Source organism: Pelophylax lessonae (genome assembly GCF_965119305.1).
Source record: "Pelophylax lessonae genome assembly, chromosome: 8".
In the NCBI taxonomy this organism is placed as follows: domain Eukaryota; kingdom Metazoa; phylum Chordata; class Amphibia; order Anura; family Ranidae; genus Pelophylax; species Pelophylax lessonae.
Window position 1 is genome coordinate 237606459 of NC_138775.1, and position 288358 is coordinate 237894816.

At 42.7% G+C, this 288358-nt stretch overlaps 1 protein-coding gene across 1 annotated transcript; it reads left to right on the forward strand.

Annotated features, from left to right (window-relative positions):
• Positions 1-9125: 9125 nt before the first annotated feature.
• Positions 9126-214073, forward strand: SHISAL2A (shisa like 2A). The gene is made up of 4 exons (XM_082266101.1): positions 9126-9471; positions 79112-79251; positions 205439-205640; positions 213955-214073. The coding sequence occupies exons 1-3, from the start codon at positions 9290-9292 to the stop codon at positions 205621-205623; spliced, it is 507 nt and encodes a 168-aa protein (XP_082122227.1). The 5' UTR covers positions 9126-9289; the 3' UTR covers positions 205624-205640; positions 213955-214073.
• Positions 214074-288358: the final 74285 nt, after the last annotated feature.

The following is a 288358-nucleotide window of genomic DNA, read 5'->3' on the forward strand; positions in this document are numbered from 1 at the left end:
TTCCCATGATGCACTCAGTGTAATTGAGCATCATGGGAAATTTACTTCCAAAAGATCTGGGGTGCCAAGGTTCGCCATCACTGCTCTAGTGATACCTGAAGATCTATATAGGGGAATAAGGACCTCCTTCCATTGGAAGATTTCCCCTCTCTTCTTCTTTTGGTTGCAGCCCAAAATGGGGGATTATCTATTTACAATGGAAAGGGACAATAGTCACCACATTAAACAGGGAGAGCAAATCTCGACAGAGGAAACTTAAAGCAGAACCTTGCACACTACCGCCTTAAAAAATAAAAGCGTCATTCACAAAGGAAAATCACAAGTGCTTGGTAAACACTGCATGGAGGAATATTGCACAGATGTCCAGTGTGTTGTGTTGCAGTTCTGTTGCCTATAATGAATGGCATCACAACACAGCACTGCATGTTATGTGGTCCCTAGGTGAATGTAATTGGGCCCTGAATTAGATATGGCCAGACTGCTGGGGGAGGGAGAGCAGTAAAGCCTAAGAGCACTAAAAACAAAAAACAGGCTAAAAGCTTCATTACCGAAATCTTTTACTCCTAGGTTTTCTTTATTCCCTGTATTTGTGCAAGGTGCATGGTAACTGGTGGGAAAATGACTTTTTTAGACACGGACCCTGTATTTGAACAGCTAAGGGCTTCTATTTGGGAAACTTTTATTTTGATTCAGTACATCCAAACCATAGAACAAAGGGTGAGCAGGCCAGTCTGCTTTCTATGAACTGACCTCATCCCATTAACTGGGTCAAGGTGTCAATAACTTAATAGAGAAAGGATTATCTTCCAGTTATGTCCATTCTTTATCTCATTGATTGTTTTCTGGTGACAGTGCTGAGATACATTAGAATGATGGATTGTGAAAGTAATTGCTGTCAGCTATGCATCATTCTTAAAATTCAGCATATATTAAAATCCAAATAAAACCCTTCGGGAGTCCATAATGTACATACAAAAAAATACTTCTATCCATTTAAAATAGTAATCTGGTTGTCAGTAGGAATGAACCTATATGTGTGCTATCATTTACAGCTGCTAGATGCAGTGTTGTTGGGCTGCATAGCCAACCCTATGACTATAGGGCAGTGATGGCGAACCTGGGCTGCTATAGGGCATAATAAAAATCAAAAGTCATGGAAATTTTACAGTTTCTATTGCAGATTCTTACCTACCTCCATTCTGTAAATATTGGGTCATTGTGGATGTTCAATGCTTGTAAATCAGACTCATTATTGCTTGTATAAAGCTGATTTCAAGGTATGTTTTTTTTTTTTTGCATAGTTACATTGGTCCAGTATGTATGTACCATATCTGTGTGATCCCTCTAGGAAATGGAAATTACTGTAGTAGGCATAGGTAATACAGTGATCTCCACTAGCTTCTGAGCCTTGTGCCAAATGGTTGCACTGCCACTTAGGCCTCGTTCACACTATGTGTAGCGCATTCGTTTCACTTGAATGGGCTGCCCTATGCGTGACTGTTGCTCCAAAACAGCCAGGAACGATTTCGCACTTGTGTTTTGCTGCGGTTCTTGCACATCTTAGTACCTCATTTGGGGTTCCATTCAAGATGAATAGCACCCAAATGCAAGTTGCGTGTTTTGCTGTAATTTGGAATGATCAACACAATTCTGCCCCAGGTTTCAAATCCCCCATATGTGAATGGCGCCTTAGTGACCACAGGAGGCACCTCCACACAGGCATCATTTAGCGAACACTTTGCATTTTCTCAATGAATGCAAAGTGTTTTCTGATTGGACAGCACTGCCTAGCCTCTCCACTTCAACTTAGAAATCGCTTTGCATTTATTGAAAAAGATTGCAAAGTGTTCTGGGTCCCATGCTGAGCGGCAACATCCTGTGCTCGCAATGCAGCAAGGCAGCCGCTCAGCATGGGACCCAGAAGCAAGTAGAGATCACTGTAGTAGTGGTGCCTATAACAATGATTTCCAGCTTCCAGGGGATCCCACAGGTATGGCACATAAACTATATTACCAAAAGTATTGGGATGCCTGCCTTTACACACACATGAACTTTAATGGCATCCCAGTCTTAGTCCGTAGCGTTCAATATTGAGTTGGCCCACCCTTTGCAGCTATATCAGCTTCAACTCTTCTGGGAAGGCTGCCCACAAGGTTAAGGAGTGTGTCTATGGAAATGTTTGACCACTCTTCCAGAAGTGCATTTTTTAGGTCAGGCACTGATGTAGGATGAGAAGGCCTGGCTTGCAGTCTCCGCTCTAATTCATCCCAAAGGTGTTCTGTCGGGTTTGAGGTCAGGACTCTGTGCAGGCCAGTCAAGTTCCTCCCCCCCAAACTCACTCATCCATGTCTTTATGCACCTTTGCTTTGTGCCCCGGTCCAAATCATTTGGTGGAGGGGGGGTTATGGTGTGGGGTTGGGCTTGGCCCCTTAGTTCCAGTGAAGGGAACACTTAAGGTGTCATCATACCAAGACATTTTGAACAATTTCATGCTCCCAACTTTGTGGGAACAGTTTGAGGATGGCCCCTTCCTGTTCCAACATGACTGCGCACAAGTGCACAAAGCAAGGTCCATAAAGACATGGATGAAAAAATTTGGGGTGGAGGAACTTGACTGGCCTGCACAGAACCTAATAGAACACCATTAGGGATGAATTAGAGCGCAGACTGTGAGCCAGGCTTTCTCTCCAACATCAGTGCCTGACCTCACAAATGCGCTTCTGGTCCCCCCAAAAGTGTCAAAAATGTCAATTAGGGGTCAGATCTGTTCGCCGCAATGTCGCAGTCCCGCAAAAAATTGCAGATCGCCGCCATTACTAGTAAAGAAAAAAAACAATAAAAATGACATAAATTTCCCGTAGTTAGTAGATGCGGTAACTTTTGCGCAAATCAATCAAAATACGCTTATTGCAATTTTTGTACCAAAAATATGTAGCAGAAAACAAATTGGCCTAAAATGTTAAAAAAGTTTGATTTTTTAATTTTTTTTTTTTTTGGGAATGTTATTTAGCAGAATGGGAAAAATATTGTTTTTTTTCAGAATTGCACAGATGATCAAAATACCACCAAAAGAAAGCTCTATTTGTGGGAAGAAAAGGACATCAATTTTATTTGGGAACAGCATCGCACGACTGCGCAATTGTCCGTTAAAGTAACGCAGTGCCGAATCGCAAAATATGGCCTGGTCATAAAGGGGGCAAATCCTTCCGTTCCAGAGGTGGTTAAAGGTTAAAAAAAAAAAAAAACAGTCCATCCAGTTCAACCTAAGATGTGTGTTTGCTGTTAACCGTAAATTGTATACCCCTGTATGTTGTGGTCTTTAAGGTGCCCATCTAAAAGTTTTTTGAAACTATCGATGCTCCCTGCTGACACCACTGCTTGTGGAAGAGAATTCCACATCCTTACTGCTCTGACAGTAAAGGACCCCTCACACAGTTTAAGGTTAAACCGTTATCGTGTCTTATTGAATTCTCTTTCTCTGAAAAGTTTTTTTCCTTATGCTAAGGTCACCAGTACGGTATTTGTACTTTGATATGATATCCCCTCTCAAGCGTCTCTTCTCCAGAGAGAATAAGTTCAATGCTTGCAGTCTGTTCTTTTGAAAAACAACAGACTTGCTGGCCAGTTCTGCACATGAAAATAAAAGAAAAGAAAGTCTAAAAAAGAAAACTAATGCAGCCATCACATATAAGAATGGGTAAGCTGCAATAAAATAAAGGTTTGCTTTTGGGTTTAATACAACTTTAACCGCTTGCCGACCGCCGCATGACTATTTACTGCGGCGGTCAGCCCCTCACAGGCAAAGCGACGTAGGGCTGCGTCGCTAGCCTGTGAGGCTCTAGGGAGCAAGCGCGTGTGCCCGACGGATCCGATGTCCACCGGGCACTCGCGATCTTCCATTACACCGGAAGAAAGGCAGGCGGCTAATGTAAACAAAGCCGCCTGTCATTCTTCCCTGTGTAAGAATGGAGATCACACGGTTCTACTATGTAGGACCGTTGATCTCTGTTCTTACACTAGTAGCCACAGCCAATCACAGTTAGAAACACGCCCCTAGGGACACACTTAATCCCTCCCTCTCCAATAAGGTTAACTTCTTTACTGCCAGTGTCATTTTTACAGTAACAGTGCATATGTATAGCACTGATTACTGTAGTAATGTCACTGGTAACCCCAAAAGTGTCAAAAATGTCAGTCAAGGGTCCGATCTGTCCGCCGCAATGTTGCAGTCCCGCAAAAAAATTGCAGATCGCCGCCATTACTCGTTAAAAAAAAAAAACAACAAAAATGACAAAAATCTTTCCCTTAGTTAGTAAACGCAATAACTTTTGCGCAAACCAATCAAAATACGCTTTTTGCGATTTTTTTTTACCAAACATATGTAGCATAAAACAAATTGGCCTAAAATGTTAAAAAATTTTGATTTTTACATTTTTTTTTTGGGAATTTCATATAAAAAATGTGAAAAATATTGTTATTTTTGCAAAATTGACGCTCTTTTTTTGTTTATAGCGCATGATCAAAAAATCGCACAGGTAATCAAATACCACCAAAAGAAAACTCTGTTTGTGGGAAAAAAAGGACGTCAAATTAGTTTAGGTACAGCATCGCACGACCGCGCAATTGTCCGTTAAAGTCACGCAGTGCCGAATCACAAAATAGGCCCTGGTCAGGAAGGGGGTAAAATCTTCCGGGGCTTAAGTGGTTAAAGTCCCTTGCCTCTATACAAACTCCATCAGGGTACTTTGCATCTAAACACTCACAGACTTTTAGTTTAGATCATCCGCATGGCAACTTTACATTTTGCGTCAGGTGGGATTTACCCCACAAAAATAATAACGAATTAGGGGAATTTTAGGTTATGGATGGGAAATGAATGAATGGATCTGTAGCAGTAACTGCTGGTCCATTCATTCAAATACACTGACCCTGGGCTCATTTTCATGCCTCCCCGACCCCCCCCCAATATATCTGTTCTCCATTGTGTATATATTCTTTATAAAAACCCTTCACATCCCTTATCCAGCAATTCAGCATATTAACCTTTTCATCTCCTTCCTACCGCTATATGTGACCTTTACAATAATGCCTTCCCCTCCTCCTCCCTCACCTATGAATTAACGTCTCTGATGCACCATTACCAAGCTCCATGTTTTAACCCCCTAAATACCAGCATGTTTCTTCTTTTTCAAGAAACTGTCCAAAAAAAAAAGACCACTTTGGGGCGTGTTCCTAACTAAAAGGGGTCATTTCTGGACTATTCGTACTGTCTTTAAAAAAAAAAAAAAAAAATGTCAAAAGTTAAAAAACCCAGCAGTTAATGAATACTACCAAAGGAAATCTCTATCTGTCTCAAAGAAATAGAATATAATTATTTGGGCACAGTGGTGGAGATTTTGACAGCACAATGTCAGTTAAACTATCACATTGTCTAAAATGGAAAAATTGATGGGTAATTAAGGGGAATTACAGACTGGTACTCAAGTGGTTAAGGAATTTCTGTAAGATGAAGTTATTTTGCAGATACGCACAGTGAAGTTTGGGCACTCCTTGGGTATACTTAGGCGTCCATTTTAATATTATATCATATTGTAATAAAAATAATTTTTGCCCATTTTAGACTCCATTCACACCTGAGCGTTTTCAGGTGTTTTTTTGGACTTTTTTTTAGATGTTTCTTTGGGCTTCTTTCAGGCATTTTTTGGGCTTTTTTCAAGCATTTTCTGCAGGTGTTTGGAGGAACGCGTTGACATCTGACTAAAAGGCTTGTAATCAGCCAAAAAATAAGCTCATGTACTTTTTTGAGCTTCAGGCGTTTTGCTTCAGGTGACAAACTGCTCATATGTGAACAGGGGCCATTGAAATGAATGGGATTTTGCTTGTTGGGCGTTTTGAGACTTTAGAGATGAGCGTTTTACGAGCTGAAATATGCTCAGGTGTGAACAGGGCCTTAAGGCAGCCTACTGAGATCAAAGGCTTCTGATGCACCAAAACATCCCAAAAATCATATATATATATATATATATATATATATATATATATATATATATATATATAGTTCATTGCCATGTGTTACAGCACTTTGCAACACTTACATTATCTTAGCGTGTTTGGCTGCTTTTCAAAATGAATGGCTCTGCAGAGAATGGAAGATTTAAACAAAGAGAGCAGCCACCAGCCCAAGGGACACTTCTCATTCAATGTAAGTACTGTTCCTTGTGCTGATTGGGAAAAAAAAATGTTAACTGTAGCACTTTCCCCTTGGGAGCCGCTGAGTATTCTGGGATTCCTGTTCCCTACTGTACAGTACCATCAATACAGTACCACTTTAAGTCACACTCACCCGCCCTGCAGAGCTGAAGATTTAAACATTAGCTCCCAAACTGAGAGAATTTCCCCAAGTGAGCAAAAAAAGAGAAAGAAAACAAAACGTAGAGCTAGCTCATTTGTGGGCTCCCAGTGTAAAGAGTCAGGGCTTAACTTTAGGAATTTAGGCAAAGAGAAAATATTTTAAAAAAGGAACAATAAACACATGAAGAGCTCTTCTGCCAGCTAGTTGGGACCCATACTGTATTGGCGCTTTTCCACTGCATGGAACCGTAACGGTTCGGCACGCTTTTGTGCTTTTCCACTGCTGGTACCGCATGGTATAGTGTCGGAACGGTTCGGTACGGTACGGTATAGGTTTGCTTTTCCACTGCATGGAACCGAATGGTACGGTACGGTACGGCTCTGAAAAAACAGTACCTACTCGATTGTGGTTCCAACAGGTACCAAACTGGTACCATATCCCACAATCCTTTGCATGCAGTCACTACTAGCCACTGATTGGTCAGAGAATCCCACCCACCCCGTTGTTATCCCACCCACTTAACTTTAGTACTACTTTAGTGGAAAAGCAAACCTATACCGTACCGTACCGAACCGTTCCAACACTATACCATGCGGTACCAGCAGTGGAAAAGCAAACCGGGCCGAGTAGAGCCGAGCTGGTATGAGCCGGTACTTGCAGTGGAAAAGTGCCATAAGTTGGTGCACAATAGAAACTTAAGAGTAAGCAGAATTACCCCAAAGGATGGTAAAATAGCAGCAGCGTTCCCCTTTAATAGCTGAGGATGATGTACAGAGTCACTTTAAGTACATTAGATGGTAGACAGAAGTTGCTTTAGTAGAAAAGGGGGCAAACATGAGAAGCGAATTTCTTCCTTGGATGGCTTGAGTCTGTAATGGAGTGTGTGCAGGGTTCTTCCTAGCAGGGAGGTGAATGTGACTATCACTGATATCCTGCAGACAGTGTTGTAGAAGCAGTTAAGGGTGATAAGTTGTAGTGCTGGATGTACTATAGCGTCTGTGCATAGGTAGAGGCCTGTACTGTAAATGTCCTTAACTCAAAGCAACTGGAAACAAGAAACACACTTGAAACAAGGGCAGTGTTGTGTGGGTTAGGAACCCTCCCTCCAGGTCCTTCAGTGCAGCAGAGCGAAGCGATGACCTTCCTGCTGGGGGGCCTGCTTTGTCCTCTGTGGATGTGGCTGGGAACATAGAAGTGCCCTGGGCTGTCCGCCCGCAGGCACCGCTCGCCTGCCTCCTCAGGATGCTCACATTTCTGGTGACACTTGCAGCTTTCCGGCTTGTCCTGATCCGGTTAGGACCTATGAGAATCCACACTGCTCTCTTCCTATTATCTGGACTCCCACACAGTTCATCTCTCTTCTCTCCTGTTCCTGGGGTTCTCCTTTTTAAATGCTCCTGCTCCTTTGCAACTTCTCTTGGGATTTGTAGTTCAGTCTCAGCTACTCTGGATGAAAAGTCCTGTTTACAGCATACAAGTCCCAGTGTATCCAGCACTCCTGTATTGGGCCTTGTGGTAAGCTATGTTGTGGAACACTGCCATCTTGTGGTCAGATAACGTTCTGCATATAGTAACAATGCACAGTGTTACATAATTCAACTTTAACCATCCCATCCCCTGCAGCACATATACACATTTCCTCTGTTCCTTTAGCCACTAAAAGCAAGAAAAAACAGCTGAATGTAGGCTACAAATCAAGAAATCAAGAGAAATCGCATAAAGAGATCTCACCTGAGAGATATTAAAAAATAAGTTTTACTTCTCCAGTATCAACCAAAAAAACTGAAATATCAATTTCAGGTTGCCAGACCTTTAATGGTGCATGCTTTAGAAGTGAATTAAAGTGTATCTGTCATGGAAGAAATATGGAAGGTGCCATTTCACAGTCAAAGTGGCTTAGATGATTCATTTTTTCCCATTATAACATCTGGCTGAATATCAACTAAAACCTCCAGTTTGTATTTTTGTCATGCCTGCATTCTTTATGTAAAAAGTTGAAGCCATGAAAATACTGTTTGGCTGTTTGCATTATTAGTACCTATCAGTGTCCATACATGCTTCCATCTTTTAATTCAATTAATCTGTGACTTGATCAAAATAATGAAATCTGCAAAAAATCGATTAGCCGTAACAATTTTGATTGGATTTGATCAAACTAGGTTGACTGGGCAAGGTGGGAAATTATTAATTGTTTTGCATTGATCAACAGCCCAGGAATACTTTGTTCATGAATATGATTGTATTTTGATCGATCAGATTATGAGATTACATGGTGGAAGACAGAGATGCAATTGAGAATGTATGGTCATATCCCAACTATCGATCCAAATGGCCCCCCCATGTCTAGCATATTTTTCCAACATATTGTTGACTATAGCTCAATTATTCTGATTGGAAGAGATTGGTAGGAAAAGAAGTCGATCATTTATTGAAGTGTGTATGGCACCATAACAAAGTGATCACTGAGAATAAATCCTCGATTTTTTCATTAAAGGCATCACTTTGGGGGCTCCAGAAGGAGGGGAAAGGCCTCAAAAACAATAGGACCAGCAATCTATACTGCTATAGGAATTGATAACTTATATCAGTAGGTTGCACATTGGCCTTTTTGCACTGGGTGCTAAAGAACCAGGTCCCAGGACTCTGGTTGCAGGAGGTTGCATTGAGTGTGAAAGCAATCTTATAGTAAGCTTCCTCTTATCCCCAGCAGAGGGAGACAGAGATACACCTTTAGCCAGCAAGCAGAAATGAAGGCAGCAGCTGTGGTCCTGATGAGAGCAGAGTGATGCTGAAGATGCTGCTGTGAGGGTCTCATGTCTTGGTCCTCCTGTAGACTCTCCCATTCCTCTTATACACCATGGGGTGGTGGTGACAGGATCACACACTGGCATTTCCAGGGTCTTTTGGAGTTGTTTGCTGGGTGAAGCATCCAGGACTATGAGCGCTGAGTGCTCCAGCTACACCACTGTGGAGAAGGTGTTAGTGGGGGCTTTTAGCTGTCCCATGGTGGACAGTGACCTGGGGGCTATATACTGCTGTGGATTTAAGGACTTCAAATACTGCTGTGATGACCCTAACAGTTTTTTCCCATACGAGCACAGTTACATGTGGTGGTTGAGGTAAGTCCGATTTAAACTTCATCATGATAAGAGTTAGGAATCTGTCACCAACAAAGAGCCATTGGCCATGCAGCAACTTACAAATGAGATAAAACAATTTAATTTATTGTCCCAATGAAATACTAAATTCTGTGGTTGGATGCAGCTTCTTGCTGAGTGTTTGGACATTTTGCACTGTTGATTACTCAGCAATGGCAGCATGAATTTAATCAGCGTTGGCTGTGATCTTACCCCACGTGTGAGATTCACTTCAACGTTTCTTGTTGATAGTATTTTGTTTTATATTATATACTATTTAAATAACTGCTAGCCAGCCAAGGTGATTCAGTTAGCCAGAGCAGTGAGCAGACGATGTGGGAAAGCTCAAACAGTGCCGGTTCACACATATGCGATGCGGAAACCCTGCTAGTCCACTGCGGGTTCCCGCATCGCATTCAACTCCTAGGCAGTCCACGCTGCTATATGCAAATCGCTTGGGGTTCCTGCATCGCATTCATCTCGCAGGCAGTTCACTCTGCCATATGCGAATCACTGGGGGTTCCTGCATCGCATTCAACTCGCAGGCAGTTCAAACTGCTATATGCGAATCACTGGGGGTTCCCGCATCGCATTCAACTCGCAGGCAGTTCAAACTGCCATATGCAAATCGCTTGGGGTTCCCGCATCGCATTCAACTTGCAGGCAGTTCACACTGCCATATGCGAATCGCTGGGGGTTCTTGCATCACATTCAACTTGCAGGCAGTTCACGCTGCCATATGCGAATCGCTGGGGATTCCTGCATCACATTCAACTCGCAGGCAGTTCACGCTGCCATATGCAAATCGCTTGGGGTTCCTGCATCGCATTCAACTCGCAGGCAGTTCAAACTGCCATATGCAAATCGCTTGGGGTTCCCGCATCGCATTCAACTTGCAGGCAGTTCACACTGCCATATGCGAATCGCTGGGGGTTCTTGCATCACATTCAACTTGCAGGCAGTTCACGCTGCCATATGCGAATCGCTGGGGATTCCTGCATCACATTCAACTCGCAGGCAGTTCACACTGCCATATGCAAATCGCTTGGGGTTCCCGCATCGCATTCAACTCGCAGGCAGTTCACACTGCCAAATGCAAATCGCTTGGGGTTCCTGAATCACATTCAACTTGCAGGCAGTTCACGCTGCCATATGCGAATCGCTGGGGGTTCTTGCATCGCATTCTACTCGCAGGCAGTTCACACTGCCATATGCCAATCGCTGGGGGTGTCAATACAAAGTCAACAACACCCCCCAATCAGTTTACATATCACAGTGCTGTCAGTTTGGACCTGAATCGGATCGCATAGGTGTGAACACTCATGGGATCTGATTCTGGTGCGAACCCAAAAAAGGGTCCTGTGCGGGTTGTGTCCGAATGCGATATGAATTCAGCCCTACAATCTGTACGGCTGAAGTCGCATCACATGTGATTTGCAGAGCAGTGCGCTCCGAATCACATGTGATGTCTGTCATCTCATATATGTGAACCGGCACTAACCCATGTCAGCATTATAATAAAGGAGGACCTCTATTTCTGAGTGCAGCGACTTATTATCATTATAATAAATATAATTATACTATATGTATTTTTTGATGCGATTGAAGTATTAAAAAAAAAAAAAAAGATTTACTGGTTGTTTATTTCAGTTTTACCAAACAGATGTTCTAAAGAAGTGTAAGTGCCGCAACAGACACACTGGGGTGGATTTACTAAAACTCAACATTGTTGTCTTTCTTTCAGTATAACTTTACCATACAACCCATAGGAAAGAATGGTCCTCTTTATAAGCTGAACTCTGGGCAAACAGCCAGATGAAATACAAACACAGGAGCTGGTTTACCTGCCAAAGGATCTTTATTTCTGTCTATCCAGCCATGAGATTCACACAGCTCTGCCACAGAGTGCAGCCCTGTCTGGCAGGACAGGAGACTCTGCTGCAGTATGGATGTACAAAAGTAGAGCTGTTATATATGGGATGGAGGTATAAATGGGATGGAGGTATAAATGGGATGGAGGTATATATGGGATGGAGGTATATATGGGATGGAGGTATAAATGGGATGGAGGTATATATGGGATGGAGGTATATATTGGTTGGAGGTATATATGGGATAGAGGTATATATGGGATGGAGGTATATATGGGATGGAGGTATATATTGGATGGAGATATATATATGGGATGGAGGTATATATTGGATGGAGGTATATATGGGATGGAGGTATATATTGGATGGAGGTATATATGGGATGGAGGTATATATTGGATGGAGGTATATATGGGATGGAGGTATATATGGGATGGAGGTATATATTGGATGGAGGTATATATGGGATGGAGGTATATATGGGATGGAGGTATATATGGGGTGGAGGTATATATTGGATGGAGGTATATATGGGATGGAGGTATATATGGGATGGAGGTATATATGGGATGGAGATATATATGGGATGGAGGTATATATTGGATTGAGGTATATATTGGATAGAGGTATATATGGGATGGAGGTATATATTGGATGGAGGTATATATGGGATGGAGGTATATGGGATGGAGGTATATATTGGATGGAGGTATATATTGGATGGAGGTATATATGGGATGGAGGTATAAATGGGATGGAGGTATATATGGGATGGAGGTATAAATGGGATGGAGGTATATATTGGTTGGAGGTATATATGGGATAGAGGTATATATGGGATGGAGGTATATATGGGATGGAGGTATATATGGGATGGAGGTATATATTGGATGGAGATATATATGGGATGGAGGTATATATTGGATGGAGGTATATATGGGATGGAGGTATATATTGGATGGAGGTATATATGGGATGGAGGTATATATTGGATGGAGGTATATATGGGATGGAGGTATATATGGGATGGAGGTATATATTGGATGGAGGTATATATGGGATGGAGGTATATATGGGATGGAGGTATATATGGGGTGGGGTATATATTGGATGGAGGTATATATGGGATGGAGGTATATATGGGATGGAGGTATATATGGGATGGATATATATATGGGATGGAGGTATATATTGGATTGAGGTATATATTGGATAGAGGTATATATGGGATGGAGGTATATGGGATGGAGGTATATATGGGATGGAGGTATATATTGGATGGAGGTATATATTGGATGGAGGTATATATGGGATGGAGGTATATGGGATGGAGGTATATATTGGATGGAGGTATATATGGGATGGAGGTATATATGGGATGGAGGTATATATTGGATGGAGGTATATATGGGATGGAGGTATAAATGGGATGGAGGTATATATGGGATGGAGATATATATTGGATGGAGGTATATATTGGATGGAGGTATATATTGGATAGAGGTATATATGGGATGGAGGTATATATTGGATGGAGGTATATATGGGATGGAGGTATATATTGGATGGAGGTATATATTGGATAGAGGTATATATGGGATGGAGGTATATATTGGATGGAGGTATATATGGGATGGAGGTATATATTGGATGGAGGTATATATGGGATGGAGGTATAAATGGGATGGAGGTATATATGGGATGGAGATATATATTGGATGGAGGTATATATTGGATGGAGGTATATATTGGATAGAGGTATATATGGGATGGAGGTATATATTGGATGGAGGTATATATGGGATGGAGGTATATATGGGATGGAGGTATATATTGGATAGAGGTATATATGGGATGGAGGTATATATTGGATGGAGGTATATATGGGATGGAGGTATATATTGGATGGAGGTATATATGGGATGGAGGTATATATTGGATGGAGGTATATATGGGATGGAGGTATAAATGGGATGGAGATATATATGGGATGGAGGTATATATTGGATGGAGGTATATATTGGATGGAGGTATATATTGGATGGAGGATATACTGTATGGGATGGAGGTGAGTCTCAGTCCCAAACAGTGCAAACACCAACAAAAATGATAGCTTACAGGATTTTTAAAGAAACACAAAAATGTATTATTTGAAATCACATCTGACATCATATACATCATAAAACCATCATCATAAATGTTTGCCAAAAGGATCCAACAGCCAAAAATACATAAATAGAATACGTGTCAATGTATAAACATTCCACAAATCCTGGACATTCTGTGACCTTTGTTTCTCTACGCGTTTTGTGAGGTACAACCATTTATCATGATATGGTTAAAATGTATATGGTGTCATATCTGATTTCAAATAATACATTTTTGTGTTTTTATTCTTTGGATTTTGTCTCTTTAAAAGTTCCATGGGCTATACTTATTGTTGGTGTCTGCTTGTAGTACAGGTCTTGTCCCTCCCCCTGCCTGTGACTGGAAAGATTAGTAATCCCATCTCACTGTCGCTCTGCTCTCTCCTCCTATCAGCATGCCTTCTGTACTGCAGCACAACTGATTGGCTCCTTGTGCTTCTTCTCCCTCACCTAGTCTAAGCTCTGCTCTACATAGGCTGATGCTATATCAAATTCAGGTACTTGTATTAAAAAACATACATTTAAGTCTGTATTAATACATACAGAGCTGCAATAATGTGGGGTTGATTTACTAAAACTGGAGTGCAAAATCTGGTGCAGCTCTGTGTAGAAAGCAATGAGGTTCCAGGTTTTATTGTCAAAGTCTAATTGAACATGCTAAAGTTAGAAGCTGATTGGTTACCATGCAGAGCTGCTCCAGATTTTGCTCTCTCCAGTTTTAGTAAATCAACTCCACATTGTTTTTAATGCAAGTACCTGAATTTAAAATGGCATCAGCTTCTGTACAGCAGAGCTTAGACTAGGTGAGGGAGAAGCAGCACAAGGAGCCAATCGGTTGTGCTGCAGTACAGAAGGCATGCTGATAGGAGGAGAGAGCAGAGCGACAGTGAGATGGGCTTACTAGACTGTTTCTTCACTGTCCAGTCACAGGCAGGGGGAGGGATAAGACCTGTACTGCAGCAGAGAATATTCAGGCCAGACAGGGCTGTACTCTGTGGCAGAGATGTGTGAATCTCATGGCTGGATAGACAGAAATAAAGATCCTTTGGCAGGTAGTTCAGCTTTAAAGAGGACCATTCTTTCCTATGGGTTGTATGGTAAAGTTATACTGTAAGAGACAACAATGTTGGGATCATCTTTTATTGTCCTGGCATTCCAGAGAGGCAACTTCCTCTGAGTTTGCTTATCACCCACCTCTATATGTGTTATACCTGTCCTGTCCTGTCCTGTCCTATTCTGTACTGTTCTGTACTGTCCTATCCTGTCTTCTCCTGTACTGTCCTGTCCTATTCTGTACTGTTCTGTACTGTCCTATCCTGTCCTGTACTGTTCCGTACTGTCCTGTCCTATTCTGTACTGTACTGCCCTGTCCTGTACTGTCCTATTCTGTACTGTACTGTCCTGTCCTGTACTGTCCTATCCTGTCTTCTCCTGTACTGTCCTGTCCTGTACTGTCCTGTCCTGTACTGTCCTAGCCTGTCCTGTACTGTCCTGTCCTGTACTGTCCTAGCCTGTCCTGTACTGTCCTGTCCTGTACTGTCCTAGCCTGTCCTGTACTGTCCTGTCCTGTACTGTCCTAGCCTGTCCTGTACTGTCCTGTCCTGTACTGTCCTATCCTGTCTTCTCCTGTACTGTCCTGTCCTGTACTGTTCTGTCCTGTCCTGTACTGTCCTATCCTGTCCTGTACTGTCCTATCCTGTCCTGTACTGTCCCATCCTATCCTGTCCTGTCCTGTCCTGTCCTATCCTATCCTGTACTGTTCTGTACTGTCCTATCCTGTCCTGTACTGTTCTGTAGAGATGTATAGAACTGTTCGGCGGCGAACAGTTCCCGGCGAACTTAGCATGTTCGCGTTCGCCGCTGCCGGCGAACATATGCGATGTTCGGTCCGCCCCCCATAAGACATCATTGAGGCAAACTTTGACCCTGAACTTTACAGTCAGCAGGCACATTTCCAGCCAATCAGCATACCTCCCTCCCACACCCTCCCACCTCCTATAAATAAGCAAGGGCAGCATCCATCTTAGATCATTCTGAAGCAGTGTGTGTAGTGAGAGTAGGGAGAGAGCTGCTGCTGCTGCTGCTGCTGCTGCTGCTGTTAAGCTAGGGACAGTTAGTCAGTGTTCCTGGTCTTGCAGTGTTCTTGGTCCACTACTGCTGTAAGGACAGCACCCCAAAAAGCCCTTCTAAGGGCTGGTATTTGTGTAATTTGGTAATTGAGGTTTTTTTTTTTATTTATATATATATATACATATATATATATATATATATATATATATATAGCGTCCCCAAAAGCCCTTTTAAGGGCTGGTAAGGTAATAGAGTTTTTTCTATATATATATATATATATATATATATATATATATATATATATTGTACACTGTGACTGCAGTTGCCTGCCCGCTGTGTGTGAGAGGCCACAGACCTACCACAGACTGTACTGTGTGCACACCACACTCATTTCAGGTGGCACAGGCACAGTACCTGGCATTTTAAAAAATATTTTTTTTTTCCTCTGTCATAATTGCAGTGAGTGCTGTGTCAGGTCCACAGAGTGCACTGTACCCACTGCAGTGCACTGCCCACCACTGATATATATACGGTGGCACAGCATCTTGTTGCAATAAATTGAAAAAAAAAAAAATATTTTTTATTATTGCAGTTGCCTGGGCTGCCAGTGACTGTCAGGTCCACAGAGTGTACTTTGCCCACTGCAGTGCCACTGTGTGCCCACCCACCACTGATATATAAGGTGGCACAGCAGCTTGCAAAGTAAAAAAAAAATATATATTTTTTTTAAATTGCAGTTGCCTGGGTGCCAGTGACTGCTGTCAGGTCCACAGAGAGTGTACTGTGCCACTGCCCACCCACCACTGATATATAAGGTGGCACAGCAGCTTGCAAAGTAAAAAAAGAAAAAGCCAGCCGCAGAGAAGCCATATTCCTGAAAATATAAGAAAAATGCTGTTTTTTAGGGGTTCTGGACATGCTACAGAGCTGAAACTTGACAGGTACACTTTTTAGACCCCCCAGACACTAAATACAAAAAACGACATGCCTGCCTTAAAAAATGCCCGCTAAATACCTGCAAGAGAAAAAGCCAGCCGCAGAGAAGCCGTATTCCTGAAAATATAAGAAAAATGCTGTTTTTTAGGGGTTCTGGACATGCTACAGAGCTGAAACTTGACAGGTACACTTTTAAGACCCTCCAGACATTAAATACAAAAAATGACATGCCTGCCTAAAAAAATGCCCGCTAAATGCCTGCAAGAGAAAAAGCCAGCCGCAGAGAAGCCGTATTCCTGAAAGTATAACAAAAATGCTGTTTTTTAGGGGTTCTGGACATGCTACAGAGCTGAAACTTAACAGGTACAATTTTTTAGACCCTCCAGACACTAAATACAAAAAATGACATGCCTGCCTAAAAAAATGCCAGCTAATTGCCTGCAAGAGAAAAAGCCAGCCGCAGAGAAGCCATATTCCTGAAAATATAAGAAAAATGCTGTTTTTTAGGGGTTCTGGACATGCTACAGAGCTGAAACTTGACAGGTACACTTTTTAGACCCCCCAGACACTAAATACAAAAAATGACATGCCTGCCTTAAAAAATGCCCGCTAAATACCTGCAAGAGAAAAAGCCAGCCGCAGAGAAGCCGTATTCCTGAAAATATAAGAAAAATGCTGTTTTTTAGGGGTTTTGGACATGCTACAGAGCTGAAACTTGACAGGTACACTTTTTAGACCCTCCAGACATTAAATACAAAAAATGACATGCCTGCCTAAAAAAATGCCAGCTAAATGCCTGCAAGAGAAAAAGCCAGCCGCAGAGAAGCCATATTCCTGAAAATATAAGAAAAATGCTGTTTTTTAGGGGTTCTGGACATGCTACAGAGCTGAAACTTGACAGGTACACTTTTTAGACCCTCCAGACACTAAATACAAAGAAATTTTTTATTTTTATTTTTTTTTAATTTTTCCAATCTCTCTATCAAAAAATTATAATTTTTAAGAACTTTTTTTTGCGTGATCCCTCTCTGGCATGCCACAGTCCAGGTGTTAGTCCCCTTGAAACAACTTTTCCATCACTATTGTGGCCAGAAAGAGTCCCTGTGTGTTTTAAAATTCGCCTGCCTATTGAAGTCTATGGCGGTTCGCCCGGTTCGCCGGTTCGCGAACATTTGCCGATGTTCGCGTTCGCCGTTCGCGAACGGCGAATTTTAGGTTTGCGACATCACTACTGTTCTGTACTGTCCTATCCTGTCCTCTCCTGTACTGTCCTGTCCTGTACTGTCCTGTCCTGTCCTGTCCCATCCTATCCTGTACTGTCCTGTCCTGTCCTGTCCTGTCCTATCCTATCCTGTCCTGTCCTGTCCTGTAGTGTTCTATCCTATCCTGTACTGTCCTGTCCTGTACTGTCCTGTCCTGTACTGCCCTGTCCTATCCTGTACTGTCCTGTCCTGTCCTGTCCTGTACTGTAGTGTCCTGTCCTGTCCTGTACTGTAGTGTCCTGTCCTGTCCTGTACTGTAGTGTCCTGTCCTGTCCTGTACTGTAGTGTCCTGTCCTGTCCTGTACTGTAGTGTCCTGTACTGTCCTGTACTGTACTGTAGTGTCCTGTAATGTCCTGTCCTGTCCTGTACTGTCCTGTCATATCCTATCCTGTCCTAAACTGCCCTGTCCTGTACTGTCCTATCATGTCCTGTACTGTCCTGTACTGTCCTGTCCTGTATGGTCCTATCCTGTCCTATCCTATCCTGTACTGTTCTGTACTGTCCTATCCTGTCCTCTCCTGTCCTATCCTGTACTGTCCTATCCTGTACTGTCCTGTCCTGTACTGTACTGCCCTAGCCTGTTCTGTCCTGTACTGTCCTATCCTATCTTGTACTGTCCTGTACTGTTCTGTCCTGTCCTGTACGGTACTGTCCTGTCCTATCCTGTACTGTCCTCTACTGTCCTGTCCTGTACTGTTCTGTAATTTCCTGTCCTATCCTGTATTGTTCTGTACTGTCCTGTCCTGTCCTGTACGGTACTGTCCTGTCCTATCCTGTCCTGTACTGTTCTGTAATTTCCTGTCCTATCCTGTATTGTTCTGTACTGTTCTGTACTGTACTTTCCTGTCCTGTCCTGTACGGTACTGTCCTGTACTGTCCTATCCTATACTGTCCTGTATTGTCCTATCCTGTACTGTCCTATCCTGTCCTGTAATGTTCTGTACTGTCCTATCCTGTCCTATCCTGTCCTGTATTGTCCTATCCTGTCCTGTATTGTCCTATCCTGTCCTGTCCTGTACCGTACTGTCCTATCCTGTACTGTCCTATCCTATCCTGTCCTGTAATGTTTTGTACTGTCCTATCCTGTCCTGTACTGTCCTATCCTGTCCTGTCCTGTATTGTCCTATCCTGTCCTGTCCTGTATTGTCCTGTCCTGTCCTGTGCTGTATTGTCCTATCCTGTCCTGTCCTGTATTGTCCTATCCTGTCCTGTACTGTCCTATCCTGTCCTGTCCTGTATTGTCCTATCCTGTCCTGTACTGTCCTATCCTGTCCTGTCCTATCCTATCCTGTCCTGTACTGTCCTATCCTGTCATGTATATACCAGACAGCCAGCTTAATCGGTAAAAAAGAACAATATTCCCAATATTTTCCTTCCATTAAAGCGACCACCAAATCCATCAGTACTTTCTCTCCACAATTGTCCCTCATTTGGTCTGATACATAACATTTGATTGGAATAAATGTACTCTTTAATTAATAAAAGTATTATACTGCACTAAACATTTCCTCCCACCTCTCACTGATTGCAGTTGTGGTCGGTATAAGGATGTGGCGGGGACGGGGTCATTTGTACTTTGTGCAACAAGTGGCCCTCGTTCTTATCTCCGATAGTTGTAAGATATGAAATACAGACTGGTGGTGTGCTCCAAATGAGTCTTTACAACGAATGATCTAAAAGCCTAAAATAAAAACCCCGAATGCAGCCATCACAAACAACACTAAACAAATAGAAGCCAAACTCCAGCTCACACATTATAAGTAGTTACAGCAAACTGTTTTTTTTTCCTTTTGGGATAAAGGTTTTACAGGAACAAATAAAGGCTGATCATTGTAAGCACCACTTTCACTGGTAAATGGTTAATTTCAACGCTCTAACTGCTACATTTGCTGGGCAGCTTATTCTTTAAAAAAAAACAAAAAAAAAAAACACAACAGACTTCCTCAGCTTATTTAATTAAAGCGGAGTTCCACCCAAAAGTCGAACTTCCGCTCATCTGCCTCCCCTCCCCCCCCCCCCGGTGCTAAATTTGGCACCTTTCAGGGGGGAGGGGATAACGGGTACCTGTTGACCCTTTCCCACTTCTGGGAGACGGCGCCACGGCGCCATCCCTCGGAAGTTCCATCCCCTTTCTCCTTTCCCCACCACCAAGCCAATGAGAATGCGCAGTAGGGAACCGGCTGTAAAGCCGAAAGGCTTCATTGCCAGTTTCCCTTAGAGCACATGGTGGCGACAGCCGATCTGAAAGTCAGCTTGGGTGCCGACATCGCGGGCTCCCAGGACAGGTAAGTGTCCTAATAGTAAAAGTCAGTAGTTATAGTATTGTATAGTAGCTTCTGACTTTAATTTTTTTTCTTGACAGCTGGAACACCTCTTTAAGCTTTGGCAATAAAACCTGGAAGCTGATTGGTTTATCTGCAGAAGTGTGACTGATTTTGCCCTGTTTAGCTTGAGCAGAGATGTATAGTAACGAAGTAGAACTATTTAAGTACTGTACTTAAGTACCGAAATGCGGTATCTGTACTTTCCTAGAGTAGAATTTTTTTCTCCTACTTCTACTTTTACTTCACTACATTTTTTCGATGATTTTGATACTTCTACTCAAGTATTTTTTTTTTGTGCTGCATAGTTACTCGTTACTTTTAAAAAAATTACCACTGCCAGAACAGTAGATGGCAGGTTGCATAAAGCTCAAAAAAATGTGTATAATGTCATTTGTAAATCAGCGCATACGAAAATAAAGGCTGTGTATAATAAAAGCTGCTATACCAAATCTTTCCAATAAAAAGAAAATATGAAACAAACAAATAAATGGTGCTACAGCGCTTAAAGTGCATCAAGAAACTACTAACAAACACAGGTTAATCATTTGAATAAATCATTTGAAATAATAAAAAACAATATGATGTTCAAACTTTTGACTTCTTTCTTTAATAACTACATAACACAGTACTTGTACTTCTACTTTCAGTACTTGAGTAGAATTTTTTTTTCAAAACTACTGGTACTTTTTACTTTTAGTACTTAAGTAGCATATTTTTTGAAAAAACTACTTGCAATACTTAAGTAAAAAAAATGTTGAATACTTTAGTACTTCTACTTAAGTAACTTTTTCTGCGAGCACTTCCACTTCTACTCAAGTCACTTTTTGATCAAGCACTTGTACTTTTACTCAAGTAGAAATTTCGAGTACTTTATACAAGTCTGAGCTTGAGGCTCCATTCACATCTAGACGTTTTTGGGCAATTTTTTGCTCTAAGCCTCAGCTCTAAAAACGCTCAACAAGACAAATCCCATTAATTTCAAAGGCCCCTGTTCACATCCGAGCGTTCTGTCGCCTTAAGCAAAACGCTCGTCGCTCAGAAAAAGCACATGAGCTTCTTTTCTTGGCAGATTACAGGGATTTTTTATTTTTTTTTTTTATTAGTCAACCTGAAAACACCTGCACAAAAACGCTGCAAAAACACCCAAAAAACTGTCTGAAAAACGCCTGTAAATAGCAGCGCCTTGATGTGAACGTAGTCTTAGTAAATAAGCACCTGCGTGACATAAAAATTTGCAATGATTGCCATTTTATTCCCTAGGGTCCCTGCTTTAAAAAAAAAAAAATGTTTAATGTTTGGGGGGTAATTTTCTAGCAAAAAATACTGATTTGTTTTCAATCTCATTTTATTAGAAAATATAAGTAAACACAAGAAAAAAGGGAAGACAAAAATTCTCTCCAGAACCATCTTACTTAATACTACATAATACCAAGTATTTCATATTAATGTTAGAAACATAGATATCAAACATTTAATATCTATCAAACATTCTAGCTACACAGAGTACTTTATCTTACAAAACCTTAATATATTGTAGTAAGACTCATATCATAATTATAATCCCATAACTAAATACTCCTCTGAATATATCACTTAATACTGATTTACAAATACAGTAAAACCTTGGATTGCGAGCATAATTCGTTCCGAAAACATGCTTGTAATCCAAAGCACTCTTATTTCAAAGCGAATTTCCCCATAAGAAATAATGGAAACTCAGATGATTCGTTCCACAACCATTTATTCATAAATCCTTCAATTTATAGTCCATATTAAAAGATTATAGCAATGTGATAGGTTATATAACCATAAAATGTCCATCCACAAATAGCCACTTCCACAAGGGGATTAGAAGCAAAATCCAGCAGGAGCTACAGAGTATCAAAGAGAAGAGAGGCGCCCCTAAGTGTAGTAATATGGTTCCATTTAATGAAGGTACAACATTTAGCATCTCACATGGTTGATGAATAAAAGAGGCACATCTAAGTATGCAGGCATCCAGGGTAAAGCTGTCCACATAGACCATCTTCTGCACCGCCGGATGACCGGGAAGACCACCCTGCAGTAAAGCGATCTGAAAGCGAGGGGCAGCATGGAAGGGATGATGTAGATGGTGGTGCGGAGGATGGTCTATGTGGACAGCTTTAGCCTGGATGCCTGCATCCTTAGATGTGCCTGTTCCAATCATCAACCATGTGAGTTGCTAAATGTTGTACCTTCATTAAATTTAACCATATTGCTACACTTAGAGGCGCCACTCTTCTCTTTTATACTCAGCTGTGACTTGAGGCTACTTGTATATCAAGACATCGCTTGTATATCAAGTCAAAATTTATTTGAAAATTTTGCTTGTCTTGCAAAGTGCTCTTAAACCAAGTTACTCTCAAACCAAGGTTTTACTGTATGTCAAAATGTCTTAGTTGGCTTAATGACATGATGTAAAACACTCTCAACCGAACAGGGGAAAAAAGAAAAAAAGAAAAAAAAGAGAAAAAAAAAAAAATATATATATATATATATATAAATAAATAAATAAATAAGAATAAAAAAAAAAACACAAAAAATATGCACAGAAAGTACGCACTCCGCTATGGTGATAGATCAGTGACCCATTTGACAAACTCGGCTGAATCCCGAAATTCAGCCCACACGGACCAAGTATTCGTGAAACGTTCCATATCATCAAGTTCTTGCGCAAGTAAACGTTCCAAGGCTTTAATTTTATCCACCTCTGTCGCCCACTCCATCAGAGATTCAGAGAAATACTGATTTAAACAAAAAGCGCCAGAAAAAATTCTTGTCGGGAAGCGGTTAATATAAGGACATCGGATGTTGTATGAGTCTTATAAACGCGTTACTCCATTGGTAGAATTCTACAACATTTCTGGATGAACTAATGTATAATTCAGTGGCTCCTGACTGGAGCAGTCACCTGGGTTCAATGCATCATCTTAAATAATTAATGGTCAGTGTATGGAGGGGTTTGTGCAGCATTTTTATTGGGTTTCTGTGTCTCAGGGACAGTTGTAGAGTGATGATCCTCTATCAGTGATGCTTAATTAAGTCTGTTTAATCTGCACTGAGCTCCCAGCTGTAACAGGAGGCAGGATTTCCACCTCTGTATCACACGGAGCAGATGACAAGGCGTGTTTGTATGCACACTGTACTGTATATATTATACTATGGGCACAAAGGTTATCCACCATATTTAGTCTCGGTTCACATATATGCGATGCGGAAACCCTGCCAATCCACTGCGGGTTCCCGCAACGCACTCAACTCACAGGCAGTTTACACTGCCATATGCGAATCGCTGGGGGTGTCAATACATAGTTAACGACACCCCCAGATCAGTTCGCATATCGCATTGAGAACAGTCAGTTTGGACATGAATTGCATTGCATAGGTGTGTACACCATGCGATCCGATTCTGGTGCGGACCCAAAAAAAGGATCCTGTGCGACTTTGGACCGAATGCGATGCAAATTCAGCCATACAATCTGTATGGCTGAATTCACATCAAACAGACATCGCATTAGAGATCGACCGATTATCGGGAGGGCCGATCTGCACTTTCCCCGATATATCGGAATCGGCCACCAAGGTGACCGATACTGCCGATATTTCGGGAAAGTGCTTGTACCGGAGTGATGTCTGCAGCTAGAGGCATCACCCCAGTACCGGCGTCCATAGCCGACGGTCGGCTGTCTTGTAATGACAACCGATGCGACTGAGAAGCCGCTCAGCTGTCATTACAAGGAGCGGGAGGGGACGTCCCCCCCCCCCCCGCCGCCACCTTCTGCGGCTCGCCCGGATCTCCTGTCCCACGGGGAGACCCAGGCAACCAGCCTGCATGGCCACCGAAGACCCGATCAAAGCTCTGATTTGGGTCTCCATACAAAAACCCGGAAGTGATGTCATGACATCACTTCCGGGTACTCAGTGCCAGATTAAAAAAAATGACAGCATTCAAATCAGCCAAACTTGGTGTTTTGAATGCTTTTAAGTGCAGAGTAGGGGTTTGGGGTCCTATAGACCCCCAGATCCCTCCACAAGAGTACCTGTCAAGAAAAAAAAAAAAAATAATTTTAAATGTACAAAAATATCGGCCAATATCGGCCGATATCGATGTGCATTGGCCAAAAGATCGGTATCGGCAACGAAAAAATGATATCGGTCGATCCCTAGTTCACACTGCCATATGTGAATCGCTGGGGGTGTCAATACAAAGTTAACGACACCCCCAGATCAGTTGGTATATCGCAGTGCTGTCAGTTCGGACATGAATCGGATCGCATAGGTGTGAACACCCATGCAATCCGATTCTGGTGCGGACCCAAAAATAGAGTCCTGTGGAAAGTTGTGTCTGAATCCGATGCAAAATCTGTATGGCTGAATTTGCATTGCACAGACATCGCATGTGATTTGCAGAGCAGTGCAGTGCCAATCACATAAGTTGTCTGTCATCGCATATGTGTGAACCGGCACTTAAAGAGGCAGTGCAGGGGGGCTATTGTGTCGTGAAAAAGTCCAGTAATCCACTGCAACCAACCAAATTACCAGTTAAGTGAAGTCTCATCCGTTAAAAGAAATAAGAAAAAAGTGCTAAGAAGTGCAGCCGTTCCAGAATTAAAAGGTTTGCATGTGACAAATGTACAGATTAGGGCAGACTCCGCCCCCGTTCACATCGGTGCGATTTGACACGAGATCTGACAGGTCCAATCACAGCCTATTGCTGGCAAAAGGAGTGTCACAATTGGTGTGACACCGACTTTGTGGTGCCGCACTGATTTCCTGCATTACTTTTGGCGACTTTGGGGGCGATTTCAATAGACATCTGTGCATGAACTCGCACAAGTCGCCCCCGCAGTTGGACTGAAATGCGGCTTTGAAATCGAGCGAGTTCATCTGATTTCAAAACCGCGCTCATTGTGAAAACGGGCTTAGCATTAAATATACACCGGCCACTTTATTAGGTACACCTTTTCAATTGCTTGGTAACACAAATTGCTAATCAGTCAATCGCATGGCAGCAACTCAATGCATTTAGGCATCTAGAAGTGGTGAAGACGACTTGCTGAAGTTCAAACCGAGCATCAGAATGGGGAAGAGAGGATTTAAGTGACTTTGAACGTGGCATGGTTGTTGGTGCCCAAGGAACTGGTCTGAGGATTTCAAACACTGCTGATCTGCTGTGACTTTTCACACACGGCCATCTCTCAGGTTTACAGAAAATGGTCTGAAAAAGAGAAAATATCCAGTGAGCGGCAGTTTTGTGGAGGAAAATGCCTTGTTGATGTCAGAGGAGAAAGGGCAGACTGGATTGAGATGATAGAAAGGCAACAGTAACTCAAATAACCACTCTTTACAACCAAGGTATGCAGAATACCATCTCTGAACACACAACACATTGAACCTTGGAGCAGATGGGCTACAGCAGCAGAAGAAGACACGGGGTACCACTCCTGTCAGCTGAAAACAGGAAACTGAGGCTACAATTCGCACAGACTCACCAAAATTGTACAATGGAACCTGTACGGTTCAGGCTGGTGGTGTAATGGTGTGGGGGATATTTTCTTGGCACACTTTTGACCCCTTAGTGCCAGGGTTGGGTATTTGCAAGAATCTTAATCTCCACTTTAAAGTTATCACAGTGCAGCAATATTTGTCAGGGATAGCTATGTGTGCTGCTGATTGGCTGTATTCACTCCCATTAAAGTGTTACTAAACCCAGGAGTCTGCATTCACTATATCTGGTCTCCCACAGAACACAGAACATGGAAATGCAACTATTTTAGTAAACATAAACCTTTTCTCATCAGCAGTATATAGCAGTCTTATGACTTCTAACAGTGTCTGGTTAAAGCTTGTAGGAGGAGTTTTCATTCTACTCTGACTCTCCTATGAGGCTGCAGGACATCTGACCCTCTGTCTGGACCATGCTGATTGGCCTTGTGCCAATCACATGCATTCTCCACAAAGAGAAAAAAAACAAAAAACTCTCTAGCAATACACACCACACAGAGTGCCCCCAAGGCTCTGTTCTATAAGGAGATGGATTGGGGACAGTGGAAGAAGGGGAGGATTACAGAAGACAGGATCAAACAGCCTTTTGCAGAGGATTAACTCCTTGTGAGTATAACAAGCATGCTTTACTGCATATACAAACTGATTTTACTGTTGTGGGTTTGGTAACACTTTAAGGTTGACTTGTCTCCTGCTTTGACTCTTGGCTGATAATAGAAATACTGTGAAAGCTGCAGGAGAAGGCTGACAATGTCAATTAATATAGTGGTTGTAAACCCTCACGTATACCCAGTGAAGTGACTGGGCTCAGGTGATACACAGAGAAGAAAGAAATCCTCCTACATAAAGAGATGGATCAAATCTCGGCTGGTTCAGCAGGGACAGACCAAGATTTGAGCCATCTATGGGCAGGCTGGTTGTGCTGATGTTTATCCATCAATTGAATTCAGTACAACCAGCCTGTCTGATTTTTAATTTTTTTTTTTTTAATGCGATCGCTGGCGGCGGCTATAGCCACCAGCAGTGACCAATGTGTTCCTCCCAGGCCTTGTTTTCAGCGGGAACGCGGGGGGGCGCAGTTACGGCACCTCCAGAACTGAATGTATGTAATGGCAAGGGGTGCTGGGGTGTGCTGGAGGGTCTATTGATGCTGGCTAATAGGGAATCTATTGCTGCAGAGGATGGGGGTCTATTGTTGCTGGGGAGGTCTTCTGTTGCTCATAGGGATTTATTGTTGCTGGGGTGGGTCAGTTGTTGCTGGGAGGGATTTGTTGTTGAGGGAGGGATCTTTGTTGCTGGCTGCTGGAGGGTCTATTGATGCTGGCTACTGGGGAATCTAGTGTTGCTGGAGGGGATCTATTTGCTGCTGGAGGGGATCTATTTGCGCAGAGGGTCTATTGTTGCTAGGGAAGTCTGTTGTTGCTGGTGGGGTGTCATGTTGCAGGGAATCAATCATTGCTGGGAGGGATCTACTGTTGAGGGAGGGGCCTAATGCTGCTGGAGAGTCTATTGATGCTGGATGTTGGATGTCCATTGTTGCAGGGGTGGATCTATTCTCGCTGGGGTGTCCATTGTTTCTAGATCTATTATATTGCCTTTCTTGTTATCATTAATTCTCTAAAAGGGTGGTACTGGGAGGTGGGTAGAAGGTGAAACCAAGTGTAACACATCCCCAATACTTGGACCAAGTATTTCTGTCTTAGGTCCCCAGAATCTCCAGTGATGCAGTCCTGGCCCCTCAATTCCCCCCAAACATCAGCCTCCAGCTTGATGAAGGTTAAAACAAAATGACACTTTATTTACCAACTCACTTGCAATATATATCCAGTTTTAGGAGCTTGATTACATCATGCAAATGTATGGATACAGAACATAATTAACATACCTGGCCATCTGGACAGACACAGGTGAATGAGACTGCAACATTACCATAATTAATTCAACAAACCGCAAACCCAAAACATAGCAGGAAGCAGGTCTCAGACCAGGAGGAGGATCCTCCTATTGTCACACAAAGGGTGGGCTCGGGGCGCACTGCTCTGCGCCCCGGGTCCACCCTTTTTTGAAGCCTATTAGAGCCTCTGGCTCTAATCAGGTGATTCGAAAAAAAAAAAACACTTTGTGACAGCGCCAGGCTGCTGACTCACTGGCTGCTAAACTGACTGAGCAGTGAAGAGAGGCGGCATAGGCGGGGCTTGGCTTGCAACGCCACCCCACCCTACACCAATGGACAGGTGAGGCACAGTCCAGCCCTGCCCCGACCCGCCATTTTCAGCCATAGGGCGGCTGCGCTGGACATCTCCCAGCCTAAAGATGGAGGCAGCCGCAGACAGTGTGTGAACTGTGTATGTCAGAGTCAGACAGACAGAGTGACACTGTGGATGCGCCCCCCCCAGATGTTGCGCCCGGTGCGGCCGGCCCCCCCTGCACCCCCCACGCTACGCCACTGCCTGCACCTATTCTCTGAGAAAAAAAGCCCTGGTTCCTCCGACAGGGAAGGCTCCCTGCACTTCCCACCAACATAACACAATAGCGCTGTGAGAGGCGTTCCCCCATCAACACTGACTAGGTTGACAGGGAAATCAAACAATTTTCTTTCATTCTACCTGTGGTGGAAGGAAAAAAAATCAAAATCTATTGGTTTCTTCAGTTGTTCCTGTTTCTCTGTTTCCCACTCTCTCTCCTCTACAGCCTTCTAAAACACAGCATTTCTAAGCTCCAGGAGGGAGGGGGAGGGGATTTGATGTCAAATACAACATAGTGCAGGGAGCTGAGTATAATCTGAGATCTGAGTGGAGGGACTGGACATACCCCCCTCTACATAGTCTCATATAGGGAAACATGCATAGTTTAGGCTGTCAGTCACTTGCTGTGTGCTGGAGGGGGGGGGGGGGGTGTCAGAAGTGACTCATGCAGCTAGCACAGGAATAAGACAGCAGGCAGAAATCACACTGGGGGCTTTGCATCAAGGCAAACACATACTATAGAAGGCTATACTTTGTTCATTTCAGGGGTTTAAAACTACTTTAATGTAATTGTGACAGTAGCTTTGTTGTTTGTCGTTTTTTCCCCCCAAAGCTGGAACCGAATTTCAATGAATCTTTGGGCAGGCTGGCTGTACTGAAGTCAATATATCAGTTAACTTCAGTATAAGTCAGTCGGATTTTTCTTGTGTGATCACTGCCTGCTGCTATAGCTGCCATAGCTGCTGGCAGTTACCATTGCATTCTAATAGTGCAGCGGAGGGGATTCTCCCATTAACAATGGCTGTGTTGATGGGGGAATCGAGCAATTTTCTTTCTTTGAACTCTTAGTTAAAGGAAAGAAAATTGCATAATGTATGACCTGCCTTTTGATGGGCAAACCCGATTTGAAACGATTCAAACGGTTAATGAGCAGGCTGAATATACCAAACTGATCGAACAACTTTGGTACACCCAGCCTGCTGGATTCGCTTACGATTACCACTAGTGACTGACTGTTATAGCCGCTAGTGATAATCACTAATCACTGTCTTCGCCTGACGGGGACAGCTTCCCTCACCCCCCCCCCCTCCGCGGTAAGCAGACATTGGCCGGGCAGGAGGGATTCCCCTGTCGCTATTGTCTGTGTTAATAGGGAAATCGTGCAAATTTTTATCCTGCAACCAAAGAAATTTGCACTGTGTTTTGATAAAAAAAAAATATGTTTAGTTTCCTTTAAATCTGTTAATCTAGTTATTTCATTTAGTTCGATTGATTCGTTCAATTCATATTCAGGATTCATATTCAGAATTCATTATGGTCTTTTTCTAACTTTCTTCAAATTTACTGATTTTTTTCCTTTTTTATTAATTTTTTTTATTATGATTTTTTTCTATTTGGAACATTTGAATCGAAAACTTTAGTTTTTTTTTTTTTTTTATTCGAATGTGGCAAAGTGAACAAACAAAAGAAAAATCTTCATCAAATGATTACAATGACTCTTTAAATCACCTTTGGCTTAACAAAAACAGCATTATTTCCAAATGGTATTCTAATAACACACACAGTCTTTGATTTCAGAAATATGTTTATAGTTCGAATTCGACTGGAATTCGATGTAAAATATGATTCAAATTTCAATTTGAATTTCCGAAATTCTGACAAAATTTGTTTAGTTATTCGGAGCATTCGGTAAACTTAGTTTATACTGTAATTCGGGTATTCAGATATATCTGAGTCTCTAAATAACAAAAAATTTGTCAGAATATTTATTCGGAAGGAAACTAACTGCACATGTCTACCGTGTATGGCCTGCCTTAAGGCCCGTACACACTTGACGAAAATCGGACGAAATATCCTCCAATTTTTCTCTCTCATGCTCAGCGGTCATAACCGTTTTTAGTTGACCTTGCATAATGTTCACGAAATTTCTCGTCCGATTTTTATTTTTTATTTTTGAGACATTTGTTCCTAGACTTCCGAGTCCTCAGCAATAGGGATGATCGAACTTTTGAAAAGTTCGGTTCGGCCAGAACATCCGAACTTCCCGAAAGTTCGGCCCGGATTTCAGAACCCCATTGAAATCAATGGGACCCGAACTTCGGTAATCAAAAAACACAATTTTTAAGCCCTAAAACCCAATAAATGCCCCTAAAAAGTGCCTAGGGTTCTGGGTCATGCCCCATTAACTATTAATCACACAAAAAAAGTTCTTAAAAATTGTCATTTTTGATAAAAAAAGCCAATTATTGAAAAAAAAAAAAAAGAAAAAGAGAGATGTTTTGATTTTGACTTTGGATTTAGTATATGGGGGGATCTAAAAAGTGTACATGTGAAGTTTCAGCTCTGTAGCATGTCCAGAACCATGAAAAAAAAAAAGATAATTTTTCATTAGAACAGGGATGTGGGACCCTCCTTTAACACCTATATGATCTTTTTTTCTGGTTCTGGACATGCTACAGAGCTGAAACTTCACAGGTACACCTTTTAGACCCCCCAGACACAAAATCACACAAAAAAAAGTTCTTAAAAATTGTCATTTTTGATAAAAAAGCCAATTATTGAAAAATTAAAAAAAAAAAAGAGAGATTTTTTGATTTTTACTTTGGATTTAGTATCTGGGGGGTCTAAAATGTGTACATGTGAAGTTTCAGCTCTGTAGCATGTCCAGAACCATAAAAAAAAAAGATTGTTTGTATTAGAAAACTTTCAGCACAGGAGGTTGGCTTCGCTGCTGTAACACCTTGCCGGTTTAATAGAAGGCATTTTTTGGGTTCTTTGCAGTCAGGAAAAACATCTGAACTTGTGTATAGTGGTACTGTGCACAAGTTCTGATGTTTTGCCTGCCTCCAAAAACCCCCCAAAAATGCCAGCAAAAACACACCTGGGCATTTTTTTTTTGACGCTAGCTTTTTTTTGGCATTTTTTGGGGTTCTTTTGAGGCAGGCAAATGAAATCATTTACAGTAATATATTTCTGCTACTATCACACCTATAAATGGCTAGGTGTCTATATACATATAATTATGTGTGTATATATATATATGTGTGTATATATACCACTATACACAAGTTCAGATGTTTTGCCTGCCTCAAAAGAACCCCAAAAAATGCCAAAAAAAAACGCTAGTGTCAAAAACAAAAAAAATGCCCAGGTGTGTTTTTGCTGGCATTTTTTGGGGGTTTTTGGAGGCAGGCAAAACATCAGAACTTGTGCACAGTACCACTATACACAAGTTCAGATGTTTTTCCTGACTGCAAAGAACCCAAAAAAATGCCTTCTATTAAACCGGCAAGGTGTGGAAACCGAGAAGCCATATTGGTGATCTGAAAGTTTTCTAATACAAACAATCTTTTTGTATTACATTGTGCTACAGAGCTGAAACTTCACATGTACACCTTTTAGACCCCCCAGATCTGAAATCCAAAGTAAAAATCAAAAAATCTCTTTTTTTTTTATTTTTTCAATAATTGGCTTTTTTTTATCAAAAATGACAATTTTTAAGAATTTTTTTTGTGTGATTTTGTGTCTGGGGGGTCTAAAAGGTGTACCTGTGAAGTTTCAGCTCTGTAGCATGTCCAGAACCAGAAGAAAAAGGATTGTATGTATTAGAAAACTTTCAGCTCAGGGGGTTAGCTTCTCTCCTCGGTTTTCACACCTTACCGGTTTCACAAGTTCAGATGTTTTGCCTGCCTCCAAAACCCCCCAAAAAATGCCAGCAAAAACACACCTGGGCATTTTTTTTTTGACGCTAGCGTTTTTTGGCATTTTTTTGGGTTCTTTTGAGGCAGGCAAAACATCTGAACTTGTGTATAGTGGTATATATACACACATAATTATATGTATATAGACACCTAGCCATATATAGGTGTGATAGTAGCAGAAATATATTACTGTAAATGATTTCATTAGCGCAAGCATTTATTTCTGCTACTATCACACCTATATATGTCTAGGGGTATATATACAGACATATATGTGTATATATACCCCCTCTACACATGTTCAGATGTCATGTCTGACATCAAACATGTCCTCAAAAAAGCACTGGCAGTGGCAGCCCCTGCAGCATAAAAAATGCTTGGCTGGTGAGAAGCCATATGGGTGTGCTGAAGCAATTCAGAGAAATGATCATTTCTCTATAGCGGTCACCCTGCTATGGAAGGGTTTTGTCACCCTGCCATATCAGTCACTGCCAGTTAACCCTACACTACACTACGGTCCCCTTACACTTAACACTTTCCCTACAGAAACTAAATTTTTGAAGCTAACTTAAGTGTAAAGGAGCACTCTAACTACACTAGATATCCCTTTCCTCACACTAATAAATGCTAAATGACACTTTTAAAGTAAAATTAACAGAACTGCTTCCACTCTCTTCCATGTCCAGTATAACAATGCTAGGAATATGGCGGGGGCGATCTTATATACTGGGGGGCGTATTCACTAATGATTGGTCTAGGGACCCCCTAGTCACTCCAATCACATTCCTAGCATTCTCCTGCCCCCTCAATTGGCTTTTGCTAATGGTTCTGGTCCAATCACGGGCTTTTAAAGCCCATTTCCTGAAACATTGCATTTTGGGCGGTTCTGGTTGCCAAATTCCGAACTTTTTGGGCAAAAAGTTCTAAATTCGGCCGAACCTCGAACACCCAATGTTCGGGCCGAACCGATGGTCGACCTGAACCGTTCGATCATCCCTAGTCAGCAACTTCAGATCATGCGCGGTCTTTCGCATCCGATTTTTCACAGACGTACTGCATACACATTAAACGAAAATTGGTCATCTGAGGATGGACGATAAAAATTTTGGTGTTTGTCCCTCCGTTTTTTTTCCTTGAAAATTTCGGCATCGGCTGCTGAAAGTTGTGTACACACTAGCCGAAAATCACACCATTTTACCTCGGACGGGAATTTTCGGCAGATTTCCTACTAGTTTGTACCCCACTTTAGCGTCTGTAATCAGAGTATAAATAAGGTAGGAGATAAGGCAGTCTTGCAGCCTGGCAGATGTGACAAGGAGAGACTAGAAACAAACAAAAAGTCAAACGATTTTTGAGAGGTAAGGCTACACCATTATAACAATTCAAGAGTGAACAATCAGATCATTGACAAAGGCCATTGATGACTGGTTATGTTTAACCAGTTCTGGGCCGGAAGGATTTGCCCCCTTAATGACCAGGCCATTTTTTGAGATTCGGCACTGCGTTACTTAACGGACAATTGCGCGGTCGCGCAACACTGTACCCCAAAAAAATTGATGTCTTTTTTTTTCTACATATAGAGCTTTCTTTAGGTGGTATTTAGTCACCACTGTGATTTTTATTTTTTGCGCTACAAACAAAAATAGAGCGACAATTCTGAAAAAAAAAAAAAAAACAATATTTTTTACTTTCTGCTATATAACATTCCCAATTAAAAAAAAAAGAAAAATTAAAAATCTAATTTTTTTCATAATTTTAGGCCAATTTGTATTCTGCTACATATTTTTGGTAAAAAAAATTCCAATAAGTTTATATTGAATGGTTTGCGCAAAAGTTATCGTGACTACAAACTAGGGAAAAGATTTATGTAATTTTTTATTTATTTATTTATTTTGTACTAGTAATGGCGGAGATCAGCGATTTTTAACAGGACTGCGACATTGCAGCGGACAGATCGGACACCTAACTGACATTTTTTACACTTTTAATCAGTAATCATGTTTACAGCGGCAGACCGGAGATGCAGAGATTTCCCTTCACTTCCTGGCTTATAGCCAAACAGGAAATGAGAGGAAATCCCTGCAAATTAAGGGAAATCCTTGGGCCCCCTAGGTCACCAGAATTAGTGTCCCCATTGGAAGATTTCCCCTCTATTACTTTTCTGGGGACAACCCAAAGTTTGGGATTTTCTTTTTCCTTTACCTTCACATTTAATGATAATGGTAAACAGGACATAAAGAGAGGGGGAATCTCCCTAATGGGGACACAGACAGCAAAAATAACTGACAAACATCCTAATCCTCCTGCCCTCTATCCAAAACTATAAAAAGGTTTTGCCTTTAGTTATAATTTAAGTCTGGTAGGTATAGTGACAGCGCAAAAACTATTGATTTATCACTTCAAATTACTTAAAAAAGAAGGATGACATTGAGAGACTAAGTAAAAATAATTTCACAATCCTTTAGTGCCAGTTCACATTTCTGCGATCACAGAGATCGCATGTAATTCGGAGCGCACTGCTCCTAAAATTACATGCGATCTTTGTGCGGTGCAAATCCAGCCAATCCGACCGGCGGGTCCACGCTGCATCACCACCGCTGAGGATCAGCACGTCCCCTGCCTCGCAACAGGAGATCGCCGCTTACCCTCTACAGCATCAGCGCTACAGCCTGACCGGACAACCCACCCTGGAAGTGACTTCAGAGACCCCTCACTGCTTTTAAGATGCCTGCTTTTATACATCCTTTGTGAGTAAGATTCTTCTTGTGTGTCCAATAAATTGCCTATATTGCTACACTTAGATCGGCGCTTGGCCCTCTCTCTCTCTCTTTGGCTGAATTCGCACCACAATCGCACCAAACTCGCACAGGACCCTTTTTTTGGTCCGCAGCAGAATCGGATCGCATGGTGGTTGACACTAGTGCGATCCGATTCTGTGCAAACTTTCAGATCGCACTGCGATATGCGATGTGATCTGGGGGTGTCGTTAACCTTTAATTGATACCCCCTGCGTATCGCATATGGCAGTGTGAACTGCAAGGGGTGCGGATGCAATGCGGGAACACACTGCATATTCGCAGCGTTCCCGCATCGCAAATGTGAAGCGGCACTCAGTCTTTTTACAGCAGGCTGTCCTGCACTACGCAAGGCAGTGAACACTCATGCATTTGGTTTAGATAGCAGTGCCAGTTATCTCTAATCCATAGTCTTTATTAGAGGGTGCTTGGATGCTCAGCAATTTTTGGACCCCCCTGGAATTTGTTCCCCACAGGTTTGTGCATAAATATGCATGCCTGGATCACTCAAGTGTGCCTAATTATACCAATGGATGCAAAAGGGAGATTTTCTGATGGGAATACAACCGCAAATAAAAAGAAGCAGGATCTCCACTTCAAAGTTGTTATACCAATGCAGATTTATCTCCCAGGGTTAGCTGTGTGTTCTTTTATTCAGTTGATCTCTCTTCCTGTCAGTGTCACGTTGTAAGGCTTGGTTCACACCTACGCAGTTTGCATTTGATTCATTTCTGCAGTGCATTTTGCTTTTTTGCACATGCAATTTTTTTTTTACGATTTGCGTTTTGCATTTTCCATGCTTTTTTTTTTTTTCTTTTGGCCAATTTGTTGTTGGGCAGATTAAAAAAACACAAATTGATGGTAAATCTGACATCAGTAATCGTGGTAAAATCTCAAAATGTGCAAAAAAAGCAAACTGCAAACGTACTACATGCTTTTCTACAGCGTCTCCATCAAAGTGTATTAGGGCCCCTTTGACACTTATGCGACTTGTCCTGCAACTTGGGACTGCAATGTTGCACCCCATGATTTCCAATGAGTACCATTCATAACTGTGCAACTTCAACGTAGTCCCTGCACTACTTTGGTCTAACTTTACAATGCGATCAAATACATTTAAATTGGACTGGGAGCAATCTATGGTGGTGTAGATTTAGAATGCTGCTAGCAATGATCACTCCCTTGTTGTGAGTGTATTGTGAATAAAATAATTTAAAATTGTGCTGCGCAAATCTGTGTGTCATATGTTAATAATATAAAAGAAAGATATAACTGCGCTAAATACTAAAAAACACAGCAGCAACTTAAATTGTGACAAGCAAAAATGGGTATATGTAAGGGCTAAGTTGCGCTAATGGGTACTAAATCCACAGGTAAATGTAAGATGAAGCACACTAATGATAGTCCAACATTGGTGACAAGTCCGTATCCAAATGAAAGGCACAGTCCGAAATAAACGATTCCAGTGGCAGATGATTAAACCAACATTCAATTCTCCTTACCAGAATGCAGAATAGAGTTCGCCCAAAACTCAAGTCAGATCTAAACGCTCAGCCTTCGGTCGATGTGATCAATTAGTCCTCACATCCACAAATGGTGATCATATGCAAAGAAAAAATAGACAGTCCATAGCGTAATACTGTTGAATACTAATTCATCACCCAGAGGAGTGCACACCGTCACCAGATGGCTGATAGTGGAAAGCACCAGTAACCTTAGGTCCCAAGTCCTCACCAGATATTAAATATTTAGGGTGATAGTTAGAAGTGGAAGTGACACACAGAGACCTCTCCCGATACCACTGCCTCTTACCAGACTATGGATAAGTGAGAGCCACACAGTCTGAAATGGAAGTGACACACAGAGACCTCTCCCAATACCACTGCCTCTTACCAGATTATGGATAAGTGAGAGCCACACAGTCTGTCGTCCCGTCTCCGGAGCCAATAGCTCTAATGGTCCCTCCAAATAATGTCAGATTCTCCCAGAATGTGATGGGTTGAACCACTCTCCCCAGAAGCCAATCCTTAGAACAGGTGTCACCAGGAGAAATTCTAGGGCTGACTCGATCCTGTGTCTGAACTGGACAGAAAATTATCAGCGGTTATGTTCAATCAGCTCCACCTTTTACAACAGCTGAAATCTAGACTCACTTCCAGGGCAGCTGCTGCAGAACCTCTTGGCAGATCCAGTAGCAGTGATGTGATGGCTCTCCTATAGTCACTTCCACTTCTAACTATCACCCTAAATATTTAATATCTGGTGAGGACTTGGGACCTAAGGTTACTGGTGCTTTCCACTATCAGCCATCTGGTGACGGTGTGCACTCCTCTAGGTGATGAATTAGTATTCAACAGTATTACGCTATGGACTGTCTATTTTTTCTTTGCATATGATCACCATTTGTGGATGTGAGGACTAATTGATCACATCGACCGAAGGCTGAGCGTTTAGATCTGACTTGAGTTTTGGGCGAACTCTATTCTGCATTCTGGTAAGGAGAATTGAATGTTGGTTTAATCATCTGCCACTGGAATCGTTTATTTCGGACTGTGCCTTTCATTTGGATACGGACTTGTCACCAATGTTGGACTATCATTAGTGTGCTTCATCTTACATTTACCTGTGGATTTAGTACCCATTAGCGCAACTTAGCCCTTACATATGTTAATAATAAATTAATATAAACAGTTTATAATGATAAATGTGCAGTGAACGTCTTATGTCACTACACTTATGTGTATATATAATCCTAAATTTATGTCAACAACTGTGCACTGATTTAATCCAATTTAGATACAATTATTCATTCTCCATATACAATATAACCATTTGAATTTACGTATATGGACTTAAGCAGATGATGTTATTTCTAAACTATGATGCAAGCATTGGTTTGTGAGTACATTCAATTCCATTTTATTTAATTTAATAAAACATGTTTTGAGGATAGTGCACTAGGCCCACGCGCCTTCTTTGTTTCCTATACTTACAGTCATATTGGACGTCCCCAGTCTTTTGAGGGCAGAAAGGAGCACATTTTCCATATGCACTAATATGTCAAGATATGAGTTTGACACCAGGTTGAGACTTATCGCACAGCGCAGGAGAGTGAATATAGCGACAATTTTGGAAGCTATATATTGACTGAATCAGGACAAAGTTATTTAAATTTAAAATCTACTTTAGGCTGTTTGTAGACATGAGAAAATGATTGCCAAATTTGTGGCTTATTCCCGGTTGTACAGATTTTCATTAATATGAACAATTTTGTATTCATGAGACATCTACAAATATTTGTTTGTTGCACAATGCACATGTGATAGAGCCAGATAATATCAAATCATTGCCTTGGGGTATTTGAAACTTTCACTTTTTTTCTGTGGAGTCATCTTAAGATAGAAAAACAGAGAGGAGCTCTTAGTCTCAGGAACAGCAGTATGGTTTAAAAAATGGTAGAACATATCGCAATGTTTTTCTTGCTCGTCCTTATTTACCATCTACAACATGTACTCTCAGACCACAGGGCCCTGTAGCACAATTTAATGGGGACCCCTCTTACTCAGGTCACCCCTCCCTAACAAAGGTGTAGGCTGATGCAGCCTACACCTTTGAGAAAGCCTGGGGGGCGCAACGCGTGAGGTGGGCGATGACGGAATCACACTAGGTGGAGCTGAGAAAGCTGTGCCTCGATACTGTGATGTAATGCTGTATTATCACTTCAGAAATGTGAGTCTATTTTTACCTAAATAAACATTTGTTCAAGCCGTCTACACTATTGGGTCTTCCTTTTGTCTCCTATGTGTGTGTCCCTGTGCTGTGGAGCTGAAGATTCAGGCTGCTGGAGCAACAGTGGCGTGCCCATTGACTCTCATATAAAACATTTCCATGACCTTCCCTGATAGGTGAGGCCCATTAAAGCAGATGAGAGGCCACCCAAAGGTGGGGTGTCAGGCACTGAGGTGGATTACTGAAGATATTGTGTGGTGTTAGGGATAATACACGCATGCATCAGACTTCTCGTTTTGATGCACTAACAGTGATATTGATTTTATATAAACGCACATTATACCAATTTTCTGCTTAAGTTGGACTTTACACGGATGCATCTTACAATTAATTTTTGAATGCACTATATATATTGATTTTGAACTAGATTTATGTACTAAATATTTGTATTATTTATTTGCATTTTTGCACATATTGTTTACCTATTTGAGATTTGCACATACAGTTAGGTCCATATATATTTTTTCAGGTATTTACCAAAACATATTCAAGGTATAGTTACAGTATATAATGGATATGGGCTGAAAGTGCATGCTCTCAGATTTAATTTAAGGGTGTAGAAAGGTTAAGGAATTACAGCTCTGAATAGCCATTCCCCCATTTTTTAAGGGACAATTGAATCAAAAGCTGTTTCATGGGCAGGTGTGGGCTACTCCTTTGTTATCTCTTCATCAATTAAGCAGGTAAAAGGTCTGGAGTTGATTCTAATGCTGGCCATACAGAATTTCGGCGGAAACTTGTTGTTTTTGGAAAGATTGTTCGACATTCATGCCGTTAGTAACCCAACTTTCCCGACAATTTTGACCATGGGTCCGGCTAATATTGATTGATCTGAAGCGAAAACTTTTACCTTTTCAACTAAAGTGTATACCTGTATGTTGAGGAAAAAACACATGCGCCATCTGAGTGCAGCATTAAGTATTTATTATGGCATAAGTTTACATGTACTCACACTTGAGTAAAGGACAAGGCTTCTGGTGTTATGTATCAAAAGTCCCCTGGAGGAAGGGATGCATCAGGATGGCCTCAATGGCTGGTCTAGACCGGGACACGGCTGATGGATGTCAGCCTCTTCGTGGCATGGCAGATATTCTGTGCAGCTTCTCCTGTCATCAACTTCCGGGTGCAGGGGGGTAACAGGACATTGTAAGGCTTCAAAAATAAAACAAATCCATCAGAGAGAATGCAATATTAGGAGTAGTCATGTCAACAGTTTGATGATTGCAGGATCCTTTCTATGGTAAAGAAAAAACAATTCATAACATGCAGACAAGTGAAGGACACTCTCCAGGAGGTGGACATATTATTGTCAAAGTCGACAATCAAGAGAAGACTTCACGAGAGCAAATACAGAGGGTTCACCACAAGGTGCAACCATTCATAGGCCTGAAGAATAGAAAAGCCAAATTAGACTTAGCCGAAAAACATCTAAAAAAAAGCCAGACCAGTTCTGGAAAAGCATTCTTTTGGATGGATGAAATTTAGATTAATCTATACCAGAATGACGGGAAGAAAAAAGTGTGGAGAAGGCTTGGAACAGCATTACATTATATGCACCTTATCTACCATTATTGGTAGATAGCACTATACCAGGTCTAGGTTATTGAGATTATTTGCACTATTGGATGCTTGAGGTATGAGCTGCTGTCTTTAAATATTTATTTAAATAATTTAGAGTGGTGTAGGGCACTACAATTAATGTTTGGTTAGTGGTGTGGTATCCTATTTTGTTTTGCAACCTCTAATCTATGCAATTACTGTGAAGGCAGTGAGCATTCTGTTTACTAGAGAAATTTGCCTTTGAGTTAGAGATTAGAGAGATAGCGGGTCCTTCAATGTTTTTTTTTCCCCCATTACACATAGTTCAATTCTGAAGTAAGACTGCTCAAGGTTATATATATACATATACTGTACATATACAGTGTTTATATATATATATATATATATATATATATATATATATATATAAATTGAACAAAATTATAAACGCAACACTTCTAAAACCTAAGACTTTTTCTATGTACACAAAAGGCCTATTTCTCTCAAATATTGTTCAGAAATCTGTCTGAATCTGTGGGTGACATGTTCGGTGAGTATGCTGGCCATGCTGCAACATGAGGTGATGGTAGTGGATGAATGGCTCAACAATGGGCCTGTGTTCATTGTCCATAACATACGCCTGCTCATACCATAACCCCACCGCCACCATGGGCCACTCGATCCACAACGTTGACATCAGCGAACCGCTCACCCACACGACGCCATACACGCTGTCTGGCATCTGCCCTGTACAGTGAAAACAGGGATTCATCCATGAAGAGAACTCCTCTCCAAAGTGCCAGAAGCCATCAAATGTGAGCATTTGCCCACTCAAGTAATTTACGAGGACGAACTGCAGTCAGGTCGAGACCCCAATGAGGACGACGAGCATGCAGGTGAGCTTCCCTGAGACAGTTATGCAAACCGATTGTTGCAGCAGCTGTCAGAGTGGCTGGTCTCAGACGAGCTTGGAGGTGAAGGTGCTGGATGTGGAGGTCCTGAGCTGGTGTGGTTACACGTGGTCTGCGGTTGTGAGGCCGATTGGATATACTGCCAAATTCTCTGAAATGCATTTGGAGATGGCTTATGGTAGAGAAATGAACATTCAATTCACGGGCAACAGCTCTGGTGAACATTCCTCAAGTCATTATTATTATTATATAATATTTATATAGCGCCGACAGTTTACGCAGCGCTTTACAACTTGAGCGTAGACAGTACAAATACAATACACTTCAATACAGAAAGAATCAGAGGACCCTGCTCATTAGAGCTTACAATCTAAGAGGGACGGTCAAGAGATACAAGAGGTAATAACTGAGGGGGATGGGCTGATGGAGAAAATAAGAGCACAGCTGTTAGGTGGTTGCCAGATAGGTTTCTCTGAAGAGATGTGTTTTCAGGGATCGTCTGAAAGTAGTCAAAGTTGTAGATAGTCGGACAGATGGGGGTAGAGCATTCCAGAGGATGAAAGAAGCTCGGGAGAAGTCCTGGAGGCGAGCATGGGAAGCGGTTACAAGGGAGCTAGAGAGCAGGAGGTCCTGGGAGGAACGAAGAGAACGAGTTGGTCAGTATTTTGAGACCAGATTAGTGATGTAGCTGGGCGCCAAGTTATGGATGGCTTTGTAGGTTATGGTTAGTAGCTTGAATTTAATTTGTTGGTTGAGTGGCAGCCAATGGAGGGATTGGCAAAGAGGGGTAGCAGACACAGAGCGGTTTGCAAGGTGGATGAGCCAAGTCATCATGCCATTTGCTCGCTCCCTCAAAACTTGCGACTTCTGTGGCATTGCACTGTGATAAAACTGCACATTTTAGAGTGGCCTTTTATTGTGGCCAGATTAAGGCACACCTGTGCAATAATCATGCTGTCTGATCAGCATCTTGATATGCCACACCTGTGAGGTGGATGGATTATCTCGGCAAAGGAGAAGTGCTCACTAACCCAGATTTAGACAGATTTGTGAACAATATTTGAGAGAAATAGGCCTTTTGTGTATATAGAAAAAATCTTAGATCTTTGAGTTTAGCTCATGAAAAATGGGTCAAAAACAAAAGTGTTGCGTTTTATAGGTTTGTTCAGCACTGAAGAGATTACACTTTGCTACAATGTAAAGTAGTGAGTGTACAGCTTGTATAACAGTGTAAATTTTCTGTCCCCCCAAAATAACTCAACACACAGCCATTAATGCCTAAACCGCTGGCAACAAAAGTGAGAACACTAATAAGTCAAAATGTCCAAATTGGGCCCAAAGTGTCAATATTTTGTGTGACCACTATTATTTTCCAGTACTGCCTTAACCCTCTTGGGCATGGAGTTCACCAGGTTGCCACTGGAGTCCTCTTCCACTCATCCACATCACGGAGCTGGTGGATGTTAGAGACCTTGCGCTCCTCCACCTTCTGTTTGAATATGCCCCACAGATGCTCAATAGGGTTAAGGTCTGGAGACATGTTTGGCCAATCCATCACCTTTACCCTCAGCTTCTTTAGCAAGGCCGTGGTTGTAACGTATCAACCGACACCCCGACTGGGTACCTCCATTGACGGATGCTCCTAGTGCTTCCTGAGGGCTCCAAGCACTCCACCAGACACCATAACCACCTCAGACCCCATGAACCACCGCAGCTTGGTTGGGGTCTCTCCGCCTCCTACCCACCCTGGATCTATGACAAGGCTCCAGGTTTCAGTGGGTGAACCTCTTTCCCTAGAGAGTGCAGCAGGCACAGGAACAAGCTCTTACAAGAGCTTAGTGATTATTCAAGGGAGTATGAAGAGCATAGCAATCCCTTGTAGCCAGTGGTGTATTTAGGTTTTGTGCTGCCCTAGGCCTGACTAAACTTGGGCACCCCCTTAATTTAAATAATATACAGGCAGGTATGACCACTTTGTGGGGGGTGCCAGATTGATTTGCCTCCTGGACCCGGCCCTCCAGCCCAAATCGCCCCATAAGACTTGCACTATACTAAAAGTGTAGCGCAAGCCGGCGGGGACCCTTTTCGTGCGGGAGCCGGGAGGAGGTTTTTTTTTTTTTCAGTACGGGGTGCAGCTTTTTGCTGCCCCCCTGCAAAGTGCCGCCCTAGGCCTGGGCCTTGTTGGCCTAGGCCAAGATACAGCATTGCTTGTAGCAGATTACCCCAATAAGAGACAGGACTCTCGATTGAGGGTAAAGTATAACTCAAACTTTAATGGTACAGCTGCTCTTTTATACAGTTTTCCCCCACAAGGTTACCGCCCAGGTGGACCTTGTTGGGAACAGCCCTGAAATTCACAATCCAATGAAAACTGAGTTTTACACTCCCATACAGTGTACACAATCCCTCCCCTCTGCCTGATTGCAGTATTATATGCAGATGAAAGTGTATACAGGAACAGAATATACCTAAACTAATTATTTGGCCATCTGGACAGAACAATGTGAGGTCATTAACATTTAACAATAGGATAGGCACAATCCACATTCACTTATACATCCCATAATAAGTTTATCTCAAGGCAGACAGACACAATAGAACAATGGAATACAGGCACTTACCAAAAACAAACCACCCCATCTCACTATCAAGGGTCTTTGAGACATTCCTATAATATTGTAGCAATCTTAAAAGTCAAACCATTTATCTTCATACATTTCCTGAGTGATATTGCTGACAAATATTACTGTCCCATCTGAAGCAATTTAAACCATTAATTATCTGCCTTTCACTCCCAGTGACAGTGAACACCGTCACAGTGGTCGTCTATGAAGTGTGTTTGGGGTCGTTATCATGTTGGAATACTGCCCTGCAGCCCAGTCTCTGAAGGGAGGGGATCATGCTCTGCTTCAGTAAGTCACAGTAAATGTTGGCATTCATTGTCCCTCAATGAACTGTAGCTCCCAAGTGCAGTCAGCACTCATGCAGCCCCAGACCATGACACTCCCACCACCATGCTTGACTGTTTTTGGGCTTTCTTGTGCATGATCTTTAGAAGAGGTTTCCTTCTGGGATGACAGCCATGCAGACCAATTTGATTAAGTGTGCAGCGTATGGTCTGAGCACTGACAGGCTGACCCCCCCCCCCCACCCCTTTAACTTCTGCAGCAATGCTGGCAGCACTCATACGTCTATTTCCCAAAGACAACCTCTGGATATGACACGGAGCACATGCACTCAACTTCTTTGGTTGACCATGGCGAGGCCTGTTCTGAGTGGAACCTGTTCCGTTAAACCACTGTATGGTCTTGGCCACCGTGCTGCAGCTCAGTTTCAGGGTCTTGGCAATCTTCTTATAGCTTAGGCCATCTTTATGTAGAGCAACAATTCTTTTTTTCAGATCCCCAGGGAGTTCTTTGCCATGATTAGCCATGTTGAACATCCAGCGATCAGTATGAGAGAGTGAGAGCAATGACATCGAATTTAACACACCTGATTCCCATTCACACCTGAGACCTTGTAACACTAACGAGTCACATGACACCGGGGAGGGAAAATGGCTAATTGGGCCCAATTTTCACATTTTCACTTAGGGGTGTACTCACTATTGTTGCTAGCGGTTTAGACATTAATGGCTGTGTGTTGAATTATTTTAAGGGGAAAGCAAATTTACACTGTTATACAAGCTGTACACTCACTACATTGTAGCAAAATGTCGTTTCACATTGTTGTCACATGAAAAGATATAATAAAATATTTACAAAAATGTGAGGGGTGTACTCACTTTTGTGAGATACTATGTATATGTATATGTGTGTATATGTGTGTGTATATAAATATATATATATATATATATATATATATATATATATATCTCTATATATATATATATATCTCTATATATATATATATATATATATATATATATATATACAGTTGTGTTCAAAATTATTCAACCCCCAATGCTGTAAAGGGTTTTAGGGAATTTAGTGTACATTTGTAATTGTATTCAGAATGAAATCCTACAAGGACTTCTTAAAGAACCATATGCAACTAAAATGACATCAATTGGTTTTTTAATACAGTAGTAAATTTTTTTGTGAATTCTTCATTGACACAATTATTCAACCCCTTAAAGACTACCACTCTGAAGAAGAGAGAGGTTCATTGAAGTGTTCTCAACCAGGTATTGAAAACACCTGTGGATGTCAGGGAGCAGCAATAAAGCCTAATAAGCACCAATTAGGCAGCTTTAAAATGACTGTGATACTCAGTTCCTTCTAGACATTTACTGGTGTGGTTACAAACATGGTGAAGTCAAGAGAATGGTCCAGGAAGACAAGAGAAGAGGTGATTACTCTTCACAGGAAGGGCAATGGCTATAAGAAGATTGAAAAGATGTTAAACATACCAAGAGACACCATAGGAAGCATCATTCGCAAATTCAAGGCAAAGGGCACTGTTGAAACGCTACCTGGTCGTGGCAGAAAGAAGATGCTGACTTCGACTGCTGTGCGCTACCTGAAGCGTAGAGTGGAGAATACGGCGCACACTGCGTAATGAAGGCCTCCATGCCAGAACTCCCAGGCAGTGGCGTAGCGTGGGTTCTCAGCACCCGGGGCAAGGCAAGTCATTTGCGCCCCCTACACAAACCTACTAGACCACTAAACAGACCTACCCCCCCCCATACACTGACACCTACACTAACCCCCCTTCACTTACCCCCACTACACTGACACATACACTGACCCCCCATACACTGACCCCTACACTGACTCCCCCTTACATTTCTATACACTGACCCCCCCATACACTAACACCCCCTACACTGACACCTATACAGACCCCCCCTACACACTGACCCCTACACTAACACCTATACTGACACCCCCTACACTGACCCCCCCCATACACTGACAGCTACACTGACACCTATACTGGCCCCCTTACATTCCCACATACACTGACCCCCAATACACTGACCCCTACACTGACTCCCCCCTACATTTTCACATACACTGACCCCCTACACTGACCCCTACACTAATAGCTATACTGACCCCCCCTACACTGACCTCCCCCATACACTGACACCTATACTGACCCCCCTACACTGACCACCACATACACTGACACCTATACTGACCCCCTACATTTCCACATACACTGACCCCCCCTACACTGATCCCCCCCCATACACTGACACCTACACTGACCCCCCCGTACACTGACAGCTACACTGACACCTATACTGACCCCCTTAGATTCCCACATGCACTGACCCCTACACTGACTCCCCCCTACATTTCCACATGCACTGACCCCCACTACACTGACCCCTACACTAATAGCTATACTGACCCCCCCCATACACTGACACCTATACTGACCCACCTATACTGACCTTCCCCATACACTGACACCTATACTGACCCCCCTATACTGACCGCCACATACACTGACACCCCTACATTTCCACATACACTGACCCCCCCTACACTGATCCCCCCCCCCATACACTGACACCTACACTGACACCTATGCTGACCCCCCTACTACACTGACCCCCCCCCCACGCTTCCCTGGGCCCTGGGGGCAGGCAAGACATCGCTTACCTTGTTCTGTGCCAATACACTGGCGACTCGAGGAGGGGAGAGACAGCATGTCGGTGGCCGGCCGGCCGGACGGCAGGGGGAGACTCCGGAAGCGGTGCTCCACATGCACCGAGCCACAGACTGGCATCTTCATCCATGACCAGCCCCGCCCCCTGGCCGCATGACACCTTCAGCGGTCCGCCGCTCGTCTTGCACAAATCGGCCACTGAGCCAAGAGGTGGAGTGCGGGCGGGCGCCGGGCGGGCAACTTCAGAATAAAGGGACACTTTGATCCCGCTGATTGCGGGCGTGGGATGCGCCCCCCTAAATGTTGCGCCCGGTGCCAGTGGCCCCCCCTGCACCCCCCACGCTACGCCACTGCTACCAGGCGCACCCCCTTACTGTCTCTAAAGCAGTGGTTCTCAACTCCGGTCCTCGGGACCCACCAACAGGCCAGGTTTGCAAGATAACTAAATTACATCACAGGTGATCTCATTTGCTGCTCAGTGATTGCAGTATTCTAGTCTGCATCCCCCAAGGTAATACTTAAAATCTGGCCTGTTAGTGGGTCCCGAGGACCGGAATTGAGAACCACTGCTCTAAAGAATAAGAAGAGAAGAAGAGTCGACTGCAGTATGCCAAAAGTCATGTGGACAAACCACAGAAGTTTTGGGATAGTGTTCTGTGGACTGATGAAACAAAAACAAAATTAGAACTGTTTGGGCCCATGGTTCAACGCTATGTTTGGAGGAGAAAACAAAACTTATAACAGCGCTCAACACCTAAGAATAAAAGTTATTTTAGTGTACTAATAAATATGTGTATAAATTAATGTGCAGCTGCTGTGCATCCAAAACAATTATTGGAAAACGTGTATAAAAGTATATTAAAACAGTATATTAAAACAGGGACAAAAAAAATGGTTTATTGTCCCCCAAAAATAAGTTATACTCACAAGAAGAAAGGTTAAATCGCAATAGAGGTCTTTTTGAAATCGCCCACACTCAGGGTGAAACGCGTTGACGTATTTCCGGCGTGGAGCCACGCAATGTCACTTCCGGTCAGGCTTCCTGGTTTCGGTGGAATGCACGCCAATTGCGGCGTTCCTGTTTGTTTCTATTGCGATTTAACCTTTCTTCTTGTGAGTATAACTTATTTTTGGGGGACAATAAACCATTTTTTGAACGTATTACACTATTGGCCCCTCTTTTCATTTACATATATCGGGATACACGATCTTTATCCCAATGGAGCGATCCCACCAAAGGCACCCCATACAACTAGGAGAAAACATTGGAGCTTGGACATCACAGTCCCATCAGTTTATCTTAAACTGATATATCCACAGTGTGGTGAGTAGGGGACCCGGAGGGTCACTCATGACAGCACTTTTGGATATCTGGACGGATCTGCACCCAAGCACCTTTATTTGTCATTTACACTGAAGAACAAAGATTTGCACTTGAGCACTTTAATCATATTTAGTAAAAGAGAGACTTTATACAGTATAGAAAATTTAACTTTGTTTATATTAAATCTAATCATTTATTAATTATTTATATACTATATGCCTTTTTTGCTAGCGCTGTTTTAATATACTTTTATATATGTTTGGAGGAGGCCTATGAAGAAAAGAACACCTTGCCTACTGTGAAGCATGGCGGGGGGTCAATCATGCTTTGGGGCTGTTTTGCTTCTGCAGGTACAGGGAAGCTTCAGCGTGTGCAAGGTACCATGAATTCTCTTCAGTACCAGGAGATATTGGATGACAATGTGATGCAGTCCGTCACAAACCTGAGGCTTGGGAGACGTTGGACCTTTCAACAGGATAATGATCCCAAGCATACCTCCAAGTCCACTAGAGCATGGTTGCAGATTAAAGGCTGGAACATTTTGGAGTGGCCATCACAGTCACCAGACTTAAATCCGATTGAGAACCTCTGGTGGGACTTAAAGAAAGCAGTTGCAGTGCACAAGCCTAAGAATGTGACTGAACTGGAGGCTTTTGCCCATGACGAATGTGCGAAGATACCCGTAGATCGCTGCAAGACAGACACTTGTGTCAAGCTATGCTTCACGTTTAAAAGCTGTTATAACTGTGAAAGGATGTTGTACTAAGTACTAAGATTGAATGTCACTTGGGGGTTGAATAAAACTGATAATGATGTGAGCACAGAAAAGATATTTGTGGTTATTTCATTATAAATGTTATGTTATATTTGTCTGACCTACACGTGCCTCTTTGATCTAATTGTAAGCAGGATGACTGAATGATCAAAATCAATGTCAAACTGGCCAAAACAATCAATTTCAGTGGGGGTTGAATAATTTTGAACACAACTGTATATATTATTTATTTTTTTTTTATTTTTTTTGCAAGAACTGTAAAAATCACCACCAACACATAACAAACCCAAGAAAGCATAATGTAGAGAGTTCCCTAATCTTCCTTGCTGTTACCAGTCCGTGAAATGATTCTTGGCTGTCCTAGTTTCCAGGAAGGGATATGACATTAGTAACACTATAGATTTGTTTGTACTGCCGTTAAGCTTTTTTGTAGCAAGGACAAGACAGGGAACATAGCAGACAACCATCACTTTGCTATTTATTTACTTAAAGCAAACGTGCTTTTAAAACAACAAAAATAACAAAATGGTAAGTGAATTAACTCTTGCAGAGCTAGGGTCCTAGGTTTAAAGCAGCCCTTACATATAAAATTAAAGCTGCCATTAAGTTGTCTTTGGGGCTTTATACAGTTGTGTGGCCAACGATAGTCTCTGGGATTAGTGTCGGCGTCTCCCCGCAACTTGTTAGTCAATATTTTCCTCTCACCTGTTACCCCCCCATCTGTTACCCTATACCGGGCATCACTAAATGGCGGCCCGCGGGCCGTCTCCGGCCCGCGCTGCTGCTCCATCAGGACCGCCGCCATCAGCTGCTGGATTTCTTCCCTGTCTCTGCTGCTGTCATTAGCAGAGCAGGGCGGATGGCAGGAGGCGGGACTGAGACTGGGGGCGGGACCGGCATTGAATGGAGGGAGGCAGCTGCCTGAATTAGCATTTCAGGCTGGAGGTGATTGGCTGCTGGGAGGCGGAAGGTGATTGGCTGCTGGGAGGCGGGAGGTGATTGGCTGCTGGGAAGCGGAAGGTGATTGGCTGCTGGGAGGCGGGAGGTGATTGGCTGGGAGGCCCACAGTCGGCTGCCTCTATGCATGCAGCGCTGCTGTTCCTCTGTCTTCCTCGAGATTGTCCCGCCTCCTGCTCTCCGCTCTGTGTAAGGTAGGAGAGTGAAGGGAGGACAGGGCTGTGAAGTTTGATTGGGGAGCAGGGGTCATGTGCAGGGGGGGGTAGTGTGGTGTTTCATGTAAAGGGGAGCAATGCTGTGGGGGTGATATGTTAAGAGGGTAGTGGTCTGTGTTGATGTAAAGGGGGGCAGTGCTATGGGGGTGTGTGTTAACAGGGCAGTGCTGTGTATGTGTGTGAGGGTGATGCAAAGGGGCAGGTCTGTGGGGGTGATATAAGGGGGCAGTGGTGTGTGTGTGTGGGGGGGGGGGGGTGGGGGGTGATGTAAAGAGAGACAGTGCTGTTGGGGGGATATGCAAGAGGGACAGTGCTGATGGGGGGATATATGAAGGGGACAGTGCTGATGGGGGGATATATGAAGGGGACAGTGCTGATGGGGGGATATATGAAGGGGACAGTGCTGATGGGGGGGATATATGAAGGGGACAGTGCTGATGGGGGGGATATATGAAGGGGACAGTGCTGATGGGGGGATATATGAAGGGGACAGTGCTGATGGGGGGGATATATGAAGGGGACAGTGCTGATGGGGGGATATATGAAGGGGACAGTGCTGATGGGGGGGATATATGAAGGGGACAGTGCTGATGGGGGGATATATGAAGGGGACAGTGCTGATGGGGGAATATATGAAGGGGGCAGTGCTTTGTGTGTGTGTGTGTGGGGGGTGGTGATGTAAAGGGGGACAGTGCTGTGTGTGTGGGGGGGGGGACAGTGGTGATGTGAAGGGGGACAGTGCTGTGAGTGGTGATGTAAAGGGGGATAAGCAGCTGCACAGAAAACGTGCAGGGTACAATTGACTCTTAAATGCAATGAAATACAAGGTGCGGTTTCCCACACATGGAAATTGCATGGTACATACGCGCCATTCAGTTTTAATGCGACAGCGTTTTTAAAAAGGTGCCAGGGCCTTTTCCCAGCAGAAAACACAGACACAACAGCCCATTCAAATGAATGGGCTGTCGTGCCTGCACACCTGGGCTGTGATGTAAAGAATCCGAGTCATCACGCAAAAATGCAATCTGGACCTCTGCTGGAAGAAAATTTTGCTAATCGGACCTCCATGAATTTTAATTCAATACCCCTGCCCTATACCATGCCCTTGTTCCTGCCCTCCATCATACATAGCTATATTCCTGGTCACCAATAAAAAAATGTTTACTCTCGGTTCCCTCATTGCCCGGGACTATGTGTTTTTGTTTTATTTCATAGTGATGATGGATAGTACATTTACCCTCTGGATATTAACCTGAGACCATTCCTTTTTTGATTGTGATATGCCCTTTTTTCTTCTGATGTTGGATTCTACTTATTCTTACTCATCATATTTTATTTACCTGTGTCTTGATATGTTGAGAACCTGAGAACTGGCTTTGTTCTAGTGTTATCTCTGTTATTACTTCATCTTTCCAATAAAAATATTGAAATATAAAATAAAATCTGCCATCTCCCGATTAAAATTTCTAATTGAAAACCGTAAAGAACAACTTTAAAAGTATAATCTAAAATAGATACTCACTTTACTCGAGCAACGTTAGGCACCCAGACAATGACATAATGGTGGTATGGAAATGAGCACTGTCGTGCAGTGCGAGTATGGCCATAATCAAAACAAGTTTTAAGGGGCAAAATGAAATAGTGGCTATTACTTCACATCTTTGCATCAAGCACCCTACCATCTTCCATCTATACTTGATTGGACAGGGTATCTCATCCAGCTTGGACTTTTTCCTATTTGTAACACAGAACAGCCCCCCCTTAGAGATGGAGCAGCTTCAAGTGCCACAACACAGAGCCATATCACCAAAAATACTGCAACACAGGAGCACGCAACAACCCCCCCCCCCCCCCCATCTTTTAGAGCAGTTTTTTTCAACCCTGGGGTTCCTTCGTGTTCCTTCAGGGATGCCTTGGCAAAATGTCTAAAAATTGCCCAAAAATTGTATAAAAGCCACAGAGGGGGTGAAGGCTGCCTTTTAGCTACACTCTGGGCCTAATTCACTATAGCATCTAGTCGGCAAATGGGTGAACAAATGGTCACAAACGACTAAATTTGGTCATAAACGGTATTCATATTCACGTGGTTAATATTTACTCACGAAATCAAATTCACAATAGGTCACTTAAATTGGCATCTGTCTAAATCAGTAGTTATGCTGGAAGCAGGAGAATTGCACATGGAAATAATGTATGAGAGCTTAATCTCATAGATTAAATGGTTCCAAAACATGTGGTATATTGTTTGGAGATGATCTTCTTTCAAATTTCTTGAAATATTGTTTGGAAAGCAGAAATATGCTTGAAAGTCTGAGAGGAGATAAATTCACCCTGTTTTTAGAACTCTGTACTGTCACAACTGAGCATGCCCAGACTAGAAAACTAGTCACAAACCTACTCTCGTTTCGTTTTAGCGCTGTGCTATAGTGAATTCTGAAATGTGAAATGTGTGAATGCCAAACATGCGTGAGTTTGTGAGAGCTAGCAAACTATGTACTATTTATATATAAATGCAAGTGTTAATCATTGATTCTCATTGTATAACTGACACTTTCACAAAAACATACATTTTAATTTTGAGATGAACTCTTTAATTCCTAAAATAAATCATCCTTGCTGGGTTTTATGTTGCTTCTTTTTTTTTTTTTTTAAACAATGCTAGTAATGAGTAATGTTTTTCCTTCTATCCCTACACACACACACACACACACACACACACACACACACACACACACACACACACACACACACAGACACACACACACACACACACACACACACACACACACACACACACACACACACACACACACACACACACACACACACACACACACACACATATCTACACTGCTCAAATAAATTAAAGGAACATTTTTTTTTTAAACAATTTTATTGATGAAAAATGAAAGGTGGTACAAGATAATGTCAGCATTTAGTATACAGTGAGTATGAACATTTCACAGAAAAAATAGAAGGAACACTTTTTAATCAGAGTATAATATCAAGTTATTAAACTCCTGGGATATTGATCTGTTCAGTTAAGTAGCAGAGGGGGTTGTTAATGAGTCGCCTTGGTGCTAATGAAATTAACAGCAGGTGTACTATATGGGCAACAACGAGACAACCTCCAAAACAGGAATGGTTCTACAGGTGGAGGCTACTGACATTTTTTTCCATACTAATCTTTTCTGACTGTTTTTCTCTAATTTGCATTTGGCTAGGGTCAGTGTCACTATTGGTAGCATGAGGCGATACCTGGAACCTATAGAGGTTGCACAGGCAGTCCAACTCCTCCAGTTTGGCACATCATTTCATGCCATGATCAGTAGGGTTGCTGTGTCTCCCAGCACAGTCTCAAGAGCATGGATGAGATTCCAGGAGACAGGCAGTTATTCTAAGAGAGCTGGACAGAGCTGTAGAAGGTCCTTAACCCATCAGCAGGACCGGTATCTGCTCCTTTGTGCAAGGAGAAACAGGGTGACGATGAGCACTGCCAGAGTCCTACAAAATGACCTCCAGCAGACCACCGGTGTGAATGTCTCTGACCAAACAATCAGAAACAGACTTAATGAGGGTGGGCCCTCTAGTGGGCCCTGTGCTCAGTGCCCAGCACCGTGGAGCTTAATTGGCACTTACCATTGAACACCAGAATTGGCAGGTCCACCACTGGGGCCCTGTGATTTTCACAGATGAGAGCAGATTCACCCTGAGCACATGTGACAGATGTGAAAGGGTCTGGAGAAGCCATGGAGAACGTCCTGCTTCCTGTAACATCGTTCAGCATAACCAGTTTGGTGATGGTCTGGAGAGGCATATCCATGGAGGGATGCACAGACCTCTACAGGCTAGACAATGGCACCCTGACTGCCATTAGGTATTCGGATTAAATCTTTGGACCCATTGTCAGAACCTAAGCTGGTGCAGTGGGTCCTGGGTTCCTCCTGGTGCGCGACAATGCCCGGTCTCACATGAGGAGAGTATGCAGCCAGTTCCTGGAGGATGAAGGAATTGATACCATTGAATAGCCCCCACGCTCGCCTGACCTAAATCCAATAGAACACCTCTGGGACATTATGTTTCGGTCCATCTGACACTGTTAGGTTGCACCTCAGTCTGTTCAGGAGCTCATTGATGCCCTGGTTCAGATCTGGGAGGAAATACCCTAGGACACCATCTGTCGTCTCATTAAGAGCATGCCCAGGCATTGTCAGGCATGCATAGAAGCACATGGGGGCCATACAAACTACTGAGTACTATTTTGAGTTGCTGCATTGAAATTTCAGCAAAATGGAGTAGTCTGCTGCATCATTTTTTCACTTTGATTTTCAGAGTGTCTTTGAATTCAGCCCTCTGTAGATTTATCATTTTCATCATACGATGTGGCATCCTTTGAATCCTAACACATTACCCAGTCCATATCAGTATAGATATCCAGCATGATATTTTTCCCCATTGAGATCTGATGTGTTTTCAAAGTGTTCCTTTAATTTTTTGGAGCAGTGTATATATTGATATAGATATATGAGATAGATAGACATATAAGTAGATATTCTATATGCATTCTCTGCAGTATATATATTTGTGTTATACTGCCATGTGCATTGTGTATGCCCAGGGACTTTGCCATTTGTGATATATCTTTTGTTACACTGAGCATGCTCAGCCATTTGAGCAATATATCTGGTTAAACTGAGCATGCTCAGAGACTTAGCTGTTTGACATCTGATAAGTAAATGGTGGATAATGCACTTATTGCTCTCCATCTCACATAAATCTAAACCAAAACTCCAACAGCTGTCTTCACAAACCACACACAATACCATTGCTGATGCAAGTTTAAAATTAATAACAATTTTGTGTGTTGTTTAGTATTTCCAAATGATCATCATTTTCACCACAAAAATATGTGTACTAACATCATTCATCCGATCTAAAATGTCATTACCAAAATTCAGAGGGGAGCACCACTATTCTACACTCACACACCAATAAACACCAAATAACACCGAATAAACCAAGAAACAGAACTCCCGCCTGTTGTAATTCCACCACCTATAGGTAAGTGCCTTAAGAAATGTAGTATTTAGGTTTAGGAGGGTTCCACCACCATTGCAAATCTTGCCTTATGTGTTCCACAGGGAAGGACAAATGGCATTCTTGAGAATTGCACACCACCACTAATTGCAGCCTCTTACCAAGCAAATAGCCCCAAAATTAGAGATGGTCCTATAGGAGCATGCTGACAGTAATCAGCCATAACCAGCCTTGGAATCAGATGGCATATCACAGGAACAGGTTGGTCAATGGCACTCAGGACTTCCAGGGTACATCTGCATTGATTAACTTTTTGCACCCCAGGGACTTAGGGCTGTTTAACACCACAGAGATTGAGGTTCCATGCATGTGGCAGCACAGTAGCGAACTGGTAAGCACTTCTCCTTGCAGCATTGGGGTCATTAGTTTGAATCCCAAGCATGCCACTATCTGGTTAGAGGTTCTTCCTCTGTTGTGGTGTTATAACTTCTTTTTCACAAGGTAATATATTTCTGACGGGTTTCACATAATAGAAACAAAAGAAATGACATTGTAAATAAAGAGAGTGTGGGTTTTACACCAAATCTAGAACAGTTTTTTTTTTGGTCAGATATGGATTTATAAGTATGGTGTGATCCTGCACCCATATTTAAATGTTGGATGCTGATTACAATGTCAACAATTTGTGTGAAGCAGCCCTCACAAAGTTTACATTTCGTACTTTGCATCCTCCACATGCCAAACACAATACAACTGGAATTGTTTTGTTTTTGGAATCACTGATCATGGCCAGAGACTTAGGGTCCATTCACACTAGTGCGACTTGTCAGGCGACTTGGTCGCCAGACAAGTCGCGGTGGGTCGCTCGCCATTGAATAGTACAGGACCCGTTCTAATAGGAGCGACACAAGTCGCTCCGACTTAGAAAAAGGGTCCTGTACTACTTTGGGGCGACCTGGAGGCGACTTGCATTGACTTCAATTATATGAAGTCCATGCAAGTCGCGCCGAGGTGGTGGTGCATGCTGTGCACCGCGACTTCACAGGTCGCCCCAGCAAGTCGTGTCGCCGCAGTCTGAACGGGGTCTTAGACATCTGATATGTTACATTTTACACTGCACAGATACATATGCTTACGTAGCTAATGCATTCTTTAATTTGCCAAGAGTGTGTGTTCCTGATAAACAGGTGTGAGTACTTGAGGCATACATGAAAATACCGAATTAATTACACTGGTGGGCGTGTCCTTTACTGGGCGGGTGTAGGTGTGCTATCAATCCAACCTATGTTATATAAAGGCCTGCACCAGTGTGGTTTGCTTTGCCTGAGAAGAGGCCAGATTATTTGCAGGCAGGGTGCGATAGTGTACATAATGACCCACACTGGCTGTGGTTTGATGCATGTTTTGTCTGTTTACTATAATTGTTTTTGCATTTTGGCCCTCAAAAGTAGATTTTTGTGTGTCTTTGTCCAGTGTGACCATGCGTTTCTTATTTGTGAGCATCAGCTGACCCTTCTCTTTTGATTGTTAAATACAAATTTCACGTGTTAGACAACTCCTAATGTTGATCTAGTTTCCTAAATTGTTTTTATAAAAATGAAGCTTCCTGCTAACCCTAACCAGAAATGTATGTGTGTGAGTTTGGAGGGGTGTAGTTATCTTGCTGCCTTTTTTTTTTTGTCAAATTTTATATCTTAGTTAGTTCTCATCTGATTTTTGCCCCTGCTATAAACTATGACATTTAGACCGCATTCACACTGAAGCGGCACGACTCCTGCACGACTTCGGGGGCGACCTGTGAAGTCCCGTGCACCGGGACTTCGGCGTGACTTGCACGGACTTCATATAAAGAATGTCTATGCAAGTCGCTCCGAGGTCGCCCCGAAGTAGTACAGGACCCTTTTTCTAAGTCGGAGTGACTTGTGTCGCTCCTATTAGAACGGGTCCTGTAGCAGTCAATGGACCGCGAGGGAGCGCGACTTGTCAGGCTGACAAGTTGCCTGACAAGTCGTGGTAGTGTGAATGGAGCCTTAAGGAGTATCCATTTTAAGTGTTTCTCTTTAAGGCCCCTTTCACACATGGAGTCCGTCAGGCGGACTCAGTTTTTCTCAGCGGGGGCTCGATCCGCTGATCTCCCGCTGAGCAGGCGGATGACAGCTGTGTCTCTGTGCTGTGTGTGGAGACACAGCTGTCAGGTCCCCATTCTTCTCTATGGGGGAATCGGATGGGAACGGACCGTCTGTCTGTTCTCATCCGATCCGCCAGATGGATGGAAAATAGGGTTTCCATCCATCCGGTTTTGACGGATTGGATGTCAGCGGACATGTCTCCGCTAACATCCGATGCCCCATAGAGATGCAGCATCCGTTCTGTAGAGAGGGGCTTCCGTTCAGATCTGCCAAAAAAACTGACAGGCGGATCTGAACGGACTCCGTGTGTGAAAGGGGCCTTAGATTGTAAGCTCTTTAGAGCAGGGCCCTTCCAACCATATTGTAAAGCGCTGTGAAAAATGTTGCAACATTAAATGCCAGTCAATTTTTGGGCAAAGTAACTGAATGAACAAAATAGTATTCCTATTGTCCAAATAAAATATAGAATTGGTTTTGATTTTTTTTAGGTTTATTCAAATATTTTAGAAGTGGAATGTCTTGTTAACACACCATCCAATCTCTATTAAATCTACTTTGCTACAAAAATATTTTATTCTGCACACATGCAAGTCTTTAAATAGAGAAAGTCTAAAACAAAAGCTTACTCTTTTAGTTTTGAACAGCTCCAAAGCTGATTTTCAGGCTTCAATGATTTTAGCTATGGTCTAGGTGAACTATTGAACATGTCAAATTAAGTATTCATTTTCTCTAAACATCAGTTGCCCACTCCTTAAACACCATTTTTAAAATAATTATTTAGCGAAATAGGCATATTGAACACATTTTTTGCGATGGCACACAACTGGTTGCTTGGGCCGTCTCCTGGCTCGGAAATGCATCCTCGTGTGTTGGACGTTCAGACGCATTTTCAAGCGTTAGTGCTGCTCAGAGTTTTCAGCAAGTTAACATGGTAACATCACTTTTTTTATCATGAGATGATGCTGATTTGCAAGGTAAATGTGGGAGATGTCTTGGTGTTCCCAGGGTTTAGTGGATGTAGTGTTGGAATTTTGTGTTTAAGGATCCTCAGAACACACGTCACTTCCTGATTCTATGCACAGTAGACTTCCTGCATTTGTACATGTTCCTGTAAACCATAGTTGCCAACATTTAAAAAAAATTTCCAGGGACACTTTGCAGCACAGCTATCAATTATCACACCCAAGTCCTAAAGCTCCACCCACTCTGCATAATTAATCTCGCCTACTTATCAGATTATAGGGTCTACTCCAATATAGAGAGAATTACAGGAAATTAAATAGGAAATTTCAAACTTAAGGCCACAGTAGCAGAGTTGGAATATTAGAAAGGGGGCTAAATTAGCCCCTCTTTCTTATGGGATGGTGGAAGGGATAGCTGGGAGTATAGGGTTAAAGTAAGGTTTAGGTAATAAGGCCCATATATTTCCTCAGGCTAGTTTTCCCGCCAGGAGGGGTTACTAGGCAGGTTAGTGGGGTCTCTAGGTGACTTAGGTAGTTGTTAGGCAGTTTAGCATATTGCAGAGGGCTCTCAGCGAATGAGCCCCTTCTCCCCGCCCGCTCGCCTCAGCCTATGAGGTGGAGGTTACCTCAGAAGAAGGCTTATTTAAGCTGCTGCCCGTCTCAGGGGGCTCAATCTTCAGGAATCTTTCTACCTGTTTTCAGCGCTCCTGTGTTCCTGCTTTCTGGTGGTCTCCTGCAGCGATGTCCCTCATCCGGCAGTTAATTGAGAGGGCGGGTGAGCAGGGCGGCGAGGAGTGGATCCGCAGATGTCTCCAGCTTCCCCGGTCATCTGAAGCGGTGGAACCGGCGGGCCCTGCATCGTTGGCGGCGACGGTGGTAGGAGATGGAAGATCGTCTGCCGGGTCAGAGTTCGCGTCGGGTCAAGCTGATGTAATTCCGCCGGATGTCGACGCCGGTCACCGGACGGGTGACGTAGGCGGTGAACCCGAGCAGCGGAGTAGTTCCGGGGCAGTCGGCCCGGACAGAAGGAAGAGAACACCGAGGAGGAGGTACTCACCAGCGGCTCCGAAGCGCCCGGCCGGGCGGAGCGTGGACAGCGGGGACCGTCGCGGACGCCCGGAGGAGGTCGTGTCGAGCAGGAGGAGCGTGTCGGCGGGCTCAAGGCCGACCGGATCGCAAAGAGCCGGACGTCAAGCTGGAGGGAGGCCGCCTGCTGCTGCGCAGGGCGCGCTCCTCCAGGCCAGCAATCCACCGAGCAGCCAGCAGCATGTCTCTCAGGAGGAGACATACCAGCCTGAGGATCCGAATACCCCAGGGGATCAGCCGGTACTGGGCGGTGAGTGGCCGGGCTCTTCAGACCCGGATGCCTTTTTCTCCATGTTTAGGAGTTTCTGCCAGAATTTTCAGTCTCCCAAGCCAGCAGAGATGGTGCCTGATCTTTCTGAGGTCTGGGCGCCCCCTAGTGTCCATAGCAAGGGTAGCATGTTTGACACTGCGAGGGTTCAGAATCTCCCTGAATCGGTTTTGAAGGAAGCTATGCCCTGTGCCATTTCACCCCTGGGAATGCACTTGCCTGACTCTTTGAAAGAAAAGATATGGCAAGGTGCTTATATTGATTTATTGTCGTTACTTCCTTCAGCTAGAGAGTTTATGACAAAAGGAGATAAGAAAGAGGAGGAAGCTGATAGAAAACGTTTTTTGCCAAAGTCGATTTTTAATTGGCTTCAGGCGTTTTGTATCTATTCCTCTATCTTGTGCGAGAAGTTCCCCGGTAGAAGTGTGGGTTTATTCCACCACATCGAGATTATCCTTGAAGCTTATAAGGGATTTGGGGGGGTTGCTTAGTACAATTATGACATAGCCTTTAGACAGAAGATGGCGGTCCATCCTGGTTTGTCCTGGGGTTCTAAGGATGTTGGGCTGTGGTTGGACTTATTTCTTCCCCAGCGGTCCTTTCAGCCCCGCTTCACACCTGGTGCCCAGGTGCCCCAGCCAGCAGCCCCCTCGGGTTACAAGCGTGGGATCTGCTTTGCCTTTAATGATGCGCAATGCAGATGGCCGGGTACGTGCAAATACCGGCACGAATGTGCGTTTTGCGCCGGGGCTCACCCGGTGGCCAAATGTTTCAAGCGTATGTCGGGGGCCCAGCAGGGAGGTGTTCCTAAGGGCCCAAACACCAGTGAGGCTGGCAGAGCTGCTGCCTTGGCTGCAAACATACCCCGACCGGTGGAAGGCGGATCTGTTAACTGAGGGTTTTCGGTTTGGTTTTCGCCTTCCACTGTTTTCAGGGCAAGGATGCACAGTTGTTCCAAATCTAAAATCTGTAGAGGGTATGTCACATGTGGTGTTGCAAAAAATAAATAAAGAAATTCTTGAAGGAAGGTTTGTGGGCCCATTTTCTTCACCTCCTTTTGAAAATTTTAGAGTGTCCCCGATTGGTATTGTCCCCAAAAAAGAGCCGAATTCTTTTCGTTTGATCCATCACCTGTCGTATCCGCGGGGTGATTCTTTAAATGAACAGATAGATATGGACTATGCATCAGTGCATTATTCTACATTTGAAGATGCTCTGTGTATCGTTAAGGGGTTAGGTAGGGGGGCATTGCTGGCAAAGGCGGACATTAAATCCGCTTTTCGGTTATTGCCCCTACATCCTTCCTGTTTCAGTTCACTGGGTATCTTTTTTGATGGAAAATATTACTTTGACAGGTGCCTTCCTATGGGGTGTTCACTTTCCTGCTATTATTTCGAGTGTTTTGCTACATTTTTGGAGTGGGTGGTGAAGCAGGTAGCTGGGAAGTCCCAGATAATTCATTATCTGGACGATTTTTTATTTATGGGGAAAGTGGACACCCTTGATTGTGCATTTATTCAAAAAACTTTTTTCATGCTTTGCGAGGCCTTTGGCATCCCTTTAGCTGGGGAGAAGACGGTGGGGCCTTGTACATGTATCGAGTTTTTAGGTATTACCGTGGATTCGCAATTGATGGAGTTCAGACTGCCACCTGACAAGATTCGTCGGCTGCGAGGTATGTTGTACCTGGTAATGAGAAAAAAGAAAGTGTGTCTCAGAGAGATGCAGTCTCTCCTGGGCTTGTTGGCCTTTGCCTCCAGAGTCATACCTGTGGGGAAGGCTTTTTCCAGGAGGCTGTATCTCTCTGTATCTGGTTTGAAGTCTCCCTCAGCTCATGTTAGGGTTACTCATGATATGAGGGAGGACTTATTTGTGTGGCTGCAGTTTCTGGCCAGCTTTAATGGAAGAGCTGTCTGGCAGGATGATTTTATTTTGGATTCTGATTTCCTGCTTTTCACCGACGCTGCGGGTTCAGTGGGTTTCGCAGCAATTTGGCGAACGCACTGGTGCGCGGAGCGGTGGTGTGAGCGGTGGAAACGTACAAAATTGATTAAGAACATTGTACTGCTGGAATTGTTTCCCATTATTGTGGATTTGGAGGTGTGGGGTGAGAATTTTAGGAACCGGCGATTGTTGGTTAGTACGGATAACAAGGGCGTTCTGTACGCCATCAATTGCTTGTCTTCTAGGTCTCCGCCGGTCATTGCTTTGCTCAGGTACATGGTTTTTAAATGTCTGACGTTAAATGTGTGGATTAAGGCGACTTATGTTCCTGGGAAAAGCAATGACCTGGCGGATTCGTTATCTCGTTTCCAGGTTCAGAAGTTCTTTCAGCTCCTCCCAGAAGCGGATACTGTGGGCGTGCCGTGCCCGACTCACCTGTGGGAGTTAGTTTAGAATTGGTGATGGACAATGTGCAGCACTCAGTGGCACACAGCACTTGGTCGGGCTATCGATCGGCGTTTGCTGTGTGGCTGTCTTTCCTGGACTCTTTGCACAGCCCTCGGGAGTCCTTCTCAGAGGAGTTGGTCCTATTTTTTCTAAACTCGCTTTTTGCAAAACGTTACTCCTGGACGCATGTCAATAAGATGTTGGCAGGGGTTTCCTTTTTTGTCAAACTACAGGGCCATCCGGCCTGCTCATCCTTTTTCTCGGTACAGCAGGCCCTGAAAGGTTACAGGAGGAGAATGGCTCATAGTGATTTGAGGCGCCCTATTACAGTTGAAATTTTGTCAGGATTATGCGAAGTTGTATCCAGCGTATGTTATTCGTCGTTTGAAGCAATACTGTTCAGAGCGTTTTTTTCGTTGCTATTTTTTGCGGCGTTGCGGATCTCTGAGCTCATCCCGGTGCGCTCAATTGCGGGATCAGGTCTTGAGCTAGCTAACGTTTACTGTTCTTCGGAAAGATTAAGCATTTTTTTAGTCAAATCTAAAACGGATCAAACGGGGGTGGGGCACTGGTGCCACCTGAACAGGTTTCGGGGTTCCCAGGTTTGTCCTGTGCAGATGGTCTCTGCTTATTTACAGGTCAGATCGGGTAGTAATGTTTATTTTTTGATTCATGAAAATGGTAAGACATTGACTAAATATCAATTTGATTTTGTTTTTAACCACTTAAGGACCGAGCCTATTTTTGACACATTTTGTTCACAAGTTAAAATCAGTATTTTTTCCTAGAAAACAACTTAGAACCCCCAAACATTATATATATTATTTTAGCAAAGACTCTGGAGAATAAAATGTCGGTCATTGCAATAATTTTTGTCACGCGGTATTTGCGCAGCGGTCTATAAAGCGCCATTTTTTTGGAAAAATTTTGAAAAATCACATTTCACTGCATTTAAAAAATACTAAACAGTAAAGTTACCCCATTTTTTTCGTATATTGTGAAAGAACATGTCACGCCGAGTAAATAGATACCCAACATGTTACGGTTTAAAATTGACTACGGTCAATAGAGATCTCAATCTGCGACGCTTTAAATTTATTTAACGGTTACCAGTTTAGAGGTAGAGTGTAGCTCTTTTTTTTAAATTATTGCTCACACTCTGGCGATCGCGGCGATACCTCACATGTGTGGTTTGAACAGCGATTTCATTTGCGGCTCGACTTGCGTATACGTTTTTTTTTGTGCGCGAGCTAACGGTGACGGGGGCGGCTAAATTTTTTTTTTTTTTTTTCCCATTTATTTTATTTATTTTTTTAACTTTATTACAGTTTTAAAAAAAAAAAAAAATCTGATCACTTTTATTGCTGTCACAAGCAATGTAAACATCCCTTGTGACAGCAATATGTCGTGACAGGTACACTTTATGGAGGGATCGGGGGTCTAAAAGACCCTAGACCCCTCCACTACACTTCCCTGTATGCAAAATGCCAAAAACAGCGTTTTTGCATACAGCCGATTTTCAAATTTGCCGCCTTTTGCGGCACAGTAACCCGGAAGTGACGTCATGGACGCCGCCTCCGGGTTACGTCAACGGAGCCCCGATCGATGCTGTTTCCGGCATTCATCGGGACTCCATCCAGCCGGCGGACGCGCCGGCTGGGTGCTCGGGGCTCCCGGTGGGACGGGAGCCCCGAGCAAAGCCACAGAAGGCGGCGGGAGGGGGGGGACGTCCCCTCCCGCCCCCCCGGGTACCGATCGAGCGGCTCCCGAGCCGCATCGGTCGGTACCGACGGAAAGCCAACCGTCGGCTTCAAACCACGGTACCGGAATGATGCCTCTAGCTAGAGGCATCATCCCGGTACACTACCGCAAAGTTTACTGACGTAGACCTACGTTAGTATGCGGTAAGTGGTTAAGAAATGTTTACAATCACTTGGTATGGGTCGGTTGCGGTTCTCGTCACATTCTTTTAGGATTGGGGCCGCAACCGAGGCTTCTAGGGCAGATTTAGGGGTTGGGTTTATCAAGCGTATAGGGAGATGGAAGTCCAATTGTTACACATCTTATGTGCGACCTAACCTCATCTCTGCTCCTTTCAGGTGATCCCTTGCAGGTGTGGATTGTGGGGCACTCATATGTTTTTTGGGCACAACAGCGAGCAAGGCAACGGATATACTCGGAGCTCCTTGGCCTGGATCGGGAAAGTTTTCAAGTTGTTTGGTTCGGTAGGAGGGGAATGCGGTGGGAGGAGTTGTTCCCCTTTTTAGATGACCTCTTTGTGTCCCGCCCCCCTCCTGATATTATTGTGGTGCACTTGGGAGGTAACGATGTGGGTAAAGTTAGAACCCTGGATTTAATTTTCCGTATCCGTGATGACCTGCACAGCCTGAAAGTGAGATTTCCGGGAATGGTTGTTATGTTTTCGGAGATCGTTCACAGGCTGGTTTGGTCATCCGGTCGTTTGCGTTTATTAGGAAAAGTCAAGAAGCGTGTTAATCGGGCGCTTGAGAAATTTCTAGCACAGGTGGGGGTATTAACATATAGGCACTCGGACCTAGAGGGTGGAATTAATGGTTTATATCGGGAGGATGGGGTTCACCTCTCGGGTATTGGCCTGGATATATTCAATGCCAACCTTGGTTCGTTAATTGAAATGGCCGCGCTGCAGGGGTTTGGTGACAGGCAATGAGGCATTGCCTGTCCTGTGGATGTTGATCAATTTGATCTGCTGTAAATGACAACCCGAGTTGTTTATGACTGGGTTGGTCTGTATTTTATATATATTTTAAAAAAATGGTTTATGTTTATATTTGATACCAGTTAATAAAGTAAGCCGCGGCCTTTTATCCAAATTGGTGTCTGAGTGCCTTATTATTATTATTATTAAAAAAAAAAAAAAAAAAAAAAGGTATATGGTTTAGATATACTTGCTAAGTTTGGTTGTTTTAAAAAAAAAAAAAAAAAAAAGGTAAGCATTACTCCTTCCTACCATCCCATAAGTCTCCCATTCAGCTGCAATACTTCTGCGTAGCATTTATGGGCAGCCAGATTAACAGGCGCTTCCAGGGACAATATAAATTACCTGGGACAGGCTCCTATTTGCAGGGACTGTCCCAGGAAAAAAGGGACAGTTGGCAAGTATGGTAAACACAGCGTGGAATGCGTGTTTGCATCTTAGCAAGTGCTCTACAAACTGTTGGCTGAAATCAAATCCTGTATAGTCCTAATGAACTCTACGCACTTGTAACTTAGCTAGCAATTTTCACCACCCCATACATACCTGTCTTGTTTTTGGTTGCCTCATTCTGGTGATGTTCACAAGTCACAGAAAATGCCACAGATAAGTCATCTCTGGTTACATTTTACCAGTTTTCCCTGACATCTGAGTGTATTTGCATGTACCTCACTTAAAGGCTAAATTCACTTTTCATTTTACTAAATTCCAGCTCCTCTGTGTTACAATATACTATTAATGTATCTATATTACAAAACAATACATGAGTTCTTTAATTGTGAGAAGGCCTTACCTGTGCTTTTGCAATATTTCCTTAGAACACTTCCTCTCTTTCTGGTATGTAGATATTAGACCAGCGGCGGCTGGTGCTCAAAATTTTTTTGGGGGGGGGGGGCGCAAACAGAAAAAATCGAATAGGCATTGCTTTGCGGCAAAAAACGCGGCAAAAAATTGCATGACTTTGAGGTCACAAAAGTGTGAAAGGGGCCTTCAGTAATCAAAGTATAGTGTGCCCCCATCAATGCAGAGTTACTACAGTGTGCCCCCTTTCAATGCAGAGTTACCACAGCATGCCACCATCAATGCAGAGTTACTACAGCGTGCCCCCATCAATGCAGAGTTACTACAGCGTGCCCCCATTCAAAGCAGAGTTACTACAGCGTGCCCCCATTCAATGCAGAGTTACTACAGCGTGCCCCCATTCAATGCAGAGTTACCACAGCATGCCACCATCAATGCAGAGTTACTACAGCGTGCCCCCATCAATGCAGAGTTACTACAGCGTGCCCCCATTCAAAGCAGAGTTACTACAGCGTGCCCCCATTCAATGCAGAGTTACTACAGCGTGCCCCCATTCAATGCAGAGTTACCACAGCATGCCCCCATTCAATGCAGAGTTACCACAGCATGCCCCCATTCAATGCAGAGTTACCACAGCATGCCCCCATCAGTACAACAGCACTGCTCTGCGCCCCGGCTCCACCCTTTGCATCACCCTATTAGAGCCTCTGGCTCTAATCAGGTGATTAAAAATAAAAAACCATTAAGCTCCATGCGTCTGGCGCCCTGCATGCAGATTAGGGGGCTGGACGCATGGAAGAGGGGGGCGGCGTCCCTGCGCCCTCAATACACCGGCCGCCACTGTATTAGACATAGAAGCCAGTAATGCTGGCAATACACTATATGAAAAATCGTCCAAACTCATTTTCTAAAAATACACTTGGCCGTGAAAGCAGATGATCGTGACATGATGTAATGACTGATAAATCTTTCAATGGACATATATGAATCCGTTTTTTCGCATATATCTAGTGCAAACAGTTTGAGCTAGAAACACATTAACCTTTCAATTTATTATTCATTCGGCATACATTTTCCAAACTTGTCCTTTGTTTTTTTGGCTCAAAAATGTCACAACCCATTACCGATTTGTGCCCATTACCTGGCCGAAAAATGATCGAACTGTCCAACTGACCGAATTTCGGCTAATATTTCGTATAGTGTATAGCCATAAGACACAGAAAGGAATTCATCAGCTGGGCTCATTAGCACACACCTGTGGCTGCGTTCCCTGCTTCCATCAGATCCCAACCACCCCCAGTTAGGTGCGCAGTTTTCTAATACAATTAATCAGTGATCACTGGTCTCACTAGATACAGACATTTTTGTTTTGTCTTAAATTCATCTTGCATAGATCTTTTCATTTGGAGAGTGCAGAAAATGAGAGATCAGATAATCGCCTATATGGTTAGAGCTGTACTGAAAACGGGAGACGCGTGTCCTGGGTTCTGTAAAGCTCAGCTATACAATCTGATTGTACAATCTCCTTTAGATCTGCCATCAGTTATGTAGTGCAAGAGCCTGCCTGATTGGATACAGAGTAATCGGATAGCTGGTGTGTCCTCCCATTATATAGTTTTGGTAAATCTAAAGGAGATTGTACAGAACTTGTACAATGAGATTGTATATGGCCACCTTTAGCCACCTAAAATGAACTAGTTGCTAACTACTTCTAATCCTTGTTTGCTTTGCAACAACATTTTCAAAATACAAATCCACTTCAGTAACATTTAGAAAGTTAGGGGTAGATCTTAATTGTGGTCAGGGAGTGGGGTTGTGCTGCCTGTCACAAGTGGGTGTAACAACACAAATTTAATCTGAAAAAAAAAATCAGCGTGGGGATCCCCCCCCCCCAATCTTAGGTCTGCGTTCGCCAAAGCACATTTGCCATTGCAATTCTAGGGAGGTGGTAGCATGGGTGGGATTTGAATTTGTGACCTAAGTGCTGCTAGCTAAGAGTGCTAAAGATAAAAGCCACTGTGCTGAGTACAATTATACCTAGAATTTAAAGAAGTACCATGATTACAGAATGAACATATATGACTAGAACTCAACATTTTCCTAAAATAGGAATTAGACATAAAAAAAAGTTTGACATATTTAGAATAGAGATATAACTCTTTCATCAATGATAATAATATAAATATCAGCAAAAGAAGCAGAACAAGTCACATCTACAAATTTCTGACAATTTAGCAATGATCTTGCATTTATATTTTAGGGGAATAGAGATTCTCTTGATTTATGTTCATTCGTTAATCATGGTACTACTGTATATTCTAAGCATAATTGTGCTCATCTTAATGGCTTAGTGGGTAGCACTCCTACCCAGAAAATCCCAAGCATGGTATTACCTGCTTAAATTTTATACAGCAGAGTATGCTGAAAATAGGCGAACACTTATTTGCCACTGCCACATCAGCATGGTTGTTTCCATAATTTGCATGCTCAATTGCATTCAATGGTATGTTATTTAGCAAAAATATTATTGTACGTAAATAAAATATTCAAACACTAGTGAAAACGCAGGGTGTTAGCATGGTTGGGATTTGAACTCATTACCTAAGAGCCTTTTGCACACGAGGGCAGACCACTAAGCCAATGTGCCAAGTACCATTAGACTTGCATAATAGTTTAGTAAGATTAAAGAATGAACATAGATAATCAGAATTCTATAGTCTCCTAAAAAATGAATGTAACATGAAAAAAAAAATTAACATATAACAGATATGTAACTGTAAATGAAAAATACATGTAACCTCATGGAATAGCGGACATTACTCTGTAATAAAAATTCAGAACAGCATTCGTTAGCAAAAGAAGAAAACAAACCATGCACAATAATTGTAATATAAATAAATAGCCACACACGAGGTAGAGCACACCACATATTTATTGGCATATATGTACACACATGATCATAGCTAAATACTTCAGTGAGGTTTCATTTAGGAAACTTGTTGGCAATTACCAGTTATGGAACCGTGACTATGCCGATTTGGAATTCACTAATGCATATTCGCCTATTTGTACTCCTACTTTTCCGTTCACATGTTCACCTAGTTGAGGTCTCAGTTGTGTTATTTGGGAGTAAATAAATGTAGAATGACTATTGCTTCTCCTTATTCTTAGTGAATCAGGCCCTAAGTCACAAGTTTTCATTGTGCACCATTACCACCCTTTAGCTACCAGTGTACTAACGACCAATGGCGTCATCGCCTGCATAGCATCCTTGTTTGACTCTCCCCTGCCCCTCTCCATCAGCAGTGGGGTCACATTAGCTGAGTGATGGAGAAACATTAGAATACTAGTCAGTACCAGTTTGCAAAAGTGTATTTGCTTTGGAAGAATAAATCACCTCTAACGTCGGGTGTCCTACTTGGACTTGTGGATGTTGCTGTATTATGTAAAACTATTGGAATTGTTTTTACATTTTAGAGTGGGGTGCCTCGAGATTGTCCATAATTGTTAAAAGTTGCCTCAAGTTTGTCCATAATTTTTAAAGGGTGCCTTAACTGAAAAAAGGCTGGGAACACTGCTGTAGAGAGCCAATTACAGAGAGCAGAAAAAAGTATTAACTATGGTGTGGGAACAATGTGTGAACTTGTGTCTCTTTCCTGCATTGTCTGATGTTTACACATTATCCAAAAATACATGTGCTTTCCCTTTTCTGGTAATACTACTCTTTCTGTTTGCATACCTGTGTATTGGGTCTAAAGAAACGATAGTATTTTGGATGTAGAGATAGACCATTTGATTTTAGTAAAGGCACTATGGGAGGTTTTCCATTATATTATAGCATTAGGTTCCCTGGCTCTATTTAAAATGTCTCTTTAATATCACAGTCACAGTTCACTGCCAGTTTTGATTTCCAGCAGTTAGTGTAAACATGTATTGATTTGCTAAAGATAATGGAGCGCCCTGCCAAAATGTTAGGATAAAATTAGTTTTTTAGGCTTTATTGTACTCAGTGAAACAATGATTTGCTTTCTTTTGTCTGGTCAGCGTTTCATTAAGGTCAGTGGTTGATTGCACTTGTCTGCTTCTGGAGGAAGCTTCCAGAAAATAGAGTAGGAGGGTTAACCACTGGTTTATGAATATTTATCAGACTCCTGCCAATTCCTGGTAATGGGATGCCCAGAAGGTGGCTGGAGAGGTGATAAATGTTTGGGAGGCCTGCTCAGAGTGTTCTTTCTTCTTCAGGGAGGGCTTCTGTTCTCCTGGGGCTAATGCCTCTGGGAGACAACTACTGTTAGAGAAGATTTGCAGCTTGGCCCTCAGCAGCTGCTGGGCTAATGACCTAGAAATATTGGTTAAAATGTTTCTAAAGGAGGGCATTGCCTGGGATTCTGGTCTGGAGAAGGGTTTTTGTTTCCCTCACTGAAAGGAGTCAAGTGCAAGATGGGTGGCAGACAGCTCTGCAAGGATATTGTGGGAATGTCCTTGCTTGAGATCCCTGGTGTGCATGTGCTAGAAGAAAGTGAGCTTCTCCTGATTTTTTGGAGTATCCTGTACCCTGAGCCTCTCTCCTGTTTGAGTTATGCAGCAATAAATTCACAAAAAGACAGCCCCTACACTGAGCCTGTATTTTCAGTGTGCATGGAACTATGTCTGAGAAAAGAGTTAATAGAGACACTAGAGGGGTGTAAAAAGATACATATCAGCTAATGACTGACATATGATAATGCAGTCTCATAACATCCATGTAGTGAAAAATAGCAAATCCCCAAATTATAAACACATTACAATGTAAACACACCACAATGTAAGTGGCTTAAAGAAAGGAGCAACCCCGCTCCCGGTGAGAGTGAATGGCTCCCAGGAAATAGTATGCAGGTCCAGTCCGTGGTCCAGTCAATATTTCAAATGAGAAAAGAGTGACCGCACTTCCAAATGCTAGGAGATCTTTGATGTTATAAAAACATCCAACAAAGAAAATCAAGGTAACTTCATGACACATCAAAGGATTGTGGTTGACGTGTTTCATGAAATGAATTGCTTAATCATAGCCTGTGAGCACTAATGATGTAGGCTCTTAAATAGCCCAAAGTTAGCTGTAAGTAATCAAGTGCTACACAAGCTCGCTCTATACAAATACATTCACTGAATGTTCAAGACACTATAAACACATGTAAAGAAAACATACTGTAACAATTTAACCAGTTCCGGACCGCCCGCTGCAGTTTTACTGCGGCAGGCAGCCCCTCCTGCGCCAACCAACGTAGGACTACGTCGGTCGCACGCGTGGTGCTGGGGGGGGGGGGGGGGCACGCTCCTGCTCCCATTAGGCAGCATGGATGCCAATGCATGGGGCTGGCGGCACCGATTGCCGCTGGCCACCCACAATCACTCCCCACTGAGAGAGATGAACAGTCAGCTGTTGTAAACACAGCAGACTGTTTGTCTCTCTGAACGGATCACAGAGCACTTGTGACCCTTCTATAGAGGATCACAGGTCTCTATGGTAATTTCGCAAGCCCCTCCCCCAACAGTTAGTAAACACTCCCCTAGGCTTACTTATAACCCTTTGATAACCCACTCGGTTAACCCATTCCTTGCCAGTATCATTATTACAGTAACAGTGCATATTTTTAGCACTAGTTACTGTAGTAATGTCACTGGTCCCCCCCAAAAGTGTCAAAAATTGACATCAATTTTATTTTGGTACAGCATTGCACGACCGCACAATTTTCCGGTAAAGTAACACGGTGCCGAATCGCAAAAAATGGCCTTGTTCATTAAGGGGACAAATCCTTCTGGTCCAGAACTGGTTAAAACATGTGGTACATATGTGTAAGGCAAATAGAGATTACAGACATAGCAAAAAACACTTGTATACCAAACACCCTACTGTGTAACAGGTGGAATATAAATATACCCAGTGAACTCATTCAATAAGCAGAAACCATACCTGCACACTGTGGATGAAAATGAAAAAGAAACAAAAAGCTGTACTACATACACTAATATAAATATATATATATATATATATATATCTTATATGAAAAAAACATTTTCATAGAAAACCTGGAATCCATAAGGTCATCAAAGAAAAAAAATGACATACACAAAGTAAGCCTAACCCTTGTATATAGCACATACTGTATATCAAAGTAACATGGGCACGCATCCAAAGGAATGAAGACGAGAACATACATCCCCCTTACAGCGTACCAGGCAAGTGAGTAAGACATGTCATGTTGCACTATATATAGGATAATTCCATGTATTAAATGTAAAATGTGCATAAAAGTTACCTAATGCATAAAATATGCCCCAAGTTACTAATAATAATGTGAGACATCCCACTCATAGTTCATCCCATCTGGTAAGTGAGTCTAAAGTTTGGATATCCGAAAACTTCTCTTTTGCAGAGGAGATGTAAAACATCTCCCTCCCCGTGGTGCCTTTACTTTTTCTATAACTTGCACTTACACTGAGGACCGCACCATGTAAGGAATTAAAGTGACGTGCAACATTAGTAGATTTTTTGTTTTTAATGTCACTCAAATGTTCACTAAATCTATCCCTGAGTCTATCCAAACAGTATGACTCTCCCTGAGTCCTACTGTTTGGAACATATGCTATATGTCATGACATAGACCATATATGATGTGTTACAATTAAAAAACGTATTAATCTTAAAAGTCTTGTCATTACTTTTGAGCATATATTTTGTCCCGGCAGAATATGGGAACAACACAGACAGTCAGAAGAACCACATTTGAAATCGCCCATAAAGTGTAACCATGTCAAGGACTGAGTACAAGAATTAGATGGCTGAACCAAGCTAGGTGCTAAATAATTATCCAAAGTTTTGGCTCTTTTAGCCACTACATTAATACCTTTGTCCAGAATTATTGCACATACCACGTCATTAGACAACAAAGGAAGATATTTAAGAATGATATGTTTAATTTGTTTGAATTCCAGACTGTGAGTAAGAACTAATGAGGGATTTCGATCTCTAACTGAAACAATGTTACCTATCTTTCTATTATGTAAAAGATCATATCGATTTTTGCTAAGAGCTATATTGTAGGCTCTATCCAAAGACCATTTATGATAGCCCCTTGCTAAAAACCTATTGTACATCACAGAAGCCTCCTTGACAAAATCAGACCGTGAACTACAAATTCTCCTCAATCTGACAAACTGTCCAAGGAGGAAAGCTTTAATGGTGTGATGTGGGTGACTAGATTTAGAAGATAAAAGACTATTTCCTGCAAGAGGCTTTCTATACAGTCGAGAAAAACTTGAAAATTCAGTTAATGTATTTGTATAAAGCGAGCTTGTGTAGCACTTGACTTTGGGCTATTTAAAGCATAACTCCACTTTTGTTGCGAAAAAAAAAAAAAAAAAACATGTCTTCAACATGATCTCAACATTACAAGGATTTTAACAAACTTTGTTGCAGATTCCTACTTTTTGTTATTCTGAAGAAATCATTGTTTGCTCCTCTTGCATTCTCATTTTCAACCAGCAAGTGGGGCCCTCTGCACCCCTTCAGATGTGTTACCAGCTGTATGTATCTGTATTAGATTCCTGAAGCCTCCTCTGCACTCAACCTGAAACGACTGATGACTGATAGTGATAACCCTATCTACATGAAACAACCCACTGTGGCAGGCCAAAAGGCAACACGGGTTGCAGGATAGAAATTTGCACAATTCCCCCATCAACTCAGACAGCACTGACAGGGGATTCCGTCCTGCCGAGACATCTGCTTTCTTTTTATGAGGAGGTGAGTGAAACCTTAGACCAGCGGTCAGCAACCTTTTTCCATTTAACCTCCTCCCACCTGGCCAATGCATATAAATGGCCGGGTGGGAGCTTCCTCCTTCTGAGTGGACATTCCTGAATGTCTTTCAGAAGGAGGGAGTTCGTGCAGCCGTGTGCATGCACAGCTGCGTGTTCTCAGTGTGCCTCTGTCCCCAGAACACAGTTTAACACCTCTTGGCAGGAGGGCTCTGTGATTGGCCCTCCTGATCATATGACGGCTGTGTCCAATCACAGCCATCATGTAATGTCAATACAGCTGTTGTAACAGCGATCGGCTATGTTTCTCCCCACACAGTGAGGAGAAGGAGAGCGGATCTGTGCTGACAGCCGGGGATCAGAGTATTAAGCTGTTTTCCTGCTTTTTACTCAGTGATCACCCAGCTAGTGTCCCCAACACAGTGTCCCCAACACAGTGAAAATACCTGTCACCCTTCTGTCCCAGAAAAATAATCTGGTGCACATCAGCTGCCACATATGCCAGTGATCATCTGTCACACCTGTCTGTAATCATCTGCCACACCTGTCTGTAATAATCTGCCACATCTGTCTGTGATAGCCTGCCACATCTGTCTGCGATCTGCCACATCTGTCCGTGATTATTTGGCGCACATCTGTCGCACATCATCTGCCACATCTGCCAGTGATCATCTGCCACACCTGTCTGTAATCATCTGCCACACCTGCCTGTAATCAGCTGCCACATCTGTCCTTAATCATCTGGCACACATCATCTGCCACATCTGTCTGTGATCATCTGCCATGTCTGTCTATGATCATCTGCCACATCTGTCTATAATCATCTGCCACATCCATCCGTGATCTGCCACATCTGTCCCAGTGAACATCTGCCACATCTTAGTGATCAACATCTGTCACAGGGCCTTCAAAAATGTGATAGGTACTTAGAAAATGAAATGTGTAATTTATGACCTTAGAACACCTGATGGTGCTACTTGGATGTTGGGCCTCTGTATGTGGCTATGCTGTGAAAAAGTCTCATATATGTGTTACTCAGTGACTCAGGAGGAATAGCAGAATATATTTTGGGGTGTCATTTTTGCTATGTACATGCTATGTGTTAGAAATATCTTATACATTTACAACTTTGTGTAAAAAAAAAAAAAAAGTTTTCATTTTCTTTCAACATTTTCCAAAAAACTTGTGGAAAAAAAATGACATTTTCAAAAGACTCATTATGCCTCCCAGAATATACATTGGGGTGTTCCAAAATGGGGTAATTTTATGGGTAATTCTATTGTCCTGGTGCTCCAGGGCTTTCAAAAATGTGATAGGCACTCAGGAAATGAAATGTGTAATTTATGCCTTTAGAACACCTGATGGTGCTACTTGGATGTTGGGCCTCTGTATGTGGCCATGCTGTGAAAAAGTCTCATACATGTGTTATTGCCATACTCAGGAGGAATAGCAGAATATATTTTGGGGTGTAATTTTTGCTATGTACATGCTATGTGTTAGAAATATCTTATAAATTGACAACTTTGTGTAAAAAAAAATAAGTTTTCATTTTCTTTCCACATTTTCCAAAAAAACTTGTGGAAAAAAATGACATGTTCAAAAGACTCATTATGCCTCGCAGAATATACATTGGGGTGTTCCAAAATGGGGTAATTTTATGGGTAATTCTATTGTCCTGGTGCTCCAGGGCTTTCAAAAAAGTGATAGGCACTCAGGAAATGAAATGTGTAATTTATGCCTATAGAACGCCTGATGGTGCTACTTGGATGTTGGGCCTCTGTATGTGGCCATGCTGTGAAAAAGTCACACACTTGATATTGCCATACTCAAGAGGAGTAGCAGAATATATTTTGGGGTGTAATTGCAAGTTTATCTATGCCATGTGTAAGAAATAACTTGTTAATATGACAATTTTGTGGAAAAAACCCTTTATTATCCAAAAAAAAAAAAAATTGCAACTTCAAAAAATGTTTGCTTCTAAGTTTTAACAGAAGGGCCCGTTCCTGCGCGCAGCAAGAATAAATGTGAGGGGTTACAGTGTTCAGGCACAACTAGGGATGGATGAAAGTTTTGGGCCGAGCATAAGTTTGGCCTAAACATTGCCCATTCAGGTACTTGCCTAACCCCTGAACTTTCTCGGCACTTAGCGGGATGTTCGCCTACCAAGCGCACAGTCAATAGGTTGTTAAGGCTTCCCTGCTGAGAGCTGTATTTGGAAAAAGAATTGTAAAAAGAAAATGTAAATTAAAAAAAATTGGGGTAAAAAACAGCTTGGGGGACCCTTTTTTTTTAAAAAAAATCAATACCAGATCCAAAGGGCCTCGTATGGACTGGGGGGGGGGGGGGGGCTACTCCATTTTTTCCTTTTTTTTAATCTGTATTCCCGGGAGCCGACAATACATTACAGACGCGAGCAAGTTTCAATTAAATTTTTTCCTTTAGAAATGTCAGTATTGCGGCAACAGGCTCCATACATCATACAGATGTGCCACTTTACAGGCATATTAAGGGGACCCCCAGGCATTATATTTCAAGGAATTTTTCTTTTTTCTTTTTTACTTTAAGCATCATTAACCCCTTTAAGACCGGAAGCATTTGCCCCCTTAATGACCAGGCCCCATTTTGCGATTCGGCACTGTGTTATTTTAACGGACAATTGCACGGTCATGCAACGCTCCACTCAAAAAAAAATTGATGTGCTTTTTTCCCCCACAAATAGAGCTTTCTTTTGGGGGTATTTGATCACCTGCGCGATTTTTATTTTTTGCACTATAAACAAGAAAAGAGCGACAATTTTGAAAAAAAAAAAAAACAATATTTTTCACATTCTGCTATATAACATTCTCAAAAAAAAATTTCAAAATCAACATTTTTTAACATTGTAGGCCAATTTGTTTTCTGCTACATATTTTTGGTTAAAAAAATCGCAATAAGCGTATTTTGATTGGTTTGCGCAAAAGTTATCACGTCTACTAACTACGGGAAAAATTGATGTAATTTTTATTGTTTTTTTTTTACTTGTAATGGCGGCGATCTGCGATTTTTTGCGGGACTGCGACATTGCGGCGGACAGATCAGACCCCTAACTGACATTTTTGACACTTTTGCGGGTACCAGTGACCTTACTACAGTAATCAGTGCTATAAATATGCACTGTTACTGTAATAATGACACTGGCAGGGAAGGGGTTAACCCTGTTGGTGATCAAGGGGTTAAATGTGAGCCTAGGGGAGTGATTTTAACTGTGGGGGGGGGGTGTGGCTTCTATAATGACCATAGAGACATGTGATCCTATAGAAGGATCACATGGGCTCTATGACCATTCCAGGGAGAGGAACGGTCGGCTGTGTTTACAACACAACAGCCGACCGTCCTTCTCTCTTAGCGTAGAATGATCGTGGGTGTCTGGCGGCAATCTGAGCCGCCTGACACACGCATCAGCTTCCCCGCTGATGATCAGGGGTGGCAGCACACCACCGGCGGCGCCCGCTCGCCCCCTAGCTGCCATATCCATAAGTTGTTTTGCCTGTACAAGCCACCCTGCCGCCGTATATATATAGTATCGGTCGGCAAGTGGTTAAAATCACTGCTCCTTTAAAAACTATTGTTTTAAAAAATGTTTTTGCATTCATACATGTCCCCCCAGGGCAGTACCTGGACCCCCATACACTTTTTATGGCAATGACTTGCTTAAAAAGCCTTTAAAATGAGCACTTTTGATTTTTCATGTTCGTGCCAAATAGATTTTAATAAGGTTCAAATGTTCGTTAGAACTTTTTCTCTATTCGAGATGTTCTGGTGCGAACCGAACCGGGGGCTGTTCGGCCCATCACTATCAGTAATCCAGTTATAGTGCCAACAGTGATTTATGCAAAACTCTTGAATGTTCTTCACACATTTCATGCAAAACAAGTGCTCTCCAAATGGTGTTCTTCAGGGGTTCCACCCCCTCACACAGTTGAGACTCACCAGACTTTTAGACCCAAAAAGTGAATGTATCTATATGGGCTTAATAGGGATTTTTTCAGCAGGAACGCAGGGGAATGCTGGCACCTCCAGCACTTCCAGCACTGAATGTACGTAATGGCAAGGAGTGCTAGGGTGTGCTGGAAGGTCTATTTATGCTGGCTGCTGGGGAATCTATTGTCACTGGTGGGGATCAATTTTTGTGTGGAGGTCTATTGTTCCTGGGTAGGTGTATTGTTGCTGGTGGGGTTCTTATATTGCTGGGGGGGAAATTGTTGCTGTGAGGGATCTACTGTTGATGGAGAGGTCTATTGTTGTTGGCTTCTGGAGGGTCTATTGATGCTGGCTGCTGGAAGATCTGTTGTTGCTGCTGGGGGTCCTTTGCTGCTGGGGTGGTATTTTGTTGCTGGGGGGAAGTCCATTGTTGTGTGGAGGATCTGGGGAGGGGTTCTACTGTTGCTGGGGGTGGCTTCCATAATTGCTCAGTGCAGGGGATCTATTTTACTGTCTTTCTTGTTATCATTAACAAATTCCATGCAATTCACTTAGTAGCACAAAAATGATACTTGGTTCTGTATTCTTTAAAAGGAGCGGTACTGGGAGGTGGGTAACAGGTAGAACCAAGGGACGGTGCTCTAATGCCTCGTTTCCACTGAGTGGTACGGTACGGTTCGGTTCAGTACGGTACGGTTCGGTACGGTACACATTGCGTTTCCACTGCCAATAGTACCCTTTCATGATAGGCGTGGGGTAGCTGGTCACAGCAGGAAAGCTGTGATAGACGATTCTCTGTCAACCAATCAAAGTTCTGCAGAGTGTAGCTCCACCCTGTTGGTACGGTACTAATGTGCTGGTACCCCAATGAAAGGGTACCAAAAAGTGGTACGGTACGGTTCGGAATTAGGGTACCATTCATAATGGAAACGGCATAAATAGCGTACCGTACCGAACCGAACCATACCAGAAAGCTCAGTGGAAACGAGCCTTAAGGTGGGTAGAGAGCAGAAACGAAGGGTGACTCAGAAGGGGGGAGTTCCTGCACCTATTCTCCAGGGAAAAAAAAGGCCTGGCGCTTGTATATTAATTCCAGAATCTAGTTTTGCATAGATCACTGTTGACACTAAAATTGGATTTTTTATTATGGATGTTTATAGACACTTAAAGTAGAAGTCCACCCTAACACTAAAATTTCTACATCTATATCAACAATCTAACACTAACCTATCTAACCCTGTAAAGAAGAAATCAGTATACTTTCCTTTTTTGATTAGACACTGTCACACTGAGCTGTTTGCCACGGCTTTGCTGTGGAGGCAGGTGCAGAGGACACGGGCAACAACGGAAGCCCCATAGTAAGTCTTTGGGTGACATCACTTCCCATTCATTTCACAGCTGTTGGTGTCCTCTGCAGAGCTTCCGCCGCTGGAGATCGGGTCGGCTTCAAGAAAGGCATGTAGAGAGAAGGATATAATTTTGTCCCTGTACAAATCATTAGTAGGACCTCCTTTGAATTATGCAGTTCAGTTTTGGACACCAGTTCCCAAAAAGGATATCAGGGAACCGGAAAAAGTGCAGAGAAGAGCAACTAAACCGATAAGGGGCATAGAGGAGCTCGGCTATGAGGAAAGATTACCCTAACCCTAAAATAACTGTATCTACAGACATCCACAATCTAACACTAACGTATCTAACCCTGTAAAGAAGAAATCGGTATACATACCCTATTTGAAGTCGGTCCGACCCGATCCCACGCTGAGCTTTTAGCTGTGGCTTCGCTGTGGAGGCAGGTGCAGAGGACACATCCGACAACAGAAGCCCCATAGTAAGTCTATGGGTGACATCATTTCCCATTCATTTCACAACCGTTGTCGGCCGTATCCTTTGCAGAGCTTCCCTCAGATCAGATTGGCTTAAACAAAGGTAGATAGGTTACTGTTAGATCGTGGATGTCTGTAGATGGAGGGATTTTAGTTTTAGGATGAACTTACATTTTAAAGCTTTTTTGATAGCACAATAATTAAAGTGTGTACTTGGTACAATAATACACATTTTCTTTTGTTTTATACATTTTTTAATTATGTAGTATGGATATTGATGGTATACACTGATACCTACCGCTCATTCATTTTTAGAAGTTCTAGATTTGGCTTTTTTTTAAAAAATGGAAAACAGTTTATTCATTAGACTTCTAGTCACGCAACGTGTGTTTTTGTCTCCACAGCGTGGGAGCACTGGTGGGATTATCCATAGCTGCTGTGGTCCTGTTGGCTTTTATCATCACCGTTTGTGTCCTCTGCTATCTGTTCATCAGCAACAAGCCGCACAACAAGCTGGACACGGGGCTGAGCCTACAAACAGCAGGTGAGAAGGGAATGATTCCACCTCTGGGAGATGAGCTATCTTTATACTTTATCTCTGCTTGGGTAGAGAAGGGGGACAGAGGATTGTATTTGTCATTTAGGAAATGTGCACCCAATGGGCAAGAAGGTGCAACTTGGTCATCAGCACTAACAAAGAGGCTTCCTACTAAAGGTTAAAGTTTTTCTAAACCCAAAGCTACAAATGTATATATTGTATTGCTGGTGATGCACCCTGTAACCCTGATAGTGTAATGTTTTTTTTTTTCTTTAGCTCAATAAAAAATGCAACTGTTTAAAATTTTATTCGCTGTCACTTCCTTTTCAGTGCGACAATGCTTGCCCCCCCTCCTTATAATGATCAGTAGCTTTGTCACCGCAGGAAACGTGCCCCCAGTGTGTGGCTTTAGCTTGCATTTCAATTTTTTATAATAGGATTACTTGTACTTTAAACCTGAACTTCAGGCAGATAATAAAACAAAAGCAATTGCAATTATTTTTGGACTGAAAGATCATTTAGAGCCGGTTCACATTTGTGCGGATGCGGTGATCTCATGTAATTCGGAGCGCACTGCTCCTTCATTACATGCGATCTCCTGTGCGGATGCGAGTTCAGCCATACACTTTGTATGGCTGAATTCGCAGCGCATCCGCAGCAAACTCGCACATGAGGCATTTTTTGAGCCGCCTCAGAATCGGATCGCACAGTGGTTCACACTTGTGCGATCCGATTCTGTGCGAACTGTCAGATTGCACTGCGATATGCGATCAAACTGGGGGTGTCATTAACATTTAATTGACACCCCCTGCATATCGCATATGGCAGTGTGAACTGCCAGATGTGCGGATGCGATGCAGGAACAGGCTGCATATTCACAGCGTTCCCGCATCGCACAAGTGTGAACCGAGCCTTAAAGTGTTACTAAACTCAGGAGACTGAATTCACTATATCTGGTCTCCCACAGTACACAGAACATGGAAATGCAATTACTTTAGTAAATATAAACTGCTAAATACCTATTCTCATCAGCGGTATATAGCATTCTTGTGACTTCTATCAGTGTCTGGTTAAAACTTGTATTAGGAGTTTTAATTCTACTCTGGCTGCAGGACCCCTGAACATCTGTCTGGACAGTGCTGATTGGCCCTTTGCCAACATGCACCCTCCCCAAGAAGGGGAGGTTTGGAGAGGACAGGATCAAGCAGCCTTTTTACACAATGCAGGGAATTAACCCCTTAGGATCTATAGTATAACAAGCATGCTTTACTGCATATACAGAGTGATTTTACTGTTGTGGATTTTGTAAAACGTTCCTGTATTTTTAAATGTAGCTAGAATCTCAGGAACTTGAAATCGGAGTGCGAGAAGAAGGTGCAGTATTCTGAGTCAATCAGGCTCTGCTGAGTGCAATGTGCTGACAAGGACAAATGCTGATAGCAGGGGAAGGCAGATGGATCAGACTATTTGTTGTTGCTCCTTTACTGTCCAATCACAGGCTTGCTACAGGGAGGTGACCAAGCTGTGTAGCTCAGAAATAAGTCAGGTCATGAACCTGGTTGTGATGCTCGGAAGGCTACATACAAATCAGGAAGTTAAGTGCTGGTTCACACATCAGTGCGATGGCAGAAATCGCATGTGATTTGCACCACATTGCTGTTCAGATCACATGCAATGTCTGCGCAATTTGATTTCAGCCATACAAACTGTATGGCTAAAATCGCATTTGCACCAAAATGGTGCAGGACCCTTTTTTTGGTTCGCACTGGAATCTAATTGCATGGATGTTCACACCTTTGAGACCCGATTCCTGTACCATTTCACAGTTAACACTGTGAACCAATCTGGGGGTGTCATTAACTTTACATTGACAACCCCAGCGATTAGCAGATCTCAGTGTGAACCATTGTGCGATTATGGTGTGATGTGGGAACCGGCACTGAATCGCAGGGTTTCTCGCACCAGTGTGAACCGGGGCATATAGGTAAAGTTGATCCAGGGAATATCCAATTGCCTCTTGGGGGATCAGGAAGATGTTTTTTCTACTGGGGTTTACTGAGTTTTTTTTTTTTTGCCTTCCTCTGGATCAATCGTGGGTATAGGACTGTGTATATAGGATTGCATGATTTTATTTTTTTTTATAAGGATGTTTTTTTCCCTTTTATTGGTTGAACTATATGGATTTGTGTCTTTTTTTCAAAAAGACTAAATATGTAACTATGTAATTAACTATGTAAGATGAATAATTCTATTTTTGGTGGATTTTAGTTGGATGAATTACTTACTGGATTTTTAGAACTGTAGAACCCTCCAGCAGCAAGATCTGCTCTCTGGAGCTCTTTCCTCTGACTCCCTGCACTAGCCATGCAAGTTGTAATGATCACATAGAAGTATGTTTTATAAAGGGTTGGTGAAATTCTCGCGCTGTCTCTCTAATTGTTGTCTACAATATAATATAACACCTTTAATGCCGCAGGTACTAAAATTGGTAACCTACACAATTCAGATAAATATAGTTGGGGGGAGTACCGCGCTTTAAAGTGATTAATACAACATAGATAAAATTATATACATATGTGAAAAAGTGCCAAAGTGCTTCTTAAATATAATATTCAAAAATTATGTGTCTCAATGTGTAAAATAAATACAATCCGATATAAATCCTTCAATTAATATAATAGGTGATAAAAAAGGACTAAACTAAAATTCATCTTAGTAGAACCAACTATATCAATACAATATATAGTGAAAAAAAGTTATAAATCCGTGACCTTTTCAAAATTAAATAATGTGCTCTAAATAGGTGATATCCAATAAAGTGCTGAAGTGTCCTTAAAATAATTATATAAATATATAGTGATCAACAAAATCTTCTTTATCCAAATTTGGCATGCAGGTGCTCTTTCGTGCGGTGCCCACTAGGTGTCCTAAGCGCTCACCTCACTGCTCCTTAAAAAGAGCCTTAAGTTGTATGCCTCAGTATGCTGTTCCTTCCTCCTTATTGGCATATATGTACCATTATGAATCCTCGGTTATATCTCCCTTGTATAAACAGCTATATTCCAGGGGATATATGCGGTCCTTTATATCTCCAAAAAAAATCAAATTGGGCCAAACATGGTGAAGTACGTCCCATAAATTTATTTAAAAAAAGTAAGAGTAACACTCACATTGCTTTGCGTCTTGTTTCTAGCATAACAAACATTCCTTTGCCGATACGTCACTTCCGGTTTGGCTATCCTACGCGTTACGCTGCGTACCCACGCAGCTTCTTAAAAAATAAAAAAATGTTTTATTGCATTTTTACATTCTTGGTGTTCCTTATTTTATTGGTAAAATCATTCATAAATAAGATTTATAATCATTCAGTCCAGGACCTTCTAGGTCATACTGAATCTTCTAAGAACTGAAGAAGTGGCCCGGATAAGCTACAAAACATCTTCATCCAATATAATATGACAAGTCCAATTGAATGTAATTAACTACTAACAGCTATACCATGACCTGGATAAATGAGAATTTTCACAAACTTTCAGGTTATACCTTTTTTCTAAGGTGTTCAGGAAAGTATGTTGATGGTAGACATAATGACATGTGAGTACCACTCAGTCCAGTAGTAATGTGAGCTAACTGGGCTGCATAAGGGTGCACCCCCCAGCGGGTGTGTCATTGACAGCCTGGGTTCCCAAGAAGTTGGTTGAAAGATGTTGGCCTATATTCAACCCAAAAGAGAACGGCAGGACAAGGAAGAAGTGGGGGACAGCGATGGAACATGGTCTGAGTGAGCAGTACTTGGCTATTTTTTGTATTTTTTTTATATAGAAAGGGGGGGGGGGCCTAAATCTAAAAAAAGACTTTTAAGCTCTGCTCTAAAGGCTGAAAAGCTAATAATGGGAGAGATCCACACCCTCGTACCTGTGATCTGGGACGCCCCATATGTTGGTCATGGTCCCAGTTTTGCTAGAATGAGTGCTCTCCCACTTTCAAGTCTCACGTATTTGCAGTGCGCTGTCCCTCCCCTGTCAAAGCATCACTGGGCTTAACCACTGTGCAACAGGGAGAACACTGCGCATGTGCGGGTCTTGAAAGAGGAAGGGTGCTTGTTCTACTGATGGTGGAAGCCCACTCAATGTATGGGGTGTCCCACATTATAGGCAGGAGGGCATGGATCACTCCCATTAGTTGTTTTTTTTTTTTTTTTCAGTCAGATTGTGGGTAAGCTGTGATGGGCCCAGAATGGCACTTAAATTATACTCCAAGCCTGGTATGGCAGTTAAACTAAACTCCAAGCTTTAAAGCTACAAAGTGTTTTTTTAAAGTACTGGGACTTCTTGACTGCATAGTGCATTTTATTACAAATGTGAAATTAGCCTTTGTAACATTTTCAATTCAGGCCAATATGACTAAGAGCACAGTGCCTTGGAGAAGCGTTGGCAGGCGGTCTTATGAATGTAGACATTTTTAAATCATTTCAGTGACAATGTGGAATTCTTCCATTCTACAGAACTACATTGTTCCTTAACCAATTAGCTACTGCCTTATGTTTCTCATTGGTTATGTGGTAGGCAGATATTTACCTGTTTATAAACGGCACTGGATAAAGCATTGTCGGAGGCAAGTACATCTGTTAATGTCTGTTAACTTGAGTTGTCCTTGGATGGCTCGGTTCACAGACACTGTGTACAGAGCCAATCCAAGCAGCTCTGTACCTTGGGATTACCGTGATCGGTTATATAGAGACACCAACTACAGCAATCAAAGATGTAAACTGTGTAGTGTTTATATGTGTGACCCCCACCCCCTCTTCTTACAGTTAAGCAGCAAAACACAGAGTACCTGTAGATAGGAATAGTTATATAGGCCTTGCACTGCCCCTCCGTGTCTTCTATACATTTGATCACCAGATTGCCTCTCAATGTGATTAGTATATTAACCCTTTAGCCCCCTTATTCTGCACATCTGCATATTAACCCTTTCATCTCCATCCCCTCAATGTAAATGTGACCTGTACACTAATCCCTTCACCTCTGCCTCCCTCTGTGTATGACCTGTATACGTTCTATCTAGTGCATCATGTTTTAACCCCCTCAATACCAGAACGTTTCATAGTTTGCCAAAAAAGTAGCAACAAAATTCAATCACCATCAATCAATTTCAATGGGGTCATTTGGGGGATCTTCCTACTGTCCTGACATTTTTATTTTACGTTCAATACAATTTTATTGAAAATTTTAGCAATTTAATATACAAAATATCAGAACACCAGACATAAACCCCGACAATCTGAGGCAAGTACAAAATAAAACAAAACAAAAAACAACAAAAACATAAAAAAACCCACAACATTGCATATTAGGGGCGTTTACATGGCATTTTTTATTTTAACACAGAATACGTTTTTTTCGTTTTCACCAAAAGAAAGCTCTATCTGTCCCCAAAAAATTGTATAAAAATTATTTGGGTACAGTGTTACATGACCAAGTAATTATTAGTCAAACTATCACAGTAATGTAAGCTAAAAATTGATAGCCAATTGAAAAAACAAAGTCCACAGACAAAACCAAAATGTGAATGTCTGAAATTAGGCTGGACATTCCAGCTTCATAATATCCAGTGAAAAAGACTCCATATCTCACTCCAAAACTCACTCCACATGTGTGTGTTCACCGCCACCAAATAAATGGTTGGGCTCTTACCAGAGAGCCATGACCCTCTACTATGGAAGGTCATACAAGCTATACTGAATCCTCTGGCACTGATCTCAGATAAGAGTATGGGGAGCTGTTCCAATCCTTTTGTCCTCGAGCTGTCCACTTAGTGGTAATGCACCCTGTAAATGTATACAAAAACGCTGATAGTGTAAAGCCCTCTCGAGTAGCGTTAACCACTTTACCACCGGAGGATTTTGCTGTCTTCCGTCCAGGCCACTTTTTGCGATTCGGCGCTGTGCGACTTCAACTGACAATTGCGCTGTCGTGCGACGCCGTACCCAAACGAAATTTACGTCCTTTTTTTCCCACAAACAGAGCTTTCTTTTGGTGGTATTTGATCACCTGTGCGATTTTTACTTTTTGCGCTATAAACAAAAAAAGAGCATTTATTTTGAAAAAATAACAATATTTTTAACATTTTTTTATATGAAATTCCCCCCCAAAAAGATGTAAAAACCAATTTTTAAAAAAAATTTTGGCCAATTTGTTTTCTGCTACCTATGTTTGGTAAAAAAAATCGCAATAAGCGTATTTTGATTGGTTTGCGCAAAAGTTATTGCGTTTACTAACAAAGGGAAAGATTTCTGTCATTTTTGGTGTTTTTTTTTTAACGCGTAATGGCGGCGATCTGCGATTTTTTTGCGGGACTGCGACATTGCGGCGGACAGATCGGACCCTTGACTGACATTTTTGACACTTTTGGGGGTACCAGTGACATTACTGCAGTAATCAGTGCTATATATATGCACTGTTACTGTAAAAATGACACTGGCAGGGAAGGGGTTAATTTTATTGGAGAGGGAGGGGTTAATGTATGCCTGGTGCTTACTGACGTGTGGGGGGGGGAGGTGACTGAGTGAGTCATGGACAGATCGGATGTCCAGCTATGCTGAACAGTCCGATCTGTCACTCCCTGTCACTATGGAGATCCGCCCGCTGTGTTTACACACAGCGGGCGGATCTCCAGACTCGATCCCCGATGATCGGGTAAGAGCAGCGGCGATCGCCGCTGCTCCTCCCCTGGCCCGACTCCCGCTGTGAATGAAAACAGCGGGAGCGAGCCTCCGGCGGCGCGCAAGCGCCGCCCAGAAGGGGGAGTGTCTGACGACGTAGCACTACGTCGTCAGACGATAACGAGCCACTCTGCCGCAGTAATATTACTGTGAGCAGTCGTAAAGTGGTTAAATAAAAAGTTTAGCACTTACATAATTCCAGAGAAAAGACAGCATAAACAGCAGATATCACAGTGATGGTGGCCATAAAAAATGCCCAAAAGTGCGATAGTCAGAATGTGTAGCTCAGCCCGACCGGTTTTGTCCCCAAAGGACTTCTTCCAGGGCACCCTGAGGACAAAAGGATTGGAACAGCTCCAATCTGAGATCAGTGCTGGAGGATTCATTATAGCCTGTAGTATGACCTTCAATAATAGAGATCCTTATTTGGTGGTTGTAAACACACGGTGGAGGGAGTTTTGGAGTGAGATATGGAATCTTTTTCACTGGATATTATGAAGCTGGAATGTCCAGCCTAATTTCAGACTGACACATTTTGGTTTTGTCTATGGTTTTATTTTTTTTCAATTGGATATCATTTAGCACAACACCTTTATTTTACTAGCATTTATTGTGTCAATTTCTCACGATTGTGGGGCAGCTTTGTTTAAAATGTTTGAGTTACACAAGCCCAAAATGTATTTGTTTTTATAAAACTGAAAATATGCCTGGAAATGAAGAGGTAATTCAAGGGTGGTAATTCAAGTGGGTAAAGGATAAGTGCACTTTAAAACAAAGTGCACTTATTATCCTTTTTGAACTTTCCCTGACCTAAACTAACCCACCTCCGTTCGTTCCTTCTTAGCTCAATCCAATGAGCGTGGCTTCTCAGTTTGCTTATATGCGTTAGTGAAAGTCTTCACTGTTTTGACCGTGCCTACACAGTCTCTGGGACCCAGCCCTATAGAAGTCTGTTGGGCACTTGTGGGGCCAGTACAGTAAAGATTTTCACCACCGAATATGAACAAACAGCAGAATAGTGGTCATTGGATCTAGGTATCTGTGAAGGCAGAGGATGGGTTAAGTTAGGCCTAAAAATTATAAACACACTTTGTTTAAAGTGCACTTTTCCTATATTAAGTCAAGATGAGTATACACTTAAATTTCAATTAACCGGTGAAAATACAGGCGATAATTAATATAAACTGCAATTAAAAAAATCTGAGGTCTCTCAACACAGATATATTAGTGATATGAAGTCAATTAGAGGACTAAGCTGTTTACATAAGGCAGTTTGGCCGTCTGCCATAGATTTTCACCGCTGGAGAAACCGTTAATGAGAGCAAGTGTCAATTTAACATTGCAGTCAAAATGAGCCGTGACAAAGTGTTCTAAAGTGACAAGAAGAAACAAATGTCATTTTTATTAAGCCATTATAAAGACAGACGTGAAACTGACCTATTTCTGTGTTTCTTCTCTCCTTTTGAAATCATAATAAATTTCCAAGGTTAAGAGCTGTTCTGGTGCTTTATTCCAGCTCTTGACAATAACTTTGTGTTCTGCTCTGCCCTCCTATAACTGAGAGGCCAAAATGGTGGCCTTGGGGACACGTGGAGCCCCCTTCAATGCTGCCTCTGCAATTCACTGCATCAAAAATAACTCATTTCTAGTCGTTATTACTGATTTATAACCCTCAATTTTCTTTCCCCATTTGAGCAGGAATGTAGCTAGACTAGCTCACTTCACAAAGATCTGCTGGCTGCAAGTCGGATTTTTCAATTTTCATAATTTATAGTTACCTGATGAAAAAAATAAAGAAGAAAACTGTAAAAATATTTTAAAAAATGTAAACAGGATTATACATTTCCTTCAAAGTAAACATACGAGAAATATGTAGGCTGCCATTGCTGACCTTTCCTTGTTGCAAGGGTGCCATGTTGACCCAATGGCTACAGTTCTTTCTGAGCCATTGACCTGGAACAGGTCAGAAGTTCTGATTTCACTTACTAAATTATTGTTCAAGGACTTTGACTTTGAAAGAATTAAAATGAGAGAGGGGCATGGAAGTAGCATTTTTTGAAAGGAGAATAAATGGAAAAAAGAATGGTATGGAAGCTTTCATTTTAGACTTCTCTTAAAAAAAGTTGCATAAGGCTGATTGGGAGTCTGCAACTTGGGAGAGACCCTAACAATTGCTCTAACTATAGTTTATGCAGTAGTTTGTAGCTACCATTATGATATTGGTAAATGTGTTACTGTGCTTTGATAATATTTTCATATTTGATTGTGAACAGCAGTCCACTCTACAGTGGTCCAATACCCCCCATCCGCCACCGCCCCCCCCCCCCCCCAATTGATATGTATTTAGTAGGGACCCAGAAAGCAAGCAATTGAGCTGCAAGTTTGAAAATGACTTGCTAAGCTATTGCTAGACTTGCCAAGCTTCACAAGTCTATTGCACAATTGCAGCAAGTCATAGGCGTGCGCACAGGGTGTGCCAGGTGTGCCTGGGCACACCCTAATCACCTAGGGCACATTAGCATTATCGCTCTGTTTGCCAGTGAGGAGATGGGAAATATCTCCCTCGGACCTGCTCTGCCATAAGAGAAGTGCCACACACTTCTATTTCACTTTGCCAGCAGGGAGAGTAATGTACCGGGGCCATATACATGTAGGCAAACACATGCATGTGTATTTAAACTTTGGGGTGCACACCCTAATGCAATAGGCTGCGCACACCTATGCAGCAAGTCAGCATTGCATGACTCCAGATCAACTTTTTTGCAAACATTCTGCAAGTCTGCTGCAAGTTCAGGCTCAGTTATGATGTGCAATTGTTCATTCCACCACAGGGGTCACTGTGGCTAAATTTTCATGCTGTAGACTTGCAGAGCTCTTGCTGTAGACTCACCACTGCAACTTTTCTCTTGCTAGAGACTTGCCACGCAAATTTGCTACAAATTGGAAGTGTAATTTAGAACTTGTGCTTCAAGTGCTCTGCGAATGTTCAACTTGCCAATAAAAATGTGCAGCAAGTTAACAGACTTACAATTCAACACTGCCATAAATTGGTGGCAAGTTATCCTGGCTATCTTTGGAGCACGAGCCTTGCTGACTGCAGAGCTTGTCCAATCTCTGATCCTCTTTGCAGTGTGCTGCCAAGGTCCAAAGTTTTTTATGCTGCTTGTTGCAGATGCAAATATTATCAAAGCATTTACACATTTAGACATTTACCTATATAAGTGTGCCTGCACCTCCTTTCCTATTTATATTTGGTAAATTAAACTTCTGTTAAGCTTTAGTTTGCCTTTGGCAGGGGCCCTTTGCAGGATATAGTTGCCCCTGGTTACAGACACCCCTCCTTATCTCATGCCTAGATACTTGCTGAGTACCAAAATTATAAGAGATTCACTGCACAACTGGACGGTGGAAAATATTTTTCTTAGTTTATTCAATGGCACAGGATACAACTCTTACACGTTTCACTCTTAAAAACGCTTTTTCCAGTTAACCTGAAAACTATCATTACTGCAAACCAAAATCCAAGTTGGCTTTCTAAACTGGTAGCATTTCCTTGGTTACCCACCAAATACCCACAGAACTAGGTATTTTATGTGTACCTCCTCATTACATATTGAATAATAACCTTATATGTTTTCCCTAAAGAGACATCAGTCCCTTGATAGTGCCCTATCTACTCTCTACTCATTCTGCTTCTCCTCTTTTGCTCTTGGCAGAGTACAAGCAGATAGAATTCTCGGCAGAGTACAAGCAGATATAATTTTCTAAAAAAAAAATGACAATAAACACTGTATTCAATAAACAATACTTCAAAAGCTTAAGCTGAATTCTCAATAAAAATGCATGTTGTTTTCTTTTATATCAAAGTAAGGCTGTTAGGAAGTTAGAATTTCATTTTATTTTTTCTTTGTGAACACAAGGCCATCCTGCACACAGGTTGACCAAGCACGTAGCAGTCGTGTGAAACGCGTCTACTGTCCTAACCTGCTGTACCTTGTACCACTTATGTGAATAAAGAACTTTTATTTATTGTATTCCGTGGTGGTGTGCGACCATTTTCTTCTTTCATGCTTCTCCTGGTGGCGAGCCGAGGTTCAGCATCCACCTTGAATCGTGGACTTTGACTAGCCTGAGCGGGGTTTTCTCTCTTCATTGCACAGGTTGAAGATGCCAAAACTTTATAGGGGAAACGGGTAGTAAAGAAGTTCTCTGACCGGGGAAGGGGTGGTGAAGTGGATGGGAGGCTCTGTGCTTGGAGTTGGCAAAAGGGTGATTAGAATGGAGGTGATATAAGGAGGAGAAAGGATTGGAGTTTGAAGGGTTTTGATCTAGAAGGTGAGGAGGTAGTTGGTGGGGAGGCACAGTGAGGTAGGTGAGAGTTGCAGTGACTGGTAGGTGGGAGTTTAGTTACTGGTGGGGAAAAGGTGTAGTGGTATGTGGGAGAGACTGAAGGTGGCAGGTAGGTAGTGTGACTGGGATGGGGGTGCGGATATCAGGGAGGCACCCCCATTATTTCTACATGAAGATATTTATAGTCTACTGTTCTAATTCTTACCACTTTTTACAACAATAAAGTCATGTTTTTAGGATAATGCACTAGGTTGGTGCGCCCCGTGTTTTGTTTTGTGGTTTAACTTATACACCTCCTGTATTAGAATTCCCCCACTCTGGATGGAGGAGCATGGAGGTACACCTATGGACAGCAGCATTATCAGTCTTTAAGGAGGGGAGTGTTAGATACTCTAGCAGATTTACATACCCTAACAAATTGAAGGGGTATGCTAGCTTACACTGCAGTTACATGAGCAGTTACTGCAACAGTTTTTTCTGCTATCAGGATGAAGGTTTTTCATAAATAAATAAATGTTGATCATTGTAAGCACCCCTGTCTGTGATAAATGGTTTTTATAAAGCCTCTACTGGCCAGATTTACTGCTACACCTGCAGGACAGCTTGTCAGACAACAGACTTATTGGCCAGATCAGTAGGTGAAAATAAGGGAAAGAAAGCCTAACAAAGAAACCTAAAGCAGCCATCACATCTACGGATTGATAAGCTGCAATATAATAAATGTTTGCTTTTGGGTTTAAAACCGCTTTAAGTCTATCTGTTCTTCAGCTTTAACCCTTTCACTGCCTGGTCTATATCTCGTACGCACCTGACAATGGGGAGTTTTGCACACAATCTGGTGCCTGCAGCCACCATGATTGTGTGTAAAACTGGCTCCTGCCTGTCAGGTGGATGCACTCAGTTGGCTGCACTGCATGCCTGCTCTCCTCCGCTTCTTGCTGTGACCCAGTTCGGGTCAGACTCTCAGTGTCCCCGGCTAGCATAACCGGGAGGGGATGTTTTGCATTGCGATCTGCATTGTAATCTATTCACTGGAGCCCAGAGGAGACTTGCAGGGTCTTTTAGACCCTGCATGTCTTATTAAAGAGAACCTGTCACCCAAAACAAATAACATCCTTTTGAGGCCCCCCCACCCCCACATATACACACATATGGATGTAAACACAAGATTCGGCTCGTTGGCTAGCAGCAGAAAAAACACTGGGGAGCCAGATTTGTGATTATTGCTTTGGCTTCTGGACTGGATTTTTTTCCTATGGCTGCCCGGGGTGCGAATCTCTTTACTGAGCCATTAGTTGGCTAACAGTAGAACAACCGCTGGGGAGCCTCACAAGCTTACTTCTATCCCTACACCCTACATGCATCCCAGGAGCGCCTGGTTTGTGATTATTACAAGATTCGGGGGTGCCTATACATGAAAACGTACACATGTTATATATTGCCGTATGCACCGGAATGAGAGCAATAATTCTAGCCCATGACCTCCTCTGTAACACTAAACTGATGATCTATAGAGGGCTTTTGATGCATCGTCTATAGAAAATATACGGTACTGAAGTTTGTTGCCTTTTCACGGGTGCACACAAATTTAAGGTTTGACATGTTGGGTATCTATTTACTCAAGGGCAACCTCCTCTTTTATGTTTTACCAAAAATGTGGGCAGTTTATTGCGTTTGCCCTAAAATTTACTTTAGTGTGTTTTTAAAATAAAATTTTGCGTTTCCTAGAATGTGATAATATCAAGTGACATGAAAAATTAGAATTACCACTATTTTTTTCTCTAGGGGTCTCTGCTTTTGGAAAACATATAACGTTTGGGGATTTTATGTAATCTTCAGGCCTAAAATGATTTTTTAAAAATGTGTGCAAAAAATGCAAAAGCAGCTCTGGCAGCGAAAAGGTTAAAATAACTAAATATTGACTCTTGATAAATGCATTTTTTTTTTGTTCCCAAAAACATCTCACAGAATGAGTTATCAGATGTTTTTGTTTGTATAAACTACAAAGCCAACAATCTTCCAGCATCCCCACACCGCTCAGCATTGCTCTGTAATAATCCTGCCGCAGATGAACTTTGATTCAGACTTTGAGAGTTCTGCTATTATATTGCTTGTATAGCGGAGAGAGCAGGCTTGCCGTCAGCTGCTGTACTTTGTTACAATTTTCCCTAAGTACATCTGTTGCGGGAACTGCGGCGTCTTGTTTATTTTACATGCAAATGCAATCAGTGTCTGGGAGTTCAGTGGCTCCTGCACACAGCGGAGTTCAATATCTCACATCTCGCCTACTAAAAAATAAAAAAACGATGTTACAGCAAGGTAAAGTAAAATGCTACACAGAAAACAAGCCTCAACAGTGCAACAATAATAACAACCCTGAACTTGGGGCAAGCAGCTAAATAGATATAACGTTGAACTCCAGGCAGGGTGCATTCACACAAGCATAAGCGTATTTTCCGCATGAGTGCAGGTTATTGGTGGAAGAAGATCCTACGGAAAATACACTTCTAAAGTACTTGCGTTTTGACATGTTTAGATGTGTACAGCATTTAGATATGTACAATTCTTCTTTCATTCAAACGAATGGCTACACATTTGCACATGTACACGTTTAGGTGTGTTTATGCATGCTCACATGTAAAACCTGCAGATTTGTGTGTCCCTGGATGTACAATTTAGCAGATAGGTGTAGCTGTGTGTACGGGCTCATTGATTATTATAGTGCTGTATTTAGAAGAGCTCAAAACTATGCGATGTGCACATTTTAAATGTGCCATTCTTGCTTTGGTGGTCAGTGGGAAGAAAGAGCCTTACATTGTTGGTCAATGGGAAGAATGACCCTTACATTGGAGGTCAGTGGGAAGAATGCTCCTTATATTGGTGGGCATTGGAAAAAAGGCTCCTTACAATGACGGTCTATTGGAAGAATGTTCTTTACATTGGAGGTCAGTGGGAAGAATGCTCCTTACTTTGGTGGTCAGTGGGAAGAAGGAGGAGGACACACCCAAGGAGCTCTCTGTGAGAACCAGCCCTTTTCAAGCCTGGGCCTTGCTTGCTAGCTTGGCCCAGGAACAATGCCTGATCCTGGGGGAGGCCCTGGGAGGGATCCCCCTGATGACACGGGGCCTAGTGAGGAGGAGGTGGAGGACCTGTCTGTGGGTCCAGGCCCCGATGAGAATGCGGATGTCTTCAGCCAGAAGGTTATCAATCGTTTTAGGGCGATTGGAAGAGCTGAAAAAAAGCTTAAAGTTTTGAAGGCTGAACATAAATCCTTCAGAGCCAAATACTGCCAGGCTTGGAGTAAAAATCGCACAGCCATGAAGCCTGAGTTACAGGATCTGGAAGATAAGGTAAAGAAACAATCTTTATTGTTGGAAAAGTTGAAAGATAGAAGCGGAGTGTTTAAAGAAAAATTTGATAATGAGAGGAGATTTGCCAGCCAAACATCAGCAAGCTCTGTGGATCAGCAGCCTCAGTTAATGGATGACCAGGCTCCATCTGCCTCTGCACCTCTCCCCCCATGCCAGAACTGGGAATCGCCAGCGGCAACCAGCCAGGGGGTTGAGAGTGGGCATGGATCCCTGACATTTATCCAGGAGATGGAGTCTCCCCTGAGAGCAGATAAGTTTGCATTCACTGATGATCCATCAGAAATCCCTGTGGATGGGCAGAGGAGATACAAACCAGCAAAGCCAGTACTGGTGGAGAAATCCCAGTATACCATGCTGCCATCCAACATGTCTGCCCCACCTGCTGTAGTGGATGGTGTCCCAGGTGAGAAGGAGCTTTGCCTACAGCTACCTATTGGAGATTCTGCTGTGAACACAACCAGTACAGACATGCAGGGAAAATCCCTGACCGTGAAATCCCCGGACCATCAGGTGAATGTGGATGGACCTGCATCTAACACCCCAGACATGGATTTTGCTGGTCTGGCTGAGACCAGTAGTCCCTCTGAAAGCAAAATGGCTGCCAGCTCCAAGGAGTCTGTTTCACTTTCACCAGAGCTTCCCAGTGTTTCAGGGCTGATTGACCAGCTGTTTGCTGGTGGGGGAGGGGATCAGCATGCTGCTGTGTTTGGAATGGAAGCAGCCATGGAAGTTACCTGCAGTGTTTTACCTGCTGCTGTGCTAGAACAGAATTCCATTTCCACAGCTGAAAACCCTGTCCCAGTGGAAGAGAAGATGACAGCTGAATCTCTTACCAGTGCAGCAGCAACTATGGATTCTGCTGTGAAGACAACAAATATCCCAGCAAGTATTAAAAATGACAATAATCATAAAGCAATGAATGTGGTGGGTGGTGGTGAAGGGGATAATATTGCTGGGAAAAATAGAAATGACATTTCTCCCCCTGCTCAGCAGAGGAAAGATTTATCGATTGTACAGATCAATCCCGGATCTGTACAATCGTTATCTGTTATGTCTGTGTCGGATGTTTCAAAACAAACTGATGGATTTTCTGCTGGGAGGAATGTTGGAAGCTATGCTTCAGTTTTGGGGAGTCACACCAGGGTGGGTGGTGGGGTTTCGGTTAATAATCGCAATTCAAGGAGGTTTGTTGGGGGGTTGGTTAGTGGGTATAGGAGGAGGAATGTGGTACAGTTGCGGTGGGAGGGCGATGGAACGCCGCCAGTAAGGGGGAGGGTGGCCGAGTTGGTCTTGGAAATGGGGTTTAAAGCCTGTGACATTTTTGCTTTGATTTGCCCGGTGGGAAGTTATGAATTTGATTTATCGTTTGTGAAACCTGAAAGTTTGGATCTCTTCTGGGAGAGATTTAGGAGGTGCAAGGGCCTTCAACAGTGGAGTGGTTTGGTGCCAAAGGTGATCTCAAGACAGCCTCTGATAAAGTCGGTGACCATCTTGGTGCGTAACGAATCCATACCAGAGGCTGATTTATTAGTATGGCTACGCCGATATGGCGAGGTCCTCACTCCACTGCGGAAGGTCCTTGATGAGCATGGGATATGGACAGGGGCCTGGACAGTGTCACTAAAATTGGGGGTGCTGGGCGATGTAGTTCAGCACCTTCCCTGCTCAGCCTTTCTGGGTAGGGATAGGCTGACCATTTTCTACCAAGGTCAGCCATAAGGTATGTAATAAATGTGGTGATAAAGGCCACTTTGCATCGTCCTGCACCCACAAGAAGTGCTCACTGTGCCAGGATTTAGGCCATTTGGCCAGAGAATGCACCCAGATTCGGTGCAATTTGTGCCAGCAGCTGGGTCATCCATATAGCCAGTGCCCAGAGGCACTGCATAACCTGCCAGGATTGGAGACTGAGCTGCAGAGGCTTGATAAAGAAGATGAAGCAACTGAAGTTAGAGAGGAAATTGTTGCTGCCCCTCCTGTGTCTGTTGTGTCAGATTCTGTTTCCCCTAGTGATGTGGTCCCTGAGTCTGTCCCTCCTGTGTCTGTTGTGTCAGATTCTGTTTCCCCTGGTGATGTGGTCCCTGAGTCTGTCCCTCCTGTTGTTCCTACATCTACTGTGCGTAGATCCTCCAGACTAGCGGAAGCTGCTGGGGGGGCGGGTATAGTGGATCTTCCCCCTCGGCCTATTCCACCTCCAGTCCCTGTCTCTCGACACCGCAAACGCGGCCAAGAGGGTGCAGGGGTGCTGGATGGTGGTGGGGTTGAGGGAGGGGTGTCCATGTCCCATGTCTCACCCTCTGTTGTGGAGGATTCGGATGATGAGGGGTGGGAGAGAACAAGGAGGAAGAAAAAGAAGAAGAGGAAGACCAGTAAAGCGGTCATTTCTTTCTTACAGTTAGAGCCAGGAGGGGTTCCTCTTGGCAACACATTTTCGGTTTTATCAGGGGAGGAGTTAGTATCCGATTTATCTACTTCTTTATCATCTATGGATGAGGGGGAGTCACATAGTGTAAAGAGAGCTGCTTCGGGTGATGAGAGTGTGGTGGAGGTTAAGAAACGACTACCCCAATCATCCTGATGGCAGTGCCCGCTCTGATAAAGGTGGCGACCATTAATGTCGCCAGCGTGAAATCTGCAAGAGCTCGTGATATTGCCTTATTTTTGCTCAGTGAGTTTGATGCTGAGATTTTATTTTTGCAAGAGACCTGGCTCAATACTTTGGCCGATGTCCATCTAGCAAAAAGGGAGTGGAGATGCGGTCCCTCCTTTTGGTCTCTTGCGGCTGAGCCTTGCAGCGGAGTAGCGGTTCTTTTTAAAACCGATATGGTAACGTGCCGGCGGATAATTGAGGTAGAAATGGGGAGATGCATGGTCTTAGACGTCTCTGTTAGGGGGCAGGACCTGCACCTGATCAATATCTATGGACCGCAGTCAAAATGGGACAGGAAATGCCTCCTCACAAAAATCAAGCCCTTCCTTTTTACATCCCAGCAGGTTGTCTTTGGAGGTGACTTTAACACCATAATTAGGCCTGAAGACAGGAGGGTCTCCATAGACAGGCTGGGTTATGATAGCGTTTTTCTTAGACATATGGTTAGACAAGCAGGCCTGGTAGATGTGCACATTAAGCACTGCCCTGGTCACAGGGGGTGGTCTCTGTGATAGAGCAGTACACTGAGGCTTCTGGCTCTAAAATCAATCATGAAAAGAGTGAAGTTTTCTGGATGGGTGAGGAGGGTGAAAGCTTCGAACTTCCGGATGCCTTCCCAGAGCCCCAGCAGGAAATTAAAGTGTTGGGCATCAAATTTGGTCCTGGTGACTATGGTCATCGAAATTGGGAAAGCAGGTTGTTGAATGCCAATGCCAAGGTGGCAAGCTGGAAGAAATGGAAACTTTCCTTGAGGGAAAGGGTTGACTTGATTAAAACTTACCTGATCCCAATCTTTTTATATGTCAGCTTTGTCTGTATCTTGCCGGAATCTCTCTATGCAAGGGTGTACAGCTGCTTTTTCCAACTGTTATGGGGAAATAGGCTGAACCTGATCAAACGCAATGTAACTTACCTGTCCAGGCGGGAAGGTGGTCTAGGAATGGTCAACCCTATAGTTTTCTTTTCTCTGCTTTTTTTAAAGTATAATCTTGGTAATATGTTAGCAGAGACCCCGCCGGGATGGGTGGGTATTTTTCAATCTTGGTTTAGGCCTTTTCTGCGATGCTGGGAAGATGGTGGGCCAGTGAAAAGTCTGAGAGTCCGACATGGCAAGCTTCCGGCTTATGTTGCCCCGTGTCTGAAAATACTTAGGCAGTGGCAGGTGACAGTGGGGGATATCAAGTCCCTCCCCAGAAAGCTTCTGGAGAAGAGGATTTTGGGCTCTGCTTTCAGTGTGTCGCTGACCTTAAGGGATTGCCCAGGCCCCGTAATGAGGGAGGGGTTGCGTTTAATTAACTTAGGAAGAATCCCTTTGAAGTTTAGGGATCAAGCCTGGCTCGCTTTCCATGGAAGGCTCTATGTGAGAGGGAACCTGAAGCATCGCCCTGTGGATGATCGGGATTGTCCTAGAGCGGAGTGTGTTGGTAAAGTGGAGTCTATGGACCACTTTTTGCTCCAGTGTCCCTTTAACATAGAGGTGTATAAAAGGGTGGGGAGGGCTCTAGGCATCCCCTTTCTCTATCGCATGAGTTATGCGGAGTGGGTGTACGGGGCATTCCCGACTCGCTGGGATTTTGATTTGGATACACTTTTTCTAGTTAGTATAGTTGTCCGTTACTTCACGTGGAATGCACGGTGCCAGATTACCCTGCGGAAGAAAGTCCTCCCTGTCGAGGTGGTGGTGTACGATATTCTGGGTGAGGTTGGGAAGATTCGGGGTCTTGAGAAGGGCAGGGAGCCTCGAGCAGTCTGGATAAGGGCGTGGAGGAATATCAGACCTGCTTTTGGTGAACTGTCCATCTCTGGGTGAAAAGCTTTTTTCCTATGCTATTTCTTTCACACCCTTAGCTTTTGTTAGTTAATATCTTCATTTTTGAAGAAGGGCTGCATGCATAATGGGAGTGGTTTTTGTTTCTTGACCTCGCAGGTTTGATGTCTGGTGTGGTGGTGTGAGTCTAATTAAGATTATTTTTCCCGGTAATGATGTGTTTCATGATGTAAGTTTTGTTTTTGCTGTAAAGCCATTCTTTTTTTGAGAGCAGAACTTGCTATGTATTTTTTTTTTCCCTTTTCATGTAAATATGTATATATTTATTTATGTATATTGATTTTATGATTATTGATTGCAAGACTTTTAATAAACAAAAATTGGGAAGAATGCTCCTTACATTGGTGGTCATTTAAAAAAGGCTACTTACATTGATGGTCAATTGGAAGAATGTTCTTTACATTGGAGGTCAGTGGGAAGAATGCTCCTCACTTTGGAGGTCAGTGGGAAGAAGGAGGAGGACACACCCAAGGAGCTCTCAGAGAACCAGCCTTTTTTCAAGCCTGGGCCTTGCTTGCTAGCTTGGCCCAGGAACAATGCCTGATCCTGGGGGAGGCCCTGGGAGGGATCCCCCTGATGACACAGGGCCTAGTGAGGAGGAGGTGGAGGACCTGTCTGTGGGTCCAGGCCCTGGTGAGAATGCGGATGTCTTCAGCCAGAAGGTTATCAATCGTTTTGAGGCGATTGGGAGAGCGGAAGAAAAACTTAAAGTTTTGAAGGCTGAACACAAATCCTTCAAAACCAAGTATTTCCAGGCCTGGAGTAAAAATCGCACAGCCATGAAGCCTGAGTTACAGGAATTGGAAGAAAAGGTAAAGGAACAATCTTTATTATTGGAAAGGCTGAAAGATAGAAGTGGAGCATTTAAAGAAAAGTTTGACAATGAGAGGCGTTTTACCAGCCAAGCATCAGCAAGTTCTGTGGATCAGCAGCCTCAGTTAATGGATGACCAGGCTCCATCTGCCTCTGCACCTCTCCCCCCATGCCAGAACTGGGAATCACCAGCGGCAACCAGCCAGGGGGTTGAGAGTGGACATGGATCCCTGACATTCATCCAGCAGATGGAGTCACCCCTGAAAGCAGACAAGTTTGTCTTTTCTGATGATCCATCAGAAATCCCTGAGGATGGGCAGAGGAGATACAATCCAGCAAAGCCAGTAATGGTGGAGAAATCCCAGTACACCATGCTGCCATCCAACATGTCTGCCCCATCTGCTGTAGTGGATGGTGTCCCAGGTGAGAAGGAGCTCTGCATACAGCTACCTATGGGAGTTACCGCTGTGGAGAAACCGACAGAAATGCAAGGAAAATCCCTGACCGTGGAATCCCCGGACCATCAGATGAATGTGGATGGACCTGCATTAAACACCCCAGGCATGGATTTTGCTGGTCTGGCTGAGACCAGTAGTCCCACGGCAAGCAAAATGGCTGCCAGCTCCAAAGAGCCTGCTTCATGTTCACCTGAGCCTCCCAGTCTTCCAGTGCTGATTGACCAGCTGAGTGCTGATGGGGGAGGGGATCAACATGGTTCTGGAAGTGGAATGGAAGTATCCTGCAATGCTTTACCTGCTGCTGTGTTAAAACAGAATGCTATTTCCACAGCTGAAAACCCTGTCCTAGTGGAAGAGAAGATGACAGCTGGAGTTTTTACCAGTGCAGCAGCTATGGATTCTGCTGTGAAGACAACAGCAATAATAAATATCCCAGCAAGTATAAAAAATGACATTAATGTTAAAGCAATGAATGTGGTGGGTGGTGGTGAAGGGGTTAGTAATGCTGGGAAAAATAAAAATTACATTTCTCCTCCTGCTCAGCAGAGGAAAGATTCGATTGCACAGATCAATCCCGAATCTGTGCAATCGTTATCTGCTAAGTGTGTGTCAGATAATTTAAAAAAAACTGATGGATTTTCTGCTGGGAGGAATGTTGGAAGCTATGCTTCAGCTTTGGGGAGTCACACCAGGGTGGGTGGTGGGAATTCTGTTATTGGTCAAAATTCAGGGAGGTTTGGTGGGTATAGGAGGAGGAATGTGGTACAGTTGAGGTGGGTGGGGGATGGAACTCCACCAGTAAGGGGGAGGGTGGCTGAGTTGATTTTGGAAATGGGGTTTAAAGTCTGTGATATTTTTGCTTTAATTTGCCCGGTGGGGAGTTATGAATTTGATTTGTCGTTTGTAAAACCTGAAGGTTTGGATCTCTTCTGGGAGAGATTTAGGAGGTGCAAGGGCCTTCAGCAGTGGAGTGGTTTGGTGCCAAAAGTGATTTCAAGACAGCCTCTGATAAAATCAGTGACCATTTTGGTGCGTAACGAATCCATACCAGAGGCTGATTTATTAGTATGGCTACGCCGATATGGCGAGGTCCTCACTCCACGGCGGAAGGTCCTTGATGAGCATGGGATATGGACAGGGGCCTGGACAGTGTCACTAAAATTGGGGGTGCTGGGCGATGTAGTTCAGCACCTTCCCTGCTCAGCCTTTCTGGGTAGGGATAGGCTGACCATTTTCTACCAAGGTCAGCCTAAGGTGTGCAATAAATGTGGTGATAAAGGCCACTTTGCATCGTCCTGCACCCACAAGAAGTGCTCACTGTGCCAGGATTTAGGCCATTTGGCCAGAGAATGCACCCAGATTCGGTGCAATTTGTGCCAGCAGCTGGGTCATCCATATAGCCAGTGCCCAGAGGCACTGCATAACTTGCCAGGATTGGAGACTGAGCTGCAGAGGCTTGATAAAGAAGATGAAGCAGCTGAAGTTAGAGAGGAAATTGTTGCTGCCCCTCCTGTGTCTGTTGTGTCAGATTCTGTTTCCCCTGGTGATGTGGTCCCTGAGTCTGTCCTTCCTGTGTCTGTTGTGTCAGATTTTGTTTCCCCTGGTGATGTGGTCCCTGAGTCTGTCCCTCCTGTGGTTGTTCCTACATCTACTGTGCGTAGATCCTCCAGACTAGCGGAAGCTGCTGGGGGGGCGGGTATAGTGGATCTTCCCCCTCGGCCTACTCCACCTCCAGTCCCTGTCTCTCGACACCGCAAACGCGGCCAAGAGGGTGCAGGGGTGCTGGATGGTGGTGGGGTCGATGGGGTTGAGGGAGGGGTGTCCATGTCCCATGTCTCACCCTCTGTTGTGGAGGATTCGGATGAGGAGGGGTGGGAGAGGACAAAGAGGAAGAAAAAGAAGAAGAGGAAGACCAGTAAAGTGGTCGTTTCTTCCTTACAGTTAGAGCCAGGAGGGGTTCCTCTTGGCAACACATTTTCGGTTTTATCAGGGGAGGAGTTGGTGTCGGATTTATCTATTTGTTTATCATCTATGGATGAGGGGGAGTCACATAGTGTAAAGAGAGCTGTCTCGGGTGATGAGAGTGTGGTGGAGGTTAAGAAACGACTACCCCAATCATCCTGATGGCAGTGCCCGTTCTGATAAAGGTGGCGACCATTAATGTCGCCAGCGTGAAATCTGCAAGAGCTCGTGATATTGCCTTATTTTTGCTCAGTGAGTTTGATGCTGAGATTTTATTTTTGCAAGAGACCTGGCTCAATACTTTGGCCGATGTCCATCTAGCAAAAAGGGAGTGGAGATGCGGTCCCTCCTTTTGGTCTCTTGCGGCTGAGCCTTGCAGCGGAGTTGCGGTTCTTTTTAAAACCGATATGGTAACGTGCCGGCGGATAATTGAGGTAGAAATGGGGAGATGCATGGTCTTAGACGTCTCTGTTAGGGGGCAGGACCTGCGCCTGATCAATATCTATGGACCGCAGTCAAAATGGGACAGGAAATGCCTCCTCACAAAGATCAAGCCCTTCCTTTTTACATCCCAGCAGGTTGTCTTTGGAGGTGACTTTAACACCATAATTAGGCCTGAAGACAGGAGGGTCTCCGTAGACAGGCTGGGTTATGATAGCGTTTTTCTTAGAGATATGGTTAGACAAGCAGGCCTGGTAGATGTGCACATTAAGCACTGCCCTGGCAGCACGGGATTCACTTTTCAGAGAGGGAATAGTCAGAGTAGGATAGATAGGTTTTTTTTAAAGGAGAACTCTGCTTTCTCGGCTCCTGAGTTGAGGGCGGTGGAGTTCTCTGACCACTGTATGCTGTCTGTGACTCTGAATGCCTCAGACACTCCACCCAGGGGAAGGGGTACCTGGAAACTGAATTCGGCTCTCCTGGAAGATGTAGAGGTAAGACAATCCTTTGAGGATTTTTTTCAGGCACAGGTTTCTATTCTGGACTTTTGCAGCAGTAAGTCAGAGTGGTGGGAGCTTGTGAAACAAAGGGCGATTGGACTTTTCAAGGCCATAAGTAAGAAGAAGCAGCTTGGTATGTATATTGCCTACCAGCATTTGCGGAGGAAGCTTGATCGTCTTGTCTCGTATGGAGGAGATCCAGGGGAGATCTCGGAGGTAAAGCTTCTTCTTAGGAAGTGTCAATACGACCGGCATGCCTCCTTGGTTCTGGAGAGAGATTATGGGAAATATCACTCGCCTGATCCTTACCAGAACTGTAAGCAAGGCATAGCAGTTAAGACGGTCATAGGTCTGAGGGATAGTACGGGTTCCCTGGTGAAGTCCAGATCAGGGATCCTGGAGATCTTCAGGTCATATTACGCAGACCTTCTGGGAAGAAAGGACCTTAGTCGGGACAGGATGGAAAGCTTTCTGGATTCTACTCCAGGATTGGGAAATGATACATTGCCTTTGATGTATTTGACAGAACCAATTTCAGCGGATGAGGTAGTTCGTGCTATAGAGAAGCTGGCTACCAAAAAGTCGCCTGGGCCAGATGGGTTGACAGCTGAATTTTACAAGTGTTTTAAGTCCATTCTGGCTCCCTTTTTTTTTTTACAAATAGATTTTTCTTTTATTAAACATATAAACAGAACAAGTAATTACAACTACATTACATTACTCTGCACAAGAAGAAAACAAAACAAAACAACAACAACAACAACCAAAAAAAAAAAAATATATATTTTTAATAAGTTCCTACTTCTGTCATTATGGAACAGGTGAGATTGGCACGCCTACAGCATCAATCCAAGCTGACCACACTTTATCAAATTTTTTTGGGCAATTCCTACTACCGTATGTGAAACGGTAGAATGGAAGTGTCTTAGTAACGGCAGCTATCCAAGTTGATCGGGTGGGAGGTTCGGGTAGCTTCCATCGCAAAAGGATTTCTCTCCTGGCGTAAAACAAGGTCTGGCTCCCTTTTTAGCGGAGGTTTATAACAGCTGTTTAGAAGAGGGTTCTCTCCCTCCCTCCATGAGGCAATCCGCTGTGATTCTTCTGTCAAAAGGTAAAGACCCCTCAATAATTGAGAACTGGCGCCCCATCAGTCTTCTCAATGTTGATAGAAAGATCTTGGCGAAAAATTTTTTTTGGCGCTTGTCGTCAGTAGCAGGCGATTTGTTGTCCAATCATCAGCACTGCTCGGTCCAGGGCAGAAGTACCTTTTCAGCAATTTTAGCTGTCCGGGAGGCTTTGGAGCGATGCAGGGCTGCTGAATGGAGAAAGTACTTGCTGGCATTGGATCAGGCGAAGGCTTTTGATCGAGTCAATCATGAGTACCTGTATTTGCTACTTGGTAGATACGGCCTGCAGGGGAGGTTTATTGATTGGCTGAAAACATTATATAAAGGGGCTGAGAGCTTCCCACTTGTTAATGGTTGGGTTGGACGGCCTTTTGAGGTTGGCTCTGGTGTGCTCCAGGGGTGTCCTTTGAGCCCCCTGCTATATGTATTCGCAATCGACCCCTTCATAAGAAGGTTAGAGAGTGGATCGTTGTGTGGGGTGCCTTTGGGCATTGCTGGTGTGCCACCTTTGAAGGTCGTGGCCTATGCCGATGATGTGTCTGTTATTATCTCTGGGATGGAGGAGGCGCAGGAGGTGGTCTCTGTGATAGAGCAGTACACTGAGGCTTCTGGCTCTAAAATCAATCATGAAAAGAGTGAAGTTTTCTGGATGGGTGAGGAGGGTGAAAGCTTCGAACTTCCGGATGCCTTCCCAGAGCCCCAGCAGGAAATTAAAGTGTTGGGCATCAAATTTGGTCCTGGTGACTATGGTCATCGAAATTGGGAAAGCAGGTTGTTGAATGCCAATGCCAAGGTGGCAAGCTGGAAGAAATGGAAACTTTCCTTGAGGGAAAGGGTTGACTTGATTAAAACTTACCTGATCCCAATCTTTTTATATGTCAGCTTTGTCTGTATCTTGCCAGAATCTCTCTATGCAAGGGTGTACAGCTGCTTTTTCCAACTGTTATGGGGAAATAGGCTGAACCTGATCAAACGCAATGTAACTTACCTGTCCAGGCGGGAGGGTGGTCTAGGAATGGTCAACCCTATAGTTTTCTTTTCTCTGCTTTTTTTAAAGTATAATCTTGGTAATATGTTAGCAGAGACCCCGCCGGGATGGGTGGGTATTTTTCAATCTTGGTTTAGGCCTTTTCTGCGATGCTGGGAAGATGGCGGGCCAGTGAAAAGTCTGAGAGTCCGACATGGCAAGCTTCCGGCTTATGTTGCCCCGTGTCTGAAAATACTTAGGCAGTGGCAGGTGACAGTGGGGGATATCAAGTCCCTCCCCAGAAAGCTTCTGGAGAAGAGGATTTTGGGCTCTGCTTTCAGTGTGTCGCTGACCTTAAGGGATTGCCCAGGCCCCGTAATGAGGGAGGGGTTGCGTTTAATTAACTTAGGAAGAATCCCTTTGAAGTTTAGGGATCAAGCCTGGCTCGCTCTCCATGGAAGGCTCTATGTGAGAGGGAACCTGAAGCATCGCCCTGTGGATGATCGGGATTGTCCTAGAGCGGAGTGTGTTGGTAAAGTGGAGTCTATGGACCACTTTTTGCTCCAGTGTCCCTTTAACATAGAGGTGTATAAAAGGGTGGGGAGGGCTCTAGGCATCCCCTTTCTCTATCGCATGAGTTATGCGGAGTGGGTGTACGGGGCATTCCCGACTCGCTGGGATTTTGATTTGGATACACTTTTTTTAGTTAGTATAGTTGTCCGTTACTTCACGTGGAATGCACGGTGCCAGATTACCCTGCGGAAGAAGGTCCTCCCTGTCGAGGTGGTGGTGTACGATATTCTGGGTGAGGTTGGGAAGATTCGGGGTCTTGAGAAGGTCAGGGAGCCTCGAGCGGTCTGGATAAGGGCGTGGAGGAATATCAGACCTGCTTTTGGTGAACTGTCCATCTCTGGGTGAAAAGCTTTTTTCCTATGCTATTTCTTTCACGCCCTTAGCTTTTGTTAGTTAATATCTTCATTTTTGAAGAAGGGCTGCATGCATAATGGGAGTGGTTTTGTTTCTTGACCTCGCAGGTTTGATGTCTGGTGTGGTGGTGTGAGTCTTAAGATAATTTTTTCCGGTAATGATGTGTTTCATGATGTGAGTTTTTGTTTTTGCTGTAAAGGCAGTCTTTATTTGAGAGCAGAATTTGCTATGTATTTTTTTTTCCCCCCTTTTCATGTAAATATGTATATATTTATTTATGTATATTGATTTTATGCTTATTGATTGCAAGACTTTTAATAAACAAAATTGGGAAGAATGTTTCTTACATTGCCGGTCATTGGAAAAAAAGGATCCTTACATTGATGGTCAAATGGAATGATGTTCTTTACATTGGAGGTCAGTGGGAAGAATGCCCCTTGCTTTGGTGGTCAGTGGGAAGAGAGAGCCTTACATTGTTGGTCAATGGGAAGAATGACCCTTACATTGGAGGTCAGTGGGAATAATGCGCCTTACATTGGTGGTCATATAGAAAAAAGGCTCCTTACATTGATGGTCAATTGGAAGACTGTTCTTTACATTGGAGGTCAGTGGGAAGAATGCTCCTCACTTTGGAGGTCAGTGGGAAGAATACTCCTTACATTTCTGGTCATTGGAAAAAAAGGATCCTTACATTGATGGTCAAATGGAAGAATGTTCTTTACATTGGAGGTCAGTGGGAAGAATGCTCCTTACATTGCTGGTCATTGGAAAAAAAGGATCCTTACATTGATGGTCAAATGGAAGAATGTTCTTTACATTGGAGGTCAGTGGGAAGAATGCTCCTTACATTGGAGGCCAGTGGAAAGAATGCTGCTTTTATTGGTGGTCATTGGAAAAAAAGGTTCCTTACATTGATGGTCAGTTGGAAGAATGTTCTTTACATTGGAGGTCAGTGGGAAGAATGCTCCTTTACATTGCCAGTCAACAGAAAGAATGTTCCTTACATTGGTGGTCTTTGGAAAAAAAAAGGCTTCTTACATTGATGGCCAATTGGAAGAATGTTCTTTACATTGGGAGTTAGGGGAAATGCCCTTCTTACAGATAACTAAAAGTTAATTGCTGATTGCTGTCAGTGGTTACATATCTGAAAGGCAAACATTTCTCATTGCTTGGAAGAAACCTTAGCAGCCTCAGGAGGAACCCCAGCTTTCCACTGAGCCTTGGTTGATGTCTAGGTCAATGTCTTAGAAAGTATTGAAACCATTGGGTCAGCATGACTGAGCCAGGCATATTGCATTTTTAAAATGAGAGATCAGCAGTACAGGTTTCTTACAGAATAGATGACAATGCTAAATGTGCTGCTCAGTTGACTCAGTGAAAAACTAGATTTAGATTTTGAGGAATCTTTACTAATTGCACAACCTGATAGGGCCACTTCTAATTTTGCATACATGTGTGATTCACAAAAAAACTACAAGATTACAGTTACAGTTCTGGCAGTGATGGACAAATTTTGCACTATATTCTGAAAATAATCTGGAAATATATAAATGTGATTGTTCATCCCTTAGCAGGATCTACTGAGGAACACTTCCTCCAAGAAAAAAAAAAGTCTATAAATATTTTACACTGCTCAGCCTCCATTCTGCTATGCCAAGCCTAGGCGCTATCCTAAGTGCTGAAATATTGAAGTCAATTATTACTTATACTCAGTATTTCTGGGATTAAAGTAGAACTATAGGCAAAACTTTTTTTTTTTCATTTTGGATAAAGCAAGGGAGGATTATAACCCCTGTCATTCTTTTCACCATCTGTGCCCCATTACAGAGATTTTCCTTCACTTCCTGTTCCATAGCTAAACAGGCTGTCAGAGGAAACCACTGCAAATTAACCTATTGCTTACTGCTCCATGTAAATTTACAGCTACGTGATTCTGCACTTCCGGGTCTAGGGCGCACACGCGCACTGCCAGCGACCTGCTCCTGCTGTGATTGGACACAGCGGGAGCCAATCAGCGGGTTTGGCGGGCGCAATGTCTGCCGGGACCTGCCAATCGTTCTAGGCATTTCTCAGCCGCAATATCGCAATCTCGCTATAAGTCACTGATCGCCAACATTACTAGTAAAAATAAATAAATAAATGAAAAATTCCATAAATATATCCCATCGTTTGGAGACGTGATAACTTCTGTGCAAACCAATCAATATATGCTTATTGAGATTTTTTTTTTTTTTTTACCAAAAATATGTAGCAGAATACATATTGGCCTAAACTGATGAATATTATTTCAAGACATTCAAGTACAAGACATTTTTTTCTAAATAGTTTTTTTGTTTATAGCACAAAAAATAAAAACCGCAGAGGTGATCAAATACCACCAAAAGAAATCTCTATTTGTGGGAAAAAAAGGACATACATTTTATTTGGGTACAGTGTCGCACGACCGTGCAATTGCCAGTCAAAGTAATGCAGTGCCATATCGCAAAAAATGGTTGGGTCATGAAGGGGGGTAAACCTTCTGGAGCTGAAGCGGTTAAGGGAAATCCTTGGGGACCACCAGGTCACCAGAGCTAGTGTCCCTATTGGAAGATTTCCCCTCTTTCACGTTTCTGGGGACAACCCAAAATGTGTGATTTTCTTTAACTTTCACTTTCAATGATAATGAATGTCCTAATGAGCAGGACAAATAGAGAGGATAATTCTCCCTAATGGGGGCACAGACAGCAATACAAACTGACAAGTTCCCTCTCCACTCCATCCAAAACTGAAAAAAAGTTTTGCCTTTAGTTACACTTAAAATAACAAACATTGTGAGTAGAGGAGCTAATGTTGTACCCCAGATGTAGACTGATGTAGACCCCAGAATGATGTAACCTACAGTGGACCCCCTCCTGATAAACCTAACTACAATATTACACTCTAATAGTCTATATCCCCACCGCCATTGCAAAAAAATAACTATCTTCGGGCCACCAATAACACTGCTCCTCCTTGCCTACACACTCATTTGTAAAAAAGAAACTCATGAGATCTTGCAGTTCACTAACAAGATCTCCCAGGAAGGCACTGCTGATGTAGCCTTCCCAGAGGATATCTGTGAGGCCCTGGCTATATCACCAGTGCCTAAGAAGAACCAGGAAGATAGAAAACACAAAGGCAAGTCCTCTTTAAAGTGACTGTAAAGCACTGAAATGAAAAATGTACAAAGCACATTTCTCAATAGTGTGTACTTGCCTCAATCAAAATCCCTTAGTGTGATTGCTATCGGCTGCCTCTTCCCTCTGCTATCTGCATGAGTCACTTCTAACAGATAACGCAGGCACCTCAGAATCCCAGGGGATGGGGGGAGCTCCAACATACTGCCTATGATTCACAGCTTCAGCTGTGCATGTTTCTCTATGTGCGGTGTAGAGTGGGGTGTGTCCTTTCCCTCCACTCAGGTCTCAGGTTACACCCAGCTCTCCTTTCTGTGCTTTTCAGTGTGTGACATCAGATCCTTGTCCATTGCCTGCTGGAGATGCTGTGTGAACCAGTGTTAACCACTTAAGGACTGGAAGGTTTTACCCCCTTAATGACCAGGCCATTTTTTGCGATAAGGCACTATGTTATTTTAACTGACAATTGCGCAGTTGTGCGATGCTGTACCCAAATAAAATTGATATTCTTTTTTTCCCACAAATAGAGCTTTCTTTTGGTGGTATTTGATCACCTCTGTGGTTTTTAGTTTTTGCGCTATAAACAAAAAAAGAGTGACAATTCTGAAAAAATATATATATTTTTTACTTTTTGCTACTACCACTGACCACTGAACTCTGCACCACTTACTACTGATCTCTGCACTCTGCATCACTTACTAATGACCACTGAATGCTGTGTCACTTACTAGTGATCTCTGTGGCACTTGACCACTGACCACTAAACGCTGCATCACTACCGTTCTCTGAACTCTGCACCACTTACTACTCACCTCTGAACTCTGCGTCACTTACTACTGATCTCTGCACTCAGCGTCACTTGCTACTGATCTCTACATTCAGAGTCACTTACTACTGATCTCTGCACTCTGTATCACTTACTACTGATCTCTGCGTTCAGAGTCACTTACTACTGATCTCTGCATTCAGAGTCACTTACTACTGATCTCTGCACTCTGTATCACTTACTACTGATCTCTGCATTCAGAGTCACTTACTACCGATCTCTGCATAAAGAGTCACTTATTACTGATCTCTGAACTCTACGTCACTTACTACTGATCTCTGAATTCTACGTCACTTACTACTGATCTCTGAATTCTGCGCCACTTACTACTGATCTCTGCACTCTGCGTCACTTACTACTGATCTCTGCACTCTGCGTCACTTACTACTGATCTCTGCACTCTGTATCACTTACTACTGATCTCTGAACTCTGCATCACTTACTACTGACCTCTGAACTCTACACCACTTACTGCTCACCTCTGGACTCTGCGTCACTTACTACTGATCTCTGAACTCTGCGTCGCTTACTACTGATCTATGAAATCTGCGTCACTTACTACTGATCTCTGCACTCTGTATCACTTACTACTGATCTCTGCACTGTGTATCACTTACTACTGATCTCTGCACTGTGTATCACTTACTACTGATCTCTGCACTCTGTATCACTTACTACTGATCTCTGCGTTCAGAGTCACTTACTACTGATCTCTGCATTCAGAGTCACTTACTACTGATCTCTGCGTTCAGAGTCACTTACTACTGATCTCTGCATTCAGAGTCACTTACTACTGATCTCTGCATTCAGAGTAACTTACTACTCACCTCTGAACTCTGCGTCACTTACTACTGATCTCTGAACTCTGTATCACTGCTCACCTCTGCATTTTGCCTCACTTACTAGTGACCTCTGAACTCTAAACTTATAGGAAGTGGAGGCATTCCGTTCCCTGCATCTGCTTGTCTACATGCCCTTTGTATATGTGCGGCTGTGGAATGGCCACTTATGAATGGTTGTCCAAAGTGACAGCTTTCTAACTCGAACTCGTTTCTGAATACACCTTACCTCATTTCTAGTAAGGAGGTTGGGGTATTATTATCATAATTTTTTAAATTTTTTTTTAATTATATATATTTTTTGCACAACACAGGAGACTACTTTACTCTAAACAGATCCCTGATATTTCCCTTTACATTTTGGGGACAGGGAGCTCTCAGTTTCCCTCTCCCCTGCAGCATTGAACACAGGTATGTTCTCTATACATTGCACTGTGTTTATTCACAAAACAGGAACACATTTTAAACCCGTGGCTGATATTTACCAAATCTTTTCTGAATGAACGCAGTGGAATGTGTAGCAAAAATTTCCTGTGTCCATCCAGGGGGTCACCGAGCATAACATCTTCACCCCACCAGCACTCCCCTCTTCCTGCTCACATCATGGCAACCAGATCCCTTCCCTGCCCAGCAGCAGCTGCAGGAGAAGCCAACTCAAGCTTTGAAAGCTGCTGAGGCAAGGGGGGAAATCGGAGGACAGGAGAGACCAAAGCCCAGGGAGAAGTGGCAGTGGACAGAGGGGAGATGATACAAAACTGTAAGGAAAGTGCAGCCCAGAAGACGGGACCGGAGGTAAGCACACTGTACACCTTGTTAGCTGCCTCTGCATCCTGGTTTTAGCAGTGAGATGTTGCCATAGAAAGTGAGGCACATGCGCGCTCTAGCTGCCAGCTCGGGTGTGCGCCAAACGCGACCACATGTCCAACAGGAGGAGGGACAGAAAGAGGGCTTGGATTGGAGATATATCCACCCACTCTAATTTTCATACCAAGAGAGAACTGCTTTTCACTCATTTCTGACAGTTCAAGTGCCCATATTAGATTATTTAAAGCAGTGGTCCTCAACCCTGGCCTACAGGGCCCACAGGCCAGATTTTAGGTATTACCTTGGGGAGATGCAGACTAGAGTACTGCAATCACTGAGCAGCAAATGAGATCACCTGGGATGTATTTCAGTTATCTTGCAAATCTGGCCTGTTAGTGGGCCCTGTAGGCCAGGGTTGAGGACCACTGATTTAAAGGGCTGAGGAAAGAAAGAAACATTATGGAAGCATGAGTGTAACGTGTACTTCCTATTTTGCTTTTCCCATACTCCTCCTTTAAGTTTGATGTCAAATTTTGATTTAGTTTTAGTCAGTTTTCTTACTTAAATGCCATTTTAGTTTTAGTTATATTTTAGTCATCTGAATTGTTTTAGTTTTAGTCGTATTTTAGTCGACTAAAATCTCCAGTACCTTTTATTGGACTATAAATGGATGGGTTTAGGTAAATTGCAAAGCATTATTTAAAGCGGAGTTTCACCCAAAAGTGGAACTTCCACTCGTCTGCTTCCTCTCCCCCTCCGGTGCCACATTTGGCACCTGTTTTGGACAGGTACTCTTCCCACCTTCCAGTAGACAGCGTCACGGCGCTGCCCCTTGGAAGTTCCATCCCCTTTCTCCTTCCCTCACTGCCGAGTAATGCCCATTAATGAGCTGCTTCACGCATGCGCAGTAGGGAAACGGCTGTGAAGCCGAAAGGCTTCATTGCCGTCAGCCGATCCGAAAATCGGCTGGGGTGCTGACTTTGTGGGCTCCCTGGACAGGTAAGTGTCTATATATTAAAAGTCAGCAGCTACAGGATTTGTAGCTGTTGACTTTTAATTTTTTTTCAAAGCTGGAACTCCACTTTAAGCATTTCTCTAGATTTTCTAAACTCATTATATATTCCTGGAGAAAAAATCGAATAACAATGTTATTATTTATGGTATTAGGGTTTGAACATGCACTACAGACATACAGTAGATTTAGCTGTTGTGATAGATAACGTCTTTATAAATAAAACCAAGTTTCATAAACAAACAAAAATATTGCTTTTTGACAAACAGAAGTGCAACTTTAAAATAAAAAAACAAAAACATTTTACTGGTAATGGCGGCGATCTGCAATTTTTTGCGGGACTGCAACATTGCGGCAGACAGATCGGACCCCTGACTGACATTTTTGACACTTTTGGGGGGGGGGGACATTACTACAGTACTCTACTGTACTGTTACTGTAATAATGACACTGGCAAGGAAGGGATTAACACAGTAAGTGATCAAGGGGTTAAATGTGTACCTAGGGGCGTGTTTCTAACTGTTAGGGGGGGGAGGGGCGTGACTTGTGAAATGATCAAAGAGACCTGTGTTCCTATATAGAAGGATCACATTGGCCCTATGATCATTGCAGAGAGAAGAACGGTCAGCTGTGTTTACTACAGCTGCCCGTCCTTCTCTCTCAGCGGGAAGCGATCGTGGGTGTCAGGCGGCAATCAGAGCCGCCCGCCCCGTGCATCGGGATCCCCGCTGACGAGTGGGGGCGGGAGCGCGCCGCCGCGCGCTCGCCCCCTAGCTGCAGGCGCGCAACCAACTTATACCTACGTTGGTTCGCGCAGGAGGGCCGCCCTGCCGCAGTATAAGTGCGGTGGGCAGTCGGGAAGTGGTTATTTTTTCTTTCAGCAGCCTAGTAGATGCCCCCTACTTATTCTTATGTGGTAGTGCAGTGTTAATTTTTTTACGTCAAACTTCGATCTAGTTTTAGTCATAGTCTTTTGACTAAAATGCCAAGTCGTATTTTAGTCATGTGAATTGTTTTAGTTTTAGTCATATTTTAGGTGACTAAAATAGTGTTAATTTAGTCATCAAAATATTTTCATCTACAAAATGAACACTGGTGTAAAGTGTACACTTCGAATGGATATAGAGGAGAGAGGGATGCAGATAAATAGATACAACCTATGTAGTAGGATTCTTTTTATCTCTGTGTATCACCTGTGGACAGCCACTTCACTAGGTATATGTAAGGTTTTACAACCACTTAAAGCGGAGTTCCACCCAAAAGTGGAACTTCCGCTTTAAATAGTCCTAACCCCTGACATGCCACATTTGGCATGTCATTTTTGGGGGGGGGGGGGAGCGGGTACCTAGATTTGAAATGTACCCGCTCTCCTCTCTCCCTCCCTCCCTGCAATCTTCTGGGACACGTCAGAGGTCCCAGAAGATTGCCGGCCAATCACGACGCATAGCGCAACTCGCGCATGCGCAGTGCATACCCAGCTGTAAAGCCGCAAACTGTCACAGCCGGGTGCCCACATCAGTGATGCCGGCGCCGCGGAGCAGAGAGGGAGAAGACGGCGCATCGCTGGACCGTGGGACAGGTGAGTGTGCGGTTAGGCTGGAACTCCGCTTTAAGTACTAGGCCTGACTCTGTCCAAACCTCAGAAAAGGTTGGCTAAAATGTTACCATATATTAATTATTTTTTACTGGAACCTATCATTATGCATATAAAGGCTGACCAGCTGACCCGTCCTTCTGAAAAATAAATGTAGCTTCCTGGCTAGTATTCATCCTCTGGTTTTCTTACTTTTGGACTCTTACTTTGAATACACCTATCAGCCATACCATTATAACCACCCACCTAATATTGAGTATGGCCCCCTTTTGCTAAAACAGCCCTGACCCATTGAGGTATGAACACCAAAGTAACATCCATATGAATGGCAGGACCCAAGGTTTCCCAGCAGAACATTGTCCAAAACATCACACTGCTTCTGCCGACTTGCCTTCTTATATGGAATCCTGGTGCCATCTCTCCCCCAGGTAAGTGATGCACACACACCCGGCCCTCCACATGATGTAAAAGAAAACGTGATTCATCAGAGAAGGCCTTCTTCTTCCATTGCTCCGTAATCCAGTTCTGATGTTCATGTGACCATTGCAGAAGCATTTGGCTGTGGACACGGGTCACCATGGGCTTCCCAGCCCCATACACAACAAACTGCGATGCCCATTCTTTTCTGCTTTCACCACATCAAATTCATGGACAACATGTTCACTTGCTGCCTAATATATTCCACCAATTTTCAGATGCCATTGTAACGAGATATTTCCTTTACCTGTCAGGGGTCATAATGTCAGGGCTGATCGGTGTAAGTATGCATTTGAAGACTTTAATGGTTGAATGCTTGGTTTAGGTCAGTGACCTTTAAGTATTGAAGCCCGAGAGGCAGCTACCATTTTAAGAAGGTGACTAATGTCATCTCATATATTCCTCTCCTGGTGGCTTTTCTTTAGAGCCCAACTCCAGCAAAAACATTTTATTTCATTTTGGATGTAACCGACAAGTTTTAGAGCTCTGGTCATTACTGTTTGGGCCCCTTTTTAGGACCAAAGAAAATACCAAAATATATTGTTTGTTTGGATATTGGGGTCTAGATGGGTATTGCCAACATCCCTAATAACATGACAAGCAAAGAATTTGGTTCTCCTTAGAGCGGGACTTTAAAGGCAATCACCCATCAAAAAAATGTACTCAAATTATCATCAGTCTGATGATAATTTGAGTACATTTTTTTGATTGGTGATTACCTTTAAAGTCCCGCTCCAAGGGGAACCCAATTCTTTGCTTGTCAAAGAAAATATCAAAAACACATTTAGTGAGGAAGGGTTAGAACTTCTGCCAGTTTTTTTTTTTTACTGCTGTCTGTGCCTTCCCGTCTCAGTGACAACCCCATTTCTTATATGGAGGTCACAGAGACAGGATATCAGACAGGTGCTATTAAAACAGAGCCACTGCCCACAGCAAAGAAGGATAAAATCAGATCTATTGTTATAGGAAACTGCTTCACTTTGGTGTCCTGTTTTCTGTAATCAGGCTTCTTTATATCACTCTTTTGTATCTCAGCCCTGGGATTTTTCTATTTTTTTTTTTTACCATCTTAAATATCTCAAGTGCTACTTAATGAAATATGACATTCAAATTTAAGCAGGAAATTAGTATTCTTTTGTTGGCAATGCAAATTAAATATTATGTCTGGCATACAGTCTTCGCTACAATTGCTAATTACTTTACTTGGTCAACAAACCTTGGGGAGTCAGAAACCCCCTGGGTGGAATGTTGGCTTTAAAAACAAAAGCAAAAAGTGAGATCTTCTAAAAGCTATTATTCCTCTCTGCGCACAAAAATGTTGTACCACACATTTAAAAAAATAAATAAATAAAGAATCATGTTTATATACACGTAATTCTGCATTTCTGGGTAGGGAGCGTGCCCGCGCCCGCCTGCCCACCCGGCTATGTTGCATGAAAAAGCATACTTTGAATACTTGCCAACCGCGCACTGTAGTTTTACTGTTAGAGCGCGGGCCGGCTGCGCAGAATCATGTTTATATACACGCAAGTCTGCATTTCTGGGTAGGGAGCGCGCACGTGCCCGCCTGCCCACCAGGCTATGTTGCATTAAAAAGCATATTTTAACTACTTGCCGACCGCTCACTGCAGTTTTACTGTTACAGTCTGGGCCAGCTGTGCAGAATCATGTTTATATACACATAATTCTGCATTTCTGGGCAGGGAGCACGCACATGCCCTCCTGCCCACCCGATCACCAGCTCCCGGCCAATGAGTCCCATATGAAAGAATTGAGAAACTGACTCAATTCTTTCATATGGGACTCATTATATTTATTTTGTGATGTCTACTTGATCTGTATATATCACTATGAGATTTTGTTCTTAGGTTATTACTTTTAAATTTATGCACATTTAATGTGAACATTCTTTGTCCACTGTTTAATATTAGCGCTGCACTTTTTTACACATATTTTTTTACAACTTTTTTGTCAGTTGGTTGTGCTAGCAGCTTTTTCTAGTTAGCACGGTATTTACACTTTTTACATCTTGTAGGGATATCCGTCATCATCAGTCATATTGATGAGCAATTCGACCCTGTTTGTTTCATATCTTTGATATGTTTTCTTTCTTTATGTGCCTTATTAATGGTATATTAATTGTTTACATACCTGCTTTAGATATGTACTATAACAAGAAAACCAATTAAAAGATTGAAATAAAAAATATGAAGAATATTAGCTGTAGCTCCTCCTGCTCCTCCTCTTGCTGTATTTATTGATTGTCAGAGAAGACTGCATACAATCATGTCTCCATCTGAAAACCAATGTTTCTTGATGCATTTCATCATTACTGGCTTCCTCAGAAGGATCATTCAAGGAAATTTTACATCTTGCTGTTGGGAGGCACGAAGGGGGAGGCCAAGCTCACATGGTGCCAGGTGGGAGAAAGACAGGAGAGATTTGAAGCAATGTTGGTGTCTCCCTTGCCGGCCATGGCAGGCCGTGGGGCCCCTCTGCAGTGGATACATAACCGAAAGAGAGCCGGATGTGACATCAGACTCTCAGAGGAAGCCATCCAGAATGAGGCTTGAGCCGCTGGTGGTTGATGGCTTGAACTGCTGTTGTTCCAGGGAGACACCAACATCGCTTCACATCTCTCTTGCCTTTCTCCCACCTGGCACCATATGAGCTTGGCCTACCCCTCCCTGTCTCACCGGGCCACCCCCCCACTACCATCTCTAGCTTGGATTACAACACAGCTGCCCGCAGTGTTGCACCTTTCTGGTTGGTTTCATGCCTTCAACAGTGAGTCAGCTGGATACTTTCTTGTGAGTCACCTTTACCCCCTTGAATTTCACACCCCTAATCTGGGGTCTTTCGCATAAGGTTTGCCATTGTCTTTAACTACAGTTGCATTCATTTGGAATTTTCCTTCAATTAACTTTTATATAATTTACTTCACAAAGGGTGTTGCACCATATATGACATCTGTTGCCGCCATTACCCATCATCCCTTGGGCTCATTCAGTGCTTATATGTGGCTATTGTTGGTGTGACTATATATTTTGAGCACCCATCCTGGTGCATCTTTCATACACAGCTGCTTTATAAACCCCCATATGCCAAATGTCATCATGAAGGGTGCACAGGTCATATTTTAGTGCCGGACTATTTTTGCGTTTTCTTTGTCGTATGTTGAATTTGTGTAATACAATTATGAGGTTCAATAACCTCGTCTGTTTCACCTTCAACCTCAGTAGGGCATTAGGAATAGGTGCAGGCCCTGATGTAGGGGAGGCATACTGAATAGTCAGAGAAGTAGTGGAGAGGAGAAGTATCTCATAACCACTCATCCTCTGTTCTGTCATGTGTTGGGTGTTAAGATTCTTCAACAGTTGTAAAATTTGGTGTGAGGTATATAATACAGTTGGATGTCCTAATGTAAGAACCGCTGACATTTCTACCCCCATTGCACAGGCCGCTAGAGCCCATAGACATGCTGGCATTCCCTTTACTGGAACTTCAACTGGAGGCTATAGGTCTCAGCTTGCCTCCATGAGCAGCCATTATTTTACAATTGTCCCTCGTATAGAGATGGAACTCTTTACAATCATTTTGGTAGTCCCAGACCAGGGGCATTGACTAAAGAGGTTTTTAACACAATAAAAGCATCAACTTTCAGGTCATCCCAGGAGATTAGATCAGATGCCTCAAATAAGTTGGTCTGTCTCAGGATATTATTATAGTGAGACCAGTCAGGTATCCACTGGCAGCAGTAATTTATCATTCCCAAAAAGGTTAGCATGTCCTTCTTGGTTAGTGGGCGATGCATTCCCACGATACCTGCTACACATTTTTCACTAATTTTTCTCATGACTTGTCAGAAGGTAAAACCAAGATATTCAACCTTTGAAAGAAAATCCTGCAATTTAGGTTTGGACACCTTATGACCTTCTTTGGCTAAATAGTTCAACAAAGACATAGTATCATGCTCACAGGCCTCCTTGGTGCGACTACACAACAGTAGATCATCGACATACTGAAGCAGGACAGAACCCTGACCAGCTATCCAAGACTGCAAAGTAGCATGGAGCGCTATAGAGTAGACTGCAGGTGAGTCTATATAGCCCTGGAGAAGATGGGTCCAGGTAAGTCGGCAACCATCAAAACTGAATGCCATAAGTAGTTGTGTCTCTTCATCAACAGGGATGGAGAAAAATGCATTACTTAAATCAATTGCCGAAAAACATGTGGATTAATGGGGCATAGAGGTATTCAGTCATGGTACATCAGGTACAATGGGAGCTATAGGGATTACTAGATTATTAACCCCCTCTTAGATCTTGTACAAAACGGTAGATGCCATCGGCTTTCTGCACTGGGTTAATAGGAGTGTTGTAAGGTGAGATGACTGGCTTCAAAATACCCTTTTCCAAAAAAGAATCCACCATCCATTTTTTCTTTGGAACAAGAGTACTGTTTATGGAAAATGGTACCTACAATGGGTTTTAAGGTTGCGTTGTAAGGGGTGCAGGAAATTCGTTCTACATCCCTTTTGGACGAGGCCCAAACCTTGGGGTCCACCTTTCCCTCAATATCACTTTGGAAAAAACATAAAGGAGAGGTAGAATGTATCCCCCCTTGTGCAGTGACATTGAGTGAGAGACCCAATATTCCTATTAAATCTCTAGCTAGCAAGTTCACAGGACATCCAGGAATTAATCTAAACTGATGTTGGCATATCTTTTCACCTGTATGAGGGTCGTATACATCCAATGGTACAGTACTATATGTATGAGTCAGTATCCCATTTATTCCCATTGAAGGTTCTGCATTCTCTCTCAGTCCAGTATACATGTCACATGTAATAGAAGATAAAGTTGCCCCGGTATTGACAAGGAATGGATATACTCTGGTTCCCACTCCAATTGTTATCATTGGGCTTTGTCTACTTGTCTCTGAGAGAAAGGGACATGCTGGGATACAACCTTCAGGTCATCCCTATAGTTGTTGATTCTGCCATTGCAAATGATGTCCATGGGCATACTGAGACTGCTGCTGGCATGTTGTTAGACCTTGCTGCTGCTGGCCGCCCTGACGTACATTACCCTGCTGCTGCTGATAATGGGGGCATCAGTTCCTCAAATTACCTTGCGGACCGCATCCGAACAATAGGTGTGTCTCTCTGCATTATTAAAATTTCGTCTTCCTCTTCCTCTACCTCTGCCTCTACCACCTTTAAAAGGTCTCCCTTCACCTGTCATAGCCCTTTCTTTAGCTTGCCCAGGATCACAATGCTGTAATCCTTGGTTACTATAAAACACTTGCTTCTTTAAATTTCCTCATCACTGCAGTCGAAAATGAACACTAAAAATTAGTAAACCAAAAACCATTAAAACAAAATTTCAAAGAAAACTTTACTTGTGTATGGCCAGGTAACTTAATAATAAACAACCAAAGGTAAATGCTAGATGCTAATGTAAACCCTAAACATCATATACAATTTGAGTGAAACCTTAACAAAATAAACTGCCAATAAAGCACCCCTATTGAGGTGTACAGCAGTTAATATAATCAAAAGTGAAACATATAAAAAAAAAAAAAAAAAAATCATATATGATAACCCCTTATAAAAGTGCATAAACTAAAAAAGTCCTTTAATAATGCCAAATCCATGCGTGACTTCCTTTCTATGTGCTCTACACACTCCATGCAAATGAGACTTGCTGTTTCCACTCAGTGCTCCTCCATGTGTTCACACCACGATCCCCAATCCAGTTATGATTCCCCAGATCCCTAGACACAGGGTGAAGTGGGTCGAATTACACTTGCTAGAAGCCCTAAACATGGGTAGTGATGAAACCGATACTCTAGTATCCCCCTCTATGGATCCTAAGACATAGGGATAAACCACAAAATGCAGGATCATAGTGCAACCTTTTTAATAGGTATCATATCACCTGAAAGTATACCATTTTCCCACTCACATGTAATTATGCCTACATCGGCACTAGCAGGATCTAGCAGTGTGCTATCTCTCTCCATATCACCGTTCACCCAACCAACAAGATGGTGAATCGGCGTGCGTTTTACTACCTGGAAGTCATTTACCAGACATGATGTCAGATGTACCATGTCCCCGCCTCAACTCGTTTCGCTGTCCACAACATCATCAGAAACCAGAGATGGCTGCATGACATTTTTACAGGATGGGTTTCCTGATGTTGACAACAATCAATCATGTTTATTGAAAAAACACTTGTAGTCTCCATTAGATGCTCATGTGACAGGATGACCACACAGAAGCACAATTGGTAGACAGGGACAGAGTGTTGTTACCTTATAACAGAAGGTGAAGTATCAAGGACCTTCTTTTTTTTTGTCTAAAAACGTTTATTGAAAGTGTTTCGGTACAAAATATACAATGCATAATAAAACATCCATACATCATATATATAGTTTTGTAATATAAATATGAAAATATAAATCCAAAAAAAAAAATAAAAAAAAATAAAGGTTCTCTTCTTCTTTTTAGAAAAACCAACAGTAATATCAGTAATAGCAAGATATTTAAGTATATCAATGTCAATAGGACTCAGAAATGAACAAATGGTATATTGAGGTAAAGGTTAATGCTAACGTATAGTATTAGGGATTGACTGGAGGTGCATCAATTTGTAAAGCTTTGTATGTGAGCCAAGGGTTCCACTTAAGGTCATATATGTGTTTGGTGTTAGTAATGGAATGTTTTAAATACTCCATATGTCTTATTTCCTCAACTCTACTAAGAACCTGTGGTAAGGGGACACATTTTTTTTTCCAATGTAGAACGATTGTCCAGTGAGCGGCAACACAGATCGTGTGGACAAGTTGTTGGAACTGGGAGGGTGTATCATGTATGTTCTGGAAAAATATGCAGTGGAAGTGTGTCAGTTCAAGACTCCTACCGGCCATCTTGTCCACAATCTTGAACAATTCAGACCATATTTGCCTGACCCTGCCACACTCCCAGAATATATGTAAGAGTGTCCCAAGGTCTGGACAACCACGAAAACATAGAGGGGAAGTGTCTGGAAAGAATATATTTAATTGGACCGGCGTGTAGTACCACCTGGTGAATAGCTTAACTGCCGTCTCTCTAATAGAAAGGGATCTGGTGCATTTGCGCAAGTTTGACCACATTTGATTCCATTCACCAACCGAGTACACTGCATCAAGGTCCGTCTCTCACTTCAGCATATATGATAATTTAACATCTAAGTGTTGAGAGTTAAGATCTTTGTATATGATAGAGATGAGACCTCTGCCCCGGGTGTTGTAGAGCAGATATGTTCGAAGCCTGTTACTGGAGAGGGCTTAGGGAGAGATGATTCAAAAAATTGTCTAATTCGTAGATAGTTTGATTTCTCAGAATCTGGCATGTTGTATGAATTGGAAAAATGGGTAAAAGGGAGAAATACTCCTCCATGATAGAAATCTGAAAGTTTAACAATATTTCTATCTATCCATTGTGAAAAATCTGAAGGGGAGACAAAAGCTTCCACAAATCTGGGGTCCCCCAGGAATGAGGCTCCCGGAGGAGGGTTTGAGATCAGAGATCCCTCCTTTTTAAACTTATTCCAAAGTTTTAATGAGTCTGAAACTATAGTGTTTTGCGCAGCAGTCCGACCCACCCAATTACCTGTGGACCACAGTATACTCGGGAGATGAAAGGGGGTTACTGACTGCTCCTCAAATCTAATCCAAGGAGCAGTAGGGGAATGGATACTCCATTGGGTTAACTGGGACAATCTGCATGAGATATAATAGTACCACAGCTGCGGGAGGCCCAGGCCTCCCAAACTGTGAGATTGATAAAGTATGGCTTTATTATATCTAGGCCTCCTGCTGTTCCAGATAAATTTGTTTATGATTGATTGAATCTTAGAGATGTATCCCTTCGAAAGGGCAATTGGAAGAGATCTAAACAGGTAAAGGATTTTAGGGAGTATGGTCATTTTAATGGCGGTAATTTTCCCAAGGAAGGAAAGGGAGTATGAGGACCACGTTTGCAGGGTGTTTCGAGTTTTGTCCACTAGTGGGGGAAAGTTATGTTGAAAAAGAGAATCGTAAGATCTAGTTAGTTGAATTCCTAAATACATAATTGAGTCTGTGGGCCACGTAAATGGAAACTGATTTCTCAGAGATTCCACCTCCAACTGTGTAAAATTGATCGGAAGGGCCATATTAACATATCTAAATCAATGGTCAAGGACCTTCTTTTAATGAAAGTTTCAGATGTATAAATATAAAAATTATCTTTTGAAATGGCATTACATTTTAAAGCTTATGTTAGATTATTATGGATAGCTTTGAATACACCTTAAATTCTGGTGGTGGGAGGAGAGTGTTGTGTAGTTGTTCTGTGTATTGCCATTTTAAGAAAATGTAATGGCATTTCTGCTTTATAGCTTTGAGAGATTGGAGCAGGAAGTTGGTGACCTGTCATGGTGATGATCTGACTGCACTGCTGAGACACAACAATAACGACTAGGACACTTGAACCCGGTGTCCAGCTTCCAGAGAAATATATGCAGCATGCTAGCAAACCTGAAGTGTCCAGAGATCTTTGGTTTGACTAATTTTCAATCTACTTACTAGCATTGGTCCTGGATTGGGCCTCTCCTGAGCGACAGAGCGACAGAGGGCCTTGCTTCTTAACCCATTAGGTTCAGAAGGTGATAGAATGTTCTCAACTCTGGGAGCAGATTCTTCAAACGCTGCTACAGTGCAAGTCCTGGAACAAAAATTTTAAAAGGAGTATCTATTCATGACTATGTTGCTGAGCTGAGACATTTAGTAGCGTCCCTGCTGATTTAGACCCTTACATGACAAAATGATTAGCGACCAGCTTGTTGAAAACTGAGCGAAAGGCTTTTTATGGAGCCTGATACGCTTACTTTGCTAACTCCATAGATTTAGGGTGCCAGGTGGAAATGGCTGTCCAGGAAGCCATGAATATGCTGTGCCCCACAGATGTTAATAAAGCTCCTATTCTCGTACAAAAACATGGCCATAATGTTATATTTTCCTAAATCACTTCATTCTGCATAAGGAATAACATTTGATCTGGGGAGAAAATACCCTATTAACAATATTTTACCCACATTCACACAGAATGCAGTGGCGGCTAGTGCATATGGGCGCAGGGGCGCCGCCCCCCCTATCCATGTGTCCGGCCCCCTAATCTACATGCGGGGCGCCGGACGCATGGACTTCAATGGGGCTTTCTTTTTTTTTTTAGCCATGTGATTTGAGCCAAAGGCTCTAATAGGCTAAAAAAAAAGGGTGGAAATGGGGCGCAGAGCACTGCGCCCGAGCCCACCCAGTTGTGTGACAATAACGAATGAAAATCCGCTATTGTCAGACGCATCCTCCTCCTGGCAAATCAGGAAGCAGGATCTGAGAACCGTTTCCCGATTGGCCGAAAGGAGAAGCCATACCATTGGGCATGGAGGAGGAGGGAGAAGGAGATGCAGAAGATGGGGAATAAGCCACCGCCGCCGTTTGACTGGTGCAGATGGGTGAGTGAGTCGGGGGGGGGGGGCGGTCCTGTACTGTAATGCTGTGTATACTGTGTGCAGCCTGGTGTGGTCCGGGGGGGGGGGGGTGTATGGTGCGGTCTGTCTGCCGCCCCCCCCGGCCCATGGAGCACCAGCCGCCACTGACAGAATGAATGTACATGCAGTTTTACAATAGCTCCGCAATTTCTTTTCTTATAAATGCACCACAAAATATTTCATACAATCTCTAACTTTTATGTATTTGTTATTTTAAAGAGCCAGTTTAAAAAAAATAATGGTGAAAAAACCCTTATGGGTTTAACCAATCATCTTTTGCATATTCAATTCTTCATAGTCAGCATAACTGGAGATGTGTCCTTTGCTTATGATCTTTGTGCTGCAAGGTGTCTCTCTTCCTCATCTCAGAAAGTTGGGGAGTGCCGCTAAAGTCACAATATCCACTAGGTTTACTTTATTGTGAGCATCAACAAAGTCTTACAAAATGGTGTTTTCTGAGTGCTGTGTTATTTCGAATAACACGACTTCAGCAGCAGGGTGGCCTTAAATGAGAATCCCTGGGTTCATAGACTGTATACCTTCTGATTGGTTTTCAGGTTTGACTGAAGCAAACTGTTACATATAAGATACCTTATTTCCTGCTTATTTTTTATTTTATTTTTTAATATCCAGACCTGAAGGACATCTGCTCTTCTGAAATACATTCTTTATTGTTTATTTCATCTTCCCAATTCACTAGTGTACCCATGCATTCAGAAAAATGTCTCATAGTCTACACAGAAACCTCAAGCACAGGAATGGAAAAGGAACTTCTAGGTAGAACTGGGATTTATGAAGCAGATTCCATCACAATGGGTGGTATAGTGGACCTGAACTCAAAAAGCGAAGATTTGCTATGTTACGGAAACATCTATAAAATGTTATTTGTGCCTAGGAAGTACTCTGAAAAATGGACCATTTATTTGGAATTCCTCCTGAAAAACAGCAGTACATGTCCTGCTATGTGACAGTGCCTAGGCACTCCTGTGCCTATAGGATCATAGCTGTATATTTGCAGTGTGAGATATAAGGCGCTGCTGCCTCTGACTGGTAGTCTCAGATTTGGTGATGCCACTACTGTCCTGTTCTTTATTCCCCTTGCTGGAGGCTCCGATATGAGGAAGCAAAGCCTTGCCTCTATCCAGATGGCCACCTCCACACAGAGACACAGTGCAGGATAAGGCATGGTAAGTCAATAATAGGGAAAGATCAGCTGCAGGGAGACCATGGGCAGTACTGGGCACAAGTCATCAGCCAAAGTTCAGGTCACCTTTAAACATTCATAAGCTTCATTTGCATTAGAGGAACACCGACTGTTGGCTAAGAATGATTATTTGCAAATATTATAAAGGATAGCTTGATCCCAATCCAAGTACAGATTTCAAGATACATTCAGTTTATTCAGGGTTAGTTACATACTATACAAGATGTCATTAGTCAGCAACTTGTGTCAGGCTAGTTTTTATTACCTAGAAATTCTGATGCTTCAGTACAACTTCATTAAATATTCGTAAAAATAGCAACAGAGCTGAACTAAGTATACCGGTAAGTAAAGCTTATGTCAGAAGGGTGTGTGGTGGTGGTACATTACATGGAGGATTGACAAGGGCACTACATGAAAGTACATCAAGGGGTCCAAATGTGGATTGGGGCGGAGAAAATAGGCAAATGGGATGGGACTGGGTTTCAGGGTGGGGAAAAGGGAAACCCTGGACTGGGGGGACAAGTCCAAATAGGGAATTAATGTATGTCGGTGTAACTGGCAATTTAGTAAGAATCTGTCAATATGGGGAGGCTTCTTACAAAGTACATTTTGTGGTATATCAAATATATGTGACCCCTCACCTTGTTAAATAACCCATTCAGTTGAAAATAGAAATGCAAGGCAAATTAACCACTTCCAAAAATAGATGTCATATGATGTCCTGGGCTTTAAGTGGTGATATCTGAATGATGCCTGCAGCTGCTGGCATCATTCAGATATCTTTTTTTTTTTTCTGCTGGTGATTCCCTGCAATGTAAAAACAATCATAGAGGCTGTTCAGCCGCTTGATTGTTTTTACAGATGGTGGGAGGGGACGTCCCCCCCTTCAACCGGCTTGCACGTGCGATCGGCGAGCCAGGGAATGAATCGGCTGGTAGTGGCCATTTACCATAGAGCTGACCGAGGACCAGATAGTCCCCGGCAATCTCTAGGACCTCCGGAGGCCAGGTGTGACATTATGACGTCACTTCCTTTGCTGGCAGATGTAAACACTGCCATTTTTTTTTTGTTGGGAAGCTGAGATCGTTTTTTTTTTTTAATCTCAGGCTTTCCAGCCTAGAGGAAAGATCTCTCACAAAAGAGGACCTGTCGTGCCCTATTCCTATTACAAGGGATGTTTACATTCCCTGTAATAGGAACTAAAGTGATAAAAAAAAAAAAAATGAAAAGGGAAAACGGAAGGATAAAAAAATGTAATCAAAATAAAACAAAATAAAATAAAGTGCCCCGTCTCCTCGTGCTCGCACACAGATGCGAACGCATATGTAGGTCGCGCCCAAATATGTAAACGGCGTTCAACCACACATGCGGTATCGCCACGAACGTTAGAGCTAGAGCAATAGTTCTAATGCAAGACCTCCTATGGAACTGTAAACTGGTAACCTGTAACATATTTTAAAGCGTACCCAATAGAGATTTTTAGGTACCAAAGTTTGGCGCCATTCCAGGAGTGTGCGCATCTTTAAAGCATGACATGTTAGGTATTTATTTACTCGGCGTAACATAATCTTTTACATTATACAAAAAAATTAGGCTAACTTTAGTGTTTTGGTTTTTTTAATACATGAAAGTGTTTTTTTTCCCAAAAAATTGCGTTTGTAAAATTGCTGCGCAAATACTGTGTGACATAAAGAAGTACAACAACAGCCATTTTATTCCCTAGGGTCTCTGCTAAAAATATATATAATGTTTGGGGGTTCTGTGTAATTTTCTAGCAAAAAATGAGGTTTTTATCATGTAGGAGAGGAATGCAGGAATTGGCTCGTTATGACGGTGATTAAAAAAAATATATATATATATATATATATATATATATATATATATATTCAGTAGCTTTTTTTGACTTTTTATATAAGTGACCACCTACTCTCTGTTCTCAGCTACATTAGAGGCTTGGAGAGATGGGGGTGGAGGATGTGGGGGGGCCGTGTCAGCAGGAGGCAGATTAAGAGCAATACATGGATCTTCCCAGTAGTGTCAGCAAAGCACAGCACAGCACAAGAGGCAAGTCCAGGAAATTTGAGGACAGGCAGGCTGTTCTCCCAGCACAGCTAGGAAACTGACTACACTGAGAAGGTTGTGCTTCTACGCCCAGCATGGCCAGTTTAAAATGGGACAGCAAGGGGAATGGCAGGATGACCAGTTATTTTACTTGAAGGAAAAAATGAAAAATATATAGTACATAGTACATAAGTACATGCAGGGCTGCTGTTAGAAATCATGGGGCCCCGTACAGACTACCTGGCAGGCCCCCACCAAGAAAATATTAAATCTATATTTAGCTAAAATTACAACAAAATCACTATTATCAGACACAAATATAACATAACTTGCATAATTCCTGCTAAATCTAAAAAAAAAACTATGTTAAATAAAAAAGAAGATGAGAAAAATATACAGTCTGGGCAGTTGGAGCTCAGTGATCAGAGAGACAGAGAGAGAGAGAGAAACAAAGTTACAATTTACAAATAAACTCCTGAGCAGAGATAAGTGCTGGGAGGGGGGGCCACACAAGGGAGGGGGATTAGTGAGGGACAACTGTCTCTTTCTCAACAGATAAAAGCTGATAGCAGGGAGAGGGACAGATCAGATTCAGGTGCTGGAGGAAGATTTCTGTATTTGTTGTCCATCACTAATCCCCCTCTCTATGCGGGCCCCCCTGTGTGCTCGGGGCCCCCTACAAGAGGGCTGGTGGTCCCCCCCTATCAGCAGCCCTGAGTACATGCACGGTAACACAGACACATATCAGGAATATGAAATGAGATTGTGTTCCAGGGGATTAAAGGGGAATTGTATTAAGTAGGCATTGAATATTGACAGAGCTATGTAAAAGTTATTCCAGTTAATATATATATATATATATATATATATATATATATATATATATATATATATATACTGTACATATATATATATATGTGTGTGTGTGTGTTATTTTTAAAACTGACATACAAATTTGGTTAAGTGACACTGTGCAGTACAATTTATGTATTTTAACTACTTGTTCCTGCTGCTTTAATGGACTCACCTGGAATCCTAATAATTATCAGTTTAAAAATAAATTCCTGTAAGGAGCAGTTCATTCTCTTTGCAATAGGGATAATGAGCATACAATACGCGTCTACCTTCTAAGCTCAGCATGTTAATGTTTTGTTTGATATAAATATAAAACCTATGACAAGAAACCAACACCATAAAAAGTCTTTAGAATTGTACTCTATATTTGGCAACATTGTTACTTTTGAACTAATCCAGAATAATTTGTCTTTTCTGTCATCTATACGTATTACCAGCAAAGCACACAAAACTAATGGGATAATTGAAGAGAAATAATTGACTGTATCTTAAAAATTCTATAATGCAATTTCTTTTTTTTAGTTTTTATGACACTGTCAGCACTTTGGTGAGCAGTGGTGAATTGGACTATAGGGCCTAAGTTGATGCAGCAGCTAAACTGAATAACTGAATTAATTAACCCTAACCTTTTAGAAAAAAAATGCAATGCTGGCAGACTGCTCTTATTTTGATTAGATTACTTTTCAAAAAAGGTAAAAAAATAAGGAAAATCGATGATGTAGTAGAAAGTAAAGCTGCTGCATGATACAATTTTCCAAGGTCAGGCCAAATTGCCACTTTACCAACCAGCTCATCATATGTATCTAGTGTTTTTTTCGGGTCAAGTCTGCCATGTCAAGTGGTTCTAGGAAATCAGAGCTGTTCCTGTACTCTGAACTATTGAAGTTAGAGCAGGCTTGTGTCAGTTCTGTTCAGACTTGTTTTCCCACTAGAAGATGGAGTAGGTGTTCTATCAACAGGTTCTTCACTTCCCATATACTGTAGGTATTAGTGGCTAAATTGTAGCTGATTGATGTAATATTCTAACAGAGCCCAAGATACATTGCACCTATTTTTTTTTTTTTTTTAATTCAAATCTGGTAACAGAATGACCCTAATTGTAGAAGAGTATGTCCAGCCAAAATGCTTGTTCTTATTTTTGGATACAATGGGGAAGATCTTGAATGCCTGCCAGAGTTTACTGCTATCCGGGATTTCCCTTAATTTCCTATTCTGCCGACAACAACTTCACCAGACATATATAACGCCCAACTGTCCCTGATTTGGAGGAGCCACCCTTCTATTGGAAATAAATCTCTTTGCCCCAATTACCCCTCAAATGTGCTCTTCTTAGTCTGAGATATAGACCTCTATAAAAGTGCACACAGGGCTGGGACAAGGGGTGGGCAGGAAGGGAGGCTGCTCTGGGTGCAGCAGTTCACTGTATGGATGGGGTGCCAGTGACCTCATTCTCATACAAGGCATTTTGACAAGTAGATCACTGCTGGAGGGTAACACCCCCCCCCTTTGTTTGGACATAATGAAGGGGGGAAGAGTTTGGCTTCTTTGCAGTTTAGTGCTGGATGAACCTGTCCCGGGACAGAGTGCGCTACCTAACTAACAAAAGTGTTTTCCTGCACTAAACCTTTCATCCAACTTCTAAATTATTGCCTTGCTATTTTGTTATTAGGGAAAGCCAGCATAAACGAAAATGGTAAAAAAGAATGTATAGGTATAACCAAGTAATCATGTATCATGTATTTATTCCTCATGATCCTCATGTATTAATTCCTCATGCATAACTGGGGGCATGGCAGGGCGGGTGATTCTTTTCTTAATATACTTTGTGCTAAAAGGTGTTCCTCTTTCCCGACTCAGTTGGCTCGTATGAGTTTGGTTAACCTTTAACGGCAACACATAAATAAATATATATAATTTCTGTCTGTGTTCTGGTGAAGATTTTTTTTCTCCCTTCCTGTCTGGTGAAACCAATGTCAGTAGAACAAGAAGTGAGAAGACATTTTTCTGAGGGAGTCCAGGAATAGCATGTGGGCAGTGCCCAAATGGGGATGGGTAAAGGGTGTTCACTAGTGCCCCCAGAGGCAGGCTAAGGCTGTTACTTAATGCAAATGTGGCTTTTAAGGCACTCCATCATAAAAGTGACACTACTTCACACAGGCATAATAAACTCCCTATAATCCATGGTCCAACTTCTGTAACTCTTAACATTGTAATGCAAAAGTTCCTTTATACGCTTAATAACTCTTCTCTCTCTCTCTCTCTTTTGTGCAGCATTTTTGAAACAGTGCCAGAGAGCTTGCTCCAGATTCCACCAGCCCAGTTAGCTGTTACCTCACCCCAGAGGTATAACTAGAACCTTCAGGGCCCCAATGCAAGAAACCATGAAGGGCCCCCCTGACCCCTGGGTGACTCAGCCCCATGCGTGACCCCTGTACACCTGGATAGAAGGGGCGGCATATAGAGGAACTGATCCCCTCCATTTTCTTCCTGCAGCAAGGAGGGAATTGGTTCCTCTATATGCCACCCCCCGGCCCCTCCTATCCAGGTGTACAGGGGTGAGACATGGGTCCCCTGAAGCATGGGGTTGGAATGAGTCACAGCGGTGGTGGTAGTAATGAGAGGGGGGTGGAATGGTATGAGTGGCAGCAGTAGTGGGGGGATGGAATCAGTAGCAGTGGTGATGGGATGGGATGAGTGGCAGCGGTTGTGTTGGGGTAGAAAGGATGGGATGAGTGGCAGTGGTGGTGGTAGTGGTGGGGGGATGTGGATGAGTGGCAGCAGTGGTGTGGAGTAGAAAGGATGGGATGAGTGGCAGTGCAAGTGGTAGTGGTGGGGGGATAGGATGAGTGGCAGCAGTTGTGTGGGGGGTGGGCGGGCCCCCCATAGTAGCACAGCCAGAACAGATGCCCCCCCCCACAGTGGCGGAACTCCAGAGCCCAGTCACAATGGTGACTGCTGCGACCCTGGTAGTTGCGCCACTGCCTCACCCCAGTGGCATCAATTCATATGTTACACTTGAATCCTAGAAAGCTCAACTTTGTACATAACCGATGCTTATTCACTCCAAGGCTTCACTCATCTTCTGTGACATACCGACTTGGTCCCCAGGATGCCCCGTGCCACGAGTCTGACCCAATATTGGGGTTCTGAAGGCAAAGTAAGGAACCTAAGCTTCTTCACTGTTAAAGCCTTCCATAGTCTTTGCCAAGTCAGACCATGGCTGCTTATGGACTCAACACAAGTACAGTAGTCATGCACATCGGCAATATAGCCTTTGTTATTAGGCTTCACTGCATGTAAGGGATTGGTACTACATCTTCTCTGTCTCATCCTAAGCCCCGTTCTGTGATACATTAAGCATGCATGCACTACTTTAAGTTTGTCCTGAAGTGACTTCAGACCAGGCAAAGTTATGTAACAACAAAGTTCTTTCCTAAAAGTTATTTAGGTATAACAAATGTACCGGCAATTATTCATACACAACTTACCTACTACAAAGTGTTTTCCTGGTGCCCCTGTCCCCTGAGGTAGTCATACCTTTATTGTGAGAGAAAGTCTTTTATTTCTGGAGCACTTTTGGGAGCATGAGCTAATACAAGTTAATAAAATTATAATGAACATTTCATACAATGCTGTGTGCTCTCTCTTTGTCCTGTAGTGTATTGGAAAGATTCCCAGTCATGAGAGAGCTACAAAGCCCTCAATATCAATAATGACTACAAAAGAGGAATGGATTTTTATTAGAAGTTCCTCTACAGCACGATTTTATCCTTTCATCACTCAAGCTCTGACAGTTTGTACTTCTTTGTACTTGTACAGTACAGTTTGTACTTGTTTGTAATTGTATATACATTTTAAAACTAATTTTTAAATTACATTTTTACAGTTTAGTTACCATGACGTGCATCTAGAGATGGGCCGAATGCCCCCCTGTTCAGTTTGTGGCAGAACTTTCGAACATCGCAAATGTTTGGAACCAAATAACAAACCCCATTGAAGTCTATAGGACCTAAACTAGAACAATAAAAAATGCCCATTTTAAAGGCTTATATGCAAGTAATTGGGCATACAATGGTTATGGGGGTCTGGGTATTGCCCTGGGGGACATGTATAAATGAAAAAACATTTGTAAAAAACGTCATTTTTAAATGAACAGTGATTTACTGATGCTTAAAGTGAAACCATAAAAATGAGAAATACTAATAAAAATGAAAAATTCCTTTAAATATAGTGCCTGGGGGTCCCCTTAGTCTGTCTGTAAAGTGGCACATCCGTACTGTGTATAGAACCTGCTGCAGCAATAATGACATTTATAAAACCAGAAAAATTAAAATTTTTCATTCAAGCTTTCTTTATTTTATAAACAATGGCTTGGGGAGTCAGTGTGTATGATGAGGCCACAATTTAGTGCACTCGGAACAAGATTAGAGATTTTTTGGATAAATTCTGGTGTCTCTTTCGCAGACTTTGGATAGAAGTAACAGATGCGGGAAAATTGGGCTTTGGGCGCCGGTGGTGCCTTCACACCGTAACCCTATAGAGGTACTCATGATGAAAGCAAGAATTGTCCTTGCTGTCAAAAATCTAAATGGTATTCACCTGTCAAACAGGTGCGAAAATTTGTCTTTGGGTGTCTGTGGTGCCTTTGCACTGTAAGCTTATGGAGGTACTTTTGATGAAAGCAAAAATTGGCCTTGCTGTCAAAAATTGCAATGATATGTACCTGTCAAACAGGAGCATAAAAATTGGTCAATGGGTGTTAACCTCCCTGGCGGTATGATTCTTTTGGATTTTAGGTGCTGAAAGCGGTACCATTATTTTGCATGTAATTCTTGTGAATGAGCAGCCCAAACCAACTGTATACATTTATTATATATATATATATATATATATATATATGTATGTATACATATATTATGTATACATATATTATATATATATACGTATATATATATACATATATATATATATATATATATATATATAATCTATACAGTTGGTTTGGGCTGCTCATTCACAAGAATTACGTATATATATATATATATATATATATATATATATATATATGTATATGTATGTATATATATATATATATATATATATGTATATATATATATATATATATATATATATACATATATTTACATAAAAAGTACAGTAAAACTGCAGGAAAGGGCACTGGGGGGCAATGTAATGTGATTTTATTTTATTTTGAACGGTATCAGTGTGTTTGGTGTGTTTTACATTTGAATTTGCCGCCGGTTCCACCCCCCGGCGGACGTCACGTCGCCGGAGACGGAAGCCGGGGCTCGCAGACGATCGGGAGGAAGCTCCGCCGCCGCACACCGCTCGCAGTCTTCGCTGGATCCCGGAGAAAAGGTAAGTAAAACCTCCTCCAGCATCCAGCGATCTTCTTAGCGCTACCCCGAGTGTGACTCGGGGTTACCGCTTTTGGCACTAAAATCTTACCCCGAGTCACACTCGGGAATACCGCTAGGAAGGTTAATGGTTCCCATGAAACCTACACCAAAAGTTGTCTTCCAGATAAAATCCACACCCACAAAGCCCCTATTTCTCATTTGGAAAGCACACTTAATGCAGAGAAGCCAAACAGCTCAATTACATACTGGGCAAGTCCTGGCCAGTGGTCTGTTCTCATGACCCAGTAACCCAGTGGATCGTCAATTGGAAAGCTTTTCATGTCTGTTTTTCACCCCTAGATAATCTCCCACTATATGATGCAGACACTGCATATGGGATATGGAAGCTGACACCCCTGAGCGCCGATGACTAAAAAAATTTTGAAATGCATCACGAGGTGGCCCCCTACTCCACCGCTCCTCTCTTGACCAACAGAAGCCTTAAAACTACGTGTTCCACCAGACTGTACTGTTCCTACCAGAGTCAGGAAAGGAGTTACATAAACTCCTCTTTAAGGTATCCTCAAGAGATTTCATCTTTTGCTCCCTCTGTGGGGACGCGATGAGTTATGAGACTTTCCCCTTACAACGCTGGTCAAGGAGGGTTGCCAACAAATGATCCTTCTCCTTGATGTCACGTATTCTTGGGTCCTTTCGCAGGCTTTGAAGAATGCAAAAACTTTTTACAGGTGCAGATATTTTAGACCCCCAGTTCCTTCCATGCGGTTCCCCGTCTGTAATCGGGAGTTGGGTTGAATATGGACTGCAACAAGTATATGTATGTATATACGAGTGTATCTCTGTGTAAATAAATAAATAAATAAGGCCATATAGGAAGGCGGGGTAAAGGGGTATAAGTGAGAGAGCGCACAGCGTGACTTCCAATCTCTGAAGACGTCACAACTGATGATGAAATGTGTAAGATTGGAACGCACGCCGTGACATCAATAGACGTGGTTGGAATGCACGCCTTTCTCGTTGCAGTCCATATTCAACCCGACTCCCAATTACAGGCGGAGAACTGCATGGAAGGAACTGGGGTCTAAAATACCTGTACCTGTAAACCAGTTATTAGCACGTGTCTAGGGCAATAAAGCTTATACGGAATCACACTATGAGGGGTTCCATCTTCTTTTTTGTCACAGTAATTACGCCCTTTGGATATATGAGACAAGGAAGGAGCAGGATCGCTATTCCTTTGGGATCACCCTCTCTTTGGTTAAGGTGACCATACAGGCTTTTTTTGATCTTATTGCTATACAGTAATCCCCCCTCCATCGCGGGGGTTACGTTCCGGACCCACCCGCGAAAAGTGAAAATCCGCGAAATAGAAAGACCCTATTTAAATACACCCTAGGCATGTTTTGTTAACTTTTTAATAGCATTTAAAGGTCTTTAAACAAACTTTTAAGCAATAAAAACACATAAAAGATAGAGAGAGAGCAAGAGCATTGTAAAAACACAAAACTATTGTGCTAACAGTACAGTACTGTATACTGTACAGTAGTAAAAAAAGAGTACATTACAACTGTACTGTACAGTATAGAGAGAGAGCAAGAGCATTGTAAAAACACAAAACTATTGTGCTAACAGTACAGTACTGTATACTGTACAGTAGTAAAAAAAAGAGTACAGTACTGTACAACTGTACTGTACAGTATAGAGAGAGAGCAAGAGCATTGTAAAAACACAACTACTGTATTGTGCTAACAGTACAGTACTGTACTGTATACTGTACAGTAGTAAAAAAAAGAGTACTGTACAGTACTGTATAGAGAGAGAGCAAGAGCATTGTAAAAACACAAAACTATTGTGCTAAAAGTACAGTACTGTATACTGTACAGTAGTAAATAAAAAAGTACTGTACAGTATTTGTACAGTACTGTACATACAGTACTGTACTGTACTCAGCAGAAAAGAAGATGAGGATAAGCAGCAAATAAGAGCAGCTACTGTCCTTTTGAAGGCGCAGGTTCAGCAGGCGCTTCTTTTGGTGTAGGTGGGTCGTCTTCTTGCTGCTCCATGACCTCCACTTCTACATCAGAGGTGCCTGTGGAGGTACTTGGGGTGGATGTGGCCTTCTTCTGTTTTGTGAAGAACATAGTTATAGGCAGTTGCTGGGCGTGTTTCTTCTGTTGGGCGAGGAGGTTCTTGTACACCTGAATGGCTCCATCAATGCTGTTTTGGAACTGCAGTGAACGAACCATGTCAGGATCCCACTCAGCTAACATCTGTTTCAGGTCATTGGCCGTACGCATGACCCTGCCAAGGCGCTTAATTGACAAGCCTTCATCTTCTTCCTCCCCCTCATGTTCCTCCACTTCCTCCTCACTCGCTGACTTGGTGAGTTCTGTCAGATCCTCATCGGTTAGTGGAGCTGAATGGGTTTCAATTAGGTCATTGACATCGTCCTGGGTCATATCCTGAAAACCTTCACCTCCTAGCAACTTCGCCAGCCTAATTGATTTGTCCACAGCTGAATGATGAACTTTGTCAGGAGAGAACCCTTCATATTCATGAATAATTTCTGGCCAAAGCTTCTTCCAACAGGCATGCATGGTCTCCTTCTTCTTCTCCTTGAGGGCCTTTTGTATGTTCTCCAGACAAGTTGCAATGGTGTAATTACGCCAGTAGTTCTTCAAATTGAAATTATCATCATTGTTCATGGATTCAACAAGATGATTCAAGGAGTTGCGAGTGTACAGCGCCTTGAATGCTCGTATCACACCCTGGTCCATAGGCTGAATTAAAGACGTGGTGTTGGGTGGAAGGAACTCAACTTGCACTCCTTCGTACGATAGATCCATGGCGTGGCCTCCTGCATTATCCATCAGCAGAAGCACTTTAAAATCAAGGCCAAGTTCGGCAAGGTAGACCTTGACGGCTGGGATGAAACAATTATGGAACCACTCAGTTGTGAGGTGTTTAGTCATCCAAGCCTTAGGGTTATGCATCCAATAGACTTGTAGCTGGTTCTTGTTTTTATGCTTCAATGCTCTGGGGTTCTTGGCCTTGTAGATCAGGGCTGGCTTGATCATAAACCCAGCAGCATTTCCACACATAACCAAGGTTACTCTGTCCTTATAAGCCTTGAATCCAGGGGCTCGGGCTTCCTCCTTCATGATGTAGGTCCGTTTGGGCATTCTCTTCCAAAACAAGCCGGTCTCATCCATATTAAAGGCTTGCTCTGGTTTGTACCCACCCTCCTCGATGAAACTCTTGAAGGTCTCATTGGTGTACCTTGCAGCAGCTTCTTTGTCGGCAGATGCAGCTTCACCTTGCAATGAAACACTCTTCAACTGATAGCGTTTCTGGAAGCGGTCAAACCACCCCTTGCTGGCAGAAAAGTCTCCTGATGAAGATGTACCTGTACTAGAAGTAGAAGGCTGATCAGGATTGTCGTTGTCTGACTGTTTGGCTGCGGCAGAGCCTTCTTCAGAGCCTCCTTGATTGGCAAAAGTGTCGTACAGCTTCTTTGCCTGAGTCCTGATGATGTTACCATCCAATGTGATGCTTTTTTTTCTGCAATCTTGGATCCAAATGGCCAATGCAGTTTCCATCCTAACAATGGTTTTATTGCGGGAAGAAACAACTCTTTTTGCAGCTTGGTTTATGGACAGTGCAGCAGTTGCCCTGATATTCTTGTCATCCTTTTTGATGTATCGAATCGTTGACTCATTCATACCATAATGGCGGGCTACAGCAGCATAACTCTGTCCTTCCTTTATCATATCAAGAAGTTTCACCTTCTCCTGAATTGTAAGGAACTTCCTCTTCTGTTTTGGCTCACCAGAAGCCTTAGCCTTAGATGATGGGCGTTTGGGTGGCATTCTTGCGGGCATTCTTGCTTGTGGTTGGCAAAGGAGCACGGAGCACATCTGCACATACTCCGAATCGCGTTACCGCCCCCTCTAACGTCACCGCGCTCGGTGCGGTCCACGAGCGAGGCATGCGTTCCACCACAGCCTCGCTCTGATTCTCTGATTCACCGCTACATAACCGCGAAATGGCGAAATATTACCGCGATATCCGAATTAATGGGTCCTAATTAGAATAGCGCGAATTACCGGGACCGCGATATCCCAATTAATGGGTCCTAATTAAAATAGCGCGAATTACAGGGACCGCAAAAACTGAACCGCGATGGAGCGGGGGATTACTGTACAGCAAGTAAGATCAACTACACCTGGTGAGTTGGTAATCCACCTACCTTTATGACACTTTGGGGTGTTTCTATCAACTTTTTACCATCCACCGGGAAGGAATTTGGCAGACGTTTACTCATCTCCTTCACTGCTTTGAACTTCACAGAGCACTTTATGAATATATCTATAGATCACTAGTTCTTCACAAATTTATATATTAACATTTTTATATTCTAAATTTTTAAATATGGATGCTTTTTTTGGACACACACCTATGCACTATGATTATTGAATGAATATATGCATTGTACACAGTTTAATGTTTATTAATTATTAATTTATGGTTATACTGCTATATTTATATGATTTAGCAAGTGCTGTTGATAGCGGCTATTAGACTTGCTATATAATTTCAATCTTTGTGGTTTTGCCTCACCCTCACTTTTCTCCTCTGCTCTATCCTGCACCCAAGTCGTGTCAGTGACCTCATCATCATCATCCGGGAGACAACTTGGCAATATGCTGCGGCTGGAGCAACATGACTGCCAATTTGTTGTTTACCAGAGTGCTATCCCCCTTTGTAAACTCATGATCATACCTTCCTCAACCTAAGAACCAACATCTGAATCAAGTAATGGCTGTGAATCGTCAAGCAGCACATGGCTGATGCTGTTTTCAAAAAACTCAGCTGACTCCTCCATGCCTTATGCTGGGGCTATTGCAGGAGTAGCTGTGGACAAGGAGGCAGAATAAGCCACTTTGGCAGCTGTAGTGGGCCGTCACCAGTCTCTGCTTGGGTGATGGAGGATGAGGAGGATGAGGATGGTTTAGTGAGCCAGTCTACCACCTCCTCTGCATGCTGTGGATGGATATCATGGGCAACATCACTAATGATGTAAAACCCGGCCTAATACATGTTTTTAATAATGCATGAAAACAAATAATATACTCACAAATAGATTGCCTCTACATGCATATCGATAATTTAAGAAGCGATTATTACCAGAGCACTGATGCCCTGCCTGAGGACCTACCAGGTCCACCTTTGCGGTAAACGTGCAACATACTGTGATAAACGTGCACCTTCGCACTAAAATGTACTGCATTAAATGTGCACTAATGCACTGCAATATGCTGCAGTAAATATGCATCTGCGCACTGAAATATACTGTGGTAAAACGTGCACTAGCTCACTGCTATACACTGTGGTAAACGTGTACCAACGTACTAAAATATACTGTGTTAAATGTGCATTAACGCACTGCAATATACTGCGGTAAACGTGCACCAACGCACTGAAATATACTGTAAAAAGCATGCACTAATGCACTGCAATATACTGTGTTAAACGTGCAGTAACGTACTGAAATGTTCTGTGTTAAACATACACTAACACACTGAAAAATGCTGCGTTAAACCTGTAGTAATGCATTGAAATATACTGCGTCAAATGTGCACTAATGCACTGCAATATGCTGTGGGAAACATGCACCAATGCACTGAAATATACAGTGGTAAATGTGCACTGACATATCACAACATACTGCGGTAAATGTGCACTAACGCACTGAAATATATTGCGTTAAACGTGCACTAACGCACTGAAATATATTGCCGGAAACCTGCCCTGACAAAACAAACTGTAACTAAAGTAAAAATGAAGGGTCGTACTACACTCATACTGCACTATCACTAGATTCACACTAAACTGATATTCTACACTTACAATAGAATCAGAATAGCACACTATAGCACACTAACTCCCTAGTAGCAATGAACAGAGCCCTTTTCTATCTCTCTCCACGCCAATATCACACTGCAAATGGCCTCTATGGGGAGCAAGTTTTTATAGTGTGGGGGGAGACTAAGGGCAGTGAGCAATGATTAGGCACAGTCATCATTACTTTCTCCAATCATTATTCTGACAGTACTCTGTGCCCTGATTGGGCAAAGCTTTTATTGCTTCAGCCAATCAGGGCTTCCAATGCACTCTGTGAACGCCCCGACAATTTGGGTGTTCGTTGAATGGCGAACGGCCAATGTTAGGCCCGAGCTCATGCTTGTAGTCCACAGCAAGGTCTTTACTCACACTGTTCTAGGAGCTGTCTGCCACCCAGCATTCATAGCAAGATCCTCAATAATGGAGATTACAAGATCCTTCTCCAGACCATAACTTCAGTACAGTGCCCTACAAAAAACAAACATCCTGTGGCAATCTTCTCCAGGTCCTAAGCCCAGCAGTTGCTGAGGCCCAGACAGCAATTTCTTGTTTCAGTAAAGCTGCCTCCAGGAACAGCAGCCCCAGGAGAACAGGAACCCTCCCTGGAGGGAAAGAACATTCTGCTCAGGTCTCCCAAACATTTATCACCTCTCCAGCCATCTTCTGCATGCCTCTTTCCAAGGATTGGCTGAAACATGATACATATTCTCACTGGTCATTTGAATCTCCCTGCCTTATACTCTGGAAACCTTTTCCAGAGGCAGGTGGGAGAAATCAAACACTCAGCTCAGGAAACCCCGAATGGACAAAAACAATCAACCACTGCTACACTTACTGCAGTGAAGCAAAAAAACGAAATGTAACCTAGTCGCCCAAGTAGAGGAGAGTGGTGCAGATGAAAAGGGAGGAAAGGAGATATTGTTGGTCTTGGGATACATTTTGAGAGACAAAACGGTGGTATGAGACAGGGAGAGGGCAAAAGTGACAGTGTGTTTATAAAGGTGAATTACTGTATATTTGCCTTACCAAAGGTTCCTCACAACTCCTTCTGCTGCAGCTGGCATTGAAATCTGAGATGCCACCGGTGTTGTAGGCTAGATGTAGTTGGTTAATTCAAAGGTAAGTATTTCATAATGAGCTAGTATGTGATGCATACTAGCTCATTATGCCTTTGTCTTACAGGTTTTTTTTTTGTCTGGGGGTTTACAACCTCTTTAACCACCTGAGTTTTTTGCAGTTCATCCCCTAACAAAAGAAAGACTGTATTTGCTTTCCAGGACACCACAAGTATTTACCATAACTATCAGTTCATATTCCACAAAATTTCCACATAATTTGTTGCTGGTGACTCTTTCCCCTGTTGGCTCTGATGAAGAGGGTTCTCCCTTGAAACGCGTCAGCCCCATCACCACGGATGCTTTCCAGTCCCCCTGCTTTACCAAAAAGCTTCTTTGTCTCTGAGGTCTCCTGATTGCAAAGGGAATCCTTTCTTTTATGCTTATTTTCAGACTACATTTGTGAGTATAATGTATGGCATGTTTTTAATTTTCCAATAAATATCTTGTGATATTGCACTAGGTCGGTGCACCCTTCTCTTGTTTTCTGTTTTCAGTCCATATGGATACTCATCGTCCTGAGAGGGCAGCAAGATACTAGATGCCAGCTATATAGCCGTTCCTTGAACACAGCACTTGAGCGCAGGAGAGTTTACTTGTTTTTTGACTCTTTCCCCTGTGCCATATTGTTAGTTACACTATAGCTCCTCCAAGTTGGCGAATGTAAGAATTTCTGCTAGTATTACTCTGTTTCTTTCTTTTCTGATACTACTTTTTATACCTCTTTGTACCTTTTTGTCCTGCATACAGTACAGTAAAAGTCAAGTAAACATCACTGTTTGTCTGGTCATTGGCTAATACTGCTACACGACATCCTTTTTACTAGTGTATACTAGAAGGTGGAATAAACAATGGAATGCTTATGGACCTTTCTGAGTTCTTGGCACTTCCTGCCTGCAATTTTAAAGGCAAATAATAGTTTTGATCTTCTCCTCTTCCATTTTCATAGTGTTCAATTACAAACTAGGGATGATCGAACTTTTGAAAAGTTCGGTTTGACCAGAACACCCGAATTTCCTGAAAGTTCGGTTCGGATTCCAGAACCCCATTGAAATCAATGGGACCCGAACTTCTGGAATCAAAAAACACCATTTTGAAGCCCCAAAACCCAATAAATGCCCATAAAAAGTGCCTAGGGTTCTGGGTCATGCCCCAGGGACTATTAATCACACAAAAAAAGTTCTTAAAAATTGTCATTTTTGATAGAGAGCCAATTATTGAAAAAAATATTGAAAAAAAATTGGATTTAGTGTCTGGGGGGTCTACAAAGTGTACCTGTGAAGTTTCAGCTCTGTAGCATGTCCAGAACCAGAAAAAAAAAAGATAGTCTGTCTTAGAATTAATATAGAACAGGGATATGGCTCCGCTATTTTCACACCTTGCCGGTTTTGTAGCAAGCGTTTTTTTAGACATTTTTTGGGGGTCTTTGGAGGCAGACATAACATCAGAACTTCTGTGTAGGGGTATATATACACACACACATGTATGTATATATACACATACACATATATAGGTGTGAAAGTAGCATAACACTATGCTTGCGCTAATTAAATAATTAACACCCATATGGCTTCTCTGCTATAACACCTACTGTATATGTGTGTATGTGTATAAATACATATAAGCGTGTGTGTATATATACCCCTATACAGAAGTTCAGATGTTTTGCCTGCCTCCAAAGACCCCCAAAAAATGCCCAAAAAAACACCAGCTACAAAAACGCCCAGGTGTGTTTTTGCAGCAGGCGTTTTTTTTGGGCATTTTTTTGGGGTCTTTGGAGGCAGGCAAAACATCTGAACTTCTGTATAGGGGTATATATATACACACACACTTATATGTATTTATACACATACACACATATAGGTGTGATAGGAGCGGAGACATATGCCTGTTAATTATTTCATTAGCGCAAGCATAGTGTTCTGCTACTTTCACACCTATATATGTGTATGTGTATATATACATACATGTGTGTGTGTATATATACCCCTACACAGAAGTTCAGATGTCATTCCTGACTCCAAACATGTCCTCAAAAAAGCCCTATAAACGCCTGCAGCAAAAAGCAGGGTGACAGGGGCGAAGCCATATCGCTGTTCTATAAGTGTTCTAAGAGAAACGATCTTTTCTCTATAGCGGTCACCCTGACATGGAAGGGTTTTGTCACCCTGCCATAGCAGTCAGAGTCAGTTAACCCTACACTACACTACGGTCCCCTTACACTTAACACTTTCCCTACGGAAACTAGATTATTAAATCTAACTATAGTGGAAAATAGTACCCTAACTACACTAGAAATCCTTTTCCTCACACTAATAATTGCTAAATGACACTTTGAAGCAGAAGTAACAGAACTGCTTTCACTCTCTTCCACGTCCCTGTATTACAATGCTAGGAATTTGGCGGGGCTATCTTATATACTGGGGGGCGTATTCACTAATGATTGGCCTCTGGACCCCCTAGTCACTCCAATCCCATTCCTAGCATTCTCCTGCCCCCTCAATTGGCTTTTACTGATGGTTCTGGTCCAATCACGGGCTTTTAAAGCCCATTTCCTGTCCCATTGCATTTTGGTCGGTTCTGGTTGCCGAATTCCGAACTTTTTCAGCAAAAAGTTCGGAATTCAGCCGAATCTCGAACAGTCAATGTTAGGGTCGAACCGATGGTCGACCCGAACCGTTCGATTATCCCTATTAAGAAAAAGAGTCTAACACCCACATATTGACCTCGAAGGATGGTTGGCTTGCTATGGAGGTACTCAGAGAAGAGGAAGTGCAGAGAGCGCCAGTGAAGGTTCCCAGAAGAGGAGGTTCAGGGCCAGTCTGTGCAAAACCATTGCACACAGCAGCAGTATACCATGTTTGTTATTAAAAAAAAAAAAAAAAAGCCTTTAGAATCGCTTTAATTATCTCCAGTTTCATTATCTACGAACTGGAGGTATATATTTATGAATTTGGTGCATTAATAGCATCACTTTTAAAAAGTGCTGTTGCACATATCCAGAGGGATTATTGAATCTGATGAAGACCAGAGCACCAGAGAAATGTGGTTAGTGAAAATTAAATGCTCCTGATTATATGTATGGAATATATACTATATTGGTAAAAGTATTGGGGAGCCTGCCTTTATATGGACATGAACTTTAATGGCATCCCAGTCCTAGTCCATAGGGTTCAATATTGAGTTGGCCCACCATTTGCAGCTATAACAGCTTCAACTCTTCTGGCAAAGGCTGTCCAGAAGGTGTAGGAGTGTGTCTATGGGAATGTTCGACCATTCTTCTAGAAGCGCATTTGTAAAGTCAGGCACTGATGTTGGACTAGAAGGCCTGGCTCAATTCCCTGCTCTAATTTATTCCAAAGGTGTTCTATTGGGTTGAGGTCAGGACTTTGTGCAGGCCAGTCATGTTCATTCACCCAAAACCCGCTCACCCATGTCTTTATAGACCTTGCTTTATGCACTGGTGTGCAGTCATGTTGGACCAGGGAGGGGCCATCCCCAAACTGTTCCCACAAAGTTGGGGGCATGAAATTATCTAAAACGTCTGGGTATGCTGATGCCTTAAGAGTTTCCTTCACTGGAAATAATAAGAAGCCAAGCCCAACCACTAAAAAACAACCCCACACCATATTCCCACCTCCACCAAATGATTTGGACCAGTGCACAAAGCAAGGTCCATAAAGACATGGATGAGCGAGTTTGGGGTGGAGGAACTTGATGGGCCTGAGTCCTGACCTCAATCCCATGGAGTACCTTTTAGAATTAGAGTGGAGACTGCGAGTCAGGCCTTCTCCTCCACATAAGTGCCTGACCTCACAAATCAGCTTGTGGAAGAATTGTCCAAAATTCCAATAGACATGCCTAAACCTTGTGGACAGCCTTCTCAGAAGAGTTGAAGCTCAATATTTAGCCCTACGGACTAGGACCGGGATGCCATTAAAGTTCATGTAAAGGCAGGAGTCCCAATACTTTTAACAATATAGTGTATATTCCATGCAGATAATCAGGGGCTTTTTATTTAATAACCATTTAATAACCACATTTTTCTGGTGCTGTGGCCTTCATCAGATTCAATAATCCATATGGATATGTGCAACAGATTCAGGTAATTCTTATTACTGGCACTTTTAAAAAGTGATGCTATTAATGCACCAAATTCATAAATATATACAGTAACTCCAGTTCACAGATAATGAAACTGGATATAATTAAAGCAATTTTGTTTTAATAACAAACATGTTATGTTATACCTGCTATGTGCAATGGTTTTGCATAGACTGGCCCTGAACCTCCTCTTCTGGGGTCCTCCACTGGCACTCTCTGCACATCCTCTTCTCTAAGTAACTCCATAACAAGCCACTTGCTATAGTGGCACTTTTGCAGGTGTGCTCCTGAGGGGGGCTGTGTGTGTCTATTGACCACCCACCGATCTCGCAGTTTTAACTGACAGCAGCGGGAGCCAATGACCAATGGCTCCCACTGCCGTCAGAACCTCTAGTGACCAAGAGAAAAGAGCTGCAGCAGATAGGCACAGCGCTGGATAAAGAATAAACTCAAGTAAGTGTTTAAGGGGGGATCTGGGGGGAGCTGATATTAAAAGACATTTTACCTTAATGCAGAAAGTGCATTATGGTAAAAACCCTCTTACCCTTAGAGCCACTTTAAGGTCTAGTACAAGTTGGCAAACAGAGAAAGGCAGAGGGCCTGTCTATGTACGCTGTGTTACAAAACAACAAAAAGAGGACGCACCGACCTAGCTCATTATCTTAAGGCCAGGTTCAAATATATGCGTCCGGTGCGTTCCTGTTTACCAATTCAGGTGCCATTCAGGTCCGAATTTTTGCCTGAATTGGCACCTGAATCTGACCCAAAGAAGCACAGGACCCTTTCTGAATGCGGATCACAGCCACTCCGAACCTGTGTGAACCGGCTCCATTGAGCTGTCAAGGGGAAACCCACATCCAATTTGCATACGTGTAAAACCCGGCCTAATACATGTTTTTATTAAAGCATGAAAACAAATAATATACTCACAAATAGATTGCCTCTACACCCATATGGAAGAAAAATATATTTCCAATATATTTAGGGAAAAAAAGTTTTTTTTAAATATATTTCAAATATATTTCTCTTCCATGTGGGCATGCATATCAATAATTTAAGAAGTGACTATTACCAGAGCAATGATGCTTGGCATGGATTAGTGTCCAGTAAGGCTTGCGTGTCTCGTGGGTCAACCCCTCTTCTTCAGAGCTCTGAAGAAGAGGGGTTGATCTGATGATAGTCCTATCTTGAATTATTGATATGCATGTAGATACAATCTGTTTGTGAGTATATTATTTGTTTTTCAGTCATTAATAAAAAGTGTTTTAAGGTAATGCTCTAGGCCAGTGCTCCTTCTTTTTGTTGTTTAGTACATTATACATGAAGGGACACCCACAATCCTAGGAGGGCAGCAAGGATGTTAGCACCATTTCCATAAGCTAAGAAGGAGTAGAAAGTCTATTAGGCTTTAACCATCACAGTTGAGTGCCAGGGGTAGTTTCTACTATGTATGCCATAGGTGTGTGCAGTCTATTGTATTAGGGTGTGCTCCCCAAACCTCAAACACACATGCCTTTCTCTGCAGCCTCAACTTCACTGGACAGTGAATGAATGAGAAGTGCTCTGTGCTGAGCTGCTTCCTGTTTGTTCACAAACGGAAGCATAATAAACACAGTTTGCTATGCTTCAGTTATGAATGGACACATTGAGTGAGTGTGTTCACTGTGTTCATTTAGAAAAGGAAGGCACTGGTAAATTACATATTTTTTTTTCAAAAGCAGAGAGTTTATTGTGTAACAAGGACAAAATTTTACAAACAGTAGTGCAGTCATGAGTACAATGAAACAGTGCATACATTGCTGACATAGAGGGGAAACAAGTAGATAACAATCACAGAAGGGGAGAAGTATCGATGACGGTGCAAGTAGAAGGGTATGCGTGCAATAGCAGTAACAATGGAGCCACTAGGTACAAGTAGCCGGATTCTGAATCCATCTGTCCCAGATTTTATTGTATTTCGTGGGGCAACCCCGATTTTTATACATGATACAATGATACGGCAGAATGGAAATGACCTCTTTCAACCATTGTGGGAAACCCGGGGGGTTCTCCCTCATCCATTGCCTGGCCACCAACTTCCTAGCTACAAAGAGGGAGTGCTGCAGGAAGACTTTCGTAGGCTTATCCATAGCATCCTCTGGGTAGATACCCAACAAGCATTGTCTAGGGTCTAGCTGAAGTGGGGAGCCCATGGTATCATGCAGGAAGGTCACGACTTGCTGCCAATAGGCCTGAATTTGGGGGCAAAGCCAGAGGAGGTGGTGGAACGTACCCAGCGCGGAATGACACATAGGGCAGTCCCGGGAAAGATTAGGTCGGAATCTTGCCAGCCTGGCTGGAGTAAGGTAGGCACGGTGGACTATGAATAACTGAGTTAGCCTATCAGAAAGTTTAGGAGACACCTGCCGGCACATCTCCAGCGCATCGCTCCAGTCCTCATCCTCAATGTCGCCTACCTCCGACTCCCAGCCAGCCTTTAGGGCATACGCTATAGAGGTGGAGGAGGGCGAGTGCAGCTTTGAGTACCGGATAGAGATCAAATGGCTAGGCTCAGTGCACCTAATTATCTCGAGGACCGGGAGGGACTCCAAAGGGGGCATGTCAGGCTGGACCTGCCCCTGGAAGGCATGTCTAATTTGGTAGTAGCGGAATAGCATGCGCTCCGGTAGCTGACAGGAAATTCGCAAGTCATCAAAGGTGCGGAGGGTGGATCCCGTCACTATGTGGGAGAGATAATATATTCCCTCGCCCCCCCACAACTCAGGGTCCGGCACCGTACGGAATTCCGGGAGGGTCCCGTTATGCCATAGGGGCGTGAGGGCATGGAGCGGGGGGTAGGTAAATTACATATTTACTAGTCCCTTCCCCCATTCTCCATCGCAGCAGCTGGAGTGAGAGGAGAGGAGGAAAGCCAGTAGCATTGTGGGGCAAGGGGACCAAAACAGGGGAAGCCTGGGAATCGGCACTGCACATAGTGATTAGGGTGTGCCCAGGCACACCTGGTACACCCCCTCTGCACGCCTATGATGTATGCTATGTAGCAGAGCAGCATGTTTGCTGCCACTACCTCAACTCCTCCTCACCTGTCACTTATTATTAAAGGGGATGCTGGTTTCATAGCAGGCAGCCTCCTAACAACCACTGTGTGGATCCTGATGAGGACCTGGGACACTAGTTCCCCATCAGGACTGCTCTCTCCCTATGATGGACAACAGACAGTCTGATGGCTAAGAATCCCCTCACCACTTGCTGTCAATCACATGGGGAGCAGACCTGATGGGGAACTAGTGTCTGTGACTACTAGTGTGGCACCTAGATCCAAAACTCCCTGCCACTGTGCTGTTGGTATGACAGCTAAGGAAGCTCAGTGGGCACATTTGAATATTCCGGCCTCAATGCACCTCCACATATGGTGCATGCCCCAGATCCATGTACTTATTTAAAAAAGGTACATGAATCTGTTGCCTGTATTAACAATTGTTGTGTGGAGGCATGTTGAAATTCTAAAGAGTGTCTTAAGGCCCGTACACACGAGTGGAAATTCGGCCGGGAATTTCCGTCCGACGACCGATCTGCCGATTTTCGGCTTGTTAGTATGATGCTTCCGACAACCGACTCCGACTTTTCGGCCGAAAAAATCCTGGTGTGCAGGCTATATAATTTTTGTCGACCATCAAAACACGTCCGATTTTCGTCTCATTAGTACAGATTTCGATGGGAAAAAATCTTATGAGCAAGACTAGGCATGCTCAGAGATGAAAGAACACAAAGAAAGCAATCCAACACATGACATCACTTCTGAAGTAGAATTCTGTCATGCGGGAAAATTCGTGTGCAGTCTAGAGCACATTCCAACCAACAGACACCACTCTGGACAAAAGACGGACGACCGGTTGGCGGAAACTCATTGCGTGTGTACGAGGCTTTAGGCACTCTATAAATTCTCCTGAATATCCCTGGTGGAAAATGAGCCAGGAAACCAGGGATGTGTTAAATTAAACAACCGTTGTATTGATTGGACAATTGATTGGATACAGTAAAACGATCTCACTACTGCAGTCACAGGATTATATAAGAAGCTAGCTAAAATGTAATCCAGCAGTATTCTGTCAAAACAGAAATGCCAATTTGATCCATGTTATGGTAGGGTTTGGATTTTTTCAGCTAAGATGCATTAGTGAAGTGTTTTTAAGAATATGGAATCCAGTGTTGACATATTGAAGTGAATCATACTGAACAAAGTGCACTTGTGCTTATTTCTGGTTTTGCCATAAAACTAGACCCTCCAACGTGACCCACTCTAGTTGGTACAAAACACTCCAGATCATCCCTCTATCATCCTGATTACAGTCTCCTGAGCTTGGTCAATGGCCACTTGTGAAGGGTTTGCTTACATATACCATAAGGTGAGTGAAATCGAAAGGATGGATCAGGATCAAAAGGCTTTTATAGATTTCTATCTAAAGGTCACTGAGAGTAAGGTCAAAATGTAGAAAACACATCTCATCCGTACACTATTTTTCCATGAAAGCATTCTATATTTGGCTTGTTTTTCAGCCTGATAGAAATGTACACTTGTTCTTAAAGTGTCACTAAACCCACATCATAAAAAAAAACTATCAATAAATGGTGTATTACAGGGTTTAAAATTTCAAGTCCTGAGCTACTAGCCAGGCCTTAAGGGTTACTAGCCACCAGTTGCCCAACCCAACTCCTACCCTGCCCCACCCCTAATTTCGCCCCCAAACACGCCCTCATAAATTATCTCATAAAATTACACGCCCTCATAAATTATCTCATAAAATTACACTGTTAAATGTAGCTTTACCTGTGCTCGTCAATGCAGCTTCATCTGTGCCCGTCAATGCAGCTTCACCTGTGCCCGTCAATGCAGCTTCACCTGAGCCCGTCAATGCAGCTTTACCTGAGCCTGTTAATGCAGCTTCACCTGTGCCCATCAATGCAGCTATATCTATGCCCAACAATGCAGGTTTACCTGAGCCTGTTAACGCAGCTTCACCTGTGCCCTTCAATGCAGCTTTATCTTTGCCCGACAATGCAGCTTTACCTGAGCCTGTTAATGCAGCTTCACCTGTGCCCATCAATGCAGCTTTACCTGAGCCTGTTAACACAGCTTCACCTGTGCCCATCAATGCAGCTTTACCTGAGCCTGTTAACACAGCTTCACCTGTGCCCATCAATGCAGCTTTATCTGTGCCCGACAATGCAGCTTTACCTGAGCCTGTTAATGCAGCTACACTTTACCTGTGACTGTCAATGCACTGACCAGTGCAGGGGAAGAGAGAGAGAGGAAGAGAAAAGCTGGCCGGATAATCACAGAGCGCGGATCACCCCACTGTAACTGTAACCGCTCGCCGACACGCAGTCCCGCCTCCTGGCCCGACTCCTTTGATAGACGTCACACGTCCTGGTTGGCCAGGTGTTCTGTTTATCAAAGAATCTGGGCTAGGAGACGGGACTGTGTGTGTCCGCGAGCGCCCGGCAATTAAAATTAAATCTGTTACAGTGGGATGATCCGCGCTCTGTGATTATCCAGTCCGTCGTCTGGCCGGCTTTCCTCTTCCTCTCCTCTCTCTTCCCCTGAGCGGCTCCCGGAGAAGACCCACACTCGCCCTAAATAATTTTCCACTTGCAAAATGTGAGCAGGCGAGTGGAAAATTTGAGGGCTGGTGCATTACCTTCTGTTCATACTCACTTAGTCACTATGAGATTCCTTTTCTGTATTCTGCAAAAAACCTGGTTGATCCTGCTGCTCTCTATCTTAAACTTCTGTCCATGTCACCAATTCAGCAAAGGATATTGCAGCTGTGGTGGCAACTCTGCACATGCTCAGTTTTCAGTGAGTTTCTATGCTGAGCATTTCCTCCCTATCATATCTAAGCAGCCCATGTGACTATAGAGAGTCACACATTTGGGCATATACATTGTGGTAAATGACAGCCCGCTCCCTCCCTCTTCTTCCATGCCCAGTAACTAGATAAACACAATGGGGTTGGGATATTAAATGTAGATTTATAGAGGTTTCACCTTCGACACAGGCTAAAGGGCGGGACACAGCCTGTGACTGGCAGAAATCTGTCCACATCATGTTATTGGCAAAAACATAATAAATATTTGATTTCACATATATACAGGTGACTTCTATATACAGATATATAGGTGACTTCTGAAGGCAATTGGTTCCACTAGATTTTAGTTAGGGGTATCAGAGTAAAGGGGGCTGAATATAAATGCACACTTTTCACATATTTATTTGTAAAAAGTTTGAAAACCATTTATCATTTTCCTTCCACTTCACAATTAGGTGCCACTTTCTGTTGGTCTATCACATAAAATCCCAATAAAATACATTTAAGTTTTTGGTTGTAACATGACAAAATGTGAAACATTTCAAGGGGTATGAATACTTTTTGAAGGCACTGACAATTTAAAACATTGATAATAATTATTTATTTTTACTCTTTATTCCAAAGGCTGTTTTTTTTTTTTCATTTTGAATATGTGACCAGCAACAGAGGGCTTGAAGCTCCTCCTGCTTATGTTTCCCTGCAGACAGGCTGGGAGAGAGCTGGGTCATTTGACAGCAGTATACTGATTAGGAAAATGATATTTAGGTGTTCTTTGTAATATAATAATTACAGTGCCATCATCCATATAATACAGAAATAGAAGGGCCAATGGAAATTATACAGTGTGTGTTTTGTATCACTTTAAATTAAATCTGCCATGAAAGAGTAAAAATGGTTTCCAATACTGACCTACTTCTGAAAAAAATGGTAGCTGTTTGGCTGTTTTTCCAAAGTGTTCAGCCTGGACCAAGTATGCAAACTGGAACACCAGAAGTAATTTTCTGCATACGTGTTCTGGGTCAGTGATTTACAGCATTGGAGCTAGGGGGGCAGCGTCACAGCCAGCTAGCTAGCATTTTCAGTAGGGAATACAGCAGTAGCAGATTACATATTTCTTCTATGAACGTTTTTTTGTTAAAGCACAACTTTTTCTTTTACTTTTTAAATAAATAGCCCAGGAAGAATATATAATTTAAAAATTCAGCTCTTGCTGCAATACTCATCTCCTTTCTAAAGCTGACTTTCAGGCTGAATGACACCCAACATCATTCAAGTCATCTCCTGCAGTCCTGGCCCCATCCCTCTCCCTGGGTGGGGAAGAGGGGGGCATCACCTTAGGACCCTGGACTTAACATTTAATGATGCAGAGAACATGGCAGATTTTGGGTTTTGCATGGTTTACTGCATTGCAGCTAAACCCATGATATACTGTATATTGATTGTGGTGCTGTTTATTTAGAATATCACCCCAACACACATATATAGTAAATGCTATAGCACCATGCCATGATTTATTGCAACAAATGAAAATGCAGTTTTGGGACTTTACATGAGACACCGGCGAGCACTGCTCAGCGTCTTCATCCCTGTATATAACAAAACTGAAGAGAAAGGTCCCAAAAAAAAGTTAAAGTCCCAAAACTGCCCATGTTTTGTATGTTACCAGGGATGGAGACACTTGCTTTACAGGCTGGTGTCTCACTCAAAGTCCCAATTTGTCTTTATCATCTATATTATAGGGATGGGGTGTGTGTTTCCCAGCTGGCCATTGTTTAGTTTGCACGCTATGGCTAATACATAGCCATCAGTTTTTCATTACCAGTTTGGATGGGAGCAGGTTGGGGGAGGATTGGGCCATCTCATAGCCCACCTGTTTCCCATCCATCAGCATTCGTGTGCTTCCATTGTGGAGACACTCAGGTTGAGTAGTGTTAGGACTGCAAGATACACAGGGTGCCGTGGTGAGGCCTTGCAGCTTATACATGCATTTGCAAATGTGTGTTAACTAATCCCCTGTTTTTAACCTATTTTGTTAGACAGGTTTATTTGGTTTGTTAGCAGACTGGTGGGTAAGTATATCAAACTAAGGGCCGGCTGGTTTCCACACATCTTCTTTAATCCCCCTTTCTCTTCAGTTTTGTTATATACAGGGATGGAGACGCTGAGCAGTGCTCGCCGGTGTCTCATTTAAAGTCCCGTTCTTTATTGGGTACTCCTTGCTAGTAGCAGGTTGGACCCCCTTTTGCCTTCAGAACTGCCTTCATTCTTCATGGCATAGATTCAAAAAGGTGTTAGAAACGTTCCTCAGAGAATGAACGTGTTGTGTATTCAGAGATGGTATTCTGCATACCTTAGGTGTAACGAGTGGTTATTTGAGTTACTGTTACCTTTCTATCACCTGGAACCAGTCTGCCCATTCTCCTCTGACCTCTGACATCAACAAGGCATATTCTGACCACACAACTGCTGCTCACTGGATACTTTCTCTTTTTCTAACCATTGTCTGTAAACCGAGAGATGGTTGTGCATGAAAATCCCAGTAGATCAGCAGTTTTTGAAATACTCAGACCAGCCCATCTGGCACCAATAACCATGCCACGTTCAAAGTCACTTAAATCCCCTTTGTTCCCTATTCTGATGTTTGGTTTGAACTTCAGCAAGTTGTCTTCACCATGGCTAGATGCCTAAAAGCACTGAGTTGCTGCCATGTGATTGGCTGATCAGCAATTTGTGTTACCAAGCAATTGAACATGGGTACCTAATAAAGTGGCCGGTAAGTGTATATAAAGTAGGTGCTATCCCATGTTGGCTGAAAAAGTGGGAACACAAGTTAAGGACAGCTTACATGTAAGCAACCTGGTCATTTTGAGAGTTTATTTGAGTGTTTCCACCCAATTAGGCTAGAGCAGTGATCTCCAAACTTTTTAGTATGAGGGCCATATTGTGGGTTTTACAGCTATTTGCAGGGACAAAAAAAGAAATCATTTTTATAAAGAGTTCTGCCTTACATCCGGGAGTGCCTATCGGGGAACTGGGGGAGACTCATGCCTGGCTAGCTGGCTGTGGATCCACCAGTCTCCGTATTATAATACACAAACTGGCGCTTTGAATGCAAAGCCTGCTCGGATTGGCGGAGTCAGAGAGGTGGGCTGATGTTACTCTCTCTGACTCCGCCAGTCAGATTATACATCTACCGGTAATACTTATACTTACAATACCCTGGAGATTTATAAGAGAATACGTTTACGGTACTTACGGTACCTTGCAGATGAATAGGGCACAGACAGCAAGCGCTTTCATAGATTACACTTACTTAACCGTCTTAGCGGTTTCCCCGAGTGTGGCTCGGGGTTAAATTTCAGAGACAAAAGCGGTAACCCCGAGCCACACTCGGGGTACCACCAGAAGCATCGCTGGATCCTGTAAAAGAGGTTACTTACCTTGTCACCGGGATCCAGCGATGTGTCTCGGCCGTGTCTCGCGGCGGATCTTCCTCCCAATCGTCATAATTCTTGTGAATGAGCAGCCCAAACCAACTGTATACATTATATATATACAGTATATATATATATATAATAAATGTATACAGTTGGTTTGGGCTGCTCATTCACAAGAATTACATGCAAAATAATGGTACCGCTTTCAGCATCTAAAATCCAAAAGAATCATACCGCCAGGGAGGTTAATTACCTTTGGGATTTTTTATACTCGGCGTATAAGACGACTCCCCCCATTTTGGGGGATTTTTTTGAGGTTTATACGCTGGAAAATACTGTAGTTTTTGTCAAATTCTTGGTCTTTTTTCTTTATGTAATGAAAGGGTTATTAAATATCATCAAATGAAATCTCTACTTGTCTAAAAAAAATATTTAAAATTAGTTTGGGTAGAATGTTGTATGACGGAACAATTGTCAGTCAAACTATCACAGCAGTGATTGCTGAAGATGCTCTGGCAATGAAGGGTCATATATATAGGTACACAAATGGTTATGTACTTATACCCAGATTTTGCCACTTCCTTATCACCATATAAACCCTCCCAGGTTGAAATTCCAGTTAGTATATCCTGCTGAAAGCTCTGCTCCCAGGAGATGGACTTTTCTGGGTGCATTTCTAAACAGCGCCCTTTAGTAGAGGCCAGGAACCTTGTTTACCGCAAAGATGCATGGAAGCAGAGAGCCAAGCAATGCTACCAGACTGACATTTACCTTGAATCACTAACTCAAACCCAATAACGTCATTTCCAAAAAGCCGGTATTTTTAGATGTCATTTAGATTCAATAAAAAAGAAATAATTGTCTGAAGAATGATCTTGGCCTCTTCACGGTCTAAATATTTTCAATTACCAGTACAAGAAATGCTGGAAGAAGGGAACATGTCAGAAAAAGCCACATGTCCTGATTTCACGTGATCTTTTCTTCCATTACCAGCAGAAGAGCTTTTTAGCGCAATGTATGTACCACTGCCAATTGCTACAGGCTAAACTACATGGAAGATTTTCATCTCTTGCTACCAGGAGATATACTAATTTGCTGCCAGTCATCTCATTAGACTAGAATTACATAGGAGATTCTTAGCAGCTAAATCCTGCTACATAAATTGCTACCAAATATTCACTAGCGGTAGGGATGGATTGCTAAACTGATAGGACAAACAGATCCTTTGGAGTAAGCTACACAAAAGCATACAGTAACGTACAGTTGAAGGTAAATTTGGCAAATGATTAAAAATATTCTTTACGCTCAAAAGCCAAAATAATCAAATCCATCCCTGCTCCATTTGAGTACAAATACACAATATTACCAAAAGTATTGGGACGCCTGCCTTTACACACACATGAACTTTAATGGAATCCCAGTCTTAGTCCGTAGGGTTTAATATTGAGTTGGCCCACCCTTTGCAGCTATAACAGCTTCAACTCTTCTGGGAAGGCTGTCCACAAGGTTTAGGAGTGTGTCTATGGGAATGTTTGATCATTTTTCCAGAAGTGCATTTGTGAAGTTAGGCACTGATGTTGGAAGAGAAGGCCTGGCTCGCAGTCTCTGCTCTAATTCATCCCAAAGGTGTTCTATTGGGTTAAAATAAGGACTCTGTTAGGCCAGTCCTGTTCCTCCACACCAAACTCATTCATCCATGTCTTTATGAACCTTGCTTTGTGTACTGGTCCAAATCATTTGGTGGAGAGGGAATTATGGTGTGGGGTTGTTTTTCAGGGGCTGGGTCGGTCCCTTAGTTCCAGTGAAAGGAACTCTTAGGGCGTCAGCATACCAAAACATTTTGGATAATTTCATGCTTCCAACTTTGTTGGGAACAGTTTGGGGATGGCCTCTTCCTGTTCCAACATGACTGCGCACCAGTGCACAAAGCAAGGTCCATAAAGACATGCATGAGTGAGTTTGGGGTGGAGGAACTTGATTGGCCTGCATAGAGTCCTGACCTCATCCCGATAGAACACCTTTGGGATGAATTAGAGTGGAGACTGCGAGCCAGGCCTTCTCGTCCAACATCAGTGCCTGACCTCACAAATGGGCTTCTGGAAGAATGGTCAAACATTCTAATTTTTTCCCCATTTTTACTTATTAAACTTTTTTTTTTTTTTTACCTTTTATTCATTTGTTGCTTAAAGTGGATTTAAATCCATAACCAATAATGTAATATAATTGCAGCTTGTCAATAATTAGATGGTGGCTGTATTAGTTTTTCTTTTAGGCTCTTTTCCATCATTTTTCCCCTGGCGATCTGGGCTGTAACACACTTCCTGTATTAGAGAGACCATTCTGGATTAATGATGAATGAGCATAGCGGGCACATTAGGACAGCAGCATTGTCAGTCTGGAAGGAAGGGAATGTTAGATGTACTAGCAAATTTATATACACTAACAAATTAAGGCTGAACTCCTTTTGGATTAGGAGTTTTCCATAAATAAATAAAAGATGATCATCGTAAGCACCCTTGTCAGTGTTTAATAGTTGTTCTCAACCCTCTAACTGCAAGAGAGGTTGTTTTTTTATTTTTATTTTTTTTAAAACAACAGACTTACTAACTGCATCACTAGATGAAAATGGAAGAACAAATGCCAATAAAAGAAAACTAATGCAGCCATCACATCTAAGAATTAGTAAGCTGCAATGTAATAAATGTTTCATTTTCTGTTTAATACTGCTTTGATGCTAAACTGCTTTTATTTTAAGAACTATAAAAAAAGTGTAAAGTAGTGAGTGTACAGCTTGTATAACAGCGTAAATTTGCTGTCCCCTCAAAATAGCTCAACACACAGCCATTAATGTCTGCTGAAGACGTATGACAAAACGCGTACGGTGCTGTCACATCACTTCTGGTTCCGGCTCTTGGTGGAACGCATTACGTTCCGGCGACTCGTTACTGCGCTGTTTTATCTGTGATACTTACTACGTCCCGAGGACCCCCCAGGAGTGCTTCTATCATTTATATATCCCTCCTGCTTGAGCCCCTAGGCAGCTCCATTTTCCTCTTTTTCTTTTTTCCATTTCATCTGTATAGCCGTTGGGCTATATTCAAAGAAGGCCGCAGCCTATTAACCCCCTTTTTCCACAGCGTGGAGTATACTTTTTTCACACAGCCATTAATGTCTAAACCGCTGGCAACAAAATCGAGTACACCCCTAAGTCAAAATGTCCAAATAGGGCCCAATTAGTCATTTTCCCTCTCCGCAATCATGTGACTTGTTAGTGTTACAAGGTCTCAGGTGTGAATGGGGAGTAGGTGTGTTAAATTTGGTGTAATCGCTCTCACTCTCACTCTCTCATACTGGTCGCTGGAAGTTCAACATGGCACCTCATGGCAAAGAACTCTCTGAGGATCTGAAAAAAAGAATTGTTGCTCTACATAAAGATGGCCTAGGCTATAAGCAGATTGCCAAGACCCTGAAACATAGCTGCAGCATGGTGGCCAAGACCATACAACGGTTTAACAGGACAGGTGAGGACTACAAAGACAAGTGTACCTTGCCTACAGTCAAGCATGGTGGTGGGAATGTCATGGTCTGGGGCTGCATGAGTGCTGCCGGCACTGGGGAGCTACAGTTCATTGAGGGAACCATGAATGCCAACATGTACTGTGACATACTGAAGCAGAGCATGATCCCCTCCATTCAGAGACTGGGCCGCAGGGCAGTATTCCAACATAACGACCCCAAACACACCTCCAAGACGACCACTGCCTTGCTAAAGAAGCTGAGGGTAAAGGTGATGAAGTAGCTAAGCATGTCTCCCGACCTAAACCCTATTGAGCATCTGTGGGGCATCCTCAAAGGGAAGGTGGAGGAGCGCAAGGTCTTTAACATCCACCAGCTTTGTGATGTCGTCATGGAGGAGCGGAAGAGGACTCCAGTGAAGTCCTGGTGAACTCCATACCCAAAAGAGTTAAGGCAGTGCTGGAAAATAATGGTGGCCACACAAAATATTGACACTTTGGGCCAAATGAGGACATTTTCACTTAGGGGTGTACTCACTTTTGTTGCCAGGGGTTTAGACATTAATGGCTGTGTGTTGAGTTATTTTGAGGGGACAGCAAATTTACACTGTTATACAAGCTGTACACTCACTACTTTACATTGTAGCAAAGTGTCCTTTCTTCAGTGTTGTCACAGGAAAAGATATAATAAAATATTTACAAAAATGTGAGGGGTGTCCTCACTATTGTGAGATACTGTATGTATTAACTTGTTATTTTAAGTAAGGACTAAGTTATCACTGAATCCAAGGGCCCGTAGCTAAAATTGTAAAAATTGCTGTGGTCCAAAGAAAGTTTACAAGTGTGAGAGCGGAACTGGTTAAAGACGAGTCTATTGTGTTCTATATTATGCATGAAATTTCTTTGATTTCGCTATCTCTCCTGGTTGATTCATAGATAGGAGAAACAAAACACATATTGTACTTTACTTAATGTTAAAAAAACAGAAAAATCTCAAGCAATTTACACAACAAAGGATAACATGTACAAACCTGGTGCTCCCCGCAGCAGATGGTGATCCTGCAGAGCAAAGTATTTATCTGTTGATCTCTATCATGGCTACATAAGTGATCACCTACATTGGCCGTAATGGTTTTCAGAAGTGAAAACCAACTGAGAAAAACCAATAAAAAGGTGATTTTGAAGCAATTCTGCATTCACACAGCCTTATCAGGGGCTTTTATGTTTCTGTTTGGATCCTGACAGAAGCTTTGTTCAGCAGATGCGTAGAATTCATTTAAACCTAATTTAAGTCAAGTTTCATGTATGAACACGAAGGGCTCATACAGTAAATCACAATGAGTGTCTTTAACTGTCTTTAGAAAAAAACATTCAGCAGTGTTCTTACAGATTAAGTGCAAAAGATTATGTTTTTGAAATGGTGAAAAAAGAAAGTTTAGAAATGTTCTCTGTTGTAGAACTATTTTATTGTGAATAACCAAAATAAATTATATAAAATATGTAAAAAATACTGTAAAGAATACTCAGACTAGTATAGTTCAGCACTTAGTCACATCCAGCAGCGCCCAATATGTCAAAACATATATAAGATCATATAGTCTTCATAAATGAGTAAAAAAACTGTCTTTTAGCTTGATCGGTGTTCATAACACAGCCAGACAATCCATATTTTAGTGATCCCCGGTGTTTTGATGTATGTCATTCGGTATCAACCTTCACCACACCATACGTGACCCCCTAAAGAGTGGACACTCACCAGAAACACTATAAAGATACGCCTGTAAGCATTGGTTGCTTGAACCCTTGACACTCCTGGATATCTCCGCCAGTACCAGATGACCTCCACATGCGTGCTCCAATTGAGGGTCAGATCGTGTCATGCAAATAAAGATGGGGGCACAATAGTGTGATACCGTTTCAAAATTTATTGAACCAACCACTCCAAAATGAACCCCCCAAATCCAATATGCTTACATTAAAAACAATTCATTCAAGCACAAATAGTAACCCACTGGTTATGGCCAGCTCACCGCTGCTGCATGATTATTTTCCAGCTTCCTCTATAGGTGAGATCCGGACCCCAGCCACGACTCTGTAGGGTTACCAGGGAAACTGCATGCCTGTGTTCTGACGCGTTTCGTCTGTTTTGACTTCTACTGAGGACTCGGGCATACTGTCTGCTGTTCCCAATTTATATACAAATAAATTGGGAACAGCAGACAGTATGCCTGAGTCCTCAGTAGAAGTCAAAACAGACGAAACGTGTCAGGACACAGGCATGCTGTTTCCCTGGTAACCCTACGGAGTCGTGGCTGGGGTCCGGATCTCACCTATAGAGGAAGCTGGAAAATAATCATGCAGCAGCGGTGAGCTGGCCATAACCAGTGGGTTACTATTATTTGTGCTTGAAAGAATTGTTTTTAATGTAAGCATATTGGATTTGGGGGGTTCATTTTGGAGTGGTTGGTTCAATAAATTTTGAAACGGTATCACACTATTGTGCCCCCATCTTTATTTGCATGACACGATCTGACCCTCAATTGGAGCACGCATGTAGAGGTCATCTGGTACTGGCGGAGATATCCAGGAGTGTCAAGGGTTCAAGCAACCAATGCTTACAGGCGTATCTTTATAGTGTTTCTGGTGAGTGTCCACTCTTTAGGGGGTCACGTATGGTGTGGTGAAGGTTGATACCGAATGACATACATCAAAACACCGGGGATCACTAAAATATGGATTGTCTGGCTGTGTTATGAACACCGATCAAGCTAAAAGACAGTTTTTTTACTCATTTATGAAGACTATATGATCTTATATATGTTTTGACATATTGGGCGCTGCTGGATGTGACTAAGTGCTGAACTATACTAGTCTGAGTATTCTTTACAGTATTTTTTACATCTTTTATATATTGCTTTTTATTACAGCAGCTGCAATCAGCATATTTTATGTGTTTTTATATTTTTATATCTATTGTATGGTTTTATCCCTTTAATAAGAAGTGCTGGGCGAGTGTTTGGAATCTTCTCTCTTTGTTTCAACCACTTTTTTCACATTTTAACCAAAATAAATTGCTATAGTGCTAATAAAAAAACAACAAATTTTGTGACCAAATACTCATAGGTGCATATAAATAAAAACTTAAAAATATTTAAAAAAGAATAACAGTCCATAAACTTAAAATCAGGTATGCATGCAATTAACTACTGCAAAACAATGTGCGTTCCCCCACCAGGGTGTGCACTCACCCGCAGGTGTGGACCAGAGCTGTCTTTAACACAGGGCAAAAGGAGCAGCTGCCCTGGGTCCAGTCATTGTTGTGAGGCCCAAAGTAGCTGGCCCTTTAGCCCACACCGCCTGCAAATAGTTAATAAGTGGTTTTGGGAGGGCTCAAGAAAATATTTGCCTGGGGTCCATTCAATATTAAAGATGGCCCTGGTGTGGACCCCCTGCACGCATACAGGTCTATAAGCCTTCTGTGTTTATGTAATTCCACCCAGTAAGGAAGAGTCCCCCTCAATGGGTCAAGTTAATAAGAAAGATAAGATCACAGGAATCGACATAGCAGGATAAAGTTTATAAAAAGTTCACATAAAAGTAAAGCTGTCCACTTACATAGTATAGTGCCTTGTCTTGACACCAGGAATGATCTGCCAACAGGTTACAATGCTGAAGCCATTGCAGGTCCATGATCCCCTGGAGACAGCGTGCATTCCACTAGGTGGAAGTGACGTGACCAGTATGCCCACCCCTATGCGTTTTGTCATCCAGACGTCATCACCACGCCTTCTGATGATGCCTGGGTGCCGAAATGCGTAGGCATTTGTCCCAAGCCTGTTTATATTGTCCTATAGTTTTTTAAAAAACTTCTTTGAGTGAACCGAGATACGGATGTATGATTACAACGGGGAACTGGCAGAAGTAGAGTAATACCTAATGAACTTACTTTTTGCATCATGTGGGATATGACTCATTGATTCCTAAAGGTCTTATTATCTTGTGAAAGTTCATTTTATTTGGAATACGGCACAGAGGAGATATTCAAAAACATCAAATCATCTATGGGCTCCTTTAGTTTGGATGTCTTTACTACATTTGCATGCACATTTAGGCAGCCCATAGATGGTTTGATTTTCTTAGAAGGAAGAAAATCAGTGGATTCCCCCATCAACACAGTTAGTGTGCCTCCTGCAGTGCTATTGTATTCTGCCAGCAGGGGTGTGAGGAGCCTTCCCGGCCAGCAGAACACAATGATTACTGCTAGCGGCATTAGCCTCCCGTAATTGCATGTAAAAAAAATCTGACAGGCCGATTGTACTCAAGTTAATCAATTATTAAGTTAATGGATTATCTTGGTTACAATCAGCCTTCCTATAGATGGATCGAATCTTGGCCAGTCCCTGCTGAACCGGCCGAATTTCGAACCAAGTAGGACCAGCTTTAGACATCTACTTTATTTGCTTTGCAAAGGTATTTGTTCAACATTTTTATTGCGCAGCAACAAATATACATTTTATGTGTATGGCGTGCAGTTTTCAGTTGTATATGTATTTACAGTTGCATAGACTATTGTAGTCACATAAATTTGGGAGAGATTTTGTTTTTTTTCTGTGACAGCAATATAGTAAAACATGCAAAATAAAATAAATCTGCACAACCAAAGAAACCAAATATATAAACTACAGTAACTGTGCACAATCCAGACACTAGATCAATACAAATATAAAATAAAAATGCAGCGCTATAAACAAATGATATAGTGAACATGTGAAAGTCCATATAAGTAAAATCCATTTGAAGAGTGTCAAAGCGATGAAAAGATCCCACACTTCTTGAATAGTGATGAGTGATGAAAGATATTGGAGGGGTCACCAGCTCGTGATCTCACGCTACGCTGACCGTATGCAATGTGACCCACTAATAAGGGTTTTCTCACTCGCTCTATTAAATGGATAAACTGAGATCCAGATCACTGGAACATCATCTCCTTCAGCCAGACAATTTGCCCCATGGGGTCATATACAGAAATTGCGTCCTCACACCACAGCACATACACCAAAGGAAAGCTCAAGAAGCCCGGGTAACGTAAATAAAATGGCTCATTTAGCAAAATAACGTTGAGATAATTTATCCAATAAAAAGAGTAACACCTACTTCAACAGCTTCAAAACAAGCCTGTAAGGTGACAACTGTTTGTCCAGTAGTCAAAAAGGCTGTCATCAACTGCGCATGCATGGTAAAGTGTGTGCATAGCTCCGCCCAGGGCGTTTTGTCATACATTACGTCATCAGAGGCACGCACACACTCTAGTACCACGCAAATATATACCCTACAACACTCAAGAGGATTGCTGTGATTGAATGACCCATCCCAAATGGGAGGGTCGCAATCGCCAATTATGTAAAGATGATACCCAATGACGATTACTTCCAGAGCTTTTTCTGGCCTACTACCAGTGCCATCATGTGACAAGAAATTAGTAAACATGCTGTGAATAATATATTGCAAAAGAAACACGCACGTCGCCATCAAGTGGCCAAAGGTTAATAAAACAAACTAAAGCAATTCCTAATAATCAACCTAATATAACTACAGGTATAAAACTATTTCATTAAAAATATTATATAAACTAATATAAAAATATAATATATATCCATTTGGAAAAAATGGGGCATCCTTCCTTCCAAGTTTACAAAATATTTACTAAGTAAAAAAAAATATATTTATCATATCTATCAATTTGCTAAATTTGGGCATCCCACCAGGATCACAGAGTAGATTAGATAAAGATAGATACATTTATTAAAATAAATACACATAAAAATTATGGTAAAATAAATGCACATAAATTATGTAAAACACCACCAATTAATTCCTTGTCATGACCATTATTTCTACACCCATTTTAATAATCCTAGCTGTTATTATTGTAGCAGTTAATGTCCCACTCGATATTCAAACCCAAAGGAGAGTAGGACTTTAACAAATATATCCAACTAGTTATTGCCTTAGAAATACACATTTTTTCATTACTCCCCCTCCAATGCGGGATGCATTTTTCCAGGGTGAGGAGTATTGTTCCAGAAGGGTCCCTATTATGTTTTTGGGCATAGTGTTTAGAAACACTATGTCCTGGAAAACCCTTAATATTTGAAATGTGTTCCCCCAATTTAATACTGAGAGCCCTAGTAGTGCGACCAACATAATCAAGGCCACAAGGGCACCTGATCAGATAAACCATATTCTGAGTGGAGCAAGTAATAAAAGACTGGATTCCATACACTTTACCTGTTTGAGCAGAGTTAAAACTCAAAATCGCCCTGCATTTAAGAGCAATGATATCACAGGCCCTACACTTTCTACAAAAGTGGTAACCCTTCATCTCAGCAAAAAAATGTGGCCTAATGGGTGATTGGTTGCATTTGGTGCCACCTTATCCCTTAGGTTGTTAGTTCCTCTAAAGATGACCTGAGAGTTATCTGGCAACATTGGACTCAAGCAATATAGTACTAGTGGTAGGCTTCTGTTACCCTACTTTCAAGCCTTATTAGTGCGTTATTGTGCATTGCTTTAGAGCAGCCCAATTTTCTGAATGGATTTCCTAGCGCAATAAAAGGCATAAAAAAACGATACATGTACTCTTTTGAAAGGCCGCACATGACAATGAACTGTATGCAATACAATACATTGCAGTGCGCTAAAATTCACATGCACTGGCAAAGTGCTTTGAAGTGCCATTAAAAATGAATAGCACCATAGCTCCACAATGCACAGTACGTGCATCTTTGCTTGTTGCAGCAGCAGCACAATGCATACAACTATATGTTAGAGCAAAATGATAAAAAATACCATATATTCAATGCATCTCTACAATATGTGTGCACTTTGCCATATTTTATTCCTTTAAAAATGCTGCCAGTACAGAAAAATACCAGTTGACTTGCCAGAAATCCATTCTATTTCTAACTTCATGCTTAGGTTGATGGAACAGTGCCTTTACTGCACTAAAACCCCAAACAGCATTGTCAGCCCTGCCTGCTTAACTGCAGAATTCCGCCTACCTCCCACCCCTCTGTCCTATCTCACCTGAATACATTGATTAATTTTGCAAGAAAACAAAACAGATTACCAAACGCTTGCCCACACACTATGGGGTGTATTTATTAAAAAATATTTGCATAGCCATTTGTCCATTGAAGCGGCATATACATTTTTCCTGTGTAAATGGGGCAAAATCAAATATTCTCGGGCTAAATGACAATATTGTCTGCAGATTGAATCTTATTCATTGAAAAATCAGTGTGAATGAACAAAATATCATATGGCCACTAGATGGAGATAAGGAGCATTCTGCACTATTATTTAAAATACCGTAACGTGCATGCAGAAAGTTTTTCAATTTTGCTTTTGCCCCCTTTGCACAGAACAAATTTACATGTGTAGTGAAAAGGCTTTTGTTAAATGTAGTTCATGGGCAGGAATAACTTCACAAAGGAAAAATAAAATATATTTATTGGTACATTAGCTAGGTAAAAAACAAACAAAACAAAGCTGGGGGTTAAGAGAGGTTTGTGGTTAAATTTGGGTAATGCCTGGCCATACTCTGATGAAGACGTTTTTAAGTCATCAAGATATTACCATTCTGAGAAGACACAGTTAAACATAAATCACTATTAAACAAAAGTTAAACAACCATGCATGTATCAGCTTTAACTGGCAGGTTACTAAAATGATACCAATCTATGAATCCCTAATTGCTACTCACCAGTTGTAGTGCAATTACATTTGCTTATGCTCGTATTGAGCTTTTGTGTGCTTGGCTTTTGTACCACAGAAGACGAGCAACTGATGGAGTTTAAATGCGTGCGATACGTACAATACAATACACTGCATTTATAGGACAATTAGCATCTATCTGTGTGTGCCAAGGCCATTCTTCTTTGTTTGGGAATAATGTGTCTGCTATTAAACCCTTGTAGACCACTCCATGTGCTGTATGGCAATCAGATAAAAAGTTATAAGCAAAACACTTATCCAAAATGGGATTTCATTTTTTTTGTGTGTTTTTTTTTTTTAATATTCATAATTATAAACTGTGCACAATGTTTATAAAACATTAGCTAATCTTTTTTTGAATTGAACATACCAAAATATGCTAAAGGAAAAATATTATTTTTTTTGTCAATTTTGTAAAGGTTTTTTGTTTTTTTTTTTAAAGAGAAACTGTGCCAAGACTATGGACATTAATTTATTTAATACAGTGGTGGAAATAATTATTTGATCCCCTGCAGAAATAAACAAAACACTTATAAACAAAACACTAGGCCCCCGTTCACACTAAGGCGACCTGGTCGCCTCACAGGTCGCCACAGGTCGCCTCCCATAGGGAAGCTGCGGACCCGTTCTAATAGGAGCGACACAAGTCGCTCCGACTTAGAAAAAGGGTCCGGAGCTTCTTTGGGGCGACCAGGAGGCGACCGCCATAGACTTCAATGTTATGAAGTCCGTGGCGGCCGCTCCGAGGTCACGGCGCGCTGCTCGCACCGCAATCTCGGAGGTCGCCCCGGGAAGTAGCGTCGCGTGTATGTGAACCGGCGTAGCGTCGCGTGTATGTGAACCGGCGCTTATCCAAAATGGGATTTCATTTTTTTTTGTGTTTTTTTTTTAATATTCATAATTACAAACTATGCACAGTGTTTATAAAACATCAGCTAATATTTTTTTGAATTGCACATACCAAAATATGCTAAAGGAAAAATATTATGTTTTTTTGTCAACTTTGTAAAGGTTTTTTTTTTTTAAAAGAGAAACTGTGCCCAGACTATGGACATTCATTTATTTAATACAGTGGTGAAAATAATTATTTGGTCCCCTGCAGAAATAAACAAAACACATAAACAAAACACTTATCCAAAATGGGATTTAATTTTTTTTCAGTTTTTTTTTTTAATATTCATAATTACAAACTATGCACAGTGTTTATAAAACATCAGCTGATCTGTTTTTGAATTGCACATACCAAAATATGCTAAAGGAAAAATATAATTTTTTTTTGTCAACTTTGTAAAGGTTTTTTTTTTTTTTTTAAGAGAAACTGTGCCAAGACTATGGACATTAATTTATTTAATACAGTGGTGGAAATAAATTATGTATGTGATCAGATCTTGTCCAATACGTCCACTCCACATCCCTAAAATCATATGAAAATTATAGAAGAAACAACCTTGACTGGTCCCAATATCCAATCATTGTCTAATAAAGTAATGGGACTTTATAGGAGTGGATCACCAGTAATGGAGGTAAGCGAGAAATTTTTTTTTAAATTTCTTTATTGAGAACAAAGCACCGTACAAAAAGGCAGTAGGAGGACGGGAACAAAGTCACTCCAGTTAACAGAAAAAGTCAACAGTGAAATACAGCAGCAGTCAGGCACGAAAGTGAACATGGTGATGACAAATACGCTGTGACCATGTACAGATCTATGCAGGTGCCTCATGAGAACAATCTGCAAAAATATAGCAAAGGAAGGTGCACTCGGTGCATTTGCATGCCAGGGGAGGCGCAAAGACGTGCCGCCAACCCCTACCCGAGGACACCTTGCATATCGCCTAGGAGAGGCGGGTCCAGATACAGCAATGAATGACAGGTAACATAACTGGCAACGAATAAACAGCCACGTAAGAACAAAAGGGGGAGGAGGGGGGACACGGGAAGGGAGAGGGGGGGAGGGATGGAGGAAAGAACGGAAGGTACAAGTTGAAGAAGGGGGAGAGAGAAGAAAAAAAAAAAAAAAGGAGGGGAGGGGGGAAAGGGCCGGGACGTGGACACCAAGGCACCTACCCGGCGAAGGCCCAACAGACCGCCGTAGCCTAACCAATGGCCTGTAAGTACGCGTCCATACATGTGAAATGCACCCAAGGCCGCCAGCGGTCCCTTGTGAGTTCTTCGGTGTTTTTCAAAGTTGCAGTCAGGTTCTCCATACGGTGGGTTTCCACTATCTTAGAGAACCATAACTTCCGAGTGGGGGGTTGAGTCTGTCTCCACAAGGCTGGGATGCAGGCCTTCGCGGCATTGAGGAGATGGATTGTCAAAGACTTCCGGTATTTCTGAATTGGCCTCCTTGTAAGGTGCAATAGGCACAGTGCAGGGTCGTCTCCCACCTCGACCGCAGTAAGCTGTTTGATGACTGATGCTACCTCGCTCCAGAATGCCCGCAGTGAAGGGCATTCCCAAAAAATGTGAAGCATTGTCCCTCCCTCAGAGCCGCATCTCCAACACCTGTCAGGGCAATCCCCGCTCATTTTGTGGAGGACCGCAGGGACCCTGTACCACCTGGTGAGAATTTTGTAGCTGATTTCTTGGGATTTGCAAGCCAGGGAGGCCTTGTGGGCCAAGGTCAGGATCTTTTCCGTCTGCTTGGGCGTGAAAGAGACGTCAAGGTCACGCTCCCATTGTTTCAAGAAGGGCAATTGTGATCCCCCGTCCAGATCTAGAAGGAGGGAGTAAAGGAAGGACAGAGCATGTCTGGGGGGGTCACCATCTCGACACAGGGCCTCAAACGGCATCAGTGGCCGAGGAGTGTAGCCTGTTTTCTGCATATGGAGGAGGAAGTGTCGGATCTGTAGAGCACTGAGGGGGTCTAAGGAAGTCCCTGGCCAGGCCACGATCTCCGCGTGAGAAGGAACGCCGCCCCGCGGCCACACATCCATGAGGCAGTTCCTCCCAGACTGGGCCAATGCCCGCACTCCGGCACTCGTGCATCCCGGGGGGAAAGTCAGGGTTGCCCAGGACGGGTATTAGTGGGGAGGGCGAGAGGGTGACCGACGGGTGCTGTTGTATTCGTCGGGTCTCTCGGAGTGTGGCCCCGATCGTCGGGTGAGAGAGAAGAGGGTCAGCAGGTGTTATGGGCGACCAAGGGGCCAGGGGCAAGGGTCGGCCCGCCACACCATTCTCCAGGCCCACCCACTGCTTAGTCGCGGCATTACCGTGCCAGTCGAGAATGCGCACAAGGTGGGAAGCGTAAGCGAGAAAATTGATCAAGTTAAAACCAATAATTTATTAGAAGAAATCATCATAAAAAAGTCCAACATGGACTCAGAAACATAGAAAATACATATACATGACAAAGCGTATGTGAAGGTAATCTCAAGTAGACGTCCAGTATTCAACGCGTTTCGCTGGCTGTAAGCGCCACATTTGCTTCTTCAGGAATATGGACAGAGATACATCTTCTATCACTTTAATAAAAAAACATATATCAATAGAGTGGCATAATAATATCATATCCAATGCCACACTAATGGCACATATATATTGCTACATACAGCAGTTTTCATCATACATATAACAGCTTACCATACTTGACAACTTATAACAATGCAGAACAGCTTCCTGATAGAGACATCACGGTGGTGGAAATAATTATTTGATTCCCTGCAGAAATAAACAAAACACTTATCCAAAATGGGATTTCATTTTTTTTTGTGTATTTTTTTTCTTTTTTATATTCATAATTACAAACTATGCACAGTGTTTATAAAACATTAGCTAATCTTTTTTTGAATTGCACATACCAAAATATGCTAAAGGAAAAATATTAGGTTTCTTGCCAACTTTGTAAAGGTTTTTTTTTTTTTAAGAGAAACTGTGCCCAGACTATGGACATTCATTTATTTAATACAGTGGTGAAAATAATTATTTGATCCCCTGCAGATTTTGTAGGTTTGCCCACTTACAAAGAAATGAAGAGTCTTTAATTGTTATCATAGGCGTATTTTAAATAATAGAGACAGAATACTAACCAAAATTCCAGAAAAAACACATGATACAAATGTCATAAATTGAGTTGAAGTTAAGTGAGTAAAGTAGGTATATGATCCCCTACCAACCAACAATAATTCTGGCTCCCGCAGACTGGCTACAGTATGTACTTATGTGGTACACAGATTAGTCCTGCCAATTTAAGAAGGTGCTCCTATCAATATCATGGGATATTGTCCCGGGCTCCATTAGAGGTGTCTTCTATAGTGCTGACCTTATTGCGGTTTATTTCCGCATTCGTCTGGTGTCTATCGGCGCTTCCTGTTTATTCCGGAAGTGACATTACGATAGTAGCACACCATCGAATGGAGTCCTGGAACGCACGCTAGGGTTATTGCGAACCATTATCGTCACTTCCTGTTTACCCCGGAAGTGACGTTACGCTATTGGAAGGTTACTATAGCGAGTCTTGGAACGCACCCCAGCGCCATTGCGATCTGGCGTGGTACACGCCAGCAATCTCCCACAGGTGTGATACGTTATCTACAACATTATATATAGTAGGCATTTTTTGGCTGACATTATCTTTTGATAAAGGCATTTCTGCTGAAAAACGTTAAGAGGACTACAGTCAGCCCTGCTTTATACCCTTGATATGCACAATACCTTGGGATGTTTTGTAAGTGTATCTGCTATGTCTTTTTATTAAATTGATTTTTAGCAATATTACACTATGTTTGTCCCTCTTTGGTTCTTACCTATACCCATGTTGGAGCTGGAATTTGGTTCATCCATGCCTGTTGCTGATCCATATGGACACCTCTGAGGTCTCTACATCCATCTGGGACATCCACCCTATATTCCAACAGCTTGTATGACCCACATGCTATATGGTATCTGGGTCCTACTTATCTGGTGAGCGCAATCTATTAACCCTTATCGGTGTTGGGATTTGCTGCACATTGTGATCACGTCATTTATGTTGGATTTTTTTCATCACATTATTCACTTGGGACTTTCATTCCAGATGGACTTTTTATTGATTTCCATTTGGCTCATATGATTGGACATTTAGTATTTTATTTTACATGTGTCATTTGTTCAATTACACTTTATTGGTTTTAGCGCTGCACATTTTTATGCTTTTTTCTATGTTTTTGGTCACTTTTTTGTCTGGTGATTAGTGCAAGCAGCTTTCCTTCCCTTTTTTGTTAGTGCAGTAATTCTTACTCCATGTGTTTATTGCTCCTATCAACAACCCGTTATGTGTTTAAAAGACACCTGTCCACAGAATTTCTTCCTTCCATTCAAATCTCACCATCATGGGCAAGATCAAAGAGCTGTAAAAGGATGTCAGGGACAAGATTGTAGACCTGCACAGGGCTGGAATAGACTACAAGACCATCAGCAAGAAGCATGGTGAGAAGGAGACAACTGTTGGAGCGATTATTGGAAGAATACAAAATACAAAATACCCATCAATCGCCCTTGGGCTGGAACTCCATGCAAGATTTTACCTCATGGGGTAAGGATGATCATGAGAAAAGTGAGGGATTAACCCAGAACTACACGGGAGGAGCTTGTGAATGATCTCAAGGCAGTTGGGACCACAATCCCTAAACAAGCCATTGGTAACACAATGCGCCGCCATGGATTGAAATCCTGTAGTGCCCACAAGGTTCCCCCCTCAAGAAGGCACATGTACAGGTCTGTCTGTTTGCCAATCAACATCTAAATGATTCATAGAAGGATTGGGAGAAAGTGCTGTGGTCAGATAAGAGTAAAATTGAGTCATGTATTGTAAAATCTTGGATGAGAACAATGAAGATGGGTTGTGGATGGGTCTTTCTGCATGCCAATGACCCAAAACATACTGCCAAGTCAACAAAGGAGTGGCTCAAGAAGAAGCACATTAAGGTCATGGAGTGGCCTAGCCAGTCTCCAGACCCTAATCCTATAGAAAAATTATGGAGGGAGCAAGAAACCTTAAGGATTTAAAGACGATTTGTAAAGAAGAGTGGACCAAAATCACTCCTTAGATGTGTGCAAGCCTGGTAACCAGCTACAAGAAACAACTTAGCTCTGTGCTTGCCAACAAGGGTTTCTCCACAAAGTACAAAGTCATGTTTTGCTTGGGGAACAAATACGTATCTTACTCACTGAACTGCAACTCAATTTATAACATTTGAATTGTGTGTTTTTTTTTTTTTTTGGATATTTGGTTTATATTCTGTCTCTATCATTTAAAATACACCTATGATAAAGAATTATAGACCCTTTATTTCTTTGTAAGTGGGCAAACTTACAAAATCAGCAGGGGATCAAATAATTATTTTCTTCCCTGTACATGGTTTAAAACAAGACCTCGTGTACCTTTGTAGTCCCAAGCACTGTAGAGTGATTTATCCATATTTAAGGTTAGCAGTAGTGGCACTAAAGATTTTCAAGTCACTCTTTAGCAGCACAGCTAAACCCCTCCTAATCTCCCCATGGAATGCAAAGAGCAATTGCTTTGGAAAGGACCAGCAGGGTGAGCTGAGCTGCTAATAGACTTCTGCTTCTACTGTGAGATGTGCAGAATAATTTCTCCACAGTGCCTGCAGCTACAAACACCAAGGGAAATCTGTTTTAAAGCTAATTTACTGCTTTTTAAGAATATTTAAAGCATACATAAAGGCATTTTTTTGGATAGTGTAAAGAAGGATTAGAACACCTGTCAGGTTTTTATTGATGTTTGTGCTACCCTCTCTATTTGTCATGTTTACTATTATCATTGAAAATGAAAGTAAAAAGAAAACATCCCAAATTTTGGATTGTCCTCAAAACAGTAACAGGGTAATGGAAGTGATTCCCCCGCTGTGGAGGGGTTTCTTGTCACATCCAGTTTTGGCAATGAAACAGGAAGTGATGGGAAATCTTCATAATGGGACACAGATTGCAAAAGAGGGGGTTATAATTCTATCTAAAATCTAAAATGAAAAAAGTTTTGCCTTACATTACATTATGTTTTGTATATAGAATAGTTGTTTTACAAAAAGGCTGTATCCATAACACATTATTTACAGAGCATAATGTTTCTAAAGAGAAAGCCTGGCAGAAGTTGTTGGCTTTCACACTCTGTAGTTGACTGATAATTTGTACAGGAGCCCAATGAAAAGGTGAACAAGGGGGATACTGCATGGAAATTTAAGCTTGAGCTGTTGAGTTCTGTACACAGTAGGAATTTTTTTAACTTTGTACAGGAGCCCTGTAAAAGGGTGGGCCAGAAAATAACATTTTATTGAAATTGGAGCTTGAACTTTTGAGCCCTGTAATCAGCAGGCTTGTTTGAAGGAAAGAGAGTGAGATCCTGGAAAACACATGAAAAGGAGCCAGGATATCTAACAAATGGCAGAGTATGAAAATAGAAACAATTCTACTGCATGTGTAGTGGCAATGCTGGTTTCTCGAGTCTTATCGGCAGTTGGTCCACCATTTACATCAACGTCTATTTGACTTACATTTTCCTTTTCTTCCCAAAGTATTTTTTCTCAGCCTACTTCCAGCAACTCTCTCTAAAACCTCTAAAAAACTGGCATATCACATCCTTAGCACAGCATGGTTTTTGGTGGCGCTCCAATGGAAAAAGAGAGAACCCCCTACCTCTGTTGAGTAATATGCCAGAATAAAAGCTGTGGAACTCATGGAATCTCTTACGCCATGCTTTACCAATAACCTTAAAAGGCATATTAAGGTTTGGGAGCATTATACTGAAGATCCACCGTGATAGGTTTCTCTGGATAGTTCATGGGTCCTTTCTGCTAGAGGGAGCATACAGCTATGGAGAGTGGAGAGTTCTATACCGCTTTTCTTTCCACTACTTCTTTCTTTTCTCTCATCTGATATTTTTTATTAATAAAATGTTAACTTTTGTACATGCTTATAGTAAAGATGGACATACTGTCTGAATAATTGACTGCCCGCGGGGTGGAGTTTTTGTTTATCCATTACGTTTTTGGTCCAGGGTTTTCAAGGTTGAACTTTCTCTATACATACTATACATCCTTCTGTAATCAATGCCATCAGTATGTTTTGCAACAAAAAGGTTGCAAAGGTCCTGAGAGAGCTCTTTGCTTTTACCCATCATGAGATGTTTCTTTTGTGACACCTTGGTAATTAGACACCTTTTTATAAGCCATCAGTTGAGATTAATTTGCACTGAGAAGGGGTAGGATTGCTTTCTAATTACTGATAGACTTCAGCTGCTGTCTTGGCTTTCCATGCCTTTGTGCACCTCCCTTTCCTCAGGTGTTCAATACTTTTTTCCTCTGTCATTACATTTTATTACACATAACTTAATTTCTGAACTTATTTGTTTTGGTTTCTTTATATGGATCGATTGCATGGGCTTTTACCAACATGTGGTGAAAATTTCATGTCAATAGCACCTTTAGAAATATATTTACCTAGAAAAATGGTGACTTGTTCAATACTTATTTTACACACTGTATCTGACTGAAATCACAAAACAGCACAAGCAAAAAACAAAACACAGTCCATTTTCTTAATAAAACTATTATTATCTAGGTTGGTGTTCATTTGTGACTTGATATCAATATGTAGCACAAGGGAAGTAACTGTTAATTGAGACAGAGATTTGCATGTGTGTGTAAAGTAAAACAGCAGATTGGAAAGCAGAAATCAAGGAGGTTTTTGAATTTATATGTTACAGGTTCAGCTGCTGAATTGCAATAGAAATAAAGAAGTGATATTCACTGGCAAGGAAAAGACATATAGACTAAAGTGAGCTGAAGACAAAAAGATTAACGTGGATACAATGCCGGGACAAGCCCTTTAACATCCAAGTGAAAAGGCCAAAGAGACCCTCCCTCCATAAGCTGTATGCTATTTTACCAGAATAGGTAGCAGGTTTTGCTATTTTTGTGCCCTCTCCCAAAGAAAAACCCAAGGTAGCTTCCTCATCCGCCCTACCCCTTGGCTTTGTCCTGCATAGATACACAAAAATAAATAAAAGAGTGAAAACATATCATAAAGGAAGCCAAGAGTACATTACTAGGGAAAGCAAGGACCTAGTGTCTAAAATGGTACCCATAGACATGGTAAGTCGGATGACGTTGCTGTGTAGTATAGGGCCAGACATCGCCAATTGTCAATTATCAGCTTGGTCATTTTTATTTTTTTCTCTGAGCACCACTTCTTTCCTTGAGATAAGATTTACAGTGTAGTCTGGTTTCAGTCCCTCTCTGTACACCATAGGCATTTCCATGCATGTTTGGGTGATCCAAGCATTTGTGGTAAGGCTTCGCAGAGTGCCTAGAGACATAGTGAAGCATGGGTTGGTGTTTCTTTTTCTCCAGTAGTTTTGCAGGATAAGGAAAAGTTGTAATTGAGGGGTTTTGGTAGGTTCTTTATGGGGTGGGAGGCTAAAGGGTAGGGGGGGGGCGAGAATTGGGGCAGAGAAGGGAGTATGGAGGGTTCCTGATTTCCCCCTAGGGTTGATATGGAAGAGGGAGCTGGAGGGATGCACGACACCTCGAAACATGAAGCAAAGCAAGATGGAGGAATGAGATGAAGAGGTACAGGAGAAAAAAAGGAAATAAAAAAATAAAGGAAATTGCAATAAAAGAGAACCTGCTTTTTCTACATATTTCCAGTGGGAACACTTCTGTACACCAGAAATGATGGACCATTTGAAACTCTATACTTTACACTTGCTCTGGATGTGTCATGCATATTGTGCACTGGTTTTTGATATTTGTGTATATATATATATACACACACACATGCACAGTGTATATACTGTATATGTATGCACAGAGAGAGAGAGAGAGAGAGAGAGCGAGCTTGAATGTTGCAGTTATCAGGAAAGGAATAAAAAGGAATAAAAGCTATCAGAATTTGGAATATCTAATAGCTTGTACTGAACAGACTGGGCCCCTTGTGTGATGTGGCTGTTTTAGGAGAATTTTTTGCTAGAAGGTTAGAATGTACTATTTGAGGTAGTACATGGTTTTCTTTACTCTTACCAGAACAAATCTCAAGCAAAAAAAAATAGTAGTCCCTCTTTTTGATGACCCGAATTCTGGTGTCCATGCACATTTAGAGTATAAAAGACCTTGTTTGCCACAAAGTGCCTGCAGCAGAAGACCCCAAGTCCTTGGTGTCACTGAACCCCAGCTCCTCAGACCCTGTCTTTTCCATAATTGCATAGGTACACATTGCCTGGTTGGCAGCCAACTGACATTGGCACTGCATTTCAGCCAGGCAGCCACAGGGTGGGTATGACTGCCTAAAGTGGCCAAATATTCCTCTTGCCTGACAAAGGGCCTACTAGAAATCAGAATACATCATGATAAACCACTTCATCACCAGGTTAAGGACATGTACCAAAATATATGTGTACATTTTCCCTGGTATAGAGCCATTAGCAGGTTAGTTAAATCTTCCTACACAGACTGTCTCTCACTACACTACTCCAACACAGTGACAAATAGCTGGTATGAACCTACCCTGTTATAGTAAGGGGCTGGTACATAACAAAAAACACTAAATGTGGTCCTTCTAAGCCAGATGACCTAGGTCAAAGGCCAGGCAGTACATTAAAGTTATAAAGATTTCAGAATGGTGGAATTCACCATAATTTGCTGTAAAACGGTAACATGCAGGAGTTTTTTTTTTTATCCATGGTAAATGCAAACTTGAACCTCATCCATACTTAGCACACAGCAAGAATAGCCAGGAAATGCAATGTTCCTCTTATAACTAGATGCTCATCACTAATATGCTTGTGCTGGATGGGTTACATAACAGTAATAATTTCCAGGATTTAAATTTAAATCACTTTCAGCTCAGAAAGTAGTGCAGTGTTTCAGGTAGATAGAACCTCACGTCTCCTTGGCATCGATTTGCCTAGTGGCATGTAGGATGAGCTGTAAAAATGGCTTCATGGTCAATATATTACCTGGTAGGAGATCAAAAATTCGATAGTTACTTTGTTGCAACTTGTTGGTAGAGTTGAAATGCATTAAGAACACGTCTAGAGAACAAAAGGTCTTCCGCTCTCAATAGGATTGATCCTTTCCTCATTAAAGATTTCAGGCTGTAATTTGAAAGATGATCTTTGTGCATGGCCAAACAAGGGCTTATGCTGACCATTGTTTGTGCACAGTAAAAGAGAGAAATCCTCTTCATAACAGTGTTAAATAGACACCCTTCCCTCAAGTTATACTCATCTATTCACACTTCCTCACAGCTTCCTTGCCCTTTTAGAGCCCTGGCTCTACCAATGCAGTACAGCAGGATTTCTTGGCATGGGCTCCTCTATGTGATAGTATAAATATCTTGAAGCTATGCTTCAATTAAGCAGTGCATATCTTGCCATACAAAAAATGTGCATTTAAATTTAAATTGCTCTAGTAACACAATTCCTCTTAAAATATTATCAATCTTGATATAATGTGCATATGTAATACCAAAAATTAAAGTGCTCTGTGACAATTCATATAAACATACGTATACAAAAGAATATCATTTATAAGTGAAGCACATCAATCAATAAAGTGCCAAGTGCTCTGTGCAACTTCAATTGATCACTCAATAAATCAGTGCAAAAAGTCCAAAAATTCTCCCAGTGAGGTATTCACAACCATGCAGGGGGACAGTGGTGGTGAGCAATGTTCCCTCTAATTTTTTACTGAGCTGAGCAAATAAAAAAATTTCTGAGCGCAAACCTTTAGATTGAGCAATGGGGGGGGGGGGGGGGACGTCAATGCAGAGTGACCAGCTTGCCCCAATCAACTGCAGAGTGCCACAGCAATGCCCCCAATAAACTGCAGAGTGCCACAGCAATGCCCCCAATAAACTGCAGAGTGCCACAGCAATGCCCCCAATAAATTGCAGAGTGTCACAGCAATGCCCCCAATACATTGCAGAGTGTCACAGCAATGCCCCCAATACATTGCAGAGTGTCACAGCAATGCCCCCAATACATTGCAGAGTGCCACAGCAATGCCCCCAATACATTGCAGAGTGCCACAGCAATGCCCCCAATAAACTGCAGAGTGCCACAGCAATGCCCCCAATACATTGCAGAGTGCCACAGCAATGCCCCCAATACATTGCAGAGTGCCACAGCAATGCCCCCAATACATTGCAGAGTGCCACAGCAATGCCCCCAATACATTGCAGAGTGCCACAGCATTGCCCCCAATAAACTGCAGAGTGCCACAGCAATGCCCCCAATAAACTGCAGAGTGCCACAGCATTGCCCCCAATAAACTGCAGAGTGCCACAGCATTGCCCCCAATAAACTGCAGAGTGCCACAGCATTGCCCCCAATAAACTGCAGAGTGCCACAGCATTGCCCCCAATAAACTGCAGAGTGCCACAGCATTGCCCCCAATAAACTGCAGAGTGCCACAGCATTGCCCCCAATAAACTGCAGAGTGCCACAGCATTGCCCCCAATAAACTGCAGAGTGCCACAGCATTGCCCCCAATAAACTGCAGAGTGCCACAGCATTGCCCCCAATAAACTGCAGAGTGCCACAGCATTGCCCCCAATAAACTGCAGAGTGCCACAGCATTGCCCCCAATAAAATGCAGAGTGCCACAGCAATGCCCCCAATAAAATGCAGAGTGCCACAGCAATGCCCCCAATAAAATGCAGAGTGCCACAGCAATGCCCCCAATAAATTGCAGAGTGCCACAGCATTGCCCCCAATAAATTGCAGAGTGCCACAGCATTGCCCCCAATAAATTGCAGAGTGCCACAGCAATGCCCCCAATAAATTGCAGAGTGCCACAGCAATGCCCCCAATAAACTGCAGAGTGCCACAGCATTGCCCCCAATAAACTGCAGAGTGCCACAGCATTGCCCCCAATAAACTGCAGAGTGCCACAGCATTGCCCCCAATAAACTGCAGAGTGCCACAGCATTGCCCCCAATAAACTGCAGAGTGCCACAGCATTGCCCCCAATAAAATGCAGAGTGCCACAGCATTGCCCCCAATAAAATGCAGAGTGCCACAGCATTGCCCCCAATAAAATGCAGAGTGCCACAGCATTGCCCCCAATAAAATGCAGAGTGCCACAGCATTGCCCCCAATAAAATGCAGAGTGCCACAGCAATGCCCCCAATAAAATGCAGAGTGCCACAGCAATGCCCCCAATAAAATGCAGAGTGCCACAGCAATGCCCCCAATAAAATGCAGAGTGCCACAGCAATGCCCCCAATAAAATGCAGAGTGCCACAGCAATGCCCCCAATAAAATGCAGAGTGCCACAGCAATGCCCCCAATAAAATGCAGAGTGCCACAGCAATGCCCCCAATAAAATGCAGAGTGCCACAGCAATGCCCCCAATAAAATGCAGAGTGCCACAGCAATGCCCCCAATAAAATGCAGAGTGCCACAGCAATGCCCCCAATAAAATGCAGAGTGCCACAGCAATGCCCCCAATAAACTGCAGAGTGCCACAGCAATGCCCCCCCGCGACCCCGTGCACTTACCTCACGGACGGTCACGGCACTCTGTCTTCAGTCCCCGGCTTCCAGCTTCCCGCGTCTCCATCCTCCCGAGTCCCGGCGCCTCCTCCTCGGCCAATGGCATGAAGTTGGCCTTTCGGCCAATCAGGAAGCGGGAGGACCCGCTCCCTGATTGGCCAGGAGGAGGATCCGTATGACAATAGCGAATTTTCATTCGCTATTGTCACACGATGGGCGTGCTCTCGGGGTGCACGCTCTGCTCCCTGGCCGCTCCGTCTGCGGCTGCGCCGTCTAACTAGGTGCTTGCGCGGGACGTAATTTCCACTGCGCGACCGCGCACGCGCGCACCTTAAAGGGAACACTGGTGGTGAGTATCTCCTATTCACTCTTGCAGGTAAAGCCGGGATTTAAGCTTACCAGAGGGATATGATCCCTGTTACCTTATGGCAACCTGGATCCTACACGCTTTTTGCAAATATATAGCTGATGGGTGGTCCTCTCTTCCACTTTTCTTCAATCTGCGGGTCACCTGTATATCTCGAAGTGGATATTTGAAGAGAGGCAAGGGACTTCTCATAGTGTAGTATTTAGAATCATCATGCCTTTATTATAAGTTAAAAATGCAAGCTCATACAAAACAGTAAATCCATTAATGCCTATGCAGCATTAAACTGAGAAGCTGTATGCACTTTACCGGATCGCAGGAGATATCAGGCCGTTCTGGGTGCAAATCACTTCACTCCTTCCTGGCTAATGCTCCGGTAACCGACATGCGTTCCAGCTAGACTTCACAGTGAGGCAGCGTGCGTGTCAGCTTGACATGTTTCGTCATCACGTGACGTCTTCGGACTATCTCTATGCGATAGTGCCCAGGGCTTGAACAGTGTCCTGTGTGGGGCTGCAATGTCATTCATGTGGGTAAGCTCCCATCATTAAACATCAGAGCTTATTAAGGGTGGACTCATGCAAGGAGGAGGTGGCAAGGGAGCATGGATGTGTGGCATGGGCTATCAGGAGGTACTGTTACTTTTCCCAGCATAAGCAGGTAACAGTATCTCTTTAAGGCTCAGAATCTGGATACCTGCTTTAAAGTTGAACTCCAATCAAACATTTTTTCTAGATTTGGATACAGTGGAAAAAGATTAGAACTTCTACAAGGTTTTTGTTCCTCTATTTATCCTAGTTTCAGAGACTTCTTTCACTTTCTAAGCTATTGATCATTGTTGCAGAGACAGAAATGAATGAGAAATTAAAACTATACATTTTCTAACATGCTTATGTAGCACTACTCCCAAGGGAGCTGCTGGGTTATCATTAGCAACAGCTGTACATTTAAGCATGTTTCCAAGTGTGATTGTCTCAGACAAGAACCAGTCCAGTTTCTTTGGTTTTTAGGGTTTATTGAGAACTTGGATAGGAGAAGGGATGAGTGGGATACTCCAACAACTGAACTATGCACAAAATAGGCAGGGACTATACAGAACTGCTGATTGATGCTGGTTAACGCTGACTGACGCTGGTTAACGCTAACTGACGCTGGTTACGGCTAGGCTGCTTATTTTAGCTTCACCTTTGGCTGTGAAAAGTCCTTTAAGCTACCTAAGGTACTCCTTCCTGATGAAGCTGACTTGTAGTGACGACTGTACTGCTGAGACACTTCAGGGCCCTTCCTGGCACCCTCTTTACTCCCTATTCTTCAGGGCTTCACAACTTGGCACCCCCTTTACTGCAACATCCCGGGTTAGCTGGCTCTCTGATCCCCTTGACCTCTCTGGAGTGGCCCCCTCTCTTAGACAGACCCCTGTTGCAGATCTTGAGTACTCACGACACTGTTTTTCCAGAAGAACTCTGCCCAGCAGCTCCACTCGGTAAGCACACACTGGCTCCTCTGCAGCACAGCTCAACCCCTGGTCCCTCGGCCGACTGCCTGGACCATCTTCCTCACTTCAGCAGGAGGAGAGACAGCCATGATAAGCAGAACAGGGCCAAATATATGTTTTTTCCTAGCACCTACCTAGGAGGGTGCTACACTTACAAGGAAAATAAAACATCTTTTACATTGACAACTGTCAAAGCTTTTGGAAAATTTCAGCCATGTTCACACATGTGTGATGAGAATCTCAAGTCCGTTTTCACTGTGAATTTCCAAAGTAGCTGTTTAGCGGTTCAGCTGCAAATTTTTACAATGTTCTGATGCAAATTTTAGGAGTGGGCAGCTGTCGGCGTCCTTAACAATAGCTGATTGTTAAGGAGTGAGCCAGGAAGCCCGCCGTTGCGTCCATAACATCCAAAGACTCATCAGCTGTCAGCTGCTTTCCCGCTGACAGCTGAATGTAAACCAAAGAATTGCCAGCAATAAAATTTGAGATAAATACAGCGGAATGCTCCCGTTGGGGTCTATAAGACCCCAAATACCTCCTTTGCACTTAAAAGCATTCAAATGCCAGGTTTGGGTGTTTTGAATTCTGTATTTTTTTTTAAAAATCTGGCGCCTTTAAGGCTTCAGTAAGAGGAAGTTCTACATCGGAGACCCGATCAGAGCCAAATCTGGCTTTGTTTGGGACACCGGCCAGCCCACGTCCCCTCCCACTGCTTGTGATAACGGCCAAGCGGCTGCTTAGATGCATCAGTTGTTATCACAAGAAAACTGCTCTAAACAACGGTACCGGGGTGGAAAGGAAAAGGATTGGACAGCTGCACACCCATATGATGCATACAAACATTTATTGAATAAAAATCAATAAAAACATGGCACAATTGGCATATCGGCAGGCAAGAAGGGAGGTTGGCACATACTGGGATGATGCTTGTAGCTGCAGACAGCACCCCGGTACAACCCCTTACAGCTGAAGGACGCAAATTTGCATTACGTCGGTGTTAAGGGGTAAAAATACAGTATATGCCAGTTACTGTAAACACAACACTGTATAACACATAAAAGTAGGAGAAGAATGGTAACAGTTTATTTTCTGTACATTCTGATCAGAATCCACACAATGCATTTCAATAGCCGACCTTTCTTGTAGTAAATGAATCAGGCTGGGGCTCCTTTCATCCTAATCTTGATGTTATTCAGAATTAGTGATGCTAGTTTTAATGTTGTGAATTCATTATCGGAGACTGTGAATTTCTTTAATTCTACCCCTGGGCACTCAGTGCATTCATGTAGAGCTTATAATAATGAAGGTCTGCCCATCACAGCGACACGGTATGAAGCAAAATAATCTGTCATAATGAGCTGAACCTTGTAAACATGTCAGTATGGCTATATAAAAAAAAAAAATTTCAACCTCTGTGCACACATTTATTGTAACATTAACTATTTATGCAATGATCAGGTGTGCACAGCTTATTGCATTAGGGTGCACACCCCAAGGCTCAAACACACATGCTCTTCTTTTCAGCCTCAGCTGCACTGGACGGTGAATAAATGGGAAATGCTCTGTGCTGAGGTCTTCCTGTTAATTCACAAATTGAAGCATAGTAAACACAGTTTACTATGCTTCAGTTACAAAAGGACACAGTGAGTGAGAGTGCTTACTGAGCTCATTTAGAAAAGGAAGGGGCTGGTGAATGACATATTGACTAGCTGCTTCCCCTGCTTCCATCCTGAAACATCCCCCAGCCAGAGAGAGAGGATATGAGAGGAGGGAAGCAAGTTGCACTGGAGGTGGGGGAAGGCACAACACAGGGGGAAGCCCGGGCAGTAGGGGGAATCGGCACTGCACATAGTGATTAGGGTGTGCCCAGGCACACCTGACACACCCCCTGCACATGCCTATGGCAATAATAGTTAACTAGTCACCAGTTCAGTTGTCTGTTGCACTGTACAGCTCATCTTTCCCCATTATTGAGTTATATTGCCTTGTTCTGCAATTTCTCTCTGTGTGGAGGTGGCCCATCTTGGCAGAGCTTTGCTTCCTCATGTCTGAATCTCTCTCTTAGGTAGGTTGAATGAAGCAGTCAAATACAAAGCTCCCCTATTGATCACTGTACACATTTCAATATTTATTACAGTAGCAAAACTATAAAAGCATTTAGAAAAGGAAAAGGTCACCCCAATAATTATTTAAAGTGACCCTTTGCTTTGCTTATGTAGCATTTAACATGTCTTTTGCTCCCCAGCAGCACATACTCACCTTTCTTCACTCCCCTGCATTCAGCTGTTGGAAGTGGGAAAAGTAAGTCATGTGTAAGTTCCAAACTGAATTGTCAGAGCTTTTACAGGGTAAGGATTCTTTCCCTATCTACATGTAACTGCGGTAACAGGCACCAGCTCTATCCCTATGAAGAAGGTAAGGAGTCATATGCTCCTTCATACCTGAAAGCATCAGGCATTTCTCTTCACTCCTAGTGGGTGACCAATAGAGGAACTGAAGGAGTGCGTCTTTTTGGAGGGGGGTTTAAACCCGAACTCCAGGAAAAATAAAATGTTGTTAAATGTTTGTTTCATCTAGAGCAGCTTTTCTCAATCAGGGTTCTTTGGAACTCTAGAGTTCCTCTAGACATTGCTAGGGGTCCCTTGAGCAGTGGTGGATAAAACTGATGGTGCCTGCTTAGCTGTGGCACCAATGCCACTTGGCTGAGTTAGTTGAGTAACCACTCGCACCAATGATCATGTTAGCCGCCTCTAAAGGATGGAAGGAGCATTCTTCCCACTGACCACCAATGTAAGGAACATTCTTCCCACTGACCACCAATGTAAGGAGCATTCTTCCCACTGACCACCAATGTAAGGAACATTCTTCCCACTGACCACCAATGTAAGGAGCATTCTTCCCACTGACCACCAATGCAAGGAACATTCTTCCCACTGACCACCAATGTAAGGAGCATTCTTCCCACTGACCACCAATGTAAGGAACATTCTTCCTACTGACCACCAATGTAAGGAACATTCTTCCCACTGACAACCAATTTAAGGCTCATTCTTCCCGCTGACCACCAATGTAAGGAACATTCTTCCCACTGACCCCCAATGTAAGAAAATTCTTCCCACTGCTCACCAATGTAAAGAGCATTCTTTGCACTGAACACCAGCATAGAGTGACTGCCTCTCACCAATGTGGAGCTGGAAAATGTTTTTATCAAACTACTAACAATACTACACTACACTAAAACCTTTCATCGAACCTATAAATTGGGGGTCTCCAAGCTTTGGCCCATGTGCCAAATCCAGTTCTCTGCAAGAATTGATCTGGCTCTTTGATGCAAGAGGGGACTCCATAGGCATGTGCACAGGGTGAGCCGGATGTGCCTGGGCACACTCTGATCACCCCATGCGCATTAGCATTATCACTCTGGGTGTCTGCAGGAATATGGGAAAGATCTCCCTCTTACCGGCTATGCCATTAGAGAAGCGTTTACACACTTCTCTTTCACTGTGCCAGACGGGAGATGATGGTACCAGGGTCATACATTTGTAAACACACACACACACACACATGTGTGTTCGAGCTTTAGGGTGCACACCCTAATGAAATAGGCTGTGCACACCTATGGGGGACTCTGATAGGGTGCTCTGATGTAAAGGGGACTCTGATGTAAAGGGGTTTGACAGGTACTTTGATGAGGACCCTCATGTAAGAAGGGAACTCTGATAGGAATCCTGATGTAAGGGGGAACTCTGATGTTGGGATGGACTTGGCCAGTGGGCCAAATCTGGCCCTCCGGCCCTCTGTAAGATTTTTTTGGTCCACGAATATTTTAAAATATGATGTGGCCATCGTACTAAAAGGTTTGGAGACCCCTCCTCTGAATGATTGTATTTGTCATTTTAAATAGTCAACCAAAAGTTAGAGTAGTGGTGAGAAAGCACTGGTTGATTTACCCAGACATTTTTTTTACATTTTTGATTGAATATTGCAAAAGTGTGTAAAAGTAAAGGGTCACTTTAAGGTAAACAACTAAAATCACACTGTATTTCCATTTAATGAAACTAGTGAATGATTAACAGCAGCATTTTGGATCATAATCAATGCTGTTAAAGTTGCCTGAAGGCACAATTGAAGAAGACTTCCAACACTTCCTAGTGACAAAGCTGACGATGATCTCACCTGACCTACTTTACAGCAACAACAACACAAGGAGTGTGAAGTTTCAGTGGTGGTAATGCTATACATGTTAATGAGACCATCACAATTTTCTTAGCACAGTACAGAAGTGATAGTATGTGAGAGGGCCATATCTTTTTAACAATACAAGAAGTCTGCAACATACTTTATGAAAGTAACAATGGATGGTTTCCAGTAACTAATGAGATTTCAGCTTTCAATAGAATGCTGTAATATATTACAGTTTTGGTTTTGGGTTTAAAGTGGTAGTAAAGTCTGAAAAAACCCCTTCTCACTGCAAGTTAAAGTGATTGTAAAGGATCGCCTTGTAAAACAACCGGTTCAGTTTAAAATAGAAATGAAAGACAAAACATTTTTGAATAGATATTAAAAAACATTATAAATACATGTTTTTCCTTTATTTTAAGTGATCACATCCCCTCTGTTCTCAGCTGCGGTGAGGAGAAGCAGCAGCACACTGAGCTTCCCAGTGAATAGCATAGCTAGAGAACCAACCACCTCATTGAGCAGTCTGCGCTGTGCTCTTGCAGTCATCTCTTGCAGTCATCTTTACAGGACGGCCACTTCTAGGGAGAGTAGCAGCAGTGCTGAACTTTCTCCATTTATAGACAATTTGTCTTACCGTGGACTGATGAACAGCAAGGCTTTTGGAGATACTTTTATAACCCTTTCCAGCTTTATGCAAGTCAACAATTCTTAATCGTAGGTCTTCTGAGAGCTCTTTTGTGCGAGGCATCATTCACATCAGACAATGCTTTTTGTGAAAAGCAAACCCAGAACTGGTGTGTGTTTTTTATAGGGCAGGGCAGCTGTAACCAACACCTCCAATCTCATCTCATTGATTGGACTCCAGTTGGCTGACATCTCACTCCAATTAGCTCTTGGAGATGTCATTAGTCTAGGGGTTCAAATACCTTTTCCACCTGCACTGTGAATGTTTACATGGTGTGTTCAGTAAAAACATGGCAACATTTAATTCTTTGTGTGTTATTAGTTTAAGCAGACTGTCTATTGTTGTGACTTAGATGATGATCAGATCACATTTTATGACCAATTTGTGCAGAAATCCATATCATTCCAAAGGGTTCACATACTTTTTCTTGCAGCTGTGTATATATATATATATATATATATATATATATCCACCTAACTACACTGATTCTGCAAAGCCTGCAAAAGGAGCAGATGATTCGTGCTATCAAGGAGAGGGATAATTACTGGTTGGCAACCCTTCTTGAGCCACATTACGAGGGTAAGGTTGCAGAGCTCATCCTGCCTTCGCAGAGGGAGCAGAGGATGAAACATCTTGACACAGGAAGGTTAACATTCTCTGGACGTGTTTCGAAGGCATCCGTCAGCAAAAGGAGGAGTGGTGGAGAAGGCGGCCGGCTGACCGATGCCTTTAAACAGTTCTTTAGTCCTCAGCAGCACCAAGGGCTGTTAGGTTTAAGCAACCATCGACAATGTTTCCATCATATGATGCATGATTGTCTAGGCGCAAGAGCAGATTTGGAGACCTTTCCAGCTGAGCATCCACTGGCTTACTGGGTCTTGAGGATGGACCACTGGCCAGAACTTGCTCAATATGCAATGGAGCTACTGGCCTGTCCTGCTTCCAGTATGCTTTCTGAACAGATGTTCAGTGCTGCAGGAGATTTTGTGACGGACAAAAGAGTGTGTCTGTTCACATACTCTGTTGACCAGCTGACTTTTATCAAAATGAATCAGTCCTGGATCAACAACAGCTATCAAGCCCCTGATGCTGATGTAACTGATTGAATTTGCTAGGGGTCTGCCATCCCTTGAAGACTGCATATGCTGCCTATCATATTCCTCAACCTTGATTCTGCTAGCTTCCAACAATGTTTTTGGTTTAGGCCACCACCAACCCCCAAGGCCTAATTTTTCTGCACTTGTATGACAGGTGCATACAGTTTAAATTTCATATGTAATTTTTAACAGCAGGCCCTACCCCTGTGCCCAGCAAGAGTAACTGTGAGGGATTACGGTGTTCAGGCACAACCAACACCAAAGGCCCAATTTTTGCACCTTTATGACAAGTACGTGCGATTTCAAATTTGTATGAATTTTTACCAGCAGGTCCCATTCCTGCACCCAGCAAGAGTGACTGTGAGTGGTTGGTTATAATGTTCAGGTACCACCAACACCAAAGGCCCAATTTTCGGCACCTGTATGACAAGTACAAGCGATTTCAAATTTGTATGGAATTTTTACCAGCAGGTCCCATTCTTGTGCCCAGCAAGAGTAACTGCGAGGGGTTACGGTGTTCAGACACTACCAACATCAAAGGCCCAATTTTTCTGCACCTGTATGACAAGTACATGTGATTTCAAATTCATATGGAATTTTTACCAGCAGGGCCCGTTCCTGCGCCCAGAAAGAGTAACTGTGAGGGGTTACAGTGTTCAGGCACCACCAACAACCAAGGCCCAATTTTTCTGCACCTGTATGACAAGTACATGCTATTTGAAATTTGTATATGACATTTTTTCCTTTAGAAATGTCAGTATTGCTGCATCAGGCTACATACATCGTAGAGATGCACTACTTTAAAGGCACATTCAGGGGACCCCCCAGGCATTATATTTAAAGGAATTTTTCATTTTTATAGTTTCACTTTAAGCCTTATTAAAATCAATAAATCACTGCTCCTTTAAAAATTATAGTTTTTAAAAACTTTTTTTTCATTGCTACATGTTCCCCAGTACCCAGACCCCCATAAACTTTCTTTGTGCAATAACTTGCATTTAAGCCTTCAAAATGAGGCAGTTTGATTTTTGACATTCGAATTCCGTAGACTTCATTGGAGTTCGTTTGTTCGAACAAACTTTTCGCTCTGTTCGCGGTGTTCTGGTACGAACCGAACAGGGGGGGGGGGGGGGTGTTTGGCTCATCACTAATGGTGAATATAATAAATGGTGCTAAAATTGTGAACATGTAACATAAAAAATTAATGGAAATAAATTGTGTTTCTAGTGTGCAAATATGTGCACCCTAAAGGCATAAGTACCAAAAAAAATTTCAATACAAACAAAAAAATATATAATAACAGAGTGTAATCACATAAGTCCATCAATCAAAAGGGTCAACAATCAAAAAAATCAAAAAATCATGTGTCCAGTGAAAGTCCGTGAAATTGAATGTGCTTCTAAACCTAGAAATCCGTGCGAATCTGTGACTCTCATGCAGCAAACTGTGCTCCACACCCCAATGTGTGTAAACTTACCAGAAGGTGTGGACCCCTTAGCAATACTGCATATGGGTCTATTAGACTTTATCTGGCAAGTATAGGGATAGTGCTTCCTGGAGTTTCTCAATGACCATTGTGACGGGAGTCACTTTGGGCATGGGGGTTGTGGACCCCAAATTCCTTTAGAGAGGTTGGGGGGCACCATGCCCAGCCTTATGGGGTTCTCTTATGTTTAAGTCAACCTGCATCTGTTATGGATGCAGGGTGACCAGGAGGGTGGTGACACTGAAAATATGGTTTGGACTACTACAAATGGGACAGTCATATTCAGGAATAATGTCTCCCTTGTAATATGAAGATTTTTATTCCCTGTACAGTATGAGGTCTCTGACCAGGAAGTACAACTCCTAATATGGTCATTCCAGGAAGTTCAATGACTGTCTAACAATGTTGCTTTTGTCTGAGGTGGCTTTCCATTCACCTATTGTCGGCATGCTAATGAACTCACCTGCTGTCTGCTAAGGGATGTATTGACACTCAGAGTAATGTGTATTGAGGGCTCGTTAGGGAACCATTGTTCTGTGTCTGGCTATTGTGTACATTGATTGCCCCCTGGGGGCTTCTGTCTCCTTGCACATGGCAGTCTTTCTGGTCAAGCTATCTGACCAATCACTGCTGATTTATTTTCAATTCCTCATTTGCATGGCTAAGGAGGACCAGAAGGGGAACTGCAGGTACTTTACAATTGACCAATAGGAAAGCGGTTTTTAGGGGCAGGATGTTTCAAATTCTGTATAAAAGTGTGCTGTGTTCTTCCAATAAATTGTCTTCCTGTTTGAACTTACATACAGCCTGCCTGGTGTGTGTTCTAATGGATTCCGGACGGCACATAGCTGTAGTTCGGATCTCGGATCCTTGGTTGACCGAACCATCAGACGTTGCGATCTGCAAGCTGACTCACTGGTAGCAGAGGAGTGTCGGGAGAGCGGAAGCGAGCGAGCAAGGGTCTCGTCACAACCATCACTCATATGTAGGGAACAGAGAAGGATCCAAATAGTGTAATACATTCTTTCTTTATTAATAAGTATATTATATAATTATATAAATATATTTTATTCATTGTATTAGTTTGCTAAACCAATACAAAGAGAACAGGATACTTTCTCATACAAGTACATGGTACAGCAGAGACATATCAGAAATATGAAATGTTGGGGTAACAAACACTTTAAGGGCATTATTTGCTAGTATGCATCTCATACTATCACCCTATGAAAGCAGTGTTGCCAACCCCCCGGACTAAAATTTACTGGCAGAATGCCAAAATTTACGGACGGCACCAATTTTTTACTGGCACTGCAAAAATGTACATAAAATAGCCGTTTTCAGTGCTAAACCGTGCAAATATGAATAATTAAGCTATAAACATGTAGATAGTGCTATTAGCAATGTGTTTAAGTTAAACAAAAGTCATAAACCATATTTCTCTATTTACATGTCCTTCTCTGCCCCCTGCCTTTAGCCCCCCACAGCACTGTCGTCCTTCTCTGCCCCCTGCTTTTAGCCCCCCACAGCACTGTCGTCCTCCGCCCCCTGCCTTTAGCCCCCATAGCACAGTGTCCTTCTCTGCCCCCAAAATAATAACCCCTCCAAGATGATTAGACCCCACGATGATGGGACCCCCACGATGATGGGACCCCCACGATGATGGGACCCCCAGAATTATGAGACCCCCAGAATTATGAGACCCCCCTCATGATATAATCCCCATATTAATGGGACCTCCAGGATGATATGACCCCCATAACAATTAGACCCCCAAAATAATAAGAACCCCAGGATGATTTGATCCCCAAACTGATGACTCCCCCATTACAATGACACCCCCGGATGATATGACCCCCCATAATGATAACTCCACCCTAATAATTACTCCCCCATAATGATCACTCCCCCATAATGACGAAACCTCCAGGATTTTAGGATCCCCCATATGCTTAAACCCCCATTAACATAGCAGTGTGCGTCTCCACCCCCCCCCCCGCTATGTAGTAGATGGGAGGGGGTTGCTCCTACCTTGCATATTCTGCACACTCATGTCGGTGATTTGCCCGATGAGCTCCTCTCTCTGGAACCGATCCCACTCGCGCCCCGCCATTGGAGGAGGGGGGACCGACCGGGTGGGGCGGCGGAGGGTTCTCCCAGAGGACGGCGGAGAGCCCCGTCCTCTTCTTCTTCTCTAGCCGCAGTCAGCAAGACAGTGTCACTCACTGTCTTTTAAAAATGGCGCCAACCGTCGCCAGTTCTTTACTGCGCATGCGCCCGTCCAGCCGGAAATAGGCGAGCTTTTCCGAGCCAGACAGGCTTCGGAACGGCGCATGCGCAGTTGCGTGTCGGCCCGTTCTGCCATCTTTATTACGGGCGCCGCTGCCCGTAACGGGCATTTACGGGCAGCCCGAAAATGGGCTAAAATTCACGGGCTGCCCGTAAATCTACGGGCGGTTGGCAACACTGTGACTTATATGCAAAAGGGATCCCTCCAGCAGTGCACTGTCACTGCTGACAGGGCATCCATCTTTACCTGATCTCCCTTCCAGGTTCATGGGTTCCAAATGTAACCACGATTGCGATTGTGGCAAAATGCTCTGAATGGACGTTTTCTGTTCATTCAAAATACAGTGCACTTGCGCTGGTGACATCACCGACTGCTACAAATGTGAATATTTCCTAAATGGTGCGCGTTTAGTCCTGGTTCACACTTCTACTGCTCTGCTAGAGCGTTTTGCACAGGCATGGCAGCCCATTCATTTGTATGGGCTGCCGTGTCTCCTTAAGACACAGTGAAAAGGTCACTGCTTTTTTTTTTTAATCACAGACCGCATGGAAACTGCAAGTGCAGCATGATTTCCAGGGGCTGCTGCAATTTCCAGTGCCTGCATTTTCTGTGCCAGTGGTTGCGGCTGCAGGAGCGGGTGCAGACTTGCAGCGGGAACCACCCATACAAGTGTGAACCAGGCTTTAGGAGATATTCCTTGAACCTATAGGTAAGCTTTATTATAAGTGTTTACTACCGCTTAAGCTGGCTGACTCATTGAAAACAATGCACTTCCTATGTGGCTGATACCTTATTTTACAAGCATTGTTAAGAAGGGAGACAAAATAAGGCAAAGCTCATTGATCTACAATTCATGTTTTATTTAATTTAATTTGCACTAACAAATCTATGAAAGAGCAAGCTTTTAAAATGTGAACATTACATCGGAAATTCATTTAAAATGAATAGACATGTGCAGAAACGAAAAATTTGTTTAGTTTCAATTCAGTATTTACATAAATTCATTTAATTTGTTTAATTTGTTTTCAGAATTATTTTTGTTTACTTTAATCAATTGGAACTTTCCAAATTCAGAAAATTTGGATCGATTCAAATTCAATTTGAATAGCATTCAAATTCAAGCCAAATTCCATTTGAATTGAACTTCCATTCACAAATTACATTTATTCTATTCAAAATTCTGGAAGATGGTTATATTCATTCTATTTTATTCTATTCTATTGAACTCAAATTTATTCTAGTTGAATTTTGGGAAATGGTTATATTCTTTCTGTTCTATTGTTTTTTAAATTATTTTCTATTCATTCTATTCTAATTAGAGTTTATTCTATTCGAAAGTCGAATTTCAGAAGAAAGTTAGATTCTATTTTTTCTATTCTATTCTTTTTTTTCTAATCTTTTCTTTTCTACTCTCTCTTATTGCATTCTAATTCGAATTTATTCTATTTGAAATTTAAATTTCAGAAGATGGTTATATTCTATTTTATTCTATTCTATTTTTTTATTCTCTTCTGTTCTATTCCCTCATTTTCTATTCTATTTTATTCTGTTCTTTTTTTCTATTCTATTTTGTCCTGTTTTACTATCTTTTTCTATTCTATTCCTTTATTGTCTATTCTATTTTAATTCCTTTGGAAATTCAAATTTGATTCAAAAACGATTCGCATTCGAAAACTATTTAAATTAAATTTGAAAACTATTTTAATTTTGATTTGAAAACTTTCCAAATTTGAATTTCATCTAAAATTTTCAGATTAGTTAAAATTAGTTTCTATTGCAATTCGGAAATTCAAATGCATCCGAATTTCCAAATAACAAAAAATCCATCCGAATTTCAATTTGGAAAGAAATAAACCACACATGTCTTAAAATGACTGTTCACTTTGCCCAGGGGAAATAACGGGACCCCAACTCCAGTATATAAAGCTGTGGGGGGCACGTGGAGCTTATACAGAGCTAAGAACTCTCTCCCTGACTATATGTGTCAGCAGTGGGCCAATTACCAGGGCTGTCCCATGGAAACTGGGGAATGAATCATATGTTCCCCTATACCAGAAAATGTTTTCAGAAACCACCGTCTCTGATTGAAATGGAGCCACTTGAATGAAGTAGAGGATAGGTGGCAGAGTCGCTGCTCTGACTCATTCATGTGTGCGTGCAACCTTTAGACATTGAACTCTGTAAATGGGCTTTTTTCAGCAGAGTAGCTGAATACAACTTATATAAATAAAGCCTGGAAAATAGGAGAAGAAGAAGTCTAAACCCCTACTGTAATATCTGCATATAAAATCATATTTATATTCAAAATATTCACATGCAATATCACATTGTTACCTATTTTTTTTTTCAATGTATTGTTCATTTAACAATATTGTTTTGATCAAGAATATATATTGAAAAGCTACTATCTATTCCCTTTAAATCTAAGAACTCAAGAAGCACACATGTGCAAAATCTGAGCAGAGTACAATATATCCTCAGTGCCTCTTGGACATCCTGAAAGCAGATCAAAAATGCATGTTAGGCTTTCAAGCATTCAGTAAAGTAAGATGAAGAGAACAGAGAGAACCAAAGAAAAGCTTGATGGGGATCAGGAACCAAATGAAATGTGAAGGAGACAGAGAACAGGAAAGGTGAGGCAGATTTATCGATGAACTGGATGATACTGACCAGCTGCACCTAATTTACAAGCAACGTGCCATGTTTCGATGATCCATCTTTGGTCCTCCAGCGCTGATCACTGACATTTCACTGGTAAAATCTACGTTTGATCTTCATCCATCAAAGACTAATGCCAGACATCAATAGACAATTATAAATGGAAAATGTAAAACTGATCTTTAGTCATACCAGTAAAATTACATTTACATTTTACAAAATGAAACGTATAATCCCAAACTATGTTGCGCATTGTATTTATTTCCTGTATGTGAATGCCAAGACTTTGGGGTTTATTTACTAAAACTGGAGATTGCAAAATCTGATGCAGCTCTGCATGGAAACCAATCAGCTTCCAGTTTTTTTTTTTTTTTTTGTCAAAGCTTAAAGTGTTACTTAAAGCGTAACTACACTTTTGTTGAGAAACATACATTCCCCTCTGGGTGATCTCTGGACATTACAAGTATTTTAACAAACTTTGTTACAGTTTCCTGCCTTTTGTTATTCTGAAGAAATCACTGTTTGTTCTTCTGTGCTGAGTGGGTCAAATGGGAGTGGTTTCATAATTATCTATCAGCTGTGGCAGCTGCAGAGAACTAATGAGGGAATCTGCTGGGCCTGCATCCCTTTAGATGTGTTCCTATTGGGAGTATCCCACCAAAAATTAAATTTTTATTGCAGTGGTTGTATCTTAGGCAGACTTCTGGGAAAATTGGTGAGCCAATCACACAAGCAGGAAATTATGTTTCTGGGGTGTGGTCAGTACACATTCTGTGTAAAGAACAGCTCCAGGTAGCCATAATGCATTACAAATTCAGAAAATATAGCAGCTGCAGATTGAAAAGGAAAGGTAATTTTTAATAACATTTAAATACAATATGATTTGTATCTCTATTGTATATGCTATATTGTTTTTTCGCTATTTTTTACCCCATGAAAGTGGAGTTACTCTTTAACCACTTGCCATCTGCTCACGTTGAGCCTACTGCGGCAAAGTGGTTCGTTATCGTCTGACGACGTAGACCTACGTTGTCAGACACTCCCCTTTCTCGGCGGCGCGCGCGCCGCCGGAGGCTCGCTCCCACTGTATTCAGTCACAGCGGGAGTCGGGCCAGGGGAGGAGCAGCGGCGATCGCCGCTGCTCTTCCCTGATCCTCGGGGAATCGAGTGTGGAGATCCACCCGCCTGTGTAAACACAAGCGGGCGGATCTCTGAAGTGACAGGCAGGGTCAGATTGCAGGGTTCAGCATAGTTGAACCCTCGATCTGTCCTTGTGTCACACAGTCACCTCCCCCCCCCACACGTCAGTAAGCACCAGGCATACATTAACCCCTCCCTCTCCAATAAAGTTAACCCCTTCCCTGCCAGTGTCATTTTTACAGTAACAGTGCATATATATAGCACTGATTACTGCAGTAATGTCACTGGTACCCCCAAAAGTGTCAAAAATGTCAGTCAAGGGTCTGATCTGTCCGCCGCAATGTCGCAGTCCCGCAAAAAAAATCGCAGATCGCCGCCATTACGCGTTAAAAAAAACACCAAAAATTACAGAAATCTTTCCCTTTGTTAGTAAACGCAATAACTTTTGCGCAAACCAATCAAAATACGCTTATTGTGATTTTTTTTTACCAAACATAGGTAGCATAAACCAAATTGGCCAAAAATTTTAAAAAAATTTGATTTTTAAATTTTTTTGGGGGGGAATTTCATATAAAAAAATGTGAAAAATATTGTTATTTTTTTAAAAATAAACGCTCTTTTTTTGTTTATAGCGCAAAAAGTAAAAATCGCACAGGTGATCAAATACCACCAAAAGAAAGCTCTGTTTGTGGGGAATAAATTTCGATTGGGTACGGCGTCGCACGACCGCGAAATTGTCCGTTAAAGTCGCACAGTGCCGAATCGCAAAAAGTGGCCCAGACGTAAGACAGCAAAATCCTCCGGTGGTAAAGTGGTTAACCCACAACAGTAAAATCAGTCTTCATGTAATAACTGTTATAATCACTGTGGAACCTAAGGGGTTAATCTTAGGCTTTGTGTAATAAGACTGATCCTGTCTTCTCTGATCCTCCCCTTCTTTCACAGTCCCCAATCCATCTTCTGATAGTACAGTGCCCATTTGGGGCACTATACTATCACACATGCTCAGTTTGGTGTGTATTGCTAGAGTTCTTTTTTTTGGAAGGGTGCATGTAATAGACACAGAGCCAATCAGCACAGAAAGTCAGAGGTCATGCAGCACAGGACAGTCAGAGGAGAATGAAAACTCCTCCTACAAGCTTTAACCAGTGCTCGGCCAGACACCAATAGAAGTCACAAGACTGGTATTTGGTATATTGCCTAAAAAGTTACAATAGGGGAAAATTATCTAAATATTGTAATTATAGGATGTTGGCAATAAATGGAGTAGTCCACATTTAGCCGTGCTGTAAGTTACAACAGAGCAATAACGTACCTTCCAATGTTTTGTAATAGGAATGAGGGACAGTTATTAGCAAAAAAATGTAGGCATAGCACATACCCCCTGCTACACCCCCTTAAAGGATATCTACTGTATACAAACAAAATGATTAAGTAAACCAGCAAGTGCTTTTTTTAACCACTACTATTCTTTTTGACCAAAGTAGAAATTTAGAAATTGGATGAAAGTTTTAGCACTGGGAAACACTTTTTACAAGGTAAATAGTGCATTTTATATACAACTATATAGATCAGACCAAAATGAGGGACAAATGAGGAGGAAAGAGGGACAGAGGGACTTTCTTGTAAATCAGGAACAGTCCCTCGAAATCAAGGACAGTTGGGAGCTATGCAACTACCAGGATGCCCACCCCAATGCCTCGTACACACGATCAGATGATCAGAAGAAAATAAATTGCTTTCCAATTGATCGCACGATAATCTGATTGTTAGTACGGTACACAGCTTTCGACAGCCGATCACAATATTTAGTCCAACAACACTCGGAGAGAAAAACATGAAAACTTTTTTTAAAAAAATTTTTAATTCAAAAGTTAGCCCAATTTTTTTCTATAATGTGAAAGATAATGTTACACCAAGTGAATAGATACCCAACATGTCATGCTTCAAAGTTGCACACGCTCGTGGAATGGTGACAAACATTGGTACTTAAAAATCTCCATAGGCCAAACTTTAACAATTTCTACAGGTTACCAGTTTAGAGTTACAGAGGAGGTCTAGGGCTAGAATTATTACTCTCACTCTAATGATCGTGGCAATACCTCACATGTGGTTTGGACACCATTTACATATGTGGGCGCGACTTGTGTACGCGTTCGCTTCTGCACGTGAGCTTTGAAGGACGGGGCATTTTTGTGCTTTAATTTTTTTTTTTTCTTATTTATTTTACCTTTTATTTTTTATTTCTACACTGTCCCTTTTAAATTATAATTTTTTTTATCACTTTTATTCCTAATACAAGGAATGTAAACAAAAAAAGAAATAAGCAGGACAGGTCCTCTTAATGTGAGATCTGGGGTAAAAAGTCCTCACATCTCACATCTACACTAAAAAGCAAAAAAAAGAAAATGTCATTGGGCCCTTATTGGGATGAAGTAACGTATGACGTCGCTCTGGTCCTCCAAGGCCATAGAGTCGAGTGGGGGCCATCTTGCCCTCACTCGGCTTCCTGCCTAGGACCTACGATGGCTCCGGTAAGTGGGGAAAACAACAGGGGAGGGGGCACCTCTCCTGCCGCCTATAAAAGTAATCCTGTAGCGAACCTGCTGCTGGGACCACTTTTATGTGAAAGAGGACTGCCCACCTTGTAAGAAACTACTGGGGTTATGGCAGCTATCTGCTGCCATAACACCGGTATTTAACATCAAAGTAGCCATGTAAAACTGCGGCAGGTGGTCCTGGAGTGGTTAACCACTTCTGGACCGGAAGATTTTCCCTCTTAATGACCAGGCCATATTTTGCGATTCGGCACTGCATTATTTTAACCGACAATTGCGCGGTCCTGCAATGCTGTACCTAAAAAAAAATTGATTTCCCTTTTTTCCCCACAAATAGAGCTTTCTTTTGGTGGTATTGATCACCTGTGCGATTATTATTTTTTGCGCTATAAACAAAAAAAGAGTGACAATTCCAAGAAAAAAAAAACTATATTTTTCACTTTCTGCTATATAACATTCTCAAGAAAAAAAATTTAAAAATCAAAATTTTTAACATTTTAGGCCAATTTGTTTTCTGCTACATATTTTTGGTAAAACAAAAATCACAATAAGCGTACTTTGGTTGGTTTGTGCAAAAGTTATTGAGTCTACTAACTGCGGGAAAGATTTATGTCATTTTTTTTTTTTTACTAGTGCGATTTTTAGTACAATATGCGATTTTTAGTGGGACTGCGACATTGCGGCGGACAGATCGAACCCCTAACTGACATTTTTGACACCTTTGGGGGGACCAGTGACATTACTACAGTAACCAGTGCTAAAAATATGCACTGTTACTGTAATAATGCCATTGGCAGGGAAGGGGTTAACACTGTGGGTGATCAAGGGTTTAAATGTGAGCCTAGGGACGTGTTTATAACTGTGGGGGGGCGTGGCTTCTGAAATGATCACAGAGAACTGCGATCCTATATAGAAGGATCACAGGTACTCTGTGATCATTCCAAGGAGAAGGACGGTCAACTGAGTTTACGACAGCTGACCGCTCTTCTCTCTCAGTGGGGAGCGATTGCGGGTGTCAGGCGGCAATCTGAGCCGCCTGCCCTATGCATCAGAGTCCCCGCTGCCGAGCTGTAGGCGCGTGCCCAACGCAGTGAATAGGTGGCGGGCGGTCGGGAAGAGGTTAAACAAGAAAATTGTATAATGTATGGCCAGCTTTAAAGAGGAACTGCAGTCTGTTCACATAATTTGTAATAAAAACATATTTGCCATTCTGAAGCTTTCCTCCAACCACTTTGCATATTATTTTATATATACTGTGATTCTGTACTTGCCAAATATGCTGCAGAAATCTCCCTCCAATAAGTCTGGCTATTGAAAAGGGTGAAATGGCAATCAGAAGCTTTATAAACCTATTGGGTGTGGCACCTAATGAAAGCAGTAAGGGTGCCCAAAACTACCACCTTGCCTAAGACCATTTGGCCTTAATCCTGGCCCTGGATCCTTAAGGCCCTTTCACACAGGTGGACCGTTCAGATCCGCCTGTCAGTTTTTTTGGCGGATCTGAACAGTCACCCCATGCATCTCTATGGGGCATCGGATGTCATTGGAGACATGTCCGCTGACATCCGATCCGTCAAATCTGGACAGATGGAAACCCATTTTTCCATCCGTCCAGCGGATCGGATGGGATCGGATGAGAATGGACAGAATCCGTTCCCATCGGATTTTCCCATAGAGATGCATAGGGACCTGACAGCTGTGTCTCCGCACACAGCACGAAGACACAGCTGTCATCCTCCTGCTCAGCGGGGGTTTGGCGGATCGATCCCCCGCTGAGAAAAACGGAGTCCGCCGACGGACTCCGTGTGTGAAAGGGCCCTAATCCTGGCCAAATAGTCTTAGGCCCCCTTCACACTAACGATCCAATCAGATCCGCCTGATCGATGCATCCCTATGTGGCAGCGGATGTCAGCAGAGACATCTCCGCTGACACCCGCTGCCATCCGATCCGATCCTGTCTGTCAAATCCAGGTGGATGGAAACCCTATTTTCCATCCGGCTGGTGGATCGGATCGGATGAGAACAGACAGGCGGTCCGTTGTCATCCGATTCCCCCATAGAGGACAGCAGGGATCTGACAGCTCCATCTCTGCACACAGAGCGGAGACGGAGCTATCATCTGCCTGCTCGGCGGGGATCGGCGGATCGATCCCCCGCTAAGCAGGATGGAGTCCATCGACGGAACGGACAGTGTGAAAGGGGTCTTAGGCAAGGTGGTAGTTTTGGGCACCCTTACTGCTTTGATGGTTCTATTCAATAGGGTGAAATTGCAATTGGAAGCTTTATAAACCTATTGGGCGTAGCACTGAAAGGCCGTCCAGCAAAAATGGCCTTTACTATGAATGACGCTTTCCTTGTACAGATGTTTTTTCTATCCATTTCCCATGGAGCATTGCTTGAAGTTTCTCCAGGAGAAGAACAACACGCAATCAAGATGTTATTATGCTGGCTACCTGGGGGATGCGAGCATCTAATATTATACTTTCAGATGAATGCGGAGACAGGAGAACGTGTTGTTCTGTCTTAGAGAATTCACAGCAGTGTGAAGACTATCAAAAGCATGTTAATATCTTAATTCCGGTCCCTGGAAATCTATATATAAAATTTGCTAAGCTGAACAGTTTATGTGGCCAGCATGGGGTAAGTCCAGAACATAACGGACAGTCACTGCCTATGAATCAAAACAGTATTAAACCCAAAACCAAAAATGTAATATTTTGCAGCTTATCAATCCTTAGTGGCGTCTGCATTAGATTTCTTTTTTTAGGGCTTTTTTCCCCTCTGTTTTTTCTTCTTGGTCTGGCCTTTAACACACCTCTTGTATTAGCTAGGCACCACTCTGGATGAAGGAGCACAGTGGGCACCTATAGACAGCAGCATTGTCAGTCTGGGGGGAGCAGAGTGTTATATATACTAGCAGATTTAGATACACTAAACAAATTGAAGCCAGATTTCAGCTAAAACTTTATAAGCAGTTACAGCAAACAAGGCTTTAGGTGCATTAATGAGCACTCAAATTTCTTTGCACGTCTAATAAGCCTTGACTCTTTTGTGTTTCAACTACCTTTAACAGATCAAGCTGTCCAGCAAATGTAGCAGTTAGAAGGTTTTTTTTTTTTTTCCGTTGTTTTTGTGGATGAGCCCCCGCAGGGGTCAAGTGGTGATGGGTTAAAATAAAATGGAACATGAAAGAAAGAGAGGGGGAAAGAGGAGCACAATAAAGTAACAGACACAAATGAGAAAATATAGAGGGGTTACGGCACATATTTACACAATAAGATAGAATTTTTTCTTTTTTTTTTTTTTTTTCATCTCTCTCTCTCTCTTCTGCTCTTTTCCCCTTACTTCTTGCCCCCTTTGAACCCCCTATGGTTGGGCTCCCCTTTTTTTCGGGTGAAACTTCCCCTATGAAGAGGGAAACATTATGCAGACTAAAGGCCCGTACACACGTACCGATCGTCGGCATACAAACGTCGGTGGACGAAGGATCTGCCGATTGTACGCGTGTTAGTATGGTGCCTCCGACAGATGTCTGCGCACAATCCGCGGACAAAAGTCTTTCTTGCAAACATGAAAATTTTTGTATGCCGACACCAGAACGGACGATTGTTCGCCTGTCAGTACACAATTCGGCCGACAGACCGCAGATTTGCAAGACTGGGCATGCTCAGAAAATAGAAAACACAGGGAAAGTTAACCATTACATGACATCACTTCTGCAGTCGGCGGACAAAATTCTTGTGCTGTCCTTGTGCTGTCTTTGCACTTTTCAGCAGACACCGACATCCTGGGGAGAAAAGAGGAACATTTGTATGCCGACCATCGGTACGTGTGTACGGGGCTTAACAGAGGAACACTAGCAGGGGATATACAACAGAAAGAATACACACCTCTAGAATGGGTTGTGATGTGCCCTCGGAAGAGGGAATAGATAGGACTTAGGAACTAGTCAGAAGGAAATAATTTCCTTTTTTTTTTTTTTTTTTTTTTTTTATTCTTTTTCTATTTTTCACTTTTTTATTTTTTTTCTCTAAATTATCCTTCTCTCTGGATATAGGATTTTTTTTAAATGAGTAAAAGGGAGAAAAATGGGAGAAACAGGGGGAAATAAGGTAATCTATTAATACGGAAGGTTACAATTGAAGAGTAAACAAGATATGGATAATATGTGACTAATAATGAATGAAATTTGGATTGTATAAGGAATATGTTGTATCACTTGTAAAATGTAAACAAGAAATGTTCCCTTTTGTTTCTTTGGCATAAATAAATAAAATTTAAAAAAAAAAAAAAAGAAGGTTGAGACAGATCATACCACATGCCAACCGCCCTATAACAGTTTTACTGCTAGATGGAAGTGGCGCTGCACAGGATCATGTATCCCACAGGGCTTTTTCTTCTCAGAAAATAGGTACGGGAACTCAACCACGACCTCCCAAATGTTATCAACTCCGAACAGCATCAAATAGTGGGTGTGGTCAAATTTCACAAACAGTGAGAGGGTCTTAAAGGGGCATTAAATACAAGGAGTGCAGAGTTCGGGAAGGAGGGGCTTACAGAAAGAGAGCAGAATTTGGGGGTGCGCTACACACAGAGTGCAGAGTTCAGGAGTTTGCTACACACAGAGTGCAGAGTTTAGGGGTGTGCTACACACAGAGTGCAGAGTTCAGGGGTGTGCTACACACAGAGTGCAAAGTTCAGGGGTGTGCTACACACAGAGTGCAGAGTTCTGGGTTGTGCTACACACAGAGTGCAGAGTTCAGGGGTGTGCTACACACAGAGTGCAGAATTCAGGGGTGTGCTACACACAGAGTGCAGAGTTCAGGAGTGTGTTACACACAGAGTGCAGAGTTCAGGAGTGTGCTACACACAGAATGCAGACTTCAGGGGTGTGCTACACACAGAATTCAGACTTCAGGGGTGTGTTACACACAGAATTCAGACTTCAGGGGTGTGTTACACACAGGGTGCAGAGTTCAGGAGTGTGCTAAACACAGAGTGCAGAGTTCAGGGGTGTGCTACACACAGAGTGCAGAGTTCAGGAGTGTGCTAAACACAGAGTGCAGAGTTCAGGGGTGTGCTACACACAGAGTGCAGAGTTCAGGGGTGTGCTACACATAGAGTGCAGAGTTCAGGGGTGTGCTACACACAGAGTGCAGAGTTCATAAGTGTGCTACACACAGAGTGCAGAGTTCAGGGGTGTGCTACACACAGAGTTCAGAGTTCAGGAGTGTGCTACACACAGAGTGCAGAGTTCAGGGGTGTGCTTCGCACAGAGTGCAGAGTTCAGGGGTGTGCTTCACACAGAATACAGAGTTCAGGGGTGTGCTGCACACAGAGTGCAGAGTTCAGGGGTGTGCTACACACAGAGTGCAGAGTTCACGGGTGTGCTGCACACAGAGTGCAGAGTTCATAAGTGTGCTACACACAGAGTTCAGAGTTCAGGAGTTTGCTACACACAGAGTGCAGAGTTCAGGGGTGTGCTACACACAGAGTGCAGAGTTCAGGAGTGTGCTACACACAAAGTGCAGAGTTCAGGGGTGTGCTACACACAGAGTGCAGAGTTCAGGGGTGTGCTACGCACAGAGTGCAGAGTTCAGGAGTGTGCTACACACAGAGTGCAGAGTTCAGGAGTGTGCTACACACAGAGTGCAGAGTTCAGGGGTGTGCTACACACAGAGTGCAGAGTTCAGGGGTGTGCTACGCACAGAGTGCAGAGTTCAGGGGTGTGCTTCACACAGAGTGCAGAGTCCAGGGGTGTGCTGCACACAGAGTGCAGAATTCAGGGGTGTGCTACACACAGAGTGCAGAGTTCACGGGTGTGCTTCACACAGAGTGCAGAGTTCAGGAGTGTGCTACACACAGAGTGCAGAGTTCAGCCTTTTTCCACAGCTGCTTACAGTACCTCTGCATCCCCCATCCACATCTCACTTTCAAACCTCTTCAACTGTGAACTCTGCATGAAACCCCCCTCCACTGCCCCCATCTTATCCCCACCTCCATAAAAGCTACACCATCTTCCACATGTCTTACTTGTGTTGCCATATTAAGCTGAAGCATCCAGTCAGCACAAGTACCTCCCCGCACACTCTAGTTAGCTCCACCTTTCTCATTTGTGGGGAGATCATCCAGTGGGGATGTCGGCATCTGCACTTCTCCCCCGGGAACCTGCAACTCCATTGTCCTCATACTGCACTCAGTAGTGCCACTCAGGAGATCAGATCTGTGGGAGCCGTTGGGAGACAAACTGTCACTGACAAACACAGAAGCCAGACTTCTGTGTTCACAAGTGATAGTGGTGAGCAGGGAGCAGAGGGCCTGAGACAGAGGTGGTGGAACTGAATTCCATCATCATCATGCTACCGGAAGTGACGACGGATCGGCTTCTGAGTGTCCCCGGGACCGGGAAGTGCAGCCAGCTACCGCTCACAGCCTGCCGACCGTTACCGCTCCAGCCATCCTGATCCGACCAGGGTGTGTTCATGAGCTTTTATATTTATTTCATTTGTGAGTACCCCTTTTTCCATTGATCTTATTCAATAAATCACAAGTTACTGCACTCAGAGTGGCGCCTGTGTTTCCTCCCTAGTTGGCTCCAAGCAATCTTCTACTTGTCACTAGAGCTGCCTCAGGAGTGCACCTTGGGATTTTTTATGGACTCCTTTATGGACTTTCTTATGGACCTCTTTTTATATATGGACTTATGTATTGTCCTTTAATTCTATTGACAACCATTCGGTATTGGTTGTTGTGTTTTAGTGATACTTGCGAAGTCCCTGGTGATACATTCATTGCCCGTTGTGCGCCAGCTGTTTTTATTTTTATGAACTGAATTCCACCAAGTTCCAGCTGAAAAAAGGCATACAGTATGTCACAAAAGTGAGTACACCCCTCACATATTTTGAAAATATTTTAATAGAACTTTTCATGTGAAAACACTGAAGAAATGACACTTTGCTACAATGTAAAGTAGTGAGTGTACAGCTTGTATAACAGTGTAAATTTATTGTCCCCTCAAAATAACTCAACACACAGCCATTAATGTCTAAACCGCTGGCAACAAAAGTGAGTACACCCCTAAGTGAAAAAGTAAAAATTGGGCAAAAAGTGTCAATATTTTGTGTGGCCACCATTATTTTCCAGCACTGCCTTAACCCTCTTGGGCATGGAGTTCACCAGAGCTTAACAGGTTGCCTCTGGAGTCCTCTTCTACTCCTCCATGACGACATCACAGAGCTTGTAGATGTTAGTGACCTTGCGCTCCTCCGCCTTCCGTTTGAGAATGCCCCACAGATGCTCAATGTGGTTTAGATCTGGAGACATGCTTGGCCAGTCCATCACTTTCACCCTCAGCTTCATTAACAAGGCAGTGGTCGTCTTGGAGGTGTGTTTGGGGTCGGTATCATGTTGGAATATTGCCCTGCGGCCCAGTCTCCGAAGGGAGGGGATCATGCTCTGCTTCAGTATGTCACAGTACATGTTGGCATTCATGGTTCCCTCAATGAACTGTAGCTCCCCAGTGCTGGCAGTACTCATGCAGCCTCAGACCATGACACTCCCTACACCATGCTTGACTGTAAGCAAGACATACTTGTCTTTGTACTACTTACCACACACGCTTGACACCATCTGGACGAAATAAGTTTATTGTGGTCTCATCAGACCACAGGACATGGTTCCATTAATCCATGTCCCTAGTCTGCATATTTTCAGCAAACTGTTTGTGGGCTTTCTTGTGCATCATCTTTAGAAGAGGTTTCCTTCTGGGATGACAGACATGCAGACCAATTTGATGCAGTGTGCGGCGTATGGTCTGAGCACTGACAGGCTGACCTCCCATCCTTCAACCTCTGCAGCAATGCTGGCAGCGCTCATACGTCTATTTCCCAGAGCAACCTCTGGATATGACTCTGAGTACGTGCACTCAACTTCTTTGGTCAACCATTGGAGGCCTGTTCTGAGTGGACCCTGTCCTATTAAACCACTGTATAACTGGCTGCAGCTCAGTTTCAGGGTCTTGGAAATCTTCTTATAGCCTAGACCATCTTTATGTGGAGCAACAATTCTTTTATTCAGATCCTCAGAGAGTTCTTCGCCATGAGGTGCCATGTTGAACTTCCAGTGACCAGAATGAGAGAGTGAGAGCGATAACACCAAATTTAACACACCTACTCCCCAGTCACACCTGAGATCTTGTAAAACTAATGAGTCACATGACACCAGGGAGGGAAAATTACTAATTGGGCCCAATTTGGACATTTTTACTTAGGGGTGTACTCACTTTTGTTGTCAGAGGTTTAGACATTAATGGCTGTGTGTTGAGTTATTTTGAGGGTACAGCAAATTTACACTATTATACAAGCTGCATACTCACTACTTTACATTGTAGCAAAGTGTCATTTCTTCAGTGTTGTCACATGAAAAGATATAATAAAATATTTCCAGAAATTTGAGGGGTGTACTCACTTTAGTAAAATACTGATATATATATATATCTATATATATATATATAGATATATATATATAAGTATATATATATATATATACAGTAGATAGATAGATAGATAGATAGATAGATAGATAGATAGATAGATAGATAGATAGATAGATAGATAGATAGATAGATAGATAGATAGATAGATAGATAGATAGACGTATCTATCTATCTATCTATCTATCTATCTATCTATCTATCTATCTATCTATCTATCTATCTATCTATCTATCTATCTATCTATCTATCTATCTATCTATACACACACACACACACACATATATATATATATATATATATATATATATATATATATATATATATATATATATATATATATATATATATATTTATATACACATTGTACGTGTGGTAATACTTACGCTGTATATGCATCTTAAATCACTTTGTCACCCTATCCCAGGAAGTGCCTGAATAAAGACATTAATGGCAGGATCATCAGGTATTACTTTAATGAAAGTTGCAGAGGTAAAAATGTTATTAAAAAGCGTATACGGGAGTTTAGTGATTGGATTTACATCTGCTTTAATAAGCACTAATTTTGGAAAGGATTTGGGAATTGTTATCATATTGTGTCTAACAATCACATCTTACCATTTTATTTTAGGTACAGAACAAAGCTCATTGGAAGGTCCCAGCAGATCCACCCAGTCAACGGCCCCCGAGGGATTCAAGCGTCATTTTCTGAGCCATAAACTGGACTGTGATAACCAGCCCCAGGACCCAGACAGATTATTTCAGAGATGTTTTCTTGCCACTGTGACAACAATTAATGTCCAAGGACCCTCCTGAGCTCTTCGATCACACATGTACGTATTCGTTATTTCACAGACTCAGTATGAATTCTGACTCTGACAGTTTCATTACTCTTTAAAGGCACTGTGATCTTCAACATTTTTCAATGGGTTTTTGCCCTTATAATGATTCCCTGAGGCACCTGCAAGTATATAATTTTTATGTTTTGTAAGGGAATAAATTGTTCTGTCTCGTTCAGATCTTGATACAATCTCACACTAAACAATTTTGTATAGGCTTTCGGCAGTGGCAAGTCAGTGGGAGAAAATATAAAACTGAGAGCAAAAGACTGGAAGTTAATGATGAGTCTCTGTGGGGAAATTTACATTGTTTTTTATAGTTCTAAGTTCTAGTTGTGTCTAAAGATCAATTACCTTGCTCCACAATACAAGCAATCCTGCTATGAAACAAACAGTAACAGGTAAAGGAGGATGGAGTGGTGTTGATAAAAGTGTAAATTGGAAACCAGGTCCTACTGCAAAGAGAATACTCATCAATGTTTTATAGATTCCTAGCTTGGAGGAAAAAATTACAAGCCTTGTTTCAAGAAGCCCACAAAAGGAAATACTGTCTGCTGATAAATGAACATAAAGTTCAAAGAACTGTTTCAAAACTAAGCAAAATGCCTGGGTGGGAATGCTATCGTGCGGGGGAGGACTGGGACCTTTTGGCCAGGGGAGCAAACGCAATCAACTATTTTACGGTAGGGACACTTGATGGCACAAAAAAAAAGTAACATCCAGTGTGCCATGGTGCCGCAGTGACTGTTGTGCATGACAGGTAGATGATGCACATTTTGTAATGTCACTCACCTTGACATCCTCCACCATTGACTTTTTCTTACGTCTTTTAGCATTCATTCGCAAGAAATCTCCGAGCCCTAAGGAAAGTTGGTGCTGGGGGACTTCCTTCCACCAGACACTGTGATTGCAGGTTTAAACTAGGGATTATCGACAAGGCCAATATATCGAAGGTCGATATTGACTTTTGCCGATATATCTGTGTCGGCCCCAGAACTGGCCGATATTGCCGATATTCCAAATATTGCTCATGTAAGGGTAAAATTATGTCACATAGCATAATTCTGTTTACAAATGTTACTGAATATGCCACTCACATATGTACAAATTAAAGACATAAGCAATGAAGTGATGTCATGACATCACTTCCGGGGTACTCGGCGCCAGATTAAAAAAAAAAAAAAACAGCATTCAAAAAGGCCAAACTTGGTGTTTTGAATGCTTTTAATGCTTTTAAGTGCAGAGGAGGGGTTTGGGGTCTTTTAGGCCCCCAGATCCCACCACAAGAGTACCTGTCAAGTGAAAAAAAAAAATTTTTAAATGGATGAAAATATCCCCTAATATCGGCCGATACCGATATGCAATGGCCAAAACATCGCTATCGGTATTGGCAACGAAAAACCGATATTGGTCGATCATTAGTCTAAACAGGAAGCAGGTAGCTAAACAATACCGGGCATTTATTATATTATTAATATTATACAGGATTTAGTTAAGTGCCAACAGCTTGCGTAGCACTTTAAAAAATAAATACACTTCAACTACAATGCAGTTGAATAAAAGAGGGTTAGGAGGGCCCTGCTTGTAGGAGCTTACAATCTATGTGAAGAGGTAACTGATGCAAAAGGTTATACTGTGCGGAAAAAGCTGGTAGAGAAAGTAAAATTCCAGTTATTACTGATCACAGTAACTGATTGGGGGAAGTATCTTGAGGTATCTCACATACCTTTTTAGGATTGACCCAGGGGACAAATGCCCCCCTACTGAGTCTTCTCCTGCTCTGCTAGATGCACAGCGAGGGAAAAAGTTCAGCTTTCCTATCCACTACCAGCTTGCTGCATGCGATATTTCTCACAGACGATATTTTGCTTCAAGTGCCTTTAACCACTTCAGCTCCGGAAGGTTTTACCCCCTTAATGAACAGGCCATTTTTTGCGATTCGGCACTTCGTTACTTTAACAATTGCGCGGTCATACAACGCTGTACCAAATGCAATTGATGTCCTCTTTTCCCACAAAATGAGTTTTCTTTTGGTGGTATGTGATCACCTCTGCGGTTTTTAGATTTTGCGCTATAACCAAAAAAAGAGAGACAATTTTGAAAAAAACACCAATATTTTCTACTTTCTGCTAGAGTACATTCCCATTAAAAAAAAATTTAAAAAATCATTTTTTTTTTTATCAGTTTAGGTCAATTTGTATTGTGCTAAATTTTTTTGGTAAAAAAAATTCCCAAAAAGCCTATTTTAATTTGTTTGTGCAAAATTTATCGCGTTTACAAACTATGGGATAGATTTTTGGACTTTTTTTTTATTAGTTTTGGCGGTGATCTGTGATTTTTAGCGGAACTGCGACATTGCGGCGGACAAAATCTGACACGGGGTGACACTTTTTGGGGACCAGTGACATTAATACAGTAATCAGTGCTAAATAATATGCACTGTTACTGTATAAATGACACTGGCAGGGAAGGGGTTAATGCTGGGGGTGATCAAGGGGTTAAATGTAAGCCTAAATGTGCTTACTAACTGTAGGGGGGGGGGGTTCTGTGACAGGCACACAGAGATCGGTGTTTCAGCTTAGCTAAAACACACAATCTCACTGTGCCTTTGTGACAGGAGAGCCGCCTGCTTTGTTTACATAGGCAGGTGGCTCTCCTGTCAGTTTCTCTGAAGATTGCGGGAGGCCAGCGGCGATTGGGCCCACTTCTCCAGCAGTCTGGCTCCCGCTGTGTCTAATCACAGCGGGAGCGCGGCTCTGGCGGCGCACGTGCCCTGCCGAGACCGCGTGCACATAGTTACATAGATCTACGTGATTATGCACAGCCGACCCGCCCCGCCACAGTAAATCTGCGTGGGGCATCGGGCAGGTGGTTAAAGGCTAAATCCACCTTTTGAAAAAAAAAAAGATAAATAAATAAATGCATCCATTTTGATTAATGCAAAGATGTGCATTTATTTTTTTTGCATTGGAGCCTGCAAAGCATTGCAACCATGATCAGTGATTCTGGGGTGCAATGCTCTGGCTCCTGCAGACTATTTTTTTCAGCCACAGAGCCACCCACCGCTGTGCCAAATTAAAATAATGATTTGAGCCAGTGGAATAATGAACCACTGGATTCTGTAAGGGAGGGTGTCTTCATAGCTGAAGGCTGCAGACTCTGACCATGAAATATGGGTGTAACATAAAGCAGGATCAGAAAGGTGGGCTTCAACATTGAATTCAACTTTTGCTTAGAAAAAAGAAAACAATCGTCAGGTCAGATACAGTAATCTGCAGGGCCAATCCTAGGGTCACAGACGCCTGGGTGCAGAAATATTTCTTGCTCCCCACGTGAAGAATGCAGGTATTTGGTTTTTAGTCATGGGTTCTCGGGGGGCTGGCGCGTGCCGCCAAAGCAGCGCTCCCCCTGTGATCAGACACAGCGGGAGCCAATCATGGCCACCGGCAACAATGGCTGCCGGCCACCTGCGATTGTGCAGGTGTATGACAGAACAGCCATCTGCCTATGTAAACAAGGCAGACCGCTGTTCTGTCGCAGAGGAAGAGAGAGATCTTGAGATTTATCTAAGCTTAAACACAGATCTCTCTTTTCTTCTAGGAGATCCATCCCCTACACAGTTAGAAAGCACTCCCTAAGAGCACACTTAACCCCTTGATCACCCTTGGTGTTAACCTCTTCCCTGCCAGTGTAATTTATACAGGAACAGTGCATCTTTTAGCATTGATCACTGTATTGGTGTCACTGGTCCCCAAAAAGTGTCATTTAGTGTCAGATTTGTCCGCCGCAATGTCGCAGTCCCGCTAAAAATCGCTGACCGCTGCCATTACTAGTAAAAACAATTAAAAAAATAAAAAGTTCCATAGTTTTGCAAACCAATCAAAATACACTTATTAGGATTTTTTACAAAAAATATGTGGCAGGATACATATTGGCCTAAATTTATGAAAAAATTAGATTTTTTTCATTTTTTTTTATTGGGAATGTATTTTATAGCAGAAAGTAAAAAAGATTTGTCGCTATTTTTATGTTTATAGCGCAAAATATAAAAAACGCAGAAGTGATCAAATACCACCAAAATAAATCTCTATTTGTGGGAAAAAAAATACATGTATTTGGATACAGCGTCGCACAACCTCGCATTTGTCAGTTAAAGCAACGCAGTGCCGTATCGCAGAAAATGGTCTGATTATTAAGGGGGAGCTGAAGTAGTTAAAGGGTCAGTTTTTTCAGATAATTTTGCCCATTTAATACTTTTTTCTGAGCGGTCAGGGGATGGTAAAAACAAACAACTCGAAGTCTAGATCACAGCTGGAACCCCTCTACATGTGCCGCAGCCGCAATGGTTTATGTTAAACCCATGTGAAATTTGGGTATTCAGGCCAATGTGGCCACGCCACAACCATAAGCCAAACACTTGGCTTGCTGTTGTGGCTTACTAGCGCCATAAAAAATCTGCCACTCAGCTAAAAAAAAAAAAATTTGTGACCTTTTAAACAGGGTGACTGACAGTAAGCTGACACTAATGCTGCACAGGTGTTAGGTTACTTTCACCCTGGTAAAAGGGCAAGAATATGGGTGGCATTACAATGACTTATTAAAGGGGGAAACATTTTTGGTTAGGAGCGTACAGGAACAGGCTGTTCTACTACTTGGACATAACCGTCCCTCACCTCAGTCACTGCAGGATGCTCAAGAACTTCGTTCAGAGCTGATCCATCCCACACCAAGACAGGAAGACCGCGGGATGAAGATTTAAGGCATGTGATGGACAGGGCTTCCGATGCACCCATTGGCTGTGTAAGCAGCAGGAGGCGGTGCAGCCTGCAAGATTTAGGCTGCACCGACTCCTGCTGCCTCCCCAGCCAATGGGTATTTGAGGTTCTCTCCTTAGTCCCTCCCTCATGACATCACCTAGAATTTGGAGGACACAAAGTAAGATACAGGACGATTGTCCAGTCTTCCTGTCTTGGTGTGGGATGGATCGGGCTCCCCTGTAATTCCTCCTCTCCTCCTCCCTCCCTCTGACCTACCAGCTCTCCATCCGCTTCCCTACGCAGCTCTCGTACGGCGATCCCCTGTGATTCCTCTGCTGCCATAGAAACTTAAAGCACTGAGGGCCAGGCCCAGGAAGGCAGCGGAAGGCTGAATGCCACTTGAGCCTCGGCGCCCCCCCTTCTGCCTAAGCTTGCAGCGCCTGGGCGCGGTGCACCCCGTGCACCCGCCCATGATCGGCCATTAATCTGCATAAACCAGGTAGCTAACACTTCCAAAAGCCCAGCGCTGAGCTGCCTTAACCACTTCCATACCGGGCACTTTCACCCTCTTCCTGCTCAGACCAATTTTCAGCTTTCAGCGCTCTCACATTTTGAATGATAATTACTCAGTCATGCAACGCTGTGCCCAATCCACACAAATAGAGCTTTCTTCGGTGTTATTTAATCACCACTGGGTTTTTTATTTGTGATATAAGTAATAAAAAAGCAAAAATGTTGAAAAAAAAAAACATTTTGTCTTAGTTTCTATTATAAAATTTTGCAAATAAGTAATTTTTTAAAAAAAAATTGGGCCAAAATGTATAAAGCTACATATCTTTGGTAAACCCCCCCCCCCAAATTAGTGGTTATTATTTAGCCTGTGTGAAAGTTATAGAGTCTACAAGCTATGGTGCCAATCATTGATCACACCTGATGTACTGACGGTCTATCTCATTTCTTGAGGCCCTGAAATGTCAGGACAGTACAAATACCCCCCAAATGACCCCTTTTTGGAAATTAGACATTCCAGGGTATTTAGTAAGAGGCATGGCGAGTTTTTTGAAGTTGTAATTTTTCTCCACAATTCTTGGCAAAATGAAAAAATAATTTTTTTTTTTACACAAAATTGTCATAATAACAAGTTATTTCTCACACACTGTATAGGCATACTTGCAACTACACCCCAAAATACATTCTGTATGGCAATACCACATGTGTGATACTTTTACACAGCCTGGCCACATTTCATTGGCTCGTTACCCTGATTTGGGAAGGACTGTGTCAGAGTGACACTCTGGCATAAAGACATAAAGAAATTATTATTTTTTTCTTTTTTTAAATTGTTGAAAAAGTCAAAAAGTGTCAAAAATTATTTTTTTCTTTTGCTTTTAAGGGTAAATGAGAGATCTCTCAATAAAGAGGACCTGTCATGCTTTTTTTCTATTACAGGGATGTTTACAGTCCTTGTAATAGGACTAAACGTGATCAAAATAAATAAATAAAATAAAGGTACAGTGCAAAAATAAAAAATAAAAAGTAATAAAAAATAAATTTTTCAAACTGGCAAAAAAGTATCTAAAATGTTTTTTTTTTTTGGTGCTTTTATAGGTAAATGAGAGGTCTTTTTGACCCAGATCTCTCAATCAAGAGGACCTGTCATGCTTTTTTCTATTACAGAATGTTTATATTCCTTGTAATAGGTATAAATGTGATTAAAAAAATAAATAAAAATAAAGGTACAGTGAAAAAAAAAAAATAATTTTTTAAAAATTTTTCAAATTGTCATAAAAGTGTCTAAAAATGTATTTCACTCAACTTCTCTCGTTCTAGGACGACATCATATGACAGCGCCCCAGAACGGCCTCTCTCGCGCACCCGCGGCAGCGCACAGTGCTGTGATCGTGGCCGCGCTATGTTGCTGGGACACAACGCGACCCAGATCTCGGTAAAGATCCAATAACGTGGCTCTTTACCCATGTGATCGGCTGTGTCCAATCACAGCCGGTCACATGTAAATGAGGAAGTGCCGTTTACCGGCTCTCCTCGCCTCACACTGTCAGAGAGGAGAGCTGATCAGCGGCTCCTCCTCAAAGGGGAATCTAGGATAGGTAATCAGGGCACTGATCATCAGTGCCCTGATTACAAAATAGTAAAAAAACAATGCCCACCATCAGTGTCCACAGTGCCCACCATCAGTGCCCACAATTAGTGCCCATAGTGGTGCCAGTCAGTGCCCATCAGTGCCTGCTCATCTGTGCTGCCCATCAGTGTCCATCAATGCTGCCCATCAGTGCTCATCATTGCTGCTCATGAGTGCTGCCCGTCAGTGCCACCTTTCAGTGACAATCAGTGCCGCCTATCAGTGCCCATCAGTGCGGCATATTAGTACCTCCCCATCAGTGCCACCTCATCATTGCCCATAAGTGCCACCTCATCATTGCCCATAAGTGCCACCTCATCAGTGCCCACCAGTGCAGCTTATCAGTGCCCATCAGTGCTGCCTCATCAGCGCACATCAGTGAAGGAGAAAAATTTCTTATTTTCAAAATGTACGGACAGAAAATAAGAAAAACTTTTTTTTTCCCAAAATGTTCCGTCTTTTTTTTTTTTTTTTTTAGTAAGAATTAAAAAATGCAGCGGTGAATAAATACTACCCAAAAGAAAGCTCTATTGGTGTGAAAGAAAATTATAAAAATTTCATATGGGTACAGTGTAGCATGACCGTGCAATTGCCATCCAAAGTGTGACAGCGCTGAAAGCTGAAAATTAGTCTGGGCAGGAAGAGGGGGGAAAGTGCCCTGTATTGAATTGGTAAAGGTAAATGAGAGATCTGGGGTCTCTTTGAAGTCCTTAAGAGACTGTCATGTTTATTACTATTACAGGGATGTTTACATTCCTTGTAATAGGCATAAAAGAACTAAAAAAAATATATAAATAAATATAAAAGATAAATAAAATAAAGGTATAGTGCAAAAAACGTAAAATAAATAGGAAAAAAAATCAAATAAAATTTATAGCGCCCTATCCCTCCGTGCTCGCGCGCAGAAGCAAACTCATACATAAGTCATGCCCGCATATGTAAACAGTGTTCAAACCTCACTTGTAAGGTATCACCGTGATCGTTGGATTGACAGCAATAATTGTAGAACTAGACCCCCTCTGTAACTGTAAACATTATTAAAGCATCACCAATGGAGACTTTTAAGTATCGTAGTTTGTCGCTATTCCACGAGCGTGCACAATTCTAAAGCATGGCATATAAGGTATCTTTTTACTCAACATACATCTTTCACACAGACAACAAAAAATTTTTTTTTTTAATTCATTAGATTTGTTTCTAAAAAAAATTGTTTTTGCACAAATAGTGTGACATAAAATATTGCAACGATCGCAATTTTATTCTTTAAGGTCTCTGCTAAAAAAAAAATATATAATGTTTGGGGGTTCTAAGTAATTTTCTAGCAAAAAATACTAATTTAAACTTGTAAACAAAAAGGCCTGGTCAGCAACTGGGTATATGTCTTTCATTTTTCTGTGTTTTCTTTTCACAGGTCATTGTGTTAGGATCCAGCATTTTCAAACAACCGCTTTGGCTTTGATCTCCTGCACCCGGTGCTATGTACAGAAATGCTCCACATTCCATCAATAAACATTTATATTGGCTCTTTTACATTGCCTGTCTTTGTGTGGCTTTTATATTATTACTCGCTTTTTCCAGGAACGCAATGGCTCGGATTGGAAATTGTGCTCTATGCTTAGAAAGGGTGCCAATTAAATGCACAGCTTGGGGTAAATGAATGGCAGGAGTCTCAGACTGACTTACAACTGTTACAATTTGTACTTCTCTCTGTATACCAGTGCATTAAATTAGAAAATTCCACTCACAGAGACTTCATATTACCTCCTGAGATTTATACCAACTGCTAGTTTTCAAATTAAAACAGAAATTAAAGATGGGAGGCGAGAGATGAGGAAAAGTGGTAAAAATGGAGGATGACCATACTGTATGTAAATGGTACATATAGACTAGAACTGTAAAGGGACACTATCATTATTTTCTATACTGTATGTTGAAAAAAGCTAAAGAAAAGATAAAAGGGCAATTCTACTTTTGTTAAAGTGTTACTAAACCCAGGAGCCTGCACTCACTATATCTGGTCTCCTACAGTACACAGAACATAGAAATTCAATAGTTTAGTGAATATAAACTGATAAATACCTTTTCTCGTCAGCAATTAGAACAGTCTTATGACTTCTATCAAAGTCTGGTTAAAGCTTGTTGAAAGGAGTTTTCGTTCTCATCTGATTTTCCTATGAGGCTGCATAACTCCTGACCCTCTGTCTGGACAGTGCTGATTGGCCCTGTGCTAATCACAAGCACTCTCCCAAGAAGAAAACAACTCTCTCTCTCTAGCAATACACACCAAACTGAGCATGTGCAGCTTGCCCCCAAGGCCCCATTCTATCAGGAGATGGTTGGGGGCCAGTGGAAGAAGGGGAGAATCAGAGAAGACAGGATCAGACAGCCTTTTTACACAACGCAGAGGATTAACCCCTTTGGGTTCCACAGTGAGTATAATTAGCATGCTTTACTGTAAATACAGACTGATTTTACTGATATGGGTTTAGTAACACTTTAAATATGTTGCTATAATATATATATTTGCTATACAAGCCTTTTTGTCATATAGTGTTAATAAAATTAACTTTTCTTGTACAAATTGTGGCCAGTTATGATTTTCTTAAACTGAAAAAAAAATTCCAACATGGCTTTTTTATAAGGAGGTATTGAGGGTTGATTTTATACACCAACTGTGTATACAAGACATTCTCAACTAGGGTTCCTCCAGAGGTTGCTAGGGGTTCCTTAAGCTGCATAAGTCCTCGCCCCAACACCACTTGGCAGAGCCAATAGCAAGACATCAATGCTCTTTTTATCTGTAAGGTTGACATTGTGGCTACCATTGTAAAGGGGGTCTTTTTCCCACTAACCACAAAAGTAGGGGGGACATTCATCCCACTGGCCACCACTGTAGGGGGGACATTGTTCCCGATGACCACCAAAGTAAGGTGGGCATTCTTCCCACTTATCCCCTAGATCCAAAAAAGGTTTTCAAGGGTTCATTGTCATTAATAAGGTTGAGAATAGCTGATGTACACAATGAGGCAGATTTACTAAATACAAATAGGCTGTTCCGTTTGCTTTGGAACTTTCCCTTAGTGAATGATGTGAAGCTCTTCTGACTTCCATCGTCCAATCATGTTCACATTTTTTTAAAATTTTCTTAAAAATAATTTTAGACCTGAAGATTAGTAAAAACCAGTAGATAGTATATATGCTTTGAAAGCAGAGACACTTAAAAAAATAAAATGGTGGTAGTTCCTAATTGTTATGTCATTCAATATTAGCACAGCGGTTTATGAAGTGCAATAAACAATAAAGTTAATTTTAGCACACCCATTTGTTGGGGTAAAATATAAAAGATGAAGTTAAGTTGAATAAATAGATACCCAACAGGTCAAGTCTTAAAATTGCTTGCACCTGTACAGGTTAGAGTTACCTGTCAATAATGGCCCTTGAATTATTGCCATCACTGGGCTTGCACGGTGATATGTAACACATACAGTATATCACAATCAATGTTATTGTAGGTAGGTGCCCCCAATGTATGTTTAGTCTTGTATATGCATGGGGTGGGTAAGACACACAGTTTTTTTTTTTGACAGAGGGTTTAAGTGTTTGCACTTTTTTGACTAAAGTTTATTTTTTATCACATAGAGGACCAAAAGTCCCCTATGTTAAAGCAATTTGCTAAGACATCAGGGGTCTATTGGAGCACAAATTGTGCTCTGATTGTTGCGTCTGGCCACAGCAGCCAGAGAAAGTGACAGGCTAAACCAGAAGTGACATCATACATGGAGGATCCACAAGGATATTTGCTGGTCTCCCTTCGCTCTACTCAGTTGCACCTGTCATGGAAGCCCCAGGTCTGCAGATGGAAGCTCAGAGCCCATAAAACATGGCGGGGGGCACATAGGGAAGGGGAATAGGGATGCACTAAGGAGGGGGGGGGGGTCTGTGGATGTCATTGGGCAGCTGTGCAGCTGCTAGATTGCTTTCACCTGGCAGCCGACAGTTGGTTTGTCAGATTTACATTCACTCCGAGCTGGTGTAGCAGCTGGCATTGTATGTAAAACCCCCTGCTGCTGCCAACAGGGCATCCATCTGCTACAGGGTAGTGGTCTCCAAATGCAGGACTGATGCAGTCCTTTGCTTGCCTTTATTCAGTCATTGGGGCACTATTTCTCCCATTGATATGAGGCACTATGATGAGGCACTATTCCTCCCATTGACACCAGTGAAGAAGCACTATTCCTGCCACTGTCACCAGTGATGGAGTACTATTCCTGCCACTGACACCAATGATTGGGCACTTTTCCTCTCACTGACACCACTGATGGGGCACTATTCCTGCCACTGACACCAATGATTGGGCACTATTCCTCCCACTGACACCACTGATGGGGCACTATTCCTGCCACTGACACCATTGATGGGGCACTATTCCTCCCACTGACACCATTGATGGGGCACCATTCCTCCCACTGACACCATTGATGGGGCACTATTCTTTCCACTGAGACTAACAATTAGGAACTATTCCTTCACTTACACCAACAATAGTTTCCTTTTCCTTTCACTGACACCAATGATGGGTCGCTATTTCGCTAACTAAAACCCATGATGGGGCATCCTTTTTCAACTCCAAACAAGCACTATCTCATTTTCTAAGCCATTGTTTAAAGAGGAAGTAAACCCTCCTCTGCAACTTTTACCTATAGGTAAGCCTATGATAAGGCTTACCTATAGGTACTGTAAATATCTCCTAAACATGTACTGTTTAGGAGATATTTACCTTACATGCAGCCAGTGACATCACTGGTGCATGCGCTCTGAAGGAACGGCCGCTGGTGCGGTTCCTTCAGAGCCCCGTGCCGTGACCATCGGCTCCCGCGCGTGCGGGAGTGACGTCACGGCGGCTCTGGCCAATCAGATGGCCGGATGCCGCGATCCCGGAAGACGGGCGACTGAACATGTCGCCTGTCATAGAGGTAAGCGCGCGGCACAGCGGGGGCTAAGTATTTCATAATGAGCTAGTATGCGATGCTTACTAGCTCATTATGGGTTTCTCTTTCAGGTTAAAAAAAAAAAAAAAAATTGGGGTTTACAACCTCTTTAATTCCACTGACACTGGCATTTTTTGCTCCCACTGGCCATAGTCCAGCCTTTCTAAAGTCTGAAGAACTGTAATTTAACGTTTTGCCTAGAAAGTTTGGAGATCCCTTTCCTTAGGGTATCAGGAATAATTTTTTCCCTGTTGGAGACAGTGGGACTATACTTTATAAGGGGGTTTTTGTCTTCCCCTGGATCAACTGAGGGTATCAGGGTTTTGTATATGGAGGTTCTATCTATCTATATTTATTTATTTATTCTATTGGTTAAACTAAATAGACTTGTCTCTTGTTTCAACCTGACTGTAACTATAATAGGAGCTTAACCACTTAAGCCCCGGAAGATTTTACCCCCTTCCTGACCAGGGCCTATTTTGCGATTCGGCACTGCGTGACTTTAACGGACAATTGCGCGGTCGTGCGACGCTGTACCTAAACGAATTTGATGTCCTTTTTTTCCCACAAACAGAGCTTTCTATTGGTGGTATTTGATCACCTGTGCGATTTTTTGATCATGCGCTATAAACAAAAAAAGAGCGTCAATTTTGCAAAAATAAATATATTTTTCAAATTTTTTTTATATGAAATTCCCAAAAAAGAAAATGTAAAAATCAAAATTTTTTTTAACATTGTAGGCCAATTTTTTTTTCTACCATATGTTTGGTAAAAAAAATTGCAAAAAGCATATTTTGATTGGTTTGCGCAAAAGTTATTGCGTTTACTAACAAAGGGAAAGATTTTTGTCATTTTTGTTGTTTCTTTTTTTAACGAGTAATGGCGGCGATCTGCGATTTTTTTTGCGGGACTGCGACATTGGGGCGGACAGATCGGACCCTTGACTGACATTTTTGACACTTTTGTTGTTACCAATGACATTACTACAGTAATCAGTGCTATACATATGCACTGTTACTGTAAAAATGACACTGGCAGTGAAGGGGTTAACTTTTTTTTGCGAGGGAGGGGTTAAGTGTGTCCCTAGGGGCGTGTTTCTAACTGTGATTGGCTGTGGCTTGATGTGTAAGAACAGTGATCAACGGTCCTACATAGCAGAACCGTTTGATCACCATTCTTACACAGGGAAGAATGACAGGCGGCTTTGTTTACATTAGCCGCCTGCCTTTCTCCCGGTGTAACGGACGATCGCGAGTGCCCGGCGGACATCAGGTCCGCCGGGCACACGCGTGGGAGAGTCCGTGACCCCGCGGGAGCATCATGCAACCTACATGAAAATCACCATGACTAGGGGAGGTATCCCTGGGGGCGGGTGCAGGAGAAGGTAAGGTGACATTGGGCTTTATTTAAAAATAACATTTTCAAAATTTCATGTGGTGTCAAGACACTTAAGGCCAGTCTTGCTATTCCTTGCTTACCTATGGCCAGCCTTATATAGGGCAGCATGCAGTCAGCTTGTAATGTGTAGCATACCTCCCAACTTTTTGAGATGGGAATGAGGGACACCTATTAGCAAAAGTATGTAGCTATAGGACATCCCATGCCACACCCCCTCAAGAAGAGTTATACAAAAAAAAAAAAAAAACACTAGTTCCTTTTTTTTTTTTTTTTTTTTTACCTCTACTATTCCTTTATATTCCTTTTTGACATTTACAAATGCAGCAATTTGGAAATTGGATGAAAGATGCAGCAATATCAAGACTTTTTGAAAGATAAAGAGTGCATTTTTATACAAATACAGTGGGTATAAAAAAGAACCCCCCCCCTTTTTTTTTTCTTAATAATCACATGTTGTTGGTTTGCAGCCTGAAATGAAGACAGACACAGTTTTTGTTTTACCCAGCTGTATTTACTCAGTGCAACTTATAATATCCAAGTGAAAGATATAACACCAACATATCAGAACAAACAAAAAAAAAAATCAGAATCACTGAGTTGGAAAAAGGATCACCCCCTTGTGGTCAGTATTTTGTTGAACCACCTTTTGCTTTAATTACAGCTTTTAGTATGTTGGGATATATCTCTACTAACTTTGCACATCTAGACTTTGCAATATTCGCCCATTTTCCAATTTGATGGTGATCGTTTGTGGACTGCAGTTTTCAAGTCATTCCCCAGATTTCTAATAGAGTTTAAGTCTGGGCTCTGACTAGGCCATGCAAGAACATTCACCTTTTTCTCCTTTAACCACTCTGTGGTCATTTTTTGCTGTGTGTTTTGGGTCATTATCAGGTAAAACCAGTGGCGGCTGGTGCTCAAAATTTTTGGGGGGGCGCAAAAAGAAAAATGTAATAGGTATTGCTTCGCGCCAAAAAACTCAGTAAAAAAAATTGCGTGACTTTGAAGCTGTGCCCCCTTCAATGCAATGAACACTGTGCTGTGCCCCCTTCAATGCAATAAACACTGTGCTGTGCCCCCTTCAATGCAATAAACACTGTGCTGTGCCCCCTTCAATGCAATGAACACTGTGCTGTGCCCCCTTCAATGCAATAAACACTGTGCTGTGCCCCCTTCAATGCAATGAACACTGTGCTGTGCCCCCTTCAATGCAATAAACACTGTGCTGTGCCCCCTTCAATGCAATAAACACTGTGCTGTGCCCCCTTCAATGCAATGAACACTGTGCTGTGCCCCCTTCAATGCAATAAACACTGTGCTGTGCCCCCCTTCAATGCAATGAACACTGTGCTGTGCCCCCTTCAATGCAATAAACACTGTGCTGTGCCCCCTTCAATGCAATGAACACTGTGCTGTGCCCCCTTCAATGCAATAAACACTGTGCTGTGCCCCCTTCAATGCAATGAACACTGTGCTGTGCCCCCTTCAATGCAATAAACACTGTGCTGTGCCCCCTTCAATGCAATAAACACTGTGCTGTGCCCCCTTCAATGCAATGAACACTGTGCTGTGCCCCCTTCAATGCAATAAACACTGTGCTGTGCCCCCCTTCAATGCAATGAACACTGTGCTGTGCCCCCTTCAATGCAATAAACACTGTGCTGTGCCCCCTTCAATGCAATGAACACTGTGCTGTGCCCCCTTCAATGCAATAAACACTGTGCTGTGCCCCCTTCAATGCAATGAACACTGTGCTGTGCCCCCTTCAATGCAATGAACACTGTGCTGTGCCCCCTTCAATGCAATAAACACTGTGCTGTGCCCCCTTCAATGCAATAAACACTGTGCTGTGCCCCCTTCAATGCAATGAACACTGTGCTGTGCCCCCTTCAATGCAATAAACACTGTGCTGTGCCCCCCTTCAATGCAATGAACACTGTGCTGTGCCCCCTTCAATGCAATAAACACTGTGCTGTGCCCCCTTCAATGCAATGAACACTGTGCTGTGCCCCCTTCAATGCAATAAACACTGTGCTGTGCCCCCTTCAATGCAATGAACACTGTGCTGTGCCCCCTTCAATGCAATAAACACTGTGCTGTGCCCCCTTCAATGCAATAAACACTGTGCTGTGCCCCCTTCAATGCAATGAACACTGTGCTGTGCCCCCTTCAATGCAATAAACACTGTGCTGTGCCCCCCTTCAATGCAATGAACACTGTGCTGTGCCCCCTTCAATGCAATAAACACTGTGCTGTGCCCCCTTCAATGCAATGAACACTGTGCTGTGCCCCCTTCAATGCAATAAACACTGTGCTGTGCCCCCTTCAATGCAATGAACACTGTGCTGTGCCCCCTTCAATGCAATGAACACTGTGCTGTGCCCCCTTCAATGCAATAAACACTGTGCTGTGCCCCCTTCAATGCAATAAACACTGTGCTGTGCCCCCTTCAATGCAATGAACACCGTGCTGTGCCCCCTTCAATGCAATGAACACTGTGCTGTGCCCCCTTCAATGCAATGAACACTGTGCTGTGCCCCCTTCAATGCAATGAACACTGTGCTGTGCCCCCTTCAATGCAATAAACACTGTGCTGTGCCCCCTTCAATGCAATAAACACTGTGATGTGCCCCCTTCAATGCAATGAACACTGTGCTGTGCCCCCTTCAATGCAATGAACACTGTGCTGTGCCCCCTTCAATGCAATAAACACTGTGCTGTGCCCCCTTCAATGTAATGAACACTGTGCTGTGCCCCCTTCAATGCAATAAACACTGTGCTGTGCCCCCTTCAATGCAATAAACACTGTGCTGTGCCCCCTTCAATGCAATGAACACTGTGCTGTGCCCCCTTCAATGCAATGAACACTGTGCTGTGCCCCCTTCAATGCAATAAACACTGTGCTGTGCCCCCTTCAATGCAATAAACACTGTGCTGTGCCCCCTTCAATGCAATGAACACTGTGCTGTGCCCCCTTCAATGCAATGAACACTGTGCTGTGCCCCCTTCAATGCAATGAACACTGTGCTGTGCCCCCTTCAATGCAATAAACACTGTGCTGTGCCCCCTTCAATGCAATAAACACTGTGCTGTGCCCCCTTCAATGCAATAAACACTGTGCTGTGCCGCCTTCAATGCAATGAACACTGTGCTGTGCCCCCTTCAATGCAATAAACACTGTGCTGTGCCCCATTCAATGCAATAAACACTGTGCTGTGCCCCCTTCAATGCAATAAACACTGTGCTGTGCCCCCTTCAATGCAATGAACACTGTGCTGTGCCCCCTTCAATGCAATGAACACTGTGCTGTGCCCCCTTCAATGCAATAAACACTGTGCTGTGCCCCCTTCAATGCAATGAACACTGTGCTGTGCCCCCACAATGCAGAGTTCAGCGTGCATGCCCCTTTCAATGCAGAGCGCCACAGCATTGTCCCCAATCACTGCAGAGCGCCACAGCATTGTCCCCAATGATTGCAGAGTGCCCACAGCATTGTCCCCCAATGATTACAGAGTGCCCACAGCATTGTACCCCAATGATTGCAGAGTGCCACAGAATTGTACCCCAATGATTGCAGAGTGCCCACAGCATTGTACCCCAATGATTGCAGAGTGCCACAGAATTGTACCCCAATGATTGCAGAGTGCCCACAGCATTGTACCCCAATGATTGCAGAGTGCCACGGCATTGTACCCCAATGATTGCAGAGTGCCCACAGCATTGTACCCCAATGATTGCAGAGTGCCCACAGCATTGTACCCCAATGATTGCAGAGTGCCACAGAATTGTACCCCAATGATTGCAGAGTGACACAGCATTGTACCCCAATAAATGCAGAGTGCCCACAGCATTGTACCCCAATGATTGCAGAGTGCCCACAGCATTATACCCCAATGATTGCAGAGTGCCCACAGCATTGTACCCCAATGATTGCAGAGTGCCACAGAATTGTACCCCAATGATTGCAGAGTGCCACAGAATTGTACCCCAATGATTGCAGAGTGCCACAGCATTGTACCCCAATGATTGCAGAGTGCCACAGAATTGTACCCCAATGATTACAGAGTGCCACAGCATTGTACCCCAATGATTGCAGAGTGCCACAGCATTGTACCACAATAAATGCAGAGTGCCACAGCATTGTACCCCAATGATTGCAGAGTGCCCACAGCATTGTACCCCAATAAATGCAGAGTGCCCACAGCATTGTACCCCAATGATTGCAGAGTGCCACATCATTGTACCCCAATAAATGCAGAGTGCCCACAGCATTGTACCCCAATAAATGCAGAGTGCCCACAGCATTGTACCCCAATAAATGCAGAGTGCCCACAGCATTGTCCCCCAATCAATGCAGAGACCAGCGTGCGTGCTCCCTTCAATTTAATGCACTTACCTGGCGGCGGCGGCGGGTTCTTCCCTCCTCGATCCAGTCAGTCCTCTCTGCGGTGGCTGCGGCGGCGGCAAGGTGAGCGGCTTCTCCCTCATCCTCCGACCGGCGGTGACGGTGAGTGACTGACTCACGCACCGGCACCGCTCCCATTGTGACGTCAGGGATCGGATGTCCTGGATGATGATTGGTCCAGGCTGGAGACTGGACCAATCACAGCCAGGATATCAGAAAGTGGGGGTGTCCAATCGCAAAGACTTGCGCTCGGGTTACGCCCCCAGAAGGCAGCCGATCGGCGTCTCTTCTGGGACGTAAACCCCACCCCCCCCCCCTAGCCACCACTTCCATTACAGAGGCCGGCGAACCCAATTTTTTTTTTTAAAACTTTATTTGTTCGCTTTGTCATTTTTTTTTTCTTTTTTTTTCTTCTTTTTTTTAGGGGTAGGGGGGCGGCGCCCTGGTGCCCCCTATGCACGGGCAGCCACTGGGTAAAACTTCACATTGACAACTTTCTGGCAGACGGCAGCAGATTTTCCTCAAGAATTTGATGGTATTTTGCCCCATCCATTCTTCCTTCTATCCTGACAAGTGTTCCAGTCCCTGCTGCAGAGAAACACCCCCCATAACAGGATATTACCACCTCCATGTTTTACTGTAGGAATGGTGTTATTTGGATGGTGAGCTGTATTGGATTTCCACCAGACAAATAGTTTGATGTTGAGGCCAAATAATTACATTTTAGTCTCATCTCACTATAACACTTTTTTTCCATGTGGCCTCGGAATCTTCAAGGTGCAATAAAGGTGGTCAAATAACACTAAAAATGAACTATTTGGCCTCAAAACCAAATTATATGTCTGGTGGAAATCCAATACAGCTGAACATACAAATAAGGCTATTCCTACAGTATAGCATGAAGGTGGTAGTATCCTGTTATGGGGGTGTTTCTCTGCAGCAGGGACTGGAGCACTTGTCAGGGTAGAAGGAAAAATGCATGGGGCAAATAACCGTCAAATTCTTGAGGAAAATCTGCTGCCCTCTGCCATAAAGTTGTCAATAGGAAGATGGCTTAGTCAGAGCCCAGACTAAAGGCCCATACACACGATAAGCAAATGGGAAGCAAAATTTCGTCTGGCGAACGATCTGTCGATTTTCGGATCGTTAGTATGGTGCTTTCGACAGCCGATTACGGATTTTCGAGTGACAAAAACTGGATGTGTAGGCTATAAAATTTTTATCGTACGTGAACACAATGTCCGATTTTTGTTTAACTAGTACAGTTTTCGTCTGAAAAAAATAAGAGTAAGACTAGGCATGCTCAGAAATGAAAGAACACATACAAAACAACCCAACACATTACATCACTTCTAAAGTTGAATTCTGTCGTATGAGAATTTTCGTATGAAAGTTACCTCTTCGCTTTCCATATGAGACTAGCATGCAAAAAAAACAAAAGAAAATTAATCCGATAATCCGATCGTGTGTACGAGGCTTTAAACCCTATTAAAAATCTGTGGAATGACTTGAAGACTGCAGTCAACAAACGGTCACCATCAAATTTAACTGAACTTGAGCAGTTCTGCAAAGAAGAGTGGGCAAATATTGCAAAGTCTAGATGTGCAAAGTTAGTAGAGACATATCCCACAGACTAAAGACTGTAAATAAATGAAAAGGTGGACCAACAAAATACTGACGTAAGGAAATGGGGGGGGGGGGGAACCTTTTTCCAACTTAGTGATGCTGTCTTTGAGTTCTTTTTATTTTTTCTGACATGTTGGTGGTATATGTTTCACTTGGATGTTATAAGTTGCACTAGTAAATACGGCTGGATAAACAAAAACTGTGTCTGTGTAATTTCAGGCTGCAAAGCAACAAAATGTGATTATTTTAAAGGGGGTGATTCTTTTCTATACTAACTGTATATAGATCAGATCAAAATGAGGGACAAATGAGGAGGGAAGAGGGGCAGAGGGACTTTGTTGCAAACCAGGGACAGTCCCTCGAAATCAGGGACAGTTGGGAGCTATGGTGTAGCTGTGTACACAATATACATAAATGAATAGCCTATTAAAGGATAAAATAACAAAAAAACACCTCTCTTTCAATGCAGAGATTTTCCACACAGTATTTTTTTCTGTTGCTAGATGTCCTTAGTTTGATGAATAGCATCATTACACCCACTTCATCTGAGCCCAGTTCTTCCTGGACCTGGCCCAGCCTGTGATTGGACGGTGAATGGAAAAGCAGCACAGTAATGAGCTTATCTCTCTGTCACTCTGCTTTCCCCTGCTATCAGAATGCTTTTTGTCAGCAGAAGAACTGATTGGCTTCTTCTGCTGTTTTGCTGGGACTGCAATAGATTGATACTAGGTCTCATTGTAGTATGTACATTTCATTTAAAAATGACATTCAATGATGCATTAATTACAGAGCAGCATTAATTTGTGCCTTTGATATCTGCCTACAGCTCATCTTTAAGAAAGAACTAAAAGGTGACTATCCTTGGGCTCATGAAATGTGCATAGCTACATGTGAAATACATCACAAAGCACTAAACACAAAATGTCATATCCAAAAACATTTGCAAACGATTAAGCAAATATATACAGTATATATGCTTTTTATAACTTTTTGCATTTTTAAACAATAGTTTCCCTTTAAAGATGGCAGTCACTGTGTCCTTGATCAGGAGAATAATAATGGCAGCTCATGATTAAATTGCACATCACAGTAGATCACTGCCATGGATCAGTTAACTAAGTTAAACATGGTTATAAAAATGCCATTAGTTAATCCTCTGTGCAAAACAAATAATCCCATACCGTCTATAGGCAAACACGATTAAATCCAATGCATATAAAATGTGTCTTCTGCTAGCAGCAGTTATAAAGTGCATACCAAAGCCGCTTGAAATCCAATTTCTGCAATCATTGTTGATTATTATGCAACCACTTATAGAGGAAATCGTGACATATTTTCAGTATGTGTTCAGTATTCCAGTTATTACCGTAATGTTTACCATAAAGTCATCGTTGTTGTGACTTTCATATGTTACATTGCTGATCTGGATTTCCTTACTTATAAAATATACAGATCTGGAGATTCACCACTAGAGGAAGTTCTGCACTTCACAGCAATCATGTAAACTGGCTATATACTTTTCTCCGTTCACGCTAAACATTGCGGATGGATGAATCTTCAGAGTGGTCATGGTCACACACCAGGATGGTTCCTTTGAAGGACCCCATTGGGCTCACCTATTTCTAAAATATAATATGTTCAATCCTTTATGCTTATCCATCCTGGACTGGCATATCTTTTGTATATATCTACCTACCAACTATCAAATATAAACATAGTGGATTTTGCTGCGATTGCCCCCATCTGATTACCTTTGATCCTGTGTGGGCCTTTGAGTTGATCTACATACTGGGGAAACTGTAGCTAAAACACTTACATTAGAGACCAATGTGTCCAGAAGGTATATACAACCGGACACCTACCATCCAAGAGACCAAAAAGGAATTCCTAATGGTCTAGTACTATAGCAGGGAGCCACCGCAACCTTGGCAGTGTAATGGAAAAATGGGTAAGGAAGGAACTGGTGATTTCCTCCTAAGAATGGCTGCAATAAGGGATGCTCACACCTGCTTATTTCAAAATTTCAAAAAACTTTATTGAAAAACACAGAGTATAAAATACTCCCTGTATGAGGGGAGTTCCAAAACGATATAACATACACAGATAGATGGATAGAATTGCATCTATCTGTGTATGTTATATCATTTTGGAACTCCCCTCATACAGGGGGTATTTTATACTCTGTGTTTTTCAATAAAGTTTTTTGAAATTTTGAAATAAGCAGGTGTGAGCATCTCTTATTGCAGCCATTCTTAGGAGGAAATCTCCAGTTCCTTCCTTACCCATTTTTCCATTGATCTACATACTGGGACCTTTGAGACACACTACAGCCATCTTGGTCTTATACCAGGTCATTCATGTCTGTTTCCACCCTATTGTCCCCCTGAAGAAGACTATAATTAGTGGAAACACATTGGGTAAAAATTGGGGGTTATACAATAGATATAGTACGTTACCTCTGCTTTTGTATCAGACTTTACTATACAACAGACTAGGAATTGGACTGTATAGACCAAGACAAATTTTATCCTACTGTATAAATAAACTTTTTACATTTTATAAAATAATACTTGGTTTGTTTGATAATTGCTGCAACTAAATCCAAAGGGAGATACTTCTTTTATTCCTAATTTGCCAAGGGATAGAGCAGCCTGGTAATCCATGTTACTCTCACCGCCTTTGTCTTTGGATGAATCTTTCCTGCCTGTTATTGTATTCTGACAGCTGGCTCCGGAATATCCAAACCATGACTGCATCTGATTGGATGTGTAGGCACCTGTTTGGCCAACATTCCACCCGACTCCTTCAACAAAAGTCAATGTTTAAGCAGAGGTTAGTACACTTTTTGGGTAATCCATGCCCTGGGTGGGGCTAGTCTGTCTGGGGTAGAGGGTGATGGGAAAAGGCTACCTTAGTACACTGTAAAAATTGTTTGCAGAGCAGTGTTGGCAGCTAGTGCACATGCTCAGTTTTCAGTGAGTTTCCACACTGCTCTGCAAAATCCCCAACTGCAGTGGGGACATAGACAGATGGGGGAGATGGAGAACAGCAGGATCAACCAGGTTTTTTTGCAAAATGCAGAAAACAAATCGCATAGTGACTGAGTGAGAAGGAAAAGCATGTAATACACCATTTATTGATATTTTCTTATGATGTGGGCGTATACACAGTGGTAAATGACAGCCCACTTCCTCCCTCCTCCTCCATTTCCACTAATCAGCTAAACACAATGGGGCGGGATATTACACCATGATTGATGGAGACTTCACCTCCCTGTTAATATAAGACACAGGCTGGAGGGGTGTAAAACAGCTGGGATTGGCAGAAAGCAGAAAAAAATGGGCATCGCAGTTTGTTGTGTATGGGGCTGTGAAGCCCATGGGGACCCATGTTCACAGCCAAAAGCTTCTACAATGGTCACATGAACATCAGAACTGGACTACGGAGCAATGGAAGGAGGTGGCCTGGTCTGATGAATCATGTTTTCTTTTACATCATGTGGAGGGTCGGGTGCCTTTGTGTGTCACTTACCTGGGAAAGAGATGACCCCAGAATGCGTTATAAGAAAGCAAGTCAGCAGGGGCAGTGTGATGCTTTGGGCAATGTTCTGCTGGAAAACCTTGGATCCTGCCATTCATATTGACGTTACTTTGGTGTCCACGCTTCAATGGGTCATGGCTGTTTTTGCAAAAGGGGGTCATACTCAATATTAGGTTGGCGGTCATAATGTTATGGCTGATCGGTGTATATTTAATTTGTATTTCAAAGGCTGTTTTTTTTTTAATTTTGAACCTCTGACCAGCAGCAGAGGTCTTAGCAGCTCCTCCTGCCACTATTTTCCTACATAGAGGCTTTTAAAGATCTGGGTTATGTGACAGCTGTATATCTATTAGAAAAGAAGCTACTTAGATTTATTTTATTTGAAATAATTACAGTGCCATCATTACATACATAAAGAGAAGGAATAATGTAAATTAAAGAGTAATTAAAGTCTCGTATTGTTTTTAGTTAAAAATAATAAACATGTTATACTTACCTCCTCTGTGCAGTTGGTTTTGCACAGAGCAGCCTCAATCCTCCTCTTCTCAGATCCTTCTTCGGTGCTCCTGGCCCCTCCCTCCTGTCGAGTGCCCCCACAGCAAGCAGCTTATTGTAGGGGCTCCCGAGCCGAGCTGCAGCTTCGTGTGTCTATTCAGACATGGAGCCGCACGCGCTCCCTTTCTCTCCTCATCGGCTGGCTGACTTTGATTGACAGCAGCGGGAGCCAATGGCTCACTGCTCGAATGGCTATCGAATGGCCATTTCTACATGCAGCCCTGCGAGTGTTTGGATCTGGGGAGAAATTTTGAACATGGATCAATATAGTATATGCTAATCCCACATCTCACCTTCTAATTAATGGGCTACTGTCCAACCCCATACAACTCTATAGGGGCACACGTCGGGGCTGCACTTTATCCCCACTCCTGTTTACGCTGGCAATTGAGGCCCTGGCTCTCTCGCTGGTATTACCCTAGCTGATACAAACAGATGTTGTCGGCCTATACGCAGATGAACTAATTATTTTTCTTACTGACACACAAACCTCTTTGCAAACAGCTATGCGTATAATAGAAACCTTTGGTGCCTATTCTGTCCTCAAGATCAACTGGCAAAAATCAGCCCTTATGTCTCTTCGGCCACGCACACCCTCCTCAGGGGAACTTTTGGGTCCACTTAGAGCAAAATCTGCAGGCTAACCTGAATCCACTCATGCATACTATCAGAACCAAACTTAATATATGGGCTAAATTACCATTGTCAGTGGTTGATAGAATTAACCTTATTAAGATGATTCTCCTAAATGTTTCAACATTATGTCTCATTTGCCTGTCCCCTTTCCCAAGTCTACTTTGAAAACCTTAGACACCCTACTTTCCACCTTTATATGGGGTAAAGGTAGACGCAGACTCAGACTGTCTGCCCTGCAGAGACTGAGGGCAGGCGCAGGCATGGCACTTCCCAATATGTACCTGTACTATCTTGCGGGTCAACTAAAACATCTGACTGAATGGGTGGTGCCCACTACACCCCTGGTGGTGGAATCTCATTTGACATAAGCACTGAAGATTAGACTGTGAATAGCTTTGGAGGCTCCTTCAATACCCCTACATGGCAGGAACATACCCATATTGGCCTTGCCCCGAACGGTGTGGAGGGAATCCAAATGTATAGATCAGTGTTTCTCAACCATTTTTTCCGTGGAACACTAGGGTATCTCCAGAATTTTCTAGGGGTTTCTTGAGCAATGCGCAATTTCTGCCTCTCAGATAAGTTCCCCCTGACACCATTGATCTTTTTAGCTATCTGGAAGAAGGTAATTCTTCCCAGTGTCCACAAGTGTAAGGAGCATTCATCCCACTGGCCATCACACTAATGTATCATGAGTTGTAAATATAGTCATTTTTAGCAGGGGTTTCCTGAGACCTGAAAATTATTTCAAGGATTCCTCTGTGTTGAAAAGGTTGAGAAAGGTTGGTATAGATGGCTACACAGCATTAACCTTGACCTTTCATTGTAGAGAAATCCTATGTTTTCCCACTTGATACAAAAAGAAGACTATAGATCTTGGGAACACAAGGGCACTCGCACCCTAGCTGATGTATTCATCAACAACAATGGCATATGCTCATTCGCAGAACCACAAAGTAAATATGATTTGGCACATACATACTTTTACAGATACCTACAATTGCCCCATGCGCTCCACGCACAATTCGGCAGCTGGGGTGGCAGGTTTTCCAATTACCTAATTATAGGCATATTGAGGTCACAGGGTCCCAAGGGATTAATATCAGACATATACTCCCATTTATAAAACGCTAACTTGACTACTAACCTGTTGGAGATTCGCATCAAACGCCAAACAATTATCCCCAATATGTCAGATGAGATCTGGGAGGAAGCATGTTCTTCCCACCTGTATGTATCACTGGCAGTTAACAACAAATTTATTCAGCTATATATGATACACCAGTCTTATCTAACCCAATACCAGGCTGCTTGCCATGCACCGTGTGTCCTCTTCTCAATGGTATGCGATGCGCTGCTCCTAGAGCTGACTTTGCCCATGTTATCTGGCAATGCCCGGTAATAATAAAGTTCTGGCAAAAGGTAATAGAAGTATTATCCTCAGTACTGTCTGCACTGGTGCCTTTGACCCCAGAGGTCTGCCTCCGGGGCATCCTGGATGAAAAACTCTGGCCCAGATATAGAATGATTATGCTCAGGGAAGCACTTTTTATGGCAAGGAAATCCATCACTCTCAAGTGGATTCAAACCACTCCTCCCACTGTGCAGATCTGGACTCAAGCTGTCAACCAGCTTCTGCCATACGAGAAAATATTGTACGAACATAGGGGTTGCCAAAAAAATACAATAAAATATGGGATAGCTGGTGCTCTTCCACCCTGACCCTATAATGCCCTATTCTATACCAACTAGACATGGCCGGGGGAAATTAGAGCAGTCTGCAATCCACCTTGATACACTGAGACATGTTACAACTGTTGTCCTAGGGAACAGGCACACCTAAATCAGTTACCTTTGTTGAAACCCTGAGGTTTTGAGTCATAATGTTTTTTATCGCTCTTGTTTATTATACGCGTTCTCTGTAATGATTACTTTGACAGTAAGTGCCGGTTCACATATGTGCGGTTTGCGAGATCGCATGTAATTCGGAGCGCACTGCTCCATCATTACATGCGATCTCATATGCGGATGCGAGTTCAGCCATACACTTTGTATGGCTGAATTTGCAGCGCATCCGCAGCAAACTCACACATGAGGCTTTTTTTGAGCCGCCTCAGAATCGGATCGCACAGTGGTTTACACTTGTGCGATCCGATTCTGTGCGAACTTGCAGATCGTACTGCGATATGCGATCGCAACTGGGGGTGTCGTTAACTTTTAATTGACACCCCCTGCGTATCGCATATGGCAGTGTGAACTGCCAGATGTGCGGATGCGATGCGGGAACACGCTGCATATTCGCAGCGTTCCTGCATCGCAGAAGTGTGTAAACCGGCACTAAAAGTGTTATTCGCTTTGTAATTTGTACTTACATGTTTGCAATAAAAAGTAATGAATGAGATATGCCTTCAGACAGCAGCAATCTGAGCATATAGGAGAATTAATAATCGTGCCACATCCTAAAATTGTTAAACAGAAAACATGGAAGATTGGGAAGGAAGGATTTTCCAGGCACATAATAGAGTTAAAATCAATATTTATTTGAATTACATAAAAAATAAAAAAAAGGAACAGAACAAACAAATAAACCAAGCCTTTACAATAAAAAACCGATTGGGGCCAAAAAAATGGCTCACCAATCGTATGTATAACATACAGCAGTTCTAATGAATTTGATTCTACACAAATACATTGCTGTTAAACATATCCTGAATATGAAAACTATACTGTAATACAGCAGAGAGATCCTGTCAATGGTTGGTCCATGGAAGGCACCGTCCAGCCAGGGTCAAGTGATGATGACAAAAAGTAATAATTCAATTGCTCAACATGTTTCGCCTCATAAAGAGGCTTCGTCTGGAGCTTAATTATGAATAAGTATTATGGATGGATTCTGTACGTTTATTCTGCAGGACGTGAGTCACCGCAATATAGTTGATAGTTAGTAACGAAGGGACACACATGGGCTAATCAGAGCTTGGTATCTGGAAAATCCTTTGGGCCTGGAAAATCCTTCCTTCCCAATCTTCCATGTTTTCTGTTTTGCAATAAAAAGAGTTTAAAAAAAAAAAAGTTCCAGATCTTAAACAAGCTATTCTCGGCTAGTTTTGTATGGGTGCGGCTAGAATATCTAATATCTATGTTCAAGACTGAAGGAAGCGGTATACTGACGAAAGCACACAAGTGCATTGTCGGTCGCTGTTCCGTTACACTGACACCAGATCATATTCAGGTGCTTACATTGCCTGAATTTAAAAAATACAATTGGTGACAAATAAATAAATACAGAGTTGTGTTAAAGAAAAAAAGAAGGAAGAAATAAAAAAGGAAGGAAAAAAGGAAGAGAGAAAAAAAGGCAGAAGAAAGAGGAAAGGAAGGAAGAAAAGGATGAGAGTAAGAAAAGAGGAAGGAAGAAATAAAAAAGGAAGGAAAAAAGGAAGAGAGAAAAAAAGGCAGAAGAAAGAGGAAAGGAAGGAAGAAAAGGATGAGAGTAAGAAAAGAGGAAGAAAAAAAAGGAAGGAAGAAAAGGAAGAGCGGGAAAAAGTAGGAAATGAAGGATGAAAAAAAAAGGAGGAAGAAATGGAAGAGCGAAAGAAAGGAGGAAGAAAAGAAAAGGAAGGAAGAAAGAAAAAGGAAGAGAGAAAGAACGGAGGAATAAAAAAAGGGGGTTAAGAAAAATAAGAGAGAAAGAAAAGAAGAAGAAAAAAGGAAGGAAGAAAAAGAAGAGAGAAAGAGAGGAGGAAAAAAGAGAGGAATGGAAGGAAGAAAAGGATGAGAGGAAGAAAAAAAAGAAGGAAGAAAAACAAGAAAGAAAGGAGGAAGAAAAGGAAGAGAGAAAGAAGGGAGAAAAAAAGAGAAAAGAGGAAGGAAGAAAGAAAGAAAGAAAGAAAGAAAGAAGAAAAGGAAGAGAGAAAGAAGGGAGAAAAAAAGAGAAAAGAGGAAGAAAGAAAGAAAGAAAGAAAGAAAGAAAGAAAGAAAGAAAGAAAGAAAGAAAGAAAGAAAGAAAGAAAGAAAGAAAGAAAGAAAGAAAGAAAGAAAGAAAGTTAATCTCATGATATTACCATACTGGTAGACTTGTTCTCATCTATCTTGTTTTATCTGATTTACACACGTAATTTGCTGTCCCTGACAGCTCGTAATAGCCTGCAGTAATATTGAAAAACATGGCTGACCCCCCTGAATTGATGGTTTGTAGGAATTAAGCCATAAAAGCCAACCTATAGGGTGTCAACATAATTACATGACCTTTCGCTGCTCTCTGCTGTTCCTTTCAAATCACAAGTATTATCTGTGTAATTTTAAATGTTAACAATAATACTGTAGCACTTAATCTATATAATTAGTGATCAATGCTATTAACTCTGATTGCAGGCTGATGTTAAATATGAATATCTTTGGAACCTTTCCATGACCTTTCCACTGAAGTTTCAAAACATCTTTCTCCCAAATTAAAAAGACAAACATAACAATATCAAATGTAAAATAATCAAAGATAAAAGAGTAAGAATATAAATAATATTAATGCTATTGACAATTATAACAATCATAAAAACCAGCAACATTTTGCATGCTGCTTATCTGGTGCATTGCCTTCACCTCGGTTGAATGAGGTAATCAATAACACAATGGGGTTGATTTACTGAAGGCAAATAGGCTGTTTACTTTGCAAGCAAATTTTTCCCAGAGCTTAGTAAATAGCATTTTGCAGGGAATACCCAATCATGTGCATAATCGGATGATAGAAGTCAGCAGAGTTTCACCTCATTTACTAGAACGGAAAAGTCCCTTTGTAAAAAGAAAGTTCCCTTGAAAAGAGGACACTCTATTTGCCTTTAGTAAACACGCCCCGTTGTATTGATTAAAAAAAAAAACATTTTGCAGCGTATGTTAACACAGTTTTACAGGACTTTATTGACAATAAGCCCAACCGTTTTGGAATATTTGGTTAACCTGTGTCAAAAAAGGGCACTGCCATATTATGGGCAACCTGTAAATATTTTTTTTCATCAAAACACCTGTCAGATTATTACTTAAAGAAAAAATGTAATGTAATGCGTGGTACGTGGAGCAATTTATTTATTTATTTATTTTTCATGGAAAAGAGGAAGGTCAAAGCAGAGAGACTTAAACCTGCTTATAAAAGGGAACTTGTTGCCAGACCATTCATTTCAACAACAATCTTCCTGTAAGATGATGACAGACCGCCTGGCACCCCTCCTGGATGCCTTCGCCAAGATAGAGCTTCCTCCACTGTGGAACCAGAAACCAGGTATTATAGCTGACAAATACACCGAAGAACTAGACGATACTAGCTTAGGTATAAACTGGAACTTTCTTTATTGAGATTTCACATAGAATTTATACCACGCAAAATCAGATAAGAACTTGATCCCATTATCATAAACAATGCAAACTTTAAACAGTACTATCATAAGTACATCTAACATAACGTCTAATGAACAGCTAGCAGCTAACAGTAACCTAATTCAACAGTGATCTAATTAACAGTAAGCTATTCAACAGCCAGGTACCCAGACAGCTTTGATTAGTCAGGGAGCCCATCCCAGACAGCCTGGCACACAAAATACTTTACATGTGCTGTCTTTCAGGTGTTTGACTTGCAATTGTGTAATCTGTCTACTAGAAAAGTCCTCATAACACAAAACTCATACAAAGTTCCAGCAGTCTGAAAAAGTGGAATTCATTTATCTTCGTAGATTTCTTGAGGGAGATTGTTGATAAATATTTCTATCCCAAGTGGAGGAGCTTCTCCAACCCAGTCTGCAGGAGGGCCACCAAATTTCCTCAGATTTTTTCCCCTGTTCAAAATTGATATTACACCTTTCCATCCACTCCAGAAAGGAAGCTTTATTGCCTTTATTCAGAGCATTATTTTAAGCCTCGCTCTCAACGTTCATTACTTTGTTGTCCATCATTAGAGAATGATTTACTCTCTCTCTGGGATCAGAGGCTGAACTGAGCTATTTTCCATGCCCTAACCAGGAGAAACTGACAAAATCCCCATTCTCCTCCATGGGCCATAATTTGTGGCCCCTCGTCCCCTCCAAAATCCCCTGTCCTGGTTGGGTCTGCCACAAAGATTATATTCAGGTTTACCTTATTTTTGGTATATTATTTACCTATAAAAACTCCTTTAAATATCCAAAAGCCCTGAGTGCCAATATCTTGGATGTGATCCCAACACACTCAGAGCTCACTCAAGTGACTTTCCATAGCAGTTTTTCTTAACCTTTTTATTCCAGAGGAACCCTTAAAAAATTTTCAGGTCTCATGGAACCCCTGCTAAATTTAAATCATCCTGAGTCATTGTAAAATGCCCATAAGGTCAGAGGGAAGAATACCCCTTACTGTACATTGGTGGTCAGTGGGAAGAATATCCTATACAGTGGTGATAATCAGGAAGAATTACACTTACATTGTTGGTCATTGGGAAGAATGCCCCTTACATTAGTGATCAGTGGGAAAAATGCTCCTTACATTGGTGATCATTGGGAAGCATGCCCCTTACATTGATGGTCGGTGGGAAAAATGCCTCTTACATTGGTGTTCAATGAGAAGAATGTCCTATGAATTGGTGATTAGTGTTGAGCGAACACGGACTGTATTATTCGTGTTCGTACCGAATAATTGGATTTTTTGTACCCGAACACGGACACGGACACTTTACTGTATGTTCGGGTAAAAATCCGTGTTCGGTCGTTTTATTTCCGGGTTTTGCATGCTTTGGCGCTCTTTTCATGGCGGGCTTTCAACAGCCAATCAACAATCGTTTAACTGGTGTGCCTTAAGCCATCCCAGCCATGCCTGCAAATGTCTCAGTAGCTGTGATTGGCCGTCTGAAGCATGTGACCAAGTCTTTATAAGTTCGAGGCAGCCGCAGCGGCGTCATTATGCTGCTTAGATTCAGGGACAGAGCACACATCAACGTGCTGGCTGCTGATTAGGGAAAGATAGGCAGGAAAAAACCATTTGTGTCCGGATAGAATTGAGGGACAGGTCGGAGTGTTTAGGCAGGGCGAGTTGTAGGCATTTTAGGGATAGAGTCTGCTGAATTATATAGGGTCAGTGTCTTCTACAAACTACAATCGATATTGCTGTGTGGGGGGTGGGGTCTGCACTCAATCCTGATCTACGATCTCTTCTCAATCCTGTTAGGGACAGAGTCTGCTGAATTTTAGGGAAACTGTGTTCTACAAACTACAATCGATATTGCTGTGTGGTGTGGGATTGGAGATAGGCAGGTGTCAGTGATCCACATCCATTTTTCTGTGTGTGAGCTGCAGTGAACACAATCTTTTTGGGCTGCAGTGAACACAATCTTTTTGGGCTGCAGTGAACACAATCTTTTTGGGCTGCAGTGAACACAATCTTTTTGGGCTGCAGTGAACACAATCTTTTTGGGGTGCAGTGAACAAAATCTTTTTGGGGTGCAGTGAACACAATCCTTTTTGGTGTGCAGTGGACACAATCTTTGTGGGGTGCAGTGAACAAAATCCTTTGTGGGGTGCAGTGAACACAATCTTTTTGGGGTGCAGTGAACAAAATCCTTTTTGGGGTGCAGTGAACAACATCCTTTTTGGGGTGCAGTGAACACAATCTTTTTGGGGTGCAGTGAACAAAATCCTTTGTGGGGTGCAGTGAACACAATCTTTTTGGGGTGCAGTGAACACAATCTTTTTGGGGTGGAGTGAACAACATCCTTTTTGGGGTGCAGTGAACAAAATCCTTTTTGGGGTGCAGTGAACAAAATCATTTTTGGGGTGCAGTGAACACAATCTTTTTGGGGTGCAGTGAACACAATCTTTGTGGGGTGCAGTGAACACAATCTTTTTGGGGTGGAGTGAACAACATCCTTTTTGGGGTGCAGTGAACAACATCCTTTTTGGGGTGCAGTGAACACAATCTTTTTGGGGTGCAGTGAACACAATCTTTGTGGGGTACAGTGAACAGAATCTTTGTGGGGTGCAGTGAACACAATCTTTGGGGGGTACAGTGAACACAATCTTTGTGAGGTGCAGTGAACACAATCTTTGTGGGGTGCAGTGAACACAATCATTGTGGGGTGCAGTGAACTCAATCTTTGTGGGGTACAGTGAACACAATCTCATACTGAAGGTTTGAGGGTGCTGCCTGTTCCATACTCCCCCTACTCCTCATCTAGCCTTTTAGGGGTACAAACAATAGTAATTGGGGCCTAGTGTGGTTGTGTACGTGTGATATACATACACTTTTTTGGGATCATATTTTCTATTCCGCTATTTAATCAAAAACCTTTGGGGATCAGTTAAATTGGGGGATAGTCTGTGTTGGTACGTGTGAGAGAGATCCACCTTTCCAAGTTGTTGGGGTTCATCTCATACTTCTGAAGGTTTGAGGGTGCTGCCTGTTCCATACTCCCCCTACTCCTAGCCTTTTAGGGGTACAAACAATAGTAATTGGGGCCTAGTGTGGTTGTGTACGTGTGATATACATACACTTTTTTGGGATCATATTTTCTATTCCGCTATTTAATCAAAAACCTTTGGGGATCAGTTAAATTGGGGGATAGTCTGTGTTGGTACGTGTGAGAGAGATCCACCTTTCCAAGTTGTTGGGGTTCATCTCATACTTCTGAAGGTTTGAGGGTGCTGCCTGTTCCATACTCCCCCTACTCCTAGCCTTTTAGGGGTACAAACAATAGTAATTGGGGCCTAGTGTGGTTGTGTACGTGTGATATACATACACTTTTTTGGGATCATATTTTCTATTCCGCTATTTAATCAAAAACCTCTGGGGATCAGTTAAATTGGGGGATAGTCTGTGTTGGTACGTGTGAGAGAGATCCACCTTTCCAAGTTGTTGAGGTTCATCTCATACTTCTGAAGGTTTGAGGGTGCTGCCTGTTCCATACTCCCCCTACTCCTAGCCTTTTAGGGGTACAAACAATAGTAATTGGGGCCTAGTGTGGTTGTGTACGTGTGATATACATACACTTTTTTGGGATCATATTTTCTATTCCGCTATTTAATCAAAAACCTTTGGGGATCAGTTAAATTGGGGGATAGTCTGTGTTGGTACGTGTGAGAGAGATCCACCTTTCCAAGTTGTTGGGGTTCATCTCATACTTCTGAAGGTTTGAGGGTGCTGCCTGTTCCATACTCCCCCTACTCCTAGCCTTTTAGGGGTACAAACAATAGTAATTGGGGCCTAGTGTGGTTGTGTACGTGTGATATACATACACTTTTTTGGGATCATATTTTCTATTCCGCTATTTAATCAAAAACCTTTGGGGATCAGTTAAATTGGGGGATAGTCTGTGTTGGTACGTGTGAGAGAGATCCACCTTTCCAAGTTGTTGGGGTTCATCTCATACTTCTGAAGGTTTGAGGGTGCTGCCTGTTCCATACTCCCCCTACTCCTCATCTAGCCTTTTAGGGGTACAAACAATAGTAATTGGGGCCTAGTGTGGTTGTGTACGTGTGATATACATACACTTTTTTGGGATCATATTTTCTATTCCGCTATTTAATCAAAAACCTTTGGGGATCAGTTAAATTGGGGGATAGTCTGTGTTGGTACGTGTGAGAGAGATCCACCTTTCCAAGTTGTTGGGGTTCATCTCATACTTCTGAAGGTTTGAGGGTGCTGCCTGTTCCATACTCCCCCTACTCCTAGCCTTTTAGGGGTACAAACAATAGTAATTGGGGCCTAGTGTGGTTGTGTACGTGTGATATACATACACTTTTTTGGGATCATATTTTCTATTCCGCTATTTAATCAAAAACCTCTGGGGATCAGTTAAATTGGGGGATAGTCTGTGTTGGTACGTGTGAGAGAGATCCACCTTTCCAAGTTGTTGGGGTTCATCTCATACTTCTGAAGGTTTGAGGGTGCTGCCTGTTCCATACCCCCCCTACTCCTCATCTAGCCTTTTAGGGGTACAAACAATAGTAATTGGGGCCTAGTGTGGTTGTGTACGTGCGAGATACATACACTTTTTTTGATCATATTTCCTATTCCGCTATTCAATAAAAACCTTTGAGGATCAATTGAATTGCGGGATAGTCTGTGTCGGTACGTGTGAGAGAGATCCACCTTTCCAAGTTGTTGGGGTTCATCTCATACTTCTGAAGGTTTGAGGGTGCTGCCTGTTCCATACCCCCCCTACTCCTCATCTAGCCTTTTAGGGGTACAAACAATAGTAATTGGGGCCTAGTGTGGTTGTGTACGTGCGAGATACATACACTTTTTTTGATCATATTTCCTATTCCGCTATTCAATAAAAACCTTTGAGGATCAATTGAATTGCGGGATAGTCTGTGTCGGTACGTGTGAGAGAGATCCACCTTTCCAAGTTGTTGGGGTTCATCTCATACTTCTGAAGGTTTGAGGGTGCTGCCTGTTCCATACTCCCCCTACTCCTCATCTAGCCTTTTAGGGGTACAAACAATAGTAATTGGGGCCTAGTGTGGTTGTGTACGTGTGATATACATACACTTTTTTTGGATCATATTTTCTATTCCGCTATTTAATTTAACTGGGCCTCCATGCGAGACCTGTGTGCCTTGTTGCGCTGTTTTGAGTACTCCACCAACATGGCCAGTGGCAATGACGCCGTTCTCAGCTTAACTATCCCACTTCTATGCCTCCTTGAAAAAACAATTCGGGCGATGATGGAAGAGGATGTGGCACAGGATGAGGAGGAGGAGGAGGATGAAGAGGTAACATTTCCAAGGCTTTCAGGGCAGTCATTCGCAAGGGGCTCCGAGGGTGGGTTCCTGCACACGCAAACGCCAGGGACGCAATTGTCCAGCAGGGGCACAGTTCTGGAGGATGAGGAGGATGAGGAGGAGGAGGAGCTGGAGGAGGAGATGGAACCATGTTCACAGCAGGGTGGCACCCAGGCCAGCTCATGGCCATCACTGGTGCGTGGCTGGGGGGATACAGAGGACACGGACCATACACCTCCCACAGAGGACAGCCTTTTGTTGCCTCTGGGCAGCCTGGCACACATGAGCGATTACATGCTGCAGTGTCTCCACAACGACCGCCGAGTTGCCCACATTCTAACTTGTGCTGATTACTGGGTGGCCACGCTGCTGGATCCCCGTTACAAGGACAACGTACCGTCCTTAATTCACTCACTGGAGCGCGATCGCAAGATGCGCGAGTACAAGCGCACGCTGGTAGACGCCATGCTGCTGGCATTCCCATCTGACAGCGGGGCCACAGTGGAAGCACAAGGCAGAGGAGGAGGAGGAGGAGGTCGCCAACGCAACCAGGGCACCGCCAGCACCTCAGAAGGCAGGGTTAGCATGGCCGAAATGTGGAAAAGCTTTGTCAGCACGCCACAACAAACAGCAGCACCAGCAGCTCAGATGGAACGTCTTAGCAGGAGGCAGCATTTTACCAACATGGTGGAGCAGTATGTGTGCACACGCCTACATGTAGTGAATGACGGGTCTGCCCCCTTCAACTTCTGGGTCTCCAAATTGGGCACATGGCCTGAGCTTGCCCTTTACGCCTTGGAGGTGCTGGCGTGCCCTGCAGCCAGTGTATTATCTGAACGGGTATTTAGCACGGCTGGGGGCGTTATAACAGACAAGCGCAGCCGCCTGTCCAGAGACAATGTGGACAAGCTCACGTTCATTAAAATGAACCAGGCATGGATCCCACGGGACTTTTCCGTACCTTATGCAGAATAGCAATGGATACCGACCTTACCCACCCATTGTTCCATTTTTGCTCTTTCTCACTCTTTTGGGGTGTACCCTCATTTAAAATTTGTGAAAAGAAGCAGTGTTGGCTACCTCGTCCTCCTCCTCAGGGCCAGATTAATGTAGGGGCTATTGGAGCTGCAGCTCCAGGCCCCTACCTTTTATATAGGCCCCGGGTTGGCCATATTCACTGTTACCGCTCTTCTGTCACTTGTAAACACAGAAGTCTGGCTTCTATGCTCGCTTCCCCAGGCAGCACCCTCAGAACCTCCCCACACAGCGTGAAGGCCGGACAAGGAGGGACAGTTGGCGATGCATGGATGTGTTTATGGGCTTCAGAGACAGCATCCCATGTTGAATTAGGCATGCATGGCTGCACCCTTCCTCCTCTGGGTGCATGGCAAGGCACGGCCCTAAGGCCCTTCAAAATCCTCAGCACCAAGCCCATGATGCTGTTAATCCGGCCCTGGTCCTCCTCCACCGCCGCTTCCACCTACACCGCCCATAGGTGTGCGCAGCCTATTGCATTAAGGTGTGCACCCCAAAGTTGAAATACACATGCATGTGTTTGCCAGCAGGGAGAGTAATGTATCGGGGCCATGTACCTGTAGGCAAGGAGAAATAGAGCAGAGCAGGTCCCAGGGAGATCTTTCCCATCTCCTCACTGGCAATGCTATGTGCCCTAGGTGATTAGGGTGTGCCCAGGCACACCCAGCACACCCTGTGCGCACGCCTATGTCACCGCCACATCCACCACCACCTTAACCTCCCTCCTACTCCATATGGGCCTCGTCCTTCAGAGATGAAGAAGAACATTGTTTTATTTTTCTGTTTTTTTTTGTTGTTTTAAGTTATTTCCCTATCCACATTTGTTTGCAGAGCACTTGCCATGCTCTTAATTACGTTTTGCTGCCATTTGCAGCACTCTAGCCCTTTCCTTTGGTGTTTTAGAGCCATTTTAGTGCCTTAAAGTTCGGGTCCCCATTGACTTCAATGGGGTTCGGTGTCCGGGAAAAGTTCGGTAAAAGTCCGGGACACGGACCCGGACTTTTTTTTAAAGTTCGGCCGAACCCGTCGAACACGGACATCTAGGTGTTCGCTCAACCCTATTGGTGATCATTGGCAAGAATTCCCTTTACATTGTTGGTCATTGAAAAGAATGCCCATTTCAATGGTGATCAGTGGGAAAAATACCCCTTAGATTGTTGATCAGTGGCAAGAATGCCCCTTACATTGGTGGTCAGTGGGAAGAATGTTCCTTACATTGGTGATCATTGAGAAGAAATCCCATACATTGTTGGTCATTGGGAAGAATGCCTTCTATGTTGGTGGTCAGTGAGAAGAATGCCCCATACATTGTTGTTCATTGGAAAGAATGCCCCTTACATTGGTGATCATTGGGAAGAATGCCTATTAGATTGTTGGTCAGTCGCAATGCCCCTCTCATTGGTAATCAGTGGGAAGAATGCCTCTAACATTGGTGGTCATTGGGAAGAATGCCTCTACATTGGTGGTCAGTGGGAAGAATGCTCCTTACATTGGTGGTCAGTGGGAAGAAGGAGGAGGACACACCCAAGGAGCTCTCTGTGAGATCCAGCCCTTTTCAAGCCTGGGCCTTGCTTGCTAGCTTGGCCCAGGAACAATGCCTGATCCTGGGGGAGGCCCTGGGAGGGATCCCCCTGATGACACGGGGCCTAGTGAGGAGGAGGTGGAGGACCTGTCTGTGGGTCCAGGCCCCGGTGAGAATGCGGATGTCTTCAGCCAGAAGGTTATCAATCGTTTTAGGGCGATTGGGAGAGCGGAAGAAAAACTTAAAGGTTTGAAGGCTGAACACAAATCCTTCAAAACTAAGTATTTCCAGGCCTGGAGTAAAAATCGCACAGCCATGAAGCCTGAGTTGCAGGAATTGGAGGAAAAGGTGAAGAAACAAACTTTATTATTGGAAAGGCTGAAAGACGGAAGTGGAGCATTTAAAGAAAAATTTGACAATGAGAGGAGATTTACCAGCCAAGCATCAGCAAGTTCTGTGGATCAGCAGCCTCCGTTAATGGATGACCCGGCTCCATCTGCCTCTGCACCTCTCCCCCCATGCCAGAACTGGGAATCACCAGCGGCAACCAGCCAGGGGGTTGAGAGTGGACATGGATCCCTGACATTCATCCAGGAGATGGAGTCACCCCTGAAAGCAGACAAGTTTGTCTTTTCTGATGATCCATCAGAAATCCCTGAAGATGGGCAGAGGAGATACAAGCCAGCAAAGCTAGTACTGGTGGAGAAATCCCAGTACACCATGCTGCCTTCCAGCATGTCTGCCCCACCTGCTGTAGTGGATGGTGTCCCAGGTGAGAAGGAACTGCATATTGCAGTTATTGCTGAGGAGAAATCCGGTGCAGACATGCAGGGTAAATCCCTGACAGAATCACCAGATTGTGAAAGAAAGGTGGATGGACCTGCATCTAACACCCCAGGCATAGATTTTTCTGCTCCTGCTGAGACCAGTAGTCCCTCTACAAGCAAAATGGCTGCAAACTCCAAAGAGTTTGCTTCAGCTGAGTTTCCCAGTGTTCCAGGGTTGATTGACCAGCTGTTTGCTGGTGGGGGAGGGGATCAACATGGTGTTGCAAGTGGAATGGAAGTAGCAATGGAAATATCCTGCAATGCTTTACCTGCTGCTATGTTAAAACAGGATTCTATTTCTACAACTGAAAACTCTGTCCCAGTGGAAGAGAAGATGATCGCTGAAACTCTTACCAGTGCAGCAGCAGCAGCTATGGATTCTGCTGTGAAGACAACAGGAATAATAAATATCCCAGCAAGTATAAAAAATGACATTAATGTTAAAGCAATGAATGTGGTGGGTGGTGGTGAAGGGGTTAGTAATGCTGGGAAAAATGAAAATGTTATTTCTCCCCCTGCTCAGCAGAGGAAAGATTTGATTGCACAGATCAATCCCGAATCTGTGCAATCGTTATCTGCTAAGTGTGTGTCAGATAATTTAAAAAAAACTGATGGATTTTCTGCTGGGAGGAATGTTGGAAGCTATGCTTCAGCTTTGGGGAGTCGCACCAGGGTGGGTGGTGGGGATTCTGTTAATCACAATTCAGGGAGGTTTTCTGGGGGGCAGGTTAGTGGGTATAGGAGGAGGAATGTGGTACAGTTGAGGTGGGAGGGGGAAGGAACCCCAATAGTAAGGGGGAGGGTGGCTGAGTTGATTTTGGAAATGGGGTTTAAAGCCTGTGATATTTTTGCTTTAATTTGCCCGGTGGGGAGTTATGAATTTGATTTATCGTTTGTAAAACCTGAAAGTTTGGATCTCTTCTGGGAGAGATTTAGGAGGTGCAAGGGCCTTCAGCAGTGGAGAGGTTTGGTGCCAAAGGTAATTTCAAGGCAGCCTTTGATAAAGTCGGTGACCATTCTGGTGCGTAACGAATCCATACCAGAGGCTGATTTATTAGTATGGCTACGCCGATATGGCGAGGTCCTCACTCCACTGCGGAAGGTCCTTGATGAGCATGGGATATGGACAGGGGCCTGGACAGTGTCACTAAAATTGGGGGTGCTGGGCGATGTAGTTCAGCACCTTCCCTGCTCAGCCTTTCTGGGTAGGGATAGGCTGACCATTTTCTACCAAGGTCAGCCTAAGGTGTGTAATAAATGTGGTGATAAAGGCCACTTTGCATCGTCCTGCACCCACAAGAAGTGCTCACTGTGCCAGGATTTAGGCCATTTGGCCAGAGAATGCACCCAGATTCGGTGCAATTTGTGCCAGCAGCTGGGTCATCCATATAGCCAGTGCCCAGAGGCACTGCATAACTTGCCAGGATTGGAGACTGAGCTGCAGAGGCTTGATAAAGAAGATGAAGCAGCTGAAGTTAGAGAGGAAATTGTTGTTGCCCCTCCTGTGTCTGTTGTGTCAGATTCTGTTTCCCCTAGTGATGTGGTCCCTGAGTCTGTCCCTCCTGTGTCTGTTGTGTCAGATTCTGTTTCCCCTAGTGATGTGGTCCCTGAGTCTGTCCCTCCTTTTGTTCCTACATCTACTGTGCGTAGATCCTCCAGACTAGCGGAAGCTGCTGGGGGGGCGGGTATAGTGGATCTTCCCCCTCGGCCTACTCCACCTCCAGTCCCTGTCTCTCGACACCGCAAACGCGGCCAAGAGGGTGCAGGGGTGCTGGATGGTGGTGGGGTCGATGGGGTTGAGGGAGGGGTGTCCATGTCCCATGTCTCACCCTCTGTTGTGGAGGATTCGGATGATGAGGGGTGGGAGAGGACAAAGAGGAAGAAAAAGAAGAAGAGGAAGACCAGTAAAGCGGTCATTTCTTCCTTACAGTTAGAGCCAGGAGGGGTTCCTCTTGGCAACACATTTTCGGTTTTATCAGGGGAGGAGTTAGTATCTGATTTATCTACTTCTTTATCATCTATGGATGAGGGGGAGTCACATAGTGTAAAGAGAGCTGTTTCGGGTGATGAGAGTGTGGTGGAGGTTAAGAAACGACTACCCCAATCATCCTGATGGCAGTGCCCGCTCTGATAAAGGTGGCGACCATTAATGTCGCCAGCGTGAAATCTGCAAGAGCTCGTGATATTGCCTTATTTTTGCTCAGTGAGTTTGATGCTGAGATTTTATTTTTGCAAGAGACCTGGCTCAATACTTTGGCCGATGTCCATCTAGCAAAAAGGGAGTGGAGATGCGGTCCCTCCTTTTGGTCTCTTGCGGCTGAGCCTTGCAGCGGAGTTGCGGTTCTTTTTAAAACCGATATGGTAACGTGCCGGCGGATAATTGAGGTAGAAATGGGGAGATGCATGGTCTTAGACGTCTCTGTTAGGGGGCAGGACCTGCGCCTGATCAATATCTATGGACCGCAGTCAAAATGGGACAGGAAATGCCTCTTCACAAAGATCAAGCCCTTCCTTTTTACATCCCAGCAGGTTGTCTTTGGAGGTGACTTTAACACCATAATTAGGCCTGAAGACAGGAGGGTCTCCATAGACAGGCTGGGTTATGATAGCGTTTTTCTTAGAGATATGGTTAGACAAGCAGGCCTGGTAGATGTGCACATTAAGCACTGCCCTGGCAGCACGGGATTCACGTTTCAGAGAGGGAATAGTCAGAGTAGGATAGATAGGTTTTTTTTAAAGGAGAACTCTGCTTTCTCGGCTCCTGAGTTGAGGGCGGTGGAGTTCTCTGACCACTGTATGCTGTCTGTGACTCTGAATGCCTCGGACACTCCACCCAGGGGAAGGGGTACCTGGAAACTGAATTCGGCTCTCCTGGAAGATGTAGAGGTAAGACAATCCTTTGAGGATTTTTTTCAGGCACAGGTTTCTATTCTGGACTTTTGCAGCAGTAAGTCAGAGTGGTGGGAGCTTGTGAAACAAAGGGCGATTGGACTTTTCAAGGCCATAAGTAAGAAGAAGCAGCTTGGTATGTATATTGCCTACCAGCATTTGCGGAGGAAGCTTGATCGTCTTGTCTCGTATGGAGGAGATCCAGGGGAGATCTCGGAGGTAAAGCTTCTTCTTAGGAAGTGTCAATACGACCGGCATGCCTCCTTGGTTCTGGAGAGAGATTATGGGAAATATCACTCGCCTGATCCTTACCAGAACTGTAAGCAAGGCATAGCAGTTAAGACGGTCATAGGTCTGAGGGATAGTACGGGTTCCCTGGTGAAGTCCAGATCAGGGATCCTGGAGATCTTCAGGTCATATTACGCAGACCTTCTGGGAAGAAAGGACCTTAGTCGGGACAGGATGGAAAGCTTTCTGGATTCTACTCCAGGATTGGGAAATGGTACATTGCCTTTGATGGATTTGACAGAACCAATTTCAGCGGATGAGGTAGTTCGTGCTATAGAGAAGCTGGCTACCAAAAAGTCGCCTGGGCCAGATGGGTTGACAGCTGAATTTTACAAGTGTTTTAAGTCCATTCTGGCTCCCTTTTTAGCGGAGGTTTATAACAGCTGTTTAGAAGAGGGTTCTCTCCCTCCCTCCATGAGGCAATCCGCTGTGATTCTTCTGTCAAAAGGTAAAGACCCCTCAATAATTGAGAACTGGCGCCCCATCAGTCTTCTCAATGTTGATAGAAAGATCTTGGCGAAGATTCTTTTTTGGCGCTTGTCGTCAGTAGCAGGCGATTTGTTGTCCAATCATCAGCACTGCTCGGTCCAGGGCAGAAGTACCTTTTCAGCAATTTTAGCTGTCCGGGAGGCTTTGGAGCGATGCAGGGCTGCTGGATGGAGAAAGTACTTGCTGGCATTGGATCAGGCGAAGGCTTTTGATCGAGTCAATCATGAGTACCTGTATTTGCTACTTGGTAGATACGGCCTGCAGGGGAGGTTTATTGATTGGCTGAAAACATTATATAAAGGGGCTGAGAGCTTCCCACTTGTTAATGGTTGGGTTGGACGGCCTTTTGAGGTTGGCTCTGGTGTGCGCCAGGGGTGTCCTTTGAGCCCCCTGCTATATGTATTCGCAATCGACCCCTTCATAAGAAGGTTAGAGAGTGGATCGTTGTGTGGGGTGCCTTTGGGCATTGCTGGTGTGCAGCCTTTGAAGGTCGTGGCCTATGCCGATGATGTGTCTGTTATTATCTCTGGGATGGAGGAGGCGCAGGAGGTGGTCTCTGTGATAGAGCAGTACACTGAGGCTTCTGGCTCTAAAATCAATCATGAAAAGAGTGAAGTTTTCTGGATGGGTGAGGAGGGTGAAAGCTTCGAACTTCCGGATGCCTTCCCAGAGCCCCAGCAGGAAATTAAAGTGTTGGGCATCAAATTTGGTCCCGGTGACTATGGTCATCGAAATTGGGAAAGCAGGTTGTTGAATGCCAATGCCAAGGTGGCAAGCTGGAAGAAATGGAAACTTTCCTTGAGGGAAAGGGTTGACTTGATTAAAACTTACCTGATCCCAATCTTTTTATATGTCAGCTTTGTCTGTATCTTGCCGGAATCTCTCTATGCAAGGGTGTACAGCTGCTTTTTCCAACTGTTATGGGGAAATAGGCTGAACCTGATCAAACGCAATGTAACTTACCTGTCCAGGCGGGAGGGTGGTCTAGGAATGGTCAACCCTATAGTTTTCTTTTCTCTGCTTTTTTTAAAGTATAATCTTGGTAATATGTTAGCAGAGACCCCGCCGGGATGGGTGGGTATTTTTCAATCTTGGTTTAGGCCTTTTCTGCGATGCTGGGAAGATGGAGGGCCAGTGAAAAGTCTGAGAGTCCGACATGGCAAGCTTCCGGCTTATGTTGCCCCGTGTCTGAAAATACTTAGGCAGTGGCAGGTGACAGTGGGGGATATCAAGTCCCTCCCCAGAAAGCTTCTGGAGAAGAGGATTTTGGGCTCTGCTTTCAGTGTGTCGCTGACCTTAAGAGATTGCCCAGGCCCCGTAATGAGGGAGGGGTTGCGTTTAATTAACTTAGGGAGAATCCCTTTGAAGTTTAGGGATCAAGCCTGGCTCGCTTTCCATGGAAGGCTCTATGTGAGAGGGAACCTGAAGCATCGCCCTGTGGATGATCGGGATTGTCCTAGAGCGGAGTGTGTTGGTAAAGTAGAGTCTATGGACCACTTTTTGCTCCAGTGTCCCTTTAACATAGAGGTGTATAAAAGGGTGGGGAGGGCTGTAGGCATCCCCTTTCTCTATCGCATGAGTTATGCGGAGTGGGTGTACGGGGCATTCCCGACTCGCTGGGATTTTGATTTGGATACACTTTTTCTAGTTAGTATAGTTGTCCGTTACTTCACGTGGAATGCACGGTGCCAGATTACCCTGCGGAAGAAAGTCCTCCCTGTCGAGGTGGTGGTGTACGATATTCTGGGTGAGGTTGGGAAGATTCGGGGTCTTGAGAAGGGCAGGGAGCCTCGAGCGGTCTGGATAAGGGCGTGGAGGAATATCAGACCTGCTTTTGGTGAACTGTCCATCTCTGGGTGAAAAGCTTTTTTCCTATGCTATTTCTTTCACGCCCTTAGCTTTTGTTAGTTAATATCTTCATTTTTGAAGAAGGGCTGCATGCATAATGGGAGTGGTTTTGTTTCTTGACCTCGCAGGTTTGATGTCTGGTGTGGTGGTGTGAGTCTTATTAAGATTATTTTTCCCGGTAATGATGTGTTTCATGATGTGAGTTTTGTTTTTGCTGTAAAGGCAGTCTTTATTTGAGAGCAGAATTTGCTATGTATTTTTTTTTTTCCCCCCTTTTCATGTAAATATGTATATATTTATTTATGTATATTGATTTTATGCTTATTGATTGCAAGACTTTTAATAAACAAAATTGGGAAGAATGCCCAAATTACAAACATCTAAAAATGTCATTGCTGTCATGTCAATGGCTTTTCAAAATGACATTAGTCCAGGAAATATGAAGGCATCAGATCAGAGGTCAATCACAACTCAAGGAATCCCTCACAATCTCTGGAGGAACCATGGGTAAGAATGACTACTCTATGGTATTCCCCATCCAGCTGCTACTAGGGATGGGCTCTGTGTTAGAGTGGAACGTAAGTTCGCCTCAAACATCAGCTGTTCGTGTGTTTTGCAGAACACACGAACAAATGTGGCGCTCGGAGGGAAGTTCTCTCACCGATGAGTGCCCCATAATGCACTGCGCTGTTGCAGTGCATTGATTGCTAATGATTGGCCAAAGCATGCACCTGACCTGTATGCTTTTGTAGCAGGTGCCTCACATTTCCCGCGCCCTGCCAAGCTGACCGAGGCTTTCACTGAGGGAGAAAGTGCCCTTCAGTATCTGCGGAGGATTCCTCCCCTCCTTCTCCTCATAAGACACTGACTCTGTGTTGTTCTACTCCCTCCCACTGCATCCTCATTGGCAGGAAGAAGGGAAGCACTCAGCAGCAATGTACAAAGCAGGTCCTCACCTGCAATGGCTCCTTAAACTTATGTTAGGACAGAACTACACAACCCATCTGGAAAGTGGAGGGGAAGAGGCATCCATCTTGGCTGGTAGGAGATCAGTTCCCCATGAGGTAGAGAAGAGACTGGATGCAAGAGAGAGGGAGAGCTGCTATCTTCCCAGTCGACCCAATGCTATGCTTCAGATGACCAGCCTTATTAAAGGAGGATCCCGGATGTATGTGTAGACGCACCTGCATCGGTTGAATAAATGGTTCTGGGTTGAGGTGACTAATCAGGTCACCTGAAGAGACTGTCTGTTCCTGAACATTCGCTGGGGGTGTCACTTCAGGATTGGTGAGAGGGCACCTGCCTAAATCCCTCTTAACACAAAGCACTAAACACCTGCTTTTATTTCTGCATCGCTCTATCAGGAGAATCTGTGGTGCTGATACATTCTGCTCAACAGTAATAGTGCTTGCCTGATTTATGTAAATGAAGATCCCTCACATAATTCAAGCTCTTCTATTTATCAAGTCTTATCTGGATGTACTCTGTCCTTTGATCAAAGAAGGTCATCAAGTGCACCATTTTAAGGTCATTTAACCTCTAATGGGCCCAATCTATATTTGGGACTTTAGTTACTACATGACTGGGTTAATTCAGTGCACTGAATAGGGTACTGTGTTCAGGCTGATTGCTTGGGACTGTGATGCTGGGGTGAAGAAGGGAGAGTACTGACTTAAGAATAGGGTCATTCCTCTGCCCTCCTCCTGCCTGGACTGATATAGCAAACTTTAAGTGAGATTGACATTTGTTTCTTTGGGTTGTAGTTTACTATTTAAATCTGTTCCGCTTAAGTGAGTTTACCTCTGCTCTTGGGGTTGTTCACTTAAAGGAACAGACTGAGTTAATTGGAGGATCCTTTGATAACCTTTATTTCCTTTAAAATTACTTTTACGGATTGCGTTGTTATTATATATTCTCATCTTCATAACTCCCTTTTTCTCCTCTTTAAGGGAGTTTCAGTAAAAGTAATTTTCGTGTTTACTACAACCTGTGTCCATATTTCTTCTGTTGTTACACACTTTTTCCAGGCGTGCCAGTGGGGTTGAGTGGGGGTTGAAAAGGCAGAGTGAGGTACCAACAATATTCAAGCAGATCCTGTGGGGCAAGCGCTACAGTTTGTCCAATCACAGCACAATATCCTGTCAGAGCCATGATTGACCAAAGGCAGGGTGCTTTTAGCTAAACAAGGCTCAGGGCTAAGTCCACGCCCCACACTATATAAGGCTGCTGCATATACGACAGCCGTGTATAGTGTGTGACAATAAAGATTAGGCAGGTAGTTAGTGGATTGTGTGTTGAGTCAATTTCGTGCAGTCAGTGTAGTGTACAGGCATACTACACTTTTAAAATGTATGGATATGTTGTAGCTCTGGGTCCCCTCTCAGTGCTCCCCAAGTTTTGTGTCCCTGTCACTTATAGTTCAGGAGCAGTGCCATGCCAAGCTGACCAAGATTTCCCATAGACACCAATGTTAAAGACAGGGAGCGGTGCCCTGCCAAGCTGACCAAGATTTCCCATAGACACCAATGTTAAAGACAGGGAGCAGTGCCATGCCAAGCTGACCAAGATCTCCCATAGACGCCAATAATAAAGACAGGGAGCAGGGCCATGCAAGGCTGACCAAGATTTCCCATAGATGCCAATGTTAAAGACAGAGAGCAGTGCCATGCCAAGCTGACCAAGATTTCCCATAGGCGCCGATGAGCACTGAAAGCTGAAAACTGGTCTGGACAGGAAGGGGGTGAAAGTGCCCTATATTTAAGTGGTTAAGGTTAACCCTATGACAGAATAAAAAAAAAAAACGGCATGGGGTCCCCCCCAAAATCCATACCAGGCCCTTTATGTCTGGTACAGATTTTAAGGGGAACTCCACGCCTAAATGTAAAAAAAAAAAACGCATGGGGTCCCCACCAAAATCCATACCAGACCTTTATCTGAGCATGCAGCCTGGCAGGCCAGGAAAGGGGAGGGAGGCGAGTGAGCACCCCCTCCTGTACCATACCAGGCTGCTTGCCCTCCGCACCCGCAGACCCCGACAACCACAGGGTTTCGGGAAGAGGCCTTTGTTCCCATCAACATGGGGACAAGGTGCTTTGGGGTGGGGGTCTTTTTTTTTAAATTTTGGTGTGGGCCTGGTATGGACTGGGGGCGGAGGGGGGGCCCTATGCCATTTTTTTTTTCATTTTATTTATCTGTATTGCCGGGAGCCGACAATACATTACAGCAGCGAGCAAGTTCAAATTACATATTTTCCTTTAGAAATGTCAGTATTGCTGCAGCAGGCTCCATACCTCGTACAGATGCATCACTTTTTTTCATTCTTCATTTTTATTGTTTCACTTTAAGCATTTAATTAAAAACACTGCTCCTGTAAAAACAATTGTTTTAAAACATTTTTTTGCATTGATACATGTCCCCCAGGGCAGTACCCGGGTCCCCATACACTTTTTGTGGCAATAACTTACATATAAACCCCATAGACTTTAATAGAGTTTGCGTGTTCGCTAGAACTTTTTTCCTGTTCAAGATGTTCTGGTGCGAACTGACACTAGCTGCTACATTAAAAAATTGTGTAGGTAGGTGAGGGAAGGGTAGGGGAGCTGGGTAAGCACAGAAAGTAATTAGACAATCCCAGAAGTAGAGAGGGTTATGAGATGACAGTAGGAACTGGTCAAATTTTCTTGCAAATTCCTTTTAGGCCTCATTTATACTTGGGAGCAGAGCCATTAGCAAATACATGCAGGAGACTCAAGGGGGGGTGTTCCCCCGTGATTTGCTACAGGTGGAAGTCCCATTCAAAGTAAGTGGAGGCCGACAGCTCTCGCAGCTAATCATGGCTGTCTGCATGTAACCAACCAAGCAGTGATTACCTACGAATGATAGACTCTGGACACAAAGGGGTTTATTTACTAAAGCTAGAGAGGGCAAAATTTGTCACAATTCGGCAGAGAAACCAATCAGCTTCTAACCTCAGCTTGTTAAATTAAGCTTTAGCAATAAAACCTGGAAGCTGATTGGTTTCTCTGCAGAATTGGGATTCATTTTGCCCTCTCTAGCTTTAGAAAATAAACCCCTAACTGTCTGCATCCAGGGCTAATCATTCACAGGCAATTACATGCACACAGCCACAGTTAGCTGCAGGAGCTGTCAGCCTCCCATTGCTTTCAATAGTAGATTCTAAACTGTACATCAACCCTTACTGGATTAACAAGTGACCACTGGACAAGCAATTTAGTTACGCTCAATATATTTAGGGAGTGGGACACAGAATCCAATCACAATAAAAGTCACAGCTTAAAAATTGCCTCTCTTGTTTAGAATAATTAATGTCACTTTTTTCCATTTATCATTGTGTGAAACAGGTGCACAAGACAAACTTATTATTTATTTATTTATTATTGATTATATAGAGTGTCTGAGTGGCAGTTCACACATATGCGATGCGGAAACCCTGCAAATCCACTGCGGGTTCCCGCATCGCACTCGACTCGCAGGCAGTTCACACTGCCATATGCAAATTGCTGGGGCGGGGGGGGGGTGTCAATACAAAGTTAACGACACCCCCAGATCAGTTCGCATATCCCAGTGCAAACTGTCAATTCAGGCATAAATCGGATTGCATAGGTGTGAACACCCATGCGATCCAATTCTGGTGCGGACCAAAAAAAGGGTCCTGTGTGACTTTAATCCGAATGTGATGCAAATTCAGCCATACAATCTGTATGGCTAAATTCACAACGCACAGACATTGCATTTGATTTGCAGAGCAGTGCGCTGTGAATCACATGCGATGTCTGACATTGCATATGTGTGAATCGGCACTTAAGCTCTTGGGAAAACGAATGCCAAAAAGGAGATAATAAGAGAGTGGCCATAACCTGCTTTAACCTTCCTAGCGGTATTCCCGAGCGTGGCTCGGGGTTAAATTTCAGAGCCAAAAGCAGTAACCCCGAGCCACACTCGGGGTACTGTTAGGAAGATCGCTGGATCCTGAAAGCGGGGTTACTTACCTTGTCACCGGGATCCAGCGATGTATCTTGGCGGTGTCTGGCGGCAGATCTTCCTCCGATCCTCTCTGTGCTCCGGCTTCCGTCTCCTGCAACGTGACGTTCGCAGGGGGGGGGGGGTGGAACCGGCGGCAAATTCAAATGTAAAACACACGTAACACACTGATACATTACAAAATAAAAAAAAAAATCACATTAGTTTGCTGTATATATATATATATATATATATATATATATATATATATATACTGTACGTATATATATATATATACGTATATGTATACATACATACATACTTTAACTTATTTATAGTTTTTCATTATGATTTTGTGTTTCAAACCTTATCATACCCGAGATGTTATAAAGAAGAACGCACAGTAAAAAAAAATCATATGTAAATAGTCGGTTTGGGCTGCTCATTCTTAAGAATTACATGCAAAATGATTGTACCGCTTTCAGCACCTAAAATCCGAAAGAATCATACCGCCAGGTTAAAGTATATGTCTGTGAAAAAGAATATAAAATATATATATGTTTACACACTGTATATATTAGCAATGCAATACATGCACATAGTTTACCAATTTAAAAGTGCTGCGGCTACTGGAATTACCTGGTGATCCTGCCAGAAATCTAGCAAGTGCATAATATTGCCTCTACTGCATATAAATCCAAGGGAGTATATTTGCAGGTGCAAAGGCAATGTCTCTCAATGGGAAACACCTAGCGGCCACATAACAAGTGGCTTAACACATAGAGGCAATGGGTTAAATGTCCAAAAAGTCCAAACACTAAGGCAGGCTGGTATGGGAGCTGTAGCTGGCTCTGGACATAGGACAAAAATCAACAAAAAGGGGAAACGCCACTAGGTGTGGTAGGATTGGTATAATTTATTTCATGACCCCCCTAAGGGGGTGAATAGCCCCTTGGGGGAGGGGTGGTCATGTAATAAATTATACCAGCCCTACTATACATAATGGCGCTTCCCCTTTTTGTTTATTATGCATATAAATCCCAAGCTTTGTCACCCCTACCTAAGTTTTCCGCTCTACAGAACTATCCTCGTTCCTCCCTATCCCTCTCCATGTACATATAATAATTTTTTTGCCTCTAGCTGCAGGCATCACTCCGGTACAAGCACTTTCCCGAAATATCGGCAATATCGGTAACCCCTGGGGGGCCAATTCCAATATATCGGTGAAAGTGCATATCAGCTTTGCTGATAATTGGTCGATCCCTAGTAGAAACGTTTATAAGCGTTTTCATTCATAGGCGTTTGTAATAGGAAAACATTGCTGACCATTTGCTATTGAGAAAAACAGAGGAAGAGATACTGCATTGTAGGCATTTGAGATCAGTAAAATCTGTTATCTGCAAAAACGCTTCCAAATGAAAACAATGATGAATGCCAGTAAACGTGGCAAGTAAAAGTGGTCAAACTTACGTTTTATTAATTTTGTTTACTAGCTGTCAAGTTCCAGCGTTCGGAAGAGGTTTTCAAACATCCCGTGTACATGCAAGACCTAAAAAGCCAAGAGCCTACTTACACACTGTGTGTAGAGAAAGGACTCTTGGTAGATGTAGTTCTGGGGGTGTCCCTATGCCAATAAGAGCTGATCTAGGGCACTCAGCTACCATAAATTTACAAGTCTTGTGATGATGTCACAGGGAGTAATAAAAACTGTTTCTCACTATAGCAACTAGGTCAGATACAAAAAAAAATAAATAAATAATGCAGAGAGAGGGAGAGGGAAATTTTAGGGGTCAATTTGGTTCATGCCAATACATAGTCATTTAGGAAGGCACCAGTAACATTTCTAAGAGGTCCAGGTCCCATTATAAATTTAATGATTAACGCAATAAATATATAGTTGAATCTACTCATATTTTTTCTTCCCTAGGATCACCCCCCCCCCCCTCCCCCACTTAAGAGCTCTGATATACAATCAAGCAGCTGGCTGGCTCTTGTGAGTTATGTAAATATCCAAATGCCTTGTTGGGTGGATGTCAGTCTGGAGGAGTGGAGTAATATAAGTAATGACCACGTTGTGATTCCGAGTATCCATTATTGAAACTGAAATCCAATCTATGAAAGAGGCAGGCCAGGGACAGTAAGGATGAGTAGAAAAGGATAAATGGTACAAAATGGTCTCAAGCCAGGAAATTAGGCTGTCTCTATCTGACTTGCTGCAGCTGCTAAATAACCACACTTGTATAAAGTACTCGAAACCCATACTTGAGTAAAAGTACAAGTGCTCAATCAAAAAGTGACTTGAGTAGAAGTACTAAAGTATTCAACATTTTTTGTACTTAAGTATTGCAAGTAGTTTTTTTTTTAAATTTTGCTACTCAAGTACTGAAAGTAAAAGTACAAGTACTGTGTTATGTAGTTATTAAAAGAAATAAGTCAAAAGTTTGAACATCATATTGTTTTTTATTATTTCAAATGATTAACCTAAAGGACAATCACAATTCCTTTGGCTGTAACTTTTTGTAAACAAAAAAATATAAAGTATGTCCCTCCCTTCCCCCTTTAACCACTTAAGCCCCGGAAGATTTTACCCCCATTCCGACCAGGGGGTATTTTGCGATTCGGCACTGCGTGACTTTAACGGAGAATTGCGCGGTCGTGCGACGCTGTACCTAAACGAATTTGGCGTCCTTTTTTTCCCACAAACAGAGCTTTCTTTTGGCAGTATTTGATCACCTGTGCGATTTTTTGATCACGCGCTATAAACAAAAAAAGAGCGTCCATTTTGCAAAAATAGCAATATTTTTCCCTTTTTTTATATGAAATTCCCCCAAAAAAAAATGTAAAAATCAAAATTTTTTAAAATTTTCGGCCAATTTGTTTTATGCTACCTATGTTTGGTAAAAAAAATCGCAAAAAGCGTATTTTGATTGGTTTGCGCAAAAGTTATTGCGTTTACTAACTAAGGGAAAGATTTTTGTCATTTTTGTTGTTTTTTTTTTTAACGCGTAATGGCGGCGATCTGCGATTTTTTTTGCGGTACTGCGACATTGCGGCGGACAGATCGGACCCTTGACTGACATTTTTGACACTTTTGGGGTTACCAGTGACATTTCTACAGTAATCAGTGCTATATATATGCACTGTTACTGTAAAAATACACTGGTAGTGAAGGGGTTAACTTTATTTGAGAGGGAGGGGCTGTGTGTGTCCCTAGGGGCGTGATTCTAACTGTGATTGGCTGGGGCTTCAGCTGTATGCAGAGTGATCAACGGATCTACATAGTAGATCCAGATGATCAGCTCTCATACAGCGAGGAGAATGACAGGCAGCTTGTTTACACAAGCTGCCTGACTTTCTCCCTCTCTCCCGCCGATCGCAGAGTGGCAGGCGGACATCGGGTCCGCCGGTCACACGCGCGGGGGGGTCCGTGACCACTCGGGAGCGGGAGCGCGCCTCCGGGGGCGCGCGCTCGCTCCCTAGACCCTCACAAGCTAGTGACGTAGCCCTACGTCACTTTGCCTGTGAGGGGCTGACCGCCGACGTAGATAGTCGTGCGGCGGTCGGCAAGTGGTTAAAGCATCCCTCCTTTTCTTCCCTGCATGTTTTTTTTTCTCAACTTATTGGTGCGCAAAATCATATATAAACCAATGTGATATACAACAATATATTCCAATAATGAAATAAAGGAAGAGTGTATGAAATCAAAGTCAATAAAAATTCCATATACAGTATATATATAATGCCATAATACCATATATATGTGACAAAACAAGATGAATAATATATTCAAAGGTGCAGGAATCAAACAGGTGCTATTCCAAATAATAGGTGCAGACTCCTCCCACCACCTTGTGGATTTCCCCCTTACCCGGCGGATGAAGGTAATTGCAAAATAATATCCAAATAGACTCTTCCAGTGAAACAAAACTGCAAAACCTGTGCTCTCAACTTCCAGTGAAAAAAGCAAAATCAGCCTCTTACCAGAAAAAAGGTCTATGTACGCTTGTGACTCTCCTTGGTTGGGGGAGGTTCTCTTTCCCCTTAAAGAGGAAGTAAACCCTCCTCGGACACTTTTACCTATAGGTAAGCCTATGATAAGGCTTACCTATAGGTACTGTAAATATCTCCTAAACATGTACCGTTTAGGAAATATTTACCTTACATGCAGCCAGTGACGTCACTGGCACATGCGCTCTTCAGAGTCCCGTGCCGTGACTATCGGCTCCCGCATGCGTGCGCGGGAGTGACGTCACCACGGCTCCGGCGAACCCGGAAGATGGGCGACTGGACATGTCGCCCGTCATACAGGCAAGCGGCCGGATGGCGGGGGCTCGTTCTAAGGTAAGTATTGCATAATGAGCTAGTATGCGATGCATACTAGCTCATTATGTGTTTCTCTTACAGGTTACCAAAAAAAAACTTTGTACGGGTTTACAACCTCTTTAACAGCAGATATGTAGACCATTTTATTTATACATACAGAAGCATTTATTTTCGTATGCGCTGATTTACACATGACATTATACACATTTTTTGAGCTTCATGAAACCTGCCATCTACTGTTCTGGCAGTGGTCATCTTTATAATTGTAACGAGTAACTATGCAGCACAAAAAAATATATTGGAGTAGAAGTATTGAAATCATCGAAAAAATGTAGTGAAGTAAAAGTGGAAGTAGGAGAAAAAAATTCTACTCCAGGAAAGTACAGATACTGCCTTTCGGTACTTAAGTACAGTAGTGAAGTAGTTCTACTTAGTTACTATACATCTCTGTAAATAACACTGTGAGAAGCTCACAGTATGCAGTAAAATCAGACAATAGTGTTGGAAAAATCTGAGAAAGTGTTGAAAATCTGCTGCAGATATGACTCTTACCAGTCAGATACTGCTAGACACACAGCTGAGCTGAGCCCTTCTTGTTTTATCGAAAAACAACAGGAATCCATAGATAGGAAATAAATCATGAGCATAAAATTCCACTTATCTTGGCAACAGTGCAGGCTTTTAAAACACACTATTGTCTGTTATAAAAAGGTATTCTCAGTTCACTTTAATAAACTACAGAACACCCCTTTCTGTGTTAAAGTTATTGTAAAGGAATTTTTTTTAAATTTAAAAGATGTTATACTTACCTGCTCTGTGTAATGGTATTGCACAGAGCGGTCTCTTATTTCCTCTCCTAGGGTCCCCTGCAGGTGCTCTCTGCTCCTCTTTCCTCCCGGTGACCGCTGAGCAAGCCGTGTGCTAAGGAACCACCTTTTCGTGCTTGCTCTTGAGCTGGGCTGTGTGCATTTATAGACATGCACAGCGCTGGTTAGCAATGCCCCCACCGCCTCGTCACAGGAGTTTGACTGAAAGCAGCAGGAGCCTATGGCTCCCACTGCTGCCTGTGTCTCCTATGAGCAGAGTTGTATAAAGTACTCGAAACCCATACTTGAGTAAAAGTACAAGTGCTCGATCAAAAAGTGACTTGAGTAGAAGTGGAAGTGCTCGATCAAAAAGTGACTTGAGTAGAAGTACTAAAGTATTCAACATTTTTTGTACTTAAGTATTGCAAGTAGTTTTTTTTTTAATTTTGCTACTCAAGTACTGAAAGTAAAAGTACCAGTAGTTTTGAAAAAAAAATTGCTACTCAAGTACTGAAAGTAAAAGCACAAGTACTGTGTTATGTAGTTATTAAAGAAAGAAGTCAAAAGTTTGAACATCATATTGTCTTTTATTATTTCAAATGCAGCTTTTATTTATACATACAGTAGCTTTTATTTTCGTATGCGCTGATAATACACATGTTTTGAGCTTCATGAAACCTGCCATCTACTGTTCTGGCAGTGGTAATTTTTATAATAGTAACGAGTAACTATGTAGCACAAAAAAAAAATATCGGAGTAGAAGTATTGAAATCATGGAAAAAATGTAGTGAAGTAAAAGTGGAAGTAGGAGAAAAAAGTTCTACTCTAGGAAAGTACAGATACCGCCTTTCGTTACTTAAGTACAGTAGTGAAGTAGTTCTACTTAGTTACTATACATCTCTGCCTATGAGACCAAGAAGAGAAGGAGGGGTGCTGCAGCCAGGACAGCTCTGGATTGGTAAGAGCAGTCAGTTAAGTGTTTAGGGATGAGGGGAAAAGAAACTGGAAGTAGGGAGTGTACTGTGATACTCACTAAATATATGGACGTGAATCATGCTGGGCAACTGACATCTTAACAGTGGAAAGCGGTGGTGGCAAGAGATTCAAATTACCTGAATGTAATTGGGACTGTAAGGTCAGCAATGCTATACAGTGCCTTGAAAAAGTATTGTAGTGGTGTGCCCCTTTATCCAGATGCAGGTGCAAGTCCCTTTAACTCAATTCCCCATAATCCTCTGGGCTCCCAGCATCCCCTGAGTTCCAGGACAATGCCCAGGGAGTATAAATGCCAGCTCCGCCCAGCTTCCTGTGCTCAGAGAGATCCTGCCTGATGGGACAGCAGTGACTGGGCAAGTGAGCTGTCCCCAGGTGCTGGGTCCTCATTCGATAAGCCTGGTGTGTGGGCCTCCAGCAGTGAGCACAAGAGCATGCGGTATTTATCCAAGCCCCAGTCACTGGAGAGGACTCTGTTACAGTCCATGTGGAGAAGCTGTCCAAGCAGTGGGTTGGTCCTATCTACGGCCCCCAGAGCCTCCTGACCAAAGTCAGCATCAGCAGTGCCTGTGTGAAGTCTGTGCCAGCAGGAAATACCCTCAACTCCCAGTCTGCTGAATGAACGATCAATCTCTGGGAACAAGTGAGAATATTCAGATCTTTTCCTATCTGTAAACTGAACTCAGAACACTCTGCTGCCATCTAGTGGCCATTACTAGAACTGCAATATAATTGTTTTCACACGTTTTATGAATGTTTCTCCTTTCCTCATATTGCTGTTTTGTACTGCAAACCCCTGTTCACCCCTGTTCACATGATCTCCTGTGTAATCTACGTTCCACATTGTTAAGTAAAGTAGAAATTGCACATCACCACTAGTCTGATCATTGGCTGATACCATTACATAACACTATTCATACCCCTTTATATTTTCCACATTTTGTCATGTTACAGCCAAAAACGTAAATGTATTTTATAGGGATTTTATGTGATATACCAACACAAAGTGGCACATAATTGTGAAGTGGAAGGAAAATGATAAATGTTTTTCAAAATTCTTTACAAATAAATATGTGAAAAGTGTGGCGTGCATTTGTATTCAGCCCCCCTGAGTCAATACTTTGTAGAACCGCCTTTCACTGCAATTACAGCTGCAAGTCTTTTTGGGGATGTCTCTACCAGCTTTGCACATCTAGAGAGTGACATTTTTCCCATTCTTCTTTGCAAAATAGCTCAAGTTCTGTCAGATTGGATGGAGAGCGTCTGTGAACAGCAATTTTCAAGTCTTGCCACAGATTCTCAATTGGACTTAGGTCTGGATTTTGACTGGGCCATTCTAACACATGAATATGCTTTGATCTAAATCATTCTATTGTAGCTCTGGCTGTTTATTTAGGATCGTTGTCCTGCAGGAAGGTGAACCTCCACCCCAATCTCAAGTCTTTTGCAGACTCTAGCAGGTTTTCTTCGAAGATTGCCCTGTATCTTTCTCCCTCCATCTTTCCATCAAATCGGATCAGCTTCCCTGTCCCTGCTGAAGAAAAGAATCCCCATAACATAATGCTGCCACCACCATGTTTCACGGTGGGGATGATGTTCTTAGGGTGATGTGCAGTGTTAGTTTGCTGCCACCACACATAGCATTCAATGTTAGTCTCATCTGACCAAAGCACCTTCTTTCACATGTTTGCTGTGTCCCCACATGGCCTCCCGCAAACTGCAAGCGGAACTTCTTATGGATTTTTTTCAGCAATGGCTTTCTTCTTGCCACTCTTCTATAAAGGCCAGATTTGTGGAGTGCACGACTAATAGTTGTCCTGTGGAAACATTCTCCGATTTTTTTTATAACCTATCCCTGCTTTAAACATCTCCACAACTTTATCCCTGACCTGGCCATCATGATGCTCTTTATTCACTAAAGGCCCGTACACACGTACCGATCGTCGGCATACAAACGTCGGCGGACGAAAGATCTGCCGATTGTACGCGTGTTAGTATGGTGCCTCCGACAGCTGTCTGCGCACAATCCGCGGACAAAAGTCTTTCTTGCAAACATGAAAATTTTTGTCTGCGGACACCAGAACGGACGATTGTTCGCCTGTCAGTACAGAATTCGGCCGACAGACCGCAGATTTGCAAGACTGGGCATGCTCAGAAAATAAAAAACACAGGGAAAGTTAACCATTACATGACATCACTTCTGCAGTCAGCTGAAGTCTGCAGACAAAATTCTTGTGCTGTCCTTGTGCTGTCTTTGCACTTTTCAACAGACACCGACATCCCGGGGAGAAAAGACGAACATTTGTATGACGACGATCTGCGTGTGTGTACGGGGCTTTAGATTCCTCTGGGGGCTTCACAGAACAGCTGTATTTATACTGAGATTACACACAGGTGGACTCTATTTACTAATTAGGTGACTTCTGAAGGCAATTGGTTCCATTAGATTTTAGTTAGGGGTATCAGAGTAAAGGGGGCTGAATACAAATACATGCCACACTTTTTACATATTTATTTGTAAAAAAATTCTAAAACCATTTATAATTTTCCTTCCACTTCACTTCCACTTCACTTTGTGTTGGTCTATCACATAAAATCACAATAAAATACATTTACATTTTTGGTTGTAACATGAGAATGGTTCTCCAATGATGTCCTTTACCAGTACCTAAGGTGGCTCATGGAACTCTATAATTCTGTGCTGCTGCAATTTGATTTGCTTTATGCTTATGCTTGACCTGGCTACTATATTATAATCACAGTCCATACTGTTGCTGTGCTGAAATTGCCAGTTTCAGGGGATGGACGGTACGATGTATAAGTGGTTTGAAACAATTCAAGGCTTTTATAGCATTAAAGGGTGGTAAATGGTGTGGAATGTCAAATGACTCCTGGAATGCTTAGAACACCATTATCACTAGCCACCTTTTATGAGGGCTTACCGCAATTAGTCCCCTTCTGTATAGTTATGAAAAACAGCAATTATTCTTCTTACAATATACTGATTTACCAGTAAGGTCTTTCTATGCGACAGGATTATCACGATGCTGTTGAAGCTCCATTTGAAATAGAATAAGAGCCATTATCTCTTGCATCAAACACTAGAACACTATTACGGAATTGTGGCTAATCGAGGTCCTCAAGGCATCGTTAGATTTTAAGTATTTCCAGGAATTATCAAGAGAAGTGCACAATCTTTAACTTACCTCTGGGTAGACTTGACGTAGTATGAGCAGTAATGGCTATTTAGTAGGCTATTAGTGACGTCCAGACTTACAACAGCGTTTGTGAAGACACAGTTGCAAAGCAGGTGTAAGGTTACACACATATTTATTGTTTTTTGTATTGATTTGCAATAAATTAAAAATTTCATAAATTATTCTTTTGAAATTAATTTTGAAAATTAGCTATACAGTAAATGCCACGCGGCCTTACTAGAAGAGGATCTCCGCAGGTCTAAGGCTGGGTACACATATATGCAAATTGGATGTGGGTTTCCCTGCATCCAATTCGCATGACAGGCGAGTGTTACCGTCTCTCAATGGAGTCGGTTCACACAGGCCTGGGGTGTCTACAGTCCGGATTGTAGAATAATCCTGTGCATCTTTGGGTCCGGTTCAGGGGCAAATTCAGGAAAAAATTGGGACCCCAATCGCACCTGAATTGGTAAACAAGGATGCATATGCTGGGAACCGCGGCCGGAGATATGTGAACCCGGCCTTAGTGTCTAGGCCAGGGGTGTCAAACTCAATTTCATCGTGGGCCACATCAGCAGTAGGGTTACCCTCAAAGGGTCGGTTGTATCTGGGGTTCGCTATGTACACAGTGCAAGGTTCAGGATTATGCTACATACAGACTAAAAAGGTTCAGGAGGGAGTTACATACAGAGTGCAGGGTTCAGGAGGGAAAGCAAAGGGGAATAGGTCTGCCACATAAATAAAGTATCTAGCTGTCTCCATCCCTAATAGAATATGGAAAAAACAGAGGGGATTGTGGGACTTTGAGTGAGTACAGCTAGATATATGTATGTATATGATTGTATTGGATGTCGCGGAGATAGGATAAAATCCCAAATAGGGGACCTTTACTAACCTAGCACCCAATATGAATTTCACAATCAGTGAAGTAACATGAATCAAGGATAGATCATATATGTAATTAATCTAGGCAAGAATAAATGTAATAATAATATATACAAAATCATTGTTAATAAATAACCGATTTATTGTGACAGCTTAGTCTCTGTAGGTACACAATCTTATAATATACATAAATCACTTAAAAAGACCCAGAAAATGGGGACCCACAGAGAGCTGACACATGGTTCACATATTAAATTCAAAATTCATAGCCTAAAATATCACATTTATTGATATCAATAGCAAGTCATGAGTTTAAGAGAATCGCATAAATAAAAATACATTAGTAACATTTCAAGACTAATTATACATAAGAAAAATATGGGAATATATTCTATTATAAATACATGATTTTTCATTTTAACAGGCTTGTACATGATGGCTGAGTAATTGTAGGCTCGACGCGTTTCGTGGACCTCCGTCCACTCATCAGGAGCATAGAAGCTAGATTGTATGTCTGAAAATATAAGTTTGGATATATATCAGAATAATGATATAAACAGAGGGAAAATGGGGATGTGTATCAAAGTATATATGGAATTAACACTACCTTGAGCAGTGTCATGTCTATAAAAGTCCAATCCCAGAGAGGAGGTACAGGGCTGGGCCGAGATACGCCTGACCCGGGGCTGAGGCATGGGTAACATCCAATGAAATGGGGATGAGTATTAAAAAAGTAAAGATGCCATATGGAAATGAAGAAATCAATAGGAAACCAGGGAAGTGGTCAAGCAATGAAATCGTAAATACTTCAATATCAGTATAATCTGAAAATATACAATGAAATAGACTTGGTTTAGTTTTGATTCTTCTAATAAGATGAAGATATATTTGGTAATAATGAAGAGGAAGAAAAAAAAAAAAAAAAAAAAAAAAATTGTGTTTAGATGTGAAAAGAATTCTATGTGGTCAATAGGAGTCAGGAAGCCACCAGAGAAAGTGCCAACACTATGGAGATACCGGAAAAAGATCTCAAAAAAGGAAGTGTCAAACATAATAGTGAGCAAATGAAAGTATTGCGTGAATAAAAGAGGTAGATGGAAGTGAAAAGGTTAATTGTAACACCAGGTGATATTAAAGGTGATTCCAAGATGAAGGAACAGAATCAGGAGAGAGATGAAATCGGAGCCATGGTGAGAAGGAGGACTTCAAAGGAGCTTGTAGCCATCCCAAATAGCGAATAGATCGTGCATAAACAAGAAAAACGAGGGCATGCAGTAAATAAACGAGATAGTGTTGCATGTCGAAAACCAGACTACCACGAGTTTGATGTGCAGGGACTCACCAATGTGCACTGGAAAGATAAAGGCTGAAGTTATGACCAAGCTGCGTTTCCCCAGGTACGGATGTTTGTCCACGCCAACGCCATGTCGGCGTCGGATATATATGGGCGGAGAATAGACCCACCCGCATCCGGTCAGAAGGCCGGATGTTGGTAGGAGAGGACCGCCTCCGATGCAGATGGATAACAGTCACCATAGAGACGCGGCGTCGAGAGGACGCCACGCCGCTCGTAAACTGTGCATGGCGCCGATGGTGGTAGCATAGCCACGCCTCCAGCCTGGATGTAATAAACAGAGACAGGCGAAGGGAGCGGCAGCTAAATACCATCGCAGCCCCGGAGCAGGGAACCCGGACATAGGAACCTGACTTTCCATATCTATCTGGGACTGGATGATGTTCTTGGAAAGGGATATAAGAAAGCTCAAAAATAAAAATAAAAAGGGAGGGGGTATATAAACATAAAAAGTATAAAGGCTGAAGATAAAGGGTTAGATGGTAATTATATATGTTTTATAAAGGAATAGAGGGAAAAATTTCCTATGTGTATAAAAGGATATATTAAATGTGGCAGACCTAAAAAGCGGGTGTCTTCCACCCAAAATGTACTAGGGCAAGCAAAGGGGAATAGGTCTGCCACATAAATAAAGTATCTAGCTGTCTCCATCCCTAATAGAATATGGAAAAAACAGAGGGGATTGTGGGACTTTGAGTGAGTACAGCTAGATATATGTATGTATATGATTGTATTGGATGTCGCGGAGATAGGATAAAATCCCAAATAGGGGACCTTTACTAACCTAGCACCCAATATGAATTTCACAATCAGTGAAGTAACATGAATCAAGGATAGATCATATATGTAATTAATCTAGGCAAGAATAAATGCAATAATAATATATACAAAATCATTGTTAATAAATAACCGATTTATTGTGACAGCTTAGTCTCTGTAGGTACACAATCTTATAATATACATAAATCACTTAAAAAGACCCAGAAAATGGGGACCCACAGAGAGCTGACACATGGTTCACATATTAAATTCAAAATTCATAGCCTAAAATATCACATTTATTGATATCAATAGCAAGTCATGAGTTTAAGAGAATCGCATAAATAAAAATACATTAGTAACATTTCAAGACTAATTATACATAAGAAAAATATGGGAATATATTCTATTATAAATACATGATTTTTCATTTTAACAGGCTTGTACATGATGGCTGAGTAATTGTAGGCTCGACGCGTTTCGTGGACCTCCGTCCACTCATCAGGAGCATAGAAGCTAGATTGTATGTCTGAAAATATAAGTTTGGATATATATCAGAATAATGATATAAACAGAGGGAAAATGGGGATGTGTATCAAAGTATATATGGAATTAACACTACCTTGAGCAGTGTCATGTCTATAAAAGTCCAATCCCAGAGAGGAGGTACAGGGCTGGGCCGAGATACGCCTGACCCGGGGCTGAGGCATGGGTAACATCCAATGAAATGGGGATGAGTATTAAAAAAGTAAAGATGCCATATGGAAATGAAGAAATCAATAGGAAACCAGGGAAGTGGTCAAGCAATGAAATCGTAAATACTTCAATATCAGTATAATCTGAAAATATACAATGAAATAGACTTGGTTTAGTTTTGATTCTTCTAATAAGATGAAGATATATTTGGTAATAATGAAGAGGAAGAAAAAAAAAAAAAAAATTGTGTTTAGATGTGAAAAGAATTCTATGTGGTCAATAGGAGTCAGGAAGCCACCAGAGAAAGTGCCAACACTATGGAGATACCGGAAAAAGATCTCAAAAAAGGAAGTGTCAAACATAATAGTGAGCAAATGAAAGTATTGCGTGAATAAAAGAGGTAGATGGAAGTGAAAAGGTTAATTGTAACACCAGGTGATATTAAAGGTGATTCCAAGATGAAGGAACAGAATCAGGAGAGAGATGAAATCGGAGCCATGGTGAGAAGGAGGACTTCAAAGGAGCTTGTAGCCATCCCAAATAGCGAATAGATCGTGCATAAACAAGAAAAACGAGGGCATGCAGTAAATAAACGAGATAGTGTTGCATGTCGAAAACCAGACTACCACGAGTTTGATGTGCAGGGACTCACCAATGTGCACTGGAAAGATAAAGGCTGAAGTTATGACCAAGCTGCGTTTCCCCAGGTACGGACGTTTGTCCACGCCAACGCCATGTCGGCGTCGGATATATATGGGCGGAGAATAGACCCACCCGCATCCGGTCAGAAGGCCGGATGTTGGTAGGAGAGGACCGCCTCCGATGCAGATGGATAACAGTCACCATAGAGACGCGGCGTCGAGAGGACGCCACGCCGCTCGTAAACTGTGCATGGCGCCGATGGTGGTAGCATAGCCACGCCTCCAGCCTGGATGTAATAAACAGAGACAGGCGAAGGGAGCGGCAGCTAAATACCATCGCAGCCCCGGAGCAGGGAACCCGGACATAGGAACCTGACTTTCCATATCTATCTGGGACTGGATGATGTTCTTGGAAAGGGATATAAGAAAGCTCAAAAATAAAAATAAAAAGGGAGGGGGTATATAAACATAAAAAGTATAAAGGCTGAAGATAAAGGGTTAGATGGTAATTATATATGTTTTATAAAGGAATAGAGGGAAAAATTTCCTATGTGTATAAAAGGATATATTAAATGTGGCAGACCTAAAAAGCGGGTGTCTTCCACCCAAAATGTACTAGGGCAAGCAAAGGGGAATAGGTCTGCCACATAAATAAAGTATCTAGCTGTCTCCATCCCTAATAGAATATGGAAAAAACAGAGGGGATTGTGGGACTTTGAGTGAGTACAGCTAGATATATGTATGTATATGATTGTATTGGATGTCGCGGAGATAGGATAAAATCCCAAATAGGGGACCTTTACTAACCTAGCACCCAATATGAATTTCACAATCAGTGAAGTAACATGAATCAAGGATAGATCATATATGTAATTAATCTAGGCAAGAATAAATGCAATAATAATATATACAAAATCATTGTTAATAAATAACCGATTTATTGTGACAGCTTAGTCTCTGTAGGTACACAATCTTATAATATACATAAATCACTTAAAAAGACCCAGAAAATGGGGACCCACAGAGAGCTGACACATGGTTCACATATTAAATTCAAAATTCATAGCCTAAAATATCACATTTATTGATATCAATAGCAAGTCATGAGTTTAAGAGAATCGCATAAATAAAAATACATTAGTAACATTTCAAGACTAATTATACATAAGAAAAATATGGGAATATATTCTATTATAAATACATGATTTTTCATTTTAACAGGCTTGTACATGATGGCTGAGTAATTGTAGGCTCGACGCGTTTCGTGGACCTCCGTCCACTCATCAGGAGCATAGAAGCTAGATTGTATGTCTGAAAATATAAGTTTGGATATATATCAGAATAATGATATAAACAGAGGGAAAATGGGGATGTGTATCAAAGTATATATGGAATTAACACTACCTTGAGCAGTGTCATGTCTATAAAAGTCCAATCCCAGAGAGGAGGTACAGGGCTGGGCCGAGATACGCCTGACCCGGGGCTGAGGCATGGGTAACATCCAATGAAATGGGGATGAGTATTAAAAAAGTAAAGATGCCATATGGAAATGAAGAAATCAATAGGAAACCAGGGAAGTGGTCAAGCAATGAAATCGTAAATACTTCAATATCAGTATAATCTGAAAATATACAATGAAATAGACTTGGTTTAGTTTTGATTCTTCTAATAAGATGAAGATATATTTGGTAATAATGAAGAGGAAGAAAAAAAAAAAAAAAAAAAAAAAAAAATTGTGTTTAGATGTGAAAAGAATTCTATGTGGTCAATAGGAGTCAGGAAGCCACCAGAGAAAGTGCCAACACTATGGAGATACCGGAAAAAGATCTCAAAAAAGGAAGTGTCAAACATAATAGTGAGCAAATGAAAGTATTGCGTGAATAAAAGAGGTAGATGGAAGTGAAAAGGTTAATTGTAACACCAGGTGATATTAAAGGTGATTCCAAGATGAAGGAACAGAATCAGGAGAGAGATGAAATCGGAGCCATGGTGAGAAGGAGGACTTCAAAGGAGCTTGTAGCCATCCCAAATAGCGAATAGATCGTGCATAAACCCCTATTTGGGATTTTATCCTATCTCCGCGACATCCAATACAATCATATACATACATATATCTAGCTGTACTCACTCAAAGTCCCACAATCCCCTCTGTTTTTTCCAGGTTCAGGAGGGAGTTATGTACAGAGTGCAGGGTTCAGGAGGGAGTTACATACAGAGTGCAGGGTCCAGGGGTGTGTTATGTAGAGAGTACAGCATTCAGGGGTGTGCTGTGTACGGAGTGCAGGGTTTAGGAGTGCACTGAGTTTGTAAATCCTCCCCATGAAGCTTCCTCGCATCTCTTTGACCTACCTGGCCCGACTCTAGTACATCTCTGTGTAGATGTCTCTACTACCTGTGTATTTGCAGGGAGATCATGCTTTCTCTCGGATTCTGGAGCTCTGTTCCCGCTGTGCTCTAGCATGAGTGCGTGAGATAGAAGAAGCTCCTTTCCTGCCAACTGTGATAATTAGTCTTCTTTCTTAATCAGGAGCCACGCTGAACGAATCAATCATAGCAGTTACTTTTCCGGACTAATACAGCTCTGTTACAGAGACTAAAGCCTCGTACACACGCAACGATTGTTGGCCGACCGATCGGCCGTCTTTTGTCCAGTGTTGTTGTGTTGATTGAAATGTGCTCTAGACTGCACACAAATTTTTTCGGCCAACAACAACCAACTTCAGAAGTGATGTCATGTGCTGGTTAACTTTCCGTGTTTTTTCTTCTCTGAGCATGCCCAGTCTTGCTCATCTGAATTTTGTCTGCCGAAATCTGTACTGACTGACGGAAAATCGGCCGTTCTGTTGACGGCCAACAAAAATTTTATAGCCTGCACACCAGATTTTGTTCGGCCGAAAAGTCGCAGTCGGTTGTCGGAAGCATCATACTAACAAGCCGACAATCGGCCGATCGGTGCGTGTGTACGGGCCTTTAGATCTATAAAAGTGCAATCTATAGCAGTCTTGAGGCAATAGCGTAAAGGTTAGGGTAACAGGCTTATCATGGTGAAGTTTATAGGTTCTAGCCCAGGTGACTGTATGCATCTTTTTAGATTATATATAAACTTTAAATATATTGATATTATCTTTAACATATTTTAAAATATAAGTTAAAAGAGGTGTGTGTGTCTCAGAAATCTGACTTTTATTCTCAGAATTCTGACTTTTAAACTCAGAATTGTGTTTAATAAATTTTAGCATGGTCCAAACTTGTAATCCGAAAATTCTGACTTGCAAAGTCAAAATTCTGACTTTTAAAGTCAGAATTCTGTAAAAAAAAAAAAATAATAATTTTCAAGCTCAGAAATCTTTGAATTTTTTTTTAACCACTTGCCGACCACCGCACGACTATCTACGGCGGCGGTCAGCCCCTCACAGGCAAAGTGACGTAGGGCTACGTCACTAGCTTGTGAGGGTCTAGGGAGCGAGCGCGCGCCGCCGGAGGCGCGCTCCCGCTCCCGCGTGGTCACGGACCCCCCCGCGCGTGTGACCAGCGGACCCAATGTCCGCCGGCCACTCTGCGATTGGCGGGGGAGAGGGAGAAAGTCAGGCAGCTTGTGTAAACAAGCTGCCTGTCATTCTCCCCTCTGTATGAGAGATGATCATATGGATCTACTATGTAGATCCGTTGATCACTCTGCATACAGCTGAAGCCACAGCCAATCACAGTTAGAATCACGCCCCTAGGGACACACACAGCCCCTCCCTCTCAAATAAAGTTAACCCCTTCACTACCAGTGTATTTTTACAGTAACAGTGCATATATATAGTGCATATATATAGCACTGATTACTGTAGAAATGTCACTGGTAACCCCAAAAGTGTCAAAAATGTCAGTCAAGGGTCCGATCTGTCCGCCGCAATGTCGCAGTACCGCAAAAAGAATCGCAGATCGCCGCCATTACGCGTTAAAAAAAAAAACAACAAAAATGACAAAAATCTTTCCCTTAGTTAGTAAACGCAATAACTTTTGCGCAAACCAATCAAAATACGCTTTTTGCGATTTTTTTTACCAAACATAGGTAGCATAAAACAAATTGGCCGAAAATGTTAAAAAATTTTGATTTTTACATTTTTTTTGGGGGAATTTCATATAAAAAAAAGTGAAAAATATTGCTATTTTTGCAAAATTTATGCTCTTTTTTTGTTTATAGCGCGTGATCAAAAAATCACACAGGTGATCAAATACCGCCAAAAGAAAGCTCTGTTTGTGGGAAAAAAAGGACGCCAAATTCGTTTAGGTACAGCGTCGCACGACCGCGCAATTGTCCGTTAAAGTCACGCAGTGCCGAATCGCAAAATACCCCCTGGTCGGGAAGGGGGTAAAATCTTCCGGGGCTTAAGTGGTTGAGATGGCCCCAGGGCTCTTCCATAGTTTCATAAGATGGTAAGCTCTGTCATTTTTTTTTATATAAATAATACCCCTAAATATTTGTTGCCCACTTGTTATTTATACCATAATTGTGCAGTGCTTTCCAGTCTAATTATAAGGCCGTAGTGGCAGCTTCCCTTATTTCTATGTTCCAAGGACCACTTTAAAACAGACAATTATATTTAATCATTCAAATAACGTCGGAGGCAATTGTAAAAGATTGCAGTCATGCATAGTCATGTATGAAAACAATAATGTGCTGATTATGTTTTCTGCCACACTGATTGTGATAAGCAGCCTATGGCACCTTTCACAAGGGCTTTAAGATCCGGTCCGCCTGTCAGTTTTTCAGGCAAACCTGATCGGATGCTCCATGTACCTCTATGGAGCGGCGGATGTCAGTGGTAACATGTCCACTGACACCCGCTGCTATCCGATTCAGTCCATGAATACCAGATGGATGGTGACCCTATTTTCCATCCGTCTGGAGAATCGGATTGGATAGGATTGAATGAAATCGGACAGGCGGTCCATTTTCATCCAATCTCCCATAGAGGAGAACAGGGATCTGACAGGTCTGTCTAAGCACAGTAAGCGGGGACGGACCTCTTATCCACCTGCTCAGCGGGGATCAGCGGATCGATCCCAGCTGAGCAAAATGGAGTCCGCCGGGCAGAAAGCCCGTGTAAAAGGACCCTAATGAACATCTGCACTTTATTTTACCCAATTCCAAATCCAGACCCACCTGTGTGATAAACTGATAAACTCTTCTAATCCTGATCTAAATTATGCCTTTTTTTGGAATACCAGCTGTCTTAAAGTGGCCATTATTTTCGCTCAGTGTCAATATGTTGGTAGTATTGGTGGACTGGGCATAGAGCTGACTCAAACCCTCAATTTATCTTGGCCATTAGGAAGGATTAGTTGAACTATTAAAATGCACATAGGTTTACCTGTTACAAGAAGATTCTTTGATTCGTTATCTAGGTACATATTGTGAAGCTATGAGAGCAGTGCACCTAGATGTTGGTAATAATTCAGACTCACATGACCCTCAGCATCAAAGTTCCTTCAGATATCTGGGAGCAATCAATGACAAACACAGAGATGGCAGGTAAGATGTCAAAGAATGCTCGGTTATTCAAACAGTGAAGTAGTTTTTAGGGGAAGCCCCTTTTCAGTAGATTATACATAGAATTCGTACAAGAATAATTTCAGTAGTTTACCATTACGTACTTCAAGTCACATACTCGCATGCAAGCCAATTAAAATAAGGCATAATTATTGGCACTAAATCAGACTTGTTCTAAGGGTTAAGATAAGGCATAATTGGCACTTAAATCAAGTTTACTCTAAGGGTCGGCTTGACCGCAAAGCGTAATGTCCTGTTGAACGCCTATCAAGGACATTTACTTAGATAGACTTTTATATTAAGCTGAGTCTAGGGTTTTAGTAAAAAGATGGAGTCGAGGGAACAAAATGGAGGATAGATATTCCTTCACTAGACATGTCTGTTCTGGCTAGGAGCTCTTTGGGGTTTGGTCAGGGCTCAAAATTTCAAGTCCTGAGCTACTAGCCAGGCCTTAAGGGTTACTCGCCACCAGTTGCCCCACCTAACCTCTACCCTGCCCCGCCCCTAAATGCACCCTCAAAAAATTATTTTATAAAAGGACACTGTTAAATGTTTTTGCATGAATGCAGAAGTTGCACAAATAAATATTAATAACAACAGTGTGATTGTATGTGCGTTTTACCTGGATTTTAGGTGCACTTCTATTGAATTCTATTACACAGTGCATTTTCTGAAGCCGCATCAAAGATGCAGCATGCAGGAGTTTAAAGCGCTTTCATGAAAACGCACTTTGTAATAGAAATTCAATAGAAATGCTCCTAAAATCCAGGTAAAACACACATACATTTACACTGGCCAGACCACAGTTCACCAGTTATTAGGGATTAGGGAGAGTGAATGGGGGGGGGGGGGGGGTCTGGGTTGTAATAATATATGTTAACCACTTAAGCCCCGGAAGATTTTACCCCCTTCCTGACCAGGGTTTTTTTTGCAATTTTTACTGCGTGACTTTAACGGACAATTGCGCGGTTGTGCGAAGCTGTAACTAAACGAATTTCACGTCCTTTTTTTCCCACAAACAGAGCTTTCTTTTGGTGGTATTTTGATCATGTACTATAAACAAAAAAGAGCGTCAATTTTGCAAAAATAACAATATTTTTCACATTTTTTTATATAAAATTCCCCCAAAAAAATGTAAAAATCAAAATTTTTTAACATTTTCGGCCAATTTGTTTTATGCTACATATGTTTGGTAAAAAAATCGCAAAAAGCGTATTTTGATTGGTTTGCGCAAAGGTTATCGCGTTTACTAACAAAGGGAAAGATTTTTGTCATTTTTGGTGGTTTTTTTTTAACGAGTAATGGCGGCGATCTGCGATTTTTTTTGCGGGACTGCGACATTGCGGCGGACAGATCGGACCCTTGACTGACATTTTTTACACTTTTGGGGTTACCAGTGACATTACTGCAGTAATCAGTGCTATACATATGCACTGTTACTGTAAAAATTACACTGGCAGGGAAGGGGTTAACTGTATTGGAGAGGGAGGGGTTAAGTGTGTCCTAGGGGCGTGCTTCTAACTGTGATGGGACAGGTCTACTATTGTAAAAACAGAGATCAACGGTTCTACATAGTAGAACCGTCTGATCTCCATTTTTACACAGGGGAGAATGACAGGCGGCTTGTTTACATAAGCCGCCCGCCTTTCTGCCGCTCTATCGACGATCGTAGTGTGACCGGCGGACATCGGGTCCACCGGTCACACACGCGGACTCTTCAGTGAACGAGCAGGGGCGGGCGCGCGCCTTCAGCGGGCGTGCGCTCGGCCGCTATTGGCTCACAAACCGGTCACAGGCTAGTGACGTATATATACGTCACTTTGCCTGGCCGGGGCTGACCGCCGCAGTATATCTACTTGCGGCGGTCGGCAAGCGGTTAATGAAGAACAGAGTGAAGGACTGTAGAGAAAGTGCTAAGGCTGTATTTTGGGACAGGACAGGGTCAGCTAAATGGCTGCTTGGAATGCTCAGAGCTGGGACCAGAGACTGCAGGACATACAGTACAGATTTATGGAGAGGACAGCTAAAAGATAGAAGTAGATGCAGGGTTAATGTGAACAGGAGAGAGAGGAGTACAAGAATCGCTGCTGACTTACGATTGTGCAGGGAAGATAAAGACAAGTGCAACCGACAAAGTGAAAGTGACCTGGCCGGGAAGGAGAACAAACCAACAGGGGGAGTGGAGCTTGGGAGGAGAGAAGTGATTAACGGCTGCAGGAGAGATAAGTGGCTGGAACGGAGGAGTCCAGAAATCATGCATTGTGCAATAACAGGAGGGAGAATGACATTAATTTCACTCCTGTCAGGCAGGTGAAGGCAGAAGCTCCTAGTGCGCCCCCCCCCCCTCTCATCACAGATATGGACACTGCCCACCCCTGCACATACCGACAGTGTTCTGTCTCTTCCTCTCCTCTCTCGCCTTCAATCATTTTCCACTCGCAAAATGCGAGCAGGCGAGTGGAAAATTTGAGGGCTGGTTTGGTAATCAATGCTATGTCTGCCAATTAGTTTGCATGTGTGTACTGTATACATTTATTGGCCACTTTATTAGGTACACCTGTTTAATTGCTTGGTAACACAAATCGCTAATCAGCCAATCACATGCAGCAACTCAATGCATTTAGGCATCTAGACATGGTGAAAGTCACTTGCTGAAGTTCAAACCGAGCATCAGAATGGGGAAGAAAGGGGATTTAAGTGACTTTGAATGTGCTATGGTTGTTGGTGCCAGAGGGATTGGTCTAAATATTTCAAAAACTGCTGATCTACTGGGATTTTCTCACACAACCATCTCTTGGGTTTACAGAAAATGGTCAGAAAACGAGAAAATATCTAGTTGTGTGGGGGAAAATGCCTTGTTAATGTCAGAGGAGAACGGGCACACTGGATCCAGATGATAGAAAGGCAACAGTAACTCAAATAACTACTCTTTACAAGCAAGGAATGCAGAATACTATCTCTGAACCCACAACACATCAAACCTTGAAGCAGATGGGCTACAGCAGCAGAAGACCACACCGGGTGCCACTCCTGTCAGCTAAGAACAAGAAACTGAGGCTACAATTCACACAGGTTCACCAAAATTGAGGAATAGAAAGTTAGAAAAATGTTGCCTGGTCTGATGAGTCTCAATTTCAGCTGCGACATTCAGATGGTAGGGTCAGAATTTGGTACCAATTGAGCATCATTTAAAGGCCATGTCCATCCCTTTATGACTACAGTCTACCCATCTTCTGATGACTGCTTTCATTAGGATAATGCACAATGTCACAAAGCTCAAATCGTCTCACCACTGGTTTCTTGAACATGACAATGAGGTCACTGTACTCCAATGACCTCCACAGTCACCAAATCTCAATCCAATAGATCACCTTTGGGATGTGGTGGAATGGGAGATTCACATCATGGATGTGCAGCCAACAAATTGCAACAACTGCATGATGCTATCATGTCAATATGGACCAGGAATGTTTCTAACACCTTGTTGAACCTATGCCACGAATAATGAAGGCTGTTCTGAAGGCAAAAGGGAGTCCAACCTGGTACTAGCAAGGTGTACCTAATAAAGTGGCCAGTGAGTGTATGTGTGCCCACTGATCTAAATGCATGCTTATTAGATTAGTTACAGTTGCATTTTTCAGGTTGTAAATCATTATTAACCTAAAAGTGGATTTAAACCCCATTCATCAAATTTGACCTGGACACATATATGTAGTGTTTACTTATCTCTATTCAAAGCCCTAAGTCCCATGTCTCCTGCACCGTTCCTCTGTTATCAGCATGATAACTTCTGGCAAAAATACTTTGTCAACTGAGTTGAAACCAGGCTGAATTTTGTGTTGGGGTGGCTGTTATAAATAGATTAGCAGACAACTGGTCTATTCACAGCACGGCTCTTCATGTTTCTGCCTATGAAAGGGGGGTGTGTGCCTTTCCTCCAATCAGTTGTCTTACAGTGTATGGCCAAACTTCTTTCCCACAGGTGAATCAGGAAGAGAAAATTATAACAGGACGTGCACTTTCTAAACAGTGTAGAAAGCTGAAGACAGCACATATACAAGTCACAACAGATATTTATTTGCACTTTTTTGCACAATTCCTTGCATCTTTTGCACTTTATTTGACTTTTCTTGGGACTTTTAATGATCACTAATGATTTTTATTTATTCATTAAATTTTTGTATGAATTTGTTACAGATATGAATTGTTGACAATTTATTTAGATTGTTTGCATATATTTGCACATGGATTTTGGTCAGCAATTTTTGCACATTTATATGGCATGAATATTTGATTGCGATTTAGTAGTGTCACATGTACTGTATATTATAGAAGTCATGTAGATTCAGTCACTTATCTCAGCACTGTACACTTTTTTACAATCAATATTATATTTTATTATATTTCATTATATATTACATATTTGGTGATGCACATATCACTTTAGGACACACACCTAGAGTATTTTTCCGCTGATTTTTTATCTGTTTTTCATACGTATACAAGTAAAACGTATGTAGGGAGATTTGTTTAATCTCTGTGTATCAGCTGAGGAAGTTCACATCACTGGCTATATGTAAAGGTTTACATCCACTTTAGACAAACATATGCTTTGTCCATTCAGAGAACAGTAAAAGGTTAAAAATGACATTCCCCTCATTGGAAGAGGAGAGTGAAAAAGCCATTTTCTTTTCTGTTTATTTACAATTTATCCTTGTTTCCCCATCTAAATATACAGATTATTTTTTAAGGTTATTATTTATAGCCACTCTTGAAAAGCAAGCAGATGAGATAACCTCCAGGCAGATGAGATAACAAAATGAAAAATATATACGTGTAGTAAAAAATTTATGAATATTTATTCTTCACAAAAAGTATAATAATGCTGAAATGATGGAAAATTTTAAATCGTTTTTTAAATATTCATTAATTCAGTGGTTTCTTCGTAAAGTTTGGTTACCTAATTGATGCCTGCATCTAAAGTTAGGGCATATCCTAACAGGGGCAGACTGGCAACTTTCAGCCCAGGGGGCAAAAACAAACCAGGCTCATGATGCAGAGACTCGGCCCCCCTCCCACTCTCCCTCTTCCCGTCCTCCTGACCCCCATTCCAGGCTGTAGCCCTGCTCCAGGTACTCTCTACTTACCGGCCAAATCCAGGTTCCCAACCTTGCCAGCAGGGGGCGGTTGGGGGGAGCTGGGACAGCTCGGTTGGGGCTTGCTAGGGGAGGAGAGTCTCAAGTGGGGCATGGAAGAGGCCTCTGCTCAGACACAGTTTACACCATCCATGCTGGGGAGGGAGGCCAGCGCTCTGTCCTTTTCTTCATCCCACACTCAGTAGGTCAGTGGCAGAGACTTTTTACTTCCCTTCAACAGGAATCCTTTAGGCATGTCTGTGGCAGAAGCGGTGCAGCCTTTTTACAGGACATCAGAGCGGCACAGGGGGCAATTGCCCCCCCTGCCCCCTGACCCAGTCCTCCCCTGTATCCTAACCAGCTGTATATCTGTAAATGTGTCAAGTATTACATGTGATGAATTCAAGGGCATGTTTGGAACTTATTTCCTTTTCCTATTGTCTGCATCTCTCTGTGCCCCTTATTAGCCAATATGGATGAGTAGAGTTACATAGTTACATAGTTACATAGTTAGTAAGGTTGAAAAAAGACATCAGTCCATCCAGTTCAACCTATGCATCCAGTTCAACCTGTGAATGCGTGTGTGTGTTTGCTTTTAATCGTACATTGTATACCCCTGTATGTTGTGGTCTTTAAGGTGTCCATCTACTAGTTTTTTGAAACTATCGATGCTCCCTGCTGATACGACTGCTTGTGGAAGAGAATTCCACATCCTTACTGCTCTTACAGTGAAGAACCCCTTACGCACTTTAAGGTTAAACCGCCTTTCCTCTAGTTTTAGTGAGTGGCCACGTGTCTTATTGTACCTCCTTTCTCTGAATAGTTTGTTCCTTATGCTCGGGTCACCAGTACAGTATTTGTACATTGATATCATATCCCCCCTCAATCGTCTTTTCTCCAGAGAGAAAAGGTTCAGTGCTTGTAGTCTTTCCTCATAGCTGATGTCCTCCATTCCCCTAATTATTTTTGTTGCCCTTCTCTGGACTTTCTCCAGTTCCAGCACATCCTTCCTGAGGACCGGTGCCCAGAACTGGACAGCATACTCCAGATGTGGCCGGACCAGAGTCTTGTAGAGTGGGAGAATAATCTCTTTATTTCTGGAGTGAATCCCCTTTTTTATACATCCCAGTATTCTGTTGGCTTTGCTTGCGGCGGCTTGGCATTGCATGCCACTGCCAAGCTTGTTGTCTACCAGTACCCCCAAGTCCTTTTCCATCCTAGACTCACCCAGAGGTTCCCCCCCTAGTGAGTAGCTTGCTTTCTGGTTTCTGGCACCCAGGTGCATTACTTTACATTTTTCAACATTAAACCTCATCTGCCATGTAGTTGCCCACCCCGTTATTTTGTTCAGGTCTGCTTGCAAGGTTTCCACATCCTGCATAGAAGATATTGGCATGCCTAATTTAGTATCATCTGCAAATACTGAGATTGTACTAGATATCCCCTCCTCTAGATCATTTATGAATAAATTAAACAGGATTGGTCCCAGGACAGAACCCTGGGGGACCCCACTTTCCACACCCGCCCAATCCGAGTACTCCCCATTAATCACCACCCTCTGTACTCTCCCCTGGAGCCAGTTCTCTATCCAGGTACTCACCTTATGGTCCATACCTACCTTCCTTAGTTTGTACAGTAATCGTTTGTGGGGAACGGTGTCAAAGGCCTTTGCAAAGTCCAGATACACCACATCCACAGGCTTACCTTTATCTAGGTGGCTGCTCACTTCATCGTAGAAGGTTAATAGATTGGTTTGGCAAGAACGATTTTTCATGAATCCATGCTGATTACTACTTATAATACCAGTTTCATTACTAAAGTCTTGTATGTGGTCCCTTAACATCCCCTCCAAAATTTTGCAGACTACTGATGTTAGGCTGACCGGCCTATAGTTACCCGGGATATATCTCGGCCCCTTCTTAAATATTGGTACCACGTTGGCTTTTTTCCAATCAGCTGGCACCATACCCGTCTGTAAACTATCCTTAAAGATCAAGAATAATGGTCTGGCAATCACCTGGCTGAGCTCATTAAGAACCCTCGGGTGCAAGCCATCCGGTCCCGGGGATTTATTTATGTTAAGTTTCTCTAGTTTAGCTCTAAGTCTATCTTCTGTTAACCATGGCGGCACTTTCTGAGGTGTATTATTGGCCTTACAAGCTGGGTTCGTGTAGCCCCCCGATTCTTTTGTGAAGACTGAAGAGAAGAAATTATTTAACACTTCCGCCTTTTCTCTGTCCTCAGTGGCCATATTTCCCTTATCATCTTTTACGGGGCCAATGTGTTCTGGCCTCGCTTTCTTACTGTTTATATACTTAAAGAACTTCTTAGGGTTCTTTTTACTCTCCTCCGCTATATGTCTCTCTTGTTCTATTTTAGCCGCCCTGATTTCGTCTTTACATTTCTTATTACACTCTTTGTAGTGCTTAAATGCTGCCAATGACCCCTCAGTCTTGTATTTTTTGAAGGCCTTTTCTTTAGCACTAATATACATTTTTATGTTGGAGTTTAGCCATCCAGGGTTTATTTTTGCTCTTTTAAATTTATTTCCCTTTGGAATGCACTGGCCAATCCCCCTGTTTAGTATGCTCTTGAAGCACTCCCATTTTTCCTCCGTGTTCTTTGTTTCCAGGGTTCTATCCCAATTGATATTTTCTAGCAGCGAGCGCAGCTTTGGGAAATTGGCTCTTTTGAAATTCAGTGTCCTTATATTACCCCTCAGCTTCCTATTACTGTAATTAATACTGAAACTTATTGACCTATGGTCACTGTTTCCTAAGTTGTCCCGTATTTCTATATCCGTGATCAGGTCTGTATCGTTGGTAATCAGTAGGTCAAGTACCGCATTGTTTCTTGTCGGTGCATTCACCATCTGACCCATAAAATTGTCCTGCAAAACATTTAGGAACTGCCTAGCCTTGGCTGAGTGCGCGGTTCCTTCTGCCCAGTCTATATCTGGATAATTAAAGTCCCCCATTATAATGACATTTCCCATCCTTGCTGCCAATCCTATCTGTAAAAGGAGGGCCGCCTCACCCTCCTCCCTCTGGTTGGGGGGTCTATAGCATACGCCCAATATTAACTTCCCCGCCGTGCCATCCCTTTGAAGCTCTACCCATAGGGATTCTGCCTCATCCATAGCTCCATTATTAATATCATCCCTCATATTTACCTGTATGCTGATTCATGCAAAATTGGTTTCAATGTAGCATTACAGATTTATAAATGAAAACTTTCATTTTTTCTGAACAGAATAAAAGATTTTTTGTGTATGGAAGAGGGGAGAGGGGGGAGAGTAAATGACAGGATCCCTGCACTTTACAAGAGCTGAAACTGTTAGTCGCAGTGCTGGAAGTAGAGTGCTGTGGGTAATATCAAACATGAACGAAACTGTCAACTGTCAAAGTAAGGGCTCTTTCACACGGGCGTTCCTTTTTTTTTGCCCGATCAGGTCCTTTTTTTTTTTTTTGTAACGGACACGGATGACACTTGTGTCATCCGGTCCGTATGTCCGTTTTTCATCCCATCCGTTTGCGGATGAAAAACGGACATAATGCATGTCTATGTAAATACAGATGTCTGCGGATGACACCACTGACATCCGTTTTTGCTTCAGTTCCGTTTTTTGAAAGGAAGAAAAAATAGGGTTCTCTTCCGTTCAAAAAAACTGAACTGAACTGACAAAAAACGGATGTCAGAGGATGATCATCCGATGACATCCGTATTTACATAGAGATACATTATGTCCGTTTTTCATCCGCAAACGGATGGGATGAAAAACGGACATACGGAACGCCCGTGTGAAAGAGCCCTAAATTATTTTGCTGGGGTTTCACTTTAAGCAAACTTTCCTGGGAAAAAAAATCTGCTCCTTTTTTAGCTTGGAAAATATAAAAACTTCCCCATTTTTTCATTTTTAGAGGATGTGATTTTTTTTATGTACTGTATTTAGGGTAGTTTATTTCATGTTTTGTTTTTCCCTTTTTACATTTTTTAAATTTGTATTTTTTCTTAAAAACTGTTTTATCTTTCTGTGAGAAAAAAAGGAAAACTAATGAGGATAATGGGCCATTTTATTTGTATAAGAGCAGATAGTTGGAAGGATAGTCAAAAAGAGCTTCAGCAACTCTCAGAAGCCCTTTAATGCCCATTACACCCTAAAAAAACACAAAGAACCCCGAATATTAACCTTCCATGCATTTCCTCCAAATGTCAACATTTTTCAAAAAGCGCAACATTTTCAGGAAAGTCACACTTTTGTTGTCACTCTGTTTGTTAGTGAAGACTAGTGTGAGAACAGTTGAAGGGAATTACATCACTACCAATACCTCCAACCTGTTTTGGTATTGAATATTCATGTATAGAGCTGCGCTGACAATTCAGTAAGAAATATTGAAATTAATTAAATACTTAGTCCAAATTATGAAAAAAGAAGAAAGTCCTGCTGTGGAATATATAACCATCCCCAATGAGCAAGGCTTCTCTGCTGGACAGTGCTTAAAGTGATTGTAAAGTCTCATTTTTTTTAATTAAAAAAAATAATGAACATGTTATCCTTACCTCCTCTGTGCAGTTGGTTTTGCACAGAGCAGCCCGAATCCTCCTCCTCTCAGGTCCCTCTTTTGTGCTCCTGGCCCCTCCCTCCTGTCGAATGCCCCCACAGCAAGCAGCTTGCTATGGGGGCACCCGAGCCGAGCTGCAGCTCCGTGTGTCCATTCAGACACAGGGCTGCTGTTCAGCCTCGCCCCCTCTCTATCCTTATTGGCTTACTGACTATAAATGTCCGTCGCGGGAGTCAAAGGCACCTCTGCTGTGTCTCAGCCAATCAGGAGGGAGAGTCCCGGGCGGCCGAGGGACTCGTGGACATCGCTGGACAGAGATAGGGCTCAGGTAAGTATTAGAGGTGCTGGGGAGGCTGCTACACACAGGAGGCTTTTTATATTAATGTAAAGAATGCCTTAAGATAGGGAAACCTGACTTTACAACTGCTTTAACTCTCTCTTGATCTCCACCAGTATGATAACTCTGTCTCATTTGTTTACCATGGAAGGAGAATTAGGAGAGATCCAGAATATGATACCATTTTATTAGGACCGCCCGGGAACTAAGAATCAGACTGGTTTCTTTCTGCCAGTTTCCTGCACTCTGTATGGTGGAGGTCACACTCTATTTTTGGTTTTGGATGGTGTGGCTATCAATGGAAGGACTCCCTTCAACATAATTTGGACTAAATATTTGATTTAATTAGTTTTCACTATTCCGGCACTGGAGGTCCAGCGCAGTTCTATTTATCAGGGGCGTAACTACAGGATTTGCAGGTGTTGCAGTTGCAACTGGGCCCCATGCTACAGGGGGCCTGTGCAGCTCCCCTGTACACCTGGATAGGAGGAGTGTCGGGGGTAGCATGTAGAGAAATCTCTGTCCTCCTGTAGCTGCAGGATGAAAATGGAGGAGATTGGTTCCTCTGTATGCTGCCCCCGACACTCCTCCTATCCAGTTTACTTGTGTCTCTGGGCCCCTGTGTGCTCCCCTGGTCCCCCCCCCTACTGTGCTGCCCCCCACTGTGCTCCCTCCCCTCTCCTGCCAGCTGCTGCAGGGGATGTGTCACAATAGAGAACCAGGAAAGGTCGGTAAATATGTAATTTACCAGCTCCTTCCTTTTCTAAATGGACAAATTCATAGTCAGTGACATTGTAAAAAATTAAATAAAATGATAAAAAAATAATACAGTTAAATACCAAAAAATAAAAACTACTGATACCAGTGGGTGAACTTCCAGGATCGCAAAGGTCACACTTGCGACTGGGCCCTGGCATTCCACCACCATGGGGAGGCCCCAAGATGGCCGGGAGGGAGCCCACTGCAGAACTTGTGAAAGGGCACCGCAACGAGAGTGAAGGGCCCCAGGATCAGTGGGAAGAGCCCCAGGCTTGAAGGGAAGGGCCCCGGCCAGGGATTCGGGGGGGGGGGGCATCATGGTTTCTTGCACTGGGGCCCTGAAGGTTCTAGTTACGCCTCTGCTATTTATGATTGCTCATTATGAATGGTTATATTGCACAGCAGGACTTTCTTCTTTTTTTTTCATCATTTGGACTACGTATTTGATTAATTTTTCAATATTTTTTACTGACTTTTCAGCACAGCTCTATAAATGATTGTTTACTAGGTACTGTGTATATCTCACAGCAGAGCTGCTGCTTTTAAAGATAACATATAATTTATAGTGCAGTTTTTTCATGTTTGCTAATGTTTTGGTATTGGCCAGTATCTCAGTCCAGACACAGAAAAGATGAAAATCATGAAAGAATAAATTGATCAACTGCTAAAGGCAACAGTTCATCATAAATGTTGTTTTCTCCAGTTTTATGAATGCATGGTCTCCCTCCCTCGCTAAATTTACAATGAGATAGTAGTGCTTTCAGTCCACTTGGCGGATACTAAGGCTCCCATTATGAGATCGGATGGCTTACATTTGGCTTGTACCTATTGCTCTATTAAATGATCCGCAATGTAATTCTGAGCTGGTGTGTGCTTTTCATACTTTTTTTCATTCCAGGTTATAATTTTAGGCTCGTTTGCCAGCAACATGTTTTAAAATTCCATTTCAACTGCACTCTGATTTTGGCTAAAAAAGAAAATTGTTATGAGAGAAATGCTGTAATTGCTGACCTTCTAAAAATGCTACTTGCTTGGCTGATATTAATGCACACAAATAGAACCCATGAATAGAGTAGAGCATCAGGATGTTTTATTCAAAGAAGCCCCTTACAGATACAAAACATGCCTTGACGTATTTCGCTCTATGGCGCTTAGTTATAAGTCTTATGACTAAGTGGTACAGCATGAAATGCCCGCTCTATGATGTTTTTTGCAAGGCAAAGCTTGAAAATGGGAAATAAGGTAAGAGTATGGATACAAGCCAATCCCTTAGTAGCACAGTTACATAGTTAGTCTGGTTGCAAAAAGACACGTGTCCACCCAGTTCAAGCAATAGAAGGGGGAAAAAAAATACAATCCTATATATACAATCCTATACCCACAGTTGATCCAGAGGAAGGCCAAAACCCCCAATAAAGCATGATCTAATTTGCTCCAGCAGAGGAAAAAATGTCTTCCTAATCCCCCAAGAGGCAATCGGATATTTCCTCGACCAACTTTACCTATAAATATTAGTATCCAGTTATATCATGTGTATCTAGGAAAGAATCCAGGCCTTTCTTAAAACAATACACTGAGCTGGCCAGAACCACCTCTTGAAGTCAATTTCACACTTTTACTGTGCTTACTGTGAAGAACCTTTCCGTATTTGTAGATTAAATCTCTTTTCTTCTAAATGTAAAGAGTGCCCCCATGTCCTCTGTGTTGACCTTAAAGTGAATAACCCAACACCAAGTTCACTATATTGACCCCTTATGTATTTATACATGTTGATCATATCTCCTCTTAATCTCCTTTTCTCAAGAGAGAATACATTCCGTTCCTCTAATCTTTCCTCATAGCTGAGCTCCTCCTGTTTCTTGCCCTTCTCTGTACTTTCTTCAGTTCCCCAATATCCTTTTTATGAACTGGTGCTCCAAACTGAACTGCATATTCCAGATGAGATCTTACTAATGATTTGTACAGGGGCAAAATTATATCTCTCTCTCTGGAGTCTATACCTCTCTTAAGGATTTTGCTCGCTTTGGAAACCGCAGCTTGGCATTGCATGCTATTAATAAGCTTATGATCTACCAGAACACCCAGATCCTTCTCCACCACTGACTCCCCTAGCTGTACTCCCCCTAGTATGTATAATGCATGCATGTTTTTAGTCCCCAAGTGCATAACCTTACATTTATCAACATTAAACATTATTTGCCACATAGTTACCCAATTAAACACAGCATCACAGCATTGAGGTCAGCTTGTAAGTTGGAGACATCCTGTAAGGAAGTTATTCCATTGCATTGCTTGGTGTCATCTGCAAACACTGAAATGATACTTTTAATCCCAGACCCTATATCATTTATAAAGATATTAATAAGTAAGGGTCCCAACACTGAACCTTGGGGTACACCACTGATAAACCTTAGACCATTCAAAGTAAGAATCATTAACCACTACTCTCTGAATTCTATCTTTTAGCCAGTTTTCTACCCATTTAAAAACTGATTCTTCCAAGCCTGTAGACTTTGCCTTACACATTAACCACTTGCCGACCGAGTACGGTAATAGTACTGTGGCAAAGTGGTTCGTTATCGTCTGACGACGTAGTATTAACGTCGTCAGACACTCCCCCTTCTGGGCGGCGCTTGCGCGCCGCCGGAGGCTCGCTCCCGCTGTTTTCATTCACAGCGGGAGTCGGGCCAGGGGAGGAGCAGCGGCGATCGCCGCTGCTCTGCCCCGATCGCCGGGGATCTCCATAGTGACAGGGAGTGACAGATCGGACTGTTCAGCATAGCTGGACATCCGATCTGTCCATGACTCACTCAGTCACCTCCCCCCTACACGTCAGTAAGCACCAGGCATACATTAACCCCTCCCTCTCCAATAAAATTAACCCCTTCCCTGCCAGTGTCATTTTTACAGTAACAGTGCATATATATAGCACTGATTACTGCCGTAATGTCACTGGTACCCCCAAAAGTGTCAAAAATGTCAGTCAAGGGTCCGATCTGTCCGCCGCAATGTCGCAGTCCCACAAATAAAATCGCAGATCGCCGCCATTACGCGTTAAAAAAAAAAACACCAAAAATGACAGAAATCTTTCCCTTTGTTAGTAAACGCAATAACTTTTGCGCAAACCAATCAAAATACGCTTATTGTGATTTTTTTTACCAAACATAGGTAGCAGAAAACAAATTGGCCAAAATTTTTTTAAAAAATTGGTTTTTACATTTTTTTGGGGGGGGAATTTCATATAAAAAAATGTTAAAAATATTGTTATTTTTTCAAAATAAACGCTCTTTTTTTGTTTATAGCGCAAAAAGTAAAAATCGCACAGGTGATCAAATACCACCAAAAGAAAGCTCTGTTTGTGGGAAAAAAAGGACGTAAATTTCGTTTGGGTACGGCGTCGCACAACCGCGCAATTGTCAGTTGAAGTCGCACAGCGCCGAATCGCAAAAAGTGGCCTGGACGGAAGACAGCAAAATCCTCCGGTGGTAAAGTGGTTAAGCCGTGTGGGGAACTGTGTCAAATGCTTTGGCAAAATCTAGATATACCACGCCCACAACCACTCCTTTTTTTAATGTTTTACTTACCTCCTCATAAAAGAAATCAGATTTGTTTGACAACTTCTGTCTTTCATGAATCCCTGCTGTTTTTTCAGCTGGAACTTGGTTGAAATCAGTTCCATCACCTCTGGCTCAAGCTCACTGCTCCTTGCTCACCACTGTCACTTGTAAACACAGAAGTCTGGCTTCTGTTATTACAAGTGACAGCTTGTCTTCCATGCCAGAGATCTGATCTCATGAGCTGCTCCCACAGGATGTGAAGGATGGGAACAAGGTAGATTCCGGTGCCTGGGGGCAGTGCAGATGCCAACATCCCCACTGGATGATCTCCCTGCAAGTGAGAGAAGCGAAGCCACCTACAGTGAGCAGGGAGATACTTTAGGGTGGGGGAGAAGATGGGTCCATGGAAGGGAGGGGAGGGGGCGGTTGCATGCAGAGGTCAGAGCTAAAGAGGAGTGAAAGTGAGATGTGGATGGGGATGCAGAGGTAAGCAGCTGTGGTGGAAGGCTGAAC

Bases quoted from the DNA above. Each gene is read 5' to 3' on its own strand.
- SHISAL2A (XM_082266101.1), top strand. From the start codon at position 9,290: ATGAGCGCTGAGTGCTCCAGCTACACCACTGTGGAGAAGGTGTTAGTG. The intron at 9,472-79,111 runs GTAAGTCCGATT...TTGTCTCCACAG, and splicing joins AGTTACATGTGGTGGTTGAG to CGTGGGAGCACTGGTGGGAT. The intron at 79,252-205,438 runs GTGAGAAGGGAA...ATTTTATTTTAG, and splicing joins GCTGAGCCTACAAACAGCAG to GTACAGAACAAAGCTCATTG.